Here is a 288,358-nt window from a genome sequence, read left to right as displayed (position 1 = left end):
GGAGAAATGACTCTCCCTCTCTCAGAAGCCATCAGATGCCTATAGCCACTCAAGTAGGTGGAGCTTCCCCAGCCCCTCTGCAGTCCATGCTGCAGTTTGGGTTGCTTTGATCTTATGCATGTAGTCCCCACCACAGTGAGTTTGTGCATGCACCAACCCTCTTAATCCTGGAAAACTCTGGCTTGCAGCAGTGCCCCACAACCCCTAGTTCTTAGAGTATTTCACCCCCTCTTCTGAAATAATCCTGGAGCCTCCAGATGAGGGGGGAGGGATAGATATCCTCCTCAGAGCTGAGCACCCCACACTCTCATTCTGTGCATATTATCTTTCCATTGTACTTATCCTGGCTTATAGGAAGTTTGTGAACTTCAAAAACTATTCTTAGACATTTTGATATTTTCTTGAAATTATCCATATATCTTATTTTTCCACCTGTTTTACTCTAGTCACATTGATATGACAGTGCTTTCTATATATTCCTTTAAAAAGTTTGTCTAACATACATATGTCAAGTGTCCCTTCTCCCTCATTCCTTGTCAGTTTGGCTCTGCGAGTATACCCTCTTATAACAGTTCTCTGTTTCGATGTACACCTACCTCAGTCATGTGCATTTTACTTCCTAAACAAAGCACTTTTGTCCATCAAAGAGTGTGCAAATGTTTTCACAGGTTTTCTTCTGGAAGCTCTATTGCTTTAGCAGTCACATTTAGAGCACAACTACTCCTGTGCTACCTCGTTCAAGCTGAGCTAATGCTTCTGTGGTACGTGAGGCAGAGATTTACCTTTTCTACCCCATATCTGAATGACTCAGCAACACTGGGTAAGATGGTCTTTTTCTACTTGTTGAGATAAATAAGATCTCAAATACAGTAATAAATGAAAGAGGTAGTGACCTTTGACTAATGCCAAGCTCACTGACAGTTTTATATCTGGCAATTAACTATTATTTCTGCTTTGGTTTCCATATGTATTCTCTAACAGAGTAGTAAATTGACCCCGTGTCTCTGGCTTACTAAAAATTTTGACATCACAAGTTAGTATTACATCTTTTTAAAGTTTTGCAGTTACTGAGATAATTATGTAATTTTCCTCCTGGTCGGTTATATATACAGAAGTGTATGATAAACAGCTTCATCTTCTTTCATGGATGTTTACATTTGCTTTTCTTTAAAAAATTAATTTATTTATTCACTTTACATCCTGGTCATAACCCCTTCCCTCCTCTCCTACTGGTCCCACTCTCCCTCCCTCTTCTCCCATCCCCCTCCTCTACTCCACAGATAAGGGGAGCAGCCCACTACCAACAGCCAGCAAGTCAAGTTGCATCAAGACTGAGTGCATCCTTTTCCCTTGTGACCTGGCAAAACAGCCCTGCCAGGAAGAAGTGATCAAAAAGCAGGCAACAGAGCCCATGTCAGAAACGGCCTCCACTCCCCTTACTGGGGAACCCACATGAAACCCGAGCTGCCCATCAGCTACAACTGTGTAGGGGGCCTAGATCCAGTTTATGCATGGTCCTTGGTTGGTGCTTCAGTCTCGGCAAGCCCCTCTGGGCCATGGTTTGTTGGCTCTGCTGATCTTCTTGTGGAGCTCCTGTCCCCTCCAGATCCTTCTATCATTCCCCCAACATTTCCACAAGACTCCCTATATTAGGCTGTGAGTCTCAGCATCTGTTTCGATGATCCACTGCTTGGCAGAGCCTCTCAGAGGACAGCTATGCTAGGCCCCAATCTGCAAGCATAGCAGAGTATCACTAACAGTGCCAGTGGTTGGCTCTCTCCCATGAGGTGGGTCTTGGGTTGGGCCAGGCATCGGTTGGACATTCCCTCAATCTCTGCTCTATTTTTATCCCTTCACATATTGTATACAGGGTAAATGTTGGGTCAAAGTTTTTGTGGGTGGGTTGGTGTTCCCCTCCCTCCACTAGGCGTCCTGTCTAAATGGAGAGTGTCCTCTTCAGTCTCTGTGACCCCTGTTACTGGAAGTCTCAGCTAGAGTCACCCCTATATCCTCCCAGCACCCTACCCTGTCTCAGGTCTCCAGCTTGTCACAGAGATGTGACCACCCATGGTTACTCTCTTTGCAAGCCCTCTGTCCTCCCACCTGCACTCTCCTCATGTCTGATCTCCACCCTCATTTCTTAAACTTCACTCAGAAGGGGAAATAGAATAGACAATGGAAGCAGCTCAACAGAGGGAACAAGGTAGGAGAGGGAGCCCAGAGAGACATTTTATTTTCTTATCAGACTGGTTTGTATTTTTTTACTCATGGCTTTTTCACATTTTGAAATCATTAATATTCTCATTAAACAAATAATTAATCTTTATTCTGAAATTTTTTGTATAAGACTTGTGCCATTTCTGTGTATTTTGAAAATGTATTCATTAAACCAGGCAGATTTGGCAACATCCATGTCAAAAAAACTTAATACAGATTCACCTTCTTAACATATATAAAAATACTCAGATATGTCAATTTTGGTAACTTAGAGCTTTTATAAGGAATTTGTAAATTCATTTAAACTTTAAACTATACTTCAATAAAATTATCTTAGTGTCCTTGTTAATAAATTTTATACTTTAGAAGAGTTTCAGGTTTACAGATTTATCACACATGTAGTTTTCCTTGTTATGTATCTTTGTGGGAGATCTTGAAAGTCAACTTGATGGGATATAGAATCATCTTGAAAATACCTTCAAGGTATGTTGGTGTGGGTTCACTGAGGTAGGGAAATTTGCCCTAAATCTGGAGTGTACTATTGCATGGATTGCATAGGGTCCTGGTCTGAATAAAAAAGAGTACTTTGACCAGTATTTGTCAAAGACCAGCTTCAACACCGCCGGGTAAACTGTGGCAGGGCATAGAGTGGAGACTGATCACCCAGCAGACTTCTCTGTGGGTGAAAAGCTTGATTCTCTAGGCTAGAATGATTGTAACCAGCAGAGGCTGCCACAGCAGTAGCCAGTGTGGGCCAGTGCTGATGGAAGCCCGTGACCAGAAAAGAGAAAAGAAGGAGCAAAAAGACCACACACACACACTCTCTCTCTCTCTCTCTCTCTCTCTCTCTCTAGATGGATGAAGCAAGACAAGCTCCAAAGAGCATGTTCCAACAACCTTCAACAATTCACCGAGTGGATGGGGCAAACTGCAAAGAGTGAGCTCCAGCTTTCTTTTTTTTCTCTCACAGCTTATATATCCCAGAAAAACCTTTCAAGTAGTACAAAATCACAATGTGGTTACATTCTAGTTTTCTTTTACTGAACAGTTAGATTACAATGAGCATACATAAAACAAAACAAAACAAACACACGTTCCCTAATATTCTCACATGATCAAATATGTTATGTATTATGGCTGAAAAACATATTCCCAAGAACCCACATGTGTGTGTACATTCACATACACACACACACGTCATTCCTCCTGCATGGCCCTCCACGTGTGTGTGTGTGTGTGTGTGTGTGTGTGTGTGTGTTTGTGTGTGTGTGAATAGATTAAGGAAACCTAAGCAGGCAGAATTAGTTTCTCTCTCTCTCTTTACTGGCTGCAATTTGTACTTACAAAGAAAGAATCAGTCATTTTATTATTTATCTTAAAGAGTAATCTTATAAAAATCTTAAAAGAATCACAAATCTAAACTTTTTTGAGGTTATTTTTATATAATATTTTATTTATTACAATATATTCACTTTGTATCCCAGCTGTAGCCCTCTCCCTCGTCCCCTTCCAATTCTTCCCTCCCTCATCTCTTCCCATGACTGGTCTCCAGTCCATGGATAGGGGAGGTCCTCCTCCCCTTCCATCTGACCCTAGCCTATCAGGTCTCATCAGGGACTGTCTTTCATAGTCTTCCTAACTTTTATATAGAAACAATTAACCATTTCAACTTTGAGTCCTAAAGGTGTGTATCTACTCATTAACAATTTTTATTAAATCATATCAGGAAGTTGAGGGCAAAAATACAAGTGCAAGAAATTAATCATCTTGATCAGCAGCCCAGTGTCAGCAAAAGTCATATCTGCTAGTGCTTATTGGGGTATTGTTCTTGCTCCCTAACCTCAAAAAGTCTGTAGCTCAACTATTAAGAGTGCACTTTTCTGAACTTCAAATTGCTGCCAAAATTTTCTACACCAGAGCTACTGACAAAAGCATCTTAACCTAACCTTACTAAACAATCTTTTTTTTTTTTTTTTTTTTCAAATTATCTCTAAGGGTAGTGGCCACAGCTAACAATCTACAGCTCACCCTAAGTTCTTTCTGGGAGTCACTACATTTCTGAGAATCATTAATCTGCTCTAGCAGCAACGCTTATCAAGCACTAGTATTGTAAGTGCAAACAATGCTGCCAAGTGAGGGGCTGGAATCCCCCTTAGAGTTTTCCTACAACTTGTGTATTATGAGGGATGTGGTGACTACCAGGGCCACAAGCACAGTGGTGCTCCATGACACATCACTCAGGACACACAGTCCTTGGGCTCTGCCTCTCTGAAGCTCAACCATCATGGTTGAACTAAGCAGTGAGCCAGATTCCATGCGTTCTAAAGCTGTTTGCCATTCCTCCTGCATGGCCCTCAACAAGTGTTCAGGTGTTTCTGCTTCCTGACCATGGTTGAAGTAGAACTAGCTCCCTCAAATTGCCACCACCACTTTGCCCCTGCCAGGATGGATTGTCTGCCCTAGAACTAAAAGCCAAAATAAATCATGTCTGAATCAGTTTTCCCCTGGTCAGATATTTGGTCATAACAATGAATAGGTAATGATACAGTGAGTGCAGTCACATCTGTTACATATTATAGTAATTATATATGTATATTATAAGATGTGTATTTTGGAGACAGGTCTCTGTACTTGAATTCACTATGTAACTGAGGTTGACTTTGAACTTCTCATCCCCTAGCCTCAACCTCCTGGGTGCTAGGATTACAGGTGTGCCACCATGAAAGGGGGTCAAAGCCACGGCACCACATTTAGCCTTTTTAGCAGGAATGGTATACTATCAACTGAGCTAAGTCTCTAACCGAAGCCATTCTTAACAGCCAGTGAAACCGATACTTTGTTATCTACGCACTGTGGTGATTAGAATTCCTTTGTTTTACCTAACATCATATTTCTGTTCTGAGATCTTTTCTGGAATATGGAATTGAATTTACTTGTTACATCTCTTTAGGTTTCTCTTGGTTGTAACAATCCACAGACTTTTCTGGCTTTGTGATCATCCTAACCACTTTTTATTAATAACAGTCAGACATTCTGTATATCCTTGCTTAGAATCTGTCTGGAAGTTTTTCTCATGGTTAGACTGAGTTTATAACTTTTCTCCTCCAGTTTGCTGAGATAACACTTAAAGAATTGACCCTACATCTTTTCTAGCAGGTGTATTTGATAGTTTAAATCCCTCTTCCTCCTTCAAACATTGGATACACCTCACAGCTTTTGACTTTAAAAAAAATATTTAGTACAAAATATTTAAAATGTACCTTGTGAATTTCTTTAGCTTGTGTGTTATCCAGAAATATTGTTTAATCTGCAGATATTTTGAGGTTTCCAGATATCTAATTCAATTCTCTTGTGGTAGGAGATAGTGCTTTGCATTATTTACCTTTTTTTTTTCTTTCTATTTTCTGAGATATGCTTTTCTGCCCAGAATGTGGTCTCTCCTGGTGAATTTCCTGTGTGGGCTTGCAAAGAATGCTCTGCTGGTGTTGGAGGAAGGGCTCTCTAAGTGTGGAAGCTGGTACTATTCAGCTGAACTGGGTCCTGACAGCAATCACCAACAGAGGCTGGAGGTCTCCAGGTGTGGTTAATCCCAGAGTTTGGAGTAGAAGACCACTGACCCAAATCATCATGGCCAAATTAATTAAAGCCAGCTTTTTATTCATGTGCATGGACTGCCTCCCCCTAAGGCAGAGTTTGAGAGCTCAGCAGTGGGAGTGAGGAGGGCAAGGGTTTTAATAGTTCAGGGGTAGAATGTTTGCAAATGGAGGATCTAAGAGCAAAATAAGCAGGGTTACAGGAGCAGGACGTAAGCATAACAAGTCTGAAACACAGACATAATTGTAAGGTGGTCATAACAGCGGGCAGTCATAACAAGGTGGCCATAACAACACTTTTGAAAGAAAGATAGGGTTACAAGATGTTTATGAACTTTTTCAAACAAGGACATGGTTGCCATTCCTGCAACAGGCAGGACGGAACCATTATTAGTTAGGTTACAGGTGGGGCATAGCCCAATCTTGGAGAAACAGAGGTTTAATCATAACTAATGGACCTAGTTTGTCTTTACTAAGATGGCTTTTAAGCCTAAGATGGAAGCAAGCTGGTTCGTCAGCATGACAGTTTGTCAGTTTGTCCTCAGAGTCCTGCCATGTTTTGCTTCAGCCATTTCAAAGCTCCATTGTTCCAAGTGCACCATTAAGGAACTGGGTGGAGTTTTTGTTTTGTTTATTTGCTTTGTTTTGTTTTTGTTTCTTTTTTTGAGAATTGCTCCTTCACCCTTATGTAATACTTTACCTCTGATCATTTTCCCGATTGTGGAGTTGTCCTTATCTGACATTGCTCTAGCTACTCCAGCTTTTTCATTATTAATTCTAGCTTCATACTTATTTTCAGCACCATATACCATTTTAATCTGCCGTTTTATATTTAGGGTGAAATTCCTGAACATATATAGAGCTGAGTGAAAAAAGCAGCTTATAAATCTAATTTTACAATGTCTACCTTTTAACCTTCATATTTAGCTCACGGAAGATTTAAGGTTGTTTTGATTTTAAGTTGAGCCTCAAACCTGGTATGGAGCCAGGAATGACCCTTACCCTCTGATCTTTGTGCCACCACTTCTCTAGTGTTCACATGTGTGTGTCACCACACTGCTTGCAAAGTGCGGAGAATCAGACCCGGGGCTTGTGTCTGCTACGCAAGCCTTGTATCAGCTGAGCTAAAACGCCTCACTATTTAAACTTACTATTAATAACCTTTAAAAATTTAATATCCGCTATATTGCAGCCATTTTCTATTTATTGCATTGTTTTTTCTTTCTTTAATTTATTCCAGTTTCTATTTCCTCTTAGCAATAGTAATTATAAAAATTTAAAACTTAACATGGGTTGTACTAGAGCATGCGCTATAACCTTACAGCCGGTCTAAGTCCACTCACAAGCTGTTCTGGGCTGAATCCTGGATACTTTATATCAGAGTCTTTCAAACTTTTTTCCTTTCTGCTACATCATGGTTGCCATTTACATTATCCATAAACTGTTGTCATCAAAGATACACTGTTGTTATTATGACCTTGAACCAGCAATGACTTCCTTACTAATATTTTTCAAAATAGTTCATTTTCCTCTCTTTGAAACAGGAAGATGGTTTGTCTCTGCTTTTCACCTTGAGAACCTGATATGGTTTCTGAATACAAAAAAAAAGTTTTCCCCTTTCCACGCTGGTCTGCACCCAGCTTGCAGCAACTGCCTAACATTTCCATTCTTTTGCAAGCGCTGGCTCCATCTGCTTTTGCTGAAGGTAAAGTTAGATCATCAATAGCTTGGATCTCCACACTCACTTGGCTGCAAATTTCATAGAAGAAATGGGCTGTGTGACCTCATCTTCCTGGTCAGTCTAAGACTTGTTTCAGCTTTTTTCTTGTTGTGAGGATGAAAGGTGGTTTCCAAGATTTTACCCATGGAAGCAAGGGCTGGAAACCTGTTTGTAATCTTTTAGTGTCTGAAAAAGTGGTAGAAATGTTCCATTTTTAAAACTCCTGAGACTAGTGTGATGCCATTCTTCTTGTCAGACTCATTAGTTTAACTCTCAGCTCTGCCTCGCTGCTTCCGCAGCTCCCCGCAGTGTTCCTAATTTCTGCTTTTTTTCAATGAGGGAGTCTTTTCTCTTCTAATTTTCCTGGCATTTACTTGCCTTTTTTTGTTTGTTTGTTTGTTTGTTTGTTTGTTTTACTTGCCTTTGCGTTTCTAAGTGGTACCTCCCCTCTCAGCACTGTGCTAAATGCAGCCTACCCTTTCATCTGTGTAGCCTTAACATGTTGGTTTGGTGCGGAGGATACGGCCATACTTTTGTTATCATTCAAAAGAATAATTTTCATCTCATTGTAACATCTTCAGTTTAGAAATATGATCTTAATTTACAAAACTCTGAGTCATTAGACACCAACTTTATGTTATTTTTGTTTTCAGAGCTGGGATCAAATCCAGGGCCTTGCACTTGCCACAGGCATGCTCTGCTAATGAAATGTTCCCACAGTTCTTCTTTAGAGTATTCGGTCTAGCTTAATTTCAGAGACCATAATTGGGAATTATTTTAATCTTTTTAAATGTGTTGAGGCTTAGTTTACAGATATAGTCAGTATGGGTAAATGACCCATTTATACTTGAAAAAGAATGTGAATGTTGTTTTTCTTTGTATGTGTATTGTTCTATATATGTATATGTTACTTAATTACTTTGCTTAAATAATCCAAATCCATACTTACTTGTGGTGAGTTGATTTATCAGTTGTGAGAAGTTACTCATAAATCCTTGAACTTTTTCTTTTTGTGAAGTTTTGTTTCTTGTGTTTTGTTGAGCCTGAGACATTAGTTATACTCAAGTGTAGAACTGTTGTGTGCACATTACCAGATTAGGCTTTATTGTCGTGAATTACAGTAGCCCCCTACAATTAATATTATCTGCATTTTTTATATGGCCACATCATTTTAGCCCAAATACAATAGTTTGTCTTAGATGTTATTTATTGTGTGTTTGAAAAGGTTTAGTTCTGTCCATTTGATTTCATATAGAATAGCCTCACCATGCTAAGAATCTGTGAATCTCTTCTTCATCTCCCCTCTTAAATGCTACACAACTGTTGATCACTCTAATTCTGGTCTCTGTCATTTTGTTAGAATGCTTAGGATTCTTATTATCAGTCTACAGTTATTTTACATGGTAATAGGTTTCATGAAGATATATTCTTATGAGTATATCTGGATTGTATCTACCTGGCTCTACATTCTCCCTTCCTTCCCCCTCCCTCCTGCTAGTCCTCTTTGTTCCTATAGAAAGTTCACTTCCATTTTTATGACATATTTATAAATGATTTCATATGTTTATATACAAGCTAAAGCCTCAACTGAGAGAAAGCACAGATGTTTAGCTCTCTGGATCTGACTTATTTTGCTTACTATAGTGATCTCTAGTTTCTGCCTCCATTTTCCTGAAAAGGACATAATTCTATTCTCCTTTATGGATGAATAAAAGTCCACTGTGTATTATGCCAAATTTCTTTTACCATTCATTTGCCAATGCTCACCTAGCTGAGAACTTTCAAAATTTTGCTGTTCTGAGCAGTGGTACAGTAAACATAGATGCAGGTATATCTGTGGTATGTTGAATTAAGAGCCTTTCAGGTATAAGCACTCCTTAATTATGTATACATGGTCCTTTCAGTTCTTTATCTGGGTCATATGATGACTCTATTTTTAGGTTTTTTTCTTCAGGATGTTTCATATGAATTTTGTAGTGGTTATACCTACTGAAATGCCTACCTCAATGTATAGGGTTCCTTTGTCCCTCATTTTTAAACACAGGACAGGCTGAAGAACCACAGAGCTTCTAGATTAGTTGTCCTCAACCTTCCTAATGCTATGACAGTTCCTCATGTTGTGATGACCCCCAACCATAAAGCCATCTACATTGTTACTTCATAACTGTAATTTTTATACTATTATGATTTTAATGTAAATATTTTTGGAGACAGGGGTTGCGACCCATACGTGGAGAACCACTGTTCCAGAGGCTGGTGTGTTGTCCATGGCTGGTGCTTTTCATTATTTGACGGGCAACAAAGTGAACATGTCACTTTAATGCAGTCGGTGTTAGCCACACAGTCTGACTTTGAGTTCTGAGAAGTTAGGTTGGTTCTGTCCCATGCTGTACATTACAGAGAGTGTGGGATGTGGGATATTTCCAAAGTCCTCTTCTTTAAGGTTTCTGAATCTCCGAGACTTCAGGGTCAGCCTGCTGAGATGTCCAGAAATACTGATCTGTTTTTTGTTTTTTTGTTTTGTTTTGTTTTTTAAGTTACTTGATTGCAGAGCCCTTGTCTGAGCATATTAATATTTGAAAAATTCCCCTGAGGGAAAACCACTAAGTGCAGGGCTTATTTATTTGGATTTCTTATCTCCGAGATCTTGGTCTCTGAGGTCCTAGAAGTCTTGGCATCCCAACCATAACTTATGTGTCCCTAGCCCATGAGATTGCCCGAAGCCCTGCTGGCCTCACTGCTTTCTCTATTCTTACTCAAGGTCATCCCTGTCCAAGACTAGAATTCACAAGTGCCCCATGGGAAAGTTTGTTTCAGGGAATGTCAGCTCAGCTTTCTTTCTCCTTTCTGGGTCGTGGCCCATCAAGTCTTGGTTACTTTAGTAGATCTCTGATAATCTCCAGGAGAACTTTCCTTCATATTTTCTCTAGAATTTCTAGTTGTCTCCTCAGAGGCTAAATCTGCAGAGAGCTATTCTTAATGGGGAAGTGATGGAATAAACACAGTCACATGTTGGAAGTTTTACATTGCTTCTTTTGTTTCACGAACTGCTTTACCCTGTATCTTTAACCTCCTCTGTAGGATCCTAATGTTATGAAATTTTAGACTTGAGTCCCTTGATGACCATATAACATTTTTCTTAAATAAAATGGGCACATTCTCCAAAATTTGAAAATTTAAGTTACTATACCCAGTGGTCTCTGGTTTCCTAACTCTCTGACTCAAACCTCTCAACTCTGACTGCATATTTGAATTGTGTAGGGAGATTTAAAACTTCTGATATATAAATCCTACGATGAGAGGCCCTAATTTAACTGGTCTGGGGTATAGTTTTGCTTCTGAGAAAGAGTTGGATCACCCTAAACAGTTACAATGTGCAGGAAATCCTTGCTTCTAAGTGTAATTTTTTTTTCTAGTTTGAGTAACTGTTTCAAAACTATTAGCACACATTCATGATTAATAAAAACAACATGATTTTTAAAATTGGATCTATTTATTTTTATTTGTATGGGTATGGGTGTTTTGTGCACATGTGTGTCTGGGCACCATGGGCTGCAATGCCTGCAGAGGTCAGAAGAGGGCATTGTAACTCCTGGAAGTGGAGGTACAGCTGGCTGTGAGCAACCATGTGGGTGCTGGCAACTGAATCTGGGTCCTCTGGAAGAACATGCTCCTAACTGCCAACCTGTCTCTCCAGTCTCATCAATTTTGATGGAAGAGAGTGCATCGGTATGAGAGTTTCAAGGTGAACTCTTGTCCTTTCAGGAATTTCTATATTTCAATAGAATACAATCATGTGGGCAGAAATAGACCCCTCCTTCTTCAGAAGGACAAGTAAAGGTATGTGTAAGAGGGGAGGTGGGGGGAGGAAGTGTGGGAAGCCTTCTGCTGTGGAGGGCATGCCCGTGAAGCTGACCATGAAGCCAGGAGGTCTCCACCTGTTTTCACTTCCTGGCTGTGAGGTCAGGGCTTTGCTCCACTCATTCCTACAGTAATGTGCAATCCAAAGCAAAAAGAACAGTGAAATACAGGGTTGAAAACTCTACAAGTATGAGAAAAAAATCGCTTTTGCCTCTCATGTTAAATATCTGTCATCAAAACAAAGCGACTGCCTACAGATTGGGAAAGAATCTTCACCAACCCTTTATCTGACAGAGGAGTCATATCCAGTATATATAAAGAACTAAAGAAGCTGAAAAGCAGCAAACCAAGTAATCCACTTAAAAAAATGGGGAACAGAGCTAAACAGAGAACTCTCTGTAGAGGAATATCGAAGGCAGAGAAGCATTTAAAGAAATGCTCAACCTCATTAGCCATTAGGGAAATGCAAATCAAAACAACCCTGAGATTTCACCTTAAACCCATCAGAATGGCCAAGATGAAAAACTCAAGTGACAACACATGCTGGAGAGGTTGTGGAGAAAGGGGAACCCTCCTCCATTGCTGGTAGGAATGTAAACTTGTACAACCACTCTGGAAATCAATCTGGCGCTTTCTCAGACAACTAGGAATAGCGCTTCCTCAAGATCCAGCCATACCACTCCTAGGCATACATCCAAAAGAGGCTCAAGTACACAAAAAGGACATTTGCTCAAGCATGTTTGTAGCTGCTTTATTTGTAATAGCCAGAAGCTGGAAACAGCCCAGATGCCCCTCAACTGAAGAATGGATGCAGAAATTGTGGTACATCTATACAATGGAGTATTACTCAGCAATGAAAAATAAGGAAATCATGAATTTGCAGGTAAATGGTGGGACCTGGAAAGGATCATCCTGAGTGAGTTGTCCCAGAAGCAAAAAGACACACACGGTATATACTCACTCATATAAACATACAACATTGGATAAACCCACTAAAATCGGTACATCTAAACAAACTAAGCAAAAGAGAGGACCCTAACTAAAATGCTCAATCCTCATCCTGAAAGGCAAAGAGGATGGACATCAGAAGAAGAAGAAAACAGGAAACAAGCTAGGAACCTGCTACAGAGGGCCTCTGAAAGCCAGAAGAAGAAAACAGGAAACAACCTAGGAACCTGCCACAGAGGGCATCTGAAAGCCTCTGCCCTGCAGACTATCAAAGCAGATGCTGAGCTTGATGGCCAACTGTTGGGCAGAGTGAATGGAATTTTATGTAAGAAGTGGGAAATAGCAAGAGCTGGAGAGGACAGGAACTCCACAAGGAGAGCAACAGAACAAGAAAATTTGAACACAGGGAACTTCCCAGAGACTCATACTCCAACCAAGGACTATTCGTGGAGATAACCTAGAACCCCTGCACAGATGTAGCCCATGGCAGTTTAGTGTCCAAGTGGCTTACATAGTAATGGGAAGAGGGACTGCCTCTGACATAATCTGATTGGCCTGCTCTTTGATCACCTCCCCCTGAGGGGGAGCAGCCTTACCAGGCCACAGAAGATGACAATGCAGCCATTCCTGATGTGATCTGATAGACTAAGATCAGAAGGAAGGAGAGGAAGACCTCCCCTATCAGTGGACTTGGGGAGGGGCATGCATGCAGAAAGGGGAGGTAGGGTAGGAGCGGGAGGGGGAGGAGGGAGGGGCTTATGGGGGGATACAAAGTGAATAAAGTGTAATTAATAATAAAAAAATAAAAAAAAATCTGTTACAGCAGGAACACAAGGAACCGCCCAGAGCAGCCCACACTTTCCAGACAGATTGCAAGTGAGGAACAGTGTGAGTGCAGCACAAGAATCTGGAATCTGATTTTCTTAAAGCTGCCCTGGCCACATACATGTTGGCAAGAAACTTCATGACAAGGTGAGGGTGTATCACTCTGAAAGCCACCAGTCTGTACTGTGCTAGCAATATTAATTCTACCTCTAAGTCAGTTTGCCACCCTCTTCTACAGTGATTTCTACCCTGGAGGCCAATCTAAATGCCCTCTGGCCTCTATCAGATTATTTCTTCAGTAGGTTACAGATGAACAGACTTGGCTGTCAAAGTATTTCTTTTTTAGGCTCTCCCTCAGCAGGTTTTTCTCAGGAATGCTCACTTCCAGGATTTAAGGTACCAGTGGCTGCATTTCTACCTGACCAAATCCTTTTCATCCTTTTGGCTTTGGTTGCCATTTACCTTCTCTCTTCAAGGAGGTAACAAAAAAAAAAAAACTATCTTACTACTATTCTAATGTGACAGCGCCTAGTTGACACTTACAGGGCCCTTGGTTATGACAGTCCCTCCCTCGGGGGTTAAATGGTGCCCGCAATGTCACTGAACTGGCTTCTTGTGTCTCATCTCCTGTAATGTGAGAACACAGGAACAGTTTGCGAACTCAATCTTAATTTGTTCTTGGACAAACATGGTATTACAACTCTGTCCATACCCAGATCCCAGACAACAAATGCTTCAGCTGACATCACTCAAAACCAACATAATGACAACGTGCATATTCTGTTCTGGACTATTTCTTACCCACATCTTTGTTCTTGGCAAGTGAAGGATAATTTGACAGACAAACACCTAAAGAAGAATGTCAAACATACACAGTATGTGCATTCTTCCATCACTTTCTCCCAGTTACCCCTTATTTATATATAATTCTGGCTTTTATTGTTCTCAGATTTTTTTCTTGGATATCACTCGCCTCTTCTTTGCTAGATCATATGTTCCACGGGACATAAACCACAGGCTTGTATTTCATCGCCACTTCTGCAGCCTGGAAATTTTTCTCCTCCTCTCTCTTCTAGCCCAGCACCCCTAGGCTTACCTTATCTGCTGTTAAGCTCATCACCAGAGCCCTTAATTCTAATTATTGCATTTTCTTTATTAATTCAACAGAAATATTTAGTGTCTGCTGTGTAATAGTCAGTGGGTGGGTTATAAAATATAAATATAGTTTTATAAAATATAAAAATGAAAAAATATTGTTTGATGGTTGTTGTTTAAACAACCCTAATGTGTGGGATTCACTAATCTGACATTCCTGACTGGTGCTGGTAACTTACTGGTCTATAATAATTTATAGGAGATTGTAATAACTTCTTGGTTTATAGGATGTATGTGCTATCATCCTACCTTTGTAATATTCTATCTATTCTCTCTGTAGTTACCCAGAGTTCTTTGCTGAAAATAATACAAGCTAAACTTTTGTTGACAGGAAGGAATTTACTATAGATTACAGAGTCAAAGTCTGGAGAAACAGGTTAAAGAAACACTCTAAGACTTAAGGGACCAAGATGAGAATCTAGGCAGAATTCTCATGGAAACACAGTGAAAATGATTGACAACTGTTGCATCACTGGGTCCTTGAAGTCTCTTTAGGAACCAGAGGTAGGAGGCCAGAACTTCTCTGTCCCCAAGTCATGGTGTGCACTGTCTCTACTCCTGTGTTCCACATGTCCAGACCCCGGAACCACATAGCGATCATCTAGTCTCCGGTAAAGACCCACAGAGCAGAAGAATTCCAAGCTACAGTAAGGGCACCAAGTCTAAGAAGAAATCAACATGCTTGTATCCTACTAATAACAGAACTTGTAGGCAACAGAGTGGTAAAAGCAGTTCCTTAGTGAAGTGTTAAATACTGCACACATGCCTAAACTAGCATTTTATTAGTATAAACATCAATGGCTTCCTCAAGAAATGAATAATTCAGAAAATCATTAGTTAATTCAGTTACCATAGAGACTGGGGATGGAGAGATGGCTCAGCAGTTAAGAGTATTTATTGCTCTGGCAGAGGACCCATGTTTGGCTCCCAGCACCCACATAGTGACTCTCAATGTCTAACTCCAGTTCCAGAGCATATGACACCCTCTTTTGGCCTTTTAGGGCAGTGCGGACACACATGGTACACATATATAAATGCATGCACACGAAACACTCATACACATAAGACAAATATTACATACACATACGACACATAAGACATAAGGACCAAAGAGAGCAAAAATAATTCATTCATTTACTTCCATAAGTATAAGTACCTGTTGACCATATATTAAATTCCAGCTGGTAGAAAATGCAAAGCATGGCTGCCCTACCCCCAGCTTGAGTTTATAGCCTATTCTGAGAAACTGCAAGAATTTCAACATCTGTGCAATAAAACTTAACCCAATGTCTTAACCTCCCTTCTGATCCCTTCTCTCCTCCCTCTCTTTTCCCCCACTCTTTCTCCCCCTCCCTATCTTCCCTTTTTGTTCCTTCTCATTACTTAGTGCCTATTTATTTATTTATTTTTGATAACTTACTAACAAAAGATTGGGTAACTAGAAAAACAGAGAAAAGTCCTTCATGACAAAAGTTAGTATTTAGGCTAAAAGCAATAAATAAACATCAAAGAGAATCCTGACAATGAAAATAATGGCCTAGAGGAAGAAGAGGAGGAAAAGGAAGAGGAGGAGGAAGAGAAGGAAGAGGAGGAAGAAGAAGAGCAGGAGGAGCTACTATGCAAAGCAATGAGCACTTATTTTGTCATTGTCTCCTATATCCAATAACCACTGGGTGCCACGTCTCAGGTGGCTCTAAGGTAACTCTACAATACTGTGTGGCCCAGTGCACAGTGCATACCACAGATGCGCTGCAGCACGCTGTGCTGGTGGCCAGGCATGGCACGCTCACTGTTTGCACGCTCACTGTTGGCACGCTCACTGTTTGCACACTGTGCTGGTGGCCAGGCATGGCACGCTCACTGTTTGCATGCTCACTGTTTGCACACTGTGCTGGTGGCCAGGCATGGCACGCTCACTGTTTGCACACTGCCACCATGAAGGGGTGGCTGTGCTTCTTTCCACCCATATACGTTAACAAGTCAGTTCTGGAGCGGATAAGTAGCTTACATAGCCTACAACAGAGCGGGGAGCCAATCCGCGTTGCCTGGTTCTGAAGCTGGGTCATCAGCACTGCTTCCCACAGCTTCCCACTCAAGAGGGGAGGGGGCCTTGTGGGGAGTGAAGGTCTAGGGAGGGGTTGTAGGACGTGTGACAGAACTCTCCACAAGTAGCCTGAGGTCTGGTTGGTAGGAGGTGGTGAGTAGGTAATTGTACCACATTGGGGGAGACACAGCCTATGCCTGCCTACATGAGGCTATAAAGGTGTGAAGAAAGTCCTGAGCTGGTAAGCTCCTAGTTCTTTCTGTAGGACTTGTTTTTCTATGGACTCTCACCTCCAGTGTTTGCTCATATCAGTATTAATGCTTTTATTTGTAAGATTCTTTTTTAAAAATGAAAGAGAGGTGGAATTCTGGATTTGACTTGGCTGCAATTGCCAAAGCCACCCCACATTTTACCTCATTTTAAAATGCCTTTGTGGCTGGTTTTATTTTTCATTCCTTTGCCTTATTTTCGATCATTATAACACATTTTATAGGTCAGTGTCAAACAGCAAGACTTCAGCAATGTGGGGACCTGGGCTGGAAGTCTTGCCACAGCACACAGCACAAATCCACTAATTTAATGGAAAGCAATATTATGGCTGAAATTTTTACGTACATGGAAATCATGAAAACGCACAAAGCCAATTCCTCAGCACAAAGACAAAAGAAGGGCAGCCTGCACTGTAATCAAACTGCCCACATGCCATTCACAGCTCTGGCTGTAGGGTAAAATTTACATCTCAATAAGGCACACACTTCTATGTGTATGCCAAACACCAGAGGACTCGTGATGAGTGCACTAGTATCTGGATTAGTTGATTTCAAATTATTGACATCAGAAAGCAACACAAAAAGCAAGTGCTGTTCATTTCAAAACCTTATCTTTTGAGGTGACTCTTGCCTCCTGTGTCCTCAGGAGTATAGGTACACACCTCAGAAAAGAGGTCTGTGATCCCATTTGGGGTCAGTGAACACTCAGTCTTAACGATTGCAGTTTCACCTCCATGTGGCCTTAAATCCTTCTTGCTCATTTTCAACTTTGGCTACATGCTAGAATCATCTGGAAGGTTTTTAAATGCTTTTGGTGCTTAGGTTGCACCCAGACCAATTCCATCATAATTGAAGATGAAGATGGTGAAGATTCATCATTTTAAATTTCTCCGGACGACAGTGCGCTCAGTCTGGCTGGACTAAGCCAACCCCCAGCTAGTCTGTCTTTCCTTTCGTTTTTACTTATTTGGGCTCTTCTCCCCAAGAACTGCCTAGAAGTTTCCCTGAACTCAGAATGCTTTTGTTACTCTGCGCAGAGCATATCACCGGAACATGAAAACAAATTCTCCAGCTTATGGCTTCTTTGAGGGGAGGAAAGTTTTATGTGGAACTCCAGATTTTCAGCATTTTGTCAGGGCCAACAACAGACAGGCAGAGATACAAAACTTAAAGTCACTTCCAGAAAGGAACGCCTGCTTTGACTAGTTCAAGAACATCAATTGGCTAGGGCTTTGAGCACGTGTGGCCTTTTAAACCTGTGTACCATGGGCCATTGAAATCATACTCTTCTACATGCCACAATCAGACTGTCCATGTTGTATGTCTAGGATAAGAGCCTGGTCATTTGCCATCTAATAAGCTTCTTTAACTGACTCTTCTGGAAACTACTAGGTCAACACATGATGCCTCCCTGGTGGAATTTCTACCCAAATAAGATTATTTTTCATAAAGGATAAGAAAACTGCTACCTAAGCCAAGACCTCAGACAAATACCTAACATCTTTAGATATCATTATCTGTAAGATGGGTGCCCCAGTACCCCACAGCATCTGTGAGAACTTAGTGTATGTATAGTTAAGTGTAGAAAGCACCGTCTAATCCCCAATGCACCACACAGTGCTAGCTGCCCTGAAGGCGCCTGCTGCCAGGCCCATGTTGTCACGATGCACAAAGCATCCATCAATCAATTCAGGGCCTTAAGCTCAGACTCCACACAGAGCCCCAACTGGGCCCAGCTCCGTTTCCACTCCACTCTAGCATCTAAACCAAGAAACTTGACTCAGATTTGTATCATTTGAGCAAAGATCCCAGGGAAATGATTTGAATTCCTTACACAACAGGGAAAACATTAATTCTAAGTATAGACAATCTCCAGCTACGGCAGTTTCATTAACAACTTTTGAATTGAAGATGTAAACAGGACATCTACCCTGCAGAAGCCAAGCGTGGAGTTCAGGTCTTTGAAGGGACTCGCAATGGATGTGCCATGTTGGTGTTTTATACCAGTCAATAGCAGCAAGCCAGGACTATTAGCCAAATGACCACAAAGGGGCAGAGGCAGCCCCTGCACTGTGCCGGATCGCCAAGCTAGACATACTTTGTCATATTTAGATACCAAAAGTTAATTTTGCCAAAAAGATAGATGACAGGTGAAAAGAGTTGGAAAGGGCCAAATTGTACTATCAGACAGAGCCACAAGGAAAAGTCAAGATGAGAGGCAGAAGAAATATCAGTGGGAAAGGACCAGGAGAGTAAGGAGAGAGAAACAGGTGAATGGCATGAGGAGATGGTTGCCCCTTGGAACGCGAATCCTGAAGGAAATAAGATATGAAGATTGTCAGTGGAATTTTGCTTCCTAAAAGTGCTGGTTAAATGCTTTCCCTCCCCTAAGAACAGTGCATGGTGCATGTAAACGGCCTTAACACCCAAACAGAGTGGGCTTATTAGTTTGTTCGTTGAGTGCATTGAAAAACAAACAGAAAAGTTTAAGGTAAATCCAGTTATTTGGGCAATATTTTAGCACCATGTATTTCTTTGCAGCTTAGGAAAAACCTCACAGACAGGTAGATCAGGGTTAGAGAGCACACTTAGCACACACGAGCCCTGCATGCCACTCGGACCCACAAATAAAGACTCACAGCAGTCCTCTTGCCATCTACCAACTTCCTCCATGCCTCCTTCACCATACTCCTCACTTGTCTGCATCTCTGCTGTGGCTGGAATGCAGCACCCCAACCACCATCTCTAGTCATGCTCAACATCACTCCCTTGTAACGTTAAGAGGAAGAATCTTCTAGAGAATGATGAGGTCCCAATGGCCACACCTTCACAGGTGGATTACTTCCTTATCAAAAGATGTTTTGGAAGCCACTCAGGGTTCACTCTTTTTTCACCCTTCCATCCACAGTGTGGGGATGTAGCAGGAAGACCCTCCCCAAATGTCAGCATCCTGAACTTGGACTTCTCAGCCTCAAACCTTTGAGAAATGAATGTGTGCATGCGTGTTCGGTATGCAAGGGGGGTGCAATGGTACTTAGAGAGCAAGCGTAATGACTTTAGTGTTGGGATTCAGACCTGGAGCAAGCAGCTGAGGGGCCTAATTTACCCACCAAAGCAGATCTGGCCTCCACGTTCTCCCAGCATCCCTCAGTTCCTACATGTTACAGGGCATGGCTGGTATACCCTGCCCTTTACCCTGAACTTTCCTGCACAGGGGCTGAACTATAATGCAGACATTTTTGGTTTCAGCTTTCTCTCTGAATTTCCTCCCCTCCACTCTCCTCCCCTCCTCTCCCATCTCCTCCCTTTCTCTCCTCTCCTCTCTCTTCTCTTCTCCTCTCTCTCTGGATTTCCTCTCCTCTCCTGTCCTCTCCTGTGCTCTCTTCTCCTTTCCTCTCATCTCCTCTTCTCTCTCTCTCTCTCTCTCTCAGTACCCATGCTTTCTCTCCCTGCTCCCTCCTCACCTGTGAGATCAGTGAGCCTGCAAGAACTGCCCCTGTAAATCTGCAGTTATATACTCCAATTTGGCTCGAATTGGCTCATTTCGCCAATGAGAGAATAACTATCACTGACTTCAACCTGGTAGTGCACATGAAAGGCCAGACATCATGGTGAGCACCTGTAATCTCAGTGCCCCTACAGCAAGATCAGAGGTAGAGACAGAGCCTCCTGGAAGCCTCCAGCCAGCAAGCCTGAAGCACACAGAAACAGAAAGAAAGATGCTCTTAAAAATGAGAGAGAAGGAGAGAAGCCACTCCTGGATGCTGCCTTCTGGCTGCCACACATGCTGCCTTGACATGCACACCCAATAACAATAACTACCCCGGTATTGTTTTTATAGAACACATGTTCTCACCATGTGGGTTGCAGCCCCTTGGGGATGGAACGACCCTTTCACAGGAGTCGCATATCAGATGTCCTGCATATCAGATGTTTACACTGTGACTCATAACAGCAGCATCATAATTACAGTTAGGAAGGAGCAACAGAATAATTTTATGGTTGGGGGTCACCACAACGTGAGGAACTGTATTAAAGGGTCGGATCGCAGCGTTAGGAAGGTTGAGAAGCACTGCCCCAGAAGTACAGAGAATCAGATAGGTCAGATAGGTGCCCTTCATTTATGGGCCTACATTGGGCTAGGGTTTTTGTTTGCCTGCTTGCTTGCTTGCTTGCTTTATTTTGTTTGGTTTTGAGTTTTGTTTTTTTTTTTTTTTTCAATGCAGTTTATTCAGGAACATTGAACAATCCTCGGACCCCGGGGAAAGCCAGCCCACAGCTTAAATAGCCTCTGGGTAGCCAACCCAGGCGTGCCACGGGGGCAATGCAGATAGGTCCACATACATGGAAGCAAGCCAGATCCTTGGCCTTAGCCAAATGTGGAGTTGTTCGTGACAGAGAGCACTCACCATCGGGAAGGTGGAAGGCGGAAACCAGCTCTATCTTTAAGGCATAGCATTCCGCAGCTCTCTACAGTTCCCCCTTTTTGTTTTAGACGCATCAGGCAAGAGTAGAGGTCTGATCTCTGATATTAGAAATAAATTGGGACTTTGTACAGATGTTCATTTAGGTGTCATCCACCCAAAGAGCATCAGACCCGTCCAATACCTTTTTCTCAGAGGCGGGACCTGGGGCATCAACCCGCATGCAATCAGACATGCTCTTCTCTGGGTCCAAAGCGGCTGACCCTGAGTGCAGTGCTTAGCCTCGCATCCTGAGTGTAACATTTTAGCTTTTTATGGCATCCAACCATGCTTGGGGAGAATGTCCTGCTTCAATGGCTGTAAAGGCCTGAATGATCATGGCTGCATCACACTGTTGTGAGACTCTAATCTTGCATATATACCACAGGCAAACCAAGGAGACCAACACCATCGATGGTGTTCAATCAGAGGATTGACCTCTTGCAGGAGCAAATTGATACCCTATGGCAAATCGCTCAACCTGGCTGTCAATGAAAGTATGCTGGACTTTGTGTCACTAGCATACAACATGAGAATTTTTCCTGCGCTGCAAATCTGTCTAAACAATTGTCGAGCTATATTTTAGGTAATTGGACTGGAGAATTCGATACTACGATGGAGCAGCTGAGAGTGGCCATTGTCACAGTAAATTCTACCGGAGTGGACGGAGGACTAGCCACAGGATTATCAACATGGATTGCTGCAGCCATGAATCATCTGAAGGAATGGGCGGGCATGGGAGTTTTTTTTTTTTTTTTTTGTCACATTGTCTTCTTGCTCCCTGACCCTTGGCCTACCCTCTATTTATAACTGGTAGGAATCTTTCATATGTCATTCCTAACCCTCATCTCTAAGATTGGCTTCCAGCTTTCATTCTTAGCCCTCATGTTCTACAGTATTTCAGGAAGTTTCTTTTTACCTTTTGCCTCCCAGCATCTTCACCCAGGATCAACACCAAGATCCTGACACCAGTTCAGTCCTTGTTAAGTCTGCCCCTGCTCGAAAAGAGCCATGAGAAGGGCGAAGTCTCTTAGAGAACAAGGCTACATGGCTGTTGAACCTCGCTGCATGCTTGAAACCCCAGGGTAAGACTGGCATTTGCGATGTAGACATCTGTACACAGCACCATGGTAGCCATTGAGTGATATAGGTCCCTGGCACACTTGGGGGCCTAACAAGTGAGCACGTGCACACACAAAAACTCCATCGGTGTCTTTGCACTGAATTGTGCTTGTAAATTTATTCTAGCGACTGACTCCTTCTAGACTTACACATTTGGTGTTTATTAATTTTGGGGGGATTTTAATTAAGAAACAACACATGTTCTGTACTATTTTCATTTGTTGATAAATTCTTTAATACTTAACCAATTCTAGTCAAGCTTAGCAAAGAAGATTGAATACATTTTGTATTTCTAAAGCCCCATCTGTTTTTCCATGTACTGAAATGAAAGGAGAAAGGAAGAGAGAAAGAGAGAGGTGGTAGAGAGGGGGAAGGGGAGGGAAGAGGAGAGAGAGACAGACAGACAGACAGAGACTATACTGAATACCTCCACTCTGGAGTGATGTAGGGGCTCTGCCATTTTTACCACCGTCTCCATGTAACCTTTGTGAGCACAGAATTGGGAGAAAACTTCTTTAGACCTAGGCAGCTGTTCAACGACAGTGAGCACCTATGGTTGTAGGAAATAAGACGATGGCCTGCAAGGCATTGCTGTCAACGCTCTCCATTACCTTTAAAAATCAGCACATTTGTGCCCCTCGGCCGCCAAGTGTCTCCCATAGACACCCAGCATGCCTTTCGGCTCTGCCCCCTCACCAGAGAACTCTAGAGGGACTCTAAAGGAAGATAATTACAACAATGTGGTCTTTTATGCTTCAGTTGTCGGCTTTTCCCACCCTAAATCATACCCTAGAATCTCAAGTCATGTACAATTCTTTTGGAAAAAAGCATAGAGTTATTTGGAGGAAAATGTACCAAAAAGTGATTTTTTTAAAGGGGGTTACTTTACCTCTGTTGTCAGGACTATCAAGCTCTCTGCTTTTCACTTCAGGGTTCCAGTCCTTAGCCCTGTGTGTGTGGTACGACGGGGCTGTGGAAATGCGTCTCCACCTCCCTGCCTTGACAGCAGTCCCAGCAGCACGCCGTTGTGCTGAGCCTCACGTTTCCCATCAGTAGTGTTTGGCTCCCTCGCCAAGCCCTCCAGTGGCCTTGAAGTTGCCTACAGAAAGAGCAGATATGTTCTTTTTTTTTTATATTTTTTGTTGATTTATTCAAAAATATGTACTGAACATTTACAGATAAGATATTACTTGGTGGGCAAACACTAGTGGATATGTTCAGTCTTAGCACTGTCTGCTAGTTCTAGAACTGACACAGGATGTTCCAACGAGGGGTTAAGGCTTCTCATAATATTTCCTATAAGCCCACACCTATTTGTCTATATCCCCCATTTTTATTCATTATTAGCCAGATAGAGCCAAGTAATTGTGGTAATGATACTTGCTTTTTTGCCCAATGCTGGAATGCTAGTAAAGTTAGGTATGCCCTGGTTACTCGCATGCCTCACTGGGTGCCTGTGCCCATTGATGCCCCTCACGCTATGACTCTCTTCAGACAGAAAAGGGATCTTGGAACTACAGCCACCATTGTTACTACCATCTCATTGACGGCTGTTGGAGCTACCACCAGGGCATTAGCCATGAGTCATACTGGGCAGACTGCTCAGACCCTGAATAATCATTTAGCCAATGTAGCTCATGCCTTAGTTGTACATAAAGGAATTAATGCTCAACTAAAAGGAAGCTTGATGGTGTTCAATCAGAGGATTGACCTCTTGCAGGAGCAAATTGATACCCTATGGCAAATCGCTCAACCTGGCTGTCAATGAAAGTATGCTGGACTTTGTGTCACTAGCATACAACATGAGAATTTTTCCTGCGCTGCAAATCTGTCTAAACAGATCTGTTCTTGAGAGACCACCTGGAAGCTCTGTGCTTGGACGAGGCTTTTCATTGCTAGATGTTCAAAATATAATCTTTGTCAGGTCTCTTTCTGAATTGCTTTGCATTTCAGGACAGTGCAACCATCCTGTTAAAAATAAATTCCCAGAGTGTTCAGAGCCAGTCGTCCGCAGCTTTGGCTTTGTTCTGCAGAAGGAGCAATCCGCAGTGTAATTGCGTCACGCATGACTCCCCCAATGCCACACACATTGGGGTTTGGCAGTCATCTAGATTTATTGTTTGCGCAGAAATGCCCTTCATACTCAACCTGATTGCTTTTCAGTTTGTCCACTGAAATATTTCCTTGCTGTGCAATTGTTGACTTAAATATGAAAAAATGTATTTGTTAAATTGCTTTAGGTTCTTGTGTGTGTGTGTGGTATGTGGTGGGGTGTGGCGGGTATGTGTGTGGGGCGTGTGTGCCCATATATGTGCGTGTGGAGAGCAGAGGTCAATATCAGTGCTCTATACCTTTTTAACTTTAAATTTTTCCTTTTTCTGGCAGTTTTATACATGTCTACAAGAAAATATGATCATATCACTCCTGTTTCCCTTTCTATATCCTCTTACTGCTTACAGAAAATACCCACTTTCCAACCTCGAGGGTTTGTTTTCATTGTTGTTTTGTGTTATTTTGATAAGCCACTAAGCCCAGTTAGGATGTTGTAAGTGTGTGGGCGTGCAGTGCTCCCGCTGAAGTATGGGAATCTGCCGACGGCCATTCAAAATGGAGTAATTCTCTTCTGCCTGGTAGATATTTCCTGTCCATAGCTCCTTACTGAGGGGTAGAGCCTAGGAAGCGCCTTACCCATCCAGGCGAGAGTCCTGGCCAACTTGATTCTGGGTGGGTCTTCTGTCAGTGATCACAGCTGCTGGTCCATGGTCATATTTACGCCATACCCAGAAGGTGCTATTTCACGGCACTCCCCCTCCCACATCCTCTACTTACATTCTTCCTGCCTGCTCTGACCTCTGGTGCTGAAGAGGTTAATATTGATGACCTCTTCAGGGCTGCACCCTCATCTCCTGCTCTCAGAACATTGACCAGTTATACATCGCTTCACTAACTATTGTCCAGTATAAAAACAATCTCCTCGGACCAAGATTTAAAGCAGCCCAGGTTTGAACCGATAAACATAAATATGAGATGGCAATTTGGCAGCAGAACCATTTAGGGAAATAACAAAGCCTGATTCTGCCCCAGGGCCTATAACCTCACTGGGCTTCGGATTAGGATTAAAGTACCAGGCATGGCATTTCCTCCCATGGAGCAGGCCTCAAATCTAATCAAAAACTTAGTTGCCTGATATCTGCCATGCCACTACTGCATAAATGGGCACCAGCCTGGCAGGTTGTTATAAAGTATGCCCAACTCCCTTTTCATGCTGGGATTTGGGCTTATTTTGAGTTTACACAAGTCTTTTTTTAAAATTCTTTATTAATTATACTTCATTCACTTTGTATCCCCTCTGTAGTTCTTTCCCTCCTCCTGTCCCAATCCCTCCCTTCCTCCACCCTCTGCATGCATGCCCCTCCCCAAGTCCACTGATAGGGGAGGACTTCTTTTCCTTCCTTCTGACCCTAGTCAATTAGGTCTCATCAGGAGTGGCTGCACTGTCTTCTTCTGTGGCCTGGTAATGCTGCTTCCCCCTCAGGGGGAGGTAATTAAAGAGCAGGCCAATCAGTTGCACAAGTTTTAATGCCCGCTGTCACAACTGCTGTGAGTTCTTTTATGCAAATGCCCTGCTGGGTTTTTAGTAGTTGGGAGATATTTTATTACTGCTTTAACCTCGTTGTTGGTCATCGATTCATTTAAATTACATCTACATCTATTTAAATTACAGAGATGGTCATCCTCCACCCCTGACTCCTCCTCACTTCTGTCCTCTTTTTCTAATGATCCCTGAGTCTTTTAAGGCTGAGGTGTGCTATATGTAAATAGCACTAACAATTTTTTCAAAACTTACATAGAAACCCACTGCTGTAAGAACTTCCTAAAATATTTTATATGCATACACAAAGAGTTCTAAAAGTTATGGTGGGGCAACAATGCTCCTACCACACACCCTGGATGACAACACACTACTGCTGAAGACACTACATGCTTGAGTTCATGGAACACGTAGAAATCAAGCTGGTCTCCACTTGGAACTGTTATCCTACTGTCTATCTTTTGCAGTGCTGCGAAGCCTGTGGCCACAGCAATGTCTGGCCTGGGAAGATGAGCGCAACAGTGACATGAACATCACGAGAGGGACCAATCACCACCGTCTTGTTGGATTTAAAGCCTGTTCCACAAGCTGAAACTCATTCCTGAAACCATTTCAGCGCTGAGAACCTCATGGTAAGGCCAGTCACAGGTCCTAGGAGAGGACCTACTGCTGCTGTTGTTTTGCTGAATGAATACGATATCAAACCAACTCCAATGACTTATGATAATACAGAGACTTGGTAGCTCTCCAACTTCAGAGCAGTTTCTTCTGAAGTAGATGATAATCACCACAGAAGTGCACAGCAGGCTAAGATGCAGATAATAAGTTGAACCCTTGTTCATCTCAAGGGTTTACAAGTATTTTATTGAGAAAACTTGCATCTATGTCCACCAGGAAGGCTGGTCTGTAATTTTCTTTCTTTCTTTTTTTTTTTTTTGTCTTGATCTGGTTATGGAATCAGGATAATAATGGATTCAGGACAAGTGTCTGGAACTCTTTCTTTCTGTTTCATGTATTAACTTCAGTATTGTTGGTATTAATACAATTTCAAAGTTATGGTAGAACTCTTCAGTAACTCCTCTCACTTTCATGCTTTTCCTAATTGGGGAATATTTTATCACTGCTTTAACCTTGTTGCTGGTTATACACTCATTTAAATTACTTATCTAATTTTGGCTTATTTTTGGTATTTTTGTATTCATTTAGAATACAATAAATCATTTTTTTCAGGTTTTTCCATTTCCATGGCATATAAGTTTTAAATGTATGATTCTTATGATTTTCTGGATTTCCCTGGTAACTGTTGTCTCCATTTTCATTTCTAATTTTGATTATTTGACCTTACTCTCTTTTTGTTTTTGTTAATTTGATCAAGGTTTGGTGAATATTATTTATATTTTCCATGAACCAGCTCCTTATTTCATTAATTCTTTGTTTTTTGTTTTTGTTTGTTTTGTTGTTTCTATTAATTTCAGCCATGAAATTGGCTATCTCTTTCCATTAACTGTTTTGAGGATTTGGTTTGTTCTTGTTTTCCCAAGTCCTTTAAGAATATCATTAAGTTATTAATTTAAGATCGCTTCATTTTTTTTTTTTTGATGTAAGCATTTACCACTGAAACCTTTCCTCTCAGAGCTGCCTTCATTGGTTTTGGTTTGTCATATTTTCATTTTTATTCAGTTCTAGAGTTTTTTAAATTTCCATCCTGATTTCTTCAGTGTCCCAGTTATCATTTGTAGTGTGCTAGTGTCCTTGGTTGTATGTAGTTTTTAAGCTTTCATCACTGTTGGTATCTAGTTGACCTTTGTTCTGTTGTGGTCACAAAGAATACAGCTTAGTATTTCAATTTTCAAATATCTGTTGAGCTTTTCTTTGTGTCCTAATATGTGGGCCACGCTGTGGTAGCGCACCTCTCAAAAGTTCAACCTCAGTATTATCACGTCACTAGACCGAGGACCAAGTGTCCAACACAGAATCTTTGGGGACAAACCTCACAAAGCATAGTACATAAGTCAGTCTTGAAAGCACGGAGGTGAGATGCTTGTTGTTATGGTACAAATGAAAATTGGTCTAGTCACTATGGAAATCATTTCAGAATGTTCCTGGAAAAAAAAAAAAACTAAAAAAGCAGACCATGTGACCCAGGTACACCAGTGCTGGCTATTTATCTCAAAGATTACAAGTCAGCATATCACAAAGATGGTTGCAAGCCAATATGTATTAGGGAGAATTCTCCATAGTTAAGTTACTGAACTAAACCGGGGGGTGGATCAGGAGAAACCGTAGTCTATTTACACAGTGGAATTTTCCTCACCATGAAGGACAGAATCATGTCCTTTTCAGGACAATGGATGCAGCTGTAGGTGATCATAAAGTGAAGACAGAGAGATGAGGGGGAATAGTGGGGTAAATGACTAAAATTCATTATATAAATGTGTGACGCTGCCAACTTTTTAAAAAGAAACTAAATCTAAGAAATATCCTGTTGTATGATTTCTCTTATTTTGTGGCTCCTAGATTTTGTATAGATGCATAAAATCATGTGTGTACATATGACATAGAAGTGCAAGCAGACTTCAAAAGGAGCTACCAGGAGGGGGAGGGAGAGGAGAGGGAGGGAGAAGGTTCGTATAATTGTGAACTTATATGAAAATGTCCTGTGAAACCCTGTGCCACAAACAGTGAATTTACAGCAACAGGAAGTGCATCATGAAAAAAGACACTGAATCATATATCCCCAAAGAAGAAAGCATTGGTGCTTCTTCATCCAAATTTATAATTTAACCTAGTCATGAAAAAAAAATTAGCTATCCTGAATTGAGGGCCATTCTGTGCAATAACTGACCATTACCATCCTAGAAAGCCACGGTTAAGCAAGCCAAGGAGAGATTTCACTGCTTCAAATCAGACAAGATGGAAGAGATACAACGTTATCTGCAATTCAGCCTCCTGAGAGGAGCTCAGGATGTACTAATCAAAGAAAGTGTAAATCTGCATAACTTCAGCAGTTTAGTTAGAATTCTAGTGTTTTGGTCTTGTTAGGTTCAGTAACCAGGTCATAGTTATGTGAAATGCTAATGGAAGAAACCGAGCAAGGAACATCCTGAAACTGCCATCTTCGTAACTCACCAGCTCTTCTCCGAGTTCTAAATTATTTCCAAAACAGTAAAAAAGTTTTTTTAAGGAGCAAAAGGAGAGTGTAGAAAGATGGCCCAGTTGTAAGAAGCATGGCTGCTCTCCCCAAAGACCCAGATTTGATTCCCAGTACATGTGATGGCTCACCACCAGCTATAACTTCAGTCCCAGAGGGTCCGACGGCCTCGTCCATCTTCCTCAGGCACTAGACATGGACACAGTAATAGGTATACTTACACATTAGACACCCATACCCATAAAAAAAAAAGAAAAAGAAAAACTTAAGGAATAAAGGAGACAATTTGCTAAGAAAGGTGGCAATGTTTTGCATTAAAACATTGTTTGAGGAAAGGCTTAATAAGTCAGTCAGATCCAGATTTTGTGTTTGCTGTTTGCTACAGGATGTGTTGAGTTTGCAGGGAATACCATGGAACACTTGTGAGAACACCAGAGAGCAAATAAAAAATCAGCATCATTATGAAAGCACTGATGACTACAGATTCCTGGAAACTGTGTGGGTCCCTCAAGCACATTTGAGAACCACCGAATTAACAGACTGTTCAGGGTCAGTGAGTTTGGAAGAGCCTGGATTCCTGCTTTCTTTTTAGATAGCCTTCTGCCTTCAGGAAGCATGCTGTCTAGGTGAATGCTTAGGTCAGAAGAATGGTTCCAAGCTCAGGATTTTTGGTTTTCTGGTTTTGTTTTGGTTTTTGTGTTTGTTTGTTTTGTCACGTCTCAACCATATTGGACAAAGAGTTTGTTTTTACTCAATCAGATGATTTGGTCTCTTTGCAAGAGTGCAGCCTTATCTCTCAGTGTGCAGCTGGACCTGAGGCTGAGTGTTACTTTTCTCTGACATACACACTAGAAGCTTGTGTTACTCACACAGAAAGGACCGAAAGGACCAAAATGATTATGAATAGGGATCAAATGAGTCCTTTCTCTGTGTCTGCTTATGCGTCATGAATGGCCTCCTTTTGTGACACCTGTGATTCTGGATGGAGTTCGGCTGAGAAGTATCCAGGATACAGTAAGCAGTTCATCAAAGTCTCATACATATGACCGTATAGGGAGTCACCAACCCTCTCTTTCTTCTACATTGAAAACTCAGCTGCTCACTTTCACCCTCTAGTTGATATTCGTCTATAGGACCTTAATGTCCCAGGATTAAAGAGGAAGGGTTGAGGAAAACTTCAACCCAGATTACTCAGGGGAGGATGACAGGAGTTGGCTCCATTCTCCCTCCCAACCTGGCATTACAAAGTTGGTTGCCCTGCCATTAACCCTAGTAAGAATTTACTACCTTACACTTATCAGGGTTAGCTCCTTGTTTGAACTCATAAGTCCCCCCTCCCGCCCTGCAGCCCCTGCACGTACAGTTAAAGCCTCTTCCAATACCCCTGCCCTGGCCAATGTTACACAGCCATACAAACCTTGCCCCAGAGATCCTGGCTACCTCCCCAGGGATATGAACATTCCCCCTTTCTCCCAGTAAACTCTTCCTGGGCACGCGTCCTTTGCCGCTACACTCCCTAAGCTGACGGAGATCCTGCCTGTACCCAGCCGCCTTGCCAAGCTTCCCTTTCTCTAGCCCAGCTCAGTGCACAAAGAGCCCGGGCATCCCTGGAGGAAGAGCCACGGAGCAGCACTCACTAATCTTGTCAACTCGGTGCTGGGGGATGACTGTCCTAGTTCGCTTACTATTTTTCTGATAAAGAGCACAACCCAAAGCCTCCTGGGAGGACAGGGTTTACTGGGCTGTCACACCCCGATCACAGTTCATCATTGCGGGAAGTTGGGGCAGAAACTCAAGGCAGAAACTGAAGCAAAGAATATAGAAGAACGTTGCTCCCTGGCTTGCTTTCATGGCTCACCCAGCTTGCTTTGTGAACCACCCGGGCCCACCTACCCAGGGTTGGCACCACCCACAGTGAAACAGACCTTCCATGTTAATCATTAATCAAGAAAATTTCCCCAAAGACTTGCCTACAGTGTCTAATGAAGAAATTCCCTCAATCTAGCTAGGTTCCCACTTTCCGTATGGCCCTAGCTTGTACCAAGTTAAAACAAAAATGAAAACAAAAAACAAAGAAACCTGACCAGCACAGGCTCTACACGGCACCCTGTGAGAAACGGCCTCCCAGCCTCTTGGATGTCTGAACCCTGCCAGACCCAACAGACATCTCTGCCCACACAGACACTGAAAACCCAGAACTGTTCCAGACCCTGCTATGCAGCTGAAGTTTGGAAGTACCTCTAAAACCAAGTTTGTACAGTCTGTTTCTATTTTACTATAATTCCTCTTTTATTTGCATTCTACTAATCCAGAATTTTACATAATTTAAACGCCACTCCTATGATTCCTATTCAATAGAAAATTGAAAATAATTTCCTTCTTGAAAATGTCTTGGGCTGTTAAGAATAAAATTTCTGACTTGCAAAACTGCTTAAATATTTATAAAATAAGGCAGAAAGGACGACGATTCTTTTAGGTTGCCTTTCCCTTTCAGGACTGGCACATCCCCTTAATGTAAAGGTCTGTGGGGTACTTGGCAAAAGCCTACTGCATACTGGCATCCTTTGCTTACTTCTCTTATATGTACATACAAAACTACTTTGCATGTTCTTTGTAAAGAAATAAAATTGGTTTTCTTCAGGAAATATTTTATAAATTAAATTCTTGCTAGTAGAATCTAGTGGCTGGGATAATAACCTTTTCTACAAAAACGATCATGAGTAAGTCCGGCTTATAGTGAACTGTGAGTAGTTGTCAATCAAGCTGCTGACCTGTACGGTCCACGGGACAATCAGAAAGCACATGTACATGACCTGGACGTGGGGACGTAGAAATCGTTGCTGAGACACAGGACTTCCTTCCTAGTCACCTGTTCTTAGGTGACTTAGGTTCCCATGTTCTTAGGTGCTCAACACAGCAAACCTGCGCTCATCGCAAACCTGGGTTATTACGTAAGGTCTCGGTTTAACTTGAGTGGTTAAAAATAAAGGGTTTCAAACTCTCAAAGTCAGATACCGCTGACACGCTTTTTCACACATTCTCCAATGTGTTGGGTTTAGGAGAAAGTTTAGAAGCGAGCAGTATCAGGTTCCCCTGCAGTATGTGCTGGTCAGTTAGTCATCGTCATCACTTGAAAGCTGGTTCTGAGCATGACAAGTATACATGCCTTAATTTAAGCAGCTTTGTGGTACTTTCTGCTTTATGAGGATTCTTTCAACTTTAGCTTTTCTCATATCCCTAAGCACTCTTTTCCAATCCCTAAGCACACATCATTTATTATTGAAGAAAGCCAAATCTGAAGGTGTAGGGGGCAACCCTAGATATTCTGTGAAGACAGCCAGCTTTCCTAAATGACATTTCAGACCACATGCTAAATAATGGCATTTCAGTTCACTTGTTTAATTGTTGGTCACAAATTGAACAACTTGAGCCAATAACAGGCAATTGAAGCTGACCATTTTAAAATGGAGACAATGCGCATGAAAAATGGAGACAAACGCAACCCTACAATTTCATGGGCAATGTGAATTAAAAGCAGCTCACTGCCATTCTGCTTTAATTTATATGAATAAAATGTCTTCGTTGTTTAAAGTCCAGTTTACTTGCAATAGAATTCACAATATATTTTCTTCATTTGTGGCACTTTTTGAAACAACATCACCAGAACACTATTATTGTTTATGGAAAACAACTCACTGAGCCATTTCCTAAGGTATTTAGGGTAGGGAAGTAAGATTTCTCAAGATAAATTGCTCTTAGCCGTTGAAAACACTCAGTGATTCACTTCAGGTGGTGAACTTCCCTTGGCGTCTTTGTAGTCCAGGATCAAATCTGAAGAATTGGATGCCAGAAAAGCAGGACCGGATCCAGTTTCACATCAGACTTGTTTTTCCAGATAGCTTTAGAACTACATATTCCACTGGCAGTTTTCAGCAACCTAGGTTGAACCAAGAATGTTGACCACAGACCTCAGACTATGCCATCCATCTGGCCCCTCTGTCAATCAGCACAATGGAGCTATTCCATTTATTTTAAAAAGGGAATTTAGTGGCCAGAGAGAGTGTCCACTGGGTGATTTGCTTCTCCAGCCCCGCCACTTCCCTTGCTCCTTTGTTCTCTCATGCACCCTGTCAAAGGCCACCAGGGCAAATGACTGCAGCTACAGTTCCTAGTGAGGAAGTTTCACAGTTTTGCAGGTGAAAACATTTAGGAAGATATGCTGTGTCATGCTCTGTGACTGGGCCATACCATCCTTCATCAGGGGCACGAGCAAAAGGACTACACAAGCAAATGGTCAATAGATTGCGAATACTTTAATGAAAGCTCAGGCTCTCTCCTACCCCTTCCCAGGCTTTTAGAAAGTAAATAACGATGATGACTGAAGAATGAATACCGTAAGAACGTGTTGCAAGAGCTGCTAGATGCTCAGACTAGCAAAGACGCTTTTGGAGAATGTCTGGATTTTGTTCCCTCTGTGCAGAAGCAATGTGAAGCAGTTTGACTCTTAAGCACGACAAAACATCAGGACGGCCATGTCTGCTGCTGGCAGTGCAAGGCCATGGAGGCAAAACCCCGGCCTGTTTCTCAGCCTCCTTTCTGGGTGGGCTTCTACATCTTCTTCTCCACTAAACTTTGCACGACAGTAGCCATCACTATCATCTTTACCTTTTTTCACCTGCCTTTGTGTCAAGTGCTTATGAATCCTTCAGAGGTGATAACTCTCTGTGCTGCTGTGTTGTTATTACATGAGGTTTAAGCATGGTGAACTTCATGCAAACACATGGAAATAACAAGCATTTTCTTCCTCACCTATCTCACATCACTCTACTGAACATTGTGAAATACTCCAAAGGAGAGAAAATAGATGCTCTGAATGGAAAGAAAAAGAGGAGCCCACATAGCAGCAAGAAAATGAACATGGCGGGTGCTCAGTGGGCAGCAGACAGAGTGTTTGGGTCTGATGCTGTTACAAATATGTCCATGGGGTCCTTTAGGTCTGAAATCTTCCTTAAAGGTCTATGTGTGAAAGACTTGGTCACTGGGCCATCGTACCTTGGGATGTGTTGGGACCTTTAAGATGTGCAGTGTGGTGGGAGGAGTCATGACTGAGGCATGCCCTGGAAGGGATAATGGAACCTCAGTCTTCCCTCTCTCTTCCTGGTTATGCCAGGGAAGCAGCTTTTTCAGCTGTTTTCTCCTTCCATAACATGTTTGCTTCCATGAGTCCACAGCAATAGGGTCAGTTTACATCTGCTAGAATCTCTATAAGCATGAGTCAAAACAAACCCTTCATTCTTATAACCTGTGTTTCTCAGGTATTTTTATCACATTAATGGGAAGCTGACTTACACAGTTGGGTGACTGAGGATACCTACATGCCTGAGTAAATTAAGTATAGATTGGAAATAATTTAAGTGCAGTTCTTTTTGTTTATAATTGTGAACAATATCTGCCTAACTAATTTAAAAATCTTTGGAAAAATAAGAACCAAACTAATGCAAGTTATACTGAAAATTTGTCTTCAAGGGAAGGCGGTAAGATCCTAGGAAATAATTTGACCATATTTCTCAATACTTATCTCTGTTTTTAATGTTTTTCAGTGAAGAAACAAAAGAACTTACTCATCTATCATACCACTAAGTGACAGGACCATTTTCCTGGCACCTCTGAAAACACAAATGCCTGGCTTACATCAGTACAAGGTCTCACCACAACAATCCTAACAGTCTGATATACTTCTGCTCCAGGTATTCAATTGCTGTGATTTATGCAGGCAATTTCTGGCTATAGTTGTCATTTTTTAATCTCAACTAAAGAAAGACTTATAGTCTAAAAGTCAAATTGATGATTTCATGAGCTTCTAAAAGCAGGAAATGACATCATGGAAAGGCAGTAGGATCTTTTGTTTTTTACTTAGTGTGATGCCAATTTGAGCACTGGGGGAGAGAGTATCAGAAAGGAGGAAAGGGCGAGCTCCCTGTGGGAAAAAAATCATAAATATTTGAGCTGTTAAATCAACTGCCAGTCAATTATAGAAAAAAAAATAACTTATGAAGAGACAGAGGAAACTATGAGAGCAAACTGAGAAGAACACGCCATGAGAGGAGGCTTGTAATTAAAGACAGAGCCAGCAAGGACGAATCAATACTGGCTCAGCTGATGGAAAGAGAAGAATGGAAAAATGAAGTCATGTTGTAAAAAGGACAATGGCAGAGAGAAGGAATAAAGCAAGCTTTTATTTAAAAGGTATTTTGAAAGTAAATGAGATCCAAAGGGATTCTTCCAAATGAATGATAGAAACAAGAAAAACATAACCCAAAATAGGAAAAGAAAAAAAGAGATGAGATATATGGAGAAAATGAACAAAGCCAGCAACACTTGAAATGAGAAAGAGAGAGAGAGAGAGAGAGAGAGAGAGAGAGAGAGAGAGACTTGCCTACTTTACTCAGACATTGATACAAAGTTTGAGAATCTATTATTATTATTATTTTTCCACAATATGCTCATCTATCTCTGTTTGCAGCTTTGGTGTTTCTACCTTTTTAGATGACAACCCCCATGCTTCTTGCTTTTTAAAATTCTCTTTTCCAAAAGAGATTTTGTTTTACTCTTATGGAACTAGTTTAAGTAATGTGTCAATTAATATTATTAGAGTTATTGGGAAAGATAATGCATGGATTTTCCAAGTTGGAAATAAATAAACTTAGGAATATTAGAAAAATGGTGGCTGGTACTCATGATGTTCCTAAACAAATTTGTATTTGTAAACAGGAATAAAGTTGATTTATAGGATTGTTGGAGAATGAAATAAGATCATATACTGAAAAGACTCTCTGGCATATACTGCATACACAATAAATATTTGTTGTCAAATAAATCACCAAAATCAAATGGGATGCAAAGTAACTAAAAAATGAAACCAATTAGCTTTGATAAATTTCCACATCAGCCATTTTCTAATTTGGTTAATGATATTGCAAGAGTATCCTTGTGAAATGCCTAAGCATGGGAAATAAATAATGAAGCTCTTCTCTGAAAGAAAGTGGTGAATAAAAGGCTTTTGTAATGGTTTCATAGATTAGTAAGATGTGAAAAGAGTCTTCATTTTGCTTCTGGTTGAAGCCTATTTTTATTTCCCAGATTTAAGGGATGAAGAATCTTCTTTCTTTTCTTTTCTTTTTTTTTTTTTTCAATGCAGTTTATTCAGGAACCTTGAACAATCCTCGGACCCTGGGGAAAGCCAGCCCACAGCTTAAATAGCCTCTGGGTAGCCAACCCAGGCATGCCACGTGGGCAATGCAGATAGGTCCACATACATGGAAGCAAGCCAGATCCTCAGCCTTAGCCAAATGTGGAATTGTTCGTGACAGAGAGCACTCACCATCGGGAAGGTGGAAGGCAGAAACCAGCTCCATCTTTAAGGCATAGCATTCCGCAGCTCTCTACAGTTCCCCCTTTTTGTTTTAGACGCATCAGGCAAGAGCCTATCTTTAGGTTGCCATTGCTGGGGGCTTTCGGTGACAAGACATGCTAGTGGACTGACTAGTTCTCTCAGGACTCTGACTAAACCACAATGTATATGGAACAAGTCTCTAAAACAAAATCTTGAAGAAATTAAACATAAATAAATAAATAAATAAATAAATAAATATGTGAGGGAAAAAAAAGATGTGAAAAGAGATACCACAACACAGTATTCATATTTTATCACAATACTAAATCACATGGCATAAGTAAGTTAAAACAGATTTCTGAAAGTCCTTGTTCATCTGCAAGAATAAACTTATTGGTTATGGGTGAGTGTAAGGTAGTGTATGTTAATATTAAAAGAATCCAAATCAGGGAAATGATTTTCTAGCTTATGGCTATGACAAAGTATTTTCTGTTTTACCAAATTTCTTTAATAAGAAGTAAGAAAGTTAGATATTGTGGATTATGACTATAATCCCAGCAGTTTGAGAGGCTGAAACAGGAAGATTGTGAGTTCCAGGCCAACTTGAACTATATAGTGTTTTCTAATCATGGAAGAAAAGAAAAAGCAAGGGATGAATAAAGAAAGGAAAAAACAGTCAATTGTCAACATGCACATGAAAACAAACTCAGGAAGAAACATCATCACAGCTTACACTTAGAAGAAATATCATAAGGTTTTTCTATTTTTTTCTTCCTTTTTTAAACCTGAAAATGAACTTAATTCTTCCTAGATGAGAGCTAAACTTGGTCTAGAAAATCCAGTCTTGCTGCCTTAAAGAATAAGAAGTCCAATTTATGCAACACATGCCTGGAAGCTGTTCAGGCTATTCAGAACAATAGTTCTCGACCTTTAGCAAACCTCTATCTCAAAAATAATGTTTACGGTATGATTCATAGTAGTAGGAAAATTACAGTTCTGAAATGGCAATAAAATAATTTTATGGCTGGGCATCACCACAACATGAGGAACTGTGTTAAAGGGTTTACAGCATTAAGAAAGTTGAGAACCACTGACCTAGAAGCAACAGAGAGGCCTGATTTACCATATTCCTGCTTGCTGATGTATATCTGCTGGAAGGTGACATAGATACCTTGATAGACCATCCAGACTGAGTACTTCAGCTCAGAGGGAAAAATAATCTTGATCTTCACTGTGCTGGATGTTAGAGCCATAATCTTCCTTTGCCTCTTGTTAGGAACACCTGGTTCATGGAGCCACCAGGTTATCACTTCTGTCAGAATAACGGGGTGGAACGGCCTTTCGATATAGTCTCCATTCTGGTGTTTTCCATCCTGACCTCAATGGGTTTTTGCTTGCCTTGAGTTAAAAATGTCTGTTTGTAAGCCTGTAAATTTACTCAGCCTTTTACTTGCTGTATATTGTTTTTCTTTTGCTTAATTCTTTAAGAAATGGTAAGTTTTGGATTTTCACTGTTCATTGAATGAGAATGTCTCAGCAACATATCATTGTACAAGAAAATTAAGTGCTGCGATAACTGAATAAAAAAAGCACCAAATTTATAGTCAAATACATAAAGATAGGAGCTGAAACGGTACAGATATCTATAAAGGAGAATTCCAACTATAAAGTCTAATCAAATATGTGAGAGTCCTGAGCTATACATCATACTTTAGATGCTAAATATCCCAGCAAAGAGTAAAATAGGCAAATATGTACAACAAAACAGGAATGCAGATTTATTGTATGGGTCAGTGTTCCTCAAAACTACAAAGCACAAATCTAGATTTTGTTTCAAACAAAAATAAACTCGTAGAACCCAACAATATGCTGTGTACAAGAAACTCGCTTAAAATATAAAGCCACAGATAACAAAGAGTTTAAAAGTAATAGAAAAAGAGATAAATACAGTAGAAGAAGAAAGGTAAAATAACAAAATGCCTAAAATCATCATAAGAAAACGTACTATTAATTACATACCTAAAATGCACACAAGTTGGTGTATAAATATACACATATAAAACAAATAAATAATTTTCACCTGTGCTGACAATGCTCCATCCCAGAGCACAAAAACACCTAACAGAAAAGCCAACAGCAAGCGTGAGAAGAGACTTGGGGGTTGTTGGTCAGGGTTGTCAATGAGACAGCTGAGAATTACAGGCCATTGCTGTTGGTACTGAAAACCCAAAGCAAACGTTACACACACAACCGCAAAGTCACTGAAAGTATACCAGTGTATGTTTATGCAAGAAGCCACTATCAAGACTACATCGGAAAAATACTCAGAAATTGTGGCGCTTACTCTCAAATAATCTATGGGTCAAAGAATCAGTCAAAAGAAAAAAAATTAGAAAAAAATTTGAATACAACGAAAATGAAAACGGAACCCGCAAAACCTATGAAATGTATTATCAAGAGTTAAAAACGTAATTCTGAATATTTGTTAGTAAAAGAAAGATTCTAAGTTAGTGGAAATATCAAAACTAAACCACAGATACATAAAAGGAAATAGTACATAAAAGAATATGTAAAATCAGAAAGCATGGATATGTATATATCAAATAAAAATATGTAAATCGATAAAACATTAGTATAAAATCCTCAGTAAACTATTCCTAATGCTGATGACATCCACTCCCAAGAATATTTGGCAGTGTCTAACAACATTCTTTTTTTCCCCTGGCATTTAAATTTTTTTTTCTTTATTACAATTTATTCACTTTGTATTCCAGCTGTAGCCCCCTCCCTCAACCCTTCCCAATCTTGCCTTCCCTCCCTCTTCTTCTCCCCTGCCCCCCCCCCAGTCCACTGATAGGGGAGGATCCCCTCCCCTTCCATCTGACTCTAGCCTATCAGGTCTCATCAGAACTGGCTACATCATCTTCCTCTGTGGCCTGGTAAGGCTGCTCCCATTCAGGGGAAGGTGATCAGAGAGACTAGATGCCCCTCAACTAAGGAATGGATACAGAGACTGTGGTACATTTACACAATGGAATAGTACTCAGCAATTATAAACAAGGAAATCATGAAATATGTAGCCAATGGTGGGAACTAGAAAAGATCATTCTGAGTGAGGTATCCCAGGAGCAGAAAGACAAATATGGTATATACTCACTTATAAGTGGATATTAGACATACAATATGGGATAAACATACCGAAATCTGTACATCTAAAGAAGCTTTTTTTAACTTTTATTAATTACACTTTATTCACTTTGTATCCCCCCACAAACCCCTCCCTTCTCCCCTCCTAAGTAACAACATTCTTATAGACATAAAGTGATTATAGACTAAGGATGTTGTTAATTATACTACAATATGGAGAATGTCTTCTAAAACAAAGAATTATTTGATTCAAAATCTCTATAGTACTGAAGTCTACCCACATTGGGGTGGGGGCTCATTACATATCATGCAGATATTCAAGAAGACATTAAGGAAATATTATCAACACATTTAAGCAAAATAACTGCCAAATTAAACAGGTTTCTTAAATGAACTGACAAAGTGGTTTCAAGAAAAAAAAACATATTTATTAATCTCATGTAATTAAAGGGATCAAATCCGTTGCCCTCAAACTTTCCATAAAGAAAATTGTAGACCTACATTGTTAAATGGGTAAAGGTCATAAGGTACTAAGGGAGAAGTAATGGCAGAGACACAACTCTTCATGATGTGGGATAAAAGCTGCAAAGATTTCATAATTTAGTGCTGTAATGCTTAAAACCAGTCAGGGAGATTTAAAGATAACTAATGTCTCAATTTCTAAAAGAAAATTTAACACATTTAAGGCCATCATATATTGAAAATGATAATCCAACATATTATCAAGCAGAGTTTTTCCTGGAACTGTAATGTTGGTTTAGAATTTGTTGTTACCTTATGAAAGACTAGGAATAAGCTGGAGATGAGTGGGTGTATGAGGGTTGTCATGGTGATGAGCTTGCACCAGACACTGGTAATTTCTGTAATGCAGAGGGGGAAACCCCAGCTTTATCTTTATTTTTAAAATCTAGAAAGCCCAGGCTATATGAGCCTTACTTCTCCAAGGATGGCCCTGAATCTGACAATGCTTTTACTAGCCAGCCCTATCATGGCAGAGGCAAAGAAAGAGGAAGCATCGTTTATATTTTGCCAGTTTGTGGCCACTACCAGTGTAAGCATCCCATGCTCTGAGGTCCAGGGTGATGTAAGCACCCCATGCTCTGAGGTCCAGGGTGATGTAAGCACCCCATGCTCTGAGGTTCCAGGGTGATGTAAGCACCCCATGCTCTGAGGTTCCAGGGTGAGCACTCTATTGGTCTTTGCCACCCCTCTGTGTTCTCCAGCTTTGGTCTACAAACCTTCACTCTGCTTTGTCTGAAATGAACTGTTTCTACATGGACAGCTTTTAAAGTTGTCGCAAAATAACAGGGCTTACACTTTAAAACCGTTTTAAAGTGTAAACTTCAGTAGATTAAGAGCATTATCACTGTTGTTATTCAGCCATTTCCAAACATTTTGTGGATGAAATCTACTACTATAGTGGAATCATTTGCCCTTCGTTTTCAGCATTATAGGAAAACAAATGTGAGGCCTGTTTCCCACCCTCAGCCAGCTAGGAAGCGTGCTCACTTTAGGGTTGAATGGTATCTAACTATGGATACATTACAGTCCCTGGGTAACTCTTGACCACTTAATGATACAATGAGTACTAGAGAGCAGATCTCAGTACCTCTTTCCAGGTCCTTTGAGAACCATGGAGTGATGTGATTGCTCATGATATGCCACTGCTGTACCTTGTCGTTTTCAGGAATCTCCACGTGGTTTTCCAGAATGCTGTATTAATTTATATTCCCACCAACAGTGTACAAAGGTCTTGTTTTCTTCACATTTCCGCCAGCCTCACCTTTTGTGCTTTTGTTAACAGTCCTCCTGGCAACTGTGAGATAACACCTCATTGTGATTGCAATTGGCATATTCATTTTTTATGGAAAATAGATATTTTAATACAATATATTTTGATTACTGTTTTCCCTCTCGCATCTCCTCCCATCCTCCACACTTTTCCACCCAGCCAAATCATACCCTTCCTTTCTCTCTCTCGTTAAGACACAAACAAGCATCTAAATAATAATAATAATAGTAGATAAAATAAAAACAAACTGGAATAGGAAAAATAAAAAGAGCTGAAGTAAAAGCTCAAGAAACAAATAGAATGAATGCAGAGACATACACATTCATGCACACATAGATAACATAAAAGCAAAAAACTGGAAACCATAGTATTATATATGCAAAGACCAATAACAAAAAAGAAAAAAAGCCTGATAAACCATTAAGAGACACAGAACCTCCAAAGCCATCACTGAGTTCATTTGTGTTTGTCATCTACTGGTGGGCTTTGCCTTGAGAACAATTTGTATACTCAGCGAGAGCAAAGTAATGTTTCATTTTCTAGCAGTGATCAATTGAAGATAACGTCAGGGTTATGGATATAACCTTGTAGCCACTTTGCCTCTCAGTGCTGGGATCCCATCACACCCAGACCTGTGCTGACCTGGTGCAGGCTGCTGGACCCTCTGCGAATTCATACTTGCATTGGTTCTGCTGTATTTAGGTCATATTTCCTTGGTGTTTTTCTCCTCTCTGGCTCTTACAATCTTTCTGCCTCCTTTCTGCAGGGTTCCTTGAGCTCTACGGTGAGGAAATTGATGAGTGTTTCAAGGTCTCTCACTTTGCTTATTGTCTGGTGATGGGTCTCTGTATTTGTTCCAGCTGCTGCAGGAGGGAGCTTCTCTAATGTTGGCTGACCAAGACAACCAACCTATGAGGATGGCAGAATGTCATCTCTGTAGGGGTCATTTTATTGCCATGTTCTTCTAGCAAAACAAAATAGTATTTGTTTCACCCCTACGCCCTTGTCCTATCTAGTCACAGGCACTTAGCCACAGAGCAGCGTCATTTACAGGTTCCATCTCATGGAATGGGACTTAAATCCAACCAGACAGTGATTGGCTATTCCACAAGCCTTGTGCCACTATTACACTAACACATCCTGCATGCAGGACAGTCAGCCTGCAGATCAAAAGGTTTGTATCTGGGTTGGTGTTTGTCTATCTCCTTTCATAGCTTGCAGTTCCAGGAGCACTAGTCAGTATGAACTAAGGCTTTAGGAAGGTACCAGCTCGACTTCTCCATGTGCAATGAGTTATCTGGGTGGCATCTTCAGCAATAAGCCCTTGCCATCAGTTTATGGAGAGCAACCAGCAGTCTTGGTAGTAGCCTGGTGTGTCTGGAAGCTCCCATGGGGCCCCTTTAGACAACAGCTGATTAGCTGCGGCCGATTGCTGGAACTGGAGGTTTCGTTTGCTGAGGAGAGCTGTCTGCTTGGGGCTCTGCTTCCCCTGTTAGTTGGCGATTTCATTCAGGTCACATTCATACACACATATATATTTGGAATCTTCTATTCTACTAGGTTTCCTGGTACTCTCAAACGGCCTTTAGTTTGGGCTCTCCCTCCCCACATTACCCCTCATCCCTTCCTCCCTGCCCCCCACTTAAGCCTCCCATTACAACCTCTCCCAGCCATCCATTATTATCTCTTCTTCCAAGGGACTTGGAAGAAAAATTCCTCCTTCCAAGTCCTCCTTCCAGTCCCTTACTCTGTACCGAACCTCTGTGGTTATGGCCTGTGGATTGTAGCCTGCTTATTGAAGACTTGAGAGCTAACACTACAAATAAGCAAATACATTTTTGTCTTTTGGATCTAGGTTACCTCACTTGGGATGATTATTTTTAGTTCCATCCATTTACCTGTGAATTTCATTTTTTAACAGCTGAGTAATATTCCATTGTATAGATGTACCACATTTTCCTTACCAACTCATCCACTGATAGACATCTAGTCTTCTCCAGTTTCTAGCTAGTATAAATGAGCATCAATGGACATGATTGAGCAGGTGTCAGGGTGAAGTGTCCCCTGGGTATATGCCCAGGAGTGGTAGAGCTGGATCTTGATATCTGATATGGAACCCTCAAGGGGTTGCAGTTCACAGGTTGAGAACCACTGGACCAGCCCCATCTATTAAAGATGCTGTCTCTTTTTCCAGTGTGTATTTGCGGCTTCTTTATAGAAATTCAGCTGTGGGTTTATGTCCAGGTCTTCAGCTTGATTTAATTAACCAACATATCTGTTTTTATGAATTGGCATTTTTCTAAGGTTTATGTCCAGGTCTTCAGCTTGATTTAATTAATCAACATGTCTGTTTTTATGAATTGGGATTTTTCTAATGACATTGTTAAGCCTTTAAAATGAAAGGAAATCTCATCCTTTATGATGCCATAGGTGGACATGAAGGAGATTTTGTTAAGTGAATGTAGCAAGGTACGGAAAGACATGTTATACGTTACAGACTCTCATGTGGACTCTTAGAAAGTTAAACACACAGAAGCAGAGGCTATAGTGGTGGGTTGCCAGGGGTAGCTGATGCTTGAGGCTGTGTGGGACCTTTAGGATATGTTGGTGAATGAACAACCAACTTAATCAGAGGAATAAACTCAAAATACCTACTGTGCACAACGTGACAACTCTAGTTAACAGCAGTACATTCAATCAAACACTGATAAGGTGAGATTTTAAGACTTCCCACCAGAAGAAAAGAAATGTATAGAATAAAAGTACACACTTCTTAGATTGATCTAGACTTTCACGGTGCACACACATTTCAAAGTATGTGCTGTTTCATCTGTCAATCAAAATAAAAATCTATGAATAAAAACAACACTTCAAAAGAGATCACAATAAAAAAACACAATCCTGAACTGCCATCGTTTTTTAACGAGTACCCAGCCTTTGTGTTACATCCTGATCTGGCAAGTTGGAGTGAGGTTCTCTTTCATAAAAGCAGCTCCTCCTGTGCCAATGAGTTCAAGGCTCTTCCCCACTTTTTCTTCTAAGCAGTTTAGTGTGTCTGGTTTTACATTGAGGTCTTTGATCCACTTGGACTTTAGTTTTGTGCAGGGTGATAAGTATGGCTCTATTTGCATTTTTCTACATGGAGCCATCCAGTTAGACCAGCACCATTTGTTGAAAGTGCTGTCTTTTTTCCATTGAATGGTCTTGGCATCTTTGTCAAAAATCAGGTATCCAAAAGTGTGTGGATTTATTTCAGGGTTTTCTATTCGATTCCATTGATCCACCAGTCTGTTTCTATGCCAGTACCTTGCAGTTTTTAGTATTGTTGCTCTATAGTACAGCTTGATATCAGGAATGGAGATATCTCCTGAAGATCTTTTACTGTAGAGAATTGTTTTAGCAATTCTGGGTTTCTTGTTGTTCCATATGAAAGTGAGAGCACAGGCTCTAAGAGCAACAATCAATAAATGGGACCTTATGAAATGGAAAAGCTTCTGTAAGGCAAAGGACACTGTCATCAGAACAAAATGACTGCCTACAGATTGGGAAAGGATTTTCACCAACCCTATATTATCCAATATATATAAAGAACTCAAGAAGTTAAACAGCAACAAATCAAGTAATCCAATTAAAAAATGGAGTACAGAGCTAAATGGAGAATTCTCAAGAGAGGAATTTGGAATGGTGGAGAAAAACTTAAAGAAATGTTCAGCCTCCTTACTCATGAGGGAAATGCAAATCAAAACAACCCTGAGATTTTACCTTACACCCATCAGAATGGCTAAGATCAAAAACTCAAGTGACAACACATGCTGGAGAGGTTGTGGAGAAAGGGGAACCCTCCTCCACTGCTGGTGGGAATGTAAACTCGTATAACCACTCTGGAAATTAATCTGGCGCTTCCTCAGACAACTAGGAATAGCACTTCCTCAAGATCCAGCTATGCCACTCCTAGGCATATACCCAAAAGAGGCTCAACCATATTTGTAGTAGCTTTATTTGTAATAGCCAGAAGCTGGAAATGGCCCAGATGCCCCTCAGTGGAGGAATGGATACAGAAATTGTGGTATATCTACACAATGGAATATTACTCAGCAATAAAAAACAAGGAAATCATGAAATTTGCAGGTAAATGGTGGGATCTGGAAAAGATCATCCTGAGTGAACTATTCCAGAAGCAGAAAGATGCACATGGTATATACTCACTCATAGACATAAAATACAGGACAAACCTACTAAAATCTGTACACCTAAAGAAACTAATCAAGAGGAGGACTCTTGCTAAAATGCTCAGTCCCTATCCAGAAAGGCAAAGAGGATGAACATCAGAAGAAGGAGAGGGAACAAGTCAGGAGCCTGACACAGAGGACCTCTAAAAGGCTCTGCCCTGCAGACTATCAAAGCAGATGCTGAGACTTATGGCCAACCTTTGGGCAGAGTGCAGGGAATCTTATGAAAGAAGTGGGAAACAGTAAGATCTGGAGAGGACAGGAGCTCCACAAGGAGAGCAACAGAACCAAAAAATCTGAGCACTGGGGTCTTTCCTGAGACTCATACTCCAACCAATGACCATGCATAGAGATAACCTAAGACCCCTGCACAGATGTAGCCCATGGCAGTTCAGTGTCCAAGTGGGTTCCATAGTAATAGGAACAGGGAGTGTCTCTGACATGAGCTGATTGGCCTGCTCTTTAATCACCTCCCTGAGTGGGGAGCAGCATTACCAGGCCACAGAAGAAGACAATGCAGCCACTCCTGATGAGACCTAATAGACTAGGATCAGAAGGAAGGAAAAGAAGACCTCCCCTATCAGTGGACTTGGGGAGGGACATGGGTGCAGAGGGGGGAGAAAGGGAGGATTGGGATGGGAGGAGGGAGTGAACCACAGGGGGAATACAAAGTGAATAAAGTGTAATTAATAAAGAATTTTTAAAAATAAATAAAGAAAAATTTCAAAAAAAGAAAAAAAAGCAGCTCCTCCATTGAAGTGCAGCTTTACCTCAGGGAGCCCTTGTGTTAATCCAGAGAGAGGACAGTGGGGGAATCCAGCACTCAGTTCTGTGGCACTAATGGGACCCAGGCTTTGCAGTGACTGACTTGCAGTGTTTACAAGTATCTGTGAGTCTTGGGCTTTTGACCACTTTAGGACCAGTTCTTTCTGTGGCCATTTGCTGTTGGGTTTATGTGGGCTCTGGAAGAGCTAACATGAGCGTTAAGGTGGCTATAGAGAAGTATCCTTCAAAGGGTTTGCCGGATGCCTTGATGCCAAGGCTGTCTATCTAGGGTGACAGCTAAAGCGGTAGGAACAGAGGAGAGAAAATCACTCCAGATGCACAGCCACCCGGCACTGCACACCAGAGTGCCGTCGAAGCTAATGGCTTGGCAACACCCGAAGCTAAGGCTGACATAGATGCCTTCATAGAGCAATGGGTGAGTTGAAGGATGAAGTTGGGCAGTGGTGACGTTGCCTTTGTTATGTTTGGGGGTAAGCTTCGGACATTGTGAGAGGAGCCATGGACACATACACTGTTGATGTGGAGGATTTGGTAAACCTCTCAGCGTGTGCTGGCTCATGGTTTCTCCTCTCTCCTCTGGAGACCAGCAGGAATGAAATCATCTGGTTTTTACATATTTGGTTCCGCAATGGAGCTGGGAATTATTCTAAGAATCTTCTTCCTCGAGTGCAAATCTCCTGCTGTTGATTTGTGGTTTATTTCTCTGCACAAAATGTCGGGACCATCCCCCCCCCACCAGCTGGTTTCCACATGAGATTCAGGTCCGCATGGGATTCAGAACCACATGGGATTCTGTCTCTGACTTGGTCCATGTGTCACTGCGTGTTGGGGACATGCACCATTAGGTGATCCTGTCATTGTGGGAACACTCCAGGATACACTTCTACGAAGTGCTCTAAGTCAGCCTGTGTGGCTGCTGGTGATATAACAGATTTAGAATTTGGTACATATTTTTAGGGCACTGACTGACTTTTAAAAGGAGCTACCGACATATGCGGGGTTGATATGGAGGATTTGGTAAATTTTTCAGAATGTACCAATTCCTGAGATTTGCTTCCTTTCACTTTAAGGACCAGCACATGCACGTACATGCATGCACACACACATACACACACACACACACACACACACACACACATTCTAAAGTGACAATTGAAAGTGTAACATAAATAATACATAAGTCAATAAAGTGCTCCTTTACTACCATGCTCCTTTATCAAGCATGTACTATATAACTTCTATATAACCTCACATGAATGACAACATAGTAGATTGGTCACACCAGCCCTTCCACAAACATGAAAGCAGTGAGCTGCTATGGCACTATTGTGACTATATCACCACTAGACTATAGAGTTTTTCCAGCTACATTACTGTCTCATGGAAACTTCCACTTCCGAAGACCATTATTAATCAAAACATCACTGTGTGGTGCCTGTTTGCTATTGACAGTGGACCTAGGAGCAGAAGGACACCAGCCAAGACTTGCCTGGTGGTTTGTCTTTCCATTCCTACGAATTACCCAGAGGCCTGTGTTCAGTGTGTGCCTTGACAAACAGCAAAAAGCAAAGATGAAGAAAACAGTGTGAAGACCCTCAGGCAGTGACCCCATTCCCATCGGATATGAAGATGCGCCCTGTCAGTAAGTGATTTGTTCACTGTTGAGCTTGTGATCAATCAGCAGAGAAACCGTTAGCCAGGACTTCCGTTTAGTATAACCCTAATTATTCAATCAATCTTTCTTTAGTTTTATTATTTCCTATGAAAAATCCAACTGTTTTCTTTTCTGGATGCTGTGTCCTGTGGTCATAGATAAACCTATTTCTATGGTTTTTCTCTCACCCACCCCTCCCTGTGGCCTCCAGAGACAAAGAGAATATACACAGCAACTCCATATCCCATGGGTCAGTGTGCTGATGTGTCAATGGCAGGCCCAAGGCAGAATAACTTCGCCCAGCTAGGACAACTCACCAGGGCCTTGTTCAAGTCTTCTCCTTGGATAGCCTCTGTGGAGACATATTTGGCTGAGTTTTTCTGTATGGGAAGGTATATGTCTAAGTTCCTGGACTCATCCAGGAACTCAATATTGATATTAGTTATATTAACTATAGGGTCTAAGTCTCTGTGGGAGCCCTTCCCTAGGCCCAGCCACCCTTCTCAGAAGGAAGTCTGTATGAGGGACTCAGGAATCAAAGGACTGTCAGACAAGTGAGCCCATGGAATGTACAGAGGAAAGAATAAGAAAGTTCCAGAGAAATTGATGGGAAGATACTCACACACCCATTCCTCTCCGGATGTGACTGTCACCCACTCACCTGTGCCTAAAGGAAATCCAGGTTCCTCACTTTACCTTCCCTACCAGGTTCTACCCAGTCGAAAGTGAGACGTTAAGATTTATTATTGGTCCCTGTAAAGACAACATAAAAATAAGCGAGGTACAGAAACGCTGAGCAAGCAGTTGAGCTACATAAATGCATCCAGAGAGTTGGCACATCGCCCCCCTTTTACCCTCTTGTTTGCTAAGTTTTGGAAGCTGATTTGTGGGCAAATATACTCTTCTGCATCTCCCATCTGGGAGCAATATATCAGATGACTTACAACATTTTAGTCGTGTAACACAAGTCTACTGTTATGAGTATTTTCTTTAAAGGGTGAGAGATTAAAAGAATAAGAAATGTCAGCGTCCTCATTTAACAGAGAAGTCGTCTCTAAAGAAGTCAGAAAACGCTCCAGTCTCAATCATTTCACTGAATTGTGTTTAGGCAGAATATGCTCTACTCTTAAGAAAAAGACTAAGGGAGAATGTCCTGCTTCAATGGCTGTAAAGGCCTGAATGATCATGGCTGCATCACACCGTTGTGAGACTCTAATCTTGCATATATACCACAGGCAAACCATGGTTGGATACCATAAAAAGCTAAAATGTTACGCTCAGGATGCGAGGCTAAGCACTGCACTCAGGGTCAGCCGCTTTGGACCCAGAGAAGAGCATGTCTGATTGCATGCGGGTTGATGCCCCAGGTCCCACCTCTGAGAAAAAGGTATCGGACGGGTCTGATGCTCTTTGGGTGGATGACACCTAAATGAACATCGGTACAAAGTCCCAATTTATTTCTAATATCAGAGATCAGACCTCTACTCTTGCCTGATGCGTCTAAAACAAAAAGGGGGAACTGTAGAGAGCTGCGGAATGCTATGCCTTAAAGATGGAGCTGGTTTCTGCCTTCCACCTTCCCAATGGTGAGTGCTCTCTGTCACGAACAATTCCACATTTGGCTAAGGCTGAGGATCTGGCTTGCTTCCATGTATGTGGACCTATCTGCATTGCCCACATGGCACGCCTGGGTTGGCTACCCAGAGGCTATTTAAGCTGTGGGCTGGCTTTCCCCAGGGTCCGAGGATTGTTCAAGGTTCCTGAATAAACTGCATTGAAAAAAAAAAAAAAGAAAGAAAAAGACTAAGACAGATGAACATACACAAAAATCTCAAAACAGAACATACCCTTGGTTGAAATCCATCTTGTATGGTTTATCAGGCTCAGTTTTGATGACCCTAAGCCTACAGACAGGAAACCTTGGCCTTGACACACAGTTCCTTATTATTAATCCTATCACTGTTTTTATTGGTACCATGGATGAACCCAGACACGCACATGCTCTATCTCTAAGCTAGTCTTAAGCATCCTTATTTGTTACTATGTCCTGGGCCCTAGCTCACGATCGGACATGTAACAGCTGCTGCTTACAGCTTCATGTTCCTTTCACAGAGGCACAGTCATGAAAACACTTTGGACAAGGACCTCGCGGAGAAGATGGCTGAGTAAGACAAGGGAATCATGATTTAAACTACTAGAAAATGGCTTCAGTTGTCAGACGGCTGTAAGACTGTGGTGGGCAGGCAGAGCTCACAGTCCTCAAAGCATCCAGGAGCACACCTGGGCGCTGAGTATTCGAAACCTGGGCATGAGGTGAGGTGTCTTGGGAAAAGCCAGACAGGAGTGTGACCACAGGAAACGGGTAGAAGTTACAGGATATGTGTGCTGCCAAACTCCTAGGCTAGAATGAGACAGGGCTTGAGACTTAAATGCTCACCATCCTTGTCTGAGACTGATCCAGAGAGCCTAGCCATTTCCGAAGCATCCATAGGCCACAGGTTGAGGTTTATAAAAGCAACTCTCAGCTTGAGTTGTTTTCACCTTACACATACTATACTTTAAACCATGTGGAGGATCTTTACAGGAACTCCACTGTAAAAGTCATCAACTCTTGGCATTATCTCCAACCCGTCCTGTGCATGTGGCCTCCGCACAGTGCTTAACTGCTCTTGGGCATTTCACTTGCTTTTCTTCAAAGCACTCGAGTCACCTGAGAAGCACGTGATTTTTGTAGCAGTGGAAGGACATTTGACATTTACTAACATCAAGTGACCTGCTATCCAAAGGGTTTCTGTAGTGATTGTTAGGTAACTCAAGAGCCTGTCAGAGGAATTTCTCCAAATCTGGTTGAATGCGAGCACTCCAGAAAAAGCCTTCACAGACAGTAAGCTATTTGTGCAGAGGTGCAGATCTTTCTTTTCATAAAGTGATGCACATCTTGTAAAAAGGATGCTTAGATCTGCTAAAAGTGGAACAACTTGATATGATGTAGAATTATGTAGAACCTAGAATTTAAGATCAGGTTACTGTACAGCAGAGGATTTTTTTTCAGACTTCTGAACATGAACTGAAATCTTAAGAATTAATTTTAAATATGGGAAAGGGATTTGGGATTCTCCAGAGTGACTTATAGGATATTCAGAGAGATTTCCCCCCCCCCCACCAATAAAAAGGATTTGCTGGGAAAAAAAAATCACCCGAATGTAGAGGCCGAGCAATTCCAAGTTAGGCTGGGTGAAGAGCAGGGAACAAGGACTCTGGTGGGGTATTTCAGTCCAAGTCTACAGTCTCAGAAGTACAGAGCTACAGCTGAAGCTCTTACCTGAGGGCTGAAGGCTCAAAGGTTTAAGGGGAATAGCTGTTACTCTGAATCCTACAGATCCTGGATCTCTGAGGTCCCAGAACAGGAACATGGTACCCGCTGGCTCCGTCTGCTTTCTGCTCCATCTGGGCCCAAGCCTAGTGGATGGTGACTGAACACGCTGAGGGCAGATCTGCCCCACTTGGTCCACCTCACATCAGAAAGCTTAGTGACTTGAAACAAAGCCCAAACCATGGAGGTTTCGCTTTCAGATGTAGGCTCAGTGCCCACTGAAGCACCAAGAAAGAATAATTCTTTACGAGCCTTCTGAGAATTCCCTAACCCAGTCAAGTTGATGTGCAAAATTCAACATAGAAAGAAAGAAAGGAAGGAAGAAAGAAAGGAAGAAAGAAAGAAAGGAAGAAAGAAAGAAAGGAAGAAAGGAAGAAAGAAAGAAAGGAAGAAAGAAAGAAAGGAAGAAAGAAAGAAAGAAAGAAAGAAAGGAAGAAAGAAAGGAAGAAAGAAAGAAATTAAGAAAGAAAGAAAGAAAGAAAGAAAGAAAGAAAGAAAGAAAGAAAGAAAGAAAGGAAGAAAGCTCATCTAGTGTTCTGCTAGCCAGAGTGGTCTTCATGTTTTTGGACTGGGAAAAGCAATGCCAGAGGCTAGATCATTAAGAACCCCAAATGGGGAGGAATGCAGGAATCAATGTTATGTTTTCCATTAAAGTTTGTACAGGGGTGTGTTGAAGTCTCCTGTGTATCTGGTTGAAGAATCAACACAAACTCTGTGATCTATGTCACTGGCTCTCCTCCCCTCCTGTCTCAGGAAAGATGATTAGGGACGTATTCGTGATTTATTCACTATTTTGTGCATGTGAATGCTTTGCCTGCATGTGTGTGTATTTGCATGGTGCTTGCTGAGCTGAGAAGTTGGGTAGCCTGGAACTAGAGTTACAGTCATTTTAAACCCTCTGTGTGGGTCTGAGGAATCAAAGACAGCGCTTCTGCAAAAGCAGCCCTGTTCTTAGCCACCGAGCCAACCCCTGCCCTATCAGGGGAGTTTAAGGCCTTCCTTATCTTTCAGTCCTTACATTATTTCACCCAGATGCCAACACAAATAAACAAAATGAAAATACAAGAAGACACATTCTGAATGTTTGCCAGAACTGAAAAGTGGGGTACACTGACATTTCCACAGATCCTAGGGTAAGGGCACAGGACTCAAAATTGTCCATAGACCCAAGATGGCTCATCTAATACAACACCATTAACGGTCAGTCTGTTCACATTGAATTTTATAGACACGGTCCATGTATACCTGGCTGGACAGGAACACAATATGTAGACAAGGCTGTCCTTGAACTTGTGGCACTCCTGTAATTGTTTTCCAGGGATAGGATTACAGCCCTGTGCTTCCATGCCTGGATGAACAACTATTCTCAACCAGCCACCACAGCTTTGGATCTGAGCTTTCTGGGGAAGCAGAGATGCATCACAGAGAGGTCTCCAGCTTACAGGTGAAATGTTTGGAGATGGTGCTAGTCTTGATGCTCCCAGCCTGTAGTAGCCTTATGAGGATAGAATGACAGACAGTTCTCCACCCCTGATGTCTCCCTGAGGTTCAGTCCCAGGTTGTATCTTTTGCACATCTTGTGGCATGTTCTAGACTTACAGAAATGATTCCACAAAGCTAAAAGAAGTTCAGGGCTAATTCAAAGCCCTTCCATAGGGAGCTGTCTCAGACCACCTGAAAATTGATACCATGTGTAGTGGTAGAGGGAAAGTCTACTTAAGATGAATGTCTGTGGTCTTGTTTCATGTGTGAAACCATGCAAAGACGTGTGACCCCTGGAATTGAAGGAGAAATGCTGACAACAGTTTCTGTCTGCCTCTTGCAAACTCATACCTGTTCTACAAATTGCTGTCAGCCAGCAGAGCCACCAAGGGAGCCACTACTCTTCCGTTCACAGCTGCATGCACGAACATTTATGTGTTCATAGGCACTTAGTGACAGAAATCGAATTTGCTGGTCCTTAAAGAACAAAAGCACTGCAAGGCCTTCTGAGAATGCGCTATCCCTGCACACAGGCCGGCACGCTGAGCTCTGGAAAGGATACAGACGATGAGCTCCTTGGGCAGCGTAATGTAGCCATCAGGGCATGATTACACTTTTGGAATCTTCCTGGGTACACTGGGAACCCACTGCTTGCCAAGCACTGATTGCTGGCTGGTGCTTGCTGGCCATAGAGATTTTCATCACTTTCCTGTTCACCCACTTCTCCATAAAGGAAGCCTTGTGCCTGCTAAGATTACTTCTGGCTTAAAGGAAAGGGACAGAGAACAACACGAATGTGACACTAGTCCTGGATTTGCCTTTCATGACTTCCAGGAACATCAGTCACATGGTACTTTCTAACAGCTTCAAGCGGACGCTGCACTGTAATCCACACTTCCATACTTTCCATTAGTCCAGAGGTGCAGAGTCAGCCCGCTTGTGCTGTGACTCTGAATGGCAATCTGCAGGAGAAATCCACGTCAAGGAGCTAGACACTTCTACTGTGCTGATTATGAATCCAGAGGAGGCAACATTCAGCCAGCAGACAAATCCTCAGCTACTGTTAGATATAAACATGAGAGGCTCCACCAATGCACCAGCCAAAGAATGAAATGTTCAATCACTTCTCCTATCACACAAAGCCCCCACATTTGTGTCACCCCAATGACTTGGCTCCTCTTCTTTCTTCTCATGTGAGCAAGTAAAAATGTAGATGGGATGAGGACATTAAAAAAACTGTTTCTAAGGCAGCAATTAAGGCCACAAGCACAGCTACACTTAATTACAAAGCAGGGCTGTGACTGACATGATCAGTCCCTGTGGCCTTTCTTTGGGTCACTTGCCAATCAGAAAACGCCACATCATACCCATCACAGAAACAAGGGTCTCTTTGCTCAAATAAAAACGAGTATTTTAAAAGACCAGCTGTGATCTGGTTCTGTGGTTCGCCTCAAGGCATGCAGAGCCACAAGACCGCTGTTTTGCTTTCCTGGTATTCTATATAGTAAGAAGGAAAGGAAAAACACTTGGCAGGAGCTACTGATGAAAGCACACTGTTCCAGGGTTTTCCACAGCTCTTGAACAATGCCCATGTCCATCTCTGATGTCCATCACCACAGCCACAGTCTATATAAGGAAAGCACTGTTTTAAAAGAAAAAATGCTTTCTCTTAAGTAGGAAGTATGAAGTTGGAGGCAGCTAAGCTTTTCAAAGAAAGTCCTCCTTGGTGTCACCTGTAACTACGTAGTTTTAATTTTAAAACCCCAGGAGCATCCACCTCTGTCAAGTCTCATCTTTCACCAGACTTTGGGCCCATTTGTCAAAGTGCGACATGTTACAGTCACATTTGAAGATCCCACATTCCTCTCTTCCCAAAGTCAGAACTCTTGGGATTTGTCTTTTCTTCCCAAGTATTACCAGTGCTACATATATACTGCACATCGGCCTGATTAGAAGACTTACATTTCACTCTTTTGTGTGGCTGAAACCCTAGAGCTATGATCGTGTGCAGCATATGTTGTCCTGCGGCGTTTTTAAGGTGTTTATGTTGGGGTGTGAGTTCTGGTTCACTGACTTTCATTACACCTCTGCGTCACGGATACACCACACAGCTTTATCACTACCGCTTTTGAAGGACATGAATTCTGGGCGTATTTCTGGCACTGCAATGCAATAAGCTTCATCTTACATGTCATCTCCACGTACACAGCAGATTTCTTTCTCGAAACAGAATAAGTCACAATGGAGAACTATCCTGTGCTCCATGCAAGCCAGATGGCTTCATCCTAGAGAAGAAAACAGCCTAAATGTCAGCCTGGTGCATTCCTGTGAGTTCTTTTGTTCATTTCCGGGTTGGTAGATTGGAAGTATTTCTCTGGAGTATGTACTTAGAAATGAAGTTAGTAGAAGACATCTGTGTGTGTGTGTGTGCCAACGGTGTAGTTTCTGACAGAGCACTGTCCTGTCATGAGCAGGGCCCTGGGTTCCACCCTCACACTGAAGAAGCAAAAGGCCACAGGACTATAACTTACGCAGAGATCACTGCCTTTTCAAACTGAACCACACAATTTTCATTTTTGTCAGTTGTTTCAGGAAGTACTTTACTTCTTGTTGATATCTGTCTATCATGGACTTTGAAGCAATACACTAAATAATCTCGGAGCAATTCTGTCATGGTGTCAGCACTTCAGCATTTTTGAAGATGATATCCGTTACATGCAAAACAAGTTAAGAATCAGAAACATTGTGTGTCAGAATGTAACATTTATATGTCAGAATGATCCTTGAGTTATGAATTAAGACAGATTATGAAACAAGGAAAAGTATTGCCAAATGGTTTATTTGCCATTTGATGAATAAAATCTGCATATATTTTTTAAAAAAATGTGTGTGTGTCCTCATGTGTGCATGCCTGCTCATGCCCGTGTGTTAGTGCACATGTGTGTGTGTGAATATGAAGATTCTTGTGCTCACATATAAAGACAAGAGGAAGACACCAATGCCCTGTTCCAAACTCTGCCTTTCCCTGTGAGATACGGCCTCTCTCTAGACCTGGCGCTTGCCACGGCTTCAGCCTGAGATGGCTAGTCGGCAGACCCCAGGGCCCCTCCTGCCTCTCAGGACGGCTTGGAGGTGCATGCAGCCGCGCTTGCCTTTCTGTACAGGTGTCGGGGGTTCAAATAAGACCTTTATGTCTATGCTGTGAGGACTCTCCCAGCCTATACCCCATCCCACTACACCCCACCCCAGTCCTTTTGAGGAACATTGGAATGGAGCCTATACGAATTTGCCATTAAGGATCTTAGCGTTTGTGAGGAATTCTCAGTTGTAAGCCAGTGCTATGAAGAGGTTAGAAGAGCTTCCAGTCACATGGCTGACTTAGGTTCCAGACTCTAACTACTAGTGCTCTGTATTTTGGTTTTCTCACTGATAAAAATAATAAGAATAAAACATGTTAATAAGTTAAAATATGCTAGTATCTACTCTTAGGGCCACTTGAGGAAAATGTCCCAATATAAAACTTATCTGGTATGTGATGTCATATTTCCTTTCATGTGTCATGCAGTCTGAAATTGAGTATCTACCTGAGCTGAGTATCTCAACGATCCGAGGAAGAGGATTTGTAGTTTGGTGAAAGCCTACACAGTGTAGGGAAGCTGTCTAAAATAACACCCTTAGGTTTTCAGGTGGTGTTTGGTTATATTTATTCCTATAGCTCCCCTTGGAGGGTAATAGGAAAAAGTGAGTTGGTTTAACCTTTTCCCTGTCCAGCTGTCACAGCTCTGCTTAGTAAGAAATGGCTCCTGGATGACTTGATGTCCTTCCTTCACTCTGTGCTGTGTCTCCACATATCTTAGCACCTCGAGGGTGTGCCGTTTCTCTCCGAATGCTCTTGACATTTTTTTTCTCGTTTTGTAGTTTTTATTTTGTTTATTTATTTCTTAATTTACCATGCCCAAATTTTAGTCAAGTTTGTAGCCCCTCTCTGTAATTGTTGGATGTCTTGTGAGATGACTCTTAGCCATCAGTTTTTTGCACATCACATCGCAGCTGTGAATTCCACAGCCGCAGGACCTCTCCAGCTGTTCAGCCAATCACTCTTTTCAGCAGCTCCAAACAACGGCCATGTTTTAGTGACGATATTTCCTTTTGACATGTCTGCTAGTTTACATTCTACTTAATCCTACATTTAGTCTGATGAAAACAAATTTAGAGTTGTTAATTATGTATATTTCCATAGCTTTACTAACATGTAAGTAGCATACCACAGAATCCATCTACCCACTGGAAGCATGAGATTCAATGGTTTTGGTGTATTCACAGCGGTGCATAATCATGACCTCAAGACATGTTAGGAAATTTCCCCCACCAAACAGAAATTATATACTGATTACCAATTACTTTCCCAAATCCCTCAATTCTTCCAGCCCCAGGTCCCGCTAATATACTATTTGTCTCTAGAATTCATTGACATTGTGGATGTTATGGACAAAGTCATACAATGTCAATGAATTCTTTCACTCAGCATACGGATGTCAGGACCATCTGTGTTATAATGTACCAGTACTTAACTCTTTTGTTCTTAATATTATTTTTTTATGGATATATTGCATTTGGTTCAACTATTTTTCAGTTAATTGATATTTTTTTCTACTCTTGGTATTGTGAAGTATCTCGCTCCAAATATTCTTTGTGTGAAACTAACTTTTATTTCTCTTGACTATATGTCTAGAGTAGAATCTCTGAATAAGGTGCTAACACTATTAACTTTCCAAGACACTCGTAGACAGCTCGCACATGGCCAGAGCCAGCTTGCATTCCACAAGCATTCTATGAGAACCCCAGTTTCCTCACACACCATATTGCTTGTCTTCATATTGTGTGTCTCTCATTATGTCTTAGGTGTGAGCTAGCAGTGTGCTTAATGTTTAAAATTTCCTTTTGATCTTTAAAAAATTCCCTCCAGTTGCCTCCTAAAGTTTTCCACTTTAGCAAGCAATTAAAAAAATCCATACGGTGTAATGACAGCATGCGGGTCTTCTCTGTGCACCTATTTTTATTATAGTTTTCTTTAGCTTTGACTTGCTTGATCTTTTCTTCACTATACCTATAATATTGGAATGAAGTCTATATAATATTTAGAATAACCACTGTTGTGAATGAATTTTTTGGCAAGCAGTAACATGGGGGTCATATCACCACATTCACATATGTCATCCAGGCTGGATATAGTGATGCATATCTGTAATTCCAGCACAGAGATAGAAGGGTCCTGAGTTGAAGGCTGGTTTAGGTTGGGTTCCTGGTAAGTCTGGGCTATATCATTGGATTATGCCTGGGGAAACTTAAAACATATACAGTTAACTAAATCTATACGTACACACACGTATATACATATGTACATGTGTATGTATGTGTATGTATGTTTATAAGTGTGTATATATATTTCAAGCTGAAATGATTTACTGCAAGCTTAATGTGTGCACTTGATGAGAACTTACCTTTACTGTCTTATGTTTCTCTCTGTGTTCTTTTTACTAGTTTATTTGTCAAATGTCTTGCTTCTTGCTGTGCTCTTAAAACTAGTTCATGTTTTCTCAAAATTGTCATGAGTTTTCTTTAGCTTTCCAGCCTTTCAGTTGATTTGATTTAGTTTTTAAAAGACCCTGAGAAGTAGCAGAGAAGAAACACCAGTAGGTCCATTAAAGATGCTTTATTGTGGAGCTGATGTTGGATGTAAATGGTATAGACTAGTATATACTTAAACCTATCTTGATAAGGGAAGGAAATGACAGCTACTGAAATGGAGGCAGAAAGGAGAGAATATGAAGATAGAAGTGGGTAATTGCCTCAGAGACATTGTCTAGGAGCAAAAAATTATTAATTTAAATTAGAAACAATGTCTTGGCGTTTAAAAAACAGAACAAGTGAGTTAAAAACCCAAAAGACCAATGTCTATCAGGGTTTCATGATGAAATAACTCTGGTCCTTTAAAAACTTCAAGGCCATTCCTTGATTTATTCTTTAAGATTAGTCTTGCAAATTTTACACACACACACACTCACACACACTTCACAAATACACACAAGAGAGAGAGAGAGGGCAGGAGCAAGGAGCAAGAGAGAGAGAGAGAGAGAGAGAGAGAGAGAGAGAGAGAGAGAGAACAAAAACTGGCTTCTATTACCTTTCAGTACCTTGTGCCCTGAAACGCTGCTGCCGAAGTTCATTGAAGCAGACATTCTTTATCCGGCACATGACTAGGCAGTTTTATCTGCTGTTCTTTTTCTTTCCAAGTTTAGATTTTTAGAATATAGCTTGTTATTAACTTAAGATTTTGGCTGATTTTTACATAGAATACCCTTCCAATATGAGATTCGTATTTTGGGTTTTGTATGGAAAATTTTATTCAATTATGGTTCTGTATTTGTTCTGTTCCATTTTTTTTTTCTTCGGGAATTCCATTTATATGTGTGTTCAGCCATTTCCCCCAGCTTTCTAAATCTTTGATTTCTAGCTTCCTTTGATCATGATTTCAGTTACATTTGGTATAGTATTTTTGTTTTTCTTTTTTCTTTTTCATTTGTTTCTTATACTGGTTCCACTGATTCCAATAATTTTTGTCCCTTCTACTTTAGATTCCTAAACTTTTCTATTTTAGTTTTACTTGGTTTTATCTTCTTCTATATTCTTCCGTTGGGTAGCTATCCCATCTCTATACTTTTCTTATTAATATGTTTTTTAACTTCTTTTAGGTGTATTTGAAATAGGAGGCTGACATTTTTATTGGACTCGGCCTTCACAGCCATTATTCACTGCTCAGTATTTGAGGCTTCTTCGCCCGGCAGCTACTCTCTGTGGCTCCTGCTTGATTGGGAAGCTCTTCTTGTGTGTGACAGCTCAGCGACCGCCAGTGAGCACAGCAGTCTGAGCTAGTCTGAGCTCACAGCCTGTCTTCTGCATCTGCTAGTGGTTACAAGCAGAACCACGTGACTCCTTCTGCCTTCTCAGCTCGCCCATGCCTGGCTCTTCTCGCCCTTCACCCTTTATAGCCGCTTGAATTCCGTCTCCAGTACACATTATCCCTTGGAGCTCTGTCTTCCATAAGGAATTTCAGTTGGATATTTCTCAAGCAACAGGGATGCGGCAGCTCGTCACAATCTCATCGTATCTTAGCCTTCCTACTTGGTCACACTTGGAAAGGTTCCAGGCGTTGGGGTGGATCTTCTGGTGATCCACACATTTCTGTCTCAAACCAGTTAGACAATTCTCCTTCTCTGGATACAGCAGCTTGTCTCACAGAATGCAGAACAGGCCTTGCCTGTTGCAGTTTGTCAGAACAGCTCCTTTTGGAAAAAAGTGTTTTCATTACTCCAGATGGTGTGGCTTCTTGTAACGGGAAGATTTAAAAATCAAGATTAGTTCTTCTGTCTTGCACTTGCTAGGATATATTCCATTGTCTTCCCTGTAGTTGTTTTCTGATACACTCTCCTGTTTTCCTCTAATCTCACAGTGTTTTTGTGTTTGTTTGTTTGTTTGTTTTTCTAGAGAATTAGTTGGCAAGCCCTCTTTGCTCTATGACTCCCTGGTCTTTGATGCAGAGGTAAAGTCCTGGACATTTTTTTTTTCTTCTCTTTATGGTTGCTTCTGAGGGGTTTTATCTAATTATCTAATGTCAAGGCTTTAAGGCTGTCCATTTTTTGATGACTGTTTCCCCACACCCCTAAATGTTCTCCTTATCCACATGCTCATGTCTAACTTTCTACCCTCCTGTGGCAATTCAGTGTCAAGAACTTGTGACCTCAAGTACAGCTGTCATTTGCTGATATCACTACAGGCTGTGGCTCTCCCTGTGACTGGGCTTACATCCCCTGGCCCTACCTTGGATTACCGTCAGTGAGTGTACGGTTACCTTTTAGAAGGATGCACCAGGTAATGTTGTCGTGCTTAAAACAAAGTCTGAAATCTCCCAGCAAAGCGTGTGAGGCACTACACAATTAGAAACCTCACTAAAGCTCCTCCCCATACTTCTCTCCTATTGAGTTCTAGTCCCCAGCTTCACAGTTTCTCTGAGCCTGCAGGCCTCTCTCTAAACAGCCAGCGCTGTGTGCTGCCCTCTGACCTTGTCAGTCTCTTTGTTTGTCTTTATATCACTTGCCACTAGGTGAAATCACCCCTGCTATCTTCCTGCACGGGACAGAGCTCTGTGATATCCCCCTTTGCAGTGCTCAAGTCTAATGTGCCTCAGATCTCAAACCCCGGCCTTGCATACTGCCAGAGCCAGTTAAACTAATAAGCCACTTCCTGAATAGCATCTCTAATAACTTGTTTTGACTCCATACCACCACCCTACCGTCTTTTCTGTATTACAAAGCAAATCCTCACCTTCTTTCATTTCTGTAATTTCACTTTGTCATTCGCTCATACTGCTAGGCTCATGTTTTATTTCTAGCATGAGGAGAAATGACTTCATCCATTATTGCCTGCTCTGACTCTTTTAAAAACATAACTGAATTTATGTTAAAAGCTCTATTTATGCATAAGTGATTTTCGTGCATGTGTGTATGTCTCCATATGCATGCATTGCCCACAGAGGACAAAAGAGGGAGCAAATTCCCTGGCACAGGAGGTACAGAGAGTATTGAACCACGATGGAAGTGGTGGGAACAGAACTCAGGCCCTCTGCAAGAGGGCGCTGAGCCATTTATCGAGCCCCATATCCTGATCTTTTAGAAAGATTATTAAGCAATCTGTCTGTTTAAAATATTACTCGTGAAATAAACTTATAAACTATTTCTCAGAAAGTCTCTGTAGTTTTTAAACCTTAAATTTAAGTATACTTTGATGTGCACATTCTAAGCATTTCTGCCAAACTGTGTTCTCTCATGCTGATAAAATTCCTCTCTGCTAGCCATGGATAGTGATGGTTTATTACAGGGTCTAAACTATATTAAGCCAACATACTTGGCTATGTCAATGTGCTGTCTCAAGAAATATGCTTTAAAACGCTGTTTACAACTTGTTTCTAAATATGCCTAAGAGTCAGAAGGTATATGTGTACATTGTGAGGAAAAGAAAGCTAAAATTCTATCTCTGAAGGACATTATAGGCTTTGGCTTTCTAAGATATTATAACGGGGCATTTGTACTTTTTTCTCTTGGCACTGCAATTGGCCAAAAGCATAGAGCTCTGTGAGAATTCTCACCTACTGGGTTCAAGGCCTGCACAACCATTCACACATTCTAAAACTCACTCTAAAGCCATCTGTGCTTTACAACACAAGCGGAGGAGCCCAGGCTCTGCCCCGAGGGCTCACCATCTAACCATGAGACACAAGTCATTTAGTTTTCTAAACAAAATAATTCTTTCTCATTCAAGAGATGTAATCGTGTGTCTGGTATTTATTTGGCATGTCTTCCCTTTCTTATTATTCACTTCACAGTTTTAGTTTTGTGTTGAGTCAAATGAGTAAAGCTATGTAGACAAAGACAGCAGGATGTGCTAACTGACATCAAACAGCCAAGTGCGAAGTTTATGGGGAAAGGTATAGTTTGATGTTCTCACCATTTGCTTCTGGATTTCTCAGGTTGCTGTAACTCTGTTTTTAATTGACACTTTTCTTTCATCTACATGGAATCAGAATAATTCATATCACTAGTGTTCAAAAATTTGTATATTTGAAAACAAACTAGTCTCTGTCCTGTGTTTTATACTGTGGTTTGAAAATTATGTAAATATAATATTTGATAGTGAAAATCAAGCAAATCCTACCTACTTGGTTATATGTGTGAAAGTCTATCACTCGGTTCTATGGCATTCTTCGGAAAAAAGTCATCCAGAGAGAAGCAACCTAACACACTGGTTCTTTCCGGAATCCACCCACAGGGTGGACAGACATTTGCAAAGAGAAAATACATGAGAGTTTTCATATAAAATACATTTCAGTTCATTTTAACCTAGCATCAGTTTATAATTTGATAAAGCATAAGGAGAAAGGGAGGAAAGATTCCTCAAAAGGGGACCCCACAAAGGAGAGCGGTAAGCCTTCAAGCATCAGGACTGTTTTTCATGAGCTCATACCCCCTGCACCTCTGCTGTTCTTTCAGACTGAAGCTCTACTCTGTTCTCCATCTCCCAATGCCTGACCCCTCCCTCTGCTGCTTCCCTCCCTCCATGTCTAAAATGGACAGAAGCCCACCCTGGGACACCCAGGTTAGGTCCATATCCACCCATCCCAGAATTCCTCTGGAAGAGAGATTTTCCATTCCAACCCTCTCTGCACAGTCGAACAGTCTGCTCCATGCTCCTAGGCTCTAGTGAAATCTACTGTGAGGGTACCTTTAACAAGCTTATCTAGAAATGTCCGAGAGCCATATTTCCTTCTGCATTCCATGGCTTTGAAACAGCTAGTCATCTTGGATCCTTAGTCACAACTTGCTCTTTCTAGCTAGGAGTTAAGGTACAATGTCAATGGCAAAAGGAAACAAAAGCCACAGTGTTGTAAGCTATGAGCTAATAGTTACCTTTCACCCCTGTAACTTCCAGACAGCAGTATGGAGAATGTCAAGGATAAAGGTGTGGAAAAGCAGATCCTGCCCCAGCTGGGTATCTAACTCGGGCTAAACATGCAAACGTGAGGGCTGCCAGTAGTGGATAACACATTTCAGTATTTTTAAAAACAGTGAAATGAGCAATTCCCTAAAGACACAGCATTTCCCCCTATATTTGCCCAGGAATCCGTTTTGGAAGCTGGTCCAATGATTACTACTGGGACATAGAATTTTGACATCCATTTGGTACTGATTTACACCAGGATTTTTAAGGCTGCCAACAAGAGAGTCCAGAATTTCAGGCAGCCAAAAATTCCACAAGAGACAACTGTCTTTTATTTTATAGCTTATGAATTTGGGGCTTAATATGATTTTCCACTAACAAGTTCTGTACCCCCTCCCGAGTGCCAAGGCCGGTGTAGAGATCAGCAGAGTAACAGGGAACAGATGAGGCGGCTTAATATTCAACTTGAAGGAAGACAGTTGAAATTATACTGTTTACTTAGGAAAAAGCACTCTGGTTTAAAGGGCGACACGTGATTTACTGTGAGCGCTCCATCGGTGCGTTCACATCTTACCCTGCTCTCGGCTTGGGGCCGTTATTTGGTGGTGCTGCAGTCCTGGGAGTGGTATTAATAAAGTTATCAATTAAGGATCTGCTAAATCTTGGTAAGGAGCTCTAAATATGTCTTGTCTTCTGTTTCTTATGAAATAGCAAGAAAAAAAACCCCACAGAATCATGTTCAGCAGTAAATCAAAGGCAAATAACTTAGGAAAGAGTCACATGTATAACTGCCCTTTAAAAAGCCTAAGTAAATGAAGAGCCCATTTAAAAACCAGGCATCATAGCTAACACAAATAGTTCTGCTACAAAAGTGAAGCGTTCACACGCAATCAGAAAAAGAAAACACTATGGAGTGTCTCCCTCCGATCAATGCGCTCTGTTGGGAAGTGTCTTGAGACAGCCCATTGGCACAGTGAAATAATTACACATTTTATTTTGTTTTTACAAAAGTCATTAAAAAAGAATTTCCTCTTCAGATGTCCCTAAGATAGGGGAGACATAAATCAGTGCTGTGATATTTAAATGGCAGATGACCTTCCCCAGTTTCAGCTTCTCCCAAATCCTTCATGGCCATCACACTCACTACTCACTAACTCGGGTGTAGACACACACTCTCAGTTAGAGTCAACAAGAGGATATAGTCATATACTCTATCAAGACTTTGGTAGGGAGGCCTCCCCGACCTGCTAAACCAGATGTCAAACTGCACCTGCAAAGCAAGGAGAAATCACTGCACATAATTCCACTGGTGCGATACCTGGGGGAGAGAGAGCAAAAGAGCTAGTTCCAGAGCAGAGGCCCACCTGCTCTGCTGAGAAGCTTCCCAGAGGCGTCAGAGTTCACACTGCAGTCCCTAGAAGGTGATCCCAAACCATGGTCGTGGGCCCCATGCCCGCCTCCTGCCCCCTGATGGGATGACTTGTTGAGCATCATGTTCCTGAGGGGGAATGTGTCTCAGGTGCCATCTTGCTTCATCAGAAAGGGGGGTAACACTTCATTTAAGCACCAGGAACATGACTGTGCTTCTGAAACAGCAACTGAGGAAGGCAGAATTCTTTACACCCTACTGTGAGACTTTTCCAACCAATGACAGAGTACAGGAGTGTGAGTAAATGGAAGAAAGACTTCTTACACCCACCCTTAGCTTTAATAGTAGAAACTTTCACATATATAAAAAAAACTTAATTTAAAAATATACTGCTAAATTACTCTATGAAATATATAATTAGCTAGTGACATAATTTTGTCTACACAAACGTGAAAACTGGACATCGAATGGATAAATTATCTCATACACAAAATTACTGTATGTAGAAGAAAATAAAATGAAATAATTACTATAAGTTAATCTTTGAAGTTTCTTATCTGGACAGAGCACCGGAGGGGCATCATTTAGAGAGAAGGCAGAGATAACAGGTTTCTGGTGGCAGACAGCTGCCTGACCATTTTCCTGTGTCTCGGCCCTACATCAAGAACACACTTTCTGCTTCACTCAATAGACACGCTTATTTGGCCATATCAGCACAGAGGCATGAAAACTTCCAGTCATAATTTCTGATGATTATTAACATCACAAATTCTAAACATTTTTAAAAAGCCAGGATTAACAGAACATACTAGTTAATGTTCACACAAGTGAGTCCTGAGAGTAGCCTAAGAAGTCTAAAAGAGGAAATAACTTTTCATTAAGGCTGGAAGAATTTTGAGAACCTGAAATGGACAGCTTTAAAAACAAAACAAAACAAAACAAACAGACAAACAAAAAAAACAAAAAAACAATGGCGGTTGCATGATGTCTCCCGGTTGGGTTGGAAGCAAGCCTTCCGCCGGTCAGGACTTGATTGTGTCTTCTCAACGGTCTGCGCTGAGCGGTGGGGAGCAGGGATTCAGCACCAGAATCATTCTATACTTGAACTTCATCTTTAGTTTTCAGTTCCTGGCGCGTGCCACGCCTGTGCGTTCCCACAGATTCTCCTTCCAGCAACACTGGTGACCTGGCGGGAGTCTGCGTGGTCAGTAGGGAAAGAGACGGCGAGAAGCTGGGAGTCATGGTTTCCGGTAGAGAGCCGCCGCGGTAGGGAAGGGGAGACCGGGGAAATTTCTGAAGAGCCTGTGGCAGGAGGAGGGCTGGCATTCGTGGGGGAACCGCCTTGATCCCCGGCTGCGCTATTGCTGTTATCAGAGGGGGTGGGAAAGCAAAAGATGTGTCTTCTGTACTGCCAGGCAGGTGCAGGTGTTCGTGCCTCAGCCTGGCAATATCGTTAAACACCGAGGCGAGATGCTGGAACTTGGGTTCCCAACTGAGGAAGCAATCCCAGGCATAGCTGCCTCCGGCATCGTCGTCGGAGGCTTTCTGGGTGGGAAGGGCTGCAGCCCTTCCCTCCTGGTGGCCTGAATGCCCGCCGTCAACCAAGACCCCTGCTTTGGCCCCCCTTCTGTGGGGTAAGGCGTCACTTTGAACAGCGACTTTGTCACAGCCTTCGCCTCTGTCGCCTCCGTCAAACATGTGACAGGCTTCTATCAGCTCAGTACTAGTCCTCACATCGGTGTCTCCCGACAGGCAGGAGAGCTGATCCGAGTCCCTAGGGATGCCCGAGTCTGGCACCCTGGAGCCCCGTTCACTCAGGGCAGAGTCTGAGTCCTTCCTGTAAGGGTGCTCATTTATCCTCTGGATTTCTTTATCTTCTGCAGTCTCTGCGTCCACCGAGCAGCGGCCGCTGGAGTTGGAGCGCGGGTACAGGTGGCTAATGTCCTTCTCCATGACCCTCATCAAGTTCAACCATTCAGCAGGCATAGCTCCGTCAGGCCCTGGCAGGTCCCTGTACTCCGCCGTCTCCTGCCCAGCCTTGAGCTCGCTCACGGGCCTGATCAGCCCGGGGCCAGCATCGGGGGACGAGGGTGTCTTCTCTCCGTAACCGTGTGCTGGATCTTTTGGCTTATGCCTTAAAATCAGGAAAGTTAGCGTGAAGACGAGCAAGAGGAACGCTAAAAAGGAGAGCACGAGGCTGACGGCGAAGCTGTGAGCGAACGCCGGCCTGCGGCGTCCTTCAGACGGCGAAGACACGTTCACAAACACACTGCAGGATGCCGACCTGGAGCCGGGCCTAGGGCTGTGGGCGATTACTGTCACTTCAAGGGTGTCTTCTTTGCCGAGCTGACTGCTTATTAGGGAGGGGGCCTGGATCCAGTAAATATCGCCGTTGGTTCTGTTGATGGACAGCAGCGGGGACGGAGTTCCGAGGGAGTAAACCACGACGCCGTCCACGCCAGCATCTGCGTCGGAGGCTTCCACCGTGCCTATCAGCTGCCGGCCTCGCCCCTTCTCGGGGAGCCTGAAAAAGTACTGATCTTGAGTAAAGACGGGTTCGAACTCATCCACCCCTGCGACCTCCACCCAAACCTCCAGGGACGCTGCGGCGCCCCCTCTGTCTGCGGCCTGAACCCTGAGGCAGTGCCGGTTAGCGCTCTCGTAGTCGAGCGTTTGCTGCGCGCGGATGTCCCCCGTTAACGGGTCGATGGCAAAGAGATCCTGGCGGGGCTGCACCCCGCGGGGAGCGGGGCAGGGTGACAAGATGGAGTAGGTCACTTCTCCATAAGGCCCCGCGTCGAAATCCAGCGCGTGCACCGAACACAGCACGGAGAATGCAGGCAGGTCTTCGGGGGCGACGCAGGCCACGGCGGAAGTCCTGAACTGAGGTCCGTGGTCGTTGTCGTCTAACACACTGACGCGCACCGCAGCAAACGAGGTGTGCGCGTCCTCGCCGTCCGCAGCTTGCACGGTGAGGGCGAACGCCGCCGTCTCCTCGTAGTCCAGAGCCCTCGCCAGGGTCAGAACCCCGCTCCCTTCCTCGAGGTGGAAGTGCCCCTTCTCGTTCCCGGCCACGAGGCGGTAGGTGACCTGGGCGTGCGCGCCCGCGTCGCGGTCCCCCGCGGACACCACGGCCACGCGGCTCCCCACGGGGGCGCCTTCCCTGACGTGGGCCTGGTAGCGCCGCCTGCCGAAGGCGGGGGCGTTGTCGTTGACGTCCAGGACCTCGATGGCCACGACGGTCGTGGCGCTCCGCGGAGGGCAGCCGCGGTCGGACGCTGCGAGGACCAGCCTGTGGCGGGCGCGGGCCTCCCTGTCCAGGGCGCGGCGCAGCACGAGCGCGCCGCCCTGCTGGCGGGGCTGCTCCGAGCCCGCGGGGCGGGCCTCGAGGCCGAAGTGGCCGTGCGGGTCGCCGCCGACGATGGCGTACTCCGTGCGCGTGTTTTCCGAGCTGCGGTCCGCGTCCGCGGTGGAAAAGGTCAGGAGGGTGCTTCCGGCGGGGGCGTCCTCGCGCACGCCCAGGCTGTAGCGCCCCGCCGAGAACTCGGGCGCGTGGTCGTTCACGTCCTGCACTTCTATCTCCACCACCGCGAGCGCCCGCAGGGACGGCTGTCCTCCGTCCCTGGCCTCAACCAGAAACCGAAGCGGCGCCATCTCACCCGGAAGTGATACAGAGTCTGTAGTGAAAATGGTGCCTGGAGAATAAGGCAGCGCGTCAGTGCTGGGAGCTAAACGCTCACGATCTACTTAGCTAGCAAACGCTTAACGAACATGCAAATGTGCTCTTCGTTCTTTTTTGGATGCCTTAAGTTACAGCCGACATAGTCCAAATAGATTCCAAAATTGTTATATTTACACAAATGCTTCCGGAGTAATTTCCACAGTTTCCATTTATATGTGCTGCTTCCTTTCCTGCCTTTACTACAACTTTCCTGGATTTTATTTTTGAATAGTAAGTTCTTTCATTATTACTTTTAAAAGAAAGTGCATTCTTGTCGCATATATTTTCATTTTGTCCCATTATCTATGAACACATTACAGAGATAGTCTAGCATAAGATAACTATTCTGAGCGGGGCAAGGAAGTGCAAGCCTTTAATCCTAGCATTTGGGACGTTGAGGCAGGAGGACTGAGAGTTAGAGACCAGACTAGGGTATTCAAGCATTCAAGTAGTAGAGTATCTGCCTGGCTCTCTCTTTCCCTCTTCCCCCTCTCTTTCTCACTCTCTCACATACATGTTCTCTCTCTTACACACACATGCTCTCTCTCTCACTCACACATTCTCTCTCTCTTACACACATACACACATGTGCTTTCTTACATTTACATACACATGTTCTCTCTCCCTCCCACACACCCATGTGCTCTCTCTTTTTCTTCCTCTCTCTCTCTCTCTCACACACACACACACATGCTCCCTCTCTCTCTCACACACATTCTCTCTCTTACACATACATACTCTCTCTCACTCATACATACACACATTCTCTCTCCCTGATACATGTGTTCTCTCTCCCTACCACACAAGCATTTGCTCTCTCTCTTCTCTCTCTCTCTCTCTCTCATACACACACACACACACACAGAGAGAGAGAGAGAGAGACGAAGGGAGCATAACTCTGAAAACAACTCTAGTCAAATAAAAGTAGTGAAAATGATAATGTGGAGTGCGTAATTATAGAGATATCTTCTCTCAAACCCATGAGTGAATTCAGCAAGTGGCATTTTCCCTAAGGCTAAAATACTTCAGCTAGCTCTTATTATGGAAAACATGGAAATGTAGGACATTTACAAGTTATACACAATGGCATTTTTATCAAAGTGTTTGAAGTGTGCTCACTACAAGTAGATTCTGAATGGTGAGGTCTGAATGCCACGTTTCAGTCATAGGCACACTGTGAGCTAGACTGACGATAGCAATTACTAACTTGAAACATTCTAATCAGCACTCCGAGGCAATGTGTGTATCCTGCCTCCCAGTCAGAAGTGCTGCTAAGGTAAGTGCCCAGGGGCCTGTGGTCCACACAGTGTTACTGGCTGCTGCAGGCCAGACATTGTCAGTGTCTGAAATCCTGTGAGATGCAAAGAAAAGACAGTCAAGACATAAAGGGCATCAGAGCCTCTACCAAGCTTATACTTACGCTGTAGGCACACGTCTGCAAACTGTTGCTGTTTCTTAATTCTCTCATTACAAGCGTCTAGTGAGCCCTATTACTTCAGATCTGGTTTCTACTCTCCGACAATCCTACAATGAATTTTAAACTCCCCCCTCACTTGAAAATGACGCTGCAGTGGTTAGAGATGGTGTGATAGCAGGCTCCTCTTCTTTTCTAGAGTGTGCCTCCCCACAACACTGTGCTCCTGGTTATCCATCTTCAGTATGTTCAGCACTCAGTGTTTGTTTACTCTCAATGGCCCTTACACTCTGCCTAAGTGTTTGAGTGAGCAGTTGCTCACCAAGGTATATTGAACACCACACATGTCGTCTCTGATAAAAAAACAAAGAGCCCAGAAGAGCCCACATAATGCAGAATTCCACGATGGCTTATGGCACTGAATCTTTACATGGACTCATTGCTCTTGTCCTTACTGAATGTAAGACACTATTACTATTTTTTGCACTAAGCGGAGTAAAGCAGCTCCCACAGTCCAGCTGCATGAAACCCTCAGGAATGAGCTGATTTTTTTAAACATTATTTTGATTCTGGTTGAGTCACAGAACAAATTCCCAAACCCTGTTGGTTAGACATATGAACTTGAGAATCTCCATATTGTGGGGAGGGTGTCTCTGGATTTCCTAACGTTGAGAGGCATTTAGTCAATGCCCTTTGCTTTCTGGCCACTGAGAAGATGAAGAAGTACCAAGCCCATTTGCTACTATAGATAAGAAAGCACTACCCAAAACTGCAGGAGGGTGGAGGTCTGCGTTAGGAGCATTCAAAACTGATGACTCCACGTTTCTGGACTGTAACCGGGATGTGGGGCAGCCACTGTAAATAACTCACCATTCCGAGGGTCGATGGCAAAGCCCTCGCAGGAGGAGAGGATCCTGTAGGAAATGTCCTCGCTGCTTTCCAGGTCTGTAGCAGACAGCATCAGTACTGAGTGACCCCCAGGTGTGAGTTCAGGAAGCTTAGCCTGAGGACAAACGAGAACAAAGGTGCTGTGCTTGCAAATGATTAATTTTCAGGAGCAGGGGAGGAACCTGACATCACATCATTCATTTTGACACATATAACCACCCAATCTGCCCCTCGTAGGCCTCGTATTGGTTCGAAGGAAAATGGTTCCCTTAGAGCCCTTTACACTATTTGGAGGGAGGTCATTGTTGGAGGAAGTATGTCATTGGGGGTGGGCTTTGATGTTTCAGAAGCTCAAGCTTAGACCAGTGTCACTCTTTTCTTCTGCTCCCTGATCTGAATGTAGAACTCTAAGCTTCTTTTCCAGCACCATCTTTGCCTGTGCTCTGAACATGTAAGCCAGTCCTAACTATTTTTTTTTTTGCTTATAATAATTGCTGTGGACATGGTGTCTCTTCACAACAATAAAATCCTTACTAATACAGAAGTTGGCACCAGGGACTGGGTATTGCTATGATAGGCCTGACTGTACTTTTGTTTGGAGGAATGTGGACTTTGGGACTTTGGACTAGAAGAGCAGGTGAATGTTTTAAGTAGAGCTTAATGAAACATGCTAGTGGAAGCATGGAAGACAGTGATGCTAAGGGTAATGTGAACTGTGGAGGCCTGGCTCAAGAGGTTTCAGAGAAGAAGAATACTAGTACGTGGCCTAGAGACAATTCGAGTAATATTTTGGTGAAGAATGTGGCTGCCTTCTGCCCTTGTGCCTCTGCCTAGGACTAAATTGAAGAGCTATGGATTAACAGCTTTGGCAGGGGACATTTTCAAAGTAGCTTAGTATTGACAGTGTTGTATGGTGTTTAATGGCCAGTCTTATACAGATATGTAATGAAAAGGACTAAGCTGAGCACAGAAAATTAGAAAAAGTACAGTTTGAGGGGGCAGCAGGAAAGGTGTAGATTAGGGGAGAGACTGATGCTAACTGGAATAAAAGGAGTGATGACCTCAGAGCAAGATCTCACCCAGCTAAGGTTCTAACTTGTGAAAGAAATTAAAGAAAAATTAAAAGTACTTTTTAAAAAGTGTAGGGATGGACAAGGTGGCTCACAACTTCAATCCAAGCACTTTGGAAGCAGAGCCAGGTGGATCACTGAAGTTTGAGACCACCGTGGTCTACAGATCGTTACAGGACAGCAAGCTTAGACGGTGGCGAAGGAAACTACTGAAAACAGAAAGCTGGTGAGATGTATATGAACAAGGGAGTCATGTTTGAGGCCCAGCAAGCAGCACAACTTGGCAACTTCAGCCACATGGTTCTGGCTTTAGAGTCAAGAATACATGAAGAGTTATGGAATCTTCGCCCACAGCTAAGGAAAGCCACTGAGACCAAGCATGTGTCAGGGGTATCTCTGCATGGAGGTCCAAAGAGGCATGAAGCTGTGAAGGTGAAGCCCAGATTGCCCTGGAGACCCCAAGATGTTGGTGATGTCGGAGTCATAGGAAACCTGCGAAGGAGAGCTGCTGACAGGGAGTGGAACCAGCCCAAGAGAAAGGGGTTGGAGACAACAAAGCTGAAAGGAGCTGGAGATCTGAAGAGTGATTTGACATCAGACACGGAGATGAAGAGTTTGGAGTTTGCACAGTTGGTTTTTGGTCTTGTCTTGGTCCAGTATTTCCTTACTATGCTCCATTTCCTCTCTTTTGGAACAGTAACATATTTCCTGTGACATTATATGTTGCAACTATGTGATCTGCTTTTTTATTTTATAGAGGATTATAGTTAAGAGATTGTTATGAGTCTCAGAAGAAACTTTGAACTTTTAAGCAGGGTTGAGACTGATAGATTATGGGGACTTTTGAGGTTTGACTGAATGCTTTTTGCATTATAACTACAAGCCTATGAGGAGCAGGGAGTGAAATGTGCTGGTTTGAATGAAAATGCCCCCCATAGGCTCATAGATAGTGTCTCTGTTGGGAGGTGTAGCCTTGTTGGAGTGGCCCTATTGAAGGTACTGTGTCACTGGGTTGGGGGTTTCAGAAACTCAAGCCTGGCCCAGTGTTCGTCTTTCCTTCTGCTTCCTGCTGATCCAAAAGTGGAACTCAGCCCTGTCTCTCACTGTGTCTGCCTGCATGCCACCATGCTTCCCGTCGTGACAATAACGGACTCAACCTCTGAACTGTAAGCCAGCCCCACTTAAATATTTTCCTTTACAAAGCTTGCTGTGGTCATGGTGCCTCTTTACAGCAATTAAATTCTAAGAAGTGCTGACCTGCTGATACAGAGAGCTGATATAGTGAATATGCTAACAGTCCCTGGATTCAGAAAACTATCTTAATTTCACTTAATTTTGATTTTACTACAAAACATTTTCTTTCTAGATTAGTTCTGAATGACAGAAACTAATGCAGTCACTAATTTTATGTCAAATGCGTTAATTACTTCACTCAAGTGAGGCTTTATGGAGAATTGTTACTCAGGTTGAGTTCTCATGTTTATGATCTTACATTTCCTTCATTTACGAGTGCTGGGATCCATTTCTCAGGCCTCAGGAGAGCACGGTCACCGTCCTGATCCCCAGAAACATATACTCTCCCCCCAAATCTAAAGTCTGCACTTTCTAGATATGCTCTCTGTTTGTGTGAAATGCTCATCGTGTGTTCCAAAAAAGAATCTCACCAAAGCCTCCTCAGATAATACAAACTTAGCTCACCCACAGCCTTGCAAACACTCGGCAAGTTCCTGTCATGAACAATAGGACACCAACTCCACACACACTCAGGAGAAAAATACAAAAGTCTGATGGTCTACACACTCAGTAAAGGGAAATAAATGAGCCACATAACTCCAGGTGACTTCTGGTCTACAGTATGATAGACAATCCTGAAGCATCAACTCAGGATGAAAACTGATAACTTAGACCAGCCTATCAGTGTTGGAAGGCTGACATTACTCACCACTATTACTTATTTATTTCCAGTCTAGAGGTGTTTTGCCTGCCTGTCTGTCTGTCTGAGCCCTGTGTCATAGGATAGCATATCCCCTGGATCTGGAGTTACAGATGGCTGTGAGTTCCCGTGTGGGTCCCCGGAATCAAACCTGTGGAAGAGCAGCCAGGAATCTTAACTTCCGAGCTGCCTCTTGGCCCTACCCTGTACTTTCTAGTTTTTCATCTCTTTACCTGATAGAAATCTTGGGGAAACACTGGTGGATTATCATTGACATCCAGCACATGGATAAGGAGGGAGCCCTCTGTGTGGTGCACTGAATCGGAAACTCGGATGATCAGCTCATATTCAGTAACTTCTTCAAAATCCAGCGTTTGCACCAGAACCACCACTCCAGTGTTCCGGCTGATAGCGAACTTGGCTCCGGAACTGCTTTCTTTGACAAAACTGAAGGTGAAAGCTGGATTCAGATCCGCATCATGAACGGATACCCGAGATACAATTACACCAGGCAAAGAATCTGCAATCATCAGGACCAATGTCAGCTTCCATTAAAATTCATCATCAAAAGACATTTTCTTTCAGTTGTTCAGCCCAAGTATTTTCATTTCAAATCTGAAATGATTTTCTTTTTTTTTTCTGGCATGATTTCTCATATAAAGTTCATTATGATTTAAATCAAAACACAGAAGAATTTATAAGCACAATAAAAGCGAAAATCTACCACAGAGTAGCAATTGAGGAAGTAGGCTCTCCTCCAGCTTCATACTGCAGTTTTCCACCACATGCTTACAACACTACTCCAGGATCATCCTGAGCATGTCCCTGTGGTACAGTGTCTCTATCTGAGCAAAGGCTCACAAGAGTATCCAGCAGCGGAAGGACGCTACAAACAATTACCGTCGAGAACAGGCCAGAACTGAATGAAAATATTTGTGCAGACATAAGTCTTAGTACTCATTTCGTGTTTAGTGTCATAAAATTACTTCTTTGATGGTGACACAGACATTGCTTTTTCCTTTTGTTTCTCAAAATGAAAAATAATCATGGATGTAGGAAAACAAAGTATATATAGTGCTAGCAAGGAAAGCAACCCCTAATATTATTCACCAAAAAATCAAATCAAATCACAGAACGCATGGCATTGTAAGAACACACACACACACCACCGTGTTCTCTACCTAACACACCCGTGAGGGACACTTCATTTGTAGGCATATATCTTGGTGCAGCTGGAAAGTATGCGATATGCCAGTCAGAATGATTCCACACTGTATAAAGGATCTGTAATTTTAGGTCTTCAGGCCTAGGGAAGAATTCTTGGTGAATCCAACCACACCTTAGTCCCATTCAGTGGAGTGGATTTATGTCCTTTGTTCTTGTGATATTCTTACACCAGTCACAAAATGATGTATTTTCACACCAATTTATGTGCTTAGGACCAGTGCACAGCCTAATAAATCAAATGAAAGTGCTGAAAGTGAGAGGTAAATCTGAGATCTACTTTGTCTTAGAGTCATAGAGATTTTATACAGATCTCTATGGCAGGGAATCAGTATAATTTGTTTGGAAAGTTTTCAGAATGTCTCAGGAATGGATTTAGTACTAAAATGGAAAGCAAAGGAGCATAGGTCACCACTGTTTTCAACTTTGTCCATAGGTTGGCTTTATTCGTGCAGCCACTTACCATGGTACAACTTTGGGTTCTCAGACTTTGGAGTCATCGTATAACAATTGACCCAAACAGTCCAGCACTAAACCCATTATGTTTTCAGTCTCTGCCTGTACTGTGGTACCCATGCTGAAGGTTGGGTTATACGAGAAGAAGGCGGTGACTCAGCATGTCATCAAATGAGCTTCACCATCAGTAGTGTCCTGCAAAGTTCAGCGAAGCTTGGGTTGAACAACAGCAGTGCCCAGAAGGGCCAAGTGGCTTGCACAGCCATAGCACGTGCTTCTGCCTGGAGTACTTTCGGTGTTTAAGAAATACCTACAGGTGAACACACTATCAGGAGTGACAGTCAGAGGCATGGGCTGCGGCCTGCAGGCCATCTGACTGCACATCTAAATGCTAGGATTTAAATCCCTTGACATTTGATTTCCCTTAAGACTGTCCACTACTTATTCAATAAAATAAAGACAAACTTATCTGGTTTGTGTGGCTGTTGAGAACTAATGCCTAATAAAACACCTGGCTGTAAAAAAAAAAAAAAAAAAGACAAACGTGTACGTTAATCAAAAGTTGATTTCAAATTGCCACACTTACCTTCCGGAATTTCTACTGCTTCGGAGGGGAGGAAGACTGGGGCATTATCATTTATATCTATCACCTGTATCTTGACCACAGTTGTGCTGGAACGCCTGGGCACCCCGCTGTCTGTTGCTTGCACAATCAAGCTGTTTTGGAAAAGAATCAAGGATGTTATGAGCCATCTAGGATTTATTTTCTTAAAGCATAAATCTAAAACTCTAGTATAATTTTTATGTGAATTCACTGGCTCTTATTTCTTCTAGATGTATCATCCACAATTTATTTTACAAGGATGGTAGCTTGAAATGTACGTATTTTTGACAAGTTTCAAGAACAAACTCCAGGAAGCTGCCAGGGGTCGTGATGCATTAAATGTAAGAGTAAATTTCTTGGGGACAGACTTTAAAATTCTATTCAGGATAACCTAAACAATGCATGCGCCAACACTTGTGTCCACCCCAAAGAGTGGTGATGGCTAGTACTCCCATCTAGTTGTACCATCAGAAGACGCGGTCAAAATGATGGCTGTATACTGATAGTTTTCAGAGCCAAACATCAAACCAATCAATACTGTAGACTTTGGAGAGTTTGCTGCCATAGGGAAGGAGCAACTGGGTTGTGAAAGGCTTCCACTCTTCAGAGGAGAAAGGGTGAGTTCTGAAGGAATTTACACAATGCGATTTACTCTCCCCAAGGCAGAGCTACCACCCACCTCCTCCTTTCTCTCACCACTTTTCTAGCATCATCTAATTGCAAGCCTTGTCAGTGTCTCCTGGATTAGTGTTTTAGTGTTTTACCTATTTTGTCCCTATCTTGAGAGCCTTCGGTGGAGTGATCAAACACCTTGTTTGATTCTAGGACCTAAAGGTATGATAGAACAGGGAAGTTCAATGTTTTCACAGCCAACCAAGTGTAGACCAATTGAGAGTTCAAATTTTTAGTACCAAATACAGAAATGCCTGGAATTTCCTACACTAAACTACATGAAAGTACATGCCCAGGCTAGCCAGTCTTTGCGCCCATTTTCCCAGCAAGGCTGTTTAAGTGTTGTATACTTAGCACTTGAGAAATGGCGCAGTGGTTAAGAATGGGTACATCTGGAAGAAGATCCAGTTTCAGTTCAGCAGCCACATGTAGCTCACAACTGCCTCTGCTGTCATGTGGCCTCTGCCTTCTGCCTGACCCACATGCACAGGTAAAATAAATCAGTGGTTTGAGAACCTGAATCCCTACTTAAACCTACAGGCAAGCATCTGGCCCCCTAAGTGCTGACCCCTGCCTGAGGGGCCTGCCCTTGCGTGCTGGTGCCTTCTCCAAGCTCATATCTCCAGTGAGACTTCCCTGATTCTCATGTGATCTGAAAGCCCTTCCTGACCGTAGCACACTGTACAATTTCCTGCCACAGTAGTTATCTTCTTGATGGCGCTTCTGTCTGCCTCTTCCATGTGTTCCTGTTGGAGGCTGGTTTCATGCTATGCATTCTGATGCTAATTATTGGCCTCCAAAATCTGGTTGCTGTCCAAATGAGCAGGCACTGATGTACCACAAAATGATGTTTGTAACCTTGCCTAAAAACTTACTCCTGTTTGACCAATAAAAAGCCGACACACTGGGCAGGGCAAATGAGGTAGGTGTGGCTAAGGTTTGAGGGCTTTAGGGACAGGAGAGGGTCCCAGGAAAAAAAAGGAGAGACAGAAAGAGAAGAAGGAAGAAGGAAGCCACGCTGGGTTGGTTATCATAAAAAGGAGCACATGGCTGGCATGGATGGAGGAATTGGCCCAGATGAAGAATATAAGCAAGTATTTGGGGACTGTGGATGGGAGGTCGCCCAGGTAGGAATGGTTAAACTGGTTGGTATGGGATACCGTCTGGATGATATGAGATAATGTAGGTGGAATTATCTGCCCAGCCCAAGGTGAAATAAGGCAAATCTAAAATCTAACAAGTGTCTATGTCCTTTATTGATTATAACAGTGGGTTAGATAATACCACCATAATTATAGTTTATTAATAAACATTAGCAGCCGTACCATTAAATTAAGAGCAACAGTTCCTTTAGCGTAGGTGGATGCCTCGCTCTATAATTTTCTTTAATGACTGTTGAGTGAGGATTTTTCCATGGCTAGAGGTTTAGTAAGTGGTAGAGCTAGAATCCAATCTTAGAGCTTGCTCAACTCAAAATCTGTGCTCCTCCTAATGGGCCCCTCTGTCATCATGCTTCCTGTACTGCACATCCAGAGTGTCTAATCATAGCTGCTTTTAATTTTTCTCTAAGTGTTCTCTAAGGGGAGAAGCAGGTACATTGTAAAGTGGACTGTCAATTAGAATAACAACTTTATTTCAGAGGGTATTCATATACGCCACTTACAGAAACAACCTTTTAAGAAACCGGATCTTGAGAGCAGGCACAATTCCTCTTGCATAGCTAGTGTCTTTTCTTTTTCCAGTCTTAAATTTTAAAGTGATGTAAAAATAAGTCTCATCTATTTCCTATTTGAATTCCACTAAGAGCAAACCGCCACTCTTTACTGTCTACACGCTACACCTTTTATACTTATGGGGTTGGGACAGCAGCAGAACCCCCACTTGGACTTCATAGGAATAATTCCAGGTGGGAATTTGATTTGTGATCCTGGCCATCAGCCAAGTATATATGGGAATATTTTTGTGAGTGTAATCAGCTCACAATATTTTCCTCCCATTGCAGCTAGCTTAAGGGCTCTTACAGGACCAAGGCTGACAAACATGGCATTGACAGATTCTGTCCTTCACCTTTCCTTCTCCTCCCTGCAAAACCATTAGATTACGTTCCTAGAGCTAGCACCAAGTTCTATTCCCTTATTTAGCCATCTCCTCCTTCTGAGGCTGACTACCAAGGTCTAGCTTTTAAAGTACTAAAATCCAAGTAGATGGCTGGAAATAATCAAACTCAGGGCTGAAACCAATACATTAGAAACAAAGAGAACAATTCAAAGAATCAACAAAACCAAGAGCTGGTTCTTTGAGAAAATCAACAAGATAGACAAACTCTTAGCCAAACTAACTAAAAGGTAGAGGGCCACTGTCCAATTCAACAAAATCAGAAATGAAAAGGGGGACATAACAACAGACACTGAAAAAAAAGTCCAAGGAATCATTAGGTCCTACTTCAAAAGCCTATATCCAACATTTTAAAAATGTAATGAAATGGGCAATTTTCTTGATAAATTCCATTTACCAAAACTGAATCAAGATCGGGTAAATAAATTAAATAGTTCTATATCCCCTAAGGAAATAGAAGCTGTCATCAAAAGTCTCCCATCCAAAAAGAGCCCAGGGCCAGATGATTTCGGCACAGAATTCTACCAGACCTTCAAAGAAGAGCTAACACAAATACTCTTCAAACTATTCCACAAAATAGAAACAGAAGGAACATTACCAATCTCATTCTATGAGGCCACAGTCACGTTGATACCTAAACCACACAAAGACCCTACAATGAAAGAGAACTTCAGACCAATCTTGCTTATGAACATTGATGCAAGAATACTCAATAAAATACTCGCAAACCAAATCCAAGAACATATTAAAGATATCATCTACCATGACCAAGTAGGCTTTATCCCTGGCATACAGGGGTGGTTCAACATACAAAAATCCACGAATGTAATCTACCATGTAAACAGCTGAAAGAAAAGACCACATGATAATCTCCTTGGATGGCAAAAAAGCATTTGACAAAATTCAACACCCATTCATGTTTAAAGTTTTGGAGAGATCAGGGATACAAGGCACATAACTAAACATAGTAAAAGCCATATACAGTAAGCCTATAGCCAACATGAAACTAAATGGAGAGAAACTGAAGTCAATCCCACTGAAATCAGGAACAAGACAAGGCTGTTCACCCTCTCTTTATCTCTTCAACATAGTTCTTAAAGTCCTAGCTAGAGCAATAAGACAACTAAAGGAGATCAAGGGAATACAATTTGGGAAGGAAGAAGTCAAAGTATCGCTATTTGCAGATGATGTGATAGTATACATGAGTGACACACACACAAAAATCCTACCAGTGAACTCTTTCAGCTTATAAACACCTTCAGCAAAGTAGCTGGATACAAAATTAACTAAAAAAAAAATAAGTAGCCCTCCTATATTCAAAAGACAAATGTGCTGAGAAAGAAATTAGGGAAAGGACACCCTTCACAATAGCCACTAATAACATAAAGTACCTTGGTGTAACTCTAACCAAGCAAGTGAAAGAACTATATGAAAAAAGCTTCAAGTCTCTGAAGAAATAAATTGAAGATATCAGAAGATGTAGAGCTATCCCATGCTCATGGATTGATAGGATTAACATAGTGAAAATGGCCATCTTACCAAAAGCAAGCTACAGATTCAGTGCAATTCTCATCAAAATTCCCAGCACAATTCTTTACAGACCTTGAAAGAACAATTCTCAACTTCATATGGGAAAACAAAAAAAAATCCAGAATTGCTATAACAATCCTGCACAATAAAAGATCTTCTGGAGTTACCTCCATCCCTGATCTCAAGCTGTAATATAGGACAACAGTAATAAAAGCGGCATGGCACTGGCATAGAAACATAATGGTGGATCAATGGAATTAAATCAAAGACCCAGAAATAAAACCCACACACCCAGGAAAACTTAATTTTTGACAAAAAAAAAAGCCAAAATCATACAATGTAAAAAGACAGCATTTTCAACAAATGGTGCTGGTCTAACTGGATGTATACATGTAGAGAAATGCAAACAGACCCATATTTATCACCCTGCACAAAGTTAAAGTCCACATGGATCAAAGACCTCAACATAAAAACAGACACACTAAATCTGTTAGAAGAAAAAGTGGAGAAGAGCCTTGACCTCACTGGCACAGGAGATAACTTCCTGAACAGAACAGCTACAGCACAGGCTCTAAGAGCAGCAATCAATAAATGGGACCTCATGAAACTGAAAAGCTTCTGTATAGCAAAGGCCATCAAAACAAAATGACTGCCTACAGTCTGGGAAAGGATCTTCAACAATCCTATATCTGACAGAGGGCTAATATCCAGAATATATAAAGAACTCAAGAAGTTAAACACCAACAAATCAAGTATTCCCATTAAAAAAAAAAAATGGAGCACTGAGCTAAACAGAATTCTCAACAGAGGAATATTGATGGCAGAGAAACACTTAAAGAAATGCTCAACATCCTTAGTCATCAGGCAACTGCAAATCAAAATGACCCTGAGATTTCATCTTACACCCATCAGAATGGCTAAGATCAAAAACTCAAGGGATTATGCATGCTGGAGAGGATGTTTATGCTTTATTTGTAATAACCAGAACCTGGAAACAACCCAGATGTCCCTCAATGGAAGAATAGATTCAGAAAGTGTGGTACATTTACACAATGGGATAGTACTAAGCAATTAAAAACAAGGAAATCATGAAATTTGCAGGCAAATGGTGGGAACTAGAAAAGTTCATCCTGAGTGAGGTAATCCAGAAGTACAAAGACACTCACTTATAAGTGGATATTAGACATATACTATAGGATAAACATACTAAAATCTTTAGTCCTAAAGAAGCTAAACAACAAGGGTGCCCCTAGGGAAGATGCTTATTCCTCAATCACAAAGGCAAACAGGATAGACATCAGAAGCAAGAAAAGTCAGGGAACAGAGCAGGAGCCTTCCACAGAGGACCTCTGAAAGACTCTACCCACCAGGGCATTGAAAGAGATACTGAGACTCATAGCCAAACTCTGTGCAGAGTGCCAGAATCCTTATGCAAGAAAAAGGAGATGGAAAGACCTGGAGGGGACAGGAATTCCACAAGGAGAACAACAGAGCCAAAATAACTGGGTCCAGGGGCCCTGCAGAGACTGATACTCTAACCAAGGACCATGCATGGAGAGGACCTAAACCCTCTGTTCAAAGGAAGCCCATTGGTTGCTCAGTCTCCAAGTGGGGTCCCTAGCAAGGGGTACTGGAATTGTCTCTGACATGAACTCAGTGGCTGACTCTTTGATCACCTCCCCCCAGAGGGTGCAACCTAACCAGGCCACAGAGGAAGATGATGCAGCCAGGCTTGATGAGACCTGATAAGCTAGGGCCAGATAGAAGGGAAGATAGGGTCAGATAGAAGGGTCCTCCCCTATCAGGGAACGAGGGAAAGGGCAGAGGGGGAGAAGAGGGAGTGTGGGTGGGACTGGGAGGAGACAAGGGAAGGGGCTGCAGTGGGGGTACAAAGTGAATACATTGTAATAAATATATTAATTTAATTTAATTTAAAAAATAAAGTACTGAAATCCAACAATCAAAAGCTCCCTTCAGGTCACCTAATTAACAGGCCCAATCAAAACAAAGCAACTCATCCTCGCACCAGGTTCCCCCTTTCCCTTCATAAACTGCCATTTGTCTGTGGGGCTTGTCTGTCTCCTCCCTATCCAGAAGCAGTCCTTTGTCTCTCAGGGACAAGTATTCCTTCCCCTTCTCCCTTGTTCCTTTTCTCTCCTCCCTAGTCCTCTGTCTCCTGTCTGTGTCTCTTATTCAATGCCCTTTGTTCCTCTGGCAAATAAATCTTCTTTGTGCTGAGCACTTGGTCTTGGTGTGTCCTGTGCCAACGCCAGTCCTTTCACATGAGCCTCCCCACATGACCTAAAGGGTCAGCCGAGACAGTAATGTTAGGCTTCCATCAGCTCTGCCATTAACTGTCACAAACACCTGTATTCTCCAAATGCTACAGCCTCAGGGTTCTGTGCAATGCCTAAGTCAGGCAAAAAAAAAAAAAAAAAAGTGTGCTTTGTCTGACATGGAGAAAATCTCTGGTTCTGTTTCAAAATAAAAGGGTGAGGAAAAGGCAGCCTGTTGCTGGTTGGAAGAACAAATGACAGACTGGGAGAGTTACGGAGACTACAGAGGCTACAGAGACTCGAGGGAGCCCGCGAGATCTCAAGCTGCCTGAAGGTGCCTTGGCAGTCTTTGTGAGGGTTGAAGCCTGTTCATCTGGCTCCCACAGCAGAGAGCTTGTGCTGAGCAGTGTCAGCAGAGGCCACGACGACACTGGCCAGACTCAGAACAGGCCTACCTAAACCAGAACATCTTTTCCTCTTCTCCCAAGTGTGGAAGGCCGCTCTCACCACAGCGCACTTCAGTGAGGCCTTCAACCAGATAAGATCTCACTTAATTTCCTTAAAAAGCTGAAGTCGTTGGCAGAAGAAAATTTTAAAAATTCTCTCTCCATTATATTCCAAGTATCTACCAAGAATTTTCTGTTCCTTCTGAAATCTTAAGAAAAATAAAAATATCAGCTAACACCAGAAACAGCTCTGAAAAGAGTTAGGATTTCTGGTGAAGGATGGTAAGGTGACTTCTCACCATCTCTGTTTCTTCTTCCCTCAATTCCACTGAGAGGATAGAGAGGAAATTTTTTAAAATATGCAAATCCCTAAGGCTGAAGAGGAAAATGGGCGTGCAAGGTGGAAGCAGAGGGCATGTGAAGACACAAATTGTCAAGGGGTGGGTGTAGATCAGAGTGTGGAAGGAAGCCAGAGATTAGAACGTATTCAAGATGCAGCACTCCAATACACCTCAAGATCCATTTATGAAATATGTTTGGTGTATTACTTGTTAAATATACATGTAATATGTCTTATAAACAGATGTACATATGTGTGTTTGTGCATGCATACCTATGCATATATCTTATACAAGGTTTTTCTTCCATGATCTTCACTCCTTTTCAGCCTCCTGTTTTATATATATGAAACATCCCAAAGAATTTAGCCAAAAAGCAAAGCCAGCTGTCTAAAACCTGAAAAGGGTCAGTGTCTTCTGAACACTTACAGAAGAGAATCCACAGCAACAGCCAAAAGTGGCAAACACCAAAACAAAAACAGCAATAAAAAAAACAAAACAAAACAAATGGGCAGGGGGAAGAAACACTGAAATCACATATGAAGATAGAAAGGAAGCATTCCCTGTTCAAAAAGAACTTACTCAGCTCAAGAAGAGTCCATGTTAAAGACTGTTGTGAGGGCCGGAGACAAGGCTCAGATGCTGAACGCCCCTGTCCAACAGCCCTGGCAACCTGAGCTGACCCCCTGGGACCCACACAGTGGGATATTGAACCAGCTCACACGTGCAGTCCTCTCACTTCCGTTCTCACACTATGGCATGCACACACGCGCACACACATGTACACACACATGCTTATATAGTGCTGGTACAGATGAAGGCATTTGCAGATATACAAAGGCCCACATAATTTTCTTTTATGGCAAACGAGGGGCAGTCAACTTCTTGGCTTTTGCTTCTGACACTTTGGAGTTAATTTATTCATGTGGAGTTGGAGAAAGGCCTTTTTAAATATTAGGACTAATTTAAATGTTGGGAACATGACGCAAATAGGAAAAAGTTGAAAGCTATTTGATTTAATTGCTAACTAAGCTCCATTGAGTAAGAAGTCTGTAACAGCCAGCCATCACAATTGGAAAGTGCTTAGCTCCCGGGACTTGACAGGCTGTCACTAACCCCTGAGATTGGAATCACTGAAAGAACATGAGCTGAGATTTACCTACAGTCATCTGTGGGGGGGGGGAAAGTGCTTCATGCTTAAAATTGCCATGGTAGCAATGAGGCAAAATGTTGAGTTTTAACAAATTTATGCATTAAGCACAATAGTTTTAGTAATTATATTAAAATATTACAAAACAATTTCCAACTGCTAACTTAGGGTAAGGTTTTAAACTTTAAAAAATACCTTTGAAGTAATATTTTGAAATATATTAAATAAAAAAAACAAAAAAATGCTTAATCAACCTTTCAGAATTAGAAGGGCCTGGGATGGGTAACTGCTTCAGTCCACTCAGTAACATGCTCCCTTCAAAACAGCTTTCAGTGCTCAACCACACAAATAGATGGTATTTTTCTCATGAAACATGAAAGTAGCCTCAAATACCGCCCCCCCCATCAGAAGGTCTGTTCTTCATCTTGTGTGATAGAAACAGTGTGACTGAGGGTCAGAGTCACTGAGTATAAGTCTGAATTCAAATTTCCAGTCATACTACAACACAAAATATGCCACCTATGTAATTTTCATTGTTAAATAAAATTCTCACCTTAACTTCTTTATGAAATGGCTATAAGAATTAAATGAAACACAGTAGCTAAACCCTGTAGCCAGTGGTTTGGTTGTTTGCTTCAAAGTTTTAATTACTCAAAGCCAACCACTATCCAGAAGTCTTAATGGAAATTTCTAGAAATAAACAATTCATAAGCTTTAAATAGCTACAGTTTTGAGTATCTTGGTGAAACTTCACGTTCTTCTCCTCTCTCCAGAGTGTGAATTATTCTTCTGTCCAGTGGGTCCACACTGTATATGTCGCCTGCCACTGAGTTACTTAGTACCCACTTCAGTCAGCTGTGCAGCTGTGCAGCTGTGCCTCTGTTCATGTCATTCCTGAGTCGCTTACGATGCCACAGGGCAGAAAAATGAAAGAAGTAACTGACTCTGCTACTATATGGCCATCCTGCCTGGCACTGAGAAACAGAATGAAGCAGTATATATGGGCTTTACTGTAAGTCTCAGGTCTTTAGTGAGAACTCTCAGAACACATCCATCACAGATAAGTGGCAACTATGGGACACATGTGCAAAGCTTTTTGGAATAAAAGCACAAAATATTATTACAATGTAAATGAGAAGGAATATAAGCAAGAAAAGCCAACTTTGCTTACCACAGGCAGGCCTACTGTTTCTCCAAAGACAAGCGGTACTGACAGCTTCTCTGAGGAGTGTTTTAAACAAAAGAATGTTCCTTTTCTCAGATGATCATGCCGTATAGACACCAGGGTGTTTCTTGTCATTTCCTATGTAGTTGAGGCAGGAGGCTTCGGGAATGCTTCAGTAATGCTTCAGTAATCTGAATTGTACTTGCTTTGCGGTCTAAATATCTGCCTGTTTCAATTATGCCCTTGGCAGCTAGTTCCTTCACCATGAACACACACCCTTCTCCGGAAAACATGCCCAGCAACCTTGGATCCACCTGCAGTAGTTACACATATACCCACCTCTAGACTATGTTTGTCTTCCCTCTGCAACAATCAAGCTTACCTCGAATCTACACAAATATTTTACCAATGTATGAATTGAAGGGCTGATCTAGCCTGAACTGGTTTTGGGTGTGTGCATAGTAAGGCACTACTGTGTTTTCAATAAACTTTAAGGGAGGACCCCTGTTGAGAGCCTTATGCTTGTGCATGGTTGGGTGTGCATATGAATAAAATCAGATGGTAAAAGAATGGGCATGCGCGGTAGCAAAGTGTTATGGTATCTAATGTATCAGTCAGAGCCGAGAGCCACCTTCACTGTGGCCCTTTCATAAGCAAACTCCTCTTTTTCTTAACTCCACAGAGGAAGCTCTAAACAGTCATCAGAGCCCGGGAGGGTCTGCTTCACCCATGAAGCCACTCATCCCCTGCAATGCATTCTCACTTTTTCTCCTGCTTTGCTTAAAGATGCCTGTCTTGGTATTTTTACAGTTCTGTGTCTGTTTTTATTTCAGTTCATTGAATAAGAGGCTCTGGATCTCTGTCCTACATGGACCTGTTTTTAGAAATCAGTTTCAGAGTGTTCTATGCAATGGCTGCACCACCATTCTTTGAGGAATATCCATTTGTGGGCCATTCTAGGTTTCTTGGAGTCCTTGTTTAGTAAGATGCTGTAAGTGTGTGTGTGTGTGTGTGTGTGTGTGTGTGTGTCTGTGTGTGTGTGTGTGTGTGTGTTCTTGATGAACACAGACTCCTGATAACATGCAGTAGGCTTGCAGTACAGATGCTCTTTCTGGAGGCTGGCACTGCTCAGACTCTTGGCCACAATCTTTAATGTTGAACATCAGCTTTTAATAAGATCATTCTGCTAGACTAACATCCCACAACAAGGACCCTGATGACAAGGCTGTGCATTCAAACACAAAAAACAAAGAAACCCACAAAGCAATGCCATTCAGTCCTACTCTTTGTGTGAACAGTAACAAGAGACTTTTGCAAAGGGCTTTTCCACTCACTGGACACTTCTCTGTCTTTTGACTGTTTCCCTGTTGCTTCTTAAGAGGATGTGTGGAACTGCAGATCTAATCCAGTTGCTTTTTCAAAACAGGCAATAATTCCTAAGAGTGTTTTGACATGACTGAAGGGCAACTGGAGGCTGGGAGAAAGGCAAAAGGAGAGTACTACAAATGATCGGTCAGGCAGATGCTGGGCAAGACCTCTCGACTGAGTGTGAAGCCAGAACACACCTGTAGGCATTGGCGGACTCGTAGTCCAACGCGGAACTTGTGGTTATGACCCCGCTCAGTGCATCAATCTGGAAGGCTTGGTCGCCCGACACAATGGAATACTCCACCAGGCTGTTCAGGCCTTCATCCAAGTCAGCAGCAAAGACCTGTGTGAAACCAAGCTTTCTGTTGGAAAAGATTCACCTGGTAATGTGATCCAGGCTGGCTTCTCGGAGAAATGAATTGGCAAGGAATACAGATTATCCAATGCATTCCAGGAACAATGCTTGGAGCAGCGCTTCTCAGCCTTCCTGATGCTGCTTGATATGGTTCCTCCTATTGTGGTGACCCCAACCATAAAACTATTTCCATTGCTTTATCATAACTGTAATTTTTCTGCGGTAGTGAATGATAATGTAAACATCTGTGTATTCCGTTGGTCTTAAGTGACCCCTGTGAGGGGGTCATTTGGTCCCCAAAGGGGTCATGACCACAGGCTGAGAGCCGCTGGCTTAGTCATACCAATGTTCAGCTGGCTCTTTCACTGGCCTTAGATGGACTGGGAGGAAATGGGAGAGAAAAATGTCTACATATTCATTTAAACAATTGCCAAATGGCACTCACATGTTTCAAGCTATAACTGTGCACCTAGCAAAGTTACTGTAAACTTATAATATGCTTGTAGAGAAGTTTTCTAGTTCTGCCATGGACTCATGCTGCCTCCAGAAAAAAAAAAAAAAAAGGAAATGAATGTTTTAGGAAACTCCACACACTAGATGGCAAATCTTCACTTGAACTTTCTTTCTCACTTTATTTTTGCATGTACATGTGTGTGCACACACATGTGTGCTTATATGTGTGTGGAAGAAGGCTAGAAGGTGACATTAGGTGACTTTGTTTCTATACTCAAGCAGACCCTCTCCTTAACCTGGAGCTCACCAATTGAAGCTGGTCTAGCCAGGCAGCTAGCCCAGTTGCCCCGTGAGTGCCTGCCTCCCCCTCTAAGGATGGAGCAGGCTGACACATACGCGTTTACAGGTGTTCTGGGAATCTGAGCTCTGATTCTCACGCTTGTGTGGCAAGTGCTTTATCTAACAAGCTGCCCACCACCCCCTCAGCCCTCGGTTGGGTTGCCTTTCTTATCTGATTGAAGCATGGCCTATAAAATAGGCCAATATGAGACTTTTCTATTTCATGGTGAAGTTTTAACTCAAGGGGACCGTTGCATGAATCAAGTCCTAGATTTAGTGCTATAAATTATCACCCTAATGGCTTATTTGGTGAGTTTTCAAAGTAGTGTTAAGGCTAGAACAAAGGGTCTGTAACATTTCCCGTGGAGATATATTGCAGGGTTTTCTGTGCTGGATTCCAATTACTACACCAGTTGTATCATTGGAGTCAAGATTTTATTTTAAGCTGTTGGGTTATTAAACTGTTTTAATTCATGCTCTCTATATCTGTTGTGACTCTTTCTCAGCCCACATCCCTTGTCATCTCTTGGGCTCCTATATTGATTCCCTGGTTTTGTTTTTATTTACTCCTCAGTTCATTCTTTAAACTTCTGCCCAAGGTCTCAGAGGATGATGAGGACCACATGGAATACATTGCGTCTCATCAGGACGGCATGCTAGTTATCTCTGTGGTCTAGAAAGGCCACAGCAGCCTTTAAGATCACCAGGAAGAGAAACTAGTTTCCAAATAGGGACAAAATCCATTGTGTCCCCTGGGGTCGTCTATTTAAGCATGATGCAGATAGCACACTGCCCAAGGTGGGTGTTAACATTCTAGTACTCTGGAAACACATCTCCATCATAGTTAACTTCGCCAAGATGTGTGTCAGGCCAATAAAGCTGGTAAACACGGGAAGATAGAAGTGGCCCTGGGAGCTGCAGCCAGAGCTGCCATCAAGAGGAATGAGCTCCGCTTCACCCTCTCTTCAGCTGGGATTCAGTACTGTTTTTGTGACCTACATAGTCTTTGTTAGTACTTAGAGAAAGCAGGTGGCCGGCAACTGTGCACAGGATCAATGAAGAAGAATGAACGTTGGAATTTCAGATTTTCTGCCGTCTAAAGTTCATCCAACCCACTAAGCAGTGAACGTGTCCTGGAAATTGTTAGAATTTAGTTACATGTTGGTCACGGGTCATGGGTACTTTGAAATGCAATGATTGATTGGTAACACACACGCATGCGCACACACACACACAGACACACACACGCACGCACGCACACACACACATACACACACACACACACACGTTTTCTGTTACCTGTATGACATGAGTATTGTAGAACTGTCCTTCAGACACTGATGCTTGGTACACACTTTGTGTAAAGCGTGGAGAATTATCATTCAGATCCTGGATGGAAACTGCTACTTTGGTGAAGGCTCTATGCCTGTTGCTCTCAGCAAGAATGGTGAGTTGTACTTCATTCCTGACTTCAAAATCAAGGAGTTCAGGCTCTTCTACGATGAGTTCTCCTAGTTTATTCCCAAGGTGAAAATTTTAGAAAGAAATGGTGATGTTATTTTAAAATTTCTGAGAACACTGTTGGCTCATGTGCTCTGACTGGAGCATGTATGGAAAAAGTGGGGAACTTACATACATTTGTGGATTTATGACATTTATAGGCAAATGTCTGTAATCTGGTAGCTTTCTATTACATCATCCTTCATATAAAAAAAATAAAACTTTGGGGCTCGCGAAATGGCTCAGTGGTTAAGAGCACTGTCTGCTCTTCCAGAGGAAGAGTTCAATTTCCAGCAACCACATGGTGGCTCACAACCATCTATAACAAGATCTGGTGCCCTCTTATAGCGTGCAGGTGTACATGCAGATAGGGTAATCACATATATAAAATAAATAAATAAATCTTTTTAAAAAATAAATTTTCACATTTATCCTATGCCAATGTCTGCAAAATCTAGTTTTTAAACATTTTTTAAATAATCAATCTGTTCATTCATCCATCCATTGCAGGGAGGCCTGCCGCAGTGTGCCTGTGACGCTAAGAGGAGAGCTTTTGGAAATTGGTTCTTGTCTTCAGCCTTGCTGCGACATGCATGGCCTCTCCTTTTCCTGCTGTTATCTGTTGTACTCCAGGCTAGCTGGCCCACAGACCTCCAGCAACTTGTCTGCCTCTGCCTTCTCGAAGGAGGAATGTTAGGATTGCAGACGTGTGATTACACAGCATCTGGCTTTTTATGACGGTTCCGTGAGTGGAACTTGGGGTCGTGTGAAGGCCGCTCATTCTTTAACCGACTGGGACATCTCCAACATTTCTCACATCTCCTTCCGTCTCCTTAAACCACCAGCATTCTCCTCCTCGGTCCCTGCATTAGTTGAGCATTAGCTGTTGAGCTGATCTCCCCAAGATCCAGGCTCCATTCTGAACTGACAAGGAAGCTGCTGTTCTCCTGCAGAGAGGGTTTCCACGCTGTGACAGAGGTGGGAAGCTTTAACTTGCAGGGACGTGCTGGCTTAGGCCTGCTCTACCTCGGTCTTGCCTGTTGTCTTGTTTGACTCCCCTTCCTCTAATGAATACCCATCCATCCTATGCCTTCTGCTTTTGGACAGCTGCATCATCTCTGTAGAGCTGTTTCAGTCTGGTTACCTTGTTGTTGTTGTTGTTGTAGACTCCACATTGAGCACACTCCCTGTCTCTTGAACTTCATCATATCCCCAGTACCTCGCTCACGGGCCAGCATTCAATATTCTCACACCCCATAGAAAACACAGAATGGGGTTACAGAAGTGGACCTTGGGGGATGATGCCACAGCTCAACTTTCCTGCCCTAGCTAAGACATTCTTCAGGTGATTTCCACTACGTTTGTCTATTGTGGGACGACATCTGATGCTATAAAGCAAACAAACAAACAGTCTTGAAGAAGGTTTGGAAATGGGAATTTCCGGGCATGTGAAGGCACATGCATTGCAATTTTGAGGGAACCTATATTCTAGATTAAGGATTTTACTACCAAATTTAAGAACTTAATATTTTGCTATGCATATGTATGTGTATGTGTGTAAATTTGTGCACATAAGTGAAATGCTCATAGAGGACGGAGAGAGGTCTTTGGATGTCCTAGAGCTGCAGGTACAGGCAGCTGTGAGATGCCTAAAATGGCTGCTGGGACTCTAACGTCAGGCCACTGAAAGAGAGACATCCCTCAGCCTCTGTGCCACCTCTCCATTCCCTCCACTGCCTAAATGAAAACATCAGCAATTCGCTGTCATTTTTGACACTTCCACAAACCACTTGTGGAAACCACTTGATTCTGCTTGTGACCAGAATCCCTTGACAGTATTTAGGGTGACCCTGCAGAGTCACTGTGATGCACCTTGTGACTGGCAGTGAAAAGGGCAAATCAGAAAGCTCTGCATTGTGGGGATGGAAGCCCGAGAGGGAGATGAGGTGTTCCCCAGAACACACCATAATGTACTGTTTGTCCAGGAAGGAGAAATAAGGAGCACGGCACCACGTGCAGGCACCGTCTGGGAGAACGTGTGCCGGCTGGCGGGAGGCAAAATGGAATTCAGTCAAGATCTCCTGGGCCTTTGTTAACTACATTTGGAATGGACCTGCAGCTCTGATGCTTTCTGCTTGGTTTTCGTTTTGGTCGTGATGAATGACACACAGTTGTGAAGCTCGTGAGGGGGCTCCAGGCTGGCACAAACACGAAGCCCACGTTTTGCCTTGCATCACACGTGTGCATTTCTCTCAGAAACATCGCAGATGTGGCCATGAGGGAAGTGCCCAACACCTGGGCAGAAAGCTGCCTGCTTTGCTCTGCCAAGAAGCCTCACCAATGTCCCCCTGAAAGGTCTGTGCGTGTGTGTGTTACGCTGCCAGTGGTGTAACAGCAGGAGAACAAAGCCACAGGAACAGTTTCTAATATATGCACAGCTAGAGCTCTGTCCAAGTTGCAAAATCCACACCAGAATGAGATTTAGATTCTTCAAATGGTGCTGGCTTGATGATGTGATCAGGTTACTTCAGCCAGTCACACACTGTGGGCACACATCTGTGGAAGCCCGAAGCACAGTGGGGCAAATATTTATGTTATCCCACAGTGCTTAAGCTCCATTCGGATACAGCTGTGCCTGGGAGACACTGAAAGCTTGATCACTTTGTTTTCTGTCAGTCTACCAAGTAATGGCCTGAGTAGGACCAGCTGTTATTTATATGCTCAATCTTGGTCAAATTCACAAATCCCTGCAGCCTCAGACTGCAATTCGTGTTTTTAAACCAAAGTGACTTGAAATTCAAACACAAAGGTAAACCTTTCATTTGGAACAGAGGATCAGAGGCCCATCCAGTTTTCATCCTTAAGGAAAGTGACTGTCTCTTCAGAGATCAATTTTACTGATTTATCATTCCTACCAGTTTCCTATTTTATAATACACATCCAGAAAAAAAATCTACGTTATATACTTTTAGGCACAATTTTACTGCTAATGTGCAAAAAGTCACATGAGAGTTGCATTTTATATCATATACAAACTTGTTCATTGCAAAGACAGAAGAGTGAATGTCAGTGCTGTCAAAAAATTAAAAAGTGAAAAAGCATCATTGCATTAATTTTAGCAAGAAAGAGTACGACATTCTTAGACTAGCTGAAACAGGAAGGCAACAGGGCATGTGTCATCGATGGCTACCCTCCTTGATGGAGAATGTGTTAGGCACTCCACTAAAGTATGGGGCTTTGTTACCATCAAGTCACCAAAGAGGACACAGTGTGATTTTGATCAAGCTAAAAGATAACATTGGGTAGGGATTCAAACACAGGAGGATAATAAAGACAAGATGGTAACTTGGTGCCCTGCACCAGCCTCAGGCTGCTGATCACCTGATGTGAAAGAAGAGGGTCCAGGGTACACTCGTAAATTTCCTTCATTTAGCCACTCAACAGTGTATACAAATTTCTAGACCACCATATAGGAAGGAACAAACAAGAGAATCAGGGAAGGGGGAAATGGACCAGAAAGGGAGGGGACCCAGTGTGGCTTCCTGGTTCCAGTAAGGCTTTTTGGTGGTGATGGGTTGGTTGTTTGTTTTGTTTTGTTTTTGAGACAGGCTCTCTTCACATAGCCCTGGCTATCCTAAAACTCACTAGATAAGACCAGCCCATCCTCAAACTCACAGAGATCCTACTGCCTCTGCCTCCTGAGAGCTGGGATTCATGATGTGACCCACCTCACCGGCCTCCAATGAGGTCTTATTTCTAGAGATAGATAAGTAGGCTTTATAATTTCCATTGTCTAGTGGGAATTACATTCCTCTTGTTGTACCATCTTACACATATTTTAAAACTATTTTAAGGTAAATTTCAACACAGCTAATTGCTTTGTCAAAAAAATATATGTCTACCGGTAAGATCTTTGATCTAATGGTAGGTAAAGTTTATTTTTTGTTTAATAAAGGAGTTTGTGGGATTGAGTAGACTATGCCTGAACCTTACAAGAGTGATATAGGCGAAGGATCTGGATAACTTTGGAAGTACGCAAATCTTGCTGTTCTTATTGTTTTCCTAAATATGTTTAATGTCAGTTTTTCTCGCAGACCCTCACACTCTGGAGCCATGAGGAAGTTAAGGAGTGATGATGTTTGCTGCACTGTCCTTTGTTCCACACTGGAAAAAGAGATGAAGGCTCCTAGCACATCTCAGCTAGAACACTGACTGAAGGCCAGGTGAACCATCAGTCACAGCACAGCCCTGGACGAGATGATTTTACTCCAACAAACTCACTCTTATTTTTCCCAACAAGTGCTTAACATGGCAAAATAAAACAGCTGAGCTACACAGTGATGCTGAATGTATTACAATATTCTTGGTCGGGTTTGACAGTGCAGTAGTTGACTGCTGTCAGGTAGCTGATGGTTCATGCTTGTGTAATGGGTTGGTGCTTACTTACAGCGTAATAATAGTCTAACTAAAGCCGAATTTAACACACACCCTGTTTGTAAGTCCTTTCTTTAACACCACAGAAAAGCCTCCCATGAGTCCTCAGGTTTCCCAGTGGAGGCGAGAGAAGAATTCAAGGCCCTTCCAGTGAAAACTCCCCAAGGCCAGAGTATGTGTTTATTTTAAACCAAATTCAGTCTCAACAATGTCCCTAACTTTATCTTCAGTTTCCAAAACGGTGAGTAAATTATGAGGAAAAGCCAATGCAGCTTCAAAAATTCAAAAGGCAGAATAGACTCTGTTTATTCTGGAAATAGTAAGAAAATAATTTTCAGTGACTCTATACGAATCAACAAATACACAGCTTTGGGTTCCCCATAATCTCTCATGGGCTGCCGTGGAACAATTCTGATTTACCTTACAATTATTTATCTCTAACAATTTCAAACTTTTAATTTTGAATTCATCCTTTCACAATTTCTTGTGTGTGTGATATTTCAGAATTACTTATCAGATATGTTATATATAATATGTGTGATATATATGATAAATATCATATCACATTCATTTCCTATTATCTCCTCCTACTTTCTTCAACCCCTGCCAAGCACCTCATTCCTAACAAGTCTCTCTTCTACTGGTATTACTTTTGGGAGTTGCCTGTGTTTTTAACCAGGGCTGACTGCATGAGCAGAGGTGGGGATTACTGAATTGAGCAGAAGCAGCTTTCCCCCCACCCACAGCCTCCCATTCCTGTGTAGCGGTAAGGCATCAGGAACCCTCCTCCGTCCACAGTGTCTGCTGACAGGCTCCGTGTTTTGTGGGTCCCGTGCACGTGCCACAACTGCTGAGAGCTCAAACCGTGCAGCATCTAGACCATGTCAAGAAGACAGGGAGGGTTTCCTCTTCCCTCTTTCCCATCCTTTGGCTCTTGGGTTCTTTCTGTACCCTCTTCTGCCCTGATTTTTTTCAAGTGTACCAGAATTACTTCTCAGTAATGCCAGTAAAGCAAAAAGAGAATAAAAGTCATCATAAAGTAGAAAGGGATTACCTGAGTTAGAACCCAGGGAAAACACTCCATCTTCATTCCCGCTAAAAACTGAATATGTAATGGAGTCTGGAACTGAGACAGGAGCAAAAGCCTTTACAGTTACAACAGAAGTACCTGTGAATTTAGGGTTAAAGAAAAAGAGCATTAGAAAATTTTATGGACACAGTAAAGCAGACACTGGGTATTATCTGCCTTACTTTTTATACAGGATCTCTCAGTTAACCTAGAGCTCATGGTTGAGCCCACTGACAAGCCAGTGAACCCCGAGGTCTTCCCACTTGCACCCCTAGTGCTGATTACAGGGTGTCATACCAGTGTTCTGCTTTCCACTTGGGTGCTAGATCCTCGTGCTTGAACAAAACCCACCATGAGACATGTCCCTAGATCCTAAATATATTTTAAAATTATTTTATTTATAAATCAACAGTAGTGGACATTTTTGTACAGGCATTAGTTTTAAAAACAAAGCATGAAGTTCTGTGTATCAAAACTTGATTTTAGCTTCAAGTATATGGCAACAGGGAGGAAAAAGGGAAACAGAGGAGGCAGTGGAGTTTCCCTCCACTGAGCCAAATGCAACACTGAAGCTAGCCGCATAGGTCTAAGGAACACAGCTTGAAACCCACCTTGTCAGTAACAATGATAAAGATAAATACTTTAGGGTGAACTGATTTTTTTCCCTTAGATGCTTAAATAATATTCATTATTTAATGAACATTCATCTAGAGCCTGAGATGAGCCTTGGAACCCACATTTGGAAGGGAAAAAACTGACCCCAGAAAGTTGTTCTCTGACCTCCACATGTGCTATGACATGTGTGCCCATAAACACAGACACACACAGACACACACACACATACCACACACCACCAGAGAGAAGACAGATACACACACTCTCTCTCTCACACACACACACACATCCATACAGACACACATCCTTCCATGTGTGTCCCTCTCCCCAGCCCTTAAAATAAACTAAATAATTGTACTTTTTTCCTGAACAGAATAGAAAACATAAAAGGTCCAAGAACAAACAGAATTTCCACCTAAAGTCCTCTTAATGCCCAACACTCAAATTGTATCTATTTCTATAAACACCAAAGGCCATGAGATAGTTTGTAAAAAAAACTTCAGTGGGAATGCACTTTGATAAAAGGCAAAATCTAGTAAACCCCAGACAGACTCATTTTTTTGTGTGTGCATGGGGGAGAGGTCCTGGGAGGCTGAACAGGGCTTCACACATACAAAGCAAAGCATTCTGTGAACCCTGAGCTACACCTGCCCAGCTTTACTCTGAGCTGTCTGTAGCTCTATAGCTCTTGTGAGCCTTTTGCCTCAGGGTCCCTACTGGCTGGCTGGGGTTCACAGGCCTATGCCACCAGGCCAGACTGAATCACTTTCATGAGAAATGTCACACGTAACAGAAACCCTGACAAAGTTAGAACTCATTCATCTAGATTTCCCAATGACTGTCCTTTCCAAACCACTTGGAAAGATATTTAGCAACAAAGAAACAAATCAAATAATGGTGGTAGAATCAGGTTACTACAAGTGTTGAGCATGCTTTAGTTACATCATAAACTGGTGCTTACTGCACCACACAGCACAAGGCACATGGCTCCTGTGACAATGCCAGAGGGGATGGGAGACAGGGAGGGAGGGAGGGAGGGAGAGAGGGAGAGAAAGAGAGAGAGAGAGAGAGAGAGAGAGAGAGAGAGATGGTGCCAATCATAGTTCTCTGCTCCCTTACAGGAGATTTTATTGCAACTCTGTTGCCACAAATTCACAAGGATGTCAGTCAGAGGACAGGCAAGATGTACAATCCTTGCTCCCGGCCTTTATTTGTCCCTGGGTTGGGATGATTTTTCCATGTCCAATTATAAAAGAAAATGGGGACATTTCATGTACGGAAAAGAACAATGATGAGTACAGAACTGGAAAATATCACTATGGCCTCTCATGTAGAGCGAAAACAGTCCTATTATGTTGCAAAGCAAATGTCTATAATGTCAAATGGATTGTAACCCAGAGAAATTTCATTTTCAAGAACACTGTCAGCAGAAAGGCAAAAAAGTTTGAATTTAAAACATCCCTAACAAAGAAGAACTGAGTAAAGGGCCTTGATCTTCCTAGATCCTGCTTACTGCCACGTTTTTAACACACCTTTCTCTCTGGGCACACAGGTAAACTTAGATTACTGTGCACAGCACCTCACAATAGAAACGGCAAGCTGTGAAAGCTGCCAGTGTTCAATTCCAATGAGGAAATGCAGAAAGTAAAATATAAATAATACCTTACTCTTTGCATTTTCAGGCCTTTATGAGGTATAGCTGAATAAGTTGTAATACACTTAATAGTCTTATTGTCCTCTTCTTTACAAAATTTTCATTTAAAAAGTCAATAGTACTCACAAAAATCTATGAACTCACAATTTGGGAGTACAATTAATGTAATTCTTAATGCTCCATAAGTGCAAAAATCAAGAATTATGGCAGCAACTAAGCAATTATGAAAATATTGTATATAAATTTAGACATGAGCATTTCTTGAGTACTGTTCGTTATTCCTAAGCAACAAAAATATTACTGGTGATTGACTTGAAACATGGTTTCAAATGGTTCATTTATAAAGAACATTTTACCAGTTCCAGTATCTTTTACAGATAATTTCAATTTCTTACTTTCAATGTCTTGAGTGTGTTCTTTCTTCAGACATCTGCTGCCTCTGTGGGGTAGCCTGCTTGGTCTGAGAGTCCCTTAGTGAGGACACATCATTTTTCTCCTAGGACTCCTTCAAATACCTTGTTTAGTATTTGACAGCTTGACTTTAATGACTTTGCCATGAAGCTTTTGGGGTTCACCCTACATCTGTTTTTTAACCTTCTCACATTTAGTATTTCTTTTTTAATTTTAATTTTTATATTAATTACAGTTTATTCACTTTGTATCCCAGCTGTAGCCCCCTTCCTTATTCTTTTCCTCATCTCCTTCCATGCCCTTCTTCAAGTCCAATGATAGGGGAAGACCTCTTCCCCTTCTATCTGACCCTGGCCTATCAGGTCTAATCAGGACTGGCTGCATTGTTTTCCTCTGTGGCCTGGTAAGGCTGCTCCCCACTCAGGGGGAGGTGATCAAAGAGCCAGCCACTGAGTTCATGTCAGAGACAGTCCCTGTTACCCTTACTAGGGAACCCATTTGGAGACTGAGCTGCCATGGGCTACATCTGTGCAGCGGTTCTAGGTTATCTCCATGCATGGTCCTTGGTTGGAGTATCAGTCTCAGAAAAGACTCCTAGGCCCAGATTTCTTGGTTCTGTTGCTCTCCTTGTGGAGCTCCTGTCCCTTCCAGGTCTTTCTATCTCCCCCTTCTTTCATAAGATTCCCTGCACTCTGCCCAAAGTTTGGTTATGAGCCTCAGCATCTGCTTTGACAGTGCTCCGTAGAGTCTTTCAGAGGCCCTCTGTCGTAGGCTCCTGTCCTGTTTCCTGTTTTCTCCCTCTTCCAATGTCCGTCTCGTTGGCCTTTCTGAGGACTGATCATCTTACCCTGTATCCTCCTTCTTGCTTAGCTTCTTTATGTGTACAGATTTCAGTATGTTTATCCTGCATTGTATGTCTAATATCCACTTATAAGTGAGTGTATATACCATGGGTGTCTTTCTGCTTCTGGGGTACCTCACTCAGGATGATCTTCTCTAGTTCCCACCAATTGCCTGCAAATTTCATAATTTCCTTGTTTTTAATTGCTGAGTAGTGTTTCGTTGCATAAATGTACCAGTATTTCTATATCCATTCCTCAGTTGAGGGGCATCTGGGTTGTTTCCAGGTTCTGGCTATTATAAATAAAGCTGCTATGAACATGGTTTAGCAAATGTCCTTGCTGTGTACTTGAGTATATTTTGGCAATTTCCTGAACAGAATACCAACAGTACAGGCTCTAAGATCAACCATCAATAAATGGGACCTCATGAAACTGAAAAGCTGTAAAGCAAAAGACATTGTTGCCAGAACAAAACGACAGCCTACAGACTGGGAAAGGATCTTCATCAACCCTATATCTGACAGAGGGCCAATATTCAGAATATATAAAGATCTCAAAAAGTTAAAAAAGCAACAAATCAAGTAATCCAATTAAAAAAAATGGGGAACAGAGCTAAACAGAGAATTCTCTGTAGAGGAATATCGAATGGCAGAGAAACACTTAAAGAAATACTCAATATCCTTAGTCATCAGGGAAATACAAATCAAAATGACCCTGAGATTTCACCTTACACCCATCAGAATGGCTAAGATCAAAAACTTAGCTGGAGAGGTTGTGGAGAAAGGGGAACCCTCCTCCACTGCTGGTAGGAATATAAACTTGTATGACCACTTTGGAAATCAATCTGAAGCTTTCTCAGACAATCAGGAATAGTGCTTCCTCAAGATCCAACTAAACCACTCCTGGGCATATATCCACATTTAGTGTTTCTATTTCTTTCTTCAGATAGGAAAGTTCTTGGCTATTGTTTCTTTAAAGGAGTCCTCTGTTTTTTGTCTTCTTAACCTCTTCTTGCAAGGCTTTCATAATAAATTCATTGTTTCATCTGATGGTTTCCCATCAATTCTTTTGTACTTTAAAAATTCCTATTATTATTATTTTATTCCCACTGACTAATAGCTCACTTTCAAATCCACCAATTTTTCAGCTTCATCAAATTTATTTTTTAATTTCTCTAATGAATTTTTCAGTTCATTGTAGTATTCTTACATGCTAAAATTTCTGTTTGGTTCTTTTCATTAAAACTCTTTAAAGTTTTAATCTTATTTTTTATGCATACCTGAGTGATTTCACTTGGCTGTCTGTGGTTTTTTGTGATATGTCGATTTTCTTTAGAATAACTCAATAATATACTGAATTTCTTTAGAACAATTACATAATTTTTTAAAATGTTATTCTTTTGTCTGTGTCACATTTCTTTGGATGCTGTGTGTGAGTGTGTGTGTGTGTGTGTGTGTACACATGTGTCTGAAAAACAGCCACCGTTCCTAAACTTTACCACTGTCTTTGCCCATCATCCCAGCTAACAATTCTGGAAACCTTTTCTGATGAGGTCTTCTAAGGGTTACGTGTATAATTTCCCAGTTAGAAAGGTCTGGAAGTTTTGTGTCATTCTCCCCCCTACAAGTGTCTGATTTTCCATCTGGGTGTTGGCTGTCACTCATGCTGAGCTCTGACAAATGGGGGGTTATCTACAGTGAAATAAAATTATTTGTGCCATTTATTTCAATTTGACTGTTCTTGCTTTGAGCTTTTCTGGAGTTCTACAACTTCGGGATTGCAATTTCACGTCTCATGAAGCCTGTTGGGAAGCATGCTAAATGCTGGGTCACATCTCCTTGAGAAACACAATCTGGGATCACTGTTCTGCTGACTTCCTAGCTTTGCTTTACATTTTTCTTCTTAAGTATCAATTATTGGACATTCATTTCCATCAAAAATCTAGCAAAACTGCCCTTCATAAATGAAACAGAAGCAGACCTTCCCTGAGAGACACAGCTGGGCAAGGCGTGACCGGTCAGCTTGCCTTACCAGACATAGGGAACACAGCTCTTCAAGTAGATGTGGAAGGACACTAGGCCGCAAGGGAAAGCATGAGAAGGATGAAGTTATCTGGCAAAGGTAAGTGCAGACAAGCATGAATCCTGTGATACTTTAATAGTGCTGAGTAAATCTAATATTTAATTTAAAGGCCAAAAATACAATAAAGAAATTATAGTAACACTGCTCTGTAACATTGACACCATGAAGTGTATGTATCAGAAGAAATGTGTGGAGCATGCTCCTCTTGCCTGTAATTGAAGGTGAGCTCGGCTATCACTTAAAACACATAGTTTTGAGCACATTATAGAAAAACTAGAATTGATATGAGAAGTGAACTCAAGTATTTTATTTAGAAAAAGTAATGAAGTTCAGAGGCAAGCAAGAGAGTAAATGAAAGATGAAATAATTGTAAGACATATAAAAATAGTTCTAAAATGTTTGTAGTAACTATTTTCTATCAGTAATTATTTTAAATGTAAATGGATTAAATTTCCAAATTATAATACAAAGAGTAGCTGAACGTTTTTATTTTTTTTAAAAGACCAGAAATTTAGCTTTACTTGAACATCAAAGACTCTCCTGAGATACAAGAATATGCACATAGGCTGAAAGGAGAAGGGTACAAATGAACTAAACACAAGTTCTGTCCAAACTGGATAGTCATATTTGTATCAAGCAGAATAGATTTTTAAGTAGAAATTCTACAAGAGACAAAGAACGGCCTGTCATAATAATAGAATGGTTAGTTTTCAGCAAGATGTAGAAATCTATTTACCTCAGCGGAGCATGAAAATGCAAGCAGCAGACCGGGAGTGGTGGGGCACACCTCTAGTCCCTGGACTCAGGGGCAGAGGCAAGCAGATCTCTGTGAGTTCAAGGCCAGCCTGGTCTACATAGTGAGTTCCAGGACAGCCAGCATCAGATAGAGAGACCCTGTCTCAATAAATAAATAAATAATAAATAAAAAAGTAAAACAACAACAATATAATAACTACCAAACATTGCCAAAATTCAAATGAGAAATAGTAAACTAAAAATAGGAGAGGATTTTAGTATTCCACCTTCATTAATTGATGCAGCCAGAAATCAGAGTAGAAAACTTCTTAACACTGTAGTCAACAAATCTAGTAGACATATACAGAACACTTTACCCCCAAGCCCCAGAATACACATTCTTCTCAACATTTTCTAGATAGCTCATGCTTTAGATTACAAGTCTTAATATATTTGGCGAGACCGAAATCATAACAAGTATTTTTCCAACACAACAGAGTGAAACTTCAACCCACTAGGGAAAGGAAAGCCAGAAAATCTAGATATGTGTGAACAACCAATGCATCAAGAAAGAAATAAAAGAAAATTAGAAAGAAAACCTCTTGAGATGTAAAGAAGACAACACACTAAAATGTTTGATGCTGCACAAATGGTACTAAGCATGACTGATGGAAAATGCCTACATCAGAAAAAGAAATAGCACATGAACATGTTATGTCACAAGGAAGTAGGAAAACAGATTGAAGCTTAACTTAGAAGGAAAGAAATAATAAAGATCAAAGCAGGAATAAACGAAACAAAGTTAAAATGATTGAAAAATTATTGAAATTAAAATTTTTAATTTTCTTTAAAAGACCAACTAATTGAAAGCCTACAGCTAGACTAAACAAAAGAGATACTCAACAAAAGTCAGACACAAAAGCGGAGCCATTGTTACTACCACAGCAGGCAGTTAATATGACTATGAACAATGTGCCTGTATATTACATTTCCTGGAAGAAACACATACATTTCTCAGAACCTGCAACATATGAAGACTGAATCATAAAGAGATAGGAATTTTGAATAGACCTATACTAATAAAATGACTGGACCAGTAATCAGAAACAAAAGCAAACAGCACAAGATGAGATGTTTCTGCTGAGGACAATGAGCATTCTTTTGAAGTAGGCTATGCCAATCCTTGGAGAAGTAATGCATCCACAAAGCAGAGGGGCGGCAACCCCTACAATGAAGGCATTCAAGAACAAGCAAAGGGCAGGTTGGTGAGAAGTCACCTGCTATGTTGGAGCAGATGGATTTTCTTCTCAACTCTGTCCTCTGACCCCTGCCCCTGGAATCACATGGGAGCCTCCATCATTGAATAATGTTGGACTGATCTACCTTCAAAGATGCAAAGATGCTCGCTGAACTGGGCAGAAGGAGGATGTATTAACAATCTTTATTGCACTCCCTAGACGGCTGAAAGAGCAGCAGGGTGAGAAGTCTGGGTCTTCAAAACACTAAGTCCCACGGGGTTACAGCTTCAAGTAAAGTGGCAGCCTGGGCCAAGGCTTCCTGAAATTGCCTCTCCACCAGTCCTTCACGCTCCAGAAACCAGAGGGATGTTTCTTTCTTTCCATACAGCTGACTTCCCTGTGAACCACCTTTATATATAAGGGGAACCACATGCTTTGTCTGTCAAAGACAGAATAGGATTTCTTTGTATTTCCGCTGTATCAACCTTAATGCTTTCCACAATAAGGGGGTTCTGCTTGTAGATGAGGCAGAGGTCTTATCCATGAAAACATTAGTGAAGACAGTATTTCTATTCTTTAAACTATAGACCTGTTCCTAATGTATTTTTAAAAGTATAATGTTTCAGAGTAGAGTAAGACCAACATTTAAAAACCGAGAACAATGAAACAACCTGATGGCTGGAGGCCTGAAACAGACTCAGGGTCACCCAGCCAGAGGAAAGGGAGTGAACACACTGGAGAACAAGCTAAAGAACCAATGCAGCTTCACCAAATCCGGCCTGGTAGAGCTGGTAATTCTCTGCCAGGAAAGAGCAGCACAGGCTGATGGCACTCAACACTCAACTTGCACCCTGACCTTAATTGGTGAGGATTAGCAAGTAACTCCCTGATTACAATTTGGCTGCCTGCATCTTTATTCTTAGAAAGAAAAACCTAGGAATCTCAACATGGCTATTGTAATCCACACAGCAATTATTCTTCAGACTTAAAAACCTGGCATCATGCTGTATGTGCCAGTCTCTTTCACACTCCTGGGGGAAGAAAGCACTTGTTATGTTAATAAGATGAGATGAGTTTAACTTTACAATCAAGCCTGTTAACAGTCCACCATGCCGGGCTGAAGAAGATGGTGCTGTGATTGAGAATATTTGTGGCTCATGCAGAGGACCAGGGTTTGACTGCCAGCACTCACATGGCAGCTTAAAACTACAACTACAGTTCCAGAGGCTCTGTCACCCTCTTCTGGCCTCTGTGGGCACATGCTGTACACTCATGGTCACAAAATAAAAATAAAAATAATCCCAGCATACATGAGGGAGGGGCACAGAGGCCCCTCCCCTAACTGAGGAACTATTAGCAATTAATGGCTGCTGGGAGTGGGGAGTCGCTTATCTCTGCAGTGGTTGGCCATGCCTCAGTGGGTACCCTCAAACCCAGGCTTATATGGACAGCATTAATTGGGCTAAAAGTAATTATGATAATGATAGAAATTAAAATTTAAAAAGATGTAATATTGGGAGGGTACTGGGAGAAAGAACAGAGAAGGGAGGGGTGGGTGTGATCAGGGTACACTATGCACATGTGTGAAACTTTCAAAGAATACATAAAAATGATCTTAAAGGGGAAAATAATAAGAAATTCAGGTAAATAAGATCTTCAGCATCTGTGGCTGAGACCTGGATGGGGCTGGTACGAGCGCACACACATGAAAACTGTCTTGAGGTCTGTGCCTTTTGAGAAAACTTAAACTTGCCAACAACTTTTCGTTCATCTTCTACAGAATTATCTTAAATCAAAGATGAGGTAAGAAATACTATGTTGGAAATGGCTACCTAGACGGTCCTCATGCCTATGAAATTCATCTTAAATGAGACTGGTCCCAAGTAATAAAATAGGAATGAAAGAAAACATTTGTTTCTTTCCCTTCGTTGTCATAAACAGTCCAAAGTCCACAGTGACATGGAGCTGCTTACTCTTGTTTATGGGGTAATTTATTTCCTTGGAAAGTACAAGTCTTATCTAGTTTGTAGAGAAAACGAACCAGATGGCAGAGCTTACAAAACTGCAAACACTTCATGATGCTCGTACAACCATTATGTAATAACTCCTTGCTCTAGTTAGAACTTAAACCCCGCTAACTTTATAAACTTCATGTCGAGATTTAAGACAGAAGGGAAATAGCCACAATAACAACTGAAGTGATGACTGGTATCCTCCTACAGCTTAATTTAATCCTTGCAGCATCCTTGCGAGGAAGTCATTACTGCTTCCACTTTATGGAAAGAGAATTCAGTCCTCATGAGCAGCGAAGCCATGACAGTCTCACCCTCCCTGCCTCAGTAATGTGTGTCACATTTCCACACTGCCCAGCTGATGGGGAACAGCAGCTCACAGGATCTCCTGCCAAAGTGCTGGAAGACAGTTCTCTCCTCCAAGATATCAAGATCTAAGTAGGTTACTTATTTTACAATGTTAAATATATTTTACCAGTCAGCTTGCTCCCATGTGTCATCATGTTTCAATATTATTTCGAGTTTTCCGATGTCTGAGTACTTAACTTTTAGCCAGGGTATCAAAATAATTCATGATGTCAATTTTCCACCCCAGGGCAATTCATAGAAATGCATGAAGTTCTGAGTAGCCCACAGTGAGGGCGACGGTTGCTGATTCATCCTCATCAGGATCTCCACAGTATTAGAAGGGAAACAGAAGCAGGGAGAAAGCTGGCTTCTGGAAGCTTATTTCATCATTTGGTGGATTTAACCGTAGTGGGCCACTAAGTGGTTTATTCTTGACATTCAGAAACACTCAGCTTCCTGGTAAGACACCACTTTAGAAGCTACCTCTGTGTACTGCAAAGAGTAGGGACAGGGAAAAAAAATAAAATAAAAAAGCTCTATTCCAAAGAAAGGAAGAGAGAGGTGAAGTGCCTTGGAGATTCATAAAGGCAGTGATAGAATAGCAGAGATTGCAGCATGTGCTGTCACTTGAGGTTTTCATCTTGGCCATTCTGATGGGTGTAAGGTGAAACCTCAGGGTCGTTTTGATTTGCATCTCCCTGATGACTAATGACACTGAGCATTTCTTTAAGTGTTTCTCTGCCATTTGATATTCCTCTATCGAGAATTCTCTGTTTAGCTCTGTACTCCATTTTTTTAAATTGGATTACTTGATTTGTTGCTGTTTAGCTTCTTGAGTTCTTTATATATCTTTATATGATTGTGGAGAAAGGGGAACCCTCCTCCACTGCTGGTGGGAATGTAAACTTGTACAACTACTTTGGAAATCAATCTGGCACTTTTTGAGACAATTAAGAATAGAGCTTCCTTAAGATCCAGCTATACCACTCCTAGGCATATATCCAAAAGATGCTCAAGTACACAATAAGGACGTTTGCTCAACCATGTTTGTAGCAGCTTTATTTGTAATAGCCAGAAGCTGGAAACAACCCAGATGCCCCTCAACTGAGGAATGGATACAGAAGTTGTGGTACATCTACACAGTGGAATATTACTCAGCAATAAAAATAAATAAATAAATAGATAGATAGATAGATAGATAGATAAATAAATATTAAAAAAAAAAACAAGGAAATCATGAAATTTGCAGGTAAATGGTAGGAACTGGAAAAGATCATCCTGAGTGAGATATCCCAGAAGCTGAAAGACACACAGGGTATATACTCACTCGTAAGTGGATGATATTAGACATATAATGTAGGATAAACCTACTAAAATCTGAACACCTACAGAAACTAATCAAGGAGGAGGACTCTGGCTAAAATGCTCAATCCCCATTCAGAAAGGCAAAGAGGATGGTCATCAGGAGAAGGAGAAAACAGAACAGGACAGGAGCCTGCCACAGAGGGCCTCTGAAAGGCTCTTCCCTGCACACTATCAAAGCAGATGCTGAGACTTAAGGCCAACCTTTGGGCAGAGTGCCGGGAATTTTATGAAAGAAATGGAAAATAGTAAGACCTGGAGAGGATAGGAGCTCCACAAGGAGAGCAACAGAACCAAAATATCTGGGCACAGGGGTCTTTTCTGAGATTGATACTCCAACCAAGGACCATTCATGGAGATAACCTAGAACCCCTGCACAGATGTAGCCCATGGCAGCTCAGTGTCCAAGTGGGTCCCATAGTAATGGGAACAGGGACTGACATGACCTGATCGGCCTGCACTTTGATCACCTCCCCCTGAACGGGGAGCAGCCTTACCAGGCCACAGAAGATGACAATGCAGCCACTCCTCATGAGATCTGATAGACTGAGATCAGAAGGAAGGAGAGGGGGACCTCCCCTATCAGTGGACTTGGGGAGGGGCATGTGTGGAGAAGGGGAAGGGAGGGAGGGATCGGGAGGGGAGGGAGAAGGGAGCTACAGCGGGGATACAAAGTGAATAAAGTACAATTAATAAAAAATAATAAAAGAAAAAAGAAAATAAATTTTAAAAAAAGAACAGCAGAGACTATGTGGAGAGAAAGGTGATCTTGGGAATGAGGTAAGAAGTTTGGGGCTCTGGCTGTGTGGCCCCTTTGCATGGAAGGGGCAAGCAGGAGCTTGATGACAGCGGCCAGATGAAGAGCCCAGTGGTGGTACTCACAGGTGCTCCACAGCTCTTGTCTGCTCAAATCCAGGCAAGGCTTAGAGAGACTGCTCTGGCAAGAGAGGAATTCCATTTTGCCAGTCTACATGGCTCCGAGGGTCGTGGCCAGGAGCCATTTTGAGAGAGATCTGTGGTGTGAACTGAGCTACCCAAGAATGGGGAGCAACCACACTTTGCAGCCTGGTGAGAGCCAGCTTCAGGGTGTCGTGGAGAATGGGAGAAATTGCACAAGGGAAAACAGAAAAGGGTGGCTAGCAGAAGGCTCAGGCGCCTTCGGGGGAGGTAGGCCAGCTGGCAGGAGTAGGAGGCCCTCAGTGCCTGAAAGAAACCTGGCAGTTTGGTGACCCGGAGCCTGGCGTCAACAGGTAGAAGAACCTCTGGCTCCTCAACCCAGTGTTCACGACTGTGCAGCCATGTAGAAGGGTGTTTGCCATCCTGACCCTTAGCTCCCAGAAGGGCGACAAATGCCTACTGGATTTTGAAGGTATGGGGGACAAGCCTGCCTATATTGATCCAACATACTTAGGATACACCCCTAAACTTAAATATTAGCCACCCCAGAATGGACAATCTGGGGACACTCTGGACAACTGGAGACCTACCTAGGCCAGAAATTACAAAACAGTGTGGCAAGCAGAGGCCCGTCATACACAAAGAAAGGAGGCTGCAAAGGCTGAGACCCTTCGGACAGACACCAGACACATGTACAGTCTGAGGTCAGCAGCAGGAAAAATCGCAGGAAAGAAAAGATACCATTTCAAATTCAACTGATTCTCCTCGCAGGCACCCACACTTTTCAAACACCCATGAAGAAGCCACACCGACCCATTGTCTCGGGAAACTAAGTCAGATGCTTGCACATTTGTGTTCACTAGTCACAACAGCCAAGATGTGGAACTAGCCTAGACACTCAGGATGGATAAAAGGAAATATGCATCGCATATCCAATGGAGTCTTATCCAGCTGCCATTATGGGTGTAAGTCTGCCACTGCGGGAGCACAGGACAGAGACGTCCATTCTTAGAGAAACAAGCCAGACTCAGAAAAGCAAGCAGCATGTATCCTCCGACATGTGAAATCCACATTCAAGTAGCAGGTGTGTGGTAGTTCTGTGCATGTGAAACACAAGTATAGGAGGAGGGCTACAAGAAAAAGAGAAAGCGTGAAGAGGGAGAGTGCAGGGGTATACCACAGGGTCATGGGAAAAGAAGGCAGAATGGTGTCTGATAGGAGCAATCTAGGTTTTTTAATACATACATGTGCACTTGTGTGTGTGTGTGTGTGTGTGTGTGTGCGCGCGCACAGGTGCATGTTACTTGAAAGCAGAAGGCGGAAGGGTTACTATTTGGGGGTATGAAGGGGCATAGAGGGAGAAATGAGAGTGGGGAAGAGGAGCAGGGCAGCATAGCAAGAGGCAGATGTGACCAACACACAAAGACAGAGCTTCATAAAAATGTCTTAGTACAAATCATTATTTTGTACACTAAAGTTAATGAACTAAATTGGGAAATAAAGTGTTCAACATGATCAGATCCCATCTGATCCAGTATGAAGACGGGGGGATGGGTGGCAGAGGAGGCAGAGGAGGGACCTCCATGGGCCTCCTGTCTGGTTGCTTACCCTGCTGATCTATCCATCCTGCCTTAGCGACTGCTCCCACTGAGGGACTCCTTGCATCGCATCTACCACATCTACCAGAGGCTTCCAAGTAAAACGGAAGGCATCGTCTTAAACAATGCAGGCTGCTCTGGCCAGTCCTGATCACTAACTTGACTGGACGATGTCAGTGGGGATCCTTTCTAACAGTGACATAAGGAAACTATCATGTAGATATGATGCTTAAGGATGTTAGCAGACAAATAGTATTAATATCAGAGGTTAAACAAACATGAATGCATTGTAACTTATTTGCTTTAACTTCAATTTTTCCTAAAGAGCTTACAAATATTAAAAGCATCTACTTTAGGGTTGGCTGTAGAGTTGGCTCAGCATGGAAATGCTCTTGGCATTCCAGAGGACCCAAGTTCAATTCCCAGGGCCCACATGGTAGCTGGAAGGATATCAAATATCTCTTACTGGTAGAATATTTGAGGGACCTTCAGGAAATTTAAATGTCTTTCATGTTTTTCATTTGAATACAAAGGTTTAAATTTTAGGTGCATTTGGAGAGGACAAAAAAATTATTCTGGAAACTACAAAATGAATTTTGTTTTGTTTTGTTTTTTGTTTGTTTGAGAAAGGATTTCTCTGTGTAGCCTTGGCTGTCCTAGACTCACTTTGTAGACCAGGCTGGCCTTAAACTCACAGAGATCTGCCTGCCTCCTCTTCCTCAGTGCTGTGATTATAGGTATGCACCACCATGCCCAGCTCTAAAAAGATAATCCTGTAAAGAGTTAATAAAATACGTAACTAAGAGAATCCTCATTGTTTATTTTTTAGCTTGTTAAACCTAGTCTCAATTGAGAAGGTGCAACCTTAAAAGAAGTAGTTTGGTCTTTGTTATAGTCCACCTGACATTTATCTCAGCCCAGGGAGGTATTAGCTATGCCTACATTTTGGATGAGGATGTCCCCCAAAGGTCTAAAGTGTTAAAAGCTTGGTGAAAACCCATAGTGGTGGTACTACTGGAAAATGGCGACCGCTTCAAAAAGCAGGCCCGAGGGAGGCTGTTAGGCTCTTGGGGCCGTAGCTACAAAGGACACGGTATTCCCACTCTCAACTCCTACTCTGCTTCCTGGTTGGTGAAGAGAATGGTCTGCTCTGCCATGCTCCCCCACCACCACACAGCCCTTACAGAGACCCAGAGCAGCATGGCCACTCAGCTTTTCCTGGGACTTCCAGAACAATAAAGCAAAAGAGATGTTTTTATAAGCTAGCTGATTCAGGCATTGTATTGTAGTATTGGAGAACTATTGCAATCACATTGATTATAACTGTCCCATATCAGAAATCGGTTGGACTCCTAAGTCTAGAACTGAGTCTGCAATGGCGATCTTCTGTACTCTGTGTTACAGTGTTTTGCCCCGATTGGTGCAATATACAAGAAGCGAAGCTTGAGGACATACTCACCTGGCTCACAGTTTTCAGTCACTAGTCCTGTGTAGAGATGGTGGCTGAAGGAAAGCTTCCTGTCCTCTCCTTCCATGTGGACAACCAAGAGGCCCGTGGTTGCCCTCGCTGGAATTCCTTGATCTGTGGCCCTTAGCTGCACCCACATAGGAAAATACTCTGAAGAGGGATTCTGCTGAAGTTTAATTTCTCCTGTGTGCTCATCAATAGAAAACAAAGACTGGGTGTCTACGAAACTGAACCTAACAGTTCCATTGGGCCCTGCGTCAGGGTCACTGGCCCTCAGATGAGCAATGCTCTGGTTTAGCGACAGCTTGGGGGAAATGAAAGCATCAACTGGGTTCTCTGCCCACACAGGATTATTGTCATTAGTGTCAGTGATGGATATGAGTATGTCTAGCATGCTGCTCTTCACGCCTTGGGCGCTGCTGTCTCTGGCCACAGCCTGGAACGTGTGCTGGGACCTGGCTTCTCGGTCAAGTGCACGGCTGGTTCTCACTGTCCCTGTTACAGGGTCAACGGTGAATGCACCGGAAGTTTCCTCCAGGAGAAAATACTCCACCCGCCCATTGAGGCCCTCATCTCCATCCACAGCAGACAGCACCAGGACCACGGAGCCCACTTCAGCGTCTTCTCTCACAGAGGACTGATAATGAAGCATAGGAAAAGAAGGGATGTGGTCATTGTCATCCAAAACCCTAACGTGCAGCTGCATCATGGAGCTTCGAGCCGGAGTCCCCAGGTCTGAGCACAGGAGAGTAAGGGTGAAATTGCTGATCTGCTCACGGTCTAAAGCACGAGTTGTTGAGAGTTCTCCTGAGGTTGCATGAATAGCAAAGTACTCATCAGTGTTTCCACCTGTCACACAAAGGAATTGGAACTCTGTTTGAAATGGGAAAGTAATAACCTCTCAATAGACAATATGCTTATTAGTTTAATCATTGAAAATAATTACCCGCTGATTATCGTATCTTAGCACTTTTCTAAGTACTGAGAACAGCTGTGCATGGCAACCCTGTGACTTCTCCATTTGTGGCTTACAACTGCAACAATTTGGTTTTCTTGTGTGCATATAAAATGTTTTGTATTAATATATTTTCCTTTCCATGATGTTAAGATATTTACTTTGCTGAAAATAAAACAATATTCAGGGATAAGGAGCAGGGTTCAATGTCCATCTGGTCTTGTTTGTTTGTTTGCTATCAATCAAAAATTAAGATGTGGGGGCACTGGAGAGATGGCTCAGTGTTTGTGAGCATTGGCTGCTCTTCCAGAGGACCCCAGTACAGTTCCCAGTCCTTACCCAGCACCTCACAACCATCGGCAACTCCAGTTCTGTGTGGTCCAACGCCCTCCTCTGGCATGCAGTGGTACACATGCATGCATGCAGGGAAACACACATACACGTGAAACAAGTAACTCTTAAATAAAAAACATTCAAAGAAATTACAGATGGATTTTAATGATTTTCCAAAATGTTACTGGCTGTTGAGTTTATTTTACTTGTATGCCACTGCTGTGTATCTCTTCTACAATCTCTACAATCCTCTGCCACTACCTGTGTCAACACTATTACATCTGTCAGAGATGGCCGCACATCTGCCCACTTCTCCCATGACATCATCAAGAATATTTCATCTCTGCATCTTTCAAAAATGTGTTCTTAACTATCTTCCATGGTACCAACTCTAATAAAAGTTATAATTGAACACAGAGACAAAATGTCTCAAAGTCATCTGGGAAGACAAGTGAAATTAAAAACTGTTCAGAGACTCATTGGCCATACTCTTAATGAGTACAAGAATCAAAGTGCCAGCTCAATGGAGTGGGGCCTCACTAGGTTATAAGCGCTTACAGCAATAGGAACAGTGCTCAGAGAGAATGGCCACGAAAGCTAATGAGGAGGCTCAGAAAGGAGCCCTGCCTTTCTGCGTGAGACACAGCTAACCCATGTCCAACACAGGGATGGCCAATTTATGTGATATTTGTGACTAACAAATCAATCCACTTCCTCACTGACCATTCCGTGAGGCCTTATTATGTGCCAAGTATGAGCTCTTATATGCTACAAATGTGTTTGATATTGGAACTATGAGGAAGAGCATGTGATCTAGTCAGGATCCAGATATTAGGGAATGCTCTGAAAACTCATACTCCAGTGTCTGGGGTTCAACATTTATAGCCCTATTATCATGGCCTCAAACTCTACTGGAAACAATAGCACCTAAATTCACCCTTCAGTGAGAAGAAACAAGATTGCAAGTTTTGGAGACAGTGTTCTGTATAAAGCAAAGATGGCATGAAGGCCCAGAGATCTGAGCCCTTAGTAGCTGAAATGTCTTGAAGCAATTAAAAAGCAAACTGGCTTCCCTGGGAGCTTGCATGTAGCAGATAAGGCTGGATTGTCACAAGTAAAGACATGGGCTGAGGGAAAAGTCAGGGTCAAATATCAAATGGCCTACACTTCACTGCAGAACAGGAAGGGGAGAACTGGAAGGATTTTAGGCAGAGCCAGGAGTCAGGTTTCTGTTTTAAGAGGAAGACTGAGGAATCAAGGTGAGCGTTATGAGAATGGGGAGGTTGAGGAGGGAGTTGTGTAATCCTCACTTGAACAAGCAGGAAGGAGAGGATTCTGAAATAATATGCACATACAGGAAATAGGTACAGTCTAGGGGGGTAACTATAAAAAGCAAGACATAGGAAGGAAATAATCATGACCTAGCTTAGGTAAATTCTATGGTTTTGATGCTGAATAGGCCCCAGAATCCTGTGTTAAAAATGTGTCTCCAAGGTAGTGCAGTCACGAAATAATAGTACCTTTAGGACATGGGGCCTAGTGAGCTGTAGGCTATAGAAAATGTGCCCTGGAAGCAGACTGTGGAAGCCTTCAGCCTCTACTCCTGTGCCCTAGCCCACAGTGTAAGCAGGCGAAAACTAGGTTGCCATATGCAGCCACCATAATGTTCCACTACAGGTGTAAAGTAATGGCCCGATTGATCATGAAGTGAAAACTCTGAAAACAGAGCTCAAATAGCCTTTTATCCTTTTGCAAGTTACTTATCTCAAGGACTATGGTATTGCTGCAAAAGACAATAAAAAAAAAGAAAAAGAATGATCAATCTTTTGATCAATCTTTCCTAAAATAATGTGAGTGTGTCCGGGGTTACATAAAGCGAAGCTATCCTGGGACTATCTATAAACAGATAGTTCCAAGACAATTCCCAGATGAACAGCTTTCTTTTTCACCCTACTGCTAAAATTGTTTTGCCTGAGAATTCATTTGGTGTTCTGGTTATGTTTCTGTCGACTGGACACAAAACTAGGGTCATCTGGGTAGAGGGAATCTTGTGGATAAAATGCCTCTGTCAGATTGGCCTCTGTGTAAGTCTATGGCGACATTTCCTTGTTTAATGATTGATGTGGAAGGGCTCAGTCCAGGCAGGTGTCCTGGGGTATATAAGAAAGGGAGCTGAATGTAAGCCATGAGGAGCAGGCCAGGGAGCAGCTCTCCTCCTCAGCCTCTGAATCCCTGTCTGCCTCCACGTTCCTGCCCTGAGTTCCTGCCCTGACTTCTGTTCCTGATGGACTGTAAGCTGTAAGATAAAATAGACTTTCCTCCCCCAGTTGCTTTTGGTCAGTGTTTGTCAAAGCAGCAGATACAAACTAAGGCACCTAGGATCATAAATAAAGGTTTACTCTGCCATGTCCACCTTTAGTATCACCCTTTTCTCAATAAAAACAAATGACTGACACATAAGGAGGTCATTACCACCTCATGCTGTTCAACGCTGTTCATTACCACCTCATGGCTTCAATGATGGATGAACATGCCCCACTTCATACACAAAGGATCTTTCATGTACTTTCAGACCTTGTGTCTGTAACAAAGAAAATTGGCAGGAGGCCTGTTGCTGCTCTCTCCCTTACTTTACAGCATCAGATGGCTGTATACTCCCAGCTGATCAAGAGGCTAGGTGAGAAGGATCCCTGAGTACAGGATTTGGGAAGGAAAGAAGGAAGGGAGGAAGGAAGGAAGGAAGGGAGGGAGGGAGGGAGGGAGGGAGGGAGGGAGGGAGGGAGGAAAGAAGGAGAAGGAAGGGAGGAGAAAAGGAAGGAAATCATACGTTCATATACTTGAAGAAATAAGTCCATCGCAGTTTTACATTTTGTTTTTTGTTGAAACTTGGACAATGTCTTTGATATTTTAATCTTTCAATAATCAGCTCAACCTAAAATAACTTTCAAATTTAGATTCCATATTTATTAAGGTATCTTCTATTTTAACATATACAGATACTCAATTACAGAAAATATAGCGACAATAATTAATATTGGAATACAAATTCTACTTTGCTATAGTAAATTATGACAGGATATAGAAGAAATCAGTAACTCAAGAGGCAAAGAATAAAATAAATGATCATATAAAGAAACAAAAATAGGGAAAAGCCATCTGTTCTATCTGTATTTGCCCTAGTGTTGGCATAGAAGGAAATTCAGAAAAGCTCTCAAGATCACGACCTTAGAGAACTTGGAAGGCATTGGTCCAGAGTGGAGATGGGCAGAGTTAGAAGCCTTTGGGGGTAGGAGAGGTGGGGTGGGGAGATCAGCAGTTTTCACTGGGTGTGAATTTTGTAGGAAAACCCAACAGACAACAAAATGGAGACTCGGCATACCCCGTGCCTTGGTCAGTGCCCAGAGGGAATGCTGTTTTCTAATACTCACCGGCTATGTGGTAGGTGACCATGCCATTGCCGCCAGCATCCGCATCAAAAGCCAACATGGCATAGACGACCCCTGGATCTTGGTTTTCCAGAATTTCAATCTCGGGACTGAGGACAATCAGCTCTGGGGCGTGGTCATTTTCATCTTCAATGGTGCAGATGATGGTGGCAGTGCTGGACAGTGAAGGGATTCCACCGTCTCGCACAAGCACTGTCATGGACGACAGGGAAGGATGGGTGTGGCTGTTAGTACACACCTCAGATGTGTTGTTCTGGTTACACAGCATGAGGGTGAACTAACTGGGGACTCTTGGGTCACTAATGCTTCCTTTAAAGACAGCCAACCGAAATCTTAAACTTCAGGCTAGAGAAATGGCTCAGTAGATAAAGGAACTTTCTCTTCTTCCAGAGGCCTGGCCAGATCCAGCACCAACATTAGAAGTTCGCAACCACCTGTAACTCTGGGTCAGGGTATCAGACAGCCTTTGCTGGCCTCCTTGGGTACTGCATATCATGCTGCACACACACAGATGCACAGGCACACATTCATGTACTTTTTAAATAAATAAAAACAATTTTAAAAAGAAATGCTAACACTCACCAATAATCCTTCTGGATCCCTGGAGATTACATAGTCAGGGGGGTCTCTTACCTCGAAGTGTGAAGACATCTTGAGCTTCTCGGTCAAATGTGACAGTTGTCACCACCTCTCCCGTGTCAGGATTGATCTCAAACAATCCAAAGGCAGGTCCTGGCATGATTTCAAACTGAAGCTTGGAATTGATTCCTTAAGGAAAAATAAAGCAAAACTTAGCCATTCTCCCTTTGGGTAATTTGGCCATTTTCATATGACTATATCAGGCAATGGGTGAGAAAGGCAAGATTATTTTGAAAAGTCTTCTGATTAAAGTAGAAGACAATATCTCTGTCTGTTCTTCTGCAGTGAAGTCCTCATGGGCTGAAATACTTAGTTTTCAAAAGCCTTATGAGACTTACCCACAGTGAATGCTTAGGATTTTTTCCTTCCCATAAAGTTTTTCTTTATGGGAGTAAGCAACTCTACAAGTTAGTCCCTAATTACTCCTAACACCCCTGATTGTGATTTAATAACATAATTGTGAACTTGCGGGGCAGATGACAATTTCTGTAGATTAGCCTCTGTTTAAAAAGGCTGTGCTCAGCTGTAGTCTCTGTTGACTCTGGACCTCGGGAGGCAGGCACACAGAGCTGCTGGTGTGGTTATTCTTGCTTTGTTTTGTGTTTAACCTAGCAGTCGCTCTCCTATCTGGAGAAGTGAAAACCACATAGTTGTGCATTCTGAAAACAATTCCTCCCATTTTTGTGGCTGTAACTCGTTACTTGCTTATTCCTCCTCACGCCCTTGTAATTGTCCAGAACAAACAAAAGAATAAGAAAGTAGAAAAGAAACAGGGAAGGTTTAGCCTAATCCCATTATCTTCCTAAGTAAGTCGGAAGGCTGTGTCTGCAGATATGTGGCGCAATCTGTCTCAGGGCACACATCTATGAAGGATGTATGCCGCTTGCTTCTGATACTAGACCTCAGGGCACACATCTATGAAGGATGTATGCTGCTTGCTTCTGATACTAGACCTCGGGGCCTGCAGGCCCATGACTTCTTCCTGTGCTCCTTAGGAGCACCCCTCCCCAGTGTCTTTCCTGATGCAGCCAAGCCAGAGTGTCACTCCATCAAACTTGCTTCTTCCCCAGGTCTTGTGACTTTTGGTTGAGAATTCCCAGTAGTGCCTCTTTCTGCTCTCCTTGCTTGCCCAGAGGATACTGAGATGCAGAAAAGGTCCAAATAGCACAGGCTAAGGCCACAAAAATGTCACCGTCATCTCCGATTGTCTGCAGTCATAGCTCACATACACATAGTATGTGCACAGTTTCATCAATGAGCATGCAGCATTCTAAGGCGACAGGCAGATGATAAGAATACAGTGCTATCGGAAGATGACAGTCTCTACCCCATGAGGCTGACACTACAGCACTTGGTACAAATAAGGACGCATGCAAGTACAGTTCTACAGAATACGACATGACTGGCCAAGCAGAGACGCCCTCTGCAGGACCTTGAAGATCAACAGTGGTTAACTAGTAAGAAGAATAAAATTCACACGCTTCACCTAGAACGTCTCTCATTATATGGACCCTGCTTGTTCCTCCAACTCTTCTTATGGGTCATGTCCTTGCTATTTTCCTGTCCTCCTTATTTCACTTTTGCTCTCTGAACATGCTAAGCTTTGTTTTGCTTGAAGCCTCTGCAAGCCTCTGTAATTGCCATTTCCTGTTTGCTTTTCCTTCACTTTTTTTTTTTTTGTCTTTTAACACAGCACATTTCACATCTAAATCCATGCTTCTGTGGATTCTCTGGATTCTCTAAAACTATGGCTTGCCTTTGCCCAGTGACTTCCTCCAGGGTCCTTCTTCAAAGACTTGTCCCAAAGAGATGCTAGAAGAAGGCTGAAGGTCCAAAGGAGAAGGGGCTGGGGACAAGATTCTGCAGTAAAGAGCACTTACTGTTCTTGCAGTAGACCTGAGTTCAGTTCCCAGCACCTACAAAGATGCTCACAACCATTTGTAATTTTCCGTTCCAGAGGAGCCTGATGCCCTTTTCTGGCTCTCATGGGCATTGTGTACACATCATGCATAGACAGACAGACAGACAGACATACATGCAGACATACATGCAGGTGAAACAATCAAAACACATTAAACAAACAAACAAATAAATAAATAAATATTTTTTTTTGTTTTGAAAGGGGGACAAAATTGGATTTGATTCTTCCTAGTAGCACGTTGCGTGTCCAGCACTCTTCTGTCCTTTTAGCACTCCAAGCTCCAGATTCTGCAAGGCCCTTTGTCTTATAGTCTGTCCTCTGAGTTCCAAATCTTCTCTTTTTGAATCTATGTGGTAGCTGCTTTCAGACTCATCCCCCATGCCTTCCCCTACCTTCATAGTATCTCTTTGCTCACTCGGCTATCCAGCAACAGTACTGCAGCATCTCAAATTCTTGGCAGGGAAACTGGACCCTCTATCCTTGAATAGAGTGCTAAGTGCTTTGTCACAGGAAGGTGAAAGAATAGCCATAAATTATCACTTTCATGATAGCATGGATAGCTACCCCCTTGGGTTGAGCCTAAGTTGTAGACAGATAATAATGCATATGAACACAAACCTGGGGAATATATATAAACCAATTTAACTACATGAGAAAGACTGATGTCTTAAAGCAGAATATGGCATTGGCTGTGAAGACTTACTAATATTCTGTGTGTCTACTCGGAATAACACATATGTCATTTTCCAACTAGGAAGACCACCTTTTATGCGCTCAACAGTGACATGATGCACACAGTCCTCAGATATTTCTAATTCCAGAAGAGGGCACACTTCTCTGACTGTTTGGGAGGTGAGTGTGAACAAATAAGTAAAAGAATATACTTCGAAGATTAAAGACGACCTGAAGCCATTTATGACTCATGAGCTTTGTTTTCTCAGATCATGAAGTCAAAGCACAGATTGAGTATCGACATTGTATCTCTCACTACCATAAGAATCTGGGCTATGTGGTATATATGCAAGATTAGAGTCTCACAACAGCGTAATGCAGCCATGACCACTCAGGCCTTTACAGCCATTGAAGCAGGACAGTCTCTCCAAGCATGGTTGGCTACCATAAAAAGCTAAAATGATACGCTCAGGATGCGAGGCTAAGCACTGCACTCAGGGTCAGCCGCTTTGGACCCAGAGAAGAGCATGTCTGATTGCATGTGGGGAAAAAAGGTATCGGACGGGTCTGATGCTCTTTGGGTGGATGACACCTAAATGAACATCGGTACAAAGTCCCAATTTATTTCTAATATCAGAGATCAGACCTCTACTCTTGCCTGATGCGTCTAAAACAAAAAGGGGGAACTGTAGAGAGCTGCGTAACGCCGCGCCTTAAAGATGGAGCTGGTTTCCGCCTTCCACCTTCCCGATGGTGAGTGCTCTCTGTCACGAACAACTCCACATTTGGCTAAGGCCGAGGATCTGGCTTGCTTCTGTGTATGTGGACCTATCTGCATTGCCCACGTGGCACACTGGGGTTGGCTACCCAGAGGCTATTTAAGCTGTGGGCTGGCTTTCCCCAGGGTCAGATGATTGTTCAAGGTTCCTGAATAAACTGCATTGAAAAAAATAAAAAATAAATAAAAAAGAATCTGGGCTAAAAGAAAGTAAAATATACTTAATCCAAGTTTAAATGTAGAAGAGAGATCGTCAGCAAATACAATGGAATCAGAGTTCAGACCAAAATTTTAACAAATATTGTCTCAGAGTGAGTGAGATCATGATTGGTCCATGTTCATTTCCCCCTTTCTATAAATGCATTCATCACTGGAATCTAAATAGTGTGAGAGAGAAATGTAAATAGTGTGGGTCAACAAAATACCAACAAAAGGCCAACAGAACAGGAGTAAGAGGTTAGCAGAAGTATACTGAGCTTATAATCAGCGTGTCACTGTGGCTCCTCTAGCAATGGCCTCAGATTGAGAAATCCAAGATTTTACATCCCCAAAGCCTACCTCGCCTCTAAGTTCCTCTGTTAGAACATGGTCAAGATGAAAGTTTCTGAAATCAGGGAAAGAACAAGCAATACTGGATGGTGCCTGAATCTTAGAGCTCTCTTAATGCCACAATAAGAGCTCTCTCTCTTAATGTGTTGGGCTGAATCTAAAACCAGCAAGGGCTGTTGGTAAAGATTCAGAAAGCAGACTGACAAGCAACTACAACAGATGGCCAGAGGAAATATGTCTTCATGAGGAAAGTGACATTGTGCCCGCTTGGCAGGAGAGATACCATGATGAAGAAATTGATATTAAAAACGTCATAGCCAGCTCTGTCTGCTCCTGAGAGAAGTTATTACAAAATGCGTACATTAACATATTTTAGTATCTAGGAATGGGGACGAAGCTTAGTGGTAGAACTCTTGCTAAGATGTGCAAAACCCTAGTTTCATGCCCAGATAACAATAAAGGAGGCTATTTTAGCATCTTTATCCTTTGATTTAATGGGCACACGTAAGTGCCCTTGGCAGGTGTACATCGCGGCTTTTGTGAGGAGTCCTGGCAGTGCTCCAAAGGCTTGAGGGTAAATAATCCCTATTTAACTCCTTCCCTTCATCCCAAAACATATTTCCTCCCGCAGTTTACGTATCTAACATTAGATATGCATCATAAACAGTGGAGTCAGAAACAGAGTCAATGAAATGCTGGGCTTTCCCCTGACTCCATGAGTGGGCTGAAGGGACGAAGCGCACACCATACAAGGAGAAAGCCCTGTCCAAGAACCAGACACTGTTTATTCAAGATGATGCCAGGTACGGAGGACACTTGCACGGGACACAAGAGACTAGCTTACTGACCAATGTGCTGCTTTGTTAAAGTGTAATGTTTCACCACCACTGAGCAAGTGCCATAACCCCAAAGCCATCGGCCCCATAAGGTGCCTCCTCCTCCGGGGAGCCAGAGGCAGTCATAGCCATCTCTGCACGATAACAATGGCACTCTTGTTGGGGGACCAAATGCTGGGAAATTTTAATACCTCAGTTAAAATCTGGTAGTTGTTTTTTTTTTCTTTTTCCTTTTAAAACAAGAAAAAGTTCTGCTAGATTCAGAGTGAGTCACACAATATAAACATTCAAATCCCTTTGGACTTTGAATGCCAAGCAGAACTGAGTACTTACATCTCAAAAATCTGCATTCTAGAATGCCAGAGCACATATGCTCAGCTCTCGGGTATTAAGTAACACTATAGTATTTTTAAATACACACTATAAAGTAAACCATTCATAAATTCCAACCCGATGCCAGGTATGTTAAAATCCTGAGTACGTCATTTAATTCTCATGCATCATTCCGTTTCATTGTTTTAACCCACTAAATGCAAAAGAAAGAAATCCAGAGGAAGTATATTCAAACACACATGCACACACACACACAGAGGGAGTCATGTGTATTTACAAAACACCTGCTAAACTGAGCTGGCTTCATTTAAAAACATAGTAAATATAGTGCTTACATGAAATTCTCAAAAGTTTTAAAAATTTTAATCAATTCTTTAAAAAAAGGGAAAAACTTTCAGTAACCCAAACCATCTCCAAGACACATAAGATTAGATGAAATCTGGGGTGATGTTAAGTTGTATTTCCAATATCCATAAATGTAAAGCCACAAAAATAATAGCCCAAGCACTGCACTCAGGGTCAGCCGCTTTGGACCCAGAGAAGAGCAAGTCTGATTGCATGCGGGTTGATGCCCCAGGTCCCGCCTCTGAGAAAAAGGTATCAGACGGGTCTGATGCTCTTTGGGTGGATGACACCTAAATGAACATCGGTACAAAGTCCCAATTTATTTCTAATATCAGAGATCAGACCTCTACTCTTGCCTGATGCGTCTAAAACAAAAAGGGGGAACTGTAGAGAGCTGCGGAATGCTATGCCTTAAAGATGGAGCTGGTTTCTGCCTTCCACCTTCCCGATGGTGAGTGCTCTCTGTCACAAACAACTCCACATTTGGCTAAGGCTGAGGATCTGGCTTGCTTCCATGTATGTGGACCTATGTGCATTGCCCACATGGCATGCTGGGGTTGGCTACCCAGAGGCTATTTAAGCTGTGGGCTGGCTTTCCCCAGGGTCAGATGATTGTTCAAGGTTCCTGAATAAACTGCATTGAAAATAATAATAATAATAATAGCCCTGCAACTAAATTTTCAGCTGTAGTTTATCCCTATAGTGATAAGGTTTCAACTCAAATGTAATCAGAGGTTACAAGAGAAAGTGACATTAATACGACACAATTTCACAGAAAAGGGAAAAAGGTAGAAGGATTGAAAAGTTTACTTATGGCAATGTCTTAAGAGAGTCAAAAAATTGAGAGAAATTCCCCTCTCCCTTTTCAAACATGAAAAAAAAAAAAAAAAAAAGAACCCCCGTACAGAAAATAAAAGTAATGAAGAAAGGCCAAGGGGAGGAGGATGCAGGCAGCTTTAGCTGCAGGTCAGCGAGGGCTCAGCCTGAGCTGTCCTCTTTGGGAAGCGGTTCCGGAGTCCCACGGAGGCCCGTGCTGCTGCTTATAGCGGGGAACCCTGGACCAGAGCGTTACTAAACCAGGGCCACTGCGGTGCGGAAGGCACAGTCTGTACGTGTTCCCATTGTTCTTATCGTCCCAAAGCAAACTTTGCAAGAGCGTCAACTTCTCAGCACAGAGGGAGAACAGCTGTGAGCATGCTCCTTCCTGAGCGCCCTGAGGAAAAGACTTTGATTACACTGCCCCACTCTGGTCAAAGAGGGAAAATAACGCGAGCCCTTAAAATCCCAAGCAGCTTACACAAACACACATCAAAGGCCCATTGTTGCCAAGTGGTGTTTCCCGAGAGGGCAGAGGAGCTCCAATAGGAACTCAGTTTGAAGGCTAAACAAACTCATCTTTTACTCTTCTGAGCAACATGTAGGGGAGAAAGACCAGACTTAGTACGATTGGTGTTGTGAAAACATCGCTTTGGTTTTTGTAAATGTGAAGGTAAATCTTACAAACGTTAAGTTTTAAAGACTAGCTAACCAATGATTTCTATTATTCTCAAGAAGAAAAAACCAGAATGTGCTGTTAATAGCAAAAACTGAGCTGTCAATTCTTATCACTATTTGATTTAAAATAAAGGTAGAGTATCATTAAATCTGCTGTGTCTTAAACGTTTAAAGAGCCCCAGCAATGTTCAGGAGCAAGGTGGAGACACTCATAAATTCCCAGGCACACTAACTGTTCCTTTCAGAGTTGTGTGCCCGTATAGTGTGTTAACTGTGGAGTTAACACTGGCCATTCCCTCTGCCAGTTGGTATTAACTCTTTTCACACAGTAAAATGCCTTCACACTTACAACAGGACTACATGTTAGCAATGAAATTGTCTCCATTTTACTAAGAAGAACAGAGAATGTTAGTAACTGCTTCAAAGTGTCTCAGCTTAAGAAAGAAATGTTTCTGGAACTTAAACCCAGGCCTCCTGACATGAATGCCATGGCTGTGGCAGCCAGCCATCCACGGACGAGATGAGAACCACGAGTCTTCTCGGGCTCCATGCATCCGGTGCCTTCTGAGGCAAAGGAGAACCTGTGTGCACCTCTGCTGCTATCTCGGTAAAACCAACAACTTACCTGTTAGTCAGGCACGTGCCGCTCCAAATAATAACAGCGATTAATACGAACAGATGCTAGGTGAAAACAGGCTGCCTTTACAGCTTTTGGTCTCGTGTACGTCTCTGGAAACACTTGGTATCTGAAGTAAGCAGTGACTTCATTTCCTCTTAGCTATCATTTTTCTTAATTTATCCAGGATTATGATTTGTGTGTATGCAAATGTGCATGCATGTGGTATACCACACATGTGGAGGTCAGAAGAGAACGTTTGAGAATCATTCGTCTCCTTCTATCACGGTTCCAGAAACCCACCTCGGGCTGTTGGTCTCCCAGCAAGCATTTCCCCACTCATGGGCCTCACTTTTCTGTTATTACTATTTTATATCAACTATAGCTCTTCGGTGCCTTTTATAGTGTCAATCACCCTTTCTCCATAGTTTTCCGATTACCTGAATCTGAGTCCTCGGCTTCGACCCTGGTGACCAACACCCCTGGACCTTGGTTTTCTCTAACAGAAGTTTCATACAGAAGTTGCTTAAATACAGGAGTCTCGTCATTTACATCAAGGACAGTAACTGTCAGGGTCTGGGATGAAGAAAGTGCTGGCGTGCCACCATCATGGGCCACAAGGGTCAGGACGTGCTGAGTTTTCACTTCGTAGTCAAAAGGGCGAGCTGTTCTTAGCAAGCCTGCGTTGAAAGAGAAGACACAGTGGGCTGTGGATGTCGCCTGGCTTAGGGCTGGTCACTCTAGTGTGGCTTATGATGCACTGTTAAACTCACTTTTCACTGCCAGGGAATGAATCATAAAATACAGAATGGAATTTATGAACCAACTTCAAATTCTTATATTAGCTACAACAGAAAATTAACATTCTTTGTCAGAAAAGTCAATTTAAGTTATAAAGACAATAACAAATTTAAAAGTATCCTATATGATTATCTGAAAGACCTACATCAAAGTTAAGAGTCTATCCAACATTTCCTTCACTTTCAAAAGTATCTATGATACTAATAACAGATATTCTGTGACACATGATGTATGTAAAAGTAACCAACTCACAAAAATGTGTATAAGACTCCATTGCTCTTGACAGTTGATTGTTGTTAAGGAATTGCTGTCTGTTACACTTCCTGTTTGTTAACTGCCAATTGTTTTATTAACAATAAAGGGCGAAGATACTGCAGCTCAGACAATAACCTTCACAAATAAGCTGCCTTTCTATCCCACTGCATTGAACCCCATAACCTGTATGTGCAGTGTTCCACACAGACAGCCATTGCTGGATAATAACGCTCACATATACTTTTAGGACTGCTGATTGCCTTCATATTTTTTCCTCAAATAATTAAATATTGAAATATATTTTTGAAATAGTTTTTTTTTAAATAATTACTCATTGGGGCCATAGGAAAACTCACTATGTTTTTATTTTAATTAGAAACATGAGCCTTGTGAGAGGAAAAGTCTCCCATTTCATATGGGGGTACATTCTGTAATTATCATTTTATGTCTTTGAAAAATACCTCAAAAGAAATAGCCATTGTAATAGCTCAAGATTCATGATGCCAGCATTACTAAGACACAATTCAAGTTTATTCCTCCTTTTTAACGGGCTGAAACAGACCTTCCTTGGGCATCTTGGAAAGCATTTAAAGGGCCATTAAATCAGCTGCAAGGAGAGCCACAGCTCTTGCAGAAGTCATCAGCGTGCGCCTGGAGAATCTCTTGTCGGCTGCGTACTTAGGTGGTGTTCACGCAAGCCTCAGAAGGGAACCATATGTCAGGGTCTGAGAAATGTTCTGATAAAACTTCCCAACAGGATAGAGCCGGCTAGGCTCTCAATGTCCAAATCCTAGACATTCACTCATTCCAACCAGTGTTCTGCACAGCTGGCCAAAGAGTTTATAGCTCAGTTTCCCCTTAGTTTCATGTTTGAAATCACTATTTTGTAGACAATGAGATAGTAATCCGTAAGTTATTTTTTAATATCCTGAAAATCACATAAAGGAAAGTTCATTTCCAAAGTATATAGGGCTGATACTTTGGGTACAATCTTTTATCATATCACCTTAAAAAACAACCACAAAAACAGAAAAACAGCGGATGCTATTTGTCAACATGGTGACAGAAGACCACTGAAATGGCAGTGAGCAACATTTGTGCAGAGAGCACGACCTTGGGTAAATGCTGATGTAAAAAATAAAATGTTACAATTAATGTGAAAAACAATGTCGCTAATGAGCAAAAGAATCCAGGTATTAAAAGCTGTCTGTTATTTCCAGTTAATGGACAGTGCTGCCTTGCACAATCTACAGGCGCATATCCACACCAAAGTCTTTGCGTGTGATCCTGACCCCACCTTGCTTTACTCCTAGCAGCACCTCCTACGTCAAGCACGTAGTGGCTTTTGCATCCTCCTCTCCCCAAATACAAGCTACAGAGCAGTTAATACCAGCAAAGGATTCAAGCAAAGCCAGTTCTCCAAATACAATATCCATGATTTGGATATAAGCATGTGTGTGTGTGTGTGTGTGTGTGTGTGTGTGTGTGTGTGTGTGTGTGTCAGTGCCGTGGGTGTTGCATCTCTCTAGACTTCTGCCTGTCACATAGCAACTACTGGGGTGGGACTGTTACAGAACAATGAACAAGAAGAGTTGGTAGAAATGCAGAGAAATCAAAATCCTTGGATAGTGTTGTTTTTAATGGAAGACATTTCAAGTGGAAAATAGTATGATGATCCCTCAAAATATTTTTAAATTAGAGAAGTCCCATTCTTCCAGAGAAGTACAGCAGTATTAAAAATTGTTTTAATTACGAAGTATCATACCCAACACCACTTCTGAACGTTATGCAAAAAAATTAAAATCAGTGTTTCTAAGAGGCAGTAGCAATGTCAAGTTCGCTTTCGTGCTGTTCATAATAGCCAAAGTTAGACATAACTCATAGGTCTGTAAGCAGATGAATGATGATAGAAAATATGATACATGCATGCAATGTTCTGTAAAAATCACAAATTTATGACTAGAGCAGGTTATAAAAAAATTATTGATCCCAAAAGGTTTGGTTCCTTGATTATCTCCTTTTAAGAAAGCAACAGAAACTTTCATTTACATTAAAAGAAAAGCCATTAAAAAAAACCACAACAACAAACAGAAGGCGGATAATGTTGTGAATAGAAACATGCTTTTGTTTTGGTCCAGGTGTGGGATGTGGGACTGATTCAGGTGGTCCACAGCAGCAGACTATTTGCTCTGCGTGGGCTCTGAGAGCTCTTTGCCAGCTGCAGACAGTTTAAATCTGAGGACTCTGGAGAGGGAATAAACGCCAGAGTCCAGAAAGTGTGGAGCAATGAGAAAGAGCGAGGCTGCTGCCGCTTCCCCCTTGCTGCTCCTGGTTGCTGCTGTGAAACAAGAAGATGGAGATCTCCTGAAATGAGGACTGAGACTGGCTCCAAGGAACCTGGACCCTGACCAGCAGGAAGCAGCTAAGAAAGAACTGTGCCCCCTCTCCCACTAACCCTTTCTCTCTCCCACCTGTGTTGGGGTGTTGGAAGGGATTGGGGTGGAGTAGGGAGAAAAAGATATAAAAATGTAAATGAAAGTTTTTTAAAAGAATGCCAACATATGTGTGATGGCATGTCTGGTATGGACTTTGAAGACATTGTGCTGACTGAAATAAGCTGTTCAGACAAAGACAAACACTGCATGATTCCATGTGTGTAAGGTATTTAAAATGATCTGATTTATAGAATTATCAAGAGGAGTGGTGCTTACTTGGGATGCATACAATAGGAAATGGGGTGACTCTTAGGGTCTTATTGTAGAGCACTGAGTCCACAGTCAAGGATGTATTCTGTAAATGACACTCTTAGGAATGTTGTTCTCGCTGTAAATTTTATTTTGACAGAGTTGGGCAGAGTGGCGTATACCTGCAATCCTAGCACTTGGGAAGCAGAGGAGGCAGAGCAGGAGTTCAGTGTCATTCTCGGCTACTCCAAAGTCATCCTGGGATATTTGGGAGCTTGTGTCAAACAAAACATAACGAAATGCTTAGTGAACTAAAATAATCCAGAACACTTTACCTGATGACCCATCTAACATGAAGACCATGTCCTCATTTCCTGAGAGTATGTTGTATGTTACTTCTCCGTTCATCTCCGCATCCAGGTCCTGGGCGCTCACGCGGTGCACCAGGGAGCCCACCTCAGCATCCTCCCTGACGAAGGCGATGGGCTGGGACACAAAGGTGGGGCTGTGGTCATTCATATCCAAAACCACCACTTCTGCCACCAGTGACCTCCATCGCCGGTCGGTCACATTCGCTGCCTGATCAGATGCGGTTACGATCAGAATGAAAGATGGGACATTCTCTCTGTCCAGAGGAGATACAGTGACCAGTGTGCCGGAGGAGGGGTGGATGAGAAACGGGTTCATGCCAACACGGCTGGACTCTGCAAAGTACTGTATCCTGCTGTTCAGAAAACTGCCATCGCCGTCTTTGGCATTGAAGGTGTACACCGCAGTCCCCACGGGGACATTCTCCTTCACACTTATCACAACGAACTCATCCTGGAAGGATGGGGAATGGTCGTTCTGGTCTTCCACATCCACACTCAGGAAGACTGTGCTATTCCAGGGAGGGCTTTGGCTGTGGTCATTAGAAATCACCCTGATAAGATAGTGAGATGTGGTTTCATAGTCGAGTTCCTTGGAGAGGAACAAGTCTCCTGTCGAGCTGTCCACTTCAAAGTGGCCATCCTTGTCTTCCGCAACAATGCTGAAGTGTAACGTCCCACTGTGGTGCTGCTGAGGGGGATCAGGTGACCACATCAGGCTCATGACTTTTGTAGGCTTCGTGGTTTCCGGGATAACTAAATGTCGGATGTTCTGAGACAGAAAAGCCTTCCCTTTGGAGAGTGGTATCACCTAAAATAAGAACAACAACAACAAAAAATCTATTGCTGCAGAGTACTTGAAAACTAACTCCAAGTATCACTACTGATAGGTAAGTTTAAGCATCAATGTATATTATGTATCATACTGGAAGCTGATTTCTATTTGTGTTTTATATATGAGTTACTTGGTGAAAAAAACACCTTTTAATAGAATTCTAACATGTATCAAAAGACTGAAATTTGCTCTATATCAGAGCTAAGAGAGCACACCTTTTAGGTTGCTGTGAATGACTGTACCATGTTCTGCTGGAATGCTCTTGATAATTCTTCAGTGTGAGTGTTGGACAGCTGATTCTTCCAATTGTCCAAAATCCTAGAGATCTATCTAGCCACAATGACACCTTTGGGCACTGAAATAGTCGTGTCTTTGTTGAAACAAAAGGCATGACCACACCAAATTTTCTCCTAACCCAAACTTTAATTATGAAAGACAGTTTGAATACAGTCGTCTTGGGGAAATAACCTATTTATTGTTATATATAATATTTATTCTTATATATATCTATAAGCTTATATTATGTTTATAGTGTGTTAACATTACTTACTATTATGTGAGCAACAAGGAGGCTAGTTATGCACACACCGTAATTTTGACTAGATAAAGGTAATTTTCTCCTTCTACAAAAATGTCCCGTGACTTGGTTTTGTTGTTCTTGCTTTGTTATGATTAGATTAATGTAAAGCTTTGAAACATGGACCTCAGGTAATTGTTATAAACTTTAAATTTTCAAAAACTTGTGTGATTTATTTACAGCCATTTGTTTACATACAAGGTCCTCCTGCAAACTTACCAATTCATTGGAATCAGAAATAAGTACAAGAAAAGCCACCTTTTGCATATCACACCCAAAACAGCACAAATGTCTATGTAGCGAAGGTCAGCTTGTCAAGAATGGTACATAACTGGCCCAAACATTATTTAGTTTTATTTTTTTTCCCAAACAATAACAAGAAGTAAGCCTTGTACATATTACTCTTGAAATAGAATCCACATACTGGGAATGTCTTCATGCTATTCACTTGTTTAAAAATAAAATGATAGCCTAGAATGTTCTTCTACATTTTATGTTGCTAACGTTACCTGAATGTTAATAACTGCCTCTCCTTGAAGTGGAGGTGCTCCCTGGTCACTGGCAATGACTGTCATCCTATAGGAAGATCTATAGTCATGTGAAAGTACCGTGGTTGTTCTTATTTCACCATTGTTGGCATCGATCTTGAAGTGAGCAGGGTAATCTATCCACACAAATAAAGAAACTAATATTAGTCCATAAAGCAGAAGATGGGATCTATTCAGTTACTGTATTCATACTTCAGGACCTGTGTTTACTTTGTGATTTTTGGGAGCCGGGGAACTATATTAGAATATAGAATATTAAGTTTATTTTAATTCCTTGAAGGTCTGAGGAGCTGTTTACCCTATCCAAACATTTTCATGTGTCAAAACCAGCATACAACACCACCTTAATCTCTCCAGCTTTCATCTCCATGCATAGTTAATACAAATTTAATTTTATATGCCACTTAATTATAGAAAAGATAGGATTTTTTGTTTAAGCACATGAAAATTAAAAAAAAAATGTAGACAGTTAGGCATGGCAGTGCATGTCCATAATCGAGCAGGAAGATACTGCCAGCTCTCTGGACCAGCTACAGATTTCTGCCTTCCATGTGCATATTTCGCCTTCGAGATTCATTTGTTGACACTGAATCAAAAATGGGCTATGTTTGGTCTTTATATCCGCAATGTGCATTCTCTTTCTTTAATACGTTTGGTCTTTACATCTGCAATGTGCATTCTCTCTTTCTTTAATACTGATATTTCTTTGAAGTGCTTTTAACAAGGAGGTGGATATGGAGAACTGATTTAATTTGGGTAGAATTTTGGGGAGAGTACTTCACAAAATACTGACTTTCCCTTCAGAGTCACATGTCCAGCTGCTCTTTGGTCTTAGTGTTGGTTCTGTTGGCTCAAAGTCTGGATCTGTGGGTTCATTAAGTATTCCAAAGTATAGATAGTTCCTGCTCCTCTTCATCTTCATTTATTAGCAGGAATGTTTCAATAAAAAGAAATTTCTTTGCACCTAATGTGTGTGTTGGTGCCTGCAGAGTCCGAAAGAGGGCCCTGTAGCCGGTTGAACTAGAGCTACATGCAGTTGTGAGGCACTTGGTGTGGGTGCTGGCAATTAAACACGTGTCCGCTGGAAGAGCAAAGGGAGCTTGTAAACGTGAGCTGTCTCTGTGTCTCCCAACTACTGTTTTAACCGTAGGAACAGCTCAGTGTGGGAGAGGGCTCCAGCATATCCCATCACTATCTTCACTGATACTCAAATCGGTTCATCCTGGAATAGTAGGATTCTTGCGAACCTGGTCCCTGGGGCTTTGGACAGAGTCTCTGGGGTCTGCAGCAACTTCCTGTGCCACATGCAGGCCAGTGCAGGCTCTCCCTGCAGACGCACTATCTAAGACCTGCAGTGACCATTTCCCCATGCATTTCTGCTTCCCCTTTGGTGGAAAATGGTTTTGTGAGACTATATGCTGTGTGGGAGGGAATTCTCACTTTCAGGGTTCCTCACTATTTCTGGGCCCTTACAGTAGACAGAGAGCAGACAGACAGACACACCAAAGTACATCGGCAGGTCACATTGATGCAAGCCATTCGAGTTCATTCCGGGGTGTGCCGAGTTAACCATGGACTGCGATGTCAGGTGACACCAAAGCCCCAGACGAAGCTCGAGCACACTAAGTCGTCCTCTGTTTGCTCAGATGTTGGTGTCACTTCTGTCCATTTACTCTTTACCAGCCCCAACGGGTATAAGGAGAAGAGAACTCCTGCCATTGCAAATTTCTGAGTATGACGCCAACGGCTCTGAAACACTCATTAGCTGTGATTTCTGTTTTCATCTGTGCATTTCTGTCTCAAAGGAATCATGCGGAACACCCTCATGAATGATAAAAATCCATGTTGCTAGTATAATGTTTTTTATCTTGTTATGTTATATTCTAATTGCAGTTGCCTCTGTTCAGTACTGAGATACAGACAAAACAATACACATCAGTATATGCTAACACTGCCTTGATCCAAGTATCATCTCGGAAGCTAATTTAAAAATAACAACCCAGGGAACTAGTCCATGGACCGTAAGCAAGTGAAGTATGGCTTTGCCGACTTTCAGGTAAAGGTACTATGCCAGGATCAAAGCTCAATATGTATGTGTATGTGTGTGTCTGACTTGAGAATGTGTACATGTGTGAGTGTGTGTGACTGTGGGTGTGCATGTGTGACAATGTATGCGTGTGTACATGTAGAATTGTGTGGAGGGTGAATTTGTGTGTGCACCTCTGCATTCATGGCTCTTCATAGTTATTTCACATTCTTAACTACACTCAAAATTCGAGAATAGTCAGGTAATGATCTCACAGACCTAACTAACCTAAGCAAGGGCCACAGGTGCTGGAACAAGAGCTGAAAAGTTTACGTGCGAAAAAGTCAGGGCGCCTCCTTGTGGGGAGCAAAGATCATGGAAGGAGAACTTGGGTCCTGGCTAAGAAGGAGCCCCTGACAATTCCTGTCCCCACTGAAGAAGGAGAGGACTCCAGGGCAGGAGTGAAACAGAATTCTCGTTGTCTGTGGGTCACCTTCTTGTAACACAAGCCTCGGTGTGTCTAGGCTGATGTATATGAAGTGGTCAGTAGCTTGTTTTCATAGTCACATCTCACTCAAAGATGCCATATAGTGTGAGGATGTGAAGCAAAGCTTCAACAAGTACCCTGCCCCTTCTCATTCCATGCTCCAGGACAGAAAACGGAAGTGCTCCTTCTGGGACCTAGCACAAGCACCCTGCAAGCCTCTCATATTTTGCATCTCTGTTCTTTGAAATCATCGTACTTAGGAGACATGCTTTAAACTGGCTGTGCCATTCTGGCTGCAAGTTGCTTATTAATATCATTTGCTTCGTTTTTAAATCATTTGTCCTTTTCTTTCTGATCTTTAAAAATTCTTAATAAAACCAAAAGCATTTCTGTGTCATTACAAGGGTTGTAATTATTTTCTCCCAATTTACAACCTGAGGCTTGTAACATGAAAAAAAAAAAGTTTATTTCATGATGATCTGGATTTTAATTTAATTTCATTCATCTACATCTTTAAATTGTTTTTTCTTGTTTAAAAGTCATTTTTACCTTCAATGTCAAATAATCCACCTCTAACGTTTTCTTCTGAAGGAATTGAGATTTTTTTGGACATTTAAATATGACATGTTTTGTAGAGTAAGAAATAGCCATGTAACTTTAAAGTAGGGCTGTGTCTTGATGACCCATCTGCTTTGAAGCATTGTATCTAACCCTCCAGTGCAGAGAGGAGCCATCTTACTGACTGGCCTGCTGTCAGGGCATCAGTACTATGCTATCTTCATTGAAAAAAACTATACAAATTAAAGCCCTTCTATTACGACTTTAGAACAAGCCTGTCAGACTCCACCAAACACTGGCTGACATTTCAACTGAAAATACACTAAGGCAATAAACAAACATTTAAATATCTTTCTCTTCTGCTAGGTCTTCCACTTATGAGTAGTACACAAATGGCTTTTTACTTCATTTGCCTTTCATACCTTTTATTAGAACCTGACAATTGTTTTCATAATGGTCTGATGCATTTCCCCTAGAGTCCTTCGCAAGCCCAGACCTTGATATAAACAGTTAAAGACACATACCCCCTTGAGAAAATAGGACAGCCATAGAAAGTCTGAGCAAGCAATGGCCTTGAAACTCACACTCTTTAGTTTTGGAGCAAATCCTCCCTGTGCCCGAACTCACCACAGTGAGCGGGGCCTTCGGGCAGCAACATCTCTGAAATGCTAGTCACTGATACCTGGGGGTCTATAGATGTTAATTTCAGCATCTGCTCTTGTACTTTTTGTGTTTTCCAGAGAATCAAATCTGCTTCTGGCAAGGACAAGGTTGTCTGTGGATTTCCCATGTTTGCATCAAACAAGATACAGCACAAAATGCCTTTTAAAAATGGTCTCAAACACTGTCAAGTAAAGATAATTGCTGGGACAAATGGGAAGACTGTGAGGAGAAAGCTTCAAAGTAATCTGTTTCAATAGAGTCGCCCTGGAGTATCCGTAGGCTTGGTATGATATGTGGCCTGACAGAGATGCACATGATTTCTCTCCATCCTATGAGCAATCCCTACATACTCAAGGGTGCTCCAGCACATTGCACGCTAATTGCCACTTCTTATCTGTTAACTTCCACTTTCCTTTCGATAAAAGCTGACTGGTGCTTTGGGTTCTCACAATCCATGCACTTAAGATGGATTGTTTCTGTACAGAAAACTGTCAAACAGCTACTAGTTTCCATGAAACTTTTGATGTTCTCTTTTGGGTTTTTAAGTATGGCATGATTACCACAAAGCAACTGCTTTTGTTTGCGATTTGGTTTTACTCTCTAAGTTGTCTAGGGAATGACGAGTTGATCAAGAGGAAAGTTTCTTTCTCAAAAGTGATACACAAAGAATAAGTGACAGAAAGAATTCTTAAAGTTCTTAATCCTCTATGGATACAAGCTTTTACCTGAAGAGATGGAGTAGGTAAGTTCTGCACTGAGTCCTTCATCGAGATCCTTTGCAAAAATGGTGGTAACCAGGGTATTGACTGGCTGACCCTCCAAAGCCTGCCATGGAGACAAAGGGCTTACAGATGAGTCACTGGAGTCTTAAAAGATGCGTTAGTGGACCTTTAAATGACAGAGCACCTACTGACGGTCCTAAAATCTGCACCCCGCCCAAATGTCTACCATCAGGAAAAACATGGGTAGAAGTTCACAAAAGTGCCCACTTTATTTTTTTTTTTTACTCAGTCTGAAGAAGTAATTTGGAACATTTGAGCCAAATATGCAAATAAAATTAATTACAATGAAGTTGGACTAAGCAGTTTTTATATTTTTTGAAATTCTTAAAGAATTTAGCATTCTTTCAACAGTTTTTCGGGTTATTGTCAGAGCAGCCTAACAGAAATATCTGCCACTATTTCAAGAAACATATCGCACTGCAAATAGGAATTTTCCTGGAGGGATAATAAAATTCATGGGTGGAGCTCAAACATCCAATAAATCACAGGGTATTTTAGTGATATAATAAAAATCACTCTAATACTGTTCCCTTTGCCAGAATCTTTCTGGCAGATCAATTTTTCTGAAAGATCAGTTTAAATTTCAACTTCCTCAACAGCCTTTTGAGTTATTCACTAAACATATTTGATCAGAGTTTAAACATCCAATTCATTGTTTGGAGATGAGTAGTAGCTAAGCTCTTAGGCATATGATTTATCTATTTAATACATGTGCACTCTGAAGCATATGAACTAGTATTGAAAATCATCATAGAAATAATAAGCATTCAAAATGTGAGAATGAAAAGACAAAGTCATATGTACATGGCTACAAGTTTGGTGTATGCTTACAAAAACCAACTTGTCCTGTCTTTGGACGGACACCCACTCATGACAGAACCACACGCTGATCCAGATTCCAAGATCAGCTTTCACATGGCTGCACATCAGCTGCACATAAGGAGCTCTGCTCAGAGACGCAGGCTGGCAGGGGCAGCCCACCCCTCCGTGAGCGAGTGAGGCTGGGACTGGGGCTGCATCGCATAGTGCAATGGGCAGAACTGTTTCCATTAATCAAACTGGAGGTGCAATTCTGAAGAGTGGACACAGCCACTTTCTTTCCTTTTAACCATCTCCCTAGCGCATGCACAAATCTCTGTACTTAGAATATATGCCGTGCCATACCACAGCAGACTTGGCGAATTCACGTCTTTTACCACAAGATGGTGCTCATAACAAATGGCTATCCGTGAGCGTTACCCGCTCACTGCAGAGCTACTGCACAAACCTTGATGTGGAATTCTTTTCCAGGGAGACACTGTGGGAAAAACGGCCTGTTGTCATTGAGGTCAGTAACTGTGACGTAAACCACCATGGTGGCATTCCGTGGTGGGGAGCCGTGGTCTGTCACTAGAACAGTCAGGTGATGCTGGCTCTGGTGCTCACGATCCAGGGCCAACCAACTGATCAGCTCACCTGGGGAGACAGCAGAAGGGGACAAGCACTGTCCACTAGAATACTGGCATGACAGCGACAAAGCACATCCAAAATATTCCACTGCAAGAAAAGCCAAGTTAAAAGCTTTGCCCCTCAAGACCACTCTGCTCTAGGTGACTGTTGAAATCGTTTGCTACCAGCTGTGGTGGTCTGTGCCTCTGATCCCAGCAGCTATAGGAGCAGAGCCTGTTGGATCATGACTTTGAAGCCAGTCTGGGCTAAATAGTGAGACTCTCCTTCAAAACAAAACAAACACTGCTGTTGTTCCAGGAAACATCACTTGAAAAATTCTGCATCATTCTTCAAATTTCAAATTACCCATCATTAACCATTTGTATCTCCCCAAAATAAATTTACAAAACATGATTTGGAAGATTTATGGTGGTTGCTTATTCTTCCATTTTGCTGCTGCACAGAACAAGGAGGCACGTAGGCCATGGCTTCCCGAGTTCTGCCTTTGGTCTCAGATCTCCACCTGCCAGTCTCCCAGACCTAAGTTCTTAGGGCTGCTCTCTGAAACAAACACAAACGGATGGCTTCCAGTATGTTGAAAGCTGTAGATTATTTGCCATTGCTATCACCCCTACTTTATAATAACCTGGAAAACATATTCCCTGGGCAGTGACCGATCATTTATATATGTCAACATTTCTTTTTTAACTCACAAAATATGTGTATAGTAATAGACAGAACGTCCCAAATAACTTCCTTATCAATAACTTTCAAAGCTTGTTTTGTAATTCTTGCTTAGAAATGTGCTACCTTTGGTGAATTCCCTCACATTTCAGTGGGGTCGGTATAAATTCTTAGGTGCCTGTCCCCAGTGCCGAGGGCCTTCGGAGACCACACAGTTCTCACAAATACACTGCATTTCTTCCCACCCAGCCAGTTATTGGCTTCCTTGCCATTTTTGAAGAAATCTAACTGTGAGAAAGTAAACACGAAGCAGATACCACCAAACATTCTTATTACTAAGCTTTTCACCCTTAATCCAAACAAAATGACATTGCACAGAAAAAGAAGGCTAAAATGGAGACGACTGTGCACGCTTGGTGAGAGGTGCTTAACTGGCGAGCTTAAGTCCAGCACTTACTGTACCATTTTCTGCATGAGCTACGTTTAAATAGTATTTATTATGACTGTGGGCTTAGTGAAGTGTACACACAACAGCATCTCAAAATCTGTAACTCTGAAAGCTCCAAATCCAGATTAGCAAATGGAGTTTCATTTTATGAAAATTGTCCAAAAGGGTGGCCTTTTCTCATTCCTGACTGCCTCTTGCTTCAGTTTTCCGTCTGTTTCCCAGATACCTTTTTGCGAGTTAGACATACATCGTTGTGTGTACTGAAGTATGAAATTCCAAATATGGTCACATTTTACATTTAGTTTTTAATTTAAAGTGTCCAAGGTTAAGTACATCACATTCAAGTATCCCTCTTTCCCTCTTGGTCTTTACCAAAATGAGCAGGACCACCTAAGTGTTTCAGGTGGTTTTGCAATGCTTCTCCCTGTAGGAGGCGCTCGCTGTAAAGAAGGCAGGGAGCACAAAGGGCAGGTTTCGGGAATGCGCTGGAGAGATGGGTAAGCGAGGAGCACGCTTGACACAGGTGAGGCCTCCCAAGAGAGGCACCCCACGCAAACCCTCGCCCGGGACTCACGCAGTACAGTTCTGACCATGCCTCCAGTACGAGTGGCAAGCAATCCCAGCTGCTGAACAGTCAGGATACATACCAACCGGCTTCCTCTCTATGCGAGCATCGTGGCATGTACATGCGCGAACATCAGGGCGTGTACAAGCGCAAACCTAGCTGGAGAAGCCTCGGTGACACACCTCTGCCACACACTGACTCCTGGGCTATGAACGTGAGTGGTCAGTCACTGTACTGAACACGGAAGGTAACGCAGAGAAAACAGCCATGCTTCTAAATTATGTGACCAGAGACAGTGAAGGCCAGACGGGGCTGGGGAGGGGCTGCATGGCAATTTTCAGCCCCATTACAATGTCACGGGACCGCTGTCCCATATGCAACACCGAAACATTATGTAGCCTGGGCCTGCACGGGCAGTGTATGATGGGAAGGAAAAAGAAGGCAGAATCAGGATAGGTGTTAACTTCGTTTCAAAATCACAATACTGTAGTAAAACACTATTTCCCAAAACCTAATCTTAAAGCTGTATCTGAAGATTTGAGCTGTTTCATTCTGATTTTTAAAGATAGGAATGAACGCTGCAAAAAGCTACCTGTGTTAGGGTTCATTTTGAAGAATTTTCCATCGGTCAAAAGGCTGTAGGACAGCTGCGCGTTCTTCCCGGAGTCGGCATCCGCGGCTGCCAATTTGCCTATTACCCCCAGGGGGACAGGGCTCTCCTCGACGCTCAAAAACACCTTGCTCTGCAGGAAGGCTGGGGAATGGTCGTTCTCGTCCAACACGCGAACAGTGACCGAGGCGCTCGCGCTCCGCGGTGAGCCGTCCCCCGGGGCTCGCGCAAGCACCGTGAACCTGTACGTCTGTGTGGATTCGTAGTCCAGCTGGCGCCGCAGGAAAAGCCACCCCGTGTGCGGGTGGACCCCAAACACGGCCGCGTCCGTGCTCCCGTCCAGGGAGTACAGCATCCGGGGGGCCGCGGGCCGCGGGGGCAGGGCGTGGGCCTGCACCTGCAGCACCTGCGTCGCCGGCGGGAGACCCTCGCGGACCTCCACCTGATAGACCAAATGCTCAAACGCCGCGGCGGGGCTCTCCTCCCGGCTCTCCACAACGACCGTGAGCTCCAGCAGGGACGCCTGCGGAGGCGCCCCGTGGTCCTCGGCCACCAGGGTCAGCCTCAAGGGCCCGCGGCCTCCCAGGCTCTCCCTGAGGTACAGCACCCCGCCACCGCGGTCCACGCTGAACTCCCGGGGCTGCGGGCTGGCCACGCTGTACCGGACCAGTCCATTCGGCCCGCTGTCGCGGTCCTCCGCCCTCGCGATGTACAGGGCCGTGCCGGGCGGCGTGGTCTGGGCGATCCTAACCTCATCCGAGGCCCTGGGAAACTCGGGGCGGTTGTCGTTGACGTCCAGCACCGTGATGCTCACCTCCGTGCTGCTGCAGGCGGGGGAGCTGCCGAGCTGCGCCTGCACCGTGAGCACCACCGTGGGCTGCGCCTCGTGGTCCAGAGGCTTCCGGGTGCGGATGCTGCCCAGCCACCTGTGAATGGAGAACCGCCCTTCCAGGTCGCCCGAGGAAATCCGGTAAGAGACTGGCTCTGAGGAATCTGGAACGAGAGAGAGAGTGCTAACAGAGAGACACGCCTCACCCCCACCCCAGGAAGAACACCAGGGAGTCTCCCCTACACAGAGGCTGGTGGGACAGGTGGATGACAAACTTTAGCAACCAAAGGGAATGGCCTGCGACAATGAGCAAGCCATTGCTTTCTTCATCTTTCTTGCATTAGGTAAGAGAACCACAGTAAGAGAATAATTTGACATCTTTTTTGAAGAGGCCAAGTTAAATCTGTGTTGGTATTTTTCTAGGGCATCCACCCTCTAGATGGTAAATAACCTCCATAGAGGTAAAAAGAGGGAGACCAGAAAAAGACAAAACAAAACAACAACAACAACAAAAACCCAGCTTAGTGAGGGTGTTTCCTTTCCAAGCTTTGTCCTAAAGAGGCACCACTACACATGGCAAGGGAACCAGGCATGAATATTTGCTCGGTTACTATTTAGGCCATGACTAAATCATTCGAATTGGTAGCAAAAATGGAATGCTTAAATAAAATGCATTTAAGTTAAATCACCGTGTAACTCACTACGTAGTAAAACTGAATTGTAGATAGTTTAGCTGGAAAGCTGTATAAAGTAAGCGTGTGGGCGGTAGTTATGAAATAAATATAATAAGATGTATTTTCATTAAAAAGATTCAAGTGTATACACTTTATACATCATAATTATTCTGTATTATATTAAACATTCTTTCAAAAAATACCTATTACTTCCTTATCAAAATTTGAAACATAGGTGGCGATGCTGTTGCTATTCCAATAAGCAGACTAACACTCGTGCTTTCCCGTTCACTTTGTATAGATTGAAGAAAATACTTAGGATGGCATGGCCTGGTAAACTGTCCAGAAGTGGACTTTGGGGCAGCATTAAGAACTTGGCACTTACTCAAGGACTCTCTTGCCTTCACTGTCCCGATGAGAGTGTCCTCTGGCACGTTTTCATAAACCGAGAACGTATACTCAGGCCTTTCAAACTCCGTGGGAGCCAGCGTGGCCTGCAGGATGTGGATGGTGACGTGAGCGCGGGTGGCAGCCGGGAGCCCACCACCATCCCGAGCACCGACCATCAGGAAAAGTGTGGTAGCTTCCAAATGGCTGAGAGTTGACGTTAAGTAAATAATACCTGGGCAGGGAAAGGAAGAGCCAGTGAGCGCTGATGTGGTATCTACTGTGTCATGCTTATTTCATGTATCCACTTGATGGGGCCTTTGGTTTTCCCATTTGATCATACGGAATTCTGAGCATGTATCAAACAGTGTTTGAGGATGAGATTAACATTCAAAGCCAAACACAGAGTATGAAAGCTTTTTCTCTAGAATGCAGGTGGCTCTTATGAAATTAGCTGAAGGCCTGGACAGAACATAAGAGCGGACACACTTCAAATCTTAGACACTGTCAGCCCCCGTAACTGCATAAGCCAACGCCTTGTAATAACTTTCTTCACACCCTGTGGGTCGTTTCACTGGAGAATTTCAGTGGACACATCTACTTAGCAGCAAAGGAATCTGAGTATACTTGTAAAATGTTGTCCGGATTCTTCGAGGCAATAATTTCCTAGAGCTTAACCACTGCACATTTTGGGGGCATCTCCCCTCATCAGAAGAATCTGGGTAGCCCGTTTAAAATTCTTACTAGTGTATCACCATGCCACATGCCGAGAATAACAGGGTAGAGGCCTCACTTGTCCTCATGTGGAACTAACACATGCACAGGGTGAGCAAAATCTGCCCCGCTGTCAGAATCCTGAGAAGCGAAAGTTCAAAGCCATTCTCAGCTACTGTGGCATTTAGTTTTGTCAACTTTACACATCCTCGAATCAGCATGGAAAAGAGCCTTAGTGCGGGAGCAGCAAGATCAGGCTGAAGGGTAGGCATGTCTCTGAAGAACCGTCTTTAACCGATGTGGGAAGGCCCTGCCTGAAAGTGGGCAGGAAGCGGGCAGGGTTTTGGCCCCTGAAAAGTACAAGAGCAGAGAAAGCTGGCCAAGCACTTGACATACATAATTTCTTCTCTGTCTGTTGTTGGATATGATGTGACCAGCTGCCTCCAGTCGCTGCCCTGGCTTCTCTGCAGCAGTGGACTCCAACTTGGAACTGCAGGCCAGATAAACTCACTCACCCGTGCTGCTTTCTATCACAGCCACAGAAAGGAAACTAGAAGAGCACCTAGGATGTTAAAAAGCAGCCTCAGGTTCAGGAAACACTATCTCAAAGTTAATGATTAATTAGTTAATTAATTAAATGCCTGATTTTTAAACAATTTTAATTCCTTGTTCCTAAGTTTCTCCGAAAGTTAATATAATAACCTAATACCTCTATTTTCTTTTTCCCTCCAGGTTTACTGAGGTATAAGTAATACTTTAAATCTCCAAATTATAGCAGTTCATGGTGTAGAATGTTTTCATCTTTATGTGACAGTCTGCCAAAGTACTCCAAACTCATTCCACAGATTCCTATTACAGATATTTCCAATCTGTCCTAGGTATGGATTTTAAAATGCCAGAATAAAAATTGCTTCATTATTCAAGTCTGGTCTGTTTGGAAGATTGTAGAACATTTGGGGGAACCTAACTGGAGAATGCAGGGCTGCGGAAGGTTGGACATCCTTCTGTGGCTTCCTGGTCCATGTAGACGAGAGCAAGCAGCCTTGAGGTCTTACTGCTATAGTCTGAGCCACCGTCCCTCTCCCACAGTGTTGGACATTGCCTCAAACCATGAACAAAATAACCCTTCTTCCTTTAAACTGAGACTAGGCAAAAGGTTACCAGTGAAGAGAGAAGGTGCATTAGGAGGTTTGAATTGCTACAACAAAAATAACACGTTCCAGGAGGCTTGAACAGCAGAAATTTATTTCACACAGATCTGGAGGTTGGAAAGCTAAAAACGGAGGCAACACAGACCCCAGTCTGGTAAGTGCTTTCTTGGCAAGTTTGCAGTTAGCTATCTTCTTGTTAAATCCTCTCATGGCAGAGAAACCAGACTTTGGTCTCTTTCTTTCTGAGGATACTGTCTTAGTTTCTTTTCTCTTCTGGAATAAAATAAATAATTCAAGATACTGTCAGGGCAGAGAGGTGAGGACAAAAGGTGAATGAAGCATTTGGCCACATTGCATGCACAGTCAGAAAGAAGAAAACTTTATCCTGTCCAGCTGTTCTCAGCCTCTGGGTGGTGACTGCTTTGCCAAACCTCTGTCTCCCAAAATATTTGCATTACAATTCATAACAGTAGCAGAATTACAGTCCTGAAGCAGCAGTGAAGATAAGTTTATGGTTGGGGTCACCACAACATGAGGAGCTGTATTAAAGGGTCGCAGCATTAGGAAGGGTGAGAACCACAGTTTTATACAGTCCGGAATCCCAAACTGGAACTGTACAATGGGTCTTGCTACATCTACTAACCTAAACAAGATAATCCTCCATCAGCACTCCCAGAAGTTCATCTCCCAAGTGATTCTCAATCTTACCAAACCAAAAATTAAGGTTGACCATAATAGGCACTGATCCCATAATGGGGCTCTATAATCAAGACATCAGGTAAAAATAATTAACCCTGAAGATCCCACTCCTAATGCCTGGTGGTGGTAAGAATGAATCAATACAAGAACAGGTAACAGAACAGAACAAGTGGCTCAGAAATTTTTAGTCCACTTAGAAGCTGGTCCCAGAGACTCTGATGTTAATGAAAGGTTTCCTCTAGCCCTTACTTTATTACACTTAGAAATCAGTAGATTATGAAGGGGAACTACCCTATAGCAACTTCTTCAGCTCAAAAACTCAATCTTATATTGAAAACCCGTGGAGTAATGTAATCTATATACACAATTATTTTTTAAGACATTGAACCTGAATTCTCCTTTACAGCTTCCTCTGAGAGGCCACTAAACAGATGCCAATGTAACCCATCATTCAGAAAGCAGTCCCAGGACACAAGACAGCGTTTCCTTACTGAGTTACCTCCTTTGAAGACCACACAGACCAGTCACAGGAGGCAGAAATGACTGTAGAAAAATGGTTGTCACGTAACTCAAAGGCACTCATTAAAGAACTGCCTCCCATCAAATCTTAACCATGTGCGTTCAGAAGCCTTTTCCTCCTGTTTGACATGGGATATTTAACCACAGCAAACTGCAGTTTGTGTCACAAAACTGGACAGTCAGCATGTCTTGATTCTTAATGAAATTGTCTGACTGATGATTTGTAGGATTCCAAGTCTTATGAGCTTGTTTAAGATGGCTTATGAAACCTAATTCTGTGGAAGCTTCATGACCAGTTTAACTACTATGACATACCCAGAGTGTAACTTCTCTCTGTGAGTTTTAAAATATCCATCTTTCTCTTGCACTCGGCAACTGAATGAACTTTGTGGTGCTTTCTTATTCCTGTCTTCAAACCCTATGAATGTTAGATTTCTGATTCTGTATGCTAATTTTGTGTTCTCCTCAGCATTAGGTCTACTCATGAATGATTTTGATTAAATCTTAACAGAAACAGACTCTCAAACAGACCTGGCATCTTGGACATTTTCCATATGGGTAGTGATTCATAGAAGCAAGGCAAGAAATTCATTCTTTAGAGTTCATGGAATAATAAAAGACCATGGAGATAGTCTTAGTTCAGAAGAAACTGCCTTCAAATCCTGATTCTGTCAACTCATAGTTGACTTGAATAATTTTGTAAACCTGATGATTCTCTTTACTACCTATAAACAAACTGTAGAATGACACCACTCTGTGCGCAGATATGCTGTGAGGCACAATTAAACAACTCATGCAAACATATGGCTTAGCATTGGCTACAACACAAGCTTCTTTCCCTCCAGCCTAAGGACTTAGGGTTAGGTGAATAATCCCAGGAAGCACAAATAAATACATGATCATTTAAGATAGTTAATTTAATTTTATTCATAAGGGGAAGAGTGAGGCAATCAAGTAACATCAATATTCTATAAAATCCTGTGGAAAACAGTACATAAGAAATTGACCTAAGGAGCTGAGCAGGGACTCATCTGTCCTTACAATTTGCCTACTGAGTCACAAAAATGAATTTTGGAGGAGGCTGTAACAACCCTCCTTACACCAGCTCATCCCACTTGCTCTAATAAAACAGCAATTTTACACAATGCAGTCTGAGATGTGTGTCTTCTATTTGTCCTACTTTTGGGGATAGTTCTATCATCTATATTCTTTATTGCTTTACACTGTGTCCATTAAAGTTAATATTTTAAAATTACTTTAAAATCCCTCCCAACTAAGCCTAGATACTAACATGAGCCATTGGCGTGTGAGCTGAGAGTGCCCATTTGGGAAGCCAAAATACCCTGCCAGCAGACTAGGCTCAAAGACCAGGTGCTCTAGCTCGTCTCTCACGCAGTCAAAGTCCTAGCCTTTGACTGAAATATTCAAACTAATGGAAAGTCTTTCTTACAGCCAGACCAAAACACAGCGAACACCTAGACCTGTGTGACTGGTTCTGTCTCCTGAGGGAATCAAATGGAAAAGTCGCAACTTTGGCAACCACAGAGCAATGGATCCTGTGTTATCTGAAGACTGGATCGCTGAACGCAACCTTTGAAGCAGGCTTTTGAAATAGGGTCTCTGCGCAGTGCCGAGTGATCTCAGCATTGATTACAGTGCTTCTGAGAAGAAACGAACCAAGAAGACTCAAGCGTAAGGAATGTGCGTAAAGATGAAGGCCAGGTGGGAGGTATGCTGCCAGAAGCCAAGAATTACTGATACGGCCTGAAAACCATCTGGAGATGGACACTTAGTTCTCAGACTGCACAGGCATCAAGCGCCTTGCTTTCAGGAGGTTGGCCTCCGGAGCTGCGCAGCAGTTCTCTTCTTTACGGCCTCTTGGTCTGTGGCACTTTGTCACAGCAGCCCCAGGAAGCCAACGTAGATAGTAACCACTTTGGTGGAGATTTGGCTGCCGGGAATGGCTTGAGCAATAGTACACAGGCCCCTTCTCTCCTGTGGATTACCTTCTGACTGGACACACCACACAATACATTCCAGCAACATGACTGATATAGGCGGAATATGGAGAAAAGTCAATACATTCCAGCAACATGATCAACATGGGCAGGATATGGAAGTTGGTGACACGTAGAAAATGGTCAATTAACACTGTGAACAACAAAATTACCACAAATTTAGTTTAAAGACCTTGACTGACTTTTGTGATTCTAGAGTTGGGCCATGTCTCATGGTTAAAATCTTCTGAATGAGCCAAGCAGAGGAAATTGACTTTATAGACAGAAAGGAGTAAAAGAAAGAAGAAACAGTACGGGGTCATTTCAAAGCTACTTTTTTTTTTTTTTTTTTTTTTTTTGTAAAGATTAAAGCAAAAGGGAATTCCTTATTACATTGGCTAAATCTGCCTGATTTAGGGATCAGGTCAGGGAGTCATCAAGTGTGTGATTCCATGTTGTTTTGGTCTGTTGAGCCTGACATATAACCAAGAACTCTGCAGAATTTTCTTACTGATATTCATTAACATTAGTGGACGACAGTTCTATATTCCTACGTCTTTAGTAGCAAATCATTTTCCTCCTCCTTAACAGGAAGAGTCTGAAAATGGGCACAAACTATTTCTGAAATATTTAAAAGCAAGATTAAACACACACAATAAAGCCATGTTTCCATTGCTGCTGTTCTTTCATGTTTATTTAGGGTTCCATGGCCAAAGAAAATTACAGTCTTTATAGAGAAACTCGTGTGTGCGTGTGTGTTTGTGCGCGTGGCAGTCATAATCAAATTCTGACTCACATATGTATTTTAGTGCTGCTATAATTACCTTCCACAAATAAACAAGATAACTGACAGAAGCTGCTTGAATAGTAAGGACAATGCCTGGTTAATTTAGTGCTTTAGAGAAAACAAAAATCAGACAACGCGTAACTGATTCCAGTATATCCATGTGGAACGGTGACAAATAAAACATGAACTTCCTCCTTTGCTGTCTTCTTGACTGTCTTTGCTCTAGCACAGAGTGTGGACTCTGCCCATCTGAAGTTTCCCACTGTGACACGATGAGCTGATGCCTGCTCCACCTACCTTTCTCTGTCCTGCAGGAGACAGGTCACCACACCCTCTGAGATCTGAGTTGCCACCAGAGACACAGAATGGCGTCTACCTGCTGGAGTGCTATGGAGCTCAGTTCTACACAAAGCAGACATGAAGCAGAGACATACATACTTCCCGTTTGCCTCAGTACATGGATTTTCAAGGCATAGCAAGAGTTCGGTAACTTTTTAAGGAAACTGTTCACAGCCCAGAAATATTTTATCCTAAATTGCTTCAACTTTAATTACGTTAGCAAAGAAGATTTGGTCAGATTCTACAACCTACATCAAATATGTAACATCTAGCCTCAGAGACATTAGAGATAATTTGACAAGTGGCTCAGCAGTCAAGGCTACTTCCTTCCTGATATTCCGGAGGACTTGAGTTGGTTCCCTGCACCAACGCTGGTTAGCGCACAACCTCCATAATTCCAGCCCCAGGGGATCCAGCTTTCTCTTTTGGTGTTTACAGGACATCTGCAGCCATGTACACAGAGAGACAACAGACACACTGACACACAAACACATTCACACATGTACACATGCACACCCACATATAGAATAAATGGCTGCTGATGAAGATAGATAGATGGATGATAGACAAACAGATGATAGATTAATAGATAATTTTTAATAAACGTATTTGGAAACATTCCTTCACAAAGAAGTAAACTATCTAGTTTAAAAAAAAACTTGAAAGTTCTATTTGTTTTTTAGCCTCTGTGTGAAACTGTGCTTCCAACTACCTCCCCTCTGTGGGTAAGCTGAGTCCTGAGAATATGGTGCTCCCTAAGCACACAAGAATCTTGCCATACGGGGACTTTGGCATGCTTTCTAAAGATCTCTTCTAGATCCATTATTTTATCTTTTTAAAGGCGTCTAGTTTTAAACCATGCAGCCAATCTTTTCCATAACTGTATGTAAGAAAATCCATAACTTTAATAAGAAAAAAACTGACATGTTATAAATTTGACTTCAAAGTAATTCTTCCTATCTAAATCTTAAGTGTCAGTCTTAGTGGGGCATGGTGGTACGCACCTGTACTCACACACACCTGTACTCATACACACCTGTACTCAGCAGGAGCGTCATGATTCTGAGGCCAGCTTGTAATACAGTGAGACTCTGACTCAAAAATAATAATGTGCAAATAAATACTAATCTCTCCTGAAAATGTATGAGCACATTCAATAAATTTACATGCTAAATTTGGGTAGAAATTGTATGAAATTCAAAGCTGCAGGACAAACATTTCAGGACGAGTGGCACTTCTGGCCCAGACTTCAGGGCTCTAGTGAGAAGTGCTGACATGAAAGCTGAGAACATGGCCTCCTACTGTGAGGACTGCACTATATTCAGCATGACCCAAGCACACCAGCCGGAGGTGGGAGAGGTGGAGAGTAGAAAAGGAAGTAGATGAGGAAGAGAAAGTTTTCCCTAAAGTGTCTTCAAAGAGTCCTCTGCTCTAGAAATGGTAATAAAAAATCTTGTTTGTCAGTGGGTGGGCCACAAGGAGGGGCAGGTGGGTGGAATGGGGAAGGGCTATGGAAATGCCCTGCCCCGTCTTTAAGTCATAGTTGGTGAAATGGACAATTCAGTGTCAAATGACAAGCAATCAGTGTGCTTACCTTGAAACTGGAAAACTCCAGATAACTGAGGTGGAGATTTTCACCTGCACAAAGAGCCTCTTCATGGCTGTCACTAAAATATCTAACCTTTAATGGTAGCATTGGCTGCTATTAGACAGAGACAGAGACAGACAGATTCAGAGAGAGAAAGACAGACAGAAAGACAGAGAACATGAATGAAGATAGATATTTCCCAAAGGCATTTGAGCAAAAGCAAAACACAACTACCTTCCAGAGGAAGCCACCTTCATTCACAGGGGTCAAAGAATTCCCTCAGATAAAGGTCCAGGCTCACAGTTCAAAAAAAAAAAAAAAAAAAAAAAAAGAGGAAATACAATGGTTTGAATGAATCTGAGAAACAGTGACAGATGTCAACAGGAAATGATTTAGGGAAATAGACAAAAGCTCCAGTTAAGACAAAAGTTTCAAAATGAGTCCAGCCATGTGCTCCTTGAAAGAAACATGAGGGCAGGAGAGATGGGCCGCTCAGTAACATTCAGATCCTCAGCACCCACGTGAAATAGCACAATAACACATGCCTCTGAGCTCACTGCTGGGGAGAGACAGGCACATCAGCCATCTAGGAGAGCAGCAGGCTCCAACGTCAGTGCTCTCAAAACCCAGGGTGCAAGGGAGGAGCAGTCCTGCTAGGCCACAGAGGAGGGCCTTGCAGCCAGTCCTGAAGATACCTGATAAAACAGGATCGGATGAATGGGGAGGAGGTCCCCCCCATCAGTGGACTTGGAAAGGGGCATGGTGGAGATGAGAGAGGGAGGGAGGGACTGGGAGGGAATGAGGGAGCAGGATAAGGCTGGGATACAGAGTTAATAAAATGTAACTGATAAGAAAAAAAAAAAAAAAAAAAAAACCCAGGGTGCATTGCTATAGAAGACACCTGATGGGAACCTCTGCCCTCCACATGTATGTGCGCACACATTTCCTCAGATCTACACACACAAACAGGCACATGTGCGCACATATTCACACTCACGCAAAGAAACAGCGCCTCTAAACACCCTACAATTAGTTAGGCAGCTCCATCTACTGCTTTGCTCTTAGGGACAACACTCATCCTACTCAGATTATAAGAACATCCAGGTTTTCGGTTTAAAATTTCTGCTCCCATAATCCACCCAGCACACTGCCAGACTCGTTATCCACACATATCAGTTTTATCCGATCCCATCACCCATCCAGACCTTCAGCTTCTACCTTCGTTCTAGCAGTAGCCAGGCTTAGGCCACTCCCTCATGTACTACATTCTCTCACAAACTACCTGCTCAGGGACTCACCCGCACCCAGCACTCCCTTACCCACACTGCCCTTGCCGGGGCCATCTTCTGCTGTCATTTACTGGGTAGAGCACAAGAAGAAAAAACACAACCCATGAGATGTAATTACAAACGGACTTCTATCCCTCCTACTTAAATCTATCTGGAGCAGTCAGTTGCTCTTCCTCTGTCCCAAAGTGAAAATTCAGGAACCTGCAATGACTTTCATTGTCACTATCAATCAGTAGCTAATAAATTTCTTCTGATACTCAAAGTCACCATCTTAATAAAACATGAAGGATATCAAACTCTAAGCTCACCATGAAGTTTAGGCAGGACGCATGCCCGAGTCAGAAGTGACTGGCTTCTTCTCTTTCTCTTTGTTTAGCTCTTGTCCTCCCTCACCTCACTCGATGGAGTTTCTGAATGGTCCATGGTCGAAGCAAGGGGAGAAGGAAAGAGAGTGGGCAGGAAGCTTGACCTGAGGTGTCATCATGACCTGGCATAGACACCCTAAAACTGTGCAGTAATTTAAAGGTCATTTTCTTTTCCAGCTGTGTCAGGCTGCTTTCCATGACCATAACAAATACCCAAGAGAACCAACCTGAAAGGGTTTGGTTTGGATGATAATTTGAGCTCACTATGTGCCATGGGTAGTGTAGTACAGCTCCAGATTGTATCTCCTGTGTTTTGTCTCCTGGCAAGCTGTGATCCTATCTGACAAGGGGAGTGTGAGCAACAGAATGTTGAAAAGTTCCTTATGCCTTGTTGTCCTTTGGCACTGTCCTCTCCTCTTCAGGAACTGTTCCTTCATTCTGCTGCCAGTCATTTTTTCCTTCAGGTGTCTCACACGGCTGACAGACATGAGTCTTCTGTGAGGCTTATTACCTCAGGGAACCAGTACCAGGTTCTCCGGATAGTCAATAGTCCCCCACCCCCCCAAAAAAAACCCTGTAAATCAACAGCAGCTCCCTCTTTCCTCTCTAACCTGCCAACCTTCTATAACAAGATGGGTCTCCTTCGTACAACCCACATGAAGTTCACAGTTCCTATGGAATGCAGCATTTGTTATTTTACAGGTTAAACTTACACTGTAGTTTCTTATTATAAATTTCTAAAGTTGTCCACCTCCAGATCTGCTTCTCCAAATTACCGGGTTTTCTCCTGGTGCCATCCCAACTGCAGCTGTCCTGAGAAGTGCCGTGCCCACCTTGTCCATGTCCTTGAACGCCTGCTCTACATTTCGCAGACTTCTGTGTTCAAGCGCGTGGAGATCCTACTGAGCTCTTTTCTTGAGGAAGACACAGAGATTCCCCTTAATGAGGCCGAGTGGCTGGGAATGCAGGATGGTGGGAGGGCCGCTTTCAGTACATGTGAGGCCCCGGGTTCAAACCCAGGCCCCCTCCATGCACAAAAAGGAGTGTGGTAATAAAAAGCAAGAGAATGAGCCTTCGGCCCACAGGAAGCTTTTTTTCGCTGTCTTTTAATGTGCTGACCCAAAGGCGAGCCAGCGAGGGGTCACTGGCCTGCATGAGCAGGAAGACAGGGCCTCCCTCAGCATGGGAGAGTGGCGTCTGCACTGGGCTGCCCTGCATCAGATGGACTGTTCCGTTTTGAGGCAGGGTGTTGGCATGCAGGGGATTCTGCTGCTGCCCTCAGGGACCCAGCGATGGCTGATGCCATCACCTGCCATCATCAGTTGAGCCAGGCAGCTGCCAGATGAAAGGACACGCTCGCTTGCCATGTCACGCCCACAAACAGTAACAACCAGAACAGCAGACTATCAACACCAACCCCTTATTAATTATTAACGCCTCCAAACTCTCTCCTTGTTCATTTTGTGATGATATGAAAACTTATCAGGTATCTGGGGGATAAGCTGTAGCAGCAGAAAGGACTAGAAGAACCAAAGAACATCTTAAGAAAAATACATTTATGCAATATTTCATTTAAAAAAGAAGATGAGTTTAAAACTCAGTAGTTTATCTGGCGCAGCAAAGAGGCTTGTAGTAGCTAGAATGAAAGAACCTGTATTTATCTTACTCCTTTTTCTTTAGCTCAAAAACAGTCCCAGTGGTAGAAAGAACACAGAAATGAAAGTTCAGTAAGAGGACCAAGTGTCAGGTTTATTACTTTGTCCACAAGTGAGGGTATCTGAACCCCTAATTTGTATGCGGACATAAAAATGTTTCCTGTTCATCTACTAAAATTGCCGAAAATCTCGTGTGTGGAAAAAAAAGGCTTAAAATACTATGTGAGACATGATCTTAGCCACTTTTTCTGTATATTGTCTGTTTCTACCTTTGGGCATGTCACCAGATCCCTTCGAGTTTAATTTCTCCCTTTGCTCAGCGAGGCAGCAGATTTGTAAAGATCTTTCCATTTCTACAAGTCTATGATCTTGCACTGAAAGCACTCATGAGGAATTCTCTAACATGCTTTTGTTTCCTTTGAAAGCAACATTTACTCATTAGGTGTTCGTGATTAATTTCAGATTCTGTCTTGCATGTACAGGAAAAGTTATTTGTTTGGCATGAGCAGGCTCACATCCTTTCTAAGGCGAGGTATGGTATTAATTTATTAACTACATAGCAGAACATCCAATGTTAAGCACAAGAGAGTGGCAATCATGAAGAATTATGAAAATCATTGCATGGTAAGAAGTCTGAGCATAAAGCTGACATTAGGAAGGAATCTGCTCTGGGAACAAAGAAAAACAGCCCGGGCTGCATTACTCATCTGTACGGAAGTCCCCACCGTCCGCACAAATGGAAGAGGGCAGGAATGCTGGGCTCTGCTGCCCTGGGCTGGCACCTAGCCACACACTTCATTATTCATTTTTCTGTAGTACAAAGCTTGAACTTTGTGTATAGTACAGCTAAACTTAGGTTGAGCGACATAAACCTGTTCCTCTAGGCACTGCTGAGAGGGACGCCTGCCAGTGCTAGTCACTGATGGACTGCACCTACACCAGGGTTCGGGATATTGGGCATTGTGACTGTGTCCTGTTTTCATTTTCTGCCTTAAATAAATGACTCTCTTTCCCCCCTATATGTGTGTCTGTCTGTCTGTGTCTGTGTGTATATGTGTGTGTCTGTGTCTGTCTGTATGTGTCTGTGTGTCTGTGTGTGTGTCTGTGTATGTGTCTCTGTGTGTCTGTGTGTATATGTGTGTGTCTGTGTCTGTCTGTATGTGTCTGCGTCTGTGTGTGTGTCTGTGTCTGTGTGTCTGTGTGTATATGTGTATGTCTGTGTCTCTGTGTGTATATGTGTGCATGTTTGTGTGTCTCTGTGTGTGTGTCTCTGTGTGTGTCTGTGTGTCTGTGTGTGTGTCTCTGTGTGTGTCTGTGTCTGTGTGTGTCTGTGTATATGTGTGTGTCTGTGTCTGTCTGTATGTGTCTGTGTGTCTGTGTGTGTGTCTCTGTGTGTGTCTGTGTGTGTCTGTGTCTGTGTGTGTCTGTGTGTGCTTAGGTCAGAGGTCTACACTGAATGTTTTCCTCTGTTGCTCTCTACCTTATCATTTTTTTTGAGACTGTGTCTCTCACTGAACTGGCAGCCAGCAAGCCCTGAGGAGCCTCCTATTCACACAGATAGCCCCAGATAAGATTACAGCCACTGTATTTGACAATTAAATTGCTCTTAAGTGAAAAATAATTAAGTAAATAAGATCAAAGCTAACTGATGGCTGCTTTATTCTACTGTGAAGAGACCTTCAAAGATGGAGGCTGCTGGTTGTGGTAGCACTTGCCAAGTAGGAAAAATGTGCGGAGGCAGGAGGATCATTACAAGTTGGAGGCTTGCAAGGACTTCACCTTGGGTCAGCAAGATGGCTTGGCTGGTAAGAGTGTTTGCATGAAAACCTGAGTTCACCTCAAGGTGAAAGGAGAGAACTGTGTTTTGATACCTGTTCGCTGACCTTAATATGTGCGCGCGCACACGCACACACACACACACACACACACACACACACACACACACACACTGTAAAAACAGATTGAAGAGGAATGAAAAATAGCTACGTGTAACTTATAAATAGAATAAAAATACATGAGAGGAGAGCTATTAATAAATCTACTTCTTGTGTTTCTTTGCTTAAAACTCAAAACAGAGTGCTCTGGTTCTGCCCACATCAAAGCAAGCCAGTGGACTGAGCATGAGAACATTGAAAGATCCAGTCAGTGTCTCTCTCCTGCTGCCTGAACGCAGTCTAGAAAAAGGTTCTTTGAATGAGCAACAAACACAGAAAACCAGAAACAGAGCAGGAAGATAAACCCTCAAGAGAAGACAACCATGACACTGCCACATCCACTCCAGTTTCCTTCCAAATATTTTTTTCCCCAGAAGAACACAGTAAGTTTTCAGGGCATGCATCCTGGTTATGGCACAAACACATCAATGACTGATATCTTCTTTTAGAAAAACACAAACCCCCAACAGAAATTATGTAGGCGTTCAAATAGCATGCCTGGTACAAAAACAAATACAAATAAAGGATGAATGAGACTGAAAGTGAGAGATGGGTGAGTGTTTTGAGACCAGTGAGCAAGGAGCGGGTAAGTGGCTCGCTGAGTCAGCACTTTTCTCTCCAGGACTACACTATCTTCCCAGCCACGGAGGAATTCAGGCTCCAAGTGGAGAATAATACTCAGGGGTACTGAGATTAGATTTGAAAATCCCCATTGTAAACAGAGGCCCTCACCCTTGAAAAGAAAGGAAGAAAGCCAGAGACGAAAGGAGGAGAGGAAAAACTAAACTGTCCCCACAGCCCAAGAGAAGAGGAGAGTTCTTAAAAGAAGCCGAAGAAAGGCACAGGGTTCCTGGCCATGTTGTGTCACAGAGAGGATTTTAAAGCAAATTTTGTTCCTTATTATCAACATGCAAATCCTTGGGAGGTTGCAGTACAATTCAAATCACTTTCCAATTATTTCTGTTGCATTGATTCATGTGTTTCACAAATATTTACTGGCCGAGGTAGTGTCTCAGGGCTGATTTTATTATCACTACTAGCTTTGGTAGAGATGGCTTTACGGCAAAAGAAAGTTACTAAAACACAACCACTCCACAGCAGAATAACCATCTTTCAATACTGTGCCTTCTATTCTTTGACAACACCTGTCTCCAGAGCATACGATATGGCTGTTGTGGGAAAAAAAATACAGTGATTCCACCAAGTTAGAAGTAGCAATCTCATGTCTGAGTATGTGTCCAATTAAAATAAAATCAACATACCAAAGAGACACTTGCCCTGTTTTCTACATTGTAGCGTTATTCATAATTACCAGGATATGAAATGGACCAAAGGATCAATCAGTGTGTGGGTGAGGAAAACATATGTATGTATATACAGCTAGTTAGCCTTCCAAAGGGTATTCTATCGCTTCTGTAAACATGAATATCCTGGAAGACAAAATGCTAAGTGAAAAGGGCCCTACATAAAAAGACAAACACTGATCTCCTTTTATGTGGAAGTCAAAAGAAAAAGTCAGTTTCTCTCTGAGAACATAGAAAGTTGCCAGGGACTAAGCCTGGGGAAAACAGAAGGACCCAATCAAAGGGCATTTTGTTTTACTCAAACAGATGAAATTTCTGAGTATCTATTGTACAAGATAGTTATTGTGATTAATAATAATGTGAATACTTGGTTAGTTTAAAACAGATCTTAATTATGCTGACTACAAAAGACTAGAGGTATTTGAGGTGACAAGAGTAATTAGCTTTACGTCAGAATCTCACAATGTATATAGACATTGAGACCTTCCTGAAAACAATCACCACCTTCTCAGCTTCACCATATGAACGTCTGGAGCACAGCGGTACAGGCTGTTCTCTGGAGAACTCAGGTACAGGCTGTTCTCTGGAGAACTCAGGTACAGGCCTGTTCTCTGGAGAACTTTTCCCCGCAGCTGGCAATGACACTGTTCCATTCTCTAAAGGTTAAAACAAAACATTGCCAGCCCTCCTGGATCACTCACAGTTTGTGATTTAGTGCAATCAAATTCCAAATGCTGTTTGCCTGAGAAATATCTTTCACCCAAAAGCATAACCTTCAAACCTGCCAACAACAGTAACCCAAGGCTGCTTCCATTACAAATTTGCTTTTTGCTTTAAAAAAAAGAAAAAATCCCTCTGATGTGCTCCTCGATAAGGACCAACATGAAGCCCTCTCTGTGGTTGGTAATGGCATTTGCTATGTAGAGGGAGCAAGGGAGGGAGGCACGGAGCTGCCTGTGGCCCACAGGGACAGAAATCTCTCCTGTGAGCAGAGTCACAACAGCTCATTCTTCAAGCTCTTCCAGGAGAGCCAGAACGATGAGTGTGCTGTCTTTTAAAAACAATCTGCTAAATGCTTTTAGATCCGGTCTCCTGATTATGGCTGACATATATTTTTTGGCAATGTTACTGCCCTACGGGGCCTGACTACGACAGGCAGTTAAGGTCTTCAGTTAAGATGAATTTTGTAAAAGCCTAGATAAGCAGACCAATTTCCTACAAAGCATGTTCCTCTGATCTTTATAACGTTAAGGGGACCACGTCAGTGAACTATTTTGAGCAAGGAAAGTTTTGCCTTGTAGAGACCACGGGGTAAACAACTCACCCCAGATGTCGGGTCTCAAGCCAGAGCGGGCACACCTTGCAGGCAGGAAGAGAAGCTGGGTGATGACGCTGGGTGGAAAGGACAAACTAAGTGCACTGAATTTCCTGTGCCCTCAAGGACCGGCTAGTCATATCTGTGGTCCCCACACGGAACACAATGTACAATGTTTGGCGTGGCCCCTCAATGGCATGATAGAACGTCCTCATGGAGGAGAGCGAGGCTGTGCAGACACACAGCACACTATTAAAGTAGATCTGTATTCTTGATATTTCTCAGATCTGGCAGGAACTGAAAACTCTGGCTTGTCTGGAGGTCTTGTTTGGGGCCAGAATATCTATAATTATCTCCAATGTTACTTGAAATCTTACGTCTTCTATTCAAATATTCCAAACATTATTTAGATGACAACAGACATAGGAAAGAGAACTTAACATCTTAAATTTCTATCTCTAAAAATTTCAGACCATTGGGTTCTTTGGCAGATAGACAGGCTTTAGCTATTATTTCAGAATCAAAGTAAGAGCAACAGGTCTGAAGAGACACCAGGGCTGGTACACAATGGCACTGAGTCCTGTCCCAACACTCAGACATTGAAGAAGGGAGGCTAAGTTACCCACAGATGACATGCGCTCACACATACAACTGGATGATTGGCCCTACTGTGAAACCAGGGTCTCTAAAGAGTCAGAGATCTTGGACAGCAGAGATGAGACTCACCCAGGTCCCGGCTAACAAAGCACCATCCCATTTCGACACAGAATGGTGCCCTCTGGATGGTCAAACCCTGCCACATGCCTACTGTTGACAGAGCATCACCCATTCTAATTCTGGATGGTAGGTAGTTAAGTCTGTTAACAGGGTAGAGCCGTCCCTAGCTCACATACCTGTGGCGGAGTCAATGGTGAAGAGTGACGGCTGGTCCTCCCGGATGAGTTCATAAGTCACTGTTCCATATATCCCAGAATCCTGGTCACTCGCATGAACATGGATGATCTCGGTCCCCAGCGGGGTCTGGCCGCTGATGCTCGTCACATAGGTGGATGGATTAAAGGCAGGGACATTGTCATTCACATCCTCCACTTCCACCCGGACGAAGGCTTGGGCACTAAGACCACCCTATGAGATGAGCGGACAATGATTACAGCTGGGCTTCTGTGGAAACCGGAATCCAGCCTAACCAACTATGCCCCCCCAAAAGACTTTGAAACAACAGGGTATGGTGCGGTGTGGGGTATGTGGGTGCCTGTGCGTGTGACTCGGAGATAAAATAACTAACAAAGACCCTAAGATAGACTTCTGAAGCAGTAGAACATATGTATTCATATTCATATGACTCGGTTGCTCTTAAGTTATGAATTTCCAGCCATTATTATAGTAAGAAAATCTCATTAGGAAGTGATGTGAGGAAGTACACCTACAGAAGGGAGTTAGTCTGTGTCACCTAGGAAAACAAGGCTTCATAAGCAGGTGAAAAGCACATACAAAGCCCCTGAAGCAGGAATGCAGCGCCTTGAGCTGGTCTGTTCAGGCACAGATGGAAGGCATGGGCCTGGTGCTGCAGGATAGAGTTGGCTTAGGACATTGGGGTCATGAGACAACAGGGCTCGTCACCATTACAGAGTTCTGGGCACACAGGTGGCTTGCTTTAACTTTACGTTTTTTTCTTTTTTGTTTTGTTTTGTTTTGTTTTGTTTTTTCAAGACAGGATTTCTCTGTGTGGCCTTGGCTGCCCTGGACTCATTCTGTAGACCAGGCTGGCCTCAAACTCACAGAGATCCTCCTGCCTCTGCTTCTCTGAGTGCTGGGATTACAGGTATACGCATTGGGATCATCAGGTTTGGCATAGACAGTGATCTTGGTGAGGAAAGGGCCAGCAAAGCAATTTGTCCTTCAGCAATGGGGTGTAATTGCCAAGTTACAGGGGGTGATGAGAGGACTGGAAATAGCCTGTAATGTCTGGGGTGCTGTGAGACCCGGCTGGCCAACTGCACCAAAGGAGGTACCCATTCACAATACTAGACTTTTATTTGTTTGAGTGTGGCACTGTTGAGTTACAGAACACAGACTAACACAGGAAGAAAAAATAAATTAAAAAAAAAAAAAAAAAAAAAAAACAGTTCATCAAGCTGTACGAAATGAGAGACTTCAGAATGCTCAATTCTACTCCAAATGCATTTGTTGTTGTTTTTAATTTGTTTGTTTGTTGAGCCAGGGTTTCTCTGTGTAGCCTTGGTTGTCGTGGACTCACTTTGTAGACCAGGCTGGCCTTGAACTCACAGAGATCTGCCAGCCTCTGCCTTCCTGAGTGCTGGGATTACAGGTGCGCCCTATTGTGTCTGGATCAGAAAGATGATTTTAAAAGCCAGGGACAGTGGATGACCACAACAGAGTGGTGTTTTACAGCTACAAGCAGGCAGTTGCGCTTATGAGCTCACAGAGGCTGTGGCGGAGCACACGCTACTCTGTGAGCTCAAGCCGGAGGAAGGTACAGCATGGAGGGGAGGTAGACCAGAAGTCCCACCCCCAGCTAAGGACAGCTGCTGGGGTGGGGGAGGGGGCGAGAGAGGGAAAGTCAGTCTTCCTAAAGGTGAGGACCCTGGGAGGCTGATCACCCTCCTGGGGAAGGCTACACACCAAGGGTAAAGGGCACGACATCAAACTGTGCTTAATGGTTTTTGGATTTTGTTTTTCTTTTTTTTTCTAAGAGGACACAATGTTGTGTGGATAGGGAAAGGAGAGAAGGTGGACCTGGGAGGACTTAGCGGTAAATACGTCTAAAATATAAAAACTCTCAAAGAACCAATGACATGGGAGGAGCAGTTCACCCTTCCTCCTGAGGCCAGGTGGCTTGGGAATCCTGAAATTTCCTGGTTTTAGAAAGGTTACACAGCACAAAGGCAGCAGAAGTGCAGCTCAGACTGTTTATTTCGTGTTGGCTCCATCTAGAACCAAAGAGGAGGGAACAAATAAAGTCGAAGGAAATCAACTCTTTGTCTCCCTGTTCTCAAGGAAAACATCTGCTCTTGCTCCCCAACACCATTTCCATTTCTCTCTGGCACATTTTGAGATTTTCAGTGCTGACAAAAGTCCTTGGTAAGTCGCAACAGTGCAGGGAGGGGGATGTTCGCTCACGTGTGACCACCTCCTGGCTCCTTTTCTTTTTCCTGCCTTTCTCTGCTATCAGGAAAGAATCGAGAAGAACGGAAAAAGAAGGACAGCTAAGAAGGCTTGGAAGCAGACACTCGGAGCACATGTGGAGGGGACAGGCTGAGAAGGACAGCAGGACTGAGAAGTTAATCGTGAACCCAGAAATGGCTCTCACTGCTGTCCCACATATAGCATCCATTGGAGACGAAAGGGGATTGAGAAATCCATAGATAGATGTAATGTGATTTTCTATGATCTGAGTTGAATGAAGTGCCAGAATCCTACCAGTTACCGTTTAGAAATGAAGAAACAATTGCTGGTTAGGACCATAATGAAAACAATATGCGTTCACCCACCTGTCTGTGGGATGATAAAAAAGGGCCTCCATCATCAGGAAGGCCAGATAACCTGCAGGAGTCCAGAGAGGTGGGGCCAGGGGTCTGAAGGCTGACTCTAAGCATGTAGATAGAAAAGACAGGAGACATCTGGCACAGAGCTGCCTGGGACCCCTGTGGTCTGCCTTCTTAGATTTGCTTTCCTGTTCTCTTTCCTATATATCTCCTTAAGCTTAAACAGCTCCTTAGATTGAAAGAAGAACTGGGAAAGCAGGTAAGCAAAGTAATGAAAAGAGAGAAGACAACAAGAGGAAATACCACAGCACCAGAAAACAAGATCTTAATAGCAAAGATCCTAATAAGGAAATTCTGTAAACAAACATTCAAATGTTAGCTGGACAACAGAGGGCTTACTGTCATAGAACAGGGATCTTCCGGAGGCAAAGTGTCTTTCGTGTGTAAGATCAGTGAGCGCCTGCTGAATGACCAACTATGAATGCTTTTGGTGTATTTTACACACATTACTCCTTAGGCTGTTACAATATCACTTTTTAAGGTTTCTCTGGCTTTCTTACTACTGCAATAAAAAACTAAGGTACAAAGAGGCTCAGGGACCAGCTCAAAGCACAGAGGACTGTAGATCCACTTAAATGGAGTTCATGTATCAGTCTTACACAGCTTTCTCTGTCTTGGGATGAAGTTACAACCAGATGGCTGCAGTCATGCCAAGCTGTGGGCCTGCACTCAGTCTTTCTCAATCACAGAACTCTGTTTGGAAGGAGCATGTCTGGAAGCCAGCATCCCACAAGACAGAGCAGAGGGAAAGTTAATCTAAGCACAGCTATTTCACTACCCAAGGCTCAACACCAGCCTGTTGTCCAGCTCATGGGAACATCTCATAATGCCAGTCAGAAGAGACTCTAGACAGAACCACTCAGGAGAGCGCCTCCAGAGTCCTGCAGCTAGAAACTGTATTGTTCTAATCTTACACAGGGAACAAGACAGGAGCCTACACAGAGGGCCTCTGAAAGGCTCTGCCCTGCAGGGCATCGAGGCAGAAGCTGAGACTCAGCCAAACTTTGGGCAGAGTGCAGGGAATCTTATGAAAGAAGTGAGAAATAGTAAGACCTGGAGAGGACAGGATCTCCACAAAGAGCAACAGATCCAAAAAGTCTGGGCACAGGGATCTTTTCTGAAACTGATACTCCAACCAAGTACCACACATGGATATAACCTAGAACCCCTGCACAGATGTAGCCCATGGCAGTTCAGTATCCAAGTGGGCTCCATAGTAATGGGAACAGGGTCTGTCTCTGACAGGAACTGATTGGCCCGCTCTTTGAGCACCTCCCCCTGAAAGGGGAGCAGCCTTGCCAGGCCACAGAAGAAAACAATGCAGCCACTCCTGATGAGACCTCATAGACTAGGATCAGAGGGAAAGGGAGGAGGACCTCCCTTATCAGTGGACTAGGAGAGGGACATGGGAAAGAGGGAGGGTTGGACTGGGAGGGGAGGTGGGAGGGAGGTACAGGGGCGATACAAAGTGTAATTAATAAAAATTTAAAAAAGCTTACACAGCAGCATGTACCTGATACATTCCTTAAATCTGTGCATTAGTATTTCTCAATTTTTGTCTCAGACTTCCATAAATAAATCATGGATCACTTTGGTTAATTTCATTTTTAAAGTTATGGTAAATGCCTAAGCAATCTACCTGAACGCCAATCCTTTCAAGTTATGCTGGGGAAAGTGTAAGTCCTTCTAAAAAGCTCTAAGCTTGAAAGCATCTACTATAGGGGGCACAGAAGACTGCCTGAGGCAATTGGCACATGTGGAAATTTTTCTTCCATTATTTCTATTTTGGCAATTGTCTACTTTCTATTATCTTTGCTCTGGCATCCCGTTACTCCTCAATAGTACAATATTAATATTGGTCCTTCACAACTCTTAACTCTGATAATGTATAGTTTGTAGCTTAGTGAGCTAAGACAGAGCCTTCCAGTCTAGATTTCATGCACAAGATGAAGAGGAATGAGTGCCCATCTCTCTAAAGGAAGAGCAGTAAGCTGAGTATCATCAAAGCCAGGCAAGGCAGAATTGAAAGAATGTTTTTCAGATTAACTGGCAGATTGAATCAAATAAAAATTAATAGATTGAGAACCCAGGATATGGTACAAATAAAATTGTTCTGATAACCTAGAACCCCTGCACAGATGTAGCCTATGGCTACTATGGACCCACTAGTGTCCAAGTGGGTTCCATAGTAATGGGAAGAGGGACTGCCTCTGACATAATCTGATTGGCCTGCTCTTTGATCACCTCCCCCTGATTACCAGGCCACAGAAGATGACAATGCAGCCACTCCTGATGAGATCTGATAGACTAAGATCAGAAGGAAGGAGAGGAGGACCTTCCCTATCAGTGGACTTGGGGAGGGGCATGCATGAAGAAGGGGAAGAGAGGGTGGGATCGGGAGGGGAGGAGGGTGGGGCTTATGGGAGGATACAAAGTGAATAAAATGTAATTAATAAAATAAAATAAATTGTTCTGATAAAATCAGCTTTCTGAAAGAGGTAAGGAGGAGAAAATGAAGAAATAAAGTTGAAAAATGAGAAGTAGAAATGGCTATTTCAAGACTATTTGCTATGGAATAGAGGAAAAAGAAAGTGGTTTTCTAAGAAGGTATATGAAAATTTAAAGGAGTTGTTTGGTTCTCAAGATAGAGGTTGTCATTATGTCATGTTTGCTACTGGAGTCATCTAAGAGAATTTGACAAATTCCACTCTACAGGAAGAAGAAAAGGTTACTACAGAGGTCTGCTATGCTAGGGCAAACTGGGTGCATGGACCCTGAGCTCAGAGAGATGATGGAAATAGTGTGATTTGCTAACAGAAGCAGGCAAAAAGCACAAGCTGATAAGGTAAGGAAGAAGACTGAATAGCAGGAAGGAGAGAAAGTTCCTCTCAAATACAATTGTTTGTTTTGTTTTGAGCAGGAAAAAAAAAACGAAACAAAATAAAAAACAGAGTTCTGGGGTTTACCAGTTTCCATAGAAGGGAATTTGCATTGGAGTGACTTTAACTACGTAATACTTCAGTAAATTTACAGGGGAGGAATTCTTCTCTGCATTGCAACCACTGAGCTAAGTAACAAGAGATATAAAAATGCTAATCAGAAGGTAGTGTGCTTGGAATTAAGATTTCTGAGAAAATAATGATCCTTGCAAATGAGAAAATCAAAGTGTGAGGAGGCCTGGGTTGGATGGTTCTGCTGAAAACTCAAAAACCTGGTAAGGAAAGTTGGCTACTGGAATTCAGATGATGACAGTCCTCCAAACAGCCATGTGTATAAGGCTTAGTCCCCAATGAGGTGCTCTTTGGAGGTGCTGTGGATCTTTAGATTGTGGGCTTGCTGGAGGTACTTAGGTAGCTGAGGTTGTGTTTTTGAAGGAGACTGTAGGATTCTGGCTTATTTCTCTTTGATTTCTCTAACTTAAGGTCATGTTACACCATGTGCCTCTGCTGTGAGTTTTTTATCTTCCCAGAGGTCCAAAAAATAGGATCACTCTAATGGACTTAAAGTTTCAAGCCATGAGCCAAAATAAAACTTCTCTCTTTAAAAGCTAACCGTCCTTTAATGTTTTGTTGTAGTGAAGGAAAGCTGACAACAACATGGTGGATGTGAAGAATGTGAGTGGAGTCAGATACAAAAGTCTTCAGTGACTGAGAATTTAAAACAGCACAGTGACAAACAGGAGTGTCTACATTACATTGCTGAAGCAGGGCCCCAAGATTGAACTGGTTTTCAATGGAGAAAGAAGTGTAAAAAACTTAGATGTTGTGTAGTGAAGGGGCTTCCATAGGCTAATATGTCTGAATACTTGGTCTCCAGTTGATGGAATTGTCTGAGAAGGATGGGGAGGTGCCTCCGTGTTGGAAGAGTTGTGTTACTGCAGTTCAACTTCGAGGTTTCAAAAGCCCGTGCCATTCCTGGTCAGCTCATTGGTCCTGGTGCTTGTGGACAGAGATGCAAGCTGTCAGCTACCGATCCAGTACACTCTCTGCCTGCTTCCATGCTCTCTGCCATGACATCATGAACTCTAACCCTCGGAAACCATGAGCCCAAGTTAAATGCTTTCTTCTATAAATTGTATTGGTCATGGTGTTTTATCACAGCAACAGAAAATTCACTAAGACAGAAAATCAGTCCTCTTTCCACCCTGAGGCTGCACTAACTGCTCGTCTTGGTTTTACAGAGTCAGAAGGAGCAGTATCCCCTGAGATACAGGCTATTTTCCATCACAGGGAGAAGAGAGAGAAACAGCCAGAGACCAAGTGGAGCTGATGAAGTTTTTTTTTTTTCAGTGACAGTAATGAGTTTGAAGAGAAAAATGGTGAATGGAGTATTGATTCAAGTCAAAGTCTGAACTGAAACACATGGGATGAGAAGGTAGGTGGTGAGCATGAGGAAGCTGAAGCTTTTGAAGATGAGAATGAAGAAGATGAGAATGAGCAAGGACGGTGTTGAGAGTTGCCAGGTGTAATCCATGTAGTACACGAATGAATGGCTGGAGGAACACTTCAGGGTTTGCCCGGACACCTCCGCTGGATGGCGTACTAAGTAAGTCCACAGTCCTCAGATAAGGTGATCAGCAAAACAAAGACCAGAACCAGAAGTTGGGTGTGCGGCTGGAGAGGTGGCCCAGTGAGCTCTGGAGTCACCTGCACTCACATGCATAAGCCCACATACCGACACACAAATACATATTACATATATATGTATATGTGTGTATGTGTGTAATTTAAGATGACAAATAACTAAACACTTTTTAAACAATAACATAGGCCAGTAGAACACAAACACACCCTTTTATTCAGAAAGCTTGTCTTTCTGAATATATATTTATAACTATGTGTGTGTATGTGTATAATTTAAAATGACAAATAACTAAATGCTTTTTAGACAATACAATAGCTTAAGCCAGAGGAACATCAACAAATGCACCGCTTCATTCAGAAAGCTTGTCTTTAAGATTTCACCTGCATCACACACACACACCACAGACCCCAGTCCCAACAACTGGCTCTTATCATAAAGACACAGAGCAGAGAGAAGTAAGGCAATTTACTCTCTAAAGTGCTTGTCTGTCAACATCCTTCCTTAAGCCTTGCATGGGGAGACGGAGTAGAAACCTTTTTTTTCTTGACAGACACATATTTCAGCTATAGAATTTGGATGTAGCAAAAGCGTGTAGAGAATTATAAACACATGCCAAAACTGAAGGCTTTGTTTGTGAAGACTTATCAGAGAAGGAAATGCAGAGCTTAGACAGAAGGATGGGACAGTTAAATTGTGGAGCTTAACTATAGACAATAACTCCAATGCCAACCCAATTAACTGGTTTCGTTATATAATTTCATAACATCTTCTGAGTGTGAGAAACATAGGAATCACAGAAGCAGGGAAACAAGGATATCTTAGATGTGGTGTCAGTAGAGAACAAGTGACTATATATATATATATATATATATTGACAGTCATCACAAAAACAAATAGCGCAGAAGTGAAGGCGCGCGGAACACCTGGGTGCTTTATAACAACGATTATTCTATCAATAGACGAAAACCTCTCAGGAACCACCTGCCGATGGATTCTCAGCAATTTTCTGCCAAGGACACACAGGTCATTTATTACAAAAAGAATCTGAGGAAAAACTACAAATTGTCAGAATGGTTCTAAAGAGCTAAAGGACTTGTGTCAAGGCTGTTTATTGTTTTAAATAAAATCATTACAGCCGGAATTCCAACTGCTTGGACCCAAAATACGTTACCTGACTTAATTATCCTATGAATACAGTCTAGAAATTTTGGGGGTCTACCTCTTTAGTCATCACTACATTTTAGCTTCACCTTTACCAACCTTTTTGATGACCTGGTTCTGAGCAATTTATGCTGCTAGTCAACACTGCGCTGAGTGTTTGTGAAAGACGTAGCACTCACCCTCTTGAAACTCACAGCTTATCACAGGATTTCATTAAGATTATGCAGTAACGCAGGACACAGGCTAACCTGACATGCATATATGTGTATCTGATTATACACATGTGTATATGTATATACTATGTGTCCATGGACATACAGGCAGGCACTCACATACTGCAGCTGTAATGCTGAGGGCTTGGGTGTTCCAAGGCTTTCCCTGAGGCCCTGATGTGTGGAGAAGCAACACTGTCTCTCTTCTAAAGGGAGCAATATGCTTGGTAGGGCTGGTAATATGCTTACATGAGCAACCTGCTTCCACAGGGAACCAGGCTCCTATTCAGATGGGCTACCAAATGTCCTGGGCACTATCAATCCCTACAAAAGCCACTGGAAGCAAATATTCAGATAACCATCAGGTTTCGAGATGTACTTTCTCCTCCAAGAAAGAAAGCAGCAATTAGGTGAGGACTGGGGTCACCACTTAAGCGTTACTCTCTGTCATCTGGAGTTCTGGGGGACGTGGCTGTGGCTCTGAGCCCCGGGCTACAGCTCTTCTAAGGAGAAGGAAAAGACCTAGAGGTCTGTAGCACCCCATCCTTGTCTGAATGAACAATGAATTATGGGACAGCCCAAACCCCCTAGGTTAGAGAAGAGAAAGCAGATGCTAGGCAAAAGAGAAAAGAGAAAAGGAAAAGTAATGTGAACAAATGTGGCAGGCAGCAAGCAGGACTGTTAGGAGACAGTACCCTGGCATCCACTGCTGGAGGGTGCCCACATGATGAGCACAAAGGATGGGACATAACTGCCTTTAAACACAGGCTCATCCATTCATGGTAAGTGAAGGTGAGGATGGCGCTAAGGCAGCAGGAGCTAGGAACCCTGAGCTGTCCCTTATAATCGCATTATAATTACAAAAACAATTGCATGTATACATAAAGTAATACAAGTCAAGCACAGAAAGAGAAATGCCATCAATCTGATTTACATGGAAAATATGAAACATTATTTCATAAAATAAGGGTAGGATGTTGCTTACAAAAGGTTGAGAACAATGCGAGAGGTAGGTGATGTGCAAAGGCATTGGGGTACGAGTTAGAGTCAGGCAAGAGAAGGAAACTGGTGTGCTTTGCACAGGGGGGTGATTATAGGTAATGCTGATCTGGCACACATCTCATAAAGCCAGAAGAAACGTTTGAGGAGGTAAAGACAGCCAATTTGATTTAAAGATTATACAGTATATGTATGTCTTAAAATGTTGTATGTTACTTCATCAGTATTTTTATCATTTATGTTTCAAATTTTAAAATACATTTAATTTGAAAGAGTATTGGTAGAAAGGCTTTTTGTAATACCCTAAAATATACCACTCATCGTAGAATATTAAAAAAAGAACTAGGATATATTCACTGTAATATACAGATCCATAAGAATGAGGGGATTATAGCCACATGCAACAATGGAAAGGATATTCCCAAATAATGTTCAGCAAAGAGAAAACACAGAAACACATGTTCTGTGTTTCCATTCAGCAGAGTTAAAAGGCCAGCTTGATGTTAGAAGTCAACAGTGTTCATACATGAGGTGTAGGGTGGGGATAAGAGGGAAGAGTCAGGTCATGGGAGAGACTATCATTACTTCATCTGCTTCCTTGAACGTGCTCACTCCTCAAATATCCACTGCACTACACATTTGCGACTTGTGTATTTTTCTAGATGCACTTTATCTGACAGATTAAGAGGTTTTAGTTTACTTTTGTTTGTATGTTTCTTACATAGGAAAAAATATCAATGGTGCCTCTACTCTACAAAGCTCAATATGAACATCAAAAATGATCATTTGGGCTGGAGATATGGCTCAGTGGCTAAGACTACTGGCTGTTCTTCAAAGGACCAGTGTTTGATTACCAGAACCCACATGGCAGCTCATAGCCATCTGTAACTATAGTTCTAAAGGATCCAATGCCCTATGCCCTCTTCTGGCCTCTGTGGGCACAAGACTTGCAAAAGCAACACAGCCATACATGCACGCAGAACAGCCACACACACAAAATACAATAATAAAAAGTTTAAAAGGTTGTAAGGCCAGCAGTGTCTTGAATCTGTTAAATATACGAGAGCAAAACATTTATACTCAAAACGGGGAATAAAAATCATTAGTCACCTTTGGGATCAACCAGTTAGAGCATCAACTGACCAATTCTGAAAACTGAAGAAAGGGAGAAAGGGGGGAGGGGAGAAGAGTAGGTAGAAGAGAAGGACGAAGGGAAGGAGAAGAGAGAGAGGGAGGGAGGGAGATTACACTGCCTTTCCCATTTGAATTATTTTTCAGGGTAATAAATGGCTGTCGTAAGAACATTAGAGCTGAAGCAGCTCATATAGTAAATGCAGAAGGAATAATAGAATTAGGGGAAAGCCATTCTGCTGACACGGTAGGAAATACACAGCACTAAACAACCTGAAACCACTCACAGAATGCTGTGCGAAAGGCCAGTGTATAGGGAATAGTGAAGATAAAAGAGCGAATTAAAACAATCCGATGCATGCAATCAACCACATTTGGCATGTGAAAAATATATAGTACAAGACACCTGATTTTAAAAACGGCATAGAAAGGGGAAGGGTGGGAACTCGGCGATCTAAACCAAATTAATTTGCAGTTTCCCTTGAATGTGGACCCAAACACACCAGTTATTAAAAGATATAATTAGATAATGCAGGCCCTTTAACCTGGCCTGGATGTTAGATACCATCAAAGATTGATCGGTAATGTTTGGTCGCTATGTTCTCCTTAAAGCCGTTCTCTGTTAGAGATATTTATTGATGGTGAGACGCACTTGGTATTGCAGGGAAGTGGTAGCTGTGCAGAACTTGGGGAGCTAACTGTCAGCAGGCATTGCCATGCCTCCACGTGACCACTGTGGGTGTCTGTGGCTCAAAGACTTACCCCATCCTTCGCTTTCACCAACAGATCGAAGGTGCTGGGATCCCTTTCCCTGTCTACATCCTGAGACACACAGATGCGTCCATCCTGAGGGCCGATCTGGAATGCCGAAGGTGCCTCGTGGCTCTGGAACCCATCGTAAAGAGAATACTCGACTAAGCCGTAGAGCCCTGCGTCTGCATCCAACGCCGTTACCTGTAAGACAGGAGGGAGGTCAGCGAAGCCGCAACCGTGCCCCACACCAGCCATGTTTCACCTGGGCGGGAATCATGACGCTTCGCACAGCTGAGATGTCCCCTAGGTGGCCCAGAAAGCAGAGCTCTGGTTTGGCTCTCTTCTCTCCTGCTTCCCTGCCTGACAAGTCTTCAACCTCTCTCTCCTCCCTGGAGAACTCTTCTTTTCACTTTCTTGGCCCACTCCAATTAAAAGTCCGAGGTCTCTCAGTCCAGCCATGCTCTTATTTCCTTTCACTATACCCAAGTCTAAACACAAGGCTTTATAAACAGTCCTATGGCTACAAAAACCTACAAGATATCTGTTGTTTCCCTCAATGTGTCAACCCAGTTTGAAAGCAACCGAATGAACACAAACAAACAAACAAACAAACAAACAAAAAGCAGGCAATAAAGGGAACAGGAAATAAATTTTTAGAACACCAATGCCAAAATTCACCCTAAAGGGGGCGAGTTCATCTCCCAGCCAGGTTTCCATCCGGAAAGATGGCCCAGCCAGAGCCCTCCATACATCTCTTGTCCAGTAGGCACAGAAGGGATAAAATGCCAGCCCCCCTTCACTCGTTAAAGAGAGAGTTCATGGGCACATAGTTAGAGCGACTCAGAAATTCGCTCTGTTCTTAGTTCATACACGATACTTTCGTAAGCAGTCTTGTGATCGACACAAGTAGAATTACAAAAACATTTATTTTAAATAATTACATTATGCATACAGCAGACACTCGAAACCGAAGGGGATGAAGGCTACAGCCCACAGAGAATGCCTAAAACCAAACGTGCCAGATGTTAAGCTCTGTGCTATGCGTGCACAGCAGGGGCCATGCAGCGCCATAAGGAAGTAACGATAACCAATAACCAGGCAAAGAAAATGTATGCCGGCCAAAGAGATGATGTGTCACTTCAGGTAGGAGGAAAGCAATCAGAGTAGCCATTACAGAGTAGCCAATACAGAGTAGCCATTCCAAATTTATACTTATTTATAGAATTTTCCTTTAACACTTTCAGACCAGCTGACTAGAGGCAAGTGAAATCGCAGAAAGAGAAACTACAGATAAAGCTAGAGGAACTTGTGTAATGTTACACTTGTCATGTGTAATGAGACACATGACAAGTCACACAAAATGTCACATAAAATTCCTAAACCTTCGGGTTCAATGTGATTCCTTTGATTTTTTTCTAGCCCAGCAACAGGAAACATTTAAGCAGCACTTACAGTCTAAGAGGATTCTTCATCAATATGATTTAAGGATTCATCTGACTCCTTGACTGCCACACTTCCCCAATGATACTTCAAAGATCCCCCAGAGCAGGTTCAATGACCAGTTCTTCACCAGCGTACTAGTTACAACATGCAGTTTTAAGCAGATAACTAGAATGTGACATTGGGGGTGTTTGGGTTGCATTCGTTAGTGTTTTCACAAGAATCCATTTTACTTAAAACAAGACAGACTCCATGACACTGGGCTACTGGCCCTGCCTGCAATGATACCCAAGTGCAAACGAAACGCCTTTCCTTCTTGGGTCTGGGCCCTTTCCATTTATCTTCACATCATCTGTCTCCCACTTCCCGGCAAAATCATTCATCCTCTGAAGCCAGCTAACATATTTAGGAGTTACTCTTTTTACTAGCTTGATGGAATCAGAAAATTCCCAAACCTCCCTGCTACAGAGGATTCACATCCAAATCCATTCGGTCTGTTCCACACTGACAGCTTTTAATAGCTGAGTAACCCCGTGTTCCCAAAGACAACAAGTACATCCTGTAAAGCCATGTGGTCTTCTCAATAATTTTGGCTGAATTAAATGATAAATGCAACAAACTGAATTCTAAAACCCATTCTCAGGTTTTAATGGCATGTATGACCAAGTATTTTGGCTCCCATGGAAATACGTGCCCTATTTCCACTCTACAGCTTTTTCTCATGGAGGCTTTTGGCAGAGAAAAATATAAGGGATCCAAAGTCGGAAAGAGTAGCAGGATTCAGTTTGTATTGATGGTTCAGCATCTGAGCTCAGTATAGAATGAGAGTGTGCACCCACCTGCTCTCTGCTAGAAATACTGACCTGCTGTTCTAGCAGCATAACCAAGCGCCTGGTAATAGATCTTGAATGCCTAGAGTTAACTTAGAATTGTTATGGGGCTGGCAATGCATAGTACTCGTTGACTGGTAGAAAATTTGAAAAGCAGAAAATGAAAACAGTTTCCTGAACACCTCAGCAGGAAATCTTGACGAGTTAGGAAGCTAGGCGACACAGCTCCTGATACAGAAGCCGGAAGTTGTGGTTGCTAGCACAGTCCGAAGGCTGAGAAGAACACTTGGAAGACCTGGGAGGGCTGAACCTCTGAACTCATCCCTTCAGCTGGTGCCAGCACACTTAGGCTCCTCCCTCTTCCCTCCAGGAAGACTCACTCACTCTTTCATGCTCAAAGTTGATGGGTTTACTTTAAATTTATTCTAACTCATATCTTTTCTCATTGAGTTTGATTTTCCACAGACTTAATGGAGACTTTAAGGAACTTACAAATTATCCACATGTAGATACGAAGTGCCCTTTTCCTGTGATGAGCTTCCTGGGAACTGGAGAACTCTTCCCGCCTTCCTCATGTTAATGTCAGGTTTCAGATAATGATTCCTCCATAAGAATGTGTCCTGCACACAGGGTATATACTCACTCATATAGACATGTAAATTAGGATAAACCTAGTAAAATCTGTACATCTAAAGAAACTAATCAAAAGAGAGGACCCTGACTAAAATGCTCAATCCCCATCCCGAAAGGCAAAGAGGATGGACATCAGAAGAAGAAGAAAACAGGAAACAAGCTAGAAACCCACCATGGAGGGTCTCTGAAAGGCTCTGCCCTGCAGACTATCAAAGCAGATGCTGAGACTTATGGCCAACTGTTGGGCAGAGTACATGGAATCTTATGTAAGAAGTGGGAAATAGTAGGTTATGGAGAGGACAGAAACTCCACAAGGAGAGCAACAGAACCAGAAAATTTGAACACAGGGGTCTTCCCAGAGACTCATAATCCAACCAAGTACCAGGCATGGAGATAACCTAGAACCCCTGCACAGATGTAGCCCATGGCAGTTCAGTGTCCAAGTGGGTTCCATAGTAATGGGAAGAGGGACTGCCTCTGACACAATCTGATTGGCCTGCTCTTTGATCACCTCCCCCTGAGGGGGGAGCAGCCTTACCAGGCCACAGAGGAAGACAATGCAGCCACTCGTGATGTGATCTGATAGACTAAGATCAAAAGGAAGGAGAGGAGGACCTCCCCTAACAGTGGACGTGGGGAGGGGCATGCGTGAAGAAGGGGGAAGGGAGGATGGGATGGGGAAGAGAGGGGAGGGGGAGGAGCTTATGGGGGATACAAAACGAATAAGGTGTAATTAATAAAAAAATAAAAAAGAATGTGTCCTGAAGACAACGTGAAAACATGGCCCTCCCGGGTTTGGGCTGAAAAGCGTCTAGAAAGCAAAAACGCTGAACTTGTTTTCCATTAGCCCCAACACTCATTCATACATGGTACTGAGGGCTGGCATGACTTCAGCATTCAGTTCACCAGACTAGTCTTCCAGTCTAGCCAAAGTGCTGGCAAGGACCACATGGCTTTAGAAGATTGTCTTTGGAAGGGTTGTCTTTGGAAGCCTATGGTTTCTCAATTGTTCGCAGCTGTGAGGGAAAAAAAGGCCTGGTCTGTGTGAGAAGGTCTCCTCAACAGTTGTGGTCAGCCTCTTGGTAAATCACATTTCTAGCCAGTCACATTACGAGAGATGGAGGGTGGCATCTTTTGGTAACGTTGCTTTTTACCTGCTCATTTAAATGGAGGAAGCTAAAAACAAACAACCAAACAACAAAAAACCCGGAGTCCCTTAAGGGGTTGGTGGGTTCAGGTGAAAACCTTTAGGTAACAATTTTAGGTGAAATTTAAGACTAAATAACTCACCTTTTGCCCCCTTACAACCTACAAAATTACTTCCATAGGCATATAGCAGTTTGAGTTTTGTTTGTTTGTTTTCTTTTCTTTTTCTTTTCTTTTTTTGAAACAAAGATTCTGACATACATGTGTCCACAGAATTTGAAACAGAAAAACACACACACACACACACACACACACACACACAAAACAAATTCTTCCATTTGAAGCACATAGCTGCCCACCAATCTACATCTAAAACAGTAATATTCCAGTGGAAGCTGGATCCAACATGGAGGAGCACAGTGATGCCAGCATGCCACTCTCTGAACACAGTTTTGGCAGGTTCCCTCACAACAAATCCTGCCTCACTGAGTTTTTAAGAGAGGTGTTGTCCCTTTCCGCCCTTATGCTCCGAGTCACCCATCAGCACAGCCAATCATTTCACCTCACGGAACCACCCCCTTCTCCCTGACATGCCTCAGTTGCCCTGCTGGTTCTGTGGTCTTTTCTAGGCCTATGGATGCTGAAGCGAATGTTTACATATCAGGACTGCTTCTCTTTTCACTCAATACTAACTACTTAAGACGCTGGTCCCCAAAAGATATGTTAGTGTCCTTATCCCATAGGACCGTGTCAAACCACCCTATAGGATCAAAGAATAGCCACTTATATAGCACAGTGGGGTTACACTTATCCTCGGGGTGAACCTTAGTGACAAGGGTCCTGTGAGAGAGGCAGAAGCAGACCGAAGGCAAAAGAGGAGGTGGTGACATGGTGACAGAAGCAGAAGCTGAGGGGATGTGGCTGAAGTCGGGCAGCAGCAATAGACCTGATGCAGGGACACAAAGAGAGGATTCTCCCCATGCCCCTCAGAGGAGCAGGGCCCTGCCAGAGCTAGGGGATGCCACCACCAGAAATGTGAGAAACCATCATTTTTGTTGTATCAAGCCACCCAGCTGTAACAGCAACTGTGGAGAGCTGACCCACTCCTGAGCGACCTTCCCACAGCACATCTCCAGAGGCTGCAGGGCAGGTTCTGATGCCTTTGCTGCAAGCACTGCCCCCTCTCTGCTAGAATTTAAGCCTGTGGCACATGTGACATTACCTCGCTCCTCGATGCATCTGTGGGCACCACAACACTGGCGCCCTCTTCACACAGAGAGGAACCATGAACACATCTTGAATGAAAGAATGAATCAAATGGTGTGTGTAAGATGCTATCATGGGGTCAGTCAGACGGGTCAGTGGATAAATATCCTAGCTGCCTGACAAACAAGCTTCATCCCCAGAACCCACATGGTAGAAATAGAGAAGAGCTGTGGCAAGTTGCCCTCTGATCTCCACATATGAACCTTGGCATGAACTAACTAAATTAATAAATATAAGAATAATAAGCAAAACAAAAAAACTAAAAAGATACAAGCATGAAGCAAAGTATGGGTGAGGTAGGAAGGAGTTTGTACCTCAGGCTAGCTGGGCTAGACAGTGAGTTCTAGGCCAGTATGAGTTACTTGGCACATAGCCAGACGTTGCCTCAAAAACACAATTAATTAATTAAGATAAGACGCAAGCACGCTTAAGAACAATTTTCTTTACTGTTCTGCTTGACCTCTGGGGGAAATGTATACTAATAAACTATTTCATGGCATTGATCAACTCGCAGTGAGGAACACTTTCTGTGTACACGTGTCTTTGTCTGCACATAGGTTTGTGCACGTGAACGCAATGCTCACAGAGGCCAGGAGAGGAAACCCTGAGAGTTGGTTGCTTGCTTCCTGGTTGGATTCTGGGAACTGGGCATGAGTCTGCCATAAGAGTAGTGCCCGCTCTTAACCCCTGAGCCATCTCTCCAGATACCAAGTTTTCATCCTGAAAAGTCTACTAATCAGTATAGAGATCTCAGACTAAAACCCATAATTTTCTGTTCAAAGCCATCACAATGTTACAATTAAAATCAAACAGGCAGAGGGCAAAGACAAATCTCACGGGAGGGATATGGAATAGGCTGGAAACAAACACATTTTGTCATGCTTTTTACAATGCATTTTCAAATATGTTGATACCAGCTATTAGATTTGGTAAATTGAATAGTCTCAGGGTATAGGCAAGGAATTACTATGACACATTTTATGCCTTAAATGTAAAATAAAATCAAGAAACTACTAATTCTACTGCTTGTTAATTGTCCTGCATCTTACTTTCCAAAACGTAACCAAACAACTGGGTCAGGAGGGTGACTTGTCCCGTGCCATTCTGCAAAACACGGAAAACAACATGGTCTATAAAAAGAACTGGCAGGCAGATCAATGAACCCAAAAGCACGGTCTTTGACAGATCCTGGTAAGACTACATTTTTTTTTCTACAATTACAAAGGAAACCACTAAGGAATTTGGGGTTGTCCACATAATTGCTAGAAAAATTGGCAAAGTACTTGGAGGGAAAAAGTCAAGTTTGATATTATCCTCATGTTGAAACAAATTCTACACAGATGTTAAGTGCAAATACTGAGATCATTTAAAGTATAAATATATATTTGGCTGGGCCTTAACACTGGAGAGAAATTTGAAGGTAAAAGGGGGGGGATTTCAAAACCAGATAAAACAATATTCATAAATCACAGGGGAAAACAGTCAAAACAATGAGTGTACATAAAGCAGTAAGCTGTAATGTGTACATAAAAAGTTTAAAGATAAACTATATGTGATATCTGTAACACATCTCACATACATGCAGGCACACAGGTACTCACACACATGCACACGCACACACATGCAGGCACACACAAGTAGAAATTAAAACTGTATATAAAATGTCTTTATTGGAAATGACTTAGGATCATCCCAAGTAAGCTATCCTTGAAACAGAAAGATACACATGCTATATATTCACTTATAAGTGGAAATTAGGAATATAATATATGATAAACATACTAAAATCTGTACACATAAAGAAGCTAAGCAAGAAGGAGGACCCTAGGTAAGATGCTCAATCCTCATTCAGAAAGGCAAACAGGACGGACATTGGAAGAGGGAGAAAACAGGGAACAGGACAGGAGCCTACCACAGAGGGCCTCTGAAAGACTCTACACAGCAAGGTATCAAAACAGATGCTGAGGCTCATAGCCAAACTTTGCACAGAGTGTAGAGAATCTTATGAAAGAAGAAGAAGCTAGAAAGACCTGGAAGGGACAGAACCTCCACAAGAAGAGCAATAGAACAAAATAAATCTGGGCACAGGGGACTTTTCTGAGACTGATACTCCAACCAAGGACCATTCATGGAGACAACCTAGAACCCCTGCACAGACATAGCCCATGGCATCTCAGTGTCCAAGTGGGTTTCCTAGTAAGGGGAACAGGGGTGTCTCTGACATAAACTCAGTGGCTGGCTCTTTGATCATGTCCACCTGAGGAGGGAGCAGCCTTACCAGGCCACATAAGAAGACAATGCAGCCAGTCCGGATGAAACCTGATAAGCTAGGGTCAGATGGAAGGGGAGGAGTTCCTCCTCTATCAGTGGACTTGGAGAGGGGCAGGGAAGAGATGAGAGAGAGAGGGTTGTATTGGGAGGGGGGCTACAGCTGGGATTCAAAGTGAATAAATTGTAATAAATAAAGTGAAAGTTAAAAAAAAGTCTGCATTGCTGTGATTACTTTCTAAAAGCCAACTCAAAGTAACAGGTAAAATATATGACTTATGTAATAAACTATCTCCAATGTAAAATTAAAAAAAAAAAAATCAGGACTGTAGAGATAGCCGAGGCAGTAGAGTTCTTGCTTGAACAAGGACCTGAGTTCACATCCCCAGCAGCCATGAAAAGCCAGGCGTGACAGCCTAAGCCTGTGATCCCGGCCCTGAGGAGAACAGATACGGGATGAGCCCCACACTGGGTTGGGGGGTAGGCACAGGACGATCTCCACACTGGGGATGGGGGAGGGACAGACATGGGACTATCCTGCACTGGGGGGAGGCAGGTACAGGACAATCCCGGGGCTTTGTGGCCAGCCAGTTTTGCTAGACAGTGAGTTAGCAAGTGAGTTAACCAGTTCAGGCTAAGTGAGAGACTGTGCCTCAAGAAAATACGGTAGAAAGCAATTGATCCTGGCACCTAACTTCAGCCTCTGGCCTGCACATACAGGAGAAGACACATGCACATACATGAACACAAACACAGGTGCATGCATGTGTGTGTGTGTGTGCGCATGCACACACGTGTATACACACAAAGAAAAACTAAATGTTATATGATCTGTGTAAATAAACTATTTTGTTTGTAATTCAGTATTTTTCTGACTTTTCAAAGCATGACTGTGGAAGGAGAGCCGGGCACGGAAAATCAAACCCAAATAAACTGGTAATTCGTAGGCATCTGCCCCTGTTTATTTGGCCAACATGAGAGTCTCTTCCCAGCATTTCATTCCTGAAAAGCCACAGAAGGATAGATGTGAAGGAGTCACAGGGCTGAGAACACTAGCATTTCTTTCTGTTTGCTTTTTAGGCCTTAGGAGAATGACCCCAGAGCCTCACGCATGCCAAGCAAGTACTCGACCACTGAGGTAGATCTCCACGGCATGCTTCAGTGTACTGTGGTGGGCATCAGCAAGACAGCACCCCTCAAGCCGCAACACCACAATGGTCCTTTGGTCTTTAGATTGTCCATCTTGCCTTGCACTCTAGAACCACAAAGAGACACCCTGAAGAATTCATAGTGTAGAGCTTGGAAAAGGAGACATCATACTCAACAGAAAAAAACGAGTTTTAAAAACCCAAGTAAGGAAAATTTCTCCAAGGATGTGGCCAGGTTTATTTTCATATGCCTCTGTAGAAGACAAAGGACAGGTCAGGGGAGAAAGCTCAGGCAGGCCCCTCCCTGAAGCGGAAGCTTCTGGTTTCTTTGAAGACTGAGTCTTGTCACGTGACATGACGTCTTCCCCAGGTTGGCTTGTGAGAGGGCACGTGGTGTTTTGCTGTGAACTCCCACATACGAGGGACATGACTTTGGTGAGCTGAGAACATCCATGGGTGGACTCTGAAAAGAAGACATATGTAAAGACCCACAGGAAGTGAGACATCACTTTTTGGATTGACATTGCTGTGCTGATCTTCATGCTTCAACACTTGACTGCACAGAGAGAAACATTCTAGAGAGCTTCTCCAGACAACCCAACTGAGCCTTTGTTGACTTCGTGTTGCTACTTGCTGTTGGCCTTTGGACTGGACTGCTGATATCCTGACAACTGAGTCTGGTAATCCCCTAACAACCCACCGACTCTGATCAGCAGGAAGTAGTTAAAAGCAGACTACAGCCCTTTTCCCTACTAGTCTCCTACCTAAGATTTCAGGGGGTTGGAAGGGAGGTAGAGGTACTCAAGAACCCTAAATAAAACAGGTTTGGTGAAAAACATAAGCCAACATCTCCCCCGACTTCTCAGCACCTTTGGATGGAACCAGATGGGTTGGACAGCACTTCATGTTCTGGAGCGCCATGTGTCCCCAGCAGAGGACAAGCAGCAGATTCTGCTCTCCCTGTCTTCACCTGTGCTTCCAGGACAACACCAGAGCCAAGCGGATTGGGCCACCACACTGGGTCATGTGACCTGCTGGGAGCACGAGCTCTCTGCCTTCTGCAGGTGCCCTAGCTCAGGACAGAAGGCTGACTGTAACTTCGCTTCTTCCACAGAAAATAAAAACGGGACAACACACTGCACTGCTGGCAGGTGTTCTCTCTCGGGCAGAAGCACGGAAAATGTTCACTTCTCAAATGATGTTTTTGTACAGTTTGACTGAGATATCTTCCACTTGTAGACCCAAATTAACTCCTATGTTCTGTGATTCTTAAGCGCCATCCTCTCCTGATCTACCCACAGGGGACAGCCTGAAGCACCTGTAAGGTCCACAGAAAAGAGCTGGATTTTGGAAATTTCCCCCAAAGGATTCATGTTTATGCTTCCCTTTGGAGAATGATGATCATAAATTTGAATCATATAAACTTGGCTTTTAGCCCTGTTGCTACTACTTGTGTTTTGAGAAGCAAGGGGACACCATAGGTTTGAGCAGAGAGGTCCTCACCATGAAGGCTGTAGTCCAGGAAAAAAAATCACAGATAGGGCAGTCTAAACTCAGGTGGAATCTGCTGGCTTGAAAAGTCCCAATGTAAAAGACCATGGCTAGGAAGGCAAGGTAATGTGCACAAGACAAACTTTGGGGTTGCAGAGGTGACTCGAGCCTTCTAGAACACAGCTAACAGCTCCAGAATTCACATCTGTTTGGAAACTTGAGCTCACTTTAGCAGTTCTGTTTCTTGGAGAAAGAACCATGGCAACATGGGGGCACAGCTCTGCCTCCACTCCGTCACTTATGCAGACCCATGCATTCTTTACAAACACACTGCTGTGTTATTTCTATCAACTTTCTGATTATGAAGAGGTGTAAGAAACATGCTCAACTGTCAGGGAAGCCAACTGCTGCTTCTCCTGACTAACAGGGCTGTTCCTAATGCAGGGAATACAGGGCCTGTGTCAGCTCTACACATGCGCATGGTGTTTTAGTCTGCTTCCAGGAACCACATTCTTCCCGATTCCACCTCACTATTATATTTCAACTTTTTGTTTCTTTCATTTTCTTTTTCTTTCCTTCTTTTTTTTTGACAGGGTCTCACTATGTAGTTCTGACTATCCTGGAATTCAGTATGTAGATCAGGCTGTCCTCAAACTACCCACCTGCCTTTGTGTCCCAAATGCTGTTCTCTTTGTTCCTTTAATTTTATTTTCTTCTTACTAAATTTTGTATAGTTTTGCTAATGGTGTCATATGATTTTGAGAATAGACTAAAACATATTATATGGTATATAAATAGACAATAGAAATGGATATCATATTCTGCCTTAATTAATGTTCTGTTGCATTGAGGAGACCCCATGACCAAGGCAACTTATCAAGGAAGTATTTAACTGGAAGCTTGCTTACAGTTTCTGAGTGATCATGGCAGGGGGAGTATGGCAGTGGGCAGGCATGGTTGGAACAGCAGCTGACAGCTTACACCTGATTCAAAAGTTGCCGGCAGAGAGAAGAGATTGGACCTTGCATGAGCTTTTAAAACTCCAAAAGCCCACTCCCAGTAACACACTTCCTCCCAGAAGACGAAGACCACATCTCCTCCAACAAGGCCACATCTAACCCTTCCCAAACAGTTCCAGTAACTGGGGACCAAGCTCTGAAATATAGGAATCTGTGGGGGCCATTCTCATTCAAACTTCCACACAGTAATAAACGCATTGTGATTGATTGCTGGCTGAGGAATGGGTACCTAGGAGACATTTAGGTGCAAAGACATTCCCTGTGTTATTCTAAACTCTTTTTCCAAGATAAACTGCGTGCAAAGCACATTTCTTACGAGTTAGACCCTTTCTATACTGCCTGGAATCACACTTATAAGAGTGTCTAGCTCATTTCATCACATTTCCTGTCAATAGCAAGACATGGAACTTTTGGTTGATGGGAAATGGGGTTTCCTATCCTAGTATATATTTAGGTGAGACAGAGAGGCTGTTTTAGATGAGCTACTTCTCAGCAGCAAGCCTGTATCCCAATGCCATCAATGATGCTCCAATGCTGATTCTGTCTAAAGTACCTTTTAAGCAAAACAGCGTATTCCTGACAGGAGTAATAGTCAACCTTCTATCACTGTGACAAAATAACTGGCAAAACTTTCTTAGAAGACAATACTGTTTGCCTTATGGTGTCTAGGTCTCAGCCCCTCATCTCTTGGCCCCATCACTTTGGGACCCCAAGATGGCTGAACATGGCAGGACAGAAGCTGTGGAGCAGAGCAAAGCTAGTGCAGGCAGATGGACTAGGGTGGCACCAAGAAGGCGTTGCCATCTGGATGAGGGTGAAAAGGCAGAGACTCCAGAGCAATGAGACAGAAGCAAGATCACTGAGTGGGAAGCGCTCTGACTCAGCCGCTCTCTTTCATGGAGATATGTCTGTGGTTTAAATGAGACTATGTGAATTGGGGACACTATTAATGACACAATACGTTGTTCAGAGTGCACAGCACATACTTGTCAAAATGTGCTCATAATCATTGGTTTAAACATGGAAGTTCTTAACTCTTGCTAGGTTGTATCTCCCGGAGAATCGCTCTGCTCAGCATTCTGTATACTCCAAGGAAAGTAGATGCGTCTAGAAAGTCTATGTGCACACGCTATCCTGACTTAAAGCTCTGGTACACGTATCTAACATCTGAGAAACCCTCAGAGAGGCCACCTTGTCTTCGTGTCCTCTGAGCGCCCACCACCACGTCTGTATCCTCACCCACCACGCTGGTTGACGGCTGTGTGTTTCTCTCATGGCTGATTCCCACTGTCCAGCACTGTTCCTGGGCCTGCGCAGACAGCAAGGGAAGATTCACTCCAAAGAGAACAGTTTTCTTCCTGCGGGTAGCTCTCTTCGCAAAGCAAGGTGCTCACATGCTCAATTTCTTCTCCTTGTGCCAGGATACTGTAGAAGTGCCAAAAAGTGTAGAAGTGCAGACAGCCATGTGCCCCACCCACCCTTCTAGCCTATAAAATGCTTTAGAAACTTTCCTGGGCAGATTTTCCTACCAGTGGAGATGCCAAAATTATTACACAGAAAAGTGGCAGCGGGTTTCCTGGAAAGTAGTCAAATACCCTAAGCAAAGAAATACAGAGAAGGAGGCAAGTGAGGTGGTGACCTAGAGGACAGAGGACAGGTGGTCCTGAGAGCTGCTCACGGAGGCAGGAAGTACTGCTGTGTGAATTGACAAAGCTTCCTGTGTGAGGAGAGTGCCAATACTTTTCATGTGCTTCCCTGCTTCCCTGTGCTTTCAAGAAGAAAGTTTCTATGAGCATTTTACAGGCTAAAAGGTGGGTGAGGTACACAGTTGCCCTTTGGTGTCTCTACAGAGCCCTGCGTGAGGAGGAGACATTGAGCATAGCCAGCTAAGGCCTTTCTGGGATTTTCTTTACAGATCTGCTTTAAATCATTGAGTTCATTCTCAAATACGGATTCTGAAGAGTAAGGAGAGAGAGGGAAAGATGGAAGCATAATTCCTGCTGTCTGAGAAGTGGTCCATTTCTGCTCCAGTAAAACAGGCGATTGTGGTCAGTGCATCCCAAGCCCATGCAACCCTTCTACTTCAGGAAGAGGCATTAGAATCCCATGGGGCCAGCACACAAAGGCGTATTCTCCAATCTGGTTTTACTGTAATCATAACAGCTCTGTAATTCCTGTTTCTTAGTGCCTGCTGCCCCAAGGCAAGCTGTGAACTCTGGAGGGAAGAAGCTTGTGCAGGGAGAGTGCTCCCAAAGGCATCCTTAACCCTTCTTTATGGTCTCTCCTCCTCCTTGCCCTTTAAATGCTAGTGTTCTGTCAAAATGCAAAGCCCACTGTTTCCCACAATCCCTTTTCCACGCTTTGCCTCCAGCACTTCTGTCTGCATAGAATTTCCTCCTTCCTCCACTTCAGTCTGATTATCTCTTGCTCATAATTACTTGTGTGACTAAGAACTCAGGGCGGCTCACCTCTAAGACTCCCCTCTCCTCAGCTGGAAGAATCTCCCCATCCTCTGAATTTTCAAATCACTTTCCTGTATCATCCTAATAGTGACCTTTCTGGATCTGATTTGTTTATGTGTCACAAACCCTGCTGCTCTATGAATTAACAGCTGGGGGGGGGGGGCGGGGAGTAAGAGCCATGTCTCTGGACATCCAAGAGGAGAGGAAAAAGGGTCTAAGAGGAGAAATGGGCTCAGAGAATGATGTACAGTAGAGCAGGACCCTGAAAAGTCCATAAAAGTCAGCATAGGGAAAGAACAAAAACAGTTACATGAGCGACTATTTATTAGGCAAAAACTTTTACATATGTTTTCAAATCCTCCTTAATCCACACATACCATCTGAACTAGGGCTTAATGACTGGTTATTTTTCCTATTTCTGTTCTCAACTTCTTTCATAAATTGAGCCAAAAGTCTGAAATAAAGTTAGTCTGTCTAGGTCTAGGATACAAATTCTACAGCCAAGAAGAGACCCCCACCCATTTGTGATTTCTGAAACTGACCCAATTTAGGAAATGGGCTTAGTTTAAATAAAATATAGCATCATTTAAAGTATAAAATTGCTTACTCTTCTTATGCATCTTACTAAATTGTTTTTTTCCTCACACAAACTTATGACAATCCTTCAGTTTCAAAATGACATCTCCTGGTGTCTAGACAATGCTTCTCTTTCATGGCCTCTCTCTTCTGCTCTTTAACTCTTCCAAAGGTAGACTTTACTTTGTATTAATAGTTTTGTTTTTAAGTCACCATTTCCATAAACCCATGTTTCACAGTTGCCAATTCTAAATCACAACTTCTCACAGCAAAAGTTTCTCAAAATGAGGGGATGGGAGAGGTGGCGGAAAAGTAATTTTCTCTTTTCTTTCATTCCTGCCAAACCCCAAGAAATAAATAATGAAAACTTAGCATATCAGGAGGCTGGCTCATATCTGCATTGGGTAGAACAAAACTGTATAGAATGAAGCAGCTAGTGAGAAAAGGAGGAAAAAAAAGATAAAAAGGGAGGGCAGGCCATGATGGCCCATGCCTTTAATCCCAGCACTTGGGAGGCAGAGGCTGGTGGAACTCTGTGAGTTTAAGGCCAGACTTGTCTACAGAGCTAATTCCAGGATAACCAAGGCTACACAGAGCCTTGAAAACCCAGAAAAGAAAAAAAGGGACCAAAGGATAAAAAAAAAGTGCCAAGGCCTGTGATGAAAAAGGAGAGGGTGGGTACAGGAGCTGATACATTTCAGTTTTCTTTGAGAAGAACTCTCATCAGAAACAGAATTGTCTACTTTCCTTTCCTTAAAGAACCTAAACTGTATATCCACAAGAGGTCTTAGACTATGATAAACGCCATCTGATTGGATAAACAACGAACATATTCCATACACTGATAGAACAGGGGTCTCAGACAGGAGTTTGAAGTCAGTCATTTATGAATTGAGTCAAATGAGGCTAATTGGAGGCCAACTGCCCCTTCTTGAGGTTCCTGTGAAGATTTAAAGGAATCAATGTACACAAGTAGCCGATGCCTGACCTGTAAGTACTCAATATGCTCAGTTATTATTACTAATTCTCAGTTTCCTTCCCACCATCATCTGTCCATCAAAACGGCAGCCCTTCTGTTGTCACACTATGTGGTTCCAGAATTCTCCTCCACAGAGCAATCCATCACCACTGGAGTCAGTGAGGCATATCCCAAACAATGTGCTGATAACACAGAGTGGCTTCAAAATTCATAGCTGATTCGTGGAAAATAAAGGTTATAGGGTTCTCATTTTTACAATACTATCCCGTGAGAACGATGCATTTAGCCATTCGCATTCCAGTGAGATTCAGAAGGACCCTGCCCAACCCTGCCTGCTGCCACCACAATGTTGTAGAGAAGGATCCTGCCTGCCTGCCCTGTCGTGCTACTTTACTGTGTAAAGAAATACACGTCTCAAATCTAAGGTGTAAGCTGATCGTGCTCACCCCAAACTCCTTAAGTTCTCTGCAAAACAGGGACAGTACAGCACAGATCTGCCCATCTGCACCCTGGCAGAAGGTTTAAAGAGACAGGCTCTCCTTTTACATCACCAAATTCATAGGCAAGACTGTGCTTTCCACTTGGATCTGCTTCCTGCTGGACGGACAGGGAATGGGAAACAGATGCATGGACACAAGTTCTCCGTGTATCTGCCTTTGGGGAGGACTGAAAACAGAAACAGGGCTGTAAATAGACTGTCATGCCTGGGAGAAACTTCCATTTTCCATTCTGGATTGATTTTAAATATGGTATCATTCCCAGAACAGTTAAGCACAGTTCAGCTTTAACCTACCCACCCTTCCCTGCTTTGATTTTAATCATTCCTCAAAATCAGATGGCATGCAAGATTCTGACATCGGAATCTTCCAAAAAATTAAAAATTAAAAAAACATCATAAGCACAAATCTGTTAATAGTTAGTGACAGTTTATATGGATACATATTTTAAGTGTTTTACATTTAACAAGAAGAGAGAGACAGTGCGTTCTGTGGGCGATGTTTCACTGCTCACCCAGGCAATGAAGTGTTGAGGTGTGGTGTGGACCTAGAGGCCCACAGATCGTGACAGCGGAAGGTCTGGAGCTATAATGGGCAGAGGCAGGAAGGCGGGATGGAAAGAGCCCTGCAAACGGTCAGTTTTCATGGAGTCCTTATGTTTGTAAATAAACACATTTTGTTTTGGTTTGGAGTTGCTATTTTTAAGACAGTGTGGAGATAAAAATCCTATTTGATGAGGAACAGGGCTAAGTCATGAGGTGAAAACACTAATGCCAGCAGAGGGAGTTGGTGACGTAGGGATCCACACCCCACAGCTGAATCCAGAATAACTTGTGGCAGTCCTCGGTGGCTGAGCAGCCTACAGAGTCAATTCCAGCTGGGCCCAGAGGGTTCTGCTGAGGTTTCCATGGCTCCAAGCTGTTTCCACTCAACTAGAGAAACCTAAAGGTCCCTCTGGGAGCAAAAGAGCAGAAAGGGAATTCTGAGCTGCTGTGAATGAACTGCAAGAACACATAAATCCATAGAGCAGCCTACCCTACACAGGCAGCCAGTGAAGAAACCACCAGCGTATTTTACTCACACTCCAGAAGACTTGCCTTCAAAGCAACAAAGCTTCCAAGACTAGCCTTATTGCTGCGAGATGTAAAGATAGCCAAAGTTTTTAGGGCTAAAACCCTGGCTTCAACAATACCAGCAAGCCAAGCTCTTCCACTCATTCCCAATCTGTCAATTAACAGGATGAGTAGCTGTGAAAAGCAGAGGGAAGGGAGCCATTTGGTGTGGCTGCAGTGGGAAGCGATACGAACAAGGTTGTCCAGCGACTTCTACATCTGTCTTCAGGGTATTGGCATGAGCTCTCTCTAGGAAGCAAGAATGCATGCAATTCAAGCAGTCCTGGTCTAGGAGTGGTCTCTGACTATGACCTCAGTTCTGCTCTAGATGGTTGGCCCGAGAAGTCCTCATTGCTGGAAGGAACAAGGTAGTTTTCAGGATAGGACCACGTATTGCTCTGAACACAGCCTCGCCCTTAAGGGAAATTGCCCTTAGTTGGGAAGTGATCTGTCTCACATGCTTTTGTTTTTCCTGGAATAGATGGCAACCATAGGCTCAGGACAATAATTTATTTGGGTGACCCAAATGAAAGAAGACAGATGCAAAATGAAGGTTGAAGACCCTGGCTTTCATCCTGCTTTTAGTTATCATTTGACCCAGGTGCAAAGTCAATATTTTTAAGCCAAAGCAACTTCTGATTACCTGTTTGATAAAGACCCTACAGAACTGCTTTCAAACGCCAGGTCCACCCAGAAACCAGAAGATCACTGAACTCCTGGGGGCCCACCCACCACCTCCACTCCCCAGGCTATGGTGGGGTGAGTTCAATAGTGACAGAAGAGAGCTGAAGGTGCATGGGAGCACTGCCTGAAGCCTCTGCCGTTTCGAGTATTCGCACCCAGGGATGAACCGTGAAAGCGCTTCGTGATGGTGCTCCGAAGGTAAGACAAATCAACTCTGAAGGCCAAGAAGAGTGACCAGAGGTCAGTGTAGCTACACAAAATAAAACACCTTCACAATCTGTCTTCGGTATCTTTCCCTCAAAGATTTGTACTTTTTGTGGCTATGAAATCCTTTCCTTCCTCCAAAACTGCGCTGCTCTAGAATTATCTCCTCCTCTGTACGCGTTGCTGCTGCTCAGCTCTCACCCTCCACTCCCAGGTCCTAATCTGTGCTCCCCTAACCTCACAGGGTGCTAGAAAGTGAGAGGACCACTACGGGAACCCACGCCTTTCCACTTCATTTACTGATGTGAAATGTAGACTCAGAGGCTCTGAGCTCCACCCTCATATTTGTGCAGCAGACACTCAGCCTAAGCTGCCTCCCACCCTCTCCATCAGCTTCAAAGGTTAAGTACATTGTATTAAAATCCCAGCTGGTTTTAACTTCATTGCATTGTATTGATTTGTTAATATTTTGATGCAGGTTCTTGTATCTATGTTCATAAGAGACACTAGTTATATTTTTTTGTTTATTTTCAATGTCTCAATGTCCTTTGTGTGTTAGCATTATCTTGACTTCATAGCCTATGTAGAGAAATGTTCTCCTTCTTCCCATTTCCTTAGTTTGTGAGCTTGTGCTATGGCTTGCTTAAGGTTCTTCAAAGGCTCATACATGTTGGACATTTAGAGACCAGCTGTGGTGCTGCTAGGAGCTGTTTGTGCCCAACGAGTGAGCGCATTGTAAATGTGCTCCTAAAGAGGACCCTGGGGTCCTAACTTCTCTTGACTCTGTTTCCTGGCTGAGGTGATGTGGGCAGTGTTGGCCTCCCACATAGGTACCGCCTTTGCCACGAGTTCAAAAGCCACCATGGGCTGAAGCATACGGAACTGAGAGCCAGGCAGTAGTATTTGTCTAGCAAGTTGGTTTTCCCCATGTTAATTTCCCCCATATTAATTGATAGCTAACACCTATTGGTATGAATTCGCTCTTGGATATGTGGTAGTATTGGCCACTAAAAAACATTAAGAGGCTGATAATTTGAAGAAGAGGATGAGTCATTAATATAAATCTTGAGCATATAAAGGACATTTGAGCTACTGAAATCTGTCTTGTCTTTTGCATCAGTTCTGTATTTAGCCATTTGCCTGTTTCATGTAGCCTGCCAAGCTTATTAATATGAAACCTTGCATATTCCATTTTCAGTGTAGATAGATTCTGTGATTACATCCTCACTTTCATTACTGCTACTGATAATTCATTTTCTCCTTTTCTTGATTGTTCTTCCGAAGGTCTCCTTGAATTTATTACCTTTGAAAGAACCTATGCTGTGTTAATTTTCCCTAATTATATTTTCTCACTTATGAGATTCTCTCTTTACAATTTCTTCCTTCAATTTATTTCCTTTCTCTATCTTGTATCTTTCTTTTCTTATATAAATATATAACATATTTGTCTATTAACTGATTTTAATGCATGCCACAAAATTAATGTGCTTTATTATCACTAAATTCAAAATATTTTTCAATTTGCTTTTCAATTTTTTTCTGACACATCAATTATTTAAGAGTGTCATTTCATTCTGGAGCACTCGGCTTTTCTTGAAGGCTGGTTCAAATTAAATCCATGTGGTCATAGTACATAGCCCATGTCTTCAATAACTTAAGGATTTTTAGGCTTTTTTGATCTACACTGAACATCCCATATGCCCTTGGTACCACTGTGTGCTCTTCTTTGTCAGATAGGAGGTCCTATGGATGCTCATCTGTCTAGAGAAAGGTTGCTGGGGTTCTTTTCTTGTCTGTCTGTCTGTCTTCCTGTCTTTCTTCTTTTCTTTCTTTGTGTGTCTACTTGACCCATCAGTTACTTGTTCCATTATTCATATTAGAATTTTTATACTAGATATCAGCCTCTTGACTTCTAGATTTCCACTTAAATACTTTCTATAGTTTCTAATGCTTGCTAACATTGACACGCACATTCTAATTAGAAATAATTGGAGCCATTATTTCATTTAAATCCTTTAACACAATTAAATAGCTGTTTAGAGGTCCTCATGTGATAAATTTAACAGTTGTCATCTGGGTGGGGAATCTATTGCTCAAGTTTTGCTAATCAGTCATGTCTTTTTGGTTCTTTATGTGTCAGCTAATATTTTAGTGTTCATTGGATATCATGTGTGACAGAATATAAACAGCTTTTTTTAATATGTAGAGAGATACTTGACATTTTGTCCCAGGAGTGTGGCTCTCACTTGAAAGATTACTCCTAGGGCATGGCCTTTCGACAATATTTTTAAAAATCTTATTGCTGAGAAAGGGCTCTTCCCCCTTGATGGAGCACCAGCCATCTCCAAACCCCAGGATCTTTGAAGTCAGCTATTCTCCCTATAGCAACAGCTCTGCTCAACTCGCACAACTTGTTCGCATCTGCGTAGGGAAATCCTAGGCCACAGGCTTGTGGCAAACACAGCTCTAGGAGACCCTCCAGCCAACCTCCTTTTCCAGCGTTTAGCCACACTGAGTCCTAGTTACTGACTCTCAGTGCAACAAGAACACGATTTGACTTGTGCTCCACTTCAGCACACCATGATCAGAAAAGTACGCCGAGACAAAGAGCCGGAGCAGACAAGGGCTCAGCTCATACGCTGCTTCTCTTTCAAGACCCCAGTCCTGCTCTCCCACTGCCCCACTCCTGGAAGCTGTTGTCTCCTATAGTCTGTTTGGGTTTGTGTTGTTTGCAGTCGAGGGACAAGCCCAGTATCTGTTACTCCTTCTAGCTAACGTGTAAATGATACTCCGTCATGTTTTTCTACTGAGAACCAATACCACACATGGATGTTAATGACTAAATTCCTTCATCTCATTACATCTTCCTCCTGGACACTCTTTTGGAGTCCTGACAAGTCACTTACACGGTTTACTCTCAGAGGAGTCGAGTGTTGCATTTCCTTTTGGAAAGTGAGCATCTCTGGAGCCGCAGCACAGCGCCCCCCTCCTTTCCCCACTTGCTGTTTGCTGCACAACACTGCTCAGGTCCCCGAGTGCACCCGACTGCATACGCTGGCTTCCTGCTAACCCTGGACCTGGGATAATAGTGACTGTTGTGGAAAGGATGTGATCACAGCCTACTCCAGTCTCCCCTGACTCTGGGGACCTCTCTCTCACAGGAGACTGAGGATACGAAGCACAGGCAACCCTTCTCCTGTGAATGTACTGGATCCCAGGTGCTATGGGACATAGTGAAGGCAGTCTCACCCCCAAAGCTCTAGACAGGCCTAAGTGGCCTGATGTGCGCTGGGGTTTGTAATGAGACATAAACGAAAACACCCATGGAAACGTGGGGCTGCCAAGACACACACTTACCATTTGCAAATTCTGAGCTTGAGAGATCTGTCTGCTTTGGATTGAGGGCTTGTTGACCCTTCTCCTGTGGGGGCTCCCCAAACATAGGGGCTAGGCCATAGTCGGATGAATCATGTCTACCTTAGGTCCTAGTTTCCCTAGCATGGTCTCCGTTCTCCTGCATAGACAGTTGTTTCGGTTTCTTCCTTTTTTATGCCACCTCTTGCTTGCTTCACCTAGCAAAACCTCAGAGCCTTAATATGACTGCAGGCTTTTCTCTTAGTCCTAGAAGATAAACGTAAAACCTTTGTCTTGTTAACAATCTGTTGTTTTGTTTTCACTTGTTTAGTTCCTAGGAATGAACAGCACTCCCAGGCATCTATTTCCGGCCAGTCACACCACTCAGCATGAACACAGGCTCCACTCTCCTGCTGTGTGCTCAGAGCACAGACCCCTCGAACCCGCAGCCTTGCCAGTGGAGTGGCCTAGGCAGCCTGGAGACTGGTCCCCTGGGCCTCTGGTGCTGTGCTTCCTCCGAGCTTCCCCAGGGTTCAGGGTAGCCTCGTTCTGTCAGTGTTCACAAAGCCTGCTCAGTAATCCACTTTCTCATAGTGACTGTCCCAGGAGAACCGAACTGTGCTAGTGGGGCAGGTCAAAAGTCTGTCCCATGCTTTCCTGTGAATATTCCTGCATTTTCTCTTTCTGGTCATCCCTGTCTTTTCCCATCCGATTTCAAATTGACAGTTTTAGAAACTGAACCCTCCCTTTTGTTCCAACCCACGTCCCACGTGCCACCCTTTCCTTCTGTCCCATGCACAGGCAGTCCACTACGGACCCCACTAACCACCTTCCACCTCTGCATGTATGTGCTGTAAAGTTAACCTTCAAGAGCAGGTTTAAAGTAAGAAAGTTAATGTTAATACTCCTTTAATATTAACTTCTGGCATATCTAGAGTCCAGAGACTTCCTAATAAAAATGCAAATTTAGAATACCCATGTGTGAAATACATTGAACTAGAACATTTAAAAGTCACATTAACAATATCTCATTTGCAAACCAATGATTCATCTAGTTTAAATATTATGATGTTGCCTCATCTATGGTTAATGAACAAATTTAAACAGACCAGCGCCAAAACTCTTAAGAAATTTAGGAGTCTTGAGGAAAAAAAATTCATAGAAAACTATCTATAAATTGTATATGTTGAGCAAGTTAGACCTTTTTATAGTACAACATGACTGTTTTTGTAGTAGCCTATTTCTTTAAACTAGTCTAAAGTTCCAAGGAAAACATTTAAGAGTTCTGAGGGAAATTCATTTCCCAGAAAGAAAAACAAAACCCACAGAATTGCTAATTAGGTCTAAAAAAAAAAAAAAGGAAAAAAGAAAAAAAATTCTCTTTCTCTAACTGAGTTACTTATGTCTTGGAAAATGGTGTGAACTCAGAGCACACCTGTATGGGAACATTCTCTTGGCAAGCAAAAATCACATTTCTCACGTCCTCTGGGAATGCACCAACCTTCCACACCCTGACACACACACAACCTTAGCATCTTGGAACTGAGCCCTGATGACGCCCCTTTCCCATCTGGCCCTCTGTTCTCTTCCTTCAAGAGCCCTGAGTTCCCAGGAAGAAGGAAAAGAAAAGGTTCCCACCAAAAAGAAGAAATTCACTCATACCCTCCCTCTCACACACATACACACACCCCTGTTTTTTATTGTCTGCTTACTGAGGAGATACTCACTATCTGAAATTTATAAAAAGTTGAAATACACATGCGGTGGGCAATATAATACTTTAGCAAACAACATAATTCTTCAGTGAAACACGGTCTGAAGGAACCAAAATAAGTGATACCATCCTGCTAACCCATCATCTAAGCTGTTCGTGAATTCTCCAAGACAAACCAAGTTCCCCTGACTGAAGAGCTCTTCTGCGCTCCAGAAATGTCCAGTCCTATCAGCCACTGTTATCACCGCGATGATGAGTCCCCTAGAGCACTCTGCTGACAGACCCCTGCCCGACCTTTTCATTGCAGTGACTTACTGCGACTGTGCGAAATCAGCTTGTGTGTGTTCAGCAAGTGTTTGTTGAGAAAGCAGAAATAAGGCAGCCAGAGAAAGAAACAGAGAGGAAGGCAGGAAGGAAGCCTACCAGGATAAATGGCTGCAGAGTCGCCTCACAGTCACGTCTGGATGAAGGTGAAATTGTTCTAAATTACACCGGCTCTGAGGAATGACAGCATTATTACTACGGTGTCAACTTGTTGCTGAAATATGTCCCAAATGTGCCCTGAGGTCTGTGGCATTTTTAATTTTTTTAGGTGTTTCCTTCCTTCTCTCTAGCAATTAACAAACTGTCTATCATTAGCTCAACTGCAATTATCCTTGCTACAAAAAGAATGTTTTCTCCCCTTCCATATCCAAGACTTACAGGGCTGTGGTACTGACTGTTGTTCTATAATGCTGGATATCTTTCCAAAGTTGTATTTGTTTGTGTATGTGTGTGATTGTGCCTGCGTCTTTGTAAGTGCGTGGGCACGCGTGTAATTAGGTACACATGCAGCAGTTACCGTGGGGAGTCTCCCTGGGCTGCTTTCCGCTTGATTCACAAGACAGCATTGCTCACTGAACCTGGAGCTCAGGATTCTGGGGTCCAGCTGACCAGGTTGCACCCACTGGCCTTTTACGTGGATGTCGGAAATCTCAGTTCTGTTCTGCACACCTGCGTGGCTAGCGCTTTGTCCGCTGAGCTATTTTTCAGGCCCCTCACATTTTTTCTGATCCACCTAAAATGAAACTGCATCCCAGTGATCATCCAGGTCACTGTGGTCCACATGGGAGCCCATGAGCTCTGCTGCCCAGTACCTCTATGGCTCTCAGACTTCCAGTGAGTTAGAACAGCGGGGAACCAGCGAGGCTAAGGGCACTCTCCCTCTTCCCTCCACTCCTGTCTTGTGGTAGCAGCTGTAAGGCGTCTCAGAAACCACTCCCCCTTCATGGTCTGTCCTGGCCTCAAGGTCCTCGCTCCCTCTGCTTCTGGGTTTGCCTAGGCTAACCCAGTTTGCCCAAGTACTGCTTTAATTCGTGAAGTTCCTACCTTATCCGTACTCTTCCCTTGTAAACAGAGCATTAACTTTTCTCAATGTCTCATAATCTGAGTAAACCCCATACCCCACTGAGACCCTGTCTATTCACTGCTTTATTTTCCATCTTACACTGAATATCTGAAATTTACTTATGGACTTATTTTCATGTGAAGCATTTTGAATTCGGGATGCCCCCTCTGCCCACGTGACAGGCACTAACTGTCTCTTACTCTTCATCATCATTACCCCAAGCTTCTGAGCAGTGTCAGATGAACAGGAAACAGCCAACTATTCTTTAAACAGATAAATAAATTCAATGTTTTTGTGCACATACCAAGTCAGAGCCATATTTCTTTATGTTTGGAAGAGGATTCCAGAACACCAAGATGGTTAAAAAGCCATTTTTCCAAAATTCAGAACACAGCGCCAACTCAGAGCTAGTCTGAAATTTCTTCAGACTAAACCAAAACACAAAACTTGAAAGTCATGCGTGACATCTGGGCATCTGATGTGAGAGGAAGCAAACAAAGAGTTCCCAGGAAGTGCAATGTGAAGTGAAGACAAACGGCATCTCCAACAGCTTTCTTGACTTTTTTTTCCTTTCCTTTTCATTCCTTTTCTTTTTCCCCAAGGGAAACGTAGCACTTGCCAAAGACTCATGCCATAACTTAAGAAGCATCTGGCATCACCTCATGCTTGCTTTCTTACATAAAACAAATATTTACTGCCACCACTGGAAGACAATCCAACTTCAGCTTCCTGCCCCAAACTGTGCCTTTAAACTCTAAGACATCAGCATCCACAAAGATGAAACATAGGCTTTTTCTTATATAAACACTTAAAATTAATCCAGGTATTAAAAGGCAGGACATGGGGGGGGGGTGGAGGATGGCACTGAGACCCTGCTCAGCTCTTTCCTGAAGGAGATACTGTGTGTTGCAGCTCTGACCTGCCCTGGAGTCACAGCGTCAGGGGGAACAGTAGTTCTGCAGTGGAAAGGCATCTCTTCCTGGACAGCTGCTAACAGGGGGAAGCTGGGGCTGCATCCCCAGATGAGCTCATGTGGGTGTGGCAAAGCACCCCCCCCATAGCATGCTGTTCTCTTCAGCAGCTGTTCAAGTGCCTAACACATGGCTGTTTTCCTCGCCTAAACACATTATCATTGACCTATCCTAGTGAGGACAGCAGGGACTTGCTGGAGCTGGTTTCATCTGCAAATCAGCATGTGAAGAAAATATATGTATTTGAATAAATTTTAAGGATTTTTATTGTCATTTCAATGCTATCTTCAGCAACCTGGCAGGACTGATGCCTAATCTGCTCCTTCAAATACTAATGAACTATTTCACAAGTTTGACTAAAAATAAAAATTTGGCTACACACCAAGCTAATGGCATGCATTCACTTTCACTGGAGTCAATGACACTGTAATGAGACTTCCTTCCTTCCTCTGCATCTTCAAGCCTCAGCTTCCTCAGAATTACAGATTTCTACCAATTTCCAGGGAGTCACTGCTTCTGGGAGTGTTACAGCATAACTGCTGCCTCTGTGTCTACTGTTGACTGGGTAAGTATGGGGGGACTGCCTCGTTGCTGTGGGATTGGTTCAGCGTGCTCTGAGACCTGGGAGAGTGCACAGAAAACCAGGGCGGCAGAGCTTAAGCTTCCACAGGCATGTCTGACCCAGGCTGAGGAGCCAGAACTTGGTCTCCCAGGATCTGAAGAGCAGTAAGGTAGAGCCACCAGCGAGAGTGCAAGGCTAATGAGAAAGACAGGGAGTGTGGCCAAGTAGAGTTCCTCCCCAGCAGGGGCTCCAAAGGTGTCACATGCACGCCAGGGTCTCCCAGAAGGACAGACTATACACAGTTGTGGAAAGAAAACAAATTTACTTTAATAATTAGAAAAATGAACCAGCTGGGCACATACCTGTGATCGATCTCATTGCTCGGGAGGTCAGGGCAGGAGAATGGGCACAAGTCCAAGGCTGGTCTGCGTGCAAAGTGGGGCCCTGTCTCAAACAGTAACAATGACAACAGAATGGCAGTTTTTAAATCTTCTGTCTCTATTTCTATTCTTAACATTCGATCATAAATGGAGTACCTATACTTTTCAATCATATGTTAGTATTTTCTATATTTTCGTTTTACTATTTTCTAGTTAGTATACAAAATAACAGGTCTCAGGTTTCATTAGGACATTTCCAGACATGCATATTGTTTCCCGACATTATTTCTCATACACACACACACACACACACACACACACATGTGTTGTGCTATACATGTTTATATTTGTACTTACATACATATGAACATAATACCCATGCTTTCTAAGAAAAACAAACATACACTGGGGAAGAGCAATCAGAACTTGCAGTAGGAGGTATAATCCATCTGAGGCGGTTAAAGGTTGAGACTGTGGACCTGATGAGCAACAGGACCAGATGCTCAGTAGAGCTAGGCCAGCCCTGCAGTTCAGAGGGGCACAGATGTGACAGAGGAGGCAGAGGTTCAGGGAGAAGGTGCTGCAAGGCCTGGGACACGGCAAGGGTGTGGTAGGGCCTTAGGAAAAGCATTCCGGGCATCCTGACCCCAGAGGATGCCAACCACCAGGAACTGCGCGTAGTTGCAGCTGCCTGGTCTTCTATTTCCTACCAGAGGGACATGGATGAGCTCATAGTTCCTCCCCTGGGCCCAACAGCAGCTGGCATGACAGGGAGGGTGTCTATCCAGTGTGTCGCTCCACATTTTCTGTTTAGTCTTCCCACTTCCCAAGTTCTGCTCGTATTGTTTCTTCCTTCTACAGTCTGCCGCTCCATGGCTTCCTGATCCTTGTCTTTAGGACACTATGATACCTCACGTCTTGGGGCATCCATTCCAGGCTCTGACAGGTTGGGTCTCCTGGGATCTCATCAGAGCTCTGAGCACTTTCCTATGCAGCCAGCCAGAGGCCACAGAAGAGGGTCTGGGGAAATCTTCCTTATTAAATGCCTATAAATGAAGCCTATTTCCCCACATGTGACACGGTTCCTGACGCCTTTCCCGGTCTGAGAGCCGGAGGCACGCATCTTGGCCTTCTCACACCTTCCTTGAACAGCCTTGGCTCACGCTCACATTTCCAGTCAGTTCCACTCATTTTATTTCCCAGATGTCTTCACACAACAGGGCCAAAACTAACATGATGTGGCCCCTTCCGAGGTCAGATGCTTGCTCCATCCGTCAGCGTCAAGGGGTATGAAGGATTTCTATCTGAGGCCAGGTTCCACAAAAGCCAGCCTTGTTGCTGTGTGATCCCCTCTCAGAAGACAGAAGAACAAGGCTGGGAGTAGAGGCAAACCAACACACCCTGTCACCACCTCCGTCCAGTCCCCTGTGTGTCTGTCTGTCTACTCTGGGGTCATTCTTCCTCCTTCACACTGCAGACTCCCAGTGCTCTGGAGCACGGTCCCAGCGAAGGCCTGCTCAGGGTTAACAGCTTTTACCACACTCCCTCGTCGAGGCTCCCATGCTCCAGCCAAAGCACTCAGTCACCACGCAACAGTTCCTTGGATTGACTTCCACAGAGCAACAGTGGCCCCGTAACCTGCTTCAAAGAGGGGCTTCGTGATGTTTTTGGACCTCACACAAGAAAAACATACAAACACCAATGGACCATGAGCATGGACTGTTTCAGAAGGTGGAGCATTCCGTGAACTCTGTTTGGAATACAGAACAAAAACTGCTCAGGGTAGGCCTGACATCCTGTGTTTTTAGTCACTAAATCTAACCCTACCAGGAGTTTAAAGTGTGTGTGCACACACGAGTGTGCGCATACACATGCGTGTTTGGGCCAAACTCTCCCTTTGCGGTATTTTTCCTCTTTCAGCTTTGCTTCCCTGACAGAAAAGAGCAGGAACAGCGTGAAAAGTGAACAATCACTAAGGGTGTCAACAGGAAAAAGACAACTAGCCAGTTGTCCTTGATTTGTTAAGATGGCCTCTTCGTGAACAAGTGTTTTCATTTTTCACTTTAAATGGCCATGTTTCCTGTGAGTGAGACTCCTGCCAGGCAGCAGGGAAGTCTTCAATCCACGCGCATGGAAGTTCTTACCGAGGCACAGTTATCGGGACAAGTGGAAAGCCACCAAGATGAGCCAATGGGTATCTGTCACTTCACACATGCACACGTAGAAGTGAGACTTGGGGGCCGCCAAAAATGTGCTCTTGTTAGTGACAAAGCCTGGGTGCCCCAAACCCAGACCAGCATCTGATTAGGGCTAGGATGTGACTCTTCTCGTTTATGAAAACTCTTTAACCTCTCCTACCACCACCAAAAATGAAGTAACACAAGACCTTAAGTGTTCACTAAAATGTTTCATTTAGAAAAGTCAGAGTAATGGGATAGGAATCTATGTGTTTACTATAAAAAGTTGGCTACAGTCAGGCCTGCTGTCACATACCTGTCACCCCAGCACTTGGGAAGCTGGGGCAGCAGAGTTCAAGGCCAGCCTGAGTTGCCCCGGAAGTTCAGTGGCAGCATTTGCAACTTAGTGAAATATTATCTCAGTAAAAAGGCTGTCAGTAAAACTTTAATTGTTCTTTTCCATAGCTGTGCCCTGATGGGACAGCTGATTCCTCTAAACTGAAGCACCCCCTCCTGAAGGAAGAAGGCAGGACCAGGCTGGGGGTGCTCACAAAGATTACAGGATGGACAGCCACCACCGAGACTCTATAAAAAATAAACAGTTGCTGAGAGAGAACCCCCCCCTCAAGCTGCCTGGGAGGTGAGCAGGGAAGTCCAGGAGGGGCCTGTGAGTCCTCGCCCTACTGGGGTAGTCTGTAAGGCGGCTCAGCTGCCTTAGGCTTCCCACCCTACTCGGGCAGCCTCAGGAAATGGAGCGGTTCCCCAAGCATGAGCGAAGCGTCCTGACGTCTCTGGTCTCTGGTCTCTGGTCTGTTTTCAGTGCCCTTTCTAAGAGGAGCGGACATTTCTCCATTAACGCCCAGGGAAAGTCACAAAGTAACTCTCTTTACTTAAATACCTGGTAATATTTCCCATCTTATCCTAATATAAAATTCCTTTATAAAGCTGATAGAATGCCTGAGCTGCAATATAAAGAGGAAATGGCAAGAAAGAGATTCATAATGGAATAGTGTATACTTCAGTATATAATTACTCAGGTGTGACTAAACTAAGAATTGCGATGGGGCACATATTGGCACATATGCTAACAAGCAAGTGTGGAATCATGAGAAGACACTTCAGCGCGCTCTTACACACACTCCTCTATCCTAAAGAGACTAGGTGAGGAGGTGCTTAAAACAGGGCTAAGTAAGTGTGCACACGGTGCTCACACAGCCCGCATGCGTGCACAGCGCAGGCTGGCAAGGCTTCTGCGGGTGGCTCCACTCTCTGGCAAGAAAAAACAAACGTAAATTCTCTCCTTTCAGAAATTACCTTACACTTCATTCTGTGGGTGTGCTGAATGTAGCCTGTATACATTCACGTGTGTGCGTGTGTACGCAGATGCACCAGCGCATGGAGCCGGAGGCAATCATCAATCTCTTCCTCCGTCAGTCCGCACCATGTGTATTGAGACAGGCTCTCCCCTGGGCCTGGAGATCACAGCCTCACTTGCCTCGGCAACATTACCCAGTCACTGGCTCCAGCGATGTGCCTGTGTCCTTCTCCCCAGTGCTAGCATTATGGCTGTGCACATCACACCCAGCTTTTGGTGTGTGTGCTGAGGATGCAGGTGCAGGTCCTCACACTTGCCTGGCAGGTACTTTATCAACCGAGCCGTCTCCCCAAGCTTCACCTGCTCTCCTCTTATATAGAAATAATATTTTTGGGTAACTTGAGTTACAGTAAGTCAATACCAAACCTATTTTGTTTTCCCATGGAACACAGTAAGGATCAGACATGAGTTTTTGAAGTAGGCTTTTCCATCTACTGGACTGTCAGGTGCTACACTGTAAACTTATGAGGACCCAAAAGCATATTCTCTTCTGTGGGAGAATGAGCAGCAATGAAGAGGCACAGGGTGTCCTGAGGAAGACTGTGCAGCTCTCAGAGGAGAGGAAGCCCCTGGCTCAGTCTTAAGACACTAAGAAGGGTTTCCAAAGAGGAGGAGGGACAGAGCTGGAATTGTGTCTCAAACTGAGAACAAAACAAAGCAACTACACACACACAAAAAAAAAAAGCAGTGAAAGAAAATTCCATGGTCAAAAACTTCAGAATTTCTGAAAGGTGTATACGGAAATGAGACAGGTGCAGCTGGCCACAGGTAGTCCTCTGATGCGGGTTATGGTTTTCACTGAAGAACACCTTTAACAGCAGAGGAGTCACAACCTGGAAATGGGCCGATGCCATGGACTGAGAGATTTTCAGATCAGCCCTGGTGGGAAGCAGGGAGACTCACAGCCATGATACACAGAGTTGATGTATACTCAGAGGTGGAGTCCGTGGATTAGAGAGAGCAGATGGAGAGAAGAATTAATACATATGAGAGGAATACCAGCTGTTTGCTTCCAGGAAGCAATTTTCTAATTACTTACTTTGAGCCTTCTAGGGAAAAATCATCGTAACATCAACCTCCACTACAGTAGCCAGAGCCCCCCAGAGAAACTCAACGAGCACTCACACGTACATAAAGGAGAGAGAAATGATTGTAGAAATTGTCTCACATGGCTACAGATGCTGAGAAGCCCAATAACCTGCCATCTGCAAGCCGGAAATGACGGAAGCCAGTAGCATAGATCATTCTAAATCCAAGCGCTCGGAAGTAGGAAGTGGGTGGTGTAACTCACAGTTACACCATCTTAAACCAATGTGGATCCGCCCAAAGCAGGAGCTCTAGAAGAGGGGATCCAGAGCACAGTCACACCTGTTTGTTGAAGCTCTTCGTTGTTTCTATTATTTTAGCCTAACACTGAAGTCTTTTTTTCTTCTCCATTTTTTGTTGCTTGAGGATGTCAGATATGCACATATGTGTTTTGATCCAATCCATCCCTTCCACTCACCCTCACCATTGTTTCCTCCTGACTTCATCTGCTCCGTTTTTTCAAACCCACTAAGTCTACTTAGTGTTGTCTGTGTGTCCCCAGGCTTATCTGCTGGAGCATGGAGCCTTTCCTGACCCCCATCGGTAAAGAAAACGGTGTCCCCTCAGTTAGTGCTGAGACTGGGGTCGCTGCCCCTCCCCCTGCTGGATGGCATTGGGCTTGAGCTTACACAGGTCTTGTGCTGTTACAACCATGGTGAGTTTCTATGAACAGCTTTCCTACTGTGTCTAGACACACCGTCTCACTGCTGCCACCCACCACCTCTAGTTCTTAAATCCTTCCAGTCCCTCTTTCTGAATGATCCCCGAGACTTGGGAAGACAGGAGTGACACAGATGTCCCATCTAGGGCTGGTCATCCTACAATTTCTTATTATCTGCCTGTTCACCAGCTGTGGATCTCTGTGTCAAATATCATCTACTTCAAAAGAAGTCTCTCTGATCAGGTTTGAGAGAGGCGCTAAGCTACAGATATCAAAATAAGTCATTAGAATTCAGATTAATGTCTCCATTTGCAGAATAACAGTAGCAGGCTCTCCTCTGGAGCCTATGACCTGCCTAGGTTCTTGGACCCAGTCACAATGTCAGACTTGATTTTTACCCAGTGGCGTAGGTAAGAGACAAAATCTTAACCTCATACCAGTCCCTTGCAACCTGTGCCCTTCACTCTTCTCTTCTCTGTCATACAGTCCTCGCCTCAGTGCATACTATGTCATATTAGTTTCTGATGTACATACTCCTTCCCACAACAGCATCATGGTAAAGCCACCTGACATGCCTCAAGTGCTCTGTTTCCTCCTCATCTGAGTCTCACCATTCCCTCATGTACATCTACATTTAGCTACAGAGACACAGAGCCAAAGAAGACTGCCCACTGAAGCCTCCGTGCATGCGCATAGCATGCTATACTCCTGCACAGCCCTGTCAAATAATTCATAACCACTTTACTGCAATGACTCACACCCTACAGTGGTTTTCAGACATTATTCACACACTATAAGATGCATCAATTTTGGGAATACAGTTCCATGAAAGTTAGCAGGAATGTACAACCATCACCAGTCAATTTTATGATCCTTTTTATCACCTTGCAAAGAAGCCTGTGCACTTTAGTCACCACCATCACCCTGCCTTCAATCCCCTGGCCTTAAGCTAATGCCCAACTACTTCTTTCTCTGTGGATTTTGTTGTCCTGGGCTTTCCATTTTAAAGGGATCGTATGTGGTCTTTGTGACTGTACATGCACCTCTCACTGAGCATACCACATGAAAGTTCGTCCTTGTCCTTCAGCGAGTGTCAGCAGTTGATTCCTTTTTATGACCCCAGAACATTTTCAATACTTGAAAATTGATTGTGTCTCCTGTTAAAACCAAAGATAATGTCTCATCCTTTCTTACATCACACAGAGAGGTGTTCAGAACTGATTGGTTGACCTGCGAATAAATCAAAATCAGAGGACTTGGCTCAAAGCCCTTGCAACATGTCAGTCGGAAGATGAAGACTGGGAATCCAACCAAGCTTCTTGGACACAGAGAGGAAACTCATTCTACAATCTGTATGTGTGCATTTTAACCACAATTAGCAGGTAATTGAAATCAAATGCCTGCGTGGATGTTAACATGCAGCTGTGCATGCTTTCTTTAGTATCGGGGGCACAGAGACCACCCCAGATCTTGGTCAGATGTAGACTCCACTTCAGGGGACATTGGGCAGCATCTGAACATCTTCCTTACAGCTTCTGACATTACTAAGGAACTGGTAGCTGAAGGAGGCAGAGGCAGGAAAATCATGAGTTCAAGGCCAGCCTGGGCTACACATTTTTAAAGTAAAGTAAATAAACCAATTAATTAATTACAAAATAAACACAATCTCATAGTCATAGGCATAATAACATGGATGGCAAAAATGGATGACGGGAGCGAGAGGGAATGCAAGAGGACTGAAGTGTGTCCGCCAAGAACTACAGGCAGCCAAGGAACGGTGGGAGTGGGAGAAACAGTCTACCCTCGGGAAGAGCATAGCAATCAGTACCCAAAATCAAATGGTCAGCCTTGAAAACATAGGTAAGATCAATATTGTATGGCAGGTTGTATTCATGTAAAGTATATATACATATATGAATGTAACAAAAATAAAAGAGAGGGCATGGATTTGAAAGAGAGCTTGGCGGGAGAAAGGAGAAGGAAAATTACATAATATTATAATCTCAAAAATTATAAAAACACAAAAATACAAACATGAAACCAATGAACCCAGACAACACCATTTACCACTCTAAGCAAACACTCAGTCTGAAAAAGGAAAAGAAAAGGCTTTGTACAATGATTGTAAGGAAGAAAACAAAAATGAGCAGATATAGGTTATAGAAAATGGAGTTTGCTGTGGCTGGGAGGAAGATGTGCAGGCGCTAGGACATGAAGACAAAAGCAGGCACAGACAGAAACACGGAAAACCCACTCCCTTCTGAGAGAATGGATCAAATCACGCAGATGCTAAACTGAATGTTAATTCAAACTAAAACCTTTCTGGATTAACGGCAAGAAAATGTGTGAACAATGACAGTAAATTTCAGAAAATGGAACTTGTCGAAACCTTGCAGGTTCTCAGTAAATAGGTCTTGGAGCCTGAGTAAGCCTTCCCCTCCAGTCCGATCCTATCAGAGGAGTGACAGGAAAAGGCAAGGCGTCTTCATACACCTTTCCTTTCAGATGCAGGGTTACGTTATCTGCGAAGGCTGTGCACCTCTGTTGCAAGTCTGTGGCAGCCTGCAGACTCGGCTGCATCTGCTCCCCTCCTCCTGTGATAATGACACCTACAACAGGTAGAGTCCCCAGATAAGCACAGACCTCAATAATTCACTTCTGGCAGCTCTATTTCTGTTTTAATTAACAGCTTTCCCAGGCAAGAGGGAAGACTGCAGTGCAGAAGGCAGATTCCTGATAAACACACCCTGACAATGGCAGACAAACAGGATGCTCCGCTGAGATGCTGCCAAAGCACAGGTGACAGCAATTATTCACTGTGCAACGGGGCCTGCTAGGTTCTGTCCCTTTGGTGGAGATTTGCCATCAAAGTCATCCCAAAGTCAGGCTGAGGGAAGAACCAGAGCCCTTCCCAAAGCACAAGAGCTGTCGGAGGAACGGTAGTGTGTGCTACCCTGTACGATGCAAATCGCAGCTCTCCTCAGCCCCTTCACGTGTGTTTGGGGAAGTCATCTCTGTAATTGGATCTCTAGCTATGTAAAGCTAAGTGCAGCTCTCTCTGAAAGAATGAAGTCATCCACTGCTATCACTGGTTTTCCAAGCATTGCTGGAAAACGTCTAAAAGGGATTCAGGGTCCTGACTCGGCATAGAGGCGGGTGGTTCTGGCTGCGTTCTGAAAACTGGAGGCATGAAGTGACAACACAGTTCTCTTATTTGGAGGAGTCTTCCCAGGAGCTGGCGCGGTGGCTCGGGATGCCACAGTGCTTGAGTGGAGAATAACTGGCCTTTAAACAGGGCTTTAAAAAGCAGAGCTGCCATTGCCTTCCTAGTCTGCACACCACGGCCCCAGCCCCAGCCAACTGCATCAACTGCTTCTCTGCTCCAGGCCCACCCACACTCTCAAAACTACAACAGCTGAGAAAACCATGTGCTATTTCATTGCTTGGATTACCTTTCCATCACTGCAACCAAAAACCTGAGCTAATAAGATTAAAAGAAGGAAAGGTTTTGTGAAGGCTAATTCCATGTCCTCTCCACACAAGCTCTAGTTATCTGAGAGGTGAGAGTCTCATTTGAGAAAACACCTCCCAAAGATCAGATTGTAGAGCATTTTCTTAATTAGTGATTAGTGAGGGAGGGCCCAACCCACTACGGGTGGTGGCATCCCTGGGCTGGTGGTCCTGGGTTCTGTAAGAAAGCAGGTTGTGCGAGCCATGAGAGCAAGCCAGGAAGCAGCATCCCTTTACCGCCTCTGTGTCAGCTCCTGCCTTCAGGTTCCTCAGCTGCTTGAGTTCCTGCCCTCACTTCCTTCCATTTTGAACAGTGCTATGGAAGCATAAGCCAAATAAACCCTTTCCTCCCCAAGTTGCTTTTTGATCATGGTGTTTCACCACAGCAATAGCCCGAAATGGGACAGGCTTATTTTGGCTCATGGTTTCAGTGTTCTCAATCCATGGTGACTTGGCCCTCTTGCTCTGTGCCTGAGGTGACACACTACACCGTGACAGGAGGGTATACCGAGAAAGTGTGTTCACCACCTCGCAGCAGGAAAACAAAAGCTTCACAAAAAGGACGTGCCTGGGCTCCCAGTGTCTCCTTTGAGAGTCCTCCAGTGAGGACCAAACCTCCCTCTCACCCCATCTCTTAAAGGCTCCACCATCTCCCCACAGCGCCACGGGCAGGAGCTGAAGCCTTTGATAGTCATGCAGATCCAAACTATAACTCGGCTAAAATATTTGTAGCTGGCCCTGCTCCTGGAAAACTGGACTCCTTGCCTCAGTTCCACGTGGACTCCTGGGGTGTTCTGCTGGGCCTGCCCTTAGACAGGTCTTAGTTTCCTTGCTTCATTGACCTCCTGACTTCTTTTATTCTCAGACTTAGTGTAGGATAGCCTGCCTAGACTTGCCTTACGTGCCAGACTTTCCCTGGAGCCACAGCCCTGACTGACACTCCCCACTTCTACCACAACCCCCACTTCTCTCTGGGACTACCCAGGGAATGGCAAGCCAGAGAGACTCTGCTCTCACCCAAACACCTGTTTTGTCACTTGGCAGATAATTGGAGGTTGAGACTGTCTGGAAAAGTTGACTTTGGCTGGTGACAGTGATGCATGTGTCCATCCTTTAATGTCACACGTTTGCATTCCCCAGGCGAGGGTTCACTCCACTCATCGGAGAGTCCAGATGCAACAGACAACATGAAAAGCTGCAAGTGTCACACGGTTTCCCATAGGACTTGGACGTAAAGAACCGTGCTGCAAAGTGCTGCTACAGAAAAAAAAAAAAAAGAACCCACGGGAAACTACTCCAAGCTAGCACAATTCAGGAATGACTTAACGAGGTCGTGACGTGTCAGTTAAGTCTTAAAAGACGAGGAAAAATTTGAACCTATAAAAACGAAGGAGTCAGGCATGGTGGATCATGCACATGCTCTTCTCAGCACTCAAGAGGCTAAAGCAGGAGGATAACCACGAGTTCAGCGTCAGCTGAGACTATGTAGTGAGTTCCGGGCCAGCCCTGGATACAGGGTAAGACTCTGTGTCAAAAGAACCAGGAGAGGGAAGTGCAAAAAGAGGAGAGGAAAAGAAGAAGAAGGAGAGGAAGGGGAGGAGGGAAGGGAATGCAAAGAAAGAGGGAAAGGAGGAGGAGAGGGAAGGGAAGGAAAGCAGGAAGGGAGGGAAGGGCAAAGGCATTCGGAAAAGAGAAGACTGAGATGGCCAATGCAAAGAGGAGATCTGGTGTCCTTGAAATAACAAGGCTCTCCTAGCTTCAAAGCAGGGTTTTCAACTCAGCTCTGTCCCTACTATCAGGGGGACCTGGGAAAAGGAGCAGAGTGAATCTATGTCCTCCTCTGTGGAATGGAAAGAAGAAAACTTTCCCACTTGCAATTGTGTGATAACACCCAGAAGAGAAACAATACATTGCAGTCAAAGTATTGGATAAATAAACAGTTTGACTACAAACATTCATGTACCTATGAAAATGGTGTATGGGAAATCAGGCTAGAGATTTATTATGGGGCCTTGTTACATGGCCCTTCCAAGTCAAGAAGCTGCACCCAAATCATATGGATCAGGAAGTGGTACTGCTTGAATGGACCTTCTGATTGCCATGGTAACAACAGGAAAAGCATTTCGGAAGAGGGAACAACCAGACATAGAAAGTTCAGTTGGGCACAAAGGAAATCATGCCTAAAACAAATGCCAAAATAAAGACAGAGCCAATTCTAGACATGAGAAAGCACACAGACTGTAACACAAAGGAAATGGAAATGTTAGAACGCTTTAGACAGTGCTGTTGAGAGACTGAGAGAACACAGGAGACGGAAGAAGTTGACAAGAAAAAAGATGAATGTTATTGCGTTCTAGGCTCCAGCAGGGCATGGTATTGCTGGTCTAGTCACAGGGGGAAATATTTAAAACTTAGAGCACAGCCCAGCAATTGTATTTAAACCTGCAGTTGCTGTTTAATAACATTCACCTGATTTGTGCATGCAGCAACCCTGATTGTTAGCAGAAGAGATAGTACCTGCCTTTTCCAACCAGGCAAGCAACCCTGAAGCTGTGGGATGGAGACAGGACGGGGAAGGAGAACTGGGAGCACCTCTCACTTCCTGTCTACTCCTCTGTCCCCTTCTTTCTATGAGGAAGTCTTCAGTGTAAGTTCAATAGTTGGCCAACTTTAATTCCTCATCACAAGAGCCAAAGGAGGCCAGTGACCCCTTCTTCTCGCTCCTGGCAGATGGGACATGAACAGGTGTCCTCCGGTGGGCCAAGCAGATGTTTTTACCAGAAAACATTTTTGAGGTCATGAAACAGACAAGGAGTGGTTTAGAACCCATCTAAGCAGCAGCAGGTTTTGTCTGCAGCTGACCTGGTACCCCTGGTTCCTGCCCATACTCCTTTTAGCACCAGTTTCCAGGGATTGGGAGCAGTGTTTAAAGTTACCCAACATCCACCCATGAGTTGTTTTCTTGCTTAAGTTAACCAATGTTGGATTCCATTGCCATAGCACTTCAAAATGCCTCTTCTATAATTGATTCCTTCTGAATGTAATAAGAAGCAGAGTAAGTGAGTGGTTCCAGCAGAGGACTCTCTTGGGCTTGTCCTCTGGCCCTGTTCCTTCCTGACTGTGTTATCTTGAGGAAGCCATTCATCTTGCCTGCTTCAATTTGTACATCTACAGAACAGGGCTCTTAACCCTGAACCATGTCACAGTGGGCTGTGGAAATGAATTAGGTGATTTAAAGCATGTAGCAAGGACTTGACACATAAGTGCAGGTTAAGTCAGACGTGGTTGTAATAATGCCATGAATGACAGTAGTGTACATGTCCTTTGAATTAGCCATGATTTCTGTCCTTTGGTACAAGACGTAGTAAATAGTTCATACCTTAAAAAAATGATACAGCACACAAGAAGATAACACAAAAGCCTTTAATGCCGATTTACAAAACTTTGGTAAACCAGCTGTGTTGATGCCACAGAAGTGCTAGAAAATCCCCTAAGGCTGGACAAAGGTTTTAGGAGTCACCTAAGCACACAGGGACAGTTAGGATGGGGGAAAAATGGCAAAGGACATTTGTGGTAAGCCTTGAGAGTGTCAAGAAGGCAAAGTTCCCCTTAGGTCTGCTTCAGTATCCTTAGGGGTTCTGGCTAGACAGAGGAAGACTTCAAGCAGAAAAAAGTCAGGATCCTCCTTGAATGAATGTGCAGATGCCCAGGATGAGAAGGTAGCTATGGTCCACGTGATAATCTCTATGCCATATATCTTGCTATAAAATTCTTGGGTCTGCTCTCCCAGAAAACAAAATCTAATTATGCATGTGTTTACATCCAAATACAAGATGTGTGCTCCTGCAGCCTTCATCAATATTTTCCGGGACACATCTGCCCCGGCATCATCTAATCACTCAATTTCAGGATCTTCTAGTGCAGTGACTTCGGGGGATTCGGTTGCATTTCCCCCTCTAGATTTCTGATCACCCCAGCACCACTTACTGAAAAGGACCATCTTGCCCTGTGGCTCTGTTATTCCACTTCGGGAATCAATGCAGCGGCCACGGGTACACTTGTTCCAGGGCACCCTCCTGCTCCACTCATTGATCTGTCTGTTTCTAGGCTGCCAATGAGCTGTCTCTATGCCTCCCACTCAGCCTTCCGACCCCAGGGCACCAACCAGGCCCAGACCTTCTCCTCTCCCATTGCCTTGGTTACCCTTAGCTCTGTATGTGTTTACAGGTATTTTACCACTCCCTTGTCCAGTCTCTCTCTCTCTCTCTCTCTCTCTCTCTCTCTCTCTCTCTCTCTCTCTCTCTCTCACACACACACACACACACACACACACACCTGAAACATTTCCTGGGATTTTACTGACTCCAGGGCACTGGCACCCTCACAATACTGACAAACAGCAGCGAGCAGGCCTCACCTGTGCTAGTGGACACTCCACACTACAGCAAACCCTGAGTGTGGGCTAGTGCAAGGAACTAGGGATCCAATTAACTGAGCAAGAATTTTGAGACTTAAACAAAAGACTTGCTATCTTGCTGTGTTAGGGAGACAAAGCCTGTCTTTAGCACTGATAAAGAATTTGTATGCAACTGTAATTTGTCAACTTCTAATGCCAAAAGCAAGTTATTTTTATGGGTCTCTTAATGTTCAAGCCACATGACTTCAAGAGCCCCGTTCTTTTCAGTTGCAAACAACTGCTTCAAATAAGCCTAACAGCACACAGGAAGGAATGATGGCCTGACACTGCTTTGGAGGATGGCTCAAGTACTAATTTGTTTTTTACTTAATTTTTGTGATAGAATGGGCCGAGGGATAACAAACAATAGGTGTCCAGAATAAAATACTCATGCTGAAACCAGGAGCAATGGACTGAGAGGAGCATCCAGAATCTAGCAACCGAGCCTGCCTTCCTCCCTGCACCAAGCTCTGTGCCTTTTCTGCCTAACGTGACAAAGACCACCTCATGAGGCTTTTCTGGTCGCCAGGCTCCCAGAGTCTGCAGCCAGGGGTTGCAGGACAGGAGAGCAGAGAGGAGAGTGTGACCAAGGATGCGCTGTACAGCACTCTCTGCAGACTCCCAGAGGCCGCACAAGTCATGGCAGTTATGTAGGCCCAGGCACTCGTGCAGACTGTCCAAGTCACATCCACTAGGCAGGCTCCAGGCGCTGTGCAGGCTGCAGAGGTCACGGCCGTTCTGCAGGTTGTTGAAGTCGTGCAGGCTGTGATGGCTGTGGTGGCTAAGCATGCTGTAGAGATGAACAGGCTGTAGAGGTAATGGCAGTTGCTCAGGCTGCAGAGGTTGTGTTGTATAGGCAGGTGGTAGAGGTTAGGACTTTAGAGGCAGATTATAGACACTATCCAGATCAAAGAGGTTACAGTGACAGGGTATAGACTACAGGCTATTTCAACTGTGTCGGGGTTTCTTACCTGGGCTTTTGTTCCTGTGGAGGAATGGTCGTATCACTTTGTTCAGTGTCCAGGGGGCTATTGACCAGCTTTGCCCCAACCTTTACCAACCTATATTGAATCATCTAATGTAAACATATGGGACATCTTCTCACCTAACCAGGTTTTTTTAGATATGTAATATTAAAATTAAAGTAATACTTCACTTTCCAAAAGGTATGTATGTAAGCCTGGTAGGCTTATTACAAGTATTTTGAAAGTTTCGGGTTTTTTATAGTAAATGTAATCATTTTTGCTTTTCCTTCCTTAATTATGCAGCTATGCACTATGCATAAATAAAAATTCATCGTAAAACATTGCAGATGGTTAAAAATAAGCCCTCTGTCACTCACCCTTCTAATCCCTCTCCTGCCACCAAATGGAAACCTCTGAGAGCTGCCTCACAGCCATCAACGCAATCCCCATGTTCTCTGATGTTGGGGGGCTGGGGGACATGGCTTGTCTGACGTCACAGAACTGTCCTACCATATTTTACCCATGACTTCTCATGCTTTGGTGTTAGCCGACAAGAGTTTCCGTGTCAGCAGACGGCTTTGTCATAGCTGTCACTGTGACGCTATAAACACGTGACTTTGGGGAACAGAGAGATGACTGCATTGTCTGAAGCATTTGCTGTTCTTGAAGAGGACCTGAGTCCATTCTCAGTGGTCACATGGTGGATCACGGCTACCCGTGACTCCAGAAAGACTTGTAGCCTCATCTGACCTCTGAGATCTACACTCAAATGGTGCGCAAACACCCAGGCGTGTGTGTGTGCGCGCACACACACACACACACACTCATGTGAGCACATACACATACATAAAATAATTTCTTAAAAATGTGATTGTGGATTTGCTAATGTTTCCCCACTCATGAACACTGAAGTCCCATTACATTCTTCATAATGAAAATACTTACATGTAAAAATCTCTATGTAAAAATGTTGACACTTCAAAAATTTATAAAGCTTCTATCTCAGAGTCAACAGCTAGTATTTTATGTAAGACTGAAGTTTGACATGCTGGTGTACATCTAAACTCGCAGCAATTGGCAGCCTCAAGCAGAAGGACCACAAGTTTAAGGCTAGCCTTGTCTACATATGTTTCCAAATAATGAAAATTGAAAGTTATTATCAAATTGCTCTATAAAACAATTGATTAACTCATACCAACATGATGAAAAGGCCAATTTTACTTTATACTTTATATTTTGACTCTAAATTTATGATATTTTGCTAACATTTTCTTAAGAAACTTTTAAATCAGAATTTGTTGGCCATATTAATATCCAGCATTTCTATCTGCCTTGGTTGTTTAACTCTCTTCTATTAGTATCTTCTTAGACCCTCTTCGATAATCCCAGGAACACATGTAGCTCCGTTCTGCCTGTGAGCATGGATTTCTTGTCTATCATGTCACTAATTTCTTGTCTATCATTTATGCATTCCATACTGTCCTTTTTCTTTTCTTTATGATAGTGCTTACCAACTGTAAATTTTGAGTTTGTAAATCTGAGCTTTTTAAAGCATATGTCTTATTCACGGGCTGATGTAGGCAAGGACTAATAATTTCAAAGTAATTATAACCACAAGTAACATCCCACAATTAATGTGGCAACTTCAATGTGCTGTGGGAAAATTTATGAATTCATTTCGTATCAAACTCCAAGTTGTGATAACACTCCACCATTTGCCATGCAGCAGCTTGGTGAGGTTGGGAACTACTTGAAGAGTAAGAGTGTGACGGTTTTCCCAGGAAGTCTGTAGACTTCCTGAAGCCCTCACTCTCCTGAATCCCTGTCTTCGCACTCTTCTGCTGAGGCAGTCCTCCTTCCTTTGTGGTCCCGTGGTTGTCTGCACTTGTACCGGCAGACCACGCTAGGCCGAGAGTTTGACTTTCTCTATCTTGCACAGTCCCAGGAGACAGAGGCAGCCCCTGCGGGAAAGTACAGAGTGAAGTGAGGATGAAGCCAGGGACCTGCCTTAGAACCTGCTGCGCAAGCCTGATGCACTGAAAACTCTGCCTGATTGTCAGCAAACCTCTGAACTTACACTTGGAAAATATCATGTTACTTGTCTTTATGCTACTGTAACAAAAGGCAAGAGATGATCTACTCCATAAGGGGAAAAGATTATTGTGGTCCATGATCCGATCCCCTTCATTTACCTCAGCTGGGAAGGCATGGTCTCACAGAAGCGGTACAATATGGAGAAAGATGTTCCCCTCACTGAAGATGGGGGGGCGCAAAAGTAAAGGGAGAGAGTGAGAGTCTGGTTCTCAAAATTTCTTTAAATGGCTCACTCCCAGTAATCCAATTATCTCCCCTCAAGCCCAAACCTGTTACCTCAGTAGTACCACAGGCTCACAATGAAGCATTCAACTCGTGAGCCAGACATATATCTGAACCATAGAAAATACGCAACACTAGCATTTACTGTCGGAATCTGTCTATATTGTTATCATGCTGGTGGCTCATATTGAGCTGTGAAGCTGGGTTTGTATCTCAAAATACTGTACAACTGTTTCTTGGTTTTTCTTCATTTATATTTTCATTTGGAGGAAGAGTTTTTACGATAGAGAGAGGGAGAAGTTGGGTGAGTGGGGAGGATCTGGGAGGAGCTGTGGGAGTGGAAAGAATATAATCAACATATATTTTAAATTAGAAATGTTCTTGCTGTTCTTCTCAGGATTCTTGTGTCTCTAAAAGAATGTTAATACCACAAATGTAAACATGATTGTGTGCCTACCATGGCCCTCTGCAGAAGACTGAAACACACTCTCACACGTTTTTGTTTTACTCTCCCTGAAACTAACTTTCGCCACTGTTAGAAACTCATAGTCTAAACGGAACTCTATGACTGAGCGTATCTGCATTTCTGTTTTAATGAGACAAAACTCGCAAGACATCCTCTCAGTTACACAAAACAAGTGCACCCTACCCTCGCTATACAAAACAAGTGCATCTTACCCTCGCTATGCAAAACAAGTGCATCCTACCCTCGCTATGCAAAACAAGTGCATCCTACCCTCGCTATGCAAAACAAGTGCATCCTACCCTCGCTATGCAAAACAAGTGCATCCTACCCTCGCTATGCAAAACAAGTGCATCCTACCCTCGCTATGCATATGGGCTAAAAGCTTGAGAGCTAAAGATGTAGGTCTGGAGAAGCTCGGTGGCTCAGAGCGCCGGCTGCTCTTTTGGAGGACAGTTCTTTGAACTCACATGGTGGCTCACAGCCATCTATAACTCCAATCCCAGGGGATCTGGTGCCATCTCTATGTTTCCATAGGCAAAGCATGTATGCATAAAATAAAGAAAATAACATAATTTTAAAAGAGAATATATAAAAAGAAGCATCTTTTTTTAAAAAAAAATCACAAGTGAACCCCATTCTTACTGCACAATTTGGACTTTCTGGATTTCTTCAAATAATGTCTTCCACGTGTTTGAGTCTCTCAACATATGCTGTTGGAAGCATCTGGCATGACTGGAACTATCCATGCAACACACACACACATACCTCAGCAGCAGGCTAAGAGTCTCTGTGAAATCTCTTTGAACTTTGCCAGAACTTTACACAATGCCTCAAACTTTTGCTGGCATGGGCAAAAATAGAGATATCACAGTGGCAACAGCTCTTTGATACTGGGTGCTGTAACGCATGATGCTGAGTCTTTGCTGTAGTCACACACTAAAATAGGATAGGAGACCTCGTTGACTTAAAAGCCAAAGGGAAATTGGTTTAATCTTATTTTAAAACCTAAAGCCAAAATTTCTTCAACATGATGATGTTGAATGTTCAAAAGATTTTTATGTTGACTGGAGCAGCCTGTTGAGTCTCTAGGAGCCCAAAAATAGGCCCACTGCAGAAATTTAAGAAGGAAGGGGTTGTATTTCCTGAGTAACCCGTTTTCCACAGTAAAGAGTTTTTATTCTTCCTCTAACCTGCTTAGGTCAAACACATGAAAAGTCCATTTTCAAAACTACTTAATATATGAAAAAAAAGTAAAGTGGAAAATGGTAAATCTATTACTCTGATGATTATTATCACATTGATGGCATGAGCTAAACTCGGAGAGTGCTTCTTTCCTGTGTGTGGTTTAAGGCAGCGACTAAGAGGAGACGAGAGAAAGGCACTCGTCACCTGGTCTCGGTTTAAACCTTTAGTTTGCACTGTGTAATTCCTAGGTCAGACTCCACTAGATTGTCTGCTAGAGTTTTCTGCAAGTCTCGATGTTTACTCATGAAGTGCTTTGTTTATTTTAAATTGTCATTTGCAAACAAATAAAGACGTGGTCAGAAAAGTATGTGGCTCTAAACTGGAGACAGGAGGATATATGTCATGACCACAACAGATGCTGTTTATGCCACAATCTGAGTAGAGCAGACAGCTGAGGAGGCATGAGCTCCACTCTACACTGTGTCCTTCACACCCAGCAAATGATAACGACTGAGTAAAATAAATAGATAAATTCACTTGCTGCTGTACTGGGTGGCTGTTCAGAGTTATCACTGGTGACAACGTTTAGAGGCAAGCACAGAGCTCCATTTGTTTCTGGTCAGCACAATCTAAATGACTAGTCCCAAAGAGGCCATCATTTTCTGAGCATGTCTCTACTTGGTGACCTTCAGAACAAATAACATCATCATTCCTCAACCCTGTAAGCAAAGGTCCCCACATACAAAGGCAAAGCATTGAGCTTAGGTCCAACCTCTTACTGACCCTAGCTCATCTTTATTGATTACTCCTGCATGTTCCACAGCATGTTGGAAGCCTCCCCTTCTTTGAATCATTCTTCCAATGTTCCCTTCATCTTCTAAGTATTAATTGAACCTGGGCGGGACTAGAAGGTTACACTCACCAGGACGGTTTATCTCCATGGGCAATGGCAGTTATTTTTTTTCTTCATATTCCTAGTGTCAATGGGTTGGAAATGGGTGTGTATCATCTTTGTTGTTCTCAGGCTATTTTTCATCGTTAAAAATCTCATTTTCTAAGAAAAAAAACTATGAGTGACATATCTGACAGGGGGTTAATATCTGGAAAGTACAAACTCGGGGGGCCAGACACCAAGAGCAAGCATCTCTGACGTAGGATGGAGGCCCAATTAAAAAGTGGTGAAGAACTGAGCACAGGGATCTCAAATCATGAAGCACAAAAGGCTAGGAAACACCTTAAAACTCCTTCACTATCAGGGAAATGGAAATTAAAACCACTTTGAAAATCCATATTATCCAGTCAGGATGGCCAACATTGAAAAAGACAAATGATAGATCACACTGGCGAGGACATGGAATAAGGGAAACACTCCTCCTCTGCTGGCAGCCGTGAAAACGTGCACAGCCACTATGGAAATAAGCATGGCAGTTCCTCGGGAAGCTAGAAATGGTCCACCTCAAAATCTAGCTACGTGGTGTTATGTTCAAAGAACTCGCCATCCTACTTCAGAGATATTTGCTCATCTATATTCATTGCTCTCTCTTCATGCCCAACAATGAACAAATGACTAATGAGAATATAGCACATTTACACGTGGAATATTATTTAGCTATTATGAAAAACTGAAATTGTGAAATTTGCAGATAAATGGATAGAACAGAAACAATCATGTTGAGTGAGGTAACTGAGACTCAGAAAGACAAACATTGCATGCTAATGTTATCTTTAAGCTTTAGAAGTGTGTGTGTGTGTGTGTGTGTGTGTGTGTTTTAAACTACCTGTAGAGTTTAGGTAGCTAGTAAAGGACCAGAGCTGGAGGGAGGAGAGGATCTTCAGATCTTCTAAGAAAAGCGATATGTAGTGGTATAAAGGAGTAAACTGTAAATCAGAATGGAAGGATTAAAAACTGAGAGATGGGAGGTCAGGGAAGTGGAGGGACTATGGGGAGAAGTAACTAACACTAAAGGCCTTCTCAAAGCTATACAAAAACCTACTATTGTAGCTGCTTCCTGAAATATATACATAGAAAGCATAAATTTAAATAATTATCATATAATAGAAGAAACAATACCCCAGCTAGACATCATGTGTTATCACTAAAAAAAAAAATGCCAGTAACAGGAGTGAGTTACATCTTTTGGAGACACTGCTATAAGATGTCCCATAGCCCTCCTCAAACACCACAGGCTGCTGCCCGCCACACTGACAGTAAGACCCTGTTCCTGAAAACACCAGACTAATGGCACAGAACATGGAGACATGCAGCTGATGCTCAACTGGGACCTTCACCCCTACTGTCATAGTGATAGAGATTTCTCATACATGCGACCAGGGAAAAATGACTCTAAAATCTCTCTGGGTACAATGAAGGCAAGAGTTCCATTACTGAATTTTCAAACAATGAGAAAATACCTTGAGGGATTTTTTTTTCTAATTTTACCTTCATTTTCCTGTCAGAATACTTCACCTTCTATTCTGATGATGAGTCTGTCTCTCCTGTTGAATATCTGGGGTCAACCCTAAATAAATCAATAAGGTTTCCCAGGAAATAGGAGATTTGAAGGCTCAGTCCATTACAGCACACATTAAATATTTGAAGAGTAAAGAGCTTATAGTTAAAGCTTTTATTATGGTTCTGAGATAAAGGAAAAACATTATGAATGTCCACACATCACATTCCTGAGAGTCAAACAAGCTACAACATAGATAAACTCATACCAAAGGCTAATCACACACGAAGCTACTTCTACCCTCCTGCCAAGAGGAAGCCTTACTTGGTATGAAACAAGGAGACTGAGGCGTGTGCTCTGTGTCTGGAGTTTTCACTTGCACCCTGGCTCTGAAGGAGCAATGAGGGGGTTCTCACTCACAGGGTCCACTGCAGAGAAGAGCTTGGAAGATGGGCGCTGTCACTGCCACTGCGCAGAAGGGTAAGCTGAGCCAGAAAGATGTCAAGTAACACCGGTGCCTAAGATCACCCAAGAGCAAAGACCAGAGCTGGACCTGCAGCCGGGCGCTCCACCATCTCCACAGGCCAGGCCTCGCTTTCAGACGGGTCCCCACTGCTTCCCCCACAGGCTTGTAGAAACTGGCAAATCTTCAAAAGTAAAGAATGCGTACCTCCTGGTGAAAAGGAAGGAAACGAATTGCTTAATTATCTCAGTTACCTCTTCACATGTACATAACGGACGGCCAGCTATTCCAGAATGGGAGGTTAGCTCTTTTTCATCCAAACAATTTGACTATGGCGAGGTGACATATAAGTGAACCTACCTTTGTGGTACAATGAAGGCACTAACACTAACACATGTGAGCATACACCCCTCCCAGCACAGCAAAATAAAATGACAGACTTAAACACCTTCCACCGGTGCCAAAACTGTAACTTGGTAAAGTGTCCTGATACTGTCACTGGGAGGCCCTTTTGCAAACGGTATATAGGATCTCTCCATGTTAATTCTCCCAAGCATTTGCTTATCCACAGCTCCAAGGTTACCTCAATGAGAATTAAAATTGTAAATGATTAAAAGCATTTCTCTTTAAGAGCTTTGCTGCTTTGAAAGTCATTCTCCAACATAGCTGGATATTCTACAGTGAATTTCAACCTTTTTTTTTCCTTGCTTTTAACCAGGTAAATTTTGAAGGAAGATATCAGAAGTCTTCATGCCACCAGGTGACGCTGGGTATTTTAATCACAGTATTTACTTACAGCTGTGATGTAGAACTGTTTTCACTGAAAGATTCAGCCTACCATAGGATGGTCGGTGAGCTGAAGGGCCCCTTCTGACTGGGCATTCATATGAATGAGACAGATGAATAAGCAACTGTGAACACGGAGAGACCTTCTCAAGGGCCAGTCTCTGAACATCTGTTGTCACGTGGTCATAAAGCACACCCTAAACAAAAGGAAATCCGTCCATCCACGTTTGTGGCATCTGTCTTTTGTCCAGCAGGCAAAATTCTCCAGAAAACTGTCGACACTTGATGACCTCACTCCCTCCCACCTGATGCTCTCTCGTGCTCCCTCCACTCCGTTAAAAGCCTCAGAGACCATGTCATGAAGTTCAACTACACCCTGGGGTGCTCATATCACTTGCCTCATCCTCAGCCTATGCCATGGTTTCTGTGCTCACTTCCTTTCTCTCTTCCTCAGCCCTACTGGTTTCCTTCACTCACAGAAGCCCCTTTCCCACTTTTGTCAAAAACTCCTCCTGCCTTTTCCTGACATCCATTACTGTTCTTCCCAGAGCAGAGTGACTCAAGCCTATGACATCACTTTACATCCAGAAACTCATTACTTTCTCTCTATCCTGTGTATCAAGCACAGAAACTCCAACCCACTGACCAGCATAATACCACAGGTGCCTCTTGAGGTCCTTAGGATGAAATAAAATTTATAAACTAATTCCAGTTACCCAAGCTAGTAACCCAGAAATCCTAAATAGCACCATACACCCACTCTCTCACTCTAACAAGCCTGGAAGATGAAGAGCATTTAAAGAGTCACTTGTGCCTTTCCATCTGAATCATCAGACTATTCATACAGAGGACTCCAAAGAAGTGGCAGTTCCCCCAGGAATCTCATACTGGGAGAAGAAAAAGCACCAGTTGGAGAGAGAATTTGTCTCCCAGAAAGAGATTTCACACCGTTCTAGCAACTCTCCCGGTTACCTTATAGGATGAGACTGAAGCCCTCACAAGGATAGATCAGGGTGGGTGTGTCCTCACTATGTGGGCTCGTCCAGCTACGCCTGCAGAGATGTGCATAACCTAAGGCCTCTATTTAAACTTTACTCTCCCTTTAAGACCCAGAGAAGGACTTGGGGTGTCACTCACTGGTCATTCCTTCCCAATGTGGCCACAATGAATAAATGTCCTTTCTCTGTGTTCCACTTTTAATCCGTCCCTCTTCATCGGCTCCTTGAGGATGGGTAACCAGACCTGGCTTGGGGCACGTGGTGTGATTCCCCATGCTGATGGACGTCGCCGGCCTCCTTCCCTTCTACGTACTGCTCAAGTACGGATTCTCTTCTCCATGGCCGCTGCCAGCAGCCACATCCCTGCTGCCATTCCCTCCCAATTTGATCAAAGCAAGAACCAGCGCACACATCCCCACTCCGCTCTCCCCGTTCACTAACTGCCCTGAGGTTCTCCCGACTCACTTGCAGCTTTTTGATGACGAAGCCAAGCCTTTGACACTGACCCTCCTGCTTACCCAGAATCTGTCTTGTCCCCTTGGGGGAGCAGACTTCTTCAATCCTTTAGCCAACCAGACTTCTATCAGCCTTTGGATATCAGATCCATCAACACATTCTCAGACAAGACCGGCCTGGCCTGTCTGTCATTCAGTGTAAACTCACACATTATCATATCATCCTTGTTATTAAATCTTAATTTCACTTACAACTGAGTGGTTGTTGTCTGCTATGTGCCGCCTCACTGGAGTTTGAATCTTGCCAGGGGAGAATCGTGCCTGCGTCAATCATCCAAACCTCCACCCAGAGGAAAAGCTGTCATTGTTATACCTGTAATTTAAATTCACTGCTCGTTTTTCATTGATCATATCTTCCTATTTTATTCATGACTTTTCCTTAAGTCCTTTCCATTTTCAAAAGTAATTGAGTTAAAAAAGATAAGCATAATTAAACTGGCTTTGTAACTAATCATTGTTTCCTCCCAAGCCTTTTATCCACAGAGAAGAGTGAAAGAATATAAGGAGGAGACTTTGTATATTCTAAGATTATAACACATGGGATTTTTCAGATGTTAACTTATTAAACAAAGGGCAAAAGAGAGCATCAGACTTAGTGTTGTCCTATTCTTTGGCTAAGGACAGACAGAAAGAAAAAAACAAACCTAAGCAAATGTTTCTTTAAGAGCAAAACCAACAAAGAGGAACTGTTTCTCTTGGCTGAAGCCTCGGAAGCAGCCCCTGGAGACAGCTGGAGGGAAAGACCTAGGGAATCCTGTGAGATCTGCAATGGACTTGGAGGCTCTACGATTCTGGGTTTTAGGGAGACTGGACTTCTCATTTGGGCTCTGTCTTTGCAAGGGAGCTGTGCTCTCAACAGGCTTTCTGCATCAGTCTCAGAAATAGTAACACGTATTCTGTAATTAAAGCACTAACCACTCTGTATCCTCCAGGGAAAGATCCTGATTTAATAACTACTAGAAAGTTTCTGGTAAAGGGTCTTTCTGTGTATGTGGTGCAGGATGGAGGGAGTACATCCCATGAAAGAAAAGTCCTGAAAAACAAATCCTGTTTTGATTAAGCAAAATTTCAGGAGCCTTGCGCTTCAGTGACATTCTAGGGGTGAGCATGCACAGCCCCTGGTAAAATCCTCTCTAAGTGAATGGTGTTGCATCTGGTCCTTCCTCCAACCAATTCTGTGCGGTGTCCGGTGACCCCGCAGGGATTTGGGGACAGTATGTCCAGCCCACTTAAAGTTGAAGGTTAGACAGGGCCGGAGCATCAGAAGCCTCCACGAGAGCACAGCTGCAGGACACTGCTCAGCGGCTCATACGATCCAGCAGAGCTCATTTAGACCAGTGGTCCTCTATTCCAGGGATATGGAAGCGGACCATGAGGGCAGGTCCAATACCCCATCTGTGAGTCACAGAACTCTGCGTTAGAGCCCTCAGACCAGAGCAAACCCTTGTCTTTCATAGATAAGCTCCCTCCATTTTTGTTTCTCTTTGCTTTTGCTTTCACTATTTTTAGAATGGGTCTCATTACATAGCCTAGGCTCTACTCAAACTCACAGAAATCCTCCTGCCTCAACCTCCAAAGCACCAGGGTTATAGGTATGAACCAGAACACTTGGCTTATTCTCCTCCTCCCCCCTTAGTAGAGCTAGTTCACCACAGGCCCAGTTTACCACGTCAGTGTTGAAATGGGTGTGGCCTGACTTAATGTGATGTTCCGGGTTGTCAACTTGACCACACCTACAATTATCTTCAATCCAAACATGGAAGGCACACCTGAGAAGGATTCTGCTTGCTTTGAAGTGGTGAGACATGCTTCTAATTTGAATCACTGAGGCAGGCAGACACACCTTTCAGCCAGATCTCCTCGGAGCCACGCTTTCTGCTGGAAGCCTGTATAAGGACTTGGGAAGAAGGAAGTTTTGCTCTTTGTCTGCTTGGGCTTGCCTTGCCAGCAAGTCCATTCCTTCAATGGCATTAGAGTTTATGTCTTTGGGATTTCACATCTACTGAAGACCAGCTGAGACAACCAGCTTCGTGGACTGAGCAACTAGCTACTGGATTCTTGGACCTTCTGTTCATAGGCAGTTATTGTTGGATTATCTGGACTACACCCTGTAAGCCATTCTAATAAATCAGATAGAGAGAGACAGACAGACAGACAGATATAGAGATTCATTCTGTAACTTCTGTTACTCGAGAGAACCCTGAATAATAATAGCCTTGGTAAACCATAATATTAGGCACGCATATCAAGGCTTCCTTGTGAGATGGGCATTTTATATAGGCCTCAAACATCCCTGTAGGCCAAGCAAGTCACGTGAAAAACTGGGGATCATATGCCCATGGAACTGGTTCCTTCCATCATATCTCCCCAGTACTCTACGACTCCATGGAGCGAACTGGACCTGGTTTACAGCTGTTTCTGTGCAATATGCAAACACCTGTGGACCACGGACTGCTGCAGCCTGAAGTTCACTTGTGGGAGTCCATAAAGGAAAGCAGTGAAGGGAAATCTTCCCAGTGGAAGAACATCAAACAGCACATCTGGATGTCCACTCTGCTTGCAGAGAAGTAGCAAAGGCCCAAGTCTATAGTGATTCATGGGATGTAGCCCATTAGCAGGTCAGAGGATGAGGAAGTTACCAAGACTATAACCAGAGAATTGGTGAAAAAAGACATCTAAGAGAGGAAAAAATGTGAATAGATTTCTATAAATTGAGGGAGAATATTTGAAAATGTATTTATTATTATGAATTATTTATATCTACCTGAATGTTCATTAAAGAAGATCTCAGAATAATTTAAGTTTAAAATCAAAAGGACAGGATGACCTGTTTGGCAGTTTCCTGCTAGCTCCTTCCCCAAACATCCCCGTCATGATCCAAAACCACATCAGCAAGGTCACTGTGGTGGCTTGAACAGCAATGACCCCCTCGGTTCATCTAGTTGAACTTCGGTCCTTAGTTGGTGGAACTGTTTAGGGGAAATCTTTGAAAGTGTGGCCTTGTTGGAATACGTGTGTTAATGAGGGTGGACTTTGAGGTTTCAAAATTCCACGCCGTTCCCAGTTAGTTCTCTCTCTCCCCACCGCTCGAGGAGCAGTGCGAAAGCTCTCAGCCAGTACTCTGGCGCCATGCCTGCCTGTCAGTGGCCATGCTCCTCACCAAGATGGTCATGGTGGACTCTTAACGGTCTGGAGGTGGAAGATCCCAAATTAAATGCTTCTTTTATAAGTTATGCCTGGTCATGACGTTTTATCACAGCCATAGAAAAGTATAAGACAGCCATATACCACTCACGACAGATTCTAAAGCAAACATAAAGCCTGTTAGTCCAATTGCTCATTTAAACACATTTAACTTATCATGCAACTTAGGACCACAGCTCTGAATAACTCCTACACTAAGTGCAGCAATATTTGTGGATTTTAAGGGAAGGCAGCATTAACCCTCTAACACACTTGTCATGAACACTTTGCTAGAGAAAGCTGAAGCATTGAAAGTTGAGTCTAATGTCATCTTAAAAAATAAAAGTGTTTGCTTACAAATGTAAGCATGGCAGATCCTAAGAGCTGTGGGTCCTTTTATTTACTAATGACAAAGGCATCCCCAGGATAACATCTGCACACAAGTCTGCAAGGATGTGAACAAACAGCTACACTTCAAGAACACACTACTCTAAAAACTCCTGTGTCCACGGTCCAAACACACGCTGGGTTGGCTTCAGCAAGCATTCTGCCTGGCTCAGCTAGCATGAGTCACAGCTGGGTCCTCTCTCAGAGCACAGAGGCACCGGGGGAGTGGGAGATGGCCTCTCGGGTGTGGCCACGCTTTGAGACTGCTGTGGATGTCCAGAGGTGGGGACCAAGCCTGGGAAGTCAGCCTGAACTCTTCAGAGAACTCTGTCTTGCCCCACCGGGTGGCAGGGGACAGACAACCACCATGTGATATGGAGACACTGCTGAGAACAGAAATGGGCAGACCTGGGAGCCAAGAGAGAGTGTGAGGAACAGATAAATCTCCCGAGGTTTAAACTTTGGAAACTATAGAGAGTTCTCACCATTTCTACCAACACAAGGATTTCAGGCTAATTCAAGGTATCAAAAAAAAACACTTTGTTCAGTACTGCTTTGGTCCCTGAAGCACAGCAGATGTCTGCAAGTTGCAGGACCAGGCCCTAAGAAGGACCTGCATGTGTAAAGACATCCTCCACTGTCAGCTCTACGGATAACTCTACAGCACCAAGCCAGACAGTGAGGGAACCAGCAAATCCCTGTTTATAGCAAACAGAATTTTTACAGTTCCTTGTTCCAGCTGGAATCGACTTTGGCGCGTGGTTTAATTCGAGATTCCAACTGTATCTTATTCCAAGTACTTAACTGGCTTTTTCACCCAGTGATGGAAGAGTTTAAAAATCTTAAAGTGAAGCAAGAGACAAATCTGCCTGATAAAAGTCTAGAACTTCAATACATTGGAAACAATTATAGATAGAATTGAAAAGCAATGCAAAGTCTGAAAGGGTAAGAAGAATGAATACAGATTGATACCTGTGACATAAAAAGAACCCTAACCCTTTCTAGTCAGTAGATCAGTGACAGACTCTGAGACTAACAGGCAGATGGCTAAAGCAGAAGTTCCAACAAAACTATGTAGAGAAACAAGGGGAAAATGTCCAATTTCCCCAGTAAAAGTTTTAAATAACTTAATATATGTTCATGGGAATGGACAATGCTCTTTGTTTCCTTTTCTAGTAAATGCAGTGTCTGGGGAGATTCCAGGAGTCAGAAGGAACTAAGCTTCCTGGAAGCACGGGGCAGGGGAGGAAGTATCAACCTCTTCAAATGGAGAAATCCTTCCACGAAGCCATCTCAGTGCCGAAAATTACATCTAAATGTCATTGAAAGTGTAATAAGGAACCTAAGTGTAAATATATTTACCACATCTCACAACTGAAAAAAAAAAAAAACCTAAGCATGAATAAATAAAAAAAAATCAAACATATGGCTGCTCGCATATATGATAGGAAGTAATGTCCAACATAAAGTGTTTCTAAGAAAAACTGAATTATCTGAGAAAAACATCCAACATAACTGTAATTGAATATGACAAAATGAAGAATTTGTTATGATATTCATTAACTACATATATTCCTTTTCTGTCTGTGTCTCCCATACACACACGTGCATGTGCACACACAGAGACACAGAGACACATGCACGGAGAATGCATTTTTTTTCTGTGTCAGTCATGTGTAGCATCCTAAGACACTGTAAGTCAGACTACTAAAGCCAGAGGGGAAGGCAGCCCAGCCAGTGTTTGCCATGCGAGTGTGCGGGCCTGAGGCAGGTCTCCATTGCTCGGGAGCCACTGTGAGAATGCCGTCCTCCAAAAGTAGCTGGGGCTCTGCTGCTGTGTTCAGCCGGGTCTGCCTTCGCTCCTCAGGACTGTCCTGACACCATGAGTCGTGACAGCCACGGTCATCAGCTTGCAGATGAACTGTATCTGGGTGTGGCTAGAATGTTGCTGCAACAGCAAAGAGCCTTCCCACTAATTCTGTCGATATTTTCAGGCACCTTTCAATGATTTTAAAGCCTTAAGCAGCTGCCACAAAACATTTCCTGTGCTTGGTTCTACTTTGGAATTAGAATCATTTCTGTTCTTTTTTTTTTTTCCAAAGCTTCCTACATTTCACATTAGTCTAAAATAAATACACTTTATATTTAGAATGAAAGACAGCTACTGGTATGGTTTTTAAAGAGAGCTGGAGTTTCTTTTCAAGATCCTACCCATAGAACAATACAAATATTAAAACACAAGCCTTTAAGTTACAGGGAGTAGGCACCAGACTTACAGAGAAAATGGAACTAGACTCTGCTTCCTCTGGGTTTCCTGTAAAATGAATGTTACTGTAACAATTCCCAATGACCAGTAATGAAGCTCACATCAGCAAATGTTTCCAATGTGAATTTTAGAGCTGCATGGTCAGTGTCACCACTGATAACATTGCTCTCTGTCAGTAGTCTGGAGAGTGAGCTGCTTGGTTCTCCCAGCAGGAGAGGACAGGTCTACAGCCTCTGACTGCTCCCTAAGCTCTGGGGGCCACCCTCTCCCCCAGCTGCTCCCAACCAATGACAGCTCCAAAGGCTGGGCTATTCCTGCTCAGTGCTCCTTCAGCTGGCCAGTCCTTGCTCTGGGACACTCGCAGTTTACCCAGTTCTGCCCGAGCTATATATTCTTCACATCCACACTTTACTGCCCCTCCCTTGAGACCCAGCCCTGCATGGCGGTCTCAGACCCCTCCATCATCTGCTGCTTCCCCACCAGAGCCCTCCACAGGCTGCTCTCCCCAGCGACCTACACATCAAATCTTGGGAAGGAGCCTGCTCTTCAGAAAACAACCGATATAACAACCGAAGGCAGAGTAGACTGGTTTTCATACTGATTTATAAGAGAGGAATTGTATTACTGTTGATGCCTAACACACTAAACTTCACAAATGCTACAAGTTTACTGGTTTTTAAAACCATTCTTATGACAAATACTAATTTAACTCTTGTCTTTCAAAGATAAAAACTAGTAAATTACTTAATATAGACAATTGAGGTGAATGAAATGTCAACCAGAAACTGTTGACAGACAAGCACAGGCCTTACTTCAAAGACAGTAAAAGATAGTTTGTTCTGTAGCCAAATATGATTCAACGTACGCCCAGAACAGGGGTACAGGTTTCCTCAAATACCATACTCAAACATGGCAACAGTTCCATGCAGTTTTTATAGCAATGGAACAAAGGAAGTCATAAATCAAAGCACTTCAAAAATATATTGAGGGTCCAAGCAGAATCTACCCACTGGGGCAGTTGTAGCCAGACTATTGTTGGCATAACTAGCTGATTTCTGACTGGATTTGAAGTCCTGCTTCACAGAAGGAGATCATCTTTGTTACCACAAAGCTGGCCAAAAGTCCAAGTTTGGCAGAGGTTATAAGCCTTAGCGGGGAAGCCACTGCTGTTGCTTTGCCAAATGAACATAATGAATCTGTCAAATTGTCGTCTAAATATTTACACTTATGTCCCTAGTTTAGTGCTGCTCTCGGCATTGGTTATGGAAACTTCTTTTTCTGGTGGGTGGCTATCTCTGGAGAAACAACTGGCCAAAGTCCTGAGAACAAATGACCATTGAATAATCAGCCTTAAATAGGATATCGGCATCATACCCTCCAAAGCTCATGGAATGTCTTGGAAGGGGGTGAAAGGAATGCAAAAACTGAAGAGGGGTAGAGTGATATGGAATTCTGTCTTCCAGCAGGCCATGGCCATTGCACTCTTGAACTCTTAGGAGCTATGATTAGCTGCATAAGAACTGTACAAAATGTTTCCTGAAGTGCAAAAGTGCCACTATACCTTGAGCATAACCAACAACCATGTATTTTGGCTTAAGAGCCACTAAATAGGAGGAAATCCGTGCCTAGTGTTGTAAAACTGTCCAGCTACCCATAGCTGAAGGGGTTGTGGACCCTAGAGGAAACCCTGCTCCTGTTACTTCTCTAAACAGTATCTCTAACTGCACCCTGAAGACATCTTTATATCCACAGGGGACTGCAGTGCCCACCTCTCATAAGCTTCTTTTGGCAGCAGATGAAGAGCATGACAGAACGCCACAGCTGACCACAATACGGAGAGCTTACCATGAGCGCCCAACTCCAGCTGACACAGCTACAACACAGCCCACACAGCTAAGTCCTAGAGAGTATCACAGATGGGTTTCAGAGAGATTGGGGGGAGGGGCAGAGGACCAGAATGTCTGCTGTGAGATAGTGTCTTCCATATACGTCAGGGATACGACACCAATGAACTCTCATCTCAGTCAATATGGCTACCGAAACAAGACCTGCCCAATGACACCACCATCCGACACCCCAATGTGAATGAGGGAAATCTCACAAGGTCCCCATCTACTGAAGAGCTATGGGTAATCTGTGGTCCCTGGGAGAGGAAGGCTCAGTCCTCTCCAGGGACAAGCCCACTGATAGATTGCCCAGTCCCAGATGGTCAGCCCTAAACACATGTGCATACAAGCAACACTAAATGGACTCAGCAGGGTGTATTTATATATGCCTAGATACAACAATAATAAAGACAAGGAGATCATGAATTGGGAAGGAGTTGGGGGGCACAGGAGGAAATGGATGGGGAGAGGGTAAAATGATGCAAATACAGTGCTTAAGCATGAAATTCTTAAATTTTTTTAATTGAAAAAAAAATGCTACCAGCTTTTAATTGAAAAAAGATGTGCTACCAGCTCGTGACATGGCTGCTTTTGCAGTCAGTGCTGGTCAGCCCAGCTAACCCTGTGGTGTGAGCTAATCTACAGGGATTAGAGCCCTCGCTGACTTCACAGGAGAAATATAGCTGACTCGATTTTATGCTAAACTGCAGCTTTTTAACTATTCCTCGTCAACGTGTATGACAACTGCAGGCTTTGTTTTCAGAGATGTAGCTGTGACGCAGCTGTACAAGAATCTGATGACAAAAAACTCTAAATAACAGCAGTGTGCAAACACTCAGTTTGTCTGGAAACACGTTAGAAGCACAGGGTAATAAACTCTCCCAGAACACATTAAAAACCTCAGCTACTGTTCACCAGGCCCAGGCCCATGGTTGGTGCTCCTTCCCTGGCATCTGCTTTCCAGCTTAGAATCTATAATTAATTTACCAAAACTTTAAGCTCTGTAACAAACGGCTTGAGCAAGATCCAGGGCAGCTCCTAAGAACAACTGGATCTGGGCCATTTTATATAAACAAAGGATCATCTGGTTTCACCTATTGTCAGGGGAACTGTCGTAGGAAGGAAGTGATGGGAAAAGTGGAGGCCTTTGGCAATCGCTTGGCTCCCGTCCTCCAGCGTCTATTTTTCAGCTGAGGTTCCCACTACTTCTGATAATCAGCTTTACTCACTGGTATTTTCATTCACCCTATTTTATTTCACTATCAAAGAGCCTGTGATGAGATTTGCTTAACTCCATTTTGCAGAAAAGGACAAGCTATCAGTGTAATTTGTGAGGGATTTGAGTGAGATTTACCACGTGGCAGACAAGAGACCCCAAGTAATAACTCCGCTACACAACTGGGTTTTTTTTGTCATGCACAATTTTTTTTTTCAATTAACACAATATTCCAAAGAGGTATCAGTGGCTGCTCAAGTGTTTCTTATCCACAAAATATCTCCCCATTATAAATGTTACAAGATGAAAAGTGATATAAATGAGGGGGAAAATTACAAATTTTATGTACCAGAAATCTCATGAAAGCAAGGGAGTAGGAACTGATAACCCTGACAGGCAGAGCTATAGAGAAGAGGACCACAGGTGGATAATAAAGATGGCAGACTCACGGCTTCTTCTCACCTCCCTGGCCTGAGACAACGCCTGCACACTTTCTCTGCACCCGTCGGGCTCCTCACCAACAACAAGGTCAGGATATATTTGGCCAAAAGTTATGGGCCTACCAGCCTCCCTATCTTTGTCCAAATGGACCAACCCTAAATTAGGGGGAGAAGACCCCTCAGAAGCCCTTAAAGCTCTCAGCTCTTGAAGAGCGACTGGACTGTTGCTCCTGCTGTTTATGTGCCATGCTGTGTGTGTTTCCTCACCTTAATAAAAAGCCTTTCTTCGTTGGCTGAGGAAACAAGCCCCATCCCAACCCTAGGCAGGAAAAAGCATCTTCTCTTTGCTATTGTGGTTCCATAAGTGAACTCTTCACATTTTTGGCTTGAGTGGTCCTCTGCCTGGGCCTCCCAGAGGCACACCTTTGAATACTCTCTTTTAATTTGTTGTGTTTCAGAAGTTATGGGATTGGAAACCATGTTATATATTAATAGCATATTGAATGTTTTTTTTTTCCTTTTTGGTGGTACATGGTACTGAGGACTGAGCCCCGGTCTCACACGTGCTTTGCCAGCGTTCATTGAACTGCATTCCCCATTATTTACACGGGGTCTAATTTGCCCATTCTGGCCTCAAACACATTCTTGTAACACAAACAGGCCTTCAAATTACAGTCCTGTTCAGCTTCGAGAGAGTTTAACTGAGATTACAGGCCACTAAACTGTTTCCTCCTCCTCCTCCTCCTCCTCCTCCTCCACCCTCCTCCTCTTCATCTTCTCCTTCCTTCCTTCCTTCCTTCCTTCCTTCCTTCCTTCCTTCCTTCCTTCCTTCTTTCCTGCCTTCCCTCCTTCCTTCCTTCCTTCCTCTCTCATTTTTTTTTCTTTCAAGAAAGTCTCAAGTCTTGTATCCTGGGCCAGCCTCTAACAGCATGTAGCTGAGGGTGGTCTTGAACTTCTGACTCTCACACCTCCATTTCACCAGTGCAGATTACAAATGTGTAGCAGCTCAGCCAGTTTATGCAGCACTTCAAGCCAAACCCAGGGCTTTGTGCAAGCTAGACAAGCTAGCAGCTGAGCTATATCCTCAGGCCTCGCCTCACTCTGGAGTGAACATTTTGCCAGCAGTTTCTGTGTGCAGATGCCGGTGGTGCTAATCTCCTGGGATTCATTCTTTGTCCTCCATGAACTCAAAGGCTGACAGAGAATATCAACACAGACACGAGCAAATTCAACCACAGCACGAACAAGCCCGTGTGCCCATGGCACTCTGCCCAGGAGAGCATGGGAACCAACCTTCAGGGCTTCTGCTGGGCTGAACCCCACAATTGTGCTCATGTGTCCTTGCCTGAAAGGGTGTCTTCCTTAGGGTTTTTGTTGCTGTGAAGACACCATGACCATGGAAACTCTTACAGAGGAAAGCATTTAACTACAATTGGCTTACAGTTCAGGAGTTTAGTCTACTGTCATCACGGCAGGAAGCATGGTGGACCCAGGCAGACATGGTGCTGGAGGAGCTGAGAGTTCTGAGTCCAGATAGGCAGGCTCCAGAAAGAGAGAGAGCAACTGCCTTGGAGAGCTTCAGAAAGCTCACCCCTCCCTCCTTCCCCATCCCCCACCCCCCCATGCCCTGACAAGCTTCCTCCAAGGCCACACCTCCTCCAAGAAGGCCACACCTCCCTGTGAGCCTTTGGGGGCCATTTTTATTCAAACCAGCACAGAGGACTTTCACTAATGAAGCAAGCAGCAGCAGTATGCCTTATTTTATGACTGTATGTGATGAGAATTGAACCCTGTGCCTTAAATGAATGTAGGCAAGTGATCTCCCACTTAACTACCACCTCCAACGGTTTTGTTTCTTAGAATAGCTATGTAATATATCATATCTGGCTTATAAGAAAGCTCACTGAGCTGGCAAGTAATTCCAAATTACAGCAATTATTCGAAGGTCTTCAGAATCATCAAGAGGTCAAGTTGAAAGAGACTGCCCTCCTCTGTTCCTGAAGAAAGCCTCCACATCTGTAAGCCTGGTGCTAGCAGCAGCTGCACTGTGGCAGGTTCTCAGGCAATTGGGATGCCACTGGAGCAGAGACCACATTCTGAGTGTGGTCTGATCCAGAAAATCATCCTTTTGAAACTGGATATAATATTATAATAGCAGTAGCATGATCATATTAATATAATTGAATCTACATACTGATGCCTTTATATTTAACTTTTGTGGGATATTTTTCCTCCACAAATAAAGGTTCACACAGATATGAACTATCTGAAATAAATGAAAATAACAGACTGCCGGGTGGTGGTGGCACACACCTTTAATCCCAGTACTTGGAAGCAGAGGCAAGTATATCTCAAGGTTTGCATTTGAGTCCAGTGTGGTCTACAGAGTAAGTTCCAGGACAAATGAGCTACATAGAGAAGCCCTGTCTTGAAAACCAAAACCAAAACAAAATGAACATTGATTCATTCTCCTTGTAACTGAATTAGTAAAAAGAAAACTACACAACACAAAAGGATAAGAAATTGTAGATAATTAGAGTAACATTATTTTAAAATTAAACACTTGCATTTAGAACATGTTTTCTTTATCTAAAGAGAAACAAACAATTGCTAAAGCTCTAAATAAAACTTTCTGGTTAAAGAAAAAAGCCCCAAATTTCCTTAAAAATGGAATTTTCATTATAGAATCAAGTTATTTGGTTCATAGACTCCCTATGTAGAAACCCGTGCAAACTGGAAAACAGCTGTCCTGGTAGGAGCCCTCCAAGCCTCAGTTCCAGGGAACTAGCACTTTGGTATTTATTCTGTAGACGCTGCACAGCTTCGGCCATTATAAGCTTTGCCTGGCTTTGTTTGAAGTTCAAATCATGATGCCTGGTGGGCCAGGTCTGGGTCTGGAGCCTTAGGAGCCTAGCAGCTCAATTTTGATATAAATGGCATATTTTGCACAGATTGTATTAAGCCTGGAAGTTTGCATTTGAATAGATGCTAAATGGTCCTCCCCCTTATAATGAAAAGCTCTACCGGCACTAGGAGTATGTGCACGCACATGCTGAGGAGTTTAGAGGAAAAGACATACCTGAAAAATTAATTTTCTCCAAGGAGACCTCACTGGGGACACAAACCCCTCTTAATGGTAGGCGCCACGTCCAGCAGGAGATGGCCAATGCAAAACAAACTCATCAGCATCTTTGGAGGTTCTTTGCCTCATAAAGGTGCGTCAGGGCATTTTTTTCCTTTAACCTTGCAAGTGTTGGGAATATACTACAGCTTCAGTTCTGTAGTTCTAAGGGATTCCTGTGTGCATGAGTGTGTGTCTCTGCACCTATATGGGTTTCTTGTGCATTTTCTTTGGCTCCTTTTCTTCTATTTCCTAATTTTGTCCTATTCTATTGGTCTGTATTTGCTTTATCTTATTTTCCCTTACATCCCTGTTTATTTTCTAAGGAGAAACAGAAATGGTGTGGATCTGAATAAGAAGGAAGGTGGGAAACAACAGGGTGAAGACGGGGAAGGGGAACCATAATCAGAATGTATTACATAAAATGTTTTTTTTTTCAATAAAAGAATAAAACACCCAAGAAAGCAAAAATTTTATAATATTGAGGTTGTATTCACCTAAACATTTTAGTTATATATGGAGAACAAAATGTGAATATTTAAGATCATCTTCACGAAAATAAAGTTTAATAAAGATTATTTAAAAATCACAAAAAAAAAAGAAAAAAATAAATCTTCTCACCAGCCCAGACAGGTAAATGTCACTTCCATCTCTCATCAAAGAAACTTCTTTGTCCAGAAGAGGGAGGCTATCACAGAGACCCATGACTGGTGAAAATGCAGAGAATAAATGATCGTAGCCTTCTCTGTTGCAACCTGTACATCTATCCATACAACCTGACCTCTGCACCTAAGACTCAGAGAACAACACGGAAAGGGGGCCAGAAAAATCGTAAGAGGACCAGGACACCCGCCATGACGTAGTTTCTTCTAGACAGGACAGGAAAGCTACCCCCAAGAAATCTCATCTCACATCTTGATAACTTTCTGAAACAAGACCTCCACAATGACCACATCAGTTGACATGCCAAGTGGACAGGAGAACTTTCACAAGGCTCCACCCCTAGATGAAGAGCTATGGGCAATGAATAGCTACTGTGAGAGGGAGAATCAGTTTTTACCAAGGATGAACCGCCTGGTAGATTGCCCAGATGGTTAGCCCTAAACACATGGCCATATTAGCAACACTAAATAGACTCAATAGGAGATATATGTAAGTGTCCTTGTGTATGTGGGGGGGGTAGGGGTCATAATTTCAGAACAGACCAACAGTGTGAGAAGGAATAGCGGAACACAGGAGAAGATGGAGATGAGTAAGGGCAGGGTAAAATGGTGTAAACATAAACTCATGTATGAAGCTATCAGAAATGTATAAGAAAAACCAGTTTTCTGTTTTCAAGAGTTGATGCAGTGCTCACTCTGCTTATGCTATCCAGTCAAACCCTGTCCTCTCAAGCTGAAGCCTCTTGTGTGCACATACCAACACCGGACAGATGCTCAAAGTCCAAGCCCTATGCAACAAAATACGCATTGTTACAATCCTTGGCTAATAATTCATTTCCACAAAGTCAAACAGGGACTCAACCATAGGAAACACTCAGTGAGCAATAACTTCCCACGGTGCTTCTGGGTTACACTGTGGCAGAGATGTTCCTGAAACACAGAAGGCAGTGGAAAGAGGCCAGATGAGGAACCATCTGCTCCCGTCAATGACACAGAATTTCACAGTTCAGTGACCCGACCACAGAGAACGCTAAGGATTTGAACTGGTGGGCTTTGCAAGTACTCAACATGCAACGTTTGATTCTAATCACAAGTAAAAAAAAAAAAAAATCACTATCAATCATATGAAAGAACAAAAGGTAACTCTGATTTGGCAGGATTGTTCTTCCTATGAAGTAATTTACTTATCGTAACAAGAGGAAATGAGTTATGTGGCGATTTAGAAAGTCGCTGACCCTGCCTCCTCCCCTGGGGCTGGAGCCTTCTCTGAAGTCTGGAAGAAAAGCAGATGCCCAAGTGACAAAACCATCACCTTCAGAGTTCTCCACACTTCACCAGCTTTGTTTCGTGAAAACGTGATACTTTAAAGAAGGGTAAAAATTTCTTGCACTAGAAGCTTTTTGTCTCTCTTCTTTTCTCTCAAAAGGAATAGAGTCCAGGAGAGCTGGGGCAGCCATTCACCCCAGGACACTGTCCCCACTGGGCCAGTCGTGAACAGCAGCTCCCCAGGTCTTGCTCTCTCAGGCCTGCTTTCCTTGGGCCTCGCAGGATTCACTCCTCTCCCAGGAACCTTACTGAGCATTTCTTGTTAGAGCTACGTGAGGAGCTTCATCCCTCCCTTAGCCGGCAGGAGAATCTTCAGCCACGGCTGCATCTCCCACCATGCTTACCACTTCCCCTCCACATCGTTTTAACTTACAAAACTCAGTCAGATAAAACGGCTGTCAGCGTACCTTGCTGACTCATCAGGACTAAATTAACACTTAAGTAAGGCCTTCCCATCATTACATACGTTAAAGTGATAGGTGACCAGGACGGCACCGCATAGCAACCACCACCACCACGAATCGCTAGGAATCCCCAGTATTGCATGGACCACCGGTACATTTCTACAGCTACACTCAGATTGTACACAGCTATAAATCTGAGACCATTAATCACACTGATTTAACTTGCAAATATCTCCAGTGGTTTAGAGATGCTCACAGGGAAACAAAATAAAAGAAGACATACAGCTACATAAATGACAAATTCTATTCAGATGATCCCTGTTTCTTCCTTTTTGGATGCACTCTCTGCTGGATAACTCAGTCAATGTTTGGGTGAAAGGTTTTCACGAGTGTAAAGTGGAACTTCTTCCTAAGAATAGTCGTCATGGTGACAGCTGTAAGCCACCCAGCAACAGGCACCACGGATCCACCACTGCTACCTGTTTGATCTTAGGTACGTTATTTCACTGTAGTTGGAGCCTCGGTTTGCACATCTATATAATGACTTAATCGCAGGACCTACTACCTGGAATAAAAAAATAACAGTCAGATATTTTATTCAGTGAATGGCATTGCCTACCGCATAGTAAGGCATCAAGAGACACTAGCTATGACCTTTTTGTCAGTTACATCCCACCAGTAACTGGAAAGAATCGCAATGAGAAAAGTTGCAGGTCTCTACAGCATTTGATTAAAGTCACAGGAACAACAAGATTAATAAACCATGAAGCTGAAATACCTAGAGAATGTGCATAAACCTACTCCTGGCCACAACGCTGGGCCAAAAAGACATAACTGAGTTAGCAACGTTACTCCGATGGACTCCAAACCAAGAGCAACAAAAATTAGTTAATGCAGGAAGAGAAGTAACTCAGTAAGCAGCGGACCCGCCTGCAGCGCAATCAGTTACACAGCAAGTCCACAGCTCACTGCTCGTCACAAGAGCCAAGCAGCAGCTCTGCCACCCCAGCCCACAGCCGCTCTTCAGCAGAACCCATGAAATTCAAACAGATCTTAGGCCCATCATCTAATAGCTTAGAGTTTCTGCTGTTGTTTTCCATTGTATTTTGCTTCTATGAAATATCACTTTCTTTTCTCCTTCAGTGCCAGTTGCACATCCAGCGTAAATCTGTCTAAGCCACTTGAGATGGATACAGTTTTTCCACTTGTGCTCCTAATGCTGTAACCAGCTGGTTGTGTTGGATCTGCCTGGAAATAACTGTATTTTTCATTTAGAGAAAAACAAACAACAATGTGTGCGCCTTAGTGACTTGTCCACTGAGTGAAGTCGCGGACTTTATCCAAAGAAGCCTTTCCCATCCTTAGTCACTTGCCACAGCTTCCCAGGAAGTTTTCCCTGGGGTCAACTGTGATATTCAATGCCCTGTACTCTTGTTCTTGATGCTAAACTAGTCAGAAGCGTAAGAAGTAGGTCACACTTTCTAACTCCAGAGTCAGGAAGGGGACAGCAGCCTCCTGGCAGGGGCCTGCTCGACCCATCCCACCCTGCTCCCTGCTCTAAAACGCAGCCATATTATTGTTTATTATTTATTTATTTATTTATTAACCAGGGATGTTTCACTCTTATCTTTTGTTGCTCATTTCTTCTTGAGTTACAAATAATGCATCTAACTTTGTTCTCATAGTTTTGGTTTCATCATTATTACCTAATTCTTTCAACGTTGATCTTTTCCTGCTGCAGCTTATGGGAATGTGGACACTTCCCTGTAGGGATTGTAATCGCTCCTGCCTCACACATGACAAGGAATGAACAAGCACTGCATACCAAAGCTTCCACGCAGTTTTTCCTCCTCGTTACCATCCCATAAAATAGCTGAGAAAATGATGTCATTATTCATTTCTCAGACCGAAAACTGAATGTTAAGAAATGCTTATTTTTGAGTATGAAGATGAAGGGAGACAGACACAAGCGCAAAACTACTTGTTTAATACTTTGTACAAGAGCTTACAATGATTATGCGGTAGGATTTAAATTTCTTCTAGATTTTAATGCTAAGCATTAGGGTGGAGAGAAAACAAAGGAAGAAATTCAATTTATTTACTATCCAAAGTTAAAGGGAAATAAATATACAGAACTGGAACCCTATAAAGACCACGGGAAAGGGGTGTTCTGAAACAGTTTTACAAATTATTAGATATTTGCCTTATTTTTAAGTGTGTGTGTGTGTGTGTGTGCACATACACACATGAAAATATATGCACATGTAAATGCTGATAGCCTTGAAGATCACAGAGGGCATAAGATTCCCTGAAACCTGAGTTACAGGTAGTTGAAATCATCCCAACATGGGTGCTGGGGACTGAATTTGGGTCCTCTGCAAGCATAGAACAAGCTCTTACCTGTGCCTCCAGCCCCTTCCCAGATGACTTGATATTGCTCTTTACAACCAACACAAGATCACGACGTGAAATCTGCAGATATCTAATTACTTAATTGGAAGAGTGACACAAGAAATGACAAAACATGAAATAATTCAAAGATGTACCAGTCAACCCCTGGAGTGTTTTTCACACCAGATCCTGTCTCCTTCCTCGGTGTCTCAACCTGAACATAATTCATACCGAATCTGAGTTATTTGACCAATGGGAGTGTGTCTCTTCCCGTGGGAGTGCTCACAGGAGGCTTTTCTCACTATCCTTCCAGCTCCATCACAGAAGTGATGGTCCCCTCTACCACTGATGAAAGCAAGTCATAAAACCAACTCCACACATTCAGTAAAGAGACAACGTGGGAAAGGGTCTGTGCGATGAGTCTTAGGCCCTTAGACCTCACCATCTTCCACCTCACATCAATTAAAAATAAGACACATACAAAGACCAAAGCAAAGATTACCAAGAAGAAAAATGCTGAAGACACAAAGGGAAGAAACAAAGGAGAAACCACAGCTCCACAGAGCTCTGAGCCCTAGCACAGACTCTGAGACTCAGGCTTTACCAGCTGTGTGTTTGTTTATCTGCCACTGAGCATGGGCAGTGAAAAGATAGTCAGTTCAACAGATAACCCAAAAAACAACAAAAACATCAAAATTAATTTACTTTATTACAAGCATACGTTGGTACTTCCGGGCACAGTGGTGGATTTAGACCAGAGCTTCTCATTTCATCATAAACACTAGAAAGCCAATGTACAGGAGCTCAAGAATCCAGAATAGCTAAGAGGAGGCAGCACACAACTGCCATTCCCAAACTGGGGACAATGATTTGGTCACCTTTAACATATCCAAACTACAGGATCCCACAGCAGAAATGAAAGGCCCAAAGAAAGTGCAGAAACCAGGGGCAGCAAACACATGCCCCTCCCCTAAGGCCAGCCTGAAAAGGTGGAGGGTCAGATGCTGCTGCCCGTAGAGCCTGGACTTGAGGAGCCAGAGCTGAGGAAGGAGGAAGCAAGCCTGCACACTCTGCTCTTGTGACCCTTCACAAGACCAGACTGCATCCCTCAAGGTTTCTTGGTATAAGTGCAACACTAATAAATTATCCAGGTGGGACAGTCAGGACCTCGCCTTCTTGGCACATGCAGCAAGACCTGTGGGGAAGTGACCTAGTTAAACACTAAGAGCATTTCATTAGAGTAAATCATGGTAATGAGACCAGAATGACAGCCCCGAAAGCTGAATTATCCCTTGCCAAATTAAAAACTACACTGTTAGCACGCAAAATGTTTATCAATCAGTGTAAGATAAATTTATGCTGGATAGAGTTTGTGCAATAGATCCAAGACTTTATTTTATTTTTCAGCTCAAGAATATAGGTGGGTTATGTTCCACTTCTTATACAAAAGGAAATTTAAGATTTAAACAGATTTTCCTATAATTCTTCTTTTATTACTGTATCCCTTGCTTGCCGTGTCTGAAATACATCACCAACAAAATTCCAAAGAGCTCAGATGTCCCTTTGCTGCATTCAACAGGTGTTAGAGTTTGGGTCAGTGTCTGACCCAAAAAGGAAGAAAAGTGTTTCAAGTATTTATCACAACATTTATGAAAGTTGTAAAAGGTGGCAGGCTTAGGGTCAGCAAGATGTCCTAGAAAGTAAAAGTGCTTGCCAACAAGTCTGCCCGCCCCAGTTCACTGCCCGGAGCCCACACAGGGGAGGGACAGAACAGCTGTGCAAGCTGGACTCTGACCTTCCTGTGTGCGGTGGCACATGCACACACATGCCTATAACATAGATAGAAATACAGATTTTAAAAACGTACAATTTAAAAACTGAAAATATTCTGCAGGAGGTCATTCCAGTTACATGCAGAGACCAATCTTTCTAATCTCAGATGACTTTCACAAAGAGAAGATTTTGAAATATGTCCATGAACCTAAAATCCATTTATGTACTAAGGTATAGGACAAGAACTTATTTAGAAGCATAATATACATAGACACACACACACTAATGACAGCTGAATTGTTCAATACTATCAATAAAGCTCAAACTATAATGTTACACATTCAACTTGTCTCTTAAATAAATAAGGAAGATTTCCAGCCTAAAATGATACCATGTCATATTTCTTCTTAATAAAATATAACATATTTCATTTTTCTTTCCTAGACCCAGACTTTGAATCCCTTTAATTCTAGGCATTTATCCAGGACAGTGATTTAAAATGTAGAAGCTTTCTCTCAAAAATTGATTAAATAATGAAACTATTGAAGAAAATATTAGCTAATTTTTGCTAGGATTTTAATAGCAATTTTAATCAATATTTGTAATTTTACCACAAGGGAAGAGGTAAATATGTCTCCAAGTAGAATAAATCAACATATTTATGTGTTTCTAGAAAAAACTGAACAGAAACAGATATGTGTAAGTTAAATTACAACAAATACACAATTAAAATAGTTAAAGTCCATCTTAAACATCATTTGTAAGGCAAGTAACCTTTTTGTAAAAAATGTGCTTTACTACATATTTTTCTCATTTTTCCCTTTACTGAACACGGATTCTTTTCTCACACCATACATCCTGATTGTAATTTTTCCTCCCTCCCCTCCTCCCAGGTCCTCCTCCAGATCCACTCCTTTTCTGTCTCTCATTAGAAAAGAACAGGCTTCCAAATCAAACTTGTTTAAAGGCAGCTACATCTCTGGGTGCTTCCTGTGTGTTTGCAGATATTCACCGTGATACTGGTGTTCATTATCATAATCCCTGCTGCCTGATGAAATCATTCGGTTCCATGTTCATGCCAAGAATATGGAATAGCATGAAAAAATGTTGAAGGTACGCAGCCATTCAGTCTCCGGGATGTGGAATGCCTGGCAGGTACACATTTAAATTAGTCTGCCCAGGTCCTTCATTGGAATGCGTGGCCACCACCAGCCTGGAAGCCTCGTCTGTCTGCCTCCCTTGTTGGTGGCCATGTGTTCTCTCGTTTGTTGTCTCACATGAGAAGAATTACTCCATGCAGGCAGTCCTCCAGCTGCACATTCTTACACAGTGACTGGAGGGTTTTTATTGTGCATACATGTTTTGTAAGCGGTAACATTAAATTTGCAATGTTTGGGGATGTTCTTACAGCTTTTCTAGACACAACTCATAAAGCAATCGAGAATCAGCTGTGTAGCAACATTGCTGAATGCCCGAGGTACAGTTACACATTTATTACTCAGAGGAAATTTTAATCATTTGATTTTAAAGCCATTTCAGGGTTTTCTCAGAGCCCCTATGTTGTGCAGAGCCCCCTAATACAGCACTTCTCCTGCGAAGTCACTCATCTGGCCACCACTTCTCCACATTCACCTTCACATTATTCATGGGACACTTTTCCTCATAAGCATTTTCCCAACAGTTCTCATCTGCCATGCAATATGCGGCTTCATTTGCTCTAAAGTTATGCACTGGCAGAGAATCATTTTAATTTATGTTATAACAGCGTCCAGTTAAACAAGACACGGTGAATCCATCCCAGGATGATGTTTTATTGCTTCTGACAGAAGATTTCTCATAAAAGAAAACCCCATGCTCACTAAGCCATTCGTTGCACTTAGTCACCGAATCTACTTATACTCATGAACTCATTCTAGGCTCCTGGGTTAAGAAGCACCACTACTCCACTGTAAACTATAAATTAAAACAGCAGTTCTTTATCAGACAGTACATATGCAGGCACTGATACTCTAGTAATAATAAATCATAGATAGAAGTCACTATTCTGAAGGACTCACAGTCTAATAGAAGGAAGGAAAATGTTAAAATAATAATAACACAAAGCTGGTAAGTGAAATAATTTATTCAATTCCTCCTTCACCATTCAATGGAGTGGTTTTCCATTGTCTTACAAATGCACACAATATAAAATGACACAAGTCAATAAATTAGGAAGCTAGGACTTTAAAAAATCATAGATTCAATGATAAACATCAGCAAAATAAACAGAAGTCAAAGAATTTCACAACACACATATACACACTATTGGGCAAAATAGCAGAGGCTCTGCACAGAAAATCTGGCAATGTCTAGCAGAGTGCACAAAGCTTTGACCTAGCAGCCAAGATCCTGAGAGCTTACCTCACCTACACTCACGCTCACTCCACGTGAGTAGGCCTACTCACTGTGCTCACTCTCTGAGAGCAGAAGGTAGGAAGTGACCCAGTGAGTCTGGTTACATGGTATATTCTGCTCAGCGGAAGCCCTCCAATGCAGCACAATGAGAAAGGTCTCTGTAAGTGGAGACCCCAGAGCTCCACTCCAGAAAAAGAAAGTGCATGTGGGATGGGGATGTTAAAAGAAGGAGGTGGGAGGGAGGGAGGGAGGGAGAAAGAGGGAAGAGAAGGGGGAAAGCCTTTTGTGGTGGGAAGGGGAAGGACAGCTACAGTATGCTTGATTCAGCTTTAGCAAAAAGGAGAGACGCTTCGCCATTATGTACCCTGCACCTCGTCATGCGGCAGTATTTTATTGCTTGACTCTGTGTTCTGCTCCGGAAGTCTGTGTGTGTTTATAGACTGTGCATGTGCAGCAGTGTGGTGCGCGGTGAGGGAGCATGCAGCCCGCCATCTCGTACTTGGTACATAAGGCAAGCTACCTTGACTACCCAGAGTCTACTGCAGAGCTAATCAGATTTCGGGATTTGGGTTCTGCGCTTCTACTTCTGTTTATAAAAATGCCGTTGGAGCGCTGATCGCAGTGAGATCTTTACATCTTTGGGAAGCAGAGACACTTTAGCAAGACTCTTACAGCCCACTGACGTGGGCATGTGGAGAGGAGAAAGGGGGAGAAGGGGGGAAGGAGGAAATCAATATATGAATTAGCTTCATCACGCTCATTTCACAACACATGCACATGCTAAAATATAAAGCTGTACATCTGAAATATGCACAGTTTTAACTTGCCAACTGCACTTAGGAAAAGCTCATGAGAAACTACATACACAGACAGATGTTTATATAAAAAGCTGAGCATGTCATAGGTGCCTTGCATGTACAAGGCCTTGAATTAGAGCAACACACACACACACACACACACACGTATTATAAAAGATTTTCTGAAGGAAGCTGCATAAGCCAGGGTAGACAGGTGTGAAAACATGCCCAACAGGTGAATTACTCTCTTCACATGTCTATGGTGTGTGTTCCCGTGGGTGGAGATGCATATACATACGTGTGCACAGGAAGGTCGACCTCACATGTTCCTGAAGTGCCATCCACCTTGTCCTGAGACAGAGTCTTTCTCGGGGCCGGTGCTAGCCGTTAGGGTCTCCTTCCCCGCTGCTGGAATTAAAGACGCCCAGCACCAACTATGACCAGCTCTGCTTGTACGGCAAGGGCTTTACTGCTCAGCCGCCTCCCCACACAGAGCGATACGCAACCTTATATTTCACTTTTTACTTTGGGGCATCATAAATGCACTGCCTGTTTAAAAAAAAAAATCTCACAAATAAAAACGCACGCAACGCAGTAGCACACACCAGCACGAAGAGCGACAGACAGCTGCGGCCAGCTTCCCCGACGCTGTATCGTGGGGCGGAGAGGGCTGTTCCTGTAAAATTCAGGGATGTGGGTTTTAAACATTTCGAACTTTCTCCACAGACAGAGACTGAGAGCGATTCCTGCGCTCTGACTTCATGACCTGGGTGGGCTTCTGAGTCTTCGCCTAATTCCGCTGCGGAGCATTCCCATGTGCCCTCCAACACAAGCACAGCAAACCCACACTTCTGGGCGCTGTCTCCGCCGCCCACGGGGCACGTCTGCCTCTCTCCTCCTCTTCTTTTCCCTTGGACAATGCTGGTCTTCCCTTACCCCTCGAGAGAGCCTGTGATGATGCCCAGATGCCCTCCGTCCTCCTTTCTTTTCCTCGCCACTCCCCCCGGGCCCTGCCCTCCAGCTGCGTCCTCGGGGCCGCTCACCACCCGCTTCCTAGACCAGTAGCCTCTTCCCACTAACAGCCTCACTGTGCACTCGGCCCTAGTGAGCCACTGTGTAGTCTTTCTAGCACTATTACGGCCTGATACTTTACTTGTTTATGTTTCTTCTGTCTGACTTCTCTCACAAGAAAAAGGCTCCAGAAGCTTGTTCACGCCCACCTCTTGTATCACGAATATCTCTGCAAGGCTAAGGACACAGAGTTCATCCAGTCACAGGCAAGTGACTGGAAGGACAAGTGGATGGACAAATGAGTGAGCCTGGGGGAGGATGGAAGAAGGAAGGAAAAGAGAGGAATAAAGGAACGCTTTAATATTCTGCTATAGACAAACTACTTGGGCTGATATTGAGGAAAATATGGGGGCTGAGGGGATGGTTCAGTGTTAGGGAGGACATGCTGCTCTTTCAGAGGACCCTCCCAGCTCAAACTGTAACGCAAGAAAATGATCTTAAATCTATGCTTATGAAGATGATAACAGAGAAAACAAATAAAATCCATAAATAAATATAAGATTATACAGTCAAACAGATGAAGCCTTTGAGAGGAAATAATTAAATCACTGAAAGAAATACAAGAAAGTTCAAATGGGTGAAGGAATTGAACAAATCATTTAATGAAAGGCAGAAAAATACAAACAAATGAAGGAATTGAATGAAAGGCAGGAAAATACAAACAAGCAGGTGAAGGAAATCAACAAAATGACTCAAGATCTGAAGATGGAAATGGAAACATTAAAGAAAGTACAAACTGAAGAAATCCTGGAGAGGCAGAACTTAGGAAAACAGGAACTACAGATGTAAGCATCACCAAATAATTAGAGATGGAGGAAAGAATCTCAGGTGTAGAAGACACAATGGAAGAAAACAAAGAAAATGTTAAATCTAAAAAATTCCTGACACAAAATATCCAAGAAATCAAGGAACACCATGAAAAGAAGAAACCTAAGAATAGTAGGAATTGAAGAAAGAAGAGTCCCAGCTCCAAGGACCAGAAAATATTTTTAACAAAATCATAGAAGAAAATTTCCCCAAGCTTAAGAAAGAGAAGCCTATAAGTACACAATAGGCCTACAGAACACCAAATAGAAAAGAAAACCCTCCTACCACATAATAACCAAAACACTAAATATAGAGAACATAGAAAAAAAAAAAAACATTAAAAGCTGCAAGGGAAAAAGGCCAAGTAACATATAATGGTAAAGCTATCAGAATCATGCCTGACTTCTCAGCAGAGAACATAAAAGCCAGAAGGGTCTGGATAGACATCTTGCAAACCCTAAAAGACCACACATACCAGTCCAGACTGCTATACCCAGCAAAACTTTCAATCACCACAAATGGAGAAAACAAATTATTCCCTGACATAACCAAATATAAACAATCTATCTATACAGCAATTCAGCCCTACAGAAGATAGTAGAAGAAAAACTCCCACCCGAGGAAGTTAACTACATCCAAACAAACACAGGATATAAATAACTTCACTACAGCAAAACCAAAAGTAAACAAGCACACACACTACAGCAACCAACACCAAAATAAAAGGAACTAACAGTCACTAGTCATTAATATCTCTCAACATCAATGAATTCAACTCTTCAATAAAGAGGCATAGAATGGATGTGTAAACAGGACCCATCATCCTGTAGCATACAAGAAACACACCTCACCCACAAAGATAGACATTACCTGAGAGTAAAGGGATGGAAAAAAGTTTTCCAAGAAAATGGACCCAAAAAGAAAGCGAATTAACCATTCTAATATCTAATAAACTAGACTTTCAACCAAAACTAATCATACTCATGAAAGGAAAATTTCACCAAGAAGACATGTCAATTCTGAACATCTATGCCCCAAATACAAGGGCACCCACATTTGTAAAAGAAACATTAATAAGGCTTAAACACATCAATCCCAACACATTAATAGTGGGAGACTTCAACACGCCACTCTCACCAAAGGACAGATCAACAAAACAGAAACCAAACACAGAAATAATGAAGCTAACAGATGTCATGAATCAAATGGACCTAACAGACATCTACAAAATTTTTCTCCCAAACACAAAAGAATATACCTTCTTCTCAGGACCCCATGGAACCTTCTCCAAAGTTGACCAGATAGTAGGTCACAAAGCAAGCCTCAACAGATGATATAAGAAGATTGAAATAATTCCTTGTATCCTATCAGACCATCATGAACTAAAGCTAGACCTCAACAACAACAGAAATAACAAAAAGCCTACACACACATGGAAACTGAACAACTCTCTACTCAGTGATAGCTGGATCAGGGAAGAAAAAGAGAAATAAATTGAAGACTTCCTAAAATTCAATGAAAATGAAGGCACAACTTACCCAAACTTATGGGACACATTGAAAGCAGTGCTAAGAGGAAAGTTCATAGCATTAAGTGCCTTCATAAAGAAGTTGGAGACACCTCATGCAAAAAACTTACAGCACACCTGAAAGCACTAGAGAAAAAAGAACCAGAGGAGTAGAGCACTGGAAATAATCATACTCAGGGCTAAAATCAATAAATTAAAAACAAAGAGAACAATTCAAAGAATCAACAAAACCAAGAGCTGGTTCCTTGAGAAAATCAACAAGATAGACAAACCCTTAGCTAAACTAACTAAAAGGCAGGGAGACACTATCCAAATCAACAAAATCAGAAATGAAAAGGGGCATAATGACAGACACTGAGGAAATTCAAATAATCATTAGATCTTATTTCAAAAGCCTATATGTCACAAAATTTGAAAATCTAAATGAAATGGACAATTTTCTTGATTGATTCCACTTACTAAAGTTGAATTAAAATCAGTTAAACAAATTAAATAGGAAACAGAAGCAGTCATCAAAAGTCCTCCCAACAACAATAACAAAAAAAAAAAAAAAAAAAAAAACAGGGCCAGATGTTTTCAGTGCAGAATTCTACCAGACCTTCAAAGTAGAGCTAACACCAATACTCTTCAAACTGTTCCACAAAATAGAAACAAAAAGAACATTACCAAACTCATTCTATGAGGCTGTAGTCACCTTCATACCTAAACCACACAAAGACTCAACAATGAAAGAGAATTTCAGACCAATATCTTTTATGAACATTGACCCAAAAATACTCATTGAAATACTGGCAAACCAAATCCAAGAACACATCAAAGATATCATCCACCATGACCAAGTAGGCTTCATCGCAGGCATGCAGGGGTGGCTCAATATATGGAAATCTATCAATTTAATCCACCATATAAACAAACTGAAAACACACACACACACACACACACACACACACACACACACACATGATCATCTCCTTTGATGCCGAAAAAGCATTTGACAAAATCCAACATCCATTCATGTTTAAAGTCTTGGAGAGATCAGGGATAGAAGGTACATACCTAAACATAGTAAAGACAGTATACAGCAAGCCTATACCCAACATCAAACTAAATGAAGAGAAACTTAAATCAATCCCACCAAAATCAGGCACAAAGCAAGGATGCCCAGTCTCTTCAAATCTCTTCAACATAATACTTGAAATCCTAGCTAGAGCAATAAGACAAATAAAGGAGATCAAGGGGATACAAATTGGAAAGGAAGAAGTCAAAGTGTCACTATTCAAAGATGATATGATTGTATACATAAGTGACCCCAGGAACGTCCACAACTGATAAACACCTTCAGCAAAGTGGCTGGACACAAAATTAACTCATAAAGCTCAGTAGCCCTCCTGTATACAAAAGACAAATGAGCTGAGAAAGAAATTAGGAAAACAACACCTTTCATAATGGCCACAAAAAAGAAAAGAAAAGAAAACCATCAAGTATCTTGATGTAACCCTAACCAAGCCAGTGAAAGACTTGTATGAAAAAAAAAAAAAAAAACTTCAAGTTCCTGAAGAAAAGAAAGTGAAGAACATATCAGAAGACTGAAAGATCTCCCATGCTCATGACTCGGTAGGATTAACATAGTAAAAATGGCCATCTTACCAAAAGTAATCTACAGGCTAGGGTCAGATGGTAGGGGAAGAGGGCTCTTTCTGTGGAGAGGATAGAAGGGAAGAAAGAAGGAGGGTGGAACTGGGAGGAGAAGAGGGAGAGGGCTACATTTGGGATATAGAGTGAATAAATTATTAAAAATATTTTTTAAAAATTAATAGATCATAACTTTCTTATTAAATTGGCACTGTGAAAAATTATACAGTAAAACTGTTTCAGGTTCACAGTGTGTGTGACAGTCCCTTTGTGTATCTGAATGACTACAGGATTGACACAATTATTCCTACGAAGGTTACACACTATTACTTACATCTGTGGAGGCTCCTAAGAACTACTTCTTCCAGCACAGGTCTGAGATGAATTATACTTTTTAAAGAAACTGATTTTGGTAATACCCGTTTGAGGGTAGCTGGTGTGAAAGGCATCCCACTACTACAGGGCTTCCCTTTATTTCAAGGTCAGCTGTGAATAGAGTTCTGATTTTAATTGAGTTAGAAATGGTTTGTCTTCCTAGCTCATTGGCTGTCCTTGGTCGCAGGTAATTTCTGCTTCTCAGTTAATAAATCCAGGGTCAAACACCATATCCACTGGCCCTCCAGAGAAAACCCTCTGAGGGAAGAAACACTCGGCCTCCCCCAACCTTCAACTGAAGCTGCATTGCTGTCACATGAACATTTGAGCCATCTTTTCCATTCCCTAAACTTTAGAAAATGCTTCAAGGCTGAGACTAAATTTTTCCCTGGAAGAATTGTTCTTACTAATGAAATCTGGGCCAAATCCTCACAAATGATGGAGTAGGAAAAAAAAAATGCTAGCAGAGGCAAAAGAGGGAACTGTATGCACACACGCACGCTTGCACACACACACATACACACATGCACGCACAAGCATGTGTGCATGCAAAGTCAGTGACTTGAATGCCTCAGGCACTTGCAGATTGAAAATGCAGTTGTTCCTGTTTGAACAACAGCATCATGAAGGAGTCTACCACAGATGTCTCATGCCTTATGTCCTGTGAGTTTCTACAAAAACAACCTGCTATTTCCAGCACAGCTTTGGGCAAGACGGTGGTTTGCATTGCTGGGAGTTATTAATTAGCATGACAGCAAAGCTCTAGGACACAAAACCACTGAGCAGCTTTTTGGCCGGGTGTCAACTGTGTCACACATATGTAAACAATCCACAGTTTTCAAAGGATCTCTACCCTTTTAGACTTCATCCCCTTGACAGTGATCATAACTCCCCGAGGTCTCTTCCAAGTCCCACATTTGTGATTAGCGGACCATCTGAAAGCAACCTTCCTTCCAATCACCTCTCCCTACGTCTTGCCATAACAGAAAGCATTCTAGAAGTGAATCCTGTTATATTCTTAATAACAAGTGACACCCCGTAACCTTAGCCAATCCTAAACTGCTGTAACCCCAGAACATCCAGCCATATTGAAGAGTTTAAGTTAGCCTTGGTATAGTTAGCCTTGGTACAACTCCATTTTGAAATAAAGAGCCATCTTGACTGGGAGCTGAACTCAGGTACCAGGAAATATCACAGAATGTACACCTGGCAGAAAATAAAGTTAATTCTCCTAGCAACAGCCTCCAGGACATATCACAGAATAAATACTTCATAGAAAATAGAGACAATCTCCCTGGCAATAATCAATGGGAATTGGTTGAGAATTGGGTGGGAAAATTCTCCACAATGTTTCAGATACAGTTTAGAAAAATAGCCACTGTGATTATATGCCTTAGCAATTGTGACTAAGTGCCTCAGAGAAGGTTATCTCGCCCCTCTAACTTTTACCTAATCCTGTAATGTCAAGGCATGTGCCCCCCCATTTGTTGTCATGGAAACATGTGCCCCCCTGCTTGCTGTCATGGAAACCCCCTGCAGTCTTTCCCTTTAAAAACCCTGCTCACTCGGGGCTCAAGGTCCCACTTCTCTACTGCTGTGTCAGTGAGACTTGGGTCCCAAGTTCGATCACTCTCATAATAAAGCTCTCTTGTTATTGCATCGAGTTATCTCCTGGTGGTCTCTGAGGGTCCCGTGAACCTGGCATTACTACATCTAATGTTGAAGGTATATTTGTAATCATTATTATTTAAAAAATGAAATCCTTCTTTCTAGTAATGCATTAGAAGTTTCCTGTTTTTTTTCCCCAAAGTTTTAGTACAGACAGGAAATTTTTTGTTAAGACTTACTACAAGAGAAAGGCTTTTACTGTCTCACTAAAAGACTGAAAATTAAATCCAGATCATAATATTTATTTTAATGAGTGGCTAGCAGTGACAGAAGCAGAGAGGCTTTGTTTATGGGTTTGAGCTTCTTTCCCCTTTAGGGGGCTTTCTTTTCTTTTTCAATTTTTTTCAATTAATTGAAATATAAAAATTCCCTCTTTTACCTCCAAGCTCTTCTACGTATTCATTGTCCTCACTCCCTCTTATACACAAACACACTGACACACATACACACACTCAAATAAATCTGTTCAGTCCTTTAAAGGTTACTTGTATGTAGATGTTTCCAGGGCTGAGCACTTGGTATTTATAACCAGTTCAGGGTCATCCTGGAGAAGACTAATTCTCCTTCAGCAGTCACTAGCTGGTAGTAGCTCTTTGTCGAGGGGTGGGGCTCCATGAGATTTCCTCTTTCCATGTTAGTCCGTGGGTATTCTCACAGATCAGGTCTTATTTGGGTAGCCATTCTATTAGGGTATCATGGGTCTAGCTTCCCTGTCATTTCTAGCAGATTCGGCCTTGAGGCTGATTTCCTGCTTCTCTGGCTCTTACAGTCTTTCTGCCCCAAATCTACAATGTTCCCAAGCCTATCATTTGTGCATGGGAACCTCATTATCAGTTGCTCTCTGAATTTCCACCAGTCTGCCCTTTTGTCATGGTCTCTGTCTGGAATGTGAAAAGCCTTTGTTTGATGGCCATAAGTTTTAAAACTAATTTAAAGTATAACTGTGCATCCTTTAACAAAGGGGCCTGTCCAAGAGATACAGTAAATACAGAACAAAGAACGTTGCCACACAGCACACAGTACATGGCTGCACATCCAACTCTCTCTTCTCTGCATATAAAACTATATAGAGACTTTGAAATAATTATAAAAGTACAACATAACCCACGCATAACCCAGGCACAGGGTCATCTATTATTGTCAAGTACTGAGTGCTGTAACGCAGTTTTCCGTGATGGCTGAGCAGGTTGGCGTGCGGCACATCAGCACCACGGTGAGGAATGCGGTGCACTGTGGTGTCACAATGGCTGTGCCACCATTCTCAGCTCTGTTATCGTTCTCAGGAACTACCACTGTGTGTGTGACCTGTCTCTGCCTGAAATGTTGCGCAGCATTCAGATGTGTTCAGAGATCATCCAGTCATGCAATATGTACACACACTCAGACTCACATTCACCTTACATACACAGAATAAAACATCCATGAGTTTGCTTTATAATGATGATAGAATTTTGGTATAGTTTGAAAATCATTCAATAAAAATGAAGGTTGTTTTAAATAAAGTTTAAAAAACAGCTAACTCATTTTAATAATCAGCTCCAGATCATCTGAGTCAAGAACTCTAACAGGAAGGAGTGTCAGGTCCCAACCCGCCTGCTGTGGGTGATCTGCAGTGCCCAGCGCCTCACTGAGCCGAGAGAGTGGCAAGCAGCCCGTGTTAGCTAAGTCCATGAGATCTACACCACAGCCCTTCAGGACGGCTGCTGACACACAGCAGCTTCATTCCAAGATACAGAGCGCCAGCCTCTGCTCCGGGCACCCAAGGGCGGGAAGTGCTTCCCCGGAGGACACTTCAGATAAGCTGAGGCTGCTATCTGCTCCCTTCATTCTTCTGTGCCAAGTCACACAGCAGCAAGCAAAGAAGGTCCAAGTTGTTGCGAGTCACTGAATCGATACAAAATATTGAGAGCCTCCAGCAGGCAGAGGACAGACTTGATGTGCTGAAACTTATGGCAAATGGACAGATGCAATGAGAATGTTAGCGTAAACAGCAGTTTGGAGTTGTAGGAAGGAAGATCTCCTCATCACATAACTTTGGCCAAGAAATGTGTTAACCATGGGTGAGAGACTCCAGAACATGTGGAAGACAGAGGACGTGGTCCCTAAGCCACCCGTGGCCGCATAGCTGGGGTTCCACCCTTCTCCTTCAGAGTCCTAGGGGAACAGTTTCTAGACAGGATAAACTTATGAGAGGCAACGGCCCAAGATGCACAAGGCCTGTAGGATTAGTGTCCTTGGGTGGCCATAGTAAAGCAGCCAAAACTAATCAGCCTGAGAAAACATTGGCTTATTCCATCGGTCGTGTGTGTGTGTGTGTGTGTGTGTGTGTGTCTGAGAGAAAGAGAGACAGACAGAGACACGCAGAGAGATGGTGGTACATTCACATGTGTGCATGCATGGACAAGCGAAGAAACCAGAAAAGAAGGCCAAGTGTCCTGCTCTATCATGCTCCACCTAGCACCCTGGAGACAGGGTTAAAATTGAACCTGGAACCAGGTTAGTCGCCAAAAAAACCCATGTTTTAACCTATGTCTGGGGATTTGAATTCAGATCCTCCTACTTGCTGGGCAAATCTCTTTCCTGCTGAGCCATCTCCCCCTCCTCCGCAGTTCCTGATGCCACAAATCTAGAAACAAGTATCCCCAGAGGCTAGGCACCCTCTGGAGGCTGTGGGGAACGACCATTTGCATTTCTTCAGCTGTGTGTCTTCCCCTGATCTTCCTCTATCTCAAGCCTCCCTTTCCTTTCTTCCACAGCACCAGTCAGTGGACGTAGCCCAAGGCCAGTGTGAGCTCACGTGCAGATCGTTGCTTCATCTACACACTCTCTTCTAACGAGGAGTGAGAGCTGGAGACTGGTAAACCGGCAGACACCCACTGCTCCAGGAGGACGCTGAAGTCTACGTGGGGATTGCCCTCAGCCGAGAGCAATGCTGCTCCCTTTCTAAAGAGCGGAGGCCTGGTTCCAGCCAGGGAATCCTCTGGAGAGGCCGAGGTCCATGCTACGTCTGTAGTCCACTCTGCAAGCCTAGCCCTGGTCAGCGCACGCCCTTCCGGCGGCTGTTCCCAAGAGCACCCAAGCACTTCATCCACTCTAGTCCTCATTCCATTGTGTTTCCGGGACATCTGACCCCCAGACCCCGGATGCCCGGCTTTTCCAATGACCTGTGGGGGACGCTACACACTCACCAGCCAGCCTAATTCCGAATTCTCAGAGGATGACAGAAAACTCTTTCCACAGGGTACATTAGAAGATAACGCTAGACACCACCGCGTACAATGTAACACATAGGAAGACTACTCAGAGTACAATGTAACACATAGGAAGACTACTCAGAGTACAATGTAACACATAGGAAGACTACTCAGAGTACAATGTAACACGTAGGAAGACTACTCAGAGTACAATGTAACACATAGGAAGACTACTCAGAGTACAATGTAACACATAGGAAGACTACTCAGAGTACAATGTAACACATAGGAAGACTACTCAGAGTACAATGTAACACATAGGAAGACTACTCAGAGTACAATGTAACACATAGGAACACTACTCACACAATTATTGTGAGCATGCTTTCCTCTGTAAAAAAAAAAAATGCACATCATAGAATGAAGTTTTACATTAATATTGTGTTTTCAGCTTTCTTTAGGTTATAAATTAATAGAACGATTTTATATTTCATTACCACAACATTATTCTGACATTCCAATTATAATAAAATTAATATATTCATACTTTTTGAAGCCACTATCACCTTAGCATAATTGCCCATTAGCTACATCTGCAACAAGGAAATGAGATAAACAGTTTTCGCATATAAAGGGCCTGGAGAGGTGGCTCAGCAGTTAGGAGCACTTGCTGCTCTCCTGAATGACCTGAGTTCAGTTATCAGCACGCATGTCAAACGGATCACAACCATCTGTGTGCCCAGCTCCAGGTGCGGGATGCCTCTGGCCCCGGGGAAATCTGTGCTCACACGCACACACCCTCCTACAGATATATACTTGCATATAACTGTAAATAAGAAAAGTAAATCTTCACATTTCACAGAGGCGAGTGGCCCTAACTCCTTTGGTACACACAGAGACATTTCCTAAACCTAACACCCTAAGTCCCTGCACACAGGAAGGAGAATACATGCCTCTTAAAGAGAAGGTGTGGTGTTTGAGGCTAGCCTCGGGGCCCGGAGTGTGCACCTCAGTAAAAGCGGCAAAAGAGCTCAACAGCGCTTTTCTCGCCAGCACTATAAATTAATCCTCAGAGAGCAGTAGAAAGAGTCAATTCATTTAGCTGAGAAGCTTAATATGCTGAAATCTTAAAGGAATAAATTAGCTTACATTTTGGATTTAATGCAACCATATCTTAAATTGGTTTTTCCTCAGGATTAGTCATGCATCACTCAGGACCATGCCCAATCCTGTCACTTATTAAATCAAAAAGTGTGTATCAATGTAAATAAAGAAAATTAATCCAGTGTACAGAGGCCCTTCTACAGTACATGTCCCAAAGTGGTAAAAGCTGAAAACAGTCTCTGCAGGGATTCCCAGGTCTCTCTACATAAGAAATAACTACGGCTTTTTAATAACATAAAGCTTTAAATCATTGTGATGCTTTAATGATATTTCATTTTACCCACCAAATTACTTCACAGTCTCCATTATTAACCCATTCTCCAGATGAATAAAACAAGGTGCAATGCATACAGTGTTCACACTGCATATCAAAATGCTAGTCAGCAGGGAAATGCAAATCAAAACAGCATGAACTATTGCCTAGCTGTCATCAGAAAGATCAAATTCATCAAGTGCGGGACAGGCTGTAGGAAACAGAAGTTCTTGCACTAAGGTGATGGAAATGGAAATTGATATTGGCATTATGGAAACCAACATGGAGGTCCCTCAAAAAAAATAAGAAGAATACTATAATATGATGCAGTGATCTCACTCCTGGATATACACATGTGTACATATGTGTGTGTTTGCCCTTGTATATCAAAGAAATATTTAAACGGATGTTTTATTGCAGCACTGTTCACAGTAACCATAAGATGGAAACAACCTGAATGCCATCAACTAAGAAATGTAATATAGATAGATGACAGAGATACATAGATACATAGAGAGATACATAGATTATAGACAGATGATAAATTAGAAAGATGATGATGATAGATAGATGATAGATAGATAGATGATAGATAAATTAGAAAGATGATGATGATGATGATAGATAGATAGATAGATAGATAGACAGACAATTAAATACTACCTAGCTACAAAAAGGTTGAAATCCTGTCATTTGCAAACTGGAAACCACAGTGATAAGGGGACTAAGCCTGCTACAAAAAACAAGTGCCAGCTGACCTCACTCACATGTGGAGCCTAAAACGTCTGTCTTGAAGCTGAGGGGAGAATGGTAGTTAGCAGGGACTGGGGAGGATGAGGGTGAGGATAGACTGGTGAGCTTGTCAGAGGTACCAAGTGAAAGACACACAGCAGCCAGGCATTTGAGCATGCTCGTGCCCACCACAGTGATAAAAGGTAGTAATAAGCTGCACCTTCCGGCAGAGAACAGGACGTGACGTGCACTCACCACAAAGAAACAGTGTCTGAGGAAACACGGATGTTCCACCTTATTTAGCTGAACATGGCACAGTGTACAAATGTGCTGAAATATCACTCAATGCCACATCAACAGATTTTTTATTCCTTATGCATCTGTCAAAAATCACATGTAATTTAAATTTGAAAAAAAATCTCAGAGCAAGTCAGACTCTAGTCTCTCCACTTGCCGCCTCCCACTGAGCACATAACTATTAATAAGTCAATTCATATTCGACTTAAAAGGTTTTGGAAAGTGCCTCGCGATGCTGGCATTTCTCCAAAGCCAAGCAGAGCTACATCTCCTATGATTATTCCTTTGTTTTTAAAGTTTTGAATTGGTTTATTTTTCAAGCTTAAGAATAGACAGAATCGACTTGAAAGCTAAAATATCGCTGTCTCTGGAAGCACCCAGCCAATATTGTTTATAACAATGAGAGCTCTGCAGAGTTTGGATAAAGGACCAAACAGCACACTGTTAACTTGAGACATTTAAAACACGCCGGTGACAGTCTTGCTAATGGGCAACCTTTGCGGCTTCATGCTCTGACAACAGCAAAGAAGACCCGACAAAAAACACATTTTTTTAAATTAAATGAAAAGATCTGCCTGGAAATAAATTGCAACTGCAACCCTCCAAAAAGGGTATTTACTTTCCCCTTGCCTAAAAAGGCTGATGGCAGCCATTGCAGTGACTGCTTTCAGAAAGACACCAGCACATGCAAGAGTTCACACAGACTTTACAATGGCTTTGTCAGACCCGCCAGTTTCAGAAGCCACCAACTCTCATTAGGAGGACAGCCTGTAGCAGGTCATTTCATTTGATCACCGAACAGACTTTATGATTACTGTGTGCTAGGCATTTTAGGAAGCACTTATGAGTGAGCAGGATGGATAGACCTCTGCCAGCATCCCAGAAAGCTAATCAGAAGCAAGGAAGCAGATGCTGAGCCATTACCTAGGCCAGGAGTGCTGCCAAAGAGGGTGTCTGCTGAGTGTGCATAATGCGCAGGTGTTTGCAAGAGGGGGGCTGACCCAGCAGCTGGGGTGGGGGAGCACTACACAGCAAGGAAACCTTCCCAAGGGAGGGGGTGCTTAGGTGAAACTTGGGCATGCTATGAAAGCTTTCTGGGCCTCTAAGGAAGCACTAATTTTAAAGAAGTAAGAGTTAACCAAGTGAGGGGCACGTGGGGCAAAGGAGGGGGACCGCACATTCCATACCAAGGCATGCACCAAACTGTCCTGGTTAGCTTAGTCAGGCCACCATAACAAAGTCCCACAGCCCGGGGAGTTACGTAGCAGGCAGTTCTAGAAGCTGGAAGGCTAAGGTCAAGGTGCCAACAGGAACTGGTCCCTGTGAGGGCGATTTCCTGGCTTGTAAACATCTGCCTCCTTACTGTAGCTTTGCACAGTGGGAGTTTGCAATTCTGCCCTCCTCCTCAGCTTACTCATAAAAACACTAATTCCAGCATGTGGGCCTTATCTAACCCTATGTACCTTCCAAAGCCCTGTGTCCAAACGCCATCCCACTGGGTGGACAGTACCTTAGCATATATGAATTTGGTGAGTGAATGAAGCAGAGCAAAAGCCGATGGAGAGAAAGCACAAGTGTCTTTGATATATATGGAAGGATGGGGAAGAGTTCCTCAAAATAAGGATGAAGAATACAGGATGGATTGGGAGGGGATTTGAGCTAGATTTTACAAGCAGAGCAATGACAATAAGGAGGTGGTAAAAGCAGTGCTGAAGGCAGTTTTGAAAGAGAGTGAGTGTCAAAGAGAGCATGTTTTGTCTGATATGGGACAGGGGAACAGTGGCCTTAGAAACAACCATGGAACGTTTGGTCTCCAGAGCCGTGACTTAGAAAAGGAGACAGCACAAAGGGAAAAACAAATTTCTTTCCCTACAAAGTCTTGTTATGTACCCAAGACTACCTTCAAATGCACAATCCCCCTGCTTCAGCCTCCTAAATTCTAGGATTAGAAGCATGCATCAGTACACTCAGCTTGAATTTCTCCTTAGATGAATGCTTCCTTGAAGCATTAGAACTCAGTCTTCATTGTTTTCAATTATCTTAAGCAGCTCTTTGCACTGAAGCAGAGCTTGCTGGAGAATGATCTTCTTCAAATGGTCACAGTGAATTGTCTTCCTACGTGACTCCACTGACCCCAAATGTGATGAGAAAAACATACTATCAGCTAGTTCATGGCACTGGCTTCTCTTTCTGCATTTTCATGAAGGATTATCAACTCTCTAACCAAAATTCTAGAATTATAAATTACATGAAGTTATCTACTATTCTTGAGTGAAACTGAAACAGACTTCCAGCTTAAACCTTTTATCATTTATCCCCAGTGAGGCCGCTGAACCGGTTAGCCTTTGCTGCTATGTGTATGTGTTTTCAAGGCCAAAGCATGCTGAATTCATTTGTGGCTTTCGGAGACCACTGAAATAGGCACTGAATGGAAATGTTTAATGCAGCCAACACAGTACATCTCCTTGGATACTGCCAAACATTAACTGATAAACTGTCCTTCCTGTCACCTCTCTCCTTTATGCTGGACACTAGCAGAGGCCACGGAAGTAGGACAGACACAACCACGACAATGGGATCCTGCACAGAAAAGGTGCCATTAAAAGACCCCTTGTAAGATGAGTCCAGGAAATAAATCTGCCAGAGTTGAAATATTGTGCTATTGTTTATGCCTAATGTAACAGAGCAGTCTTTGTAACATTTTTTATTCACACTTAAGATAATCTGTACTTCAAAGGAGAAAAAACAGTGCATACGCTCAGAAGGCTCACACTTCGGGGCCGGGCAAGCCAATCAGAGTGTAAACACTAACTTCCTCTAGGTTTCCAAATGCATGAGATGTTTCCAGGGAAGAACTTAAAAGCCAAACTCCCTCTAAGTCCATCTTACAGGAAGGCTACAGATAATGTTTACTCCCTTCAGAACACATCCACACAATGGCTAATCCTACAAAGTTCCTTAAAGTCAAGCATTAAAGAAATTGCAGAGCAGCCTGACGAGCTAACCACTCTCAAAGGAGGTGGACGGTCCTCTACGTGGAGCAGATGGCTTCTATTAGCCATCACCAAAATCCCAGCTGATCTAGAGCACGCTCTGATCATCCCTCGTTGTCCTCATGAGAACAGAACCACTTTATCAGTCCTTCTTGCTTTTGCCACATACACTTCCTCAAAGCATCACATAGATGGCCCTCCCCTCTCATCTGCAGATTGGGTATGACATAAGCCACTAACATCATCAATGCACATTCTACACTATTAAAAAGTATTATAATAATTTGCAGATGGAAGAGTGTACAATCATTTTGTGTTTGAGACAGTGTTTATCTGTGTAGCTTGGCTGTCCTGCACTCACTTTGTAGACCAAGCTGGCCTACAACACACAGAGATCTGCCTGCCTCTGCCTCTCCAAGTGCTAGGATTACAGGCATGCGCCACTACACCTGGATGAACATACAAATTTTAATTCGTACAAAGAAAGCATACTTTGTACATAGAAGCCAAAATATCAAGTATAACATACAACATATAAAAACACTACTGAAAATGTTATATTAATATTTAATAATGATAATATTTCTAAAGTTCCCTTATTTTACGTATAAAATGATTGGTTAGGAATGACTTGTTACAGTACTGTAAGAAGAAATTTAAATGAGTTTGAGTCTTTGTTCAGATAGTCGATTCCCTAAATGTTTTTTTTTTCATGACTTTAACTTCATGCTCCAAATAGTAAGTATCAATACATGTTGGATGAGAGGACTTGTGACTGATCCTGTTAGTGATGTCATCTTTCTTTAAAGAGAAACCCAAAGCACCTCTCTCCTTCGCCACATTCTGAGCCCTGCTTAGGAAGGAAACATTCTCGGAAAAAAAACAAAAAACAATGAAAAGATAATGACACAAGCTGACCACCATCGTAGGATACCAAAGGTTTTTGTCCTCTGAGGCTTCACTGTCACCCCAGCGGAAGAGCTGTGAGGATAAGCCTGTGGTGCTTCTTTCTCAGGAAATGGCTTTGTAAAAGCAGAGAAGTACCGGTGCCCTGTCACAGAGACCCTGTGACACTCAAGTATGACAGAAGGGCAGCAGGGATCCGCCAAGGCATTACTTTAAACCAAGAAAGTCAAGATGCCCTGGCATTCACGAGGTTTCTGTCCAACTGCTCAAGGTAAGACCCTAACTACATATAGAACTGAATCCCCAAAGAGAGTGTCAAGTGAGGGACATGCTGGTGTCATTAATCATTTACATAACTAGCCATCAGGACTTTTTGAAAGGACTGATTTCCTTTCTTCTTCTACTCTCTCTTTGAACCTTTGTGTAACTAATGCTCAAGTGGAAGTAGACTTGATGACCTTCTTCCTGGGTGTCTCCATGGTTAGAAGCTTCTCCTTGAGCTGCCCAAACGTCATCACATGTAGTCACACCCTAATCCCACAAGGTAGATTCCAGTATCTTGCCTATTTTATGGATGAAAACACTGAGGCTCACAGAGCTTGGGAACTTGCTCCAGAGAAGGCCACTTGGTGGCAGAACTGAAATTCAAATCCACATGTGTCTGGCTGCACTGCACAAGCTTTTGCTCACCAGAATGTTCTTCCACCCAAAAGACACATGGAAGTAATAGGGACCAGCAAATCTCTTCTTCCCCCACCTTTCCTAAAAGCTTTCACACACTTCATCATCAGGCTAGTTGAGCTAGGCACGCTGACAGGAAAATGGTCAAGCCTACAGGGACGTTAACAACCCTGGCTTTTAAGAAAGAAATTAAAAGGCTTGCTAAGACACAGCGCTCTGCTACAGAGACGGGACAGGGCTGTCGTCTTCAAAGCCACACCGTCTGAATTTTTAAAGGAGCAGGTATTCAAACAATAATCAAGATGAAGGCATTTTCTTTTGCTTGATAGAACACCTTATTTCAATGAGTTCAAACTTGATCATGTAACTTAGTAAATCAAAGGGTTCCTACAAACTACGGGGTGTAACACTAAGAAATGAGCAACAGTCGCTCCAACATCTCTTGCTTTAATCTGTTTTCTTTTGTTTTAAGGGTCTCATGCAGCTCGCACTGTCCTCAAACTGCTGATGTTCATACTTCCACCTACAAAGTGCTAGGATTTCTCACACTTTAGCAACTACATTTTCTTCCCAGTTTCTTGACACCAGCAGATGTGAACGAAGACATTCCTACTCACAGACTAAACCAGGGTACTAGGTCTATTTCAACAGACACAAGACATGGAACAGACAAGCCACACATTTCCAGAGCTTCTCTGTCGGTGGGAAGGAGTCTTAACACATGACCAGAGTTGAGTGGGGAAAAGGGCCACCAAGAAGCAGGATCTGTCATTACATTGAGGAAAGCAGCTGAGACAATGGGGACAAGGCAACCACAAACATAATCTGTAAATACTTTCAACCATGTGAGATGCATATTCCATGCCAACAAGAAGAAACAGGAATGGAGGTGGAGGCCAGAGGACAACGATGTAACGAAACAGTCACGTCAAGGTGAACAGGAGAGATGAGCTGTGGAGTCTAAATTTAAATGGGTTTGACTGGGTTGAGAAAAATCACATAGTCCTCAGGAACTGGGTGGTGCAAACATTAAAACAAGCAACTTTCTGGATGCACGGTTACACTTAGCAGGAGATGTGATTAGTCGTACCAGCAACAAGATGTTATGCTGAAAGACAAAGGCTCTAAGAGAAAGGCTGGAGGGCATCGGGAGAATCAGCCAACAGCTGGGTATCATACTATCATATAGTTACTTACAGTAGGGTCAACAGGTCTCTGGGAATTACTCCAGCAGTCCTGCAAAGCACCAATGTGGTGCTTTTAGGCAGAATCATAACATATCCAGCATATCAGTCTAGTATGTAATTATACTGATCCAGTATTAGTGACATATATGCAGATATCAAAGAGCAAAAGTTAATTTGGTGAACAGAGAAGGACCAATTGTAGAAGGAGACTTATGTGCAAGAAGAGATTAAAAAGTAGACTTAAAAAAATAATCTAGATTCAAAATACAAACCTAGGGCCAGTGAGATAGCCCAGCAGGTGACAGCACTGGCCCCTCAAAGCCTGAAGACCTGAGCTTCATCCCAAATACCACAATGGAAAGAAAGCACCAACCCTGAAAGTTATCCTCTGCCCCTATACACCCTAGCGAATATATTCTGTGGCACACGGATGCCTGAAGTCACATGCTACATTACAGCACAGCACATCACATCACTTACACACACACACACACACACACACACTCATAAACACACACACACATGCACGTACACACACATACACACACACAATAATAAATACTTGTTTTTAAATCAAAGCCAGCTGGGTCTAGGGGCACACAATTGGAACACTGCAAAAGGAAGACCATGGCAAGGTAGGGGCCAGTCTGGTTTACATATTAAATTCCAGTACCCTAAGGCTGCATAACAAGACCCTGCTTTGGAAAACAAAACAAATTAAAAAAAAAAAAATAACCCTAAAGGAATGCAGTGACCAGAGCCTGGGATGGATAGACATTTAAGAGGTAAAGAAGTTTTAGATGATTCCAGGTTAAACTAGAACCCATAATCTTGAGGAACACAGTTCTTGGAGTAGAAGCTAGTGTGTATATATATTGGATCAGTTGAGGAAATGGGACATCAGCTTACTTGCATTACAAGAGTTAGCACGAAGGCAACAGACTCCTAAAGAACACCAGTGTCTTCAGTGAAAATGGGGTACTCACAAGGTCTATGACAAACAGGGCAGATGAAAGGAAGAGACTAACAGAGTTTGATAATGTGCTTCTTGTGTTCAAGAGGGTGGGTGGGCATTTCAAGTATCTAGCCCTGGCACATGGGACCTAGGAGAACAGGCAAATGGCTGTGTCACGATGGAGCTCTGCCTCCAAACATCAGGAAAGGAGAGACTGCGCCCAGCCCTCACCCTTGGCCCTGTCACTTCTCTCATTGCCCGCATCTTCTTGTGCACAGCTGTAATCTTCATCTCTCTCTGTAGGACTCCTGGGTGTGTGTCTCCAGCCTTGTTCTGACTGTTGTACTCTAGTATGAATCTCTAACCAGCCTCGTGACGTCCTTTCCTGGACTCCTGGCCAAGGACAGCATTCAGGGAATGAGAGGTCTTCTTCCAGAACACTTGTTGTTCATGCCTCCTGAACAACACTCACTGAAAGCAAGACATCCCCTCTTCCTTGACTCTTTCCACAATGTCTTCTCTCCCATTTTATTCAGTCCCACCCAGATCTCCCCCAGGAGGCCTCCCAGGACTTCCTCTCTATGGCACTATGCTAACTATGCTAACATAGCAGGGTTTTCTCTACTTATCTCGCCTGATTGCTTCTCCTTCACTCATCAACAAAAACCTTCCCCAAACCTTACTTTCTGTATGTCAGTCTGAACTCAGAGATCCGCCATGTCTTCCAATTGCTTCCAGCAAGACATAAGACAAACTCTGGGCAAAACCTCCTCCTGGGCTGTGTCCTCCCATTTCTTTAACACTGCTTCCAGGATACAGACTTTCAGGTAAGATGGTGGGTTAGATGCTGCCTCCATGGAAAAGCGGAGAAACACTGGAGGAATAAGAAAGAATAAACCATTCCATAAAGAGAAAGAGAATGCCTGGATTACTTTTAAATTCCAGTGATAAGAAGACACTGTGACCAAGGAAACTTGCAGAAGAGTTTATGGAAGCTTATAGTTTCAGGAGTAACTCCATGACCATCACGGTGGGAAGCATGGCAGCCAGCAAGGTACTGGAGCAGGAGCCAAGAACTTATCTTAAAGAAGAAGGCAGAGAGAGCTAAGAACGTCTTGGGCGTTTTATTTTGTTCTGTTTTTATTTGTTTGTTCACTTTGCATCCTGATTGTAGCCCCTTCTCTCTCCTCCTGACCCCACCCTCTCTTCCTCTTTCCCCTACTCCTCAGAAAAACGGAGTCCCCACCCCCACCAACCCATCCCAGCACATCAAGTCGCATCAAACTAAGCACGTCCTCTTCCGCTGAGGCCACGAAAGGCAGCCCCACCAAGTAGAAGTGATCAAAAACAGGCAACAGACTCCATGTCAGAGACAGCCCCTGCTCCTCTTACTAGGGAACCCACATGAAGACTAAGCTGCCCATCAGCTTCATATGTGTAGAGGGCCTAGGTCCAGTCCATGAATGGTCCTTGCTTGATGCTTCAGTGTCCATAAACACCACCCCCCCCCCCCGCAGTCCAAGTTTAGGTGATTCTATTGGTCTTCTTGTGAAGTTCTTGTCCCATTCAGGTCCCTTTATCCTCTCCCTCCCCTCTTCCCTAAGGCCCCTCATGCTTCACCTAATGTCTGACTGTGGGTCTCAGCATCTGTTTCGAGCTGCTGGGTGGAGCCTCTCAGAGGACCATTATGCTAGGCTCCTGTCTGTAAGTGTAGCAGAGTGTCCTTAACAGTGTCAGAGGTTGGCTCTCTCCCATGGAGTGAGTCTCAGGTTGTGTCAAGCATTGATTGGTCATTCCCTCAATCTTTGCTCTCTCTGTATCCCTGCACATCTTATAGGCATGAGTTTTGGGTTGAAGATTTTATGGGTGAATTGGTGTCCCCTTCCCTCTACTGGAAATCCCTCCTGACTAGGTGGCCTATTCAGTCTCCATCCCATGAAACTAGAAGTCTTAGAAACCTCAAAGCCCATTCCCAGTGACATACTCCCTCCAACAACTCTCCCAATCCTTCCCAAACAGTCCCACCAACTGGAGACCAAGCGTTGGCCTATTGCAGCCACTCTCCTTCAAACTACCACAAGGAGGAAGGGGCACTGAGAGGAAGGATGATTCAGTGCAGAGCCACCTCAGTGCCGACTGCATGGCACCTTGCTGGGGAAAGGGGAGGCAGAAGCTTATCTGGAGGGCAAAGCAGGGCGCCTGTGAAAGACACCACTCTCCTACCCACACAGCAGCTGCAGGGTTAGAGAGACAGCCATTCCTCTGGTGGATGAGTCAGCAGCAAAAGCAGTTCCACTTTGCCAGTCTGTATGAGCCCAAGGGATATGGCTGGGTACCATCTTGAGAGGCAGCCTGCTGTTTAAATCTGTCCTTTGAGCCCAACAACAGAGGACAATCACAAGTTAGGGAGCTTGAAGTCACCTTGCCAAAGCCGGAGGGACAGGAGCAGCTACAGGAGGCAATCATGGAAAGACCGAAGACTGGACCCTGGCAAGCCAAAACGTTCAGGACAGACTGCTCAGCCCAGGCTTGTGTACGTAGGTAAGGTAACCTATGCCCTGTGACCAGGAGCTGACCTCATCCTTTCAGAACAGCCATGGAGTCTGACAGCACTGAGCTTGAGACCGCCAGCGGATCAAGTGCTGGGTCCCCAAAGTTCACTTCTGCAGAGACTGCAGAGAGCGCTCAGAACCCACACTTCTGTGGGTTTGAGAGTAAGGTGACGGGTCCTCCACCTGCAGACATTGGTGCTGTGTTTGCCTTCCTGACTCCCACTGTAGTGAAGAGACGTGCCCCGGCCCCAACTAGAGTATTAGCTACCCCAGAACAAACTGGGCAAACTGGAGCGACTCAGGATAGCGGAAAGGAACCAAGCAGCCACAGACTGCACCATTAAGTGTGGCCAGCAGAGGGCACTGGTGTGCAAAGAAGAGAAGCTACTGAATTGACGGGAGCGGCTCGCTAACATTTGTTCCATGCAAGCTCAGAGCCAGTATGACTCACAGGAAGCAGCTGACCCCCACTCTGTTTCGGTTTAGGGAACCAAGAAGGAAGTCCCACCATTGCACCATGGTTTTCCCCTGGTAGTCCCCTTTTCTGTTTTTGCAGTAGTTTTAGTAGGACTGTTTCTCTCCTCCTCTTCCCCGTCCTCCATCTTCTTTTGCAGACAGGGCCTCACTATGTATATTAGTCTGGCCTTGAACTCACAGAGCTCCACCTGACCCTGTCTACTGAGTGTTGGGATTAAAGGTGTGTGCAACCACTCCTGGCCACCTCTTCCTCCTCCTCCTCTTCCTTCTTCTCTGGAAAGGAAATTTTCATGGTTTTCTTTTTTGCTTCACTTCTTGCAGTCATATTTTACTTAGGCATTTTTCATTATTTTGTCTCTTATTTTTCCTCTTAGATGGGATAAACTCTGAACAAAGTAGCAGGATCCAAAATCAACATAAAAACTCAGTAGCTTTCCTATAACTCAATAACAAACTTACCAAGTAAGAAATCAAGATAAAATTTTCCATTCATAATAAAAGACCTTTACTTTAAAATACCCAAGTCAGAAGTGTGATCTACAGATTCAATACAATCACCATGATAATCCTAACAATCCTTCATAGAACTTGGGAAAAAATGCAAACACTCTATATAGAAGCTGAGAAGATTCTGAAGAGGCAATTTAATCTAACAGGAATATCCAGGATAGACATATCACAGTACTTCTTCTCAAAATATACTACAGAGCAAGAGTGACAAAAACTGTACAGTACTGGCACCAGGTCAGACGGGTTGACCAGCATAAACCCACATGCCCAATTTGCAGGAAAGCAAAAGACATTAAGATCATCACGTTAAGTGAATAAACCAGACAGAGAAAGACAAACACATGTTCTCTCATTTGTGAACTCCAGTTAAATATAAAAAATGTATTTGTTTTTACACATACAGTGGAAGGGCATCTCTGGGTGCAGACTAAAGCGGAAGGAGCACTAATAACTGAAGGGGTGAGGTAAACTGTCAACTCTCATTTTTCTCATGTGAAAAATCTAGCAAATATATGCACATATACATAGCTACAGGGAACATACACATACATGGAGAAGTATAGAGGAGGTCACGACTGGGAGGGTAATAGGGACCAAATATGAGCAAAATTCAATTATATATATATATGTGTGTGTGTGTGTGTGTACATAAATATAAAAATTCCAGGAAGAAACCCATTTTTAGGTAGGCTGACTAAAAATCATCAAATTTCTTTACAAGACTTCTTCCTGTGGCTTCCGTGCTAAGACCGGGCTCCTTTCCAGCCACTAAGTGGACACCCTCATGTCTGTGCCGATGCCCACTGCTCTTTCGTTTTCAAACACGTGCTCCTTCTTTATCATTCTCTCATGTATTACACCCTGAGTGCAGGGTCCCCTGCCTCTCTCCACCCCGACCTCCTCCATCCCCCTCACCTTCTCCTCCTTTTCCCTTAAGAAAACTAAAGAACACATTCCTTTTACATCAAGGTTTCAACTCAGTAAGATTCAAATAACGTGGCATATATGTATGTATTTCTATATATGATCTAGCTAATTTCCCCAATGTGCTATGAAAATATAAATTACTGCTCCCGCTGCTCATTTTTAATTTATAAGGTGAGAGCCCCATTAGGAGAAGTCTGGTGTTTGGTTGTTAATGAACTTAATTTATTGTCAGATTTCAGTTCTCAGAGGAAGAAAATCTTACTGATCACAGTTTTCCGTGGCCTCCCTGAGTGACTCTCCTTGGAGATGGCTGGCCCTAGCAAGGCACCATACATTTTCACACACACGCACACAAAGGCCTCCAGCGACAGTGGGAAAACCTACCACGGGCTGCCAGCACACGCGCATATCACGCTAGGAGACCTCTGAATGTGTGGACCCCCGGAAGTTCCCTAACTCTAGCATGTCACTCCCTACCAAAAAATGCCAATTCTCTTCTAGCTTTACATCAAAGTCGCAACAGCCTGTGGATGAGGGAAAGTGGCTAAAAGTGAGCCCAGAGTGTCAACAGCCACGACAGAGGTGGTAGCTGAGGGTTATGACTCCGGGTGAAGTTCATCTCCAGACAAGGACCAAACAGTCCTGCTGGGAGGCAGGACAGAGACTGGGGCTCCCTGTGCTCTGCCCTAACTCCCCCAGAGTGGCTTGGTGCTAGCAGTCCACTGTTGGTGGAGACTCTGAAGTAAGGGACCTGAGGACCTGTGACTGACCCCACCAAGGCCTCCTTCAGCACCTATAACGTGACTCTGTCCCTCTCTGAGAGCAGCATAACACATCTAGAAAGCTACTGCTCTTCTGAAGAGACCTGCTGAGAGCTTTCTTCAGCTTTCCCAGCACAGGAGGAAAGGTCATAGGGAGATATGACAGACTTCTGAAGGCAGAAACATGTCAGCATTGTCACAGCACAGAGAGCCACTAAAACTCAAAACACAACTTATATTCGCTCCTTTTCTATCCTTCTATGCAAAGAACATTATTTTTTTATTAGTACTGTTTTTTATTGATGTTTCACATTTGAAAAGTAGATATTTTAATCTCACCAAGTTTAATTCTTTCCAAAATTATCATTTACTACTATTTGTAAATATATAAGGTACAGGACCAGGGATATGGCTCATTAGGTCTCACTTGCTATTCAATCCTGATGATCTGAGTTCAGTCCTGGGAGCCATATAAATGATCAGTGCAATGGCTCACTGAAATCTGTGATTTCAGCACTCTGTTGTGATATGTGAGGTGGAGACAGGAGAATCAGATGAAATCTTGTGGGCCGGTATTCAGGGCAGTAGGAGAGACAAGAGAGACCTTGCTTCAAAACAGGGTGGAAGAATGAAAAGCTGCCCTCTGACCACCACACACATGCTGCACATGCTTTCACCAGTACTTCCTCATACAGCTGCATGTGAATATGCACACACACCTACACACACTCACACACATGCACATATACACACATACACATACACTACACACATACACACACATACACACATACACATGCACACACATACACATATACACACATACACTCATACACATATACACACATACACATATACACATACACACACATACACACATACACATGCACACACATACACATACACACACATACACACATACACATGCACACACATACACATATACACACATACACACATACACATATACACACATACACACATACACATATACACACATACACACATACACATATACACACATACACATATACACACATATACATGCATACATACACATATACACATATACACATACACACACATACACACATACACATGCACACACATATACACATGCACAAACATACATGCACACATATACATATACACACACTACATACATATGTATATATCAAGCATTATGCACTTCCTATGGGTCAAGAATTCTTCTTCACATGGGTGTATTGCTTCATCATCCACAAAACAAGCAGACTGATGCCATTGCTATCTAATGTTTTGTAGATAAAAAAAAACGAAAGCCCAGAGCTACATGGCTAGTTAAGAGGTAGACCAGATATCCAAACCTGGGCTCCTGAACCCCAAGGTCCATATTTTCTATCACTGTGTGCTGTCTTATCACAGTCTTTGCAGATATGAACAGTGTCACGCCTCTTGCTCACCTTTAATCCTGGAACACAGACTGCAAAGCCCTGTAGCCAGAGACACAGCCCACAGATTCCGCATTACACGTCTCCTTTCCATGGGTACTCAAGTGTATGTGATCACGTTCCATGAGCAGGAAAACTCATGGTTAGCAGTTGGGTAGGAGAGGGAAGAAGGTCATCAAGTTCACCCAGAGTGTCTAAAACAGGTCCTCAAGCAAAACCAGGGGCACCTACCACACACACCAGACACTAGGACACTAAGCTGTGCCGGCTGGAAAACGGAAAGACAGAGAAGACGGTAGTTAGCATGTGACCTAGACATACTGTGAACATAAGCACACATGGTTGTCATGGAAACATCTTCATCTTGTGTATGTGAGCAGGTAGTCTGGATTCCCTTAACCCAAAAAATACAAACCTACACAGGAAACACAAACATCAAAGGTAGTATACACTAAGTAAGTGTGTGTGTGTGTGTGTGTGTGTGTGTGTGTTCAACAGTGAGAGTGTCAGCATCACAGGGAGCAAGACAAGACAGACAGAGCAAGCAGTGCAAAGCACACCATAAATTCCAAAGAGCCAATGACTATAATTGTGTGAATTATGAGCACACAAGGTAAGGAGGGAGAGCCCCGACCAGCCATCACCTCCTCAGCACAGTCTACCTTGTGAGAGAAAGAAGGTGGAAAAATGCAGGAGACCCAAATACCAGTGCACTGCATTCCATCAAGATACCTAGAATCCATTGCTTCTACTCACAAAGGAGAACTACTGCAACACACACACACACACACACACCACTGAACAGAAAAGCATTAAGGAAAGAACAAAAATGAAGAACAAGAGCCACTAAGTAAATATGCCTGCAAGCTTACCAGTAGGCAAGAAGTGATTGGAGTCAGAGCCAGGGTGATGGCAACAGGTAAAAAGGGAGGGACAAAAGCCACAGGTAAGAAACCCTGAAAGTCCTGCCAGGGATTGTGGTCACACCTGGGGGTAATCAAAGTGGTACTGGAAGTATAGAAAATACCTTCCTCAATAAAGTGTCGTTTCCAAAGTTGGCATGACATCTTGGTACAAGGCCCCAAACTGTCCCTCGGGCCTCCTTCGTTCACTTCCTCACCAATGCCAGCCATGATCACTGCTCAGCCCTTGACAAGTGCAAAGGTGGTGAGCAACCTTCCCTTTGATCACACCAACTCCTAGTGTGGTATTCGGCACGAGAGTACAACACAAACAAAGCCAACATACACAGTGGCTCTACTACAGACGAAGATCAGTCAAAAGAAAACAATTCCCAAAGATAGCATGAATGAGAAGCAAGATAACACAGCTTTGTCCTTTCTGGCCACGGAGCAGAGCTCCTGTCTTCCCGTTCCTCCATGTACCCACAGACGGCAGAACTCTAAGGGTCCCTATCCAGGGGCCCCTCCTATACAAGCTTCTCCAAGGAGACTGTGAGATATAAACGGTCCTAATCTGCAATATAAAAATGAGCTTTTCCAAGAAGGAGGACCCTGGGTAAAACACTCAGTCCTCATTCAGGAAGGTAAACAGAATGGACATCTGAAGAGAGAGAAAACAGGGAACAGGACAGGAGCCTGCCACAGAGGGCCTCTGAAAGGCTCGACCCAGCAGGGTATCAAAGCAGATGCTGAGACTCATGAGCAAACTTTGGGCAGAGTATAGGGAATCTTATGAAAGAAGGGGGAGATAGAAAGACCTGGAGAGGACAGAAGCTCCACAAAGAGCAACAGAACCAAAAAGTCTGGACACAGGAGTCTTTTCTGAGACTGATACTCCAACCAAGGACAATTCATGGAGATAACTTAGAACCCTGCACAGATGTAGCCCATGGCAGTTTCCAAGTGGGTTTCCTAGTAATGGGAACAGGGACTGTCTCTGACATGAACTCAGTGGCTGGCTCTTTGATCACCTCCCCCTGAAGGGGGAGTTGGCAGCCTTGCCAGGCCACAGAGGAAGACAATGCAGCCAGTCCTGAGGACACCTGATAGGCTAGGTCAGGTGGAAAGAAACGAGGACCTCCCGTATCAGTCAACTATGGGAGGGGCATGAGAGGAGAAGAGGAAGAGAGGGTGGGGTTGGGAGGGGACAAGGGAGGGGGCTATGGCTGGGACACAAAGTGAATAAACTGTAATAAATCAAAATAGAGCTGCTCATTGTGCTCACTGCTGTGTCCCCAGCACGGAGAACTGGTCCACCGCGTAACAGGCACTTGGTAAATATTTATTCCTCTGCTGACCTTTACCCAACAGATGTTTATTAAACAAACGAGTTAGCAGATCAAGTCTCCTGATTCTTAGGGGGCTAGAAAAAAGTAGCCTTGTGCCCATGCTTGTGCTACTAGGGCATGAGAGCTGTGGTTAATAACTGTTTTCAGACCTGGTTGTAAACAGAGGCTGTGAGCTGAGCTCACATCACAGCAGAGGGGAGTCAGTTTTAGAGACCGAAGTTAGACACCTGAGCTGGGTAAGGACAGCAGCTGGATGTCAGGGTGTAAATCCCTCTCTGTCAAACCACAGGTTTTCAAATTGTGTATCACAGTTCCATGCCATCACATAATTGAGTTGGGGGTGGGGGGGTCACAAAACATATGGCTAAGGTAAAAAGTTTCTAAGTGCACAGCACTGAAATCCTAAGTGAAAATACAACATGCAATAAATCCAGGGAGTTTGAGGGAGCAATGACCCATCCTGCAGGGTGCAGCTTCACTGCAACTTTGGTTCAAACCACCCAGCACATGGCTTTCCCCCCACACCTGCCAAGACACCAGGCCACAGCCACAACCTTCACCCCTGCTGGCACCCCTGCCTGGAACACTTTAGCTGGGATTCCAGGCTAGTGGAGCTTTTGCTGCTCATACAAAGTTGTCTAGTCTTATAGAAGCATAATGTTTTAATTACAGAAAACAAAGACTTTCAATAGGCTCCTCCCATCATTCCTTAGCATGAACAAATCACATTGTTTTGTCAGAATGTTTGAGGTTTTAAAACTGTTGTCTGAGTTGCTTACGTGACTTTAATTTTGACAAAATCACTCAATGGATTTTGGCTTGAGATTGAGACAGAATTTCCAAGGATTTCTGAACTAGCCCCAAACATGCTTCTGCCATCTTGTGCTACATTATTTACGCTACACAGAATTCTCAGCAATGATGACAACAAAAGCAAACTATGGACCAACTGAAAAAATACTGAAGCTATTCAACATAGTGCCATATTAAACATGCTAATTCTTTATGTGAAACTAGCCAAGCACATTCATGTCCGTATTATCCAAATTTCATTTTTCTTTAATAAATGAAAAATTTATATATACTAATCAATTGTTTTGGAATTTTTTATCAGAAAATGTTTAATTTGTATACTTATGTTATATGTCTATATGCCAGAGATCACATAAAGTTTTCTCAGAACAAAGGAGCAACCAGTGGAAAAGTTTGAGGACCCTCCTGTAGACCACTACAGACCCAAGACACTGACAGGAACTCTGGATACAATAGTAAGAAGGGGTTTTACATAAGGAGCAGGTAGGGAGAAAGGAATGAAGACACTGAGACAAGTGCCCACAGAGCTATCATAGTCAGCTTTCCTTTACTATAACAAAATACTTGAGACAAGCAACTTAAAAAGAAAAAGGGTTGTTTTGATTCAGTTTTCATCCCACTATGTGAAAGGCTGAGGCAGAAGGATATTGAGTTCTGGACTATGTGGTGAGACTCTATACTTAAAAACTAAAAAGAAATGATGGAAAGGGTAAAGGAAAGAGAAAGGGAAAGAAAGAAGGGGAGGCTAAAGACACAGAGGGAAAATACTCTGGAATTTAGAGGACAGTCACAGCTAGAGGGCCAGAGAAGTTCACCCAGCCGCTGAGGCAAAGCCACCAGAGTCAAGTAGAGAGGATTTCTACAGCTCTCAGGCGACTAGATCTCATACTGCACCCCCTCTCCCACTAACCCTTTCTCTCTCCTACCTGGTGTTGGGGTGTTGGAAAGATTTGAGGTGAAATAGGGAAAAAAAGATACAAGAAACGTAATTAAAAGAGATTTTAAAGTATTAATGCCTATATAGAATGGGTATTTTTAGCACTCAAACAAAGTAAAACATAAAAAAAAAAAATTATGGAAACATTTTCTGAATTGATCCTAAAAGGAAAAATGAGGTTTTGCCAATTACCTAAAATAGATGAAGTTGTGATTGTGGTACGTTTCACTAATTGCCTTATTATGCATTATTATGGAAAGACAACATTGGCAAAGAGCTTGTAGTGTTGTGGGTTTTTTTTTGGGGGGGGGGAATTAACAACAAATAGCCAAAAAAGCAAACAAATTCAGTACATAAAAAGAACTAGTTGGATTCTCCCTTGAATAATAAAAAGGACTCAAATTTCTGAAGCTCCTACATTTTATACTGATGTCAATGAATTTTAAAAGGTGTGTTACACTGGGGAAGGGGTTATACATTTGTTTCTACAGGAGAAAAAAAACTGTGAATTCCATCCAAACTGATAAAAATCAGATTTGACAGGGGGAGACCTCCTAAAGATCTTGGCCGCAGACAAAAGGGAAGATATCAAGAAGACCAAATAGGACAGGTAACCAAATTTGCTGATCCCTCCACGTGGAACAGCTCTAAGACTGACTGAAATATGAAAATGTCTCCAGCCAGGGCTTCAGGTATGCATATCCAATAAATCTTTGGGTACAGGTTGCTCAAGACCTACCATGCCATTCTTTTAAATGGCATAGATAGAAAATTATTTTACAGAGAATCATCTTTAATCAAACTGCCCAGTGCACAGCCCATACTTTATACAAAATGTATAATACTTTAGAAAGTTTATATATTTTGCAGAGCAAGAGGACCAGAAATCAAAAAAAAAGGACAAGTAGCCCAGGTGATCCTACTTCAAAGGGCCTTAATGACACTGTTTCCTCAAAAACCTGCATCTGTCCAGGACAATTTCAAAACTGGCTAGATCATCCAACATCACAGACTTTTCCAATCAGGACTTCAGACTGTGCAGGTAGTCAAATACCTCTTGTCTTTTCTATAGTTTTGGAAGCTGCATGCCTGCACTTCCTGCACATTTAGGTAACATTTGTTCCTTCTTAAGTCTCTGGTGGAGTTGAAGACTAATAGTTATAGTCATACAATTCAGCTTAGTTGCCTAAGAATTAAGATGTTTTTAGGTCTAGACATAGAGATGAGATATTCTAGCGATTGATTTAAGTTCAGAATTTTAGACCCACCAAGATAGGGATGATGTTTTCTTCAAGGTTGCCAAATAAAAATGAACAAAACACTATGAAGTAACTTTTATATATGGTTTTCCTGATTGTTTTGTGGTTCTTGCTGTATGCAGTTTACTTTATATATACAGATATATGTATACAGATGTATTACTTTATATATACACAGATGTATTATATAATACATATGTATATGTAGAGGAGGCCTTTTATTAGACTAAAAGGGGGAATTATGAAGGAATATTTTCTGAGGATGTAGCAGCTGTCAATAAAGAGCTGATTTGCCAATCAGCTGAACAGAAGGACAGAAAGTGGAAGCCAAACCACTAGTTGGGAGAAAGGAACTCTGGGAAGGGATGAGAGAAAATATTTTTTTGTTTTGTTTTGTTGTGTTTTGTTTTCTTTAGGAGATGCAGAGGAAAACAGACATGTTTGTGGATGCTGGGAGTTTAGCTGGCCATGTGTCCGGATAAGGCATGGTAGGCGGGTTAATGTAGGTAGTTTTAGAGTCTGACCAGCTAAGGCCTAAGTTTTGAAATTTTAAAAGGTCTTGGTTTTTTTATTTTTATGGATTAAAGGCTGCCCTGGGACTTAGGGTTTTTTCCTTCACCAGGAGATACAGCCTAACAGCTGCATTTATTAAAGACAAAACCAAATTTACACACTAATACAGTGGGTGCTCCTGTTTAATTTTACACTGGGAAGTAGCTTTGGGCTGAAAGTTTGATACTGCGGGATGCAGGGTATCTTTCAGTTTTTAAGAATTGGTCCACATTTTGATCTTGTAGTCACTAATGTTAAGAACGTGGTTCACAAAAATATGCAGTACAAAATGATAGGTGTATGTTTAAGACCATGTCAGAAATTACTGTAAATTTTCTACTAACCCCAAGTCAAAATTCATTGAAGCGTTGTTATGGAAGTCAACAATTCAGACAGTGGTTTTTAAGATCAAACATTCCTACACAAAATAATCCAATGGAATACACAGGGCTTTTTTTTTTTGTCTGTATGTTGAGAGAGTGGGGAAATGTTCAAAGTTATTTATTTTCTATAGTTAAAGCATGTTTATGAGAACAGAAAGTGCACATAATAGAAGCCTTTAGTCCCATAGCTGGAAGCCTACATAGTGAGTTCAAAGCCAGCTGTGGCTGCAACAGACCCTGAATCTTTTTTAAACAAAAATTATCTGTGTGTACTTATAGATACATATATAAGATAAATGTATTTAATAGACATGTATTAAATATATAAATTTTTAGTAAAAAATAATAAAAATTTAAAATAAACACTGCAACTCACATGAGAGTTCAGTGTGAGCGCAGGCGTCCTGGCAGTGTTCACTGGTGCTGAGAACTGCGGGCAGTACCAAGTGCCCACACTGTGTGTTCAGGTCAAGACTGTAGCGAGGCCGCGTGAGGCACCTCTGGTGCGGGCTCCCAGGAACCATTCTGAGTCCGTGTAGGTTTCATTGGTAGTTAATTTTGGTCTTGGGGATTTAGAAACCTTTAATTCTTGCCACACTTTTTTTTTATAGCCCGATATTCTGTCATACTACCCCATACAGCCATGCCCCCCATTTCCAGAAGCCGGGGGCTAGAGAAGGGGTGAAGATTACAAAGCTAAAAAGACATAAGCAACCATGAAACCCATTTTTACATAAGCCCTTCGCTTATCGAACGGCTGTCAGGGCCATACTTTCTATAAGCTAAAGCCTGGGCGTTCTAGCGCAAAGCAGAGTCCCCAGCAGGGACCTGAACTGGCCCTAGGCTCAGTGTTAATTAAAGCCTGATCCAGCAGTCAGGCAGCTTTAGCCTCCTATCCCCCCAAGTTATCCTGGAGTGACTGAGGCAAGCTTGGAAACTTGCTTATCTCACATCAGGTGAGAAAACCACCTGAAGGGCAGAACACGGCACTCTGATAGTACAGAGAGATCCAGGAACTCCATCACACACACACACACACACACACACACACACACACACACACACAGTCAAACAGCCAAGCATAGGGCCTGGGAGAGCCAAGGTGGATGGGTGATGCTCCGCCCCTCAGTGCTGACGTCCTCACTGGGGGATCTCGGCCGGCAATGTGACAGCTGCAACGCCTTGAGGTCCTGATGACCTTTATAAACTCCCACAGAAGGTGGGAAAGGCGGGGGGGGGGGAGGGACTTTGGCGGTGGGCAGCCAAAAGACTTTCAATGTTTGAAAATGTGAAGGCTGGCCCTGAGGCCCGAGACACCGCCTAAGGTTCTCCAAAGTGTGTGCCATTGCCTAGGACCTGATACCTCCCCGTTAGATTTGGGGGCGGTGCCGTGTGAAGGAAACTGGACCCGGACTCTGAAGAAAACTCCAAGAAACAGTCTCCTGAGATGGTGGAAGGACCTTAGAAATAACAGAGCCAAGCCCCGACACAAAGCTTTGGAGGGGGGGGATGGCGGGATGGGGGAGGGGCGCCGACGACAACAGGTGCCTTTGCTTCTGGAGCCAGGACGCAGCAAGCCACTCGACATCTGCATCCCAGGCCTTGAGCTGGGCCCGGGGCCTGCGAAACTCACCTGCAGGAAGCAGTGCCCAACCGGGGCGTGCTCGGCAAGGGTGGCGTTATACACCTGCCTCCGGAAAACCGGCTCGTTGTCGTTCACGTCGTCCACAGCGATGCTCACCAGGCAGGTGGCGGCGAGCGGCGGCTCTCCGAGGTCCTGCGCCACCACTCTCAGCTCCACCGCCTCCTGGACCTCGCGGTCTAGAGCTCGGGTGGTGCTGATCAAACCGGTCTCGGGGTCGATGCCGAAGGAGGGCGCGCGCTCTGCCGTGGGTGGCGGAGAGTCGCGGGGATCCGGGAGCTGAACCAGCGTGTACCGCAGCCTGGCGTGATCCGTGCCAGCCTGGTCCGCATCCAAAGCGCTGACCCAAACCACCGAGGTGCCTGGGACCGCGGCCTCGGACACCGACGCCCAGTAATGCTCCTGGCTGAAGACAGGTGGCTGGTCGTTGAGGTCCGAGACCCAGAGCAGCAGGGCCTCCTCCGTGCTCAGTGGCGGGGCGCCCGCGTCCGTGGCCACTAGTCGTAGCTGGTACAGATCTTGGCTTTCCCGGTCCAAGGGGCCCGCGACGCAGAGGAAGAACACTCCCGGGGGCCCGCCCGGCCGCAGCGCGAAGGCTCCGTCCCCACCCTCCAGGGACAGCTCGACGCTGCCCGGCCCAGGGCGTGTGCCCGGCACCCCGGCCGCCGCCTCCTCCTCATCTGGGCCTCCATCCGCGTCGGACACCGAGACTCGAGCCACGTAGTCCCCCGGCTGGGCGCCCTCGGAGACCCGGGCCGCGCCTCCCTCAGTGAGAAAGAGCAGGTGGATGGCCGGCGGGTTGTCGTTCACGTCCAGCACGGCGATGGACACGCGCACGGTGGCCACCTCCGGCTCGGCGCCCCCGTCGCGGGCCTGGACCACCAGCTGGTGCCAGGCCTGCTGCTCGCGGTCCAGAGGCCTCTGCACCCGCACCACGCCGCTCAGCTCCTCCACCGAGAAGAAGCCCGGCTCGCCGGGCCCCGGCCGCTCCCGGAGGCTATAGCGCACCAGGCCGTTGGGCCCCAGGTCGCGGTCGGTGGCACGCACGCGACACACCTCGGCGCCCGGCCGCGCGTCCTCGCGCACCGCCGCGCGGTACTCGGCGCGCTCGAACACCGGCGGGTTGTCGTTCTCGTCCAGCACCCGCAGCTGCACGCGCAGCCGCCCGGTGCGCCGCGGGCTGCCGCCGTCCCACGCCTCGACGCTCAGCTCGTGCGCGGCCGCCGCCTCGCGGTCCAGGCGCCGCAGCAGCACCAGCTCCAGCGGCTCCGGCGCCGGCCCATAGCGCAGCCGGAAGAAGGGGCCCGCGGGGTCCTGCGGCGCGTCGGGCGCGGGCAGCAGGGTGTAGCCCTGGACGCCGAACGGCCCCGCGTCCGGGTCGTGGGCGCCGGGCAGGCGGAGGGCCGTCCCGGGCGGGCTGAGCTCCGACACGTCCAGCCGCAGGGAGGCGAGGGGAAAGCGGGGCGCGTGGTCGTTGACGTCGTGGACGCGGATCTCCACCTGCACCACCTCGCCCAGCAGCGTGGCGGCCGCGAAGCTGTAGCGCTCCCGCCGCTCGCGGTCCAGCCGCCGGGCCGTGCGGATGATGCCGGTGTCCGCGTGCACGTGGAAGTCGGCCAGCAGCGGGGAGTCCTCCGAGTCCTCCGACAGGAAGAAGCCGCCCCCCGCCTGCTGCCGAGCGGCCGGCAGGCCCGCGCGGATGTCGCCCACCAGCGTGCCGGCGGGCAGCCCCTCGTCCACCCCCAGGCTGAGGTTGAACACCTGCGCGGACGAGCCCGAGGCGGCCCACAGCCACGCGTGCACGAGCGCCCGCAGCAGGGCCAGCCGGGCGCCGCGGGGCCGCCCCCCCGGGGCCGCCGCCACCGCGCGCGCTGCGCCCGTCCTCCGCCCCGCGCCGCTCATCTCGCCCGCGGCTCTTCAGGGAAGCTCCGCGCGGCCGCCAGCCTGAGACGGGATCACGGAGCAAGCCCGGAGCTCCTCGCTCTCCGAGCCGGAGAGGAAAAGACTTTGTTTTGCAAACAAGTCAAAAGGCCCGGGAGTTCCCGCGGGGACACCCGCAGCTGGCGCGCAGGTCCTCGCCGCAGCTCCCGCCGCCCGGGCGCCCGGAGCCGCCTCTGCCGCCGCGGCCACCTCGGCGGCCGCTGGCTGGCCTTAAGGGCGTCCCAGCGCTCGCTCTCGCTCCTTCTGTTCCTTTCACATCTGTTCTGGCTCTGCTCGGCTGGTTGTTTCCCTCTGGTAAAGTCAGGTGCATTATTTCTTTTGCCAAAAAGGAGGAAATTATTTAAAGCGCGCACACAGGGAGGCAGGAGATCCGGCCGGGCGGGGGCGGAGGAAGGGCGGGGAGGCCGGGAGAGGGCGCGGGCGGGAGGAGCGGTGGGAGGGGCCGCTCGGGCAGCGACTGCTCGGGGCGCCGGCCCGGCCCCACCTCTCCGCCGACCGTGGGTGCGCGTCGCCCCTCAGGCCCGACCTCCTGCCACTCAGCCTTCCCCGGGCGTGACGCGGCTCGCACTGGGGCGAATTCCAACCTGCGAGCCTCGGTTCTGCACGGGGCCGGGAAAAAGAGCCAACCCGATGGACACGCAGCCCTGGCAGTGGTGCTGACGGGGGAAGAGGAGGGTGGTCTGGCCCGGCCCGGCTTTGCGTGCAGAGTCCACAGGGGTTGGGGGCGAGGCCAGCAGCCTGCCCCCACGCCCCCTCTCCGTCCTCTGGACAGCCTTTCCAGCGGGCCTGCCCGTGACTCCGAGGAAGGTTGGGGCTGTCAGGATCACTTTAGGGAGCCAAACTTGTGTTCTCTATTTGGCGAGAGAACCTCATCCCCAGCGGAAGGACAGATGGAGTCAAAGGCCGGTGCACAGCTGGGGCCAGTTTGACTGCAAAGCCTGGAAGGCGGAATTGGGCGGGGGTGGGGGGAGTGAAAGAAAAGAAGGAGCCTTCCAGGAACCCCGAAAAATCTGTGGCACACATGGTGCAAAGCACGCTTTATTATGCCGCGCTGCTATTCCGCGCCGTCACTCCCCGCGGCCAGCGAGGAGGACGACAGTGAACCTTTTTTAGGCATGCAGCGCCATCATACCTCCCAGCGTACTTTATGATGGTGATATACGTACGGGCAGAGAGACCTTGCGGCTTAAGCCCCAGAACCTAAGCTCTGCCTCCGGGATCCCTAAAACAAGAACTTTGCGAAAATCTGCTGCTGAAAGCTCTTCCAAAGTAGCTTGGGGCTGAACCCAAAGACAGTCGCACTCAGCCTACATAGTCGCCAGTCGCTGGTCACCCTCCTGTTCTCCATAAACCGATAAACTGATAAACGGCATCTAATAGTTATGCTCCACCGAAGGAGTCTGCCCTCCTGAGAATGGCCGGCCATATGTAGTGAAAGGTTTGTGCAGTTTTGCATTTCGGCCAGAAGGACGAATTAATTTCCTAGATACTGTTCTGTGCTAGAGCGCGCCCAAAGCCCAGCATACTGTCCCCGCAAGCCCAGCATACTGACCCTGCAAGCCCAGCGAAATGCCTTTTTATAGTCTGTGCTCTATGCATACCTTGCTTGTTAGTAGCCACGCCACCCCGCACCTCTGACAAAATAATAATAAAACTATTTTCTGTGCAGTAGATGTGTTGTGTGTAAATAGAGATATTACTGAAATAAACTCAGCCTCCTTTTATCAATAAAGTGCCCTTACGGATTCGGAGATCGGGACTGATACTTTGGAGTCTTCTTTCCTAGTACACAGGCACCAGGAGTCTTACACACCAGCACCACCAGCACTGCCAGCACCAGCACCACCAGCACCACCACCACCATCACAACCAGCACCACCATCACCACCAGCACCACCAGCACCACCAGCACCACCATCACCACTACCTCCTCCACCATCATCACCACCATCACCTCCACCACCAGCACCACCACCTCCATCACCACCTCCACCACCACCACCATCATCACAACCAGCACCACCACCATCACCACCAGCACCACCACCTCCTCCACCACCACCATCACAACCAGCACCACCATCACCACTACCACCACCACCACCAGCACCACCACCATCACCATCACAACCAGCACCACCACCAGCACCACCACCAGCACCTCCACCACCAGCACCACCACCACCATCACCACTGCCACCACCACCAGCACCACCACCATCACCACTGCCACCACCACCATCACCTCCACCATCACATCACCACCAGCACCAGCACCACCACCACCTGCCCCCTTTATTAGCTGCTCTCCATCAAGCATGCAGATTGAATTTCTAAAGCCAACACAAGCCATCTTAACCCTTTTCAGAACCTGCAGGCTAGCTTCATTACCCTGGCACTGTTTCCGGCTCCTTCCTAAATTGCCTGCCCTGTTCTCTCTTAGGCATGGCAGAACCTTTGAGTTGTTAAGCTTCCTGGACTAGATCTCCTTCTGCCTGCAGAACAGGCTCTTTCCCCTGACCGCCCTCCTTCTAGCGGCCCTTCCAGGTAAACCTAGATCCTCCCATTGTATTTAATTCAGAGTACCTTTGAGTGCCTGAGATCAGCTTATTTAGTTGATCTGTATGTTCTAATACTCCAACCTAAACCCTCTTCTCAGAGTGGCAGCATCACTGCCCAGGAGAGTGTCTGAGAGTGTCCAGTGCATAGTAGGTCACTCTTTGCTACATGTATCCAGTGGCTACAAAAACTGATAGGCAGGTAATAGCTTTGAAACCACAGCTAAAAATTAATTGGCCCTGAGGTCCTTTAGTGTGGTGAATCCCTGCTTTGCTTTGCTTTGCTCACCTAGGCCTGCTACTTTGAACTTCTTCAATTTAGCTGTGAACTGTATGGTTGTCCAATGTTTCCTTGAGACTAAAAGAAAAAGCAGGATCTTTCTCTGCCTGTGGCACTGACACATTTTGTTAACAGAAGTTTACTTTGGAAACAAATGGAAAGTCTGGTCTTTGGATGCCTGCTTTCTCACTGGTTGGTCCCGGTGTGAAGACTGGAACACACACACACGCAATGCCAGGTTTCCTGGTCATGTCTCAGCACGGTGCTCTGAGTGTTTTGATGCCCTGCAAGAGACTGGCCAGTGGCAGAGCCTTCGAAGGAGGCAAGCCCTCTGCCTTTGAAGCTGGCTAACCCTCACCCACGCTCCACAGTAAAGCAAGCTAAGGAGTTTTGCTAAGTGTCTGTGCCCTTACGTGGAAGCACGGCCCGGATGTCAGGAACTTTAAAAGAGCCGTGTGAGCGGATTACAAACAAGAAGCGTTCCATGATGAGAACATGTGATCTTGGTTTTGTGGGGAAACTTTCTAGGAGTAAGTTGTAATCTCAGCTGTCTCTTCTCAACCTCCCTGAGTGTAAAATTCCCGCAGCCATGAGCAAAAGCTGTCACAACTAGAGGGGCTGGGGTGACACCCTCACCACTTACTATATGTATCAGTAGGACAGGCTGGCCATCTTGAAAATCACTCCCTCCTCGACTGTGGACAGTTCTTTGCACTGTCATAATTAAATGGAATAACTATAACAATGCTCAGAACATGTTCGGAGCATCTCATGCTAACCCTTCGGCACAAGGACTGGCATGGTTAGCCCTGTCTTGCAGGTGAGGAAATCGAGATTCTAGGACACTGCAAGTGACCAAAGTCACATAGCCAGTGAGTAGTGCAGTACTCCCCGACCTGCATGGTTCCACCCTCCGGTTCATGGTCACTTACAGAGCCCTTGGCTGGGTATTTTCTCTGCAGTCTCCTTCGAGTGCACAGTCTTCCGAATTCTCATGGCGAGCAGTACAGTGACATAATGTGCTTGAAAACAAGCTGGCCAAACTGCAAAATGAGTTGCTGGGATAGACGGCATCATGGTGAAAAAGCAGGGGACACAGAGCGGCCACAGGAAGTGACCAAAGGACATCAGCTCTTCAGAAATGGAAGTCAAAGGCGGGCGCGTGGGAACTTGTGAGACTAGAGGCTTTCTAGCACTGCCCCCAGAGGCAGACCTCTGAGGATCACTATATCAGGGACCCCACTCAGCAGTGGAGCTACCATTCCCAACAGCCAAATCTTTCTGAGAAAAAAAAAATGAGCCAACGACTATTTGGAGCTTGAGATTGTTTCGTTGTATAGGTCAGGCTGATTAGGCTGTAGCGCCCTGTCACTCGGTCACATCCCAACCCAACTGTTGTGAAGTTATTTTGTATGTCATCAACATTCATAATAGGGTCATGGAGGTCAAGAAGCCTATCCCCCATAATGGCATGAGGGCATCAGTTAATCATTTTAAGGCCTTTCAAATAAAAAGGGAAATCCCCACGGAGTTCCCAGCCTGCTAAACTGCCTATGCTGCTCAGTTCTCTATCACTACAATAAAATGCCGTCCACAATCGCCTGATCTCAAGAAGTCTGCTTATTTTAGTTCATGTATTTTGGTGTTTCGGTCCATCACCAGTTAGCTGCTCCTGTTGCTGTGGGTAAGGTGGTACTTTATGGAGCGAGTCTATGGCAGAGGGAGATTTGACACAGGCCACAAGCAGAAGAAAGAAGTGTCTGAGTGTTAGAGCCTCCTTCAGGACCACACCCTTGGTGAGGTGGAGGGCCTGCACCCCTAAGTCTAGCCTGCTAAGGACTCTACCAACTCCAAATCCACCCTCTGAGAGAAGAAGCCTCCATCACATTTGGGGGAGCATTCCACATCCAACCTACCATGCTAACATTCAGATGTTGAACTTGCCAGGCTCCACAGTCAAGACAGCCAGATCCTTAAAACAAACAAGCGGTATTTGAGAGACATAGATAGATCCTTGAGAGACTCATTGGCTGGTTGGTGGATGGGTGGATAATGGAGAGGTAAGTGTTTGATAGGTAGATAGATAAATGATAGATAAATACTTGGGAAGGTAGATAACAGAAAAATTGATAGGTGGCATATAGATAGACATTTAGATATATGAAATAGATATTTAAATAGATGAAATAACTTCTGGGGAATCCTAACCAATACAGAAAAAAAATATGGTAGAAATTACTTTATAGTTATATAGTTATACTTTATAGTCTTAAAACCAGTTCTGGGCTGAGTGGCAGCTCAGGCTTCAAAGCACTTTCCATAGATGCATGAAGAACTGAGTCCAGATCCTCAGCAGCTCTGTAAAAAAACGGGCCACAGTGATGCTGAAATGTAGCACCGGGGAGACAAGAGGAACTCTGGGGCCTGCTGGCCAGTCACTCCAGCCAAGCTCTGAGCTAGCTCCGATTCCCTGAGAGACCCTGCCTCGCAAAACAAGATGGCCACTCTCCCTGCCCCTGCCGCGAGACTCAGCGACCCTGCAGAGAGGAGGCAGAACGAGGGTAAGAGCCAGACGTTTCAGAATATTGCTGCCAAACGGTGTTTTCCAGACATGGCGAACACTGCACACGGATTCACAGCATCTGAGGCTACCGCATGCACAAGACCTGCATAAGATCAAGCCAATTAAACTCCTGACACGGCGGAAGATGAGCTCACAGAGCTCTGCCCCCAGCTGAAGAGCTGTTGGCAGTTGACAGCTTCTAGAGGAGAGAGAACCCGTTTTCCCCAGGGTGACCCCAGGGAAATTCACATGTTTCAGCGGATGGCTCTACACCAAGGCACATACTGGAAGCACCAAGCTTTAAGCAACCAGTGGTTAAAAAGAGAAGAATATGTGAAGCTGAAAGGGAAATGTTTGAGGGGATGTCAAAGGAGTTGAAGGAAGGGAACTGGGAGTTGGTTTTTATAAAAACACATTGAATACATAACTAAAATTATTGAAGAATAAATAATTAACATTTTTAAAATTTTTATTCTAATTTAAAAACTTTCTATATAAAGAGAAGATGATGGGAAGACACTCATTGTGGACTCCTGGCTTCCGCCCGAACACATGCTGGCACACATCTCCACATGCACTGTGTGGACACACATGAACACATGCACACATAAAAAAATTTTAGAGAGACAAGTAAAATTAGAACCCTATCAGACATAATGCACATTTTATAGGTAATTAAGCTCTCCTTCACACGTTACATTCCAAGCTATCCAAAAAACACGTTAGTTTTTTTTCTCTCGTTTGCTTCTACACATGCTTATTTCTTCTACTTTTCAACTCAATGAATACTATGAGTTCTACACAGCACGGGTGTTTCACGTATCAACGTATGTTCCTTTTTATGAATCACTGGGAATATAGAAAACAAAAAGGTTAAAATTTTTGTAACATTTCATTCTGGTGTTGGGTGGAACTCTGACATATTATTAACAGATGCGTGTTTCCAGATCTAGTGGAAGCTACACACAGAGCTGCCCCAGACGGTGAAGCTTTGGTTTATGATCCCTTTATGAGAGAACAGAGTGACACTGCACTTCCGGTTTGGAATTTTGTTTTTTCTGGGCTGCTGATTTACAGGCAGCCATAGGATCACAACAGCACAACCCCTGTTCTACAATGGAGCTCACTGTCACACTTGGGAGGATAAATGTATTTGATAAATTATTGATAATGGTCAACTTTTCAGACTATTTCACTAATTTGAACTTACACATTTCCATCGATTGAATAAATATCATGAATCAGCAAACACTTTATTATTAAATAGATTTTGTGAGCGATCATTTCACCCAGCTACAGCCTAGGTGTTATGAACACATTTGGGGTGCCCAGGCCTAACTGGGAGGGATTTTCATTTCACAGCATTTTCAATATACGATCCATCATATGCATATGAACATAGGTAACCCCACCACACCCAAGCAGCATCTGGACTGAAGTTATCCCTGTTGGAGGAGGCTGTGTTCTGTGTGGGAGAAAGAATCCCTAGATAAAGAAAGGGCTGCCTGGTTTTCTCCTGCCACCTCCTCTCTTACCACTTTCTCTGCCCCTCCCCCATAATTGGTTAGACTGGTCACCTTCTCCCTATTCCCTCAACCAAGGCAAGCACACATGCTCAGTCATCTAGCCACTGAGAGCTGGCTTCCCCAACTCCATTGTTGGCACACTCCTTGTCTTTCTTTACCCACAAGCCTTTCTTTAGATGTAATAATCCACCTCCCTATTTCCCGAACCCTTTAATCATTTTGTTTCTGTTCTCTGAAGTCTTTCCAGTTTTCCTATATGTCGGGTAAGATGTGAAAACCAAAACCACACACCATTTTCTAACAGGGTCTATGCATTGCCAAACCTCATGAGGCTAACTTACTTCTTCAAGCAGCAATCAAAGCCAAGCCAAACAGGTTATTAACAAGTGGATGTCGGAACAGGTGGGACACCTGACTCTCCATTCCAGGAAATTCACACCTTCTGAGCGGTCAATTATTCCACGTCGAAAGATGGTGCAGTTGCTTTAACACAAAGGAATTTTAGAATATCTGTGTACTTCTGTAAAACTGAGTAAAAGACATCCCTAGCAAATGAAAAAGACAATAGCATTTAGTCCTCATATTTTCCCAGGTGTTTATTGCATAAAGATACAGTGGTTGATCCATTTCTTAAGACAAATAAAGGTGTGTTGAAATATATACATATACACACAAATACATACATACATAGACGGATACATAGATAGAGAGAGAGACAGACAGACGGGCTGACAGAAGGACGGACAAATAGATAGATTGATGATAGATAGATAGATAGATAGATAGATAGAGTACATTATAATGATTTTAGGCAAGAGAAAGCAAAGGAAATAGCCAGGCTCTGCCAATCCCACAAATATTGAGTGCGAAAAACACCTGGATTCTCCCCAAGCCACAGCCGTTCGGCTGGAAAATGCCTGGATCCCATTGAGTGGAGGCAGTTAGGGAAAGAGCCACATCCTGCCCAGTGTGTCTGCCTGGAAGGACACGCACATATGAATCCTATTTGATCAAGGCATAAGGCACAGTTCTTTGAGAAGTAAATAAATCCTGCTGGATCCAAGCACAGTTTTCGATTAGCAAACACAGATGGGGACAGAGTCTGTCTAGGAGAAGCATTTCAGTCCGGACATCGAGAAGGGAAACAGGTTTCCACTTCTGTCAGTAGCGCCGTTTGCCTTTCCTCATGTGGCTCTGCCGGAAGGGCGCCTTGATTCTGTGTGGCTACAGCACACAGATCTGCCTGTCTCTGCCCTGACTCTTTAGATCTAATGTAGAGAGAGGCAAGCCTCAGTGTTGCAGTCTCATTTTCCTCCAGTAAGGACAACACTGCCCTGTACCCAGCAGGATTCACCAGTCCTTTCTGTACATGAACGAAGACCTATACCATCAGAATTATATGCTCCATGGTCCCCTCTTTTTATTTTTTGTTTATTTTTATATAAGCTGTTTTTTAGTAAAACATAACATTTTTACTAATTTTTTTTCCAAAAATGTTTAACAGTCCATGATTTAAAAGTGCCACTCTTGGCCCTGAAACAAATCTGAAAATTAGGTATGGCTCAAACAAGTTAAAGGTTTCCTTACCTTAATAAAGCAGACGCCGAGGGCGACCCTTTAATGCCGTTCCTCGTGCTGCGGTGACCACCACCCATGGCATCTGATGCTACTTCATAACTGTAATTTTGCTAATGTTATGAATCATAACGTAACTATCTGATGTGCAGGATGGTCTTGGGTGACCTCCAAAGGGGTCGTGACCCACCGGTTGAAAGCCACTGGAATCAAGTGCGTATCCGTGCTTAATCCTTAGGAGATGCTTTTAAGATGACGCTGGTGCGAATGCTTGGAACCTCCGCACTTGGGAGGTTGCGGCTGAAGGACAAGGAAGGGTTCGAGGCCATCCTCGGCTAGGTAATGAGGCTGCAGCCTGTGCTCCAGGAAGAGCCTGTCTAAAAAGAGAAAATGATCATCTTAGATGGCAGTCAACACAATTCTGAGGAAAGAACCCGTGCTTTGAGAAGCCACAGATATCAAGTCAGAGGGCTCTGGAACCCGAAGGGTTCTACCCAGAGACTCCCACAGAAGACAGAAATGGCTGCGGGGGCAACAGCTGACTCTGTGCTCCTCAGCTCTCCTCTGCTGAATGCTAACTCCTCATTCTCGGTAAGTGTCCCAGGGCAAGGAAAGGGGGCGGGAGAGCGGAATACCAGAGGCTTTTGGCAAGTCACACTGGAAGAATACTGCAGCAAGGCCGGGTGCCACGGTCAGAGAGCGCCGCAGTGACCGCCTTGAGCTGGAGGGGTTTAGCCATCAGGCTGAGCTCCAGGAGATAGACGGCAAGAATCATGGCTGCATCCGCAGGAACTTGAGACACAGCTTCCTGTGTCTGCAAAGGCACGAAGGTCCCCTCTTTCATCGCGAGCTTTTGCTTCATGTGTAAGTGCAGCGTCCACGGTTTTGCTGTGTGATTTATCTTCCTAATCAGCTCTAAGGATTTCCAGCCTCTTTTCCGGCGCATTCTCAAGCCCAGTTTGCCCTGTCCCACCTGTGGTCTAAATTCACCATTCTTCCTTTTAAGCCCTGTCTAGGTATAACAGAGAAGCTTAAAAATAACAGCTACAGAAGTGTAGTGTAGAAGAGAGTCTTTAAAGGCTCAAATCCAAAAGACCTTCCAAGGCAAGAATGATGAATGCTGGGAAGGAACCACTGCAGATTTGATTGTGCATTTCTGAGTGTGTTGAGCAGCCCAAGAATGAAAGGGGGGAGGGGAGATGTGTGTGTCTTCAGAGAACATCCACAGATGCCAACCCTCCTGAGTGAAAGATTCTAGTAACTCAGCCCTTCTTCAAGAGTGTCACCAGTAGCAAAGCCCCATGGGGTGGACTATTGCCTCGCTTTCCCTGGCTTCTAGGCACATCCCCCTGGTTCCCGGTGGCAGGACGCCCTAATCCCTGGAATGCAGTGATACATACGTATGGCCTTATACAAAGAAAAGATACAGGGGCCCTGTTAAGGGAATGACACAGGGCACTGGGGCATAAGGAAGTGGAAGAATCAAAATCAGAGAAGGAAATGGAAGAGAGAGAGAAAAAAAAAGAAGCTGGAATGAAGGGACGGTGAGCTCAGGGATCCAGCAGCCTCTGCAAGCTGGCAAAATGAGGATCTGGAATTTCCCACAGAGCTTCCCAAAGACTGCAGCCTGCCAGGGCTTTGCCTGCCTTTAGGAGGCTTCCCCTGGACTTCTACAGAACAGTTAGGTTGCACTGTCTGACTCACCGGAAGCACAGGGCAGCCTTAGGAGACCCGGCCTGTCCCTCCTCTCCCACACTGCACAGCCTGCGTGTGGCTGCAGCCCCAGCACGCCGCTCTCACAAACCTGTGCGCTTTCATGGCACAGGAAGTGGAATTCATCCCAGCACTGGCTTTCCTTCCGGCCAACAGTGTCCCAAAGGACCCATTCCAGCTGGAAATTTGGGCAGATCCATTTCAGAGAATAGCAAGATGAAGTTAGTTGATCTAAATGCATTATCCAAAGTTTTATATTTGTAGAAATCCTACTAGAAAAATATCAACACAAAATAGCACCTTGTTTAAAGAGCAAAAGAAATCTGGTGCAAATAAAACAAAATCATAAGTATTGAAACAGTGGAAGTGAATTTAGGTCCAGTGGAGAGCTGGTCACTGTTGACTTGTGGGAGAGAAAAAGGTAAACTTTGAAAAAACAAAACAAAAAAACAAAGATGACGTTTAAAGCAAAGTATTTGGCCCAACAGCTGGGAAGGGGGTCCGGCAATAGTGCAGAGAGAAATAAATCCTGGCTGTGGAAACAAAATGTAGTGTTACACAGCGGGCCAAGATGTCTCCTTGCTAGAGTTCACTGGCCCAAGAGTTGAGGAATTTGTTAACGCACACACAGACAATCTGTTCATCTTCACCATCTCACACTCAAATAGAAGTGTAGCTGTGGTTTCTAAGTTTTGAGCCATTGGAAGATACATATTATAATAAACACACACCACACACAGACACACACCGAACACACGTATACACCATAAACACATACTATACACACACAGTACACATCACCACAAACTACACGCACCCCATATACACACACCAAACATACAACACACACATATACACTATAAACACACACCATACACAGACACATACACACATACCAAACACACACCATACACACACATACCACACACATACACACACACCACACATACACACACACCACACATACACACAAACACACATACACCATGCACACCACTATATAATTCTGAAAGTTCCTCTGTTTTACTGTAATTCTTTGCCAGGTTGTGTGTTGTGTTGTGTTGTATGTTGCCAGGCTCTGATGGCTTCAGACGTGCCAGGCGAGCGTTTAACTGCTGGGCTCCAACTCCAGTACTTTCCACGGCCCTTGTGCTTTTGAAGATGCTTACACACACCCCCAAAGTGTTCATGCCATGGAGCTGGTGTGCTCCTGGAGCTGCTGCAGCGCAGAGACGGCATGTTCTTCTTATTTTAGCAGTAAGAGCGTATTCATTAAGGCTCTGTAACTTCAAATGAAATGATAGTTTGGAGCTGAATATCTGTAAGGTCTTTTCCAACGCTGTGGTTTTATAAGATTTTCTCAGGAGGAAAATTATTTTCTCCCAAGTTTTATTGTGGGTTGGTTTTTGTTTGTTTGGTTGGTTTGGATTTTGTTTTGTAAAATGCAGCAATAACTAACAGCTTGGAACCTTCCCCCTGACAAGTCCGTTTAATAAAACCGGTTCTAAGAGCATCCTGATCTTTCTTGCCCCTCAGTTATTAGCTCTGAGCTCCAGACATGTCTTTCTAATCAAAATCAGCAATTACCAACAGTGTTGCCACTCACTTGGGATTGGTGTCTGAGTTTTCACATCCAGAATTTGGGAACACCAAATATTCTCAAATGCAAGCATTCTGAGTCAGCGCCAGAACGTGTTTATGCCCCGGCCAACGCCACCTTGAAAAGCACTGTCCTGCCCCTGTGCTTACGTTTTCTGGAGGCAGGTGAAGCCAGCCTGCTGAGAATGACGGGAAACTGCGGTGGCACAGCTTTCCATAGTTCCGCAGCACAGCGCATTCCCCCCAGCCCTGCCTGTAGACAGGATGGCCAGTGAACTCCCAGGATGGACAGTGAACTCCCAGGATGGCCAGCGAACTTCCAGGATGGACAGTGAACTCCCAGGATGGACAGTGAACTCCCAGGGCTGACGAGTCACTAATGAATGGCGCTTGCCCTACAGAGATGCAAAACAATAGCAATCACTCATGAGGCCCTGAGAGGTGACAGCTTCCAATTGCCCGTTTTCCAGAGACACTCTCCTCATTACCAAGCCAAAGCAGAGTAGTTAACTCAGCCAAGATCTATAGCTTGCTGCAGAGATCTCAACGCTCTGTGTCCCTGATGAGGACTCAGGCAGGTGGTGCAGGGAGCAGCCAGCTGACATATGGAGACATAGCTCTAAGCGTGCTGATCCACCAGGCAGGCTAATTTCCCTTCCTCTTTGAGAAGAGCAATTATTTTAAATTGCCATAAATCGAAATGACTTTGTTCTTGCCACTAAAATATAACAAGTGTATAAACTATAATATAAATGAGTATCTCCTGACATTTTGGTTTGGAAAAAAAAAAGAGGGGGAGGGATGGGGAGTTGTATGGTAGAAATAGCGTCCAGGTAGAGTTAAGATGGCAGCACAGATCAAGGCTTCATGTATCAAAGTGGTGTGCAGACTTCACACTCTTCTGGAGGCCCTTATATAACAAAGGGCCTTTGTAACTTGGTTTTTAAACCTATCTAGTTCTGTCAGAAATTTTGTTTTATTTGAAGGGAGTATGTTCTGGGCACCAGAAGAAGGATGTTAGAAAGTATGAGGGGATGTAAGGACGTGGTGGGGGATACTAAGACTTCTTCCCCAGCAGCGAATGTTTGTGTGGAGCCAGAAGTAGAACAGATGAGCGCCAGCTGAAGAGGCAGGGAAAATGCACCTGCCCACCCTCCCCAGAACCAGAACAAGGACTGGTTC

At 43.4% G+C, this 288,358-nt stretch overlaps 1 protein-coding gene across 1 annotated transcript; it reads right to left on the bottom strand.

The window, feature by feature from the left end:
• Positions 1 to 63,541: 63,541 nt before the first annotated feature.
• Positions 63,542 to 275,475, bottom strand: Dchs2 (dachsous cadherin-related 2). The gene is made up of 20 exons (XM_060378495.1): positions 273,413 to 275,475; positions 167,716 to 167,907; positions 156,194 to 156,425; positions 139,643 to 139,879; positions 137,737 to 138,747; positions 135,287 to 135,474; positions 133,963 to 134,062; positions 129,465 to 129,619; positions 127,511 to 128,354; positions 123,876 to 124,115; positions 115,886 to 116,020; positions 115,235 to 115,444; positions 110,510 to 111,367; positions 95,242 to 95,355; positions 89,553 to 89,764; positions 87,304 to 87,449; positions 76,029 to 76,159; positions 73,996 to 74,282; positions 70,742 to 70,874; positions 63,542 to 68,431 (listed from the first exon to the last, which is right to left on the bottom strand). The coding sequence occupies exons 1-20, from the start codon at positions 275,321 to 275,323 to the stop codon at positions 65,832 to 65,834; spliced, it is 9,936 nt and encodes a 3,311-aa protein (XP_060234478.1). The 5' UTR covers positions 275,324 to 275,475; the 3' UTR covers positions 63,542 to 65,831.
• Between the last annotated feature and the right edge of the window lie 12,883 nt (positions 275,476 to 288,358).

The sequence above is a fragment of the Meriones unguiculatus genome, chromosome 2, assembly GCF_030254825.1.
Source record: "Meriones unguiculatus strain TT.TT164.6M chromosome 2, Bangor_MerUng_6.1, whole genome shotgun sequence".
Lineage (NCBI taxonomy): Eukaryota > Metazoa > Chordata > Mammalia > Rodentia > Muridae > Meriones > Meriones unguiculatus.
The sequence above is the reverse complement of the archived record's forward strand: the minus strand, read 5'-3'. Positions and strand labels throughout refer to the sequence as shown.

Bases quoted from the DNA above. Each gene is read 5' to 3' on its own strand.
- Dchs2 (XM_060378495.1), bottom strand. From the start codon at position 275,323: ATGAGCGGCGCGGGGCGGAGGACGGGCGCAGCGCGCGCGGTGGCGGCG. The intron at 167,908-273,412 runs GTGAGTTTCGCA...CCTGTCTTACAG, and splicing joins TTGGGCACTGCTTCCTGCAG to GTAACGGCGTTGGATGCAGA. The intron at 115,445-115,885 runs GTAAGAGACCCC...CGTCCATGACAG, and splicing joins AGATGTCTTCACACTTCGAG to TGCTTGTGCGAGACGGTGGA.